This window comes from Micropterus salmoides, unplaced genomic scaffold, assembly GCF_014851395.1.
Source record: "Micropterus salmoides isolate LMB-PRFRI ecotype aquatic unplaced genomic scaffold, ASM1485139v1 Ms_hic_scaffold_19, whole genome shotgun sequence".
NCBI lineage: Eukaryota > Metazoa > Chordata > Actinopteri > Centrarchiformes > Centrarchidae > Micropterus > Micropterus salmoides.
In genome coordinates this window covers 9423214-9706931 of record NW_024041039.1, presented here as the reverse complement: position 1 = coordinate 9706931, position 283718 = coordinate 9423214, and the positions used below count along the sequence as shown (strand labels likewise).

Genomic DNA, 283718 nt, shown 5'->3' with positions numbered 1-283718 from the left:
ATGTAGGGAGGAACTTCACCGTGCAGGGCTCTAAAAGTAAGGACCAGGATTTTAAACTGAATTCTATACTGGACTGGTAACCAGTGAAGTGCTGCTAAAACAGGTGTAATATGTGCTCTTATGTTAATGTGAGTTAAAAGCCTTTCAGCAGAGTTCTGAACAGCCTGAAGACGGTAAAGCTCCTTCTTGCTAAAACAAGTAAAAAGACTGTTACAGCAATCTAAACAAGAGGAAATAAAAAGCATGAATAATCATCTCGAACTCACCCTTTGACACCAGTGTTCTTAATTTGGAAATATTCCTTAGTTGGAAGAAACAGTTTCTGACTAGTTGTTTAGAGTGGTACTCCAAGGACATTGCTGAATCAAAAACAACACCTAAGCTCCTGAGGCTCGGCTGGACAGATGAGTCTAAGTTAACAATATGCTGTTTAATCTGAGGGATTCTACTTTCAGGGGCGATAATTAGTGGTTCTGTTTTCTCTGAGTTCAGAAACAGGAAGTTGTCACATAACCACTGTTTAATACTGGTCAAGCAGTTAGTTAAAGAAGACAATTTATGGAACTCCTAAACGAGCAGTACAGTTGAATATCATCTGAATATAGATGGTAAGATATGTCACTGAATTGACTAATTATCTGTCCCAGAGGAAATATACACAAAAGGAACAGGATGGGTCCCAAGACAGAATCCTGAGGTACCCCACACGACAGTCCTGCAGTTTCAGACATGATCTGATTTACATAAACACTAAAACTTCTACCAGAAAGGTAGGTTTAAAACTGATCCAGACATCCCAACCAGATCATGGAGTCTATTTATCATAATATTTTGATCAACAGTATCAAAAGCAGATGAAAGGTCCAAGAGAACAAAAACTGTGTATTCCTTAGAGTCAGCTGACATCAGAATGTCACTAGAAACTTTCAGTAATGCAGTTTCTGTGGAATGCATTTTACGGAAACCAGACTGGAATTTGTCTTGTGATTCTCTAAGAAAAGGGTAAGTTGCTCTGCTACAACGTTTTCTAGAATTTTTGACATGAATGGAAGTTTGGATATCGGCCTGTAGCTCTAAGGTTGTAATGGATCCAAGCGGGGCTTTTTAAGTACAGGCTTAACAACAGCATGTTTAAAAAAACAAGGAACGACTCCAGTTAAAAGTGAAGTATTAATCATCTCCACAATACAGTCTATGCTACACAATACAGGGGCCAATAGAATCAAACGCTTGTACAAATAGCACAGTAGGGAGAACATCCATAGGACAATATGAGGGTTTCAATGTAGGCTATGTAGCAGAGAGGTGATGTCCTGTAATGTCACAGGTTTAAAATACGACCAAGAATTAGCAGAAGACAGGTCACATGCAGAGTTCTGAGTAAGTGATGGTGAGATGTTTGTCCTAACATCTCTGATCTTACTTACTTGTTCGTCAATGTGGAGCCAGTTTTTGTGTACTGGCCTACCAGTAGCTTAGCAGTAGTACTGAAACATATCATATTGCACATCATATATATATATAAGATACCAGTACCTATACGTGTCAAATAAATGTAGACCTAGTGTAGTAAAAAAGTAGCCTACAATATTTTCCTCTGAAGTAAGTAGGCTAGCTAAACCACCAACAAATGGAAATACTCAGGTAAAGTATTCAAGTAAACAGGCCTCTCAAATACAGTACTTAAGTACTTAGTTACATTCCACCGCTATAAAACAGAGTAAACGTGTGGTTAAAACGTTTGTTAGCTGAAATTCTCATCGAGGTCACAGAATCCGACGGGTCACAGAAAACACTGTAACACCGCCCAGCATCCGGGTGACCGCAGTGCGCACGCTCAATCCCCGCTGCAGCTCGCTGCGTTTCCGTAGCCAGTGTCGCTACCCGCTGAGCTCTGGCTGGTGAGACAGCTCACGGAAACGATTGCTCCCGATCGAACAACGCCAAAGCTGGCCACATAAATGGCGGATTAACACTGATATCGGAAAGGACTCTCTAAATCAATGTTCGTGATTTGGGTGCTTTAGGAGAGTGCGCTGGTAACACCCTCCGTAACATGTGAGATGTATACAGAAAGATATTAACTGTGCGTTATTTCTCGGCTAACTAGCTAGCAGCTACCCCCTCTATCCAATTTATGGTAGTTCGCTTGATCTGTTTTCAGAACCGTCGCGTCCGTACAGGAGGAAAATGAAGAAGTTTAACATTAGAAAGGTGCTGGACGGCTTGACAGCGGCTTCTTCTTCCTCCTCCGCAACTGCTCAGCCAGGAACTCCCAGGGAAACCGATGTTATCCAGGAGACTCTCCAGTCGGAGCATTTCCAGCTTTGCAAGGTGGGTTTCCGTTCATAGCAGCTGACATTGACGGACTGGTTTTGCACAGTGACAGTCAGATGATAGCGGCGTGACTAGACACTGGTGTTGTTTTAATCTCTTGTCAGCAATAATGAAATGAGTGCACGCGCTGAGCACTTAGAGCAAAACCAACAACGCAGTGAAGATATTAAAGTACAAGTTGTAACTGTTGAGACATTAACAGGGAATTAATATTTATTATTGACTGCTTTGCTTGGCTGTGCATAGCAACATGGCTGTTTGCACTGTACTGAATTATCGCCTCAAGTCACTGTTTTTCACCATTACTGCAAGTTAGACCTAATCGGCTGCCTGCAGATTGACTAAGAAAGGAAGATCATTTTGAGTTAAAGTATAGATTCAAGTTGATTTAAATACAGCACTCACATGCCCATATATACATTTAAAGTACTTGCTGTAAAAACTCCCTACTGGACATGAAGAGATCCCTTCTTAGATAAGAAGTTTAAGATCCTCCTTATGTGTAACAAAATGCATTTCCTTCAGCTGAAGCTGTTCGGTCTGACAACGTCTATCTTCTATATTTCAATGCTACAGTGTTTTTAGTATAAAATAGCTACTGGTTAATGGATACAATGGTTCCTCGCTACTTATTAAAACTTAATGTAACTTTGGTATATACCTGCTTGATTTGTCTAACTAAAGCTGCTGAAACCTCGTGTTATTTCAGAAAAACATTTGTGTTTTTACGCTGAACAGGACTGGAGTTGTTCCCTATCACAAAATAGCATCTCTTGAGGGCCAGTATAGATATGAGGACGTATTACAGCAACCAGCCCTTTCAGTGAGCATGTGAGCAGTGTTTTAAAAACAGAGTTTGAAAAAATGTGAACCTCTCCTTTAAATCCCAGCCTCACTGGTCAGCGCACATGATTTCCCCAAACTAATTTTTAATCATGTATGTATAATTTAATAATCTAGCCTGTTTAGGCCTGGCTGAAAAGGTTTCGCCTGTGTGAAACGTGTTGCACATCTTGGAGAGCCAGCCCACCAGCTTCTGCCCCAGCTGAGAGCAGAACAGGTCAGGTCCCCAGGTTACGGGGCCATGGCATTACCTATTACGTAATGCTGCTGTAAGCTGCACAGAGCTTGTGGATGGCTGGGCACGGTTTCCAACCAGAAACAATTGAGTTATAGATGCCTCATGATAATGATGATGATAACATTTTGGTGGCTGGGGGTCTGCACGATCCTGGCAATGAAGTGCACTCCAAGGCTGAATATGTGAGCCTGAGGATGGATAAAATTAATTTATTACTCATGTTTTACAGGATTGAGCCTGCACACATGTCAGGCTGATATCAGAAAAATATTCCAGTCCCCATTTGCACTAATGTTTATGCTTTATCCAATTTATTTTAAGAATAAAACAAATTTTTCCACATTGATGGATAACATTTCTGGGAGATTATGATAATGTTTTTCTCCAGTAATGCCAGCTTGACTGTGAAGCAGATGATTGATTAGCTGACTGGAGGTCTAATATAAATTCTGCTCTTTCCCGCAGACTGTGCGTCATGGCTTCCCACATCATCCTTCCTCAATGGCTTTTGACCCAGTGCAGAAAATCTTGGCCGTTGGGACTCAGACAGGAGCTTTGAGGCTGTATCCTTTTTTTTTTCTTTTTTTTTTATCACAGGAAAGTGAAGAGAGCCACACAAGGAAAGTAAAGCTTGGATGATTCCAGTGTTTTTTCAATACACACACACACACACACACACACACACACACACACACACACACACACCAAACTCATGTCTAAATTGACTTGATGTGACTTCCTGACATCCTTTCTGCAAATGCCATATGACCAAGTTGCCCTTCAGCATTCAGCAAAGTCTGGGGGATTCATGAAATAAGTGACCTGTCTTTGCCTCCTGTCGTGCAGCTCAACAAAAATAAAATTCAAAACACACAACAGCAAGTGCAGGGCTCAGAGGTGGATGCTAGCTAGGATATGTTTCTGTGCTTCCAGCAGCCTCCTTCTCCTGGAGCACCAGGCTCATTAGTGGTATCCCTGCAGTAGCATGAACACCTCCTCTGCCATATGCCGAGCAGCCTACTGCATCAACTGTGCTACCCAGTCGGTGCCACCTCATATGTGCTGTAAACATCACTGGACTTGCACGACACACACACACACACACAATCAAGCTGCTACCGTGCTGTGTGGCCCCTCTGGCAGTTGGGAGCCAGTTTTGTATTTGTTTGTATTCAAGGATAGAAATTTTGTTTTTACAGCTAATGAAGCAACTTCCATGAGCAAGCAACAGCAACAAAACTGCCTCTGGATTCCAGGCTGTTAAACACTGCATATGATAGTCCGGTCACATCCAGGGTGTATTAGTACTATGAGCGTATAAACACAGGGTTTTCCTTTGGGCTGATATCCTGCTTGGGAGGCCCGTCTGCTTTTATGTAGATTTTCAGCCTTGTCTTTAACCACTCTCCAGATTAAGAGAGCATTGGTGTTTACAGGGCAACTCCCGGAGAACACACACTGCTTGTTGTCCTAATGTGCAAGGTGGAGCTGATGGGATTACTGTCATTCAGGCAATAGGTCCATTTATCAAAAGACAGGCTGTATCGATCCACCTCATTGCCCCCGGAGTTTGGAAACGCTGCCACAGCTCAGTAGACATAAGCTCAATGAGGTGTCTACAAGCAATAAATGTCTACAGTGTTTTAATCACTGTGTTACTGTAGACAGTCCTTTGTTTTGATGAGCTTCCATTGCAGAAATACCGTTATTATGACCAACCCGCTAGCCTGTAGCTTCCTCTTCTTTAGGCATGAACAACACTTTAACCTTGACTTTAAGAAGGGCTGCAAAGGACATTTTCACTTTTTCATTTGTCAGCTAGGATGATTAAGATTTCCTGTCATGATGTCTATCAGTTGACTATACAAGAAAACTCTGTGATGTTGAAATGCTGCGGTAAACCACGTTGGTTTACCGAACGGGGAAGTGTTCAGGGTGAGTGACTTCAGTTTGTGATGTGTTAAACTCTCAAGCTGAAAGTAGAGATCCTCATAAAGGCTGTTCAGTATCTGTTTCTGATACGATTTTAAAGTTTAACACAGTTATTTTTCTCTGTTATGAAAAACTCAGTAGGCAGTAAATAGTAATTTAAATAGATGATAAATATTGCATCTGACACATTGATTTTAGGGCTACAACAGAAGGCTATTTTAATTTTTTATTAATTGGCTGATTGTTATCTAGATTCATTGTTTGAAAAATGGCCAACCCAAAATTTCCGCAAGTTGACATATTCATATTGTTTGTTTTGGCTGTTTGAAAATACTGTATATCACTTGAATCTTGTCTCATGACCAAAAGATGTGACAGCAACTTTCTCTTCCCCTTACAGCAAGATATTTTGTTACATGCAAAGTCACAGTTCAATAGTGTGACTCTGGCTTCCAGTGGTCATACAGTCCTAGAAGCATATGTCCTACTGAAACAAATTAGTATAAATAGCATAGTTTGTACCTATGGCTAACATGACACCGTAAATGTTTTTGATCATGAAGCGGCGAAGGAAGTAACAATAGAGTGACCTACTTGCTCGCCACAGAGATAAAAACTTGTTTTGAGGTTCATCTTAGTAATTTCCTGCTAGCATATAAAGCAGCTTGGCTCAGCAGCGCCATTAACCTACATTCCATCAGAATCAGTTTAGACTCTAGACACCTGTACGTTTACATATGCTGAGTTAACGCACACAGAAAAACAAATGGGCAGTAACAGGACGTTGTTAATAGGACCTGTTACAAGGTAACAGGTGTTGAAGTGATCCTCCTTGATGGGAGCGATATGAATACACAACAGTGTTACATATTAACATTTTTGCTCTTTAGACTGCTGCTCTGTTCTCATTTATGCACGACCAGAGGCTATGAAACAGATTTAATGGCTCTTCCTCCTCCATTGTGGACCTGTGAAGACATGATATCCATTAAAAATTCCGACAAATGTTGTACAGAACTTTGGGGTCCAGGAGCTAAAACTGGATAGAAAGTTCACAGGTGAATGTGAGTTCAGTTGCCAACAGCCTTCGACTGGCGCCAGCTTAAAGTCTGGAAGTCTGCGTTTGCCTCCATCCTTCTGCAGAAGGGATGCCCACTGTTGATCCTGTCCTGAAATGGTCTCTTGCAGCCCCACCTTAGTTTGTTTAAGGCACTAAAAGATTGTTTGATCACAGCTTGGTTCATCCTGTTCAGACATCTGATGCTGTGTCAGCTCAAAATTGACTCATATAGTTAACACAGTTGTCTGTCTTTTGGAGCTTTTCTTTGGCGTTTTCGCAGTATGAGTATGAGAAGCAGTGCACCTTTTTGTCTTTGCGACCAGTTCTTCTGTCTGAAGATTTTCTCAGCGATTAGATATCGTGCTGCTTCCTTCTTCTTTTGTGCTGGTTTGCACAATTGGTGCACATACTATCTGCCTGTGAGTGTGATTAAAGGCTGGATGAAACAGACAAGCTTATCCTCATGATGCTCCTCATTTCATTACAGTCCTGATTCCTGCCATACATGCAATCATTTTAGCTTCTGTTTTAGACACAGTGCAAATTGAGGCCCGAGATCACACGCATACTGTGTGCCGAATGCTTGGCCCCGGTTGTTTTTGAATGGACAGATTTAGCAGGCTGGGATTCTCTGACCTGAAGTCAACAGTCCAATAGAGAGAGGTATGGGTGAAGTTAATTATGTTGCTGTGATACTGTCTGACGCAAGTGAATAAATAAGGCAGACAGGGCCCACTGATTTTATTTATAACTCACTAGTTTGATTTTTTTCTTGTTCTTGCCAGTGCCTGTTAAGGAATGCAAACTGAAAATGCCATCTTACATTTATAAAAATGAAGATTTTGGGAAATTGGAGTAGGCTGCAAATCATTTTAGAAAGTGATCCATAAGAACTCATTCAGACACGCATTGTTTAGCAGTGCTGTATCAGAAAATCTACATTATGTTTTCCCCACATTTCTGCATGAACTTCACTGGCAACTGTTAAGATTTCTTTGACTGAGCTGACTTTTAGCTTTGGCCGTGCGGGCGTGGAGTGCTACTGTCAGCATGAGAGCGGTGCTGCTGTCATCCAGCTCCAGTTCCTGATCAACGAGGTTTGTTCTCCTTACCCGTTCATTGTTTCCTTGTTTGGTTTACCTCTCCTTCTGCTCCTCCTCACCTTCACTCCAAGTCTGTCCACTGTCTCCTGAATCAGGCTATCCACCTTCTTACTAGCAGGTACCACAGACACTGGTACTTATTCAGTGTTTATGGGCCATGGATCACTTTCAGTTGTGTGAACTGTGCTGTTATTAAACTCATTGATTAAACAGTAATGCTACTTTAGTGACCAGCATGCCTGTATAATGCCGTCATAGTTGTGCGCTTACGATACAGCCATGATAAACAGCCCAAACCAAGCCACAAGGTGTTCTGACAACCCATTTGTTTCTGACCCTTGCCACAGGGGGCGCTGGTGAGTGCGTTAGCTGATGACAGTATCCACCTGTGGAACCTGAGGCAAAAAATCCCCGCTATCCTGCATTCTCTCAAGTTCAGCAGGGAGAGGTACAGTAACATCTTCTTTCTGCTTCTCTGTTTGCAGTGCTGGTGCATCTGTCTCTCTGTGACGTGTGAGAAAAATTTGGAAACAGTCCTCACAGCTTTTTTAATTTTTAATTATCAGCGTATACAGAATACACTAGTGTTGGTACTTTGGTTTTCCTCTTTAACCAAACAGGCAAAGTGAATTAATGAAGTCAAGGTAAAATACTAGTGCCTTCTAGCAGATGACCATGATATTACAATTTTAGGAATTTTATCTGTCTATCTGCTGTGAAAGTTTTATACTCATCTGTCCACGTACCATCATTTGTAGTCCATTTCCTTTTCTAAAATCTGATAAGTGAACATGTAAGCCCTCACACAGGTTGCACAGATACCTTTTGGGCCAGTCAGTACCAGGTGGTTTAATAGTTAGGGTTTTTTACGATGTTTGAAATGTTAGACTTTAAAGTCAAACAAATCGATATTTTTTACATTAACAATGATTCAAATTAAATCACACTACATGTAAAAGGTGGCACTTGTCATGACTAACCCACAGATAATTATTACCTAAACCTGCAGTTGCCTTCAGCTTTACAGAGTGTTTTAACCTTTCTCTTTTTAACCTTTCGCCCTTATTCAAAAAGAAAACAATAAAAAAAAATGAGCAAAAAAGGTTAAGAAAAAAAATGCAGAAAGTTAGCAAACTAGCTACGCTATATCTTTTTTTTTTTTTTTTTTTTTCTTTAGTTGGGAGAGACCAAAACACAGCTAAAAGGACATTGAATATTGGACTCTCATTCATCAAGTGGCCGGAAATATGGCTTTAAATGAATGCTTAGGTTGTTTACATTATTCACAGCAACTTTTTAAGGTGATCTTATGTCAGATGTTGTTTTCAGTTGGTTTCTCTGCCCCATGTGGCCAACAACAATTAATGCAACTTTAATTGGGTGATCATTTTTGCGTTATATTGAAAGACAACGCAAAAATACATTTGCCATCACAAGTTTAGTGAAATGTTAAATCAAAATCACATAAATATCAGCTGAGGCATCACATATAATGTGTGGACCGATAAACCGTCAAATACACTAAGCAGTTAACATCAGCCCTGTCCATTTGACATTGTAAATGTGTATGGCTGATTGATTCGTCCTACCAGTTGAGAAAAGACAGCAGTGTGTATTCTGTTGTTCCTCCCTGCTGCTCTATATATAGTGTGGCTTCATTAGGGGGACACAGAGCAAGGCCTTTGTAATTAAATCTTAGTCACTCGCTACTCCTTCCAGTTAGAGCAGCATGATTAGGGATAAGGGTGACTCTTTGATGAGATTGAGTCATGCGATAATGAAAAGCTTGTCTGTGATGGATCCTTATCTCCTGATCTCCTCCTCAGAATCACATACTGCCACCTGCCCTTCCAGAGCAAATGGCTTTACGTTGGCACAGAAAGAGGAAACATCCACATTGTCAACGTGGAGTCCTTCACTCTCTCAGGCTATGTCATCATGTGGAACAAAGCCATCGAACTGTGAGTCTGTATTTTGCAAGTGTTGTTTTTTTTTTTTTCTCCTTCTTTTTGCACTTGTGTGAGTTGACACTCAACCAGGAAACTATGAAATGTGGAAAGGAATGTGTTTGGCAAAAAAGTGTGTGCAGGAAGCTGAGAAAACTGTAGCTCTGATCAATGTGAGGGCGGCATGGAGGTGGTGAGTGTGTCATGCCAGAACTTGATGTTGAGACTTCTGGAGGTGTTCGCTGCCTGATTTAACGTAACATCTGTGATGGGAAGTGCCCACTTGATAACCCCAGTGACTTATCCTGTGTCACCCACTCCCCCGTGTAAACACCCACTGTGAGGATCACAAGGAATTTTACATCACATCCTGTGCATTGGTGAATGTTGTGCTGCAATTCCTGCAGGGTTCAAAATATATCTTGGCAGGTAGAATTCGACTTTGGTGGATAAAATCAGTGCCACCCAACACACTGACTAGTAACTTTCAAATGTCATCTTTCTAACAGTATTGCAGTGTCTGATTCTGTGCAAAAAATGGCACTGAAAATTAATAGCTCTACCAGGTAATTTTTCTAGCGCACCCACCATAGAGCTAAAAAAGAATTGGTTCATGACAGTGACTGGCAGCTAATGTTGGCAGCAGAGTATAAAGAGGTGTGTGTTGTGTGTGTGTGTGTGTGTGTGTGTGTGTGTGTGTGTGTGTGTGTGTGTGTGTGTGTGTGTGTGGCCGCTGGTGAAATCTGATAAATTGCTGTTTTAGATCTGGGAATTGAAAGTGTCAGAACACCAAAGTATGCCATCAGCTCAGATAAATGTCTCAGAAACGGACAGTGGAGATTGGGGAATGATTTTGGCTGTCAGTGAAAATGATTGAAGAAAAGAGCCCTCGGCTGTAGTGTGAAATTTAAAAACACAATATTCAGTCATTTCTTTGTGAAAGAGTTCTCCGATCTCTGATAGAGAAGTATTTTCAACACACTTTCTGCTCTGTAGTTTGTTTGTGAATTCACATTCTAGGTCTCCTGCAGTGGACAGAAACAGCCTGTGAAGTTAATGATCATATTTAGTGTTGTGGTGGAAAGTCAGCCCACTTAAACTCATTATTGTAGTCAGTTAAAATCTATGTGGAAGAAACTAAATTACATGAAAATAATGTTTTTTGAGACATACTGTGTTCATACATATATTAATCATGTTACCATATATTGATTGTCATGTCGTGATTACCGTCTGGAGTTCATATTCCAGTCCATCCCTGCCTTTTATTCACCGCTACATCTCTTGACTATATCGACTCATCAGCAGCAATGAGATCATTAGCCGCTGGAGCCAGACCACATTCAGAGGCAGCAACACTTTCTTTAGGCCAGACCTTTACGTCCTCCATGCCCCTTGCTCTGTTGCCACGGTGATGCTATCTCCACATGCTATAATCTCTCTTAGACCCTCATGTGACCCTGCTCTCCCTCTCTATCTACTTATCTCTCTCATATGTCATGCATCTCTCTGGTGCACTGATTCACATTTTTATCTTTTAGGCTTGCTCCTTTTCTTTGTGCACAAGAAAAGATTTCTGGCTTTGATCCTTTTGCATGTCTTCCCTAATTGCCTCCATATCTATTTTTGATAACATCTATCAGTGGGCCTGGGCAATAAAACAATAACAATAATTATCGCAATATAATCCTCAATAACAATATAACAAATGTTTAATAAATGTTCAGTAAATGTTTGTTATTCAAATTAAGGAAATCAAACAAATCAGCATTTAATTTTTCTATTAAGATTAAGTTATTTTGTTGAGGAAAAGATACAGAAAAAAAGATTTTACTTAATTTAATTCATGCATATTTGTTTTAAAAAAAGATTTTATTACAATTGTTTTGAATGTTCTACCCCAGATATGTTAAGTCATCCTCTGTTTGGCAAGTGTTTGTCATGTTCTCTAATAATAATAATTATTCAAAGATACTTCACAGGTTATTAAGTGTTGTTGTGTCCGCAGAAGGTGACATGTGGAGGTGTGGCGGGGGGAGGAGGTTGGAGAGGTAGGGAGGAGCCAGGTAGTTTAAGGCTTTGTAGGTGATTAGTAGAAGTTTAAAGTGGATCCTGTATTTAACTGGGAGCCATTTGAGGTTGTGAGGGACAGGGGTGATGTGATCTGTCGACAGGAGGAAGTGAGCATGCGGGCAGCAGAGTTCTGGACGTTTGAAGTTTACTGAGGATTTTGTTTGGTGAACCATAGAGGATGCTGTTGCAGTAGTCGAGTCTGGAAGAGATGAGGGCATGGATGAATACTTCTTCAGTCGAAAAGGGCCACTAGTGCCGGAGGCGGGCGATGTTCTTGAGGTGGAAGAATTTTTGTGACCTGGTTGACATGGGGCAAGAAGGAGAGGGTGGGGTCAAAGATGATTGGAAGTTTGCGGACCTGGGTGGAGGGGGTGACAATGGAGCCATCGATTTCATTTTTGAGTTAAAAGGTCTGGGTGGAGCGGGTCAGGGTTTTGGGGCCGATGATGAGGATTTCAGATTTATTGCAGTTGAGTTATAGGAAGTTCTGTTGCATCCAAGACTTTAAGTCGGTGAGACAGGGTGGTGTGGGTGGCTTGGGTGATGTGTTTGGATGAGAGGTAAAGTTGAGTGTCATCGGCATAGCAGTAAAAAAAAATAGAGGCCCTGACGGCGGAGGACCTGTTCTGACGATAAAGAATAGTTTAAAACCACAATTACCATCTGGTTTCTTCAACTTTCACTTCGGAGCAAAAAGCAGCCTTAAAAACTTGAAAGAGATAATGATTTGACATTTATCGTGATAATTATTGATATCGAATGAAATACATTTTTTTATTGTGATAACATTTTTGGTCATATCGCCCAGCCCTATTTATCAGATACCTTTTACACATCAAGCATCATGCCAGTCTGCAGATCACAAATATTACTGAATATTGAATTTACACACACTCTCCCTGTGTCTTCATGTTTATGTTCTTTCCCTAAAACATGCACAGATCCACCAAGACTCACCCGGGGCCTGTCGTGCACATCAGTGATAACCCCATGGATGAAGGAAAGGTAACTGATTGTTCCACAGGCATTGTAGTGATCAACTAAGACACGTGTTCTACCTTAAAACAAAACTGTAAAAAAATTTGTGATGGAATCTTTGTTAGTGTACTTTTCTTTTTTTCTGTGGATAACTGCTCTGCTGCGCAGGCGGCTTTTGTAGCTACAATGGAGAATTATAGCGGAACATTTTCAACTAATTAAAATGTCGATGGTGAACCTCAGATTTTGGTGTCAAAATAAAAGAGAAAAAGTTTCTTTTAGACTAATTGTTTACAGAAACCTTTCACAATGTTACATAGAGAAAATCATGGCAGAAGGAGAAGCAACAGTGGCTTAAATAGACTAGAATGCATTGCAGCTGTTAAGTCTCAACTGAGGGATGTGGTCATAACCATATGCACGCCCTAATAGTGTTCAAGATATTTGACTAATGTATGTCTATACACCTCTCTTTGATCAATAACAGCTGCTTATTAGAAGGTTTTTAAGTTATTAAGTTAAATTGTTTTCGTAAGATATTAAATTGTTTATATTGTGCATTTAAGTATTTATTCATCAATAATGGTTTAAGAATGGGGTCTGCCCTTTTACTATCATGTATGCAATAACACTGAAAATGCTATAAAAATAATCTAAGAATTATAATAATGGTGTGATTTTAGGTTCTTGTATTGTTGATGTACCAGGAAACACTTTAATGTAACAGCCCATGTTAATGTGAATTCTTAATAATTATGTGAAAAAAAATCCACAGGGAAGCATACAATCCAAAAAAAAAAAGAAAAATTGTGTTAATTAATGTAATTGATATTTAATTGGGTTTTAATGAATGTTACTTGAATCAGTTGGAGTTTTCTGGTCATTAAGATTTAAATAGTCATTTTAAGGAAATTCCTGTGGAAATCAACTACTGTGTAAAAATGGCACAATTATACAAATATGATAGAATCTTTGTTACACATAGTAAGTCATTAAATCAGTTAATACTTACTATGTGTTAAAAAAGTGCATATTTTTGCTATAATTAGCACCAAATGACTTTTAAGATAAAGTCCTGGGAAATGATTGAACACAGACACAAACGTCCTTTGAACACAGACAGTCCTGATTAACGCCAGGCTAAGATATATGTGCAGAATTTGGTTTCACAGCCATCAGCTGAGCTGTGCTTTGCTTCTCTTGTTGTTGCAGCTTCTGATTGGATTTGAATGTGGGGTAGTCGTGTTATGGGATTTGAAGTGCAAAAAAGCTGACTACCGCTACAGTTATGATGAGGTAAGGCATTATTTCTTTTCCACTCAGTTCTTGTGAGCACTGGTTAGTTTGTTCACAGTTTTCTCTTGTTCGGTCATAGGTTAGGTTTTGCATAATCTGTCCAACCGTGGCTCTCAAATGTTTTCTCATGAAACCTGAAACAGCTGCTCATTGGGACCTTTAGGAATTAAATCTCAGGAGCTTCAATATTGGGTGACTTTATTATCACATAAAGGAGCTACTGTATGTCATTCATACAGACTGGAATTAGGATGATATCCTAATATATATAATATATAAAAAAATAAAACTATTAACTAGGTAGTTGTGTATATAAAAAGAAGTGAGACAATGCAACATTATGACAAATTTGGCGATCAAAAACTATTACTATACTAAACACATCAGTGAGCCATACCGTTGTACTGGATGACATGTTCCTATATTTGGTTATCACACATACTGTTTATTTTGAGCCAATCCTTGAGCCATACATTTTATTTTGAGCCAATCCCATATACACTGTCCTGCTGCCAAAGATACTAGTGCACCAAATGTGTATTAATCTGCATCTGAAAATAGTCCCCAACAAAAACACTGTTGACCCTAACTTAACTTTACTGTGCCAAACTGAAGAAGTCAGAGCCTTTTGAGAAACAGACTAAAATACTAGTTTGGTCTTGTCGTGTTATTCACTGACGATAAGAAAAATGTAATTTAACCAGCCTTATCCTTTTAAATAGTTTACAAACAGTTGCTGCAGAGTTGCTACACATCTTCACAGCTACAAAATTAGCATGTACTTTATTTCTTGATGCGTGTCTTTCAGGCCATCCACTCAGTAGCCTGGCACCATGAGGGTAAACAGTTTGTTTGCAGCCACTCTGATGGCACTCTGACCACATGGAATGTACGAGTCCCAGCCAAGGCTACACAGATCATCACACCACATGGTAGGAACTGTTGTGTATACACAGTTGTATTGTTTACACACACACAAAAGCACAGAGACACATACAACCCTTCCTATGTCTGTTAAAAGCATATGTTGGAGTTCAAAGGGTTGACTTGTACAAAAACAGATGGATGGTGTCAGTGTGGCCATGTGTATACAGGAGCACTTGCACACTATGTACTGTACTTCTGCAAATTAAAACTTAAATGCGTTTTTGCCATTTGACCTCTGCTAGGAAAGCAGCCTAAGGATGGAAAAAAGCCAGAACCATGCAAGCCTATCCTGAAGGTGGAATACAAAACAACAAGGGCTGGGTAAGTAAAATGGTAGCAAGTCCCCACCCATCCTGTGTCTTAACCTACTCTGGTTTGAATCCATATCCTGTACTGAAAGTGGCCTTTCCTGTTATTCTATCTACAACAGCATATATCGAACAGGCCAGTCCTGTTGACAGTGTCCTACTGCCGATGGAAATGAGGTGGAAAGCTGGAAAGGCCCTGTCTAATTATTTATGTGTTCTCACAGGCTTTGTTTTGTTATGATCATTAGATAAATGATTTTTGATCATGCCAAATGATTTGTTGATCCGGTGAGGTCACATGTTAATTATGTTGTGATTAAGTAGAATTGGCAAGAGTATTAACACAATTATCATTATCTGAAGAGAACAAGCTTGTTACGTGAAGGTCAAAAAGTAAAAAGAGAAAACTTTCGTATAAAAAATTTACAGTTTCACTAAGGCTGATCTAATGATCCCTTACTTTTTTTCTCAGGTATTAGAGGACAGGGATTAATATAGTTGTCATTATAATTAAAAAGTAGGCTCCTCCAGTCATTGATACTCTTGAAATGGGGGCACAGTATCTCCAGAGGAAGCACAACATTAAAATTTTGGTTTTCCTCTTCACTCATCCAACTGATTTGACCTAGTAGCTTTTCACAACAAGCTTAAATTTATTGCATAAGCAATTAAAATGTTTGTGTGTGTGTTTTTCCTGAACACAGGGACCCATTCATGGTCCTTTCTGGAGGTCTGTCATACGATACGGTGGGGAGGAGAGCCTGCCTGACTGTGATGCATGGAAAGAGCACCACCGTCCTGGAGATGGACTACCCAATTGTAGATTTCCTAACGCTGTGTGAAACTCCATATCCAAATGGTGAGCTGCAGCACTCCAAAGGTTATGTTAATTTGTTTCAGAATCCGTTATCGCTCACAGAAATTACATCATTATCCTTGTTAATTTTGTGCTGTTTTTTGCCAGACTTTCAGGAGCCTTATGCTGTGGTGGTCCTCCTCGAGAAGGATTTAGTTGTAATAGACCTTGGACAGATTGGGTAATTATTCTCCTTTGTATTTTTGCTGTGAATCAAATAATATGGGGATTGTAGATCAAGCACACTATATTAATACACAGTATATAAGGGATAGATGTTGCTAATTATTTAATTATATTTATTATTTTAGTCAGGAATGTGTGATTCAAACCTTTCAGACTTAAATCAATGAACAGAAGAAAAAGGACACAAACTCATGATCCATCTCTGCAGTTGTACTAATGAATTCCTAATGTATAATGACTTTATATATAGACTACCCAAGAGCTGTCACAGACACTTATGTTGTTGTAATAAATTACCAAAGGGAGTGGTTTTGCAGTGAGTCATTATAGGTTTTACTTCAATCTTTATTACTTTTTTCTGGGGGTATGTTGCACCTCTGTTTACTATTTTATGGCAGTATATATATATATAAAATTTATAAAACGGGTAGCTCAAATCAAGCAGTCTGATTTGTTCATAGCAGTGATATAATGAGCGTATATAACGGGTAGCACAGATCCGTATCACTCCGCGACAAACAGGGTTCAAGTTATAATCTGACCTTTGTGGGTGTCTTACGCCCCATTTACACCTGGTATTAAAATGCAATCTGATACAGATCGCATTTTAACGGCGGAGATAAATAAATAAATAATGAGAGAGACAGAGATAAATCGTTGCTTATTACGTGATTCAACATTTCCCTCTTTCACACATAGGAAAACGCACGCACACACACACACACACACACACACACACACACACACACACACACGCAGCAGTCCACTACTTAGCCCAGATATAAAGACTATTGCTCAAGGAGAAACGCAGTTCCGCCCTTTATAGTAAGTGTAATATTAAAGTGTTATTATTTTACGCACTGCTTGCCGTACTCATACAGAAATGTCTGTTGATCAAATTGTAAAATTGAAATCAAAATGTCAAATTGTAGTGCGTCTGTTAGCCTACTTTCTTTTTGCCACACTTGGTAACCGTTTCGCGTCGGGCCGAACAACGCCCTTTAACTGTGATATAATAAGCATATACCATAGCTATTGCCTAGATAGATAGATAGATAGATAGATAGATAGATAGATATAGATGAAGATGCAGTCCTCAATTGTGTTATAACACCCAGTAGTGACTCCAAATTCCTACTAACTCACTCCAGATGTTTTGAAACTCATAGTTCGCTATCAGCTGACTATCACTAGCCGCAGTAACACAGGTTGAAGTGTACTGTATATTTGGGTTTCAGAGTGCAATGGTTGCTTTAACATTCGATTTAAGCATCTCAGACAAGTGCAGATACTATGAAGATATAGTTAGTTTTCAAGTCTAACCTATGGCACATTGTCTTGACAGGTACCCAATATTTGAGAATCCATATCCTCTGACCATCCATGAGTCACCAGTGACCTGCTGTGAGTACTTCGCTGACTGCCCTGATGAAATTATTCCTGCACTTTACTCTGTCGGCAGCCGGCAAAAGAGACAAGGTTACAGCAAGAAGGTAAATTGCTCCTATGTGTAATCTGTTCAAAATGCATTCGACTTTGGAATAGATTTTTTATTTTTTTTATTTTATATATATATATATATAAAAAGAAGCCCATAAAACATTACATTACATTTTAACATGTGTTGTGTCCTTTTCACAGGAATGGCCCATTAGCGGAGGAAACTGGGGTCAAGGCACTCAGAGTTACCCTGAGATCATAATCACTGGGTAAGTCAGAAAAATTAATGAATGAATCAGTTTGTTATTTTGATTCACTGATTGTTCTTGATCTCATATTCTTTTGTTTCTTTATTTTTTTAATGCCCCCACCCCCTTAATAATAGACATGCTGATGGGACGATCAAATTCTGGGATGCCTCTGCATGTGAGTAGTTTTGTTTGTTTTATTCAATTTATTTATAGGGAGCCATGTATAATGATGCAAGTTTTGGGACCTTTAGTTACAAGAGCTAATTTCCATAAGAAGTCCTATTCACAAATTATAAAACGTACATATGTACAATTAACCCAGTAATAATGCACACATCTATATCATCAAGTCAAATAAACTTGCATATAACATACTTGACACTAATGTTTGCATCTATGAAACATTTAGAAGCGCGATATACATGTAGATTCCTCATTAGCTCAGCTGTAGTATGCAATTCAAAGATTGCCATACATGGATACATATATTATTAAATTATGTTTTGAATGAAATGCACAATTATCGAGTATATTGCATTGATAATAATTTTATCTAGACTTTGCCTTAAATATTTTAGCATTTAGACACAATTGATAAAGCTTACTATTGTCATGGCCACAGTAAGCTTTGAAGCAAGACTCTAGTGTCCAATTTGTTTATGCATAATTCACAAGAACTAATCCAGGTGGCATCATTGTGCACTTAATGCTGCCTGGAATTACTGTGTATCAAATGAACATGAAGTGAACTGAAGGCAAGTATCACCATATCTTTATGTCTTCTTTTGTCACTCTTCTCAAAGTAATGCTCCAAGTGCTGTACAAGCTGAAGACTGCCAAGGTTTTTGAGAGGGCTCGCGGTAAGGAGGATAAGTCAAGTACAGAAATAGTAGAGGAGGACCCGTTTGCCATCCAGACCATGTCCTGGTGCCCTGAGAGCAGGATGCTCTGTGTGGCTGGGGTTTCTGCCCACGTTATCATCTACAGGTTCAGCAAACAAGAAGTCACCACTGAAGTTGTGCAGGTGGGGAAGTTATCATTGTCTGTGGCAGTGTGTCATCACAAACATGCAGATTTATAGTTTTGGAAATATTAATCTTTATTTAACAGCAGACAGACCCCTGTCCTTTGTAATCTTTATTTTTTGGGACAATTAGACAGGGAAAGACAGCATAGGGAAAAGAAGGTTCTGGGATAATTTCATCCAAGGAGAGAGATGAATGTACTGGTATTTTAAGAGGTGACAGTCAGATATATCCAAGAACCAGCCTCTGTGTGACATATCATCTCTTGTGTTTAGCTTTTGGAGGTGCGGATGCAGTGTGAGTTTAGCAATGGGGACTCCCCTGATACAGGAGGGGAGAAGACCCCTACCCTGCCCACCCCGGGGGCCTCCTCCAGCCCTCAGGAGAGCGAGCCACCCACTCAACCCTCCACAGGCAGCAATTCCACCGATGGACCCCGGGACAATATACCATGCCTGCAGTACGGACAATTACGCTTTCTTGTTATGTTTTGCAAAGAGGTTGAATTGGGTTCTTGTTACTTGTCACTCAACACTTGATGCCGAAGAGGGATGTAGTTATCCATTCAATCCTTCCAGTCAGCTGCTCAACCCTTCACAAAATGTTCACATCAGTACACCAGGGGAAAATAATCCTCTTAATAACAATAATAAAAAAAATATGATATTGTCTATGTGGCTTACCCAAAGGGTGATAATTCATTCCAGTGTAATGTGCCGCCTGCTGTCTCATCCTGCTGTGTGTTTGATGCAGGGTGCGGAGCTCCCCGCTAAAGCAGTCTCCGGGCTACCAGGTGGAGCTGGTGATCCAGCTGGTGTGGGTGAGCGGGGAGCCACCTCAGCCGATCACCAGCCTGGCTATCAACTCCTCCTACGGCCTGTAAGTCTATCCAGCCTGCACACTTCTGATTTTAACATGAGATCACTTTATGCTCAAACTTGTGTTGATAGCAATGGCTATCCCGGTGCAGTGTTTGTGCATCAAGAAATGTTAATTGCATCCTGTTACACTGAAGGTAGTAACCTTTTATAAAGTGCAACTGTAAATAAACTCTCCGTGTGTCCCTCTACCCTCCTGTGTTTCAGTGTGGTGTTTGGAAACACTAATGGTCTGGCTGTGGTGGACTACCTCCAGAAAACTCTGCTCCTCAACATGGGCACAACGGAACTGTGCAGCCCATCTGACCCCTACCCAAGGCAGCCTCGCTCCCCTCGCAAACCGCGACAGCCTTCTGGAGGTGAGCTACACTCACCTACTTTTTTGTCTTTCTCCATAGCCAGACTAATATTATTAACCCTGAAATAAATGCTTTATGTATGTATCTTCTTCTCTCATATTTATTTGCACTGCTAAAGCAATCTAAACAATTAGCTGAATGGCTGTGGCTGTAAGGATGGGTAAGGGAGGCAGAGCTGACACTTGGCAGCAGCCTTGACTTCTCACCATGAGCTCTGCCTCCTGCAGTAGCTCCTGTCCCTCAACAGGGGGCATCACTCACAGATTCTCCATCTGTTCAGTTGGACAGACCAAAGACAGTGGAGCATTAATTTCCGTGATCTATTCAGTCAGAGTGAATCAATGTATCAGTGTTGCAACAGCATTTTCCTTTTTATAAAAAAAACAAACATAGTTGATACTTATTTGCTTGTTTTAGCTTTGCGGTTTCTGTCATGTCTTTACAATGTTTTTGTGTCTGCCTGATCATCTTGTGATTCACTGTTGGTATTCATTAATTTCAGTCTCAGTGGCCTGGTGCTAGATTCAAGACTCTTCTATTTGGGCAATCTGCCATAGAAATCTTTATTTATGTAGACTGCAAGAGTACTTATCTTAAATATGTTGTTTTACTGTTTAATTTCAATTAGAAATACAGCAGCAAGCCTCTGAGACTCTTAGCTTTCTTTTCTCTAATTATGATGTCCAGTCGTTTTTCTGTCTCACTTTTTTTTTTACTGTTGGTCTCTCTATGATTTGGTAAAGACATTCCAACTGTGACGTCTTGCATGTCCAGACTTTCTAAATTGTATACCGAGTCTGTGAAAAAACTACGCTCATCTCACTTAAGTAAGTCATGTTGTGTCAGAATTTCTTTCCTCCCTACAGTATAATTTCTCTCCTCTAAGCCGTTCCTTTTTCTCATAAAGATACACTCCCTGGTTTTGATGTAGCACCCCTAAATCCCCAAAGCTCACTATTGACTTTTTAAAAACAGCAGCAGTGAGCTTAGAGGAATTTTAAGACTTGAGGGCACTTCAGGTAGTGTATCTTTAAACCCTGCCCCCTATTACTAGACAAATAATACTGACACCTTGAGTCAACAGATTTGTACTAGATTTGTGAAGTGAACTCAAGTGTGGCTTATTTACAACACTATGGGTAGCTGTCCCTGTATTTGTTCAAATAGGTGACCCTTTGTTATTTTCACTTTATGCACTGTAGGAATTAAGACTTGCTGTGTGTCATCCAAGAGTATGAACAGTTCTACCATGTTTAATTACATTTGTGGCTCCCACAGCACCCTGCGATACCAACGATGGGTCCAACACCTCAGAGGACCGCTGCAAATCACCTACATCTGGTAAGCCTGCCTTTAGTCTGAGTACTTCATACAAAAAAAACCCCCAAACCCTTTTATTATTTTGAAATACATAGTTTTCAAATGCTGCCATGTTGGACTTGTTATGTAGGCTCTACCTCACCTTGCAATTCTGATGATGAGCGCAAACAGAAGTTCATAGAGAAGGGTACTGTATTTTTAAAAGCTGCATGTCCATTTGAATTTAAGCATTTAAAAATGGCTGGAGTTTTCTGATTTGTCCTTTTTAAACCTTATTTCCAGTGAAGTTCAAAAGCAGACGCTTTTCCAAGACGGTTGCCAATGACTTTGGTACTGTATCATCCAGATGTATTCTTTCTGATTGCTCACTCACTCTCTGAATGACAGCGTTCTAACCACACTGTGCCTTAATCCTACGCCAATCTGTGCATCTTGTGCCAATGAAAGAAAGAATGCTTTCAAGAAGTGTCTACTAATCATGTGGTTTGAGGGTCACATAGTTGATTCATGAAATAAATCAGAATTCTTTATCCAATGCATGACAGGACATCTTTTGAATTACAGGCCGCAAATTTTCTATGTAGATTTTCCTCCAAACGCTGTAGGCTGTTACACAACTCTGGATTGAAAATATTATGCTAAATTGGAATATTTTATTTTTTTCCTAATTCCAAAAGCATAGAAAATCTGCCTTATTCTACAGTACTAATGTCTAACCGTGTCACTTTAATGTTTAAGTGAATTATTTCTCTTTGATTGTAGACACTTGCTCTGTGTGTTTCCGATTCCAGGACTTCAATTCAGTGTTAACTCTTTGGCTACCCACTGATTTTTCCTCCTCCTACTCTCTTTGCACAACTGTTTACTGAATTGCAGTGACCTTATTTCTTGACTGTGCCTTGCTTTGGTTGACATTACAGGCCCTTTGGTAGTCTGTGATGCCTCTCAGACTCATTTGTATTCTCAGGGTTTCCCTAAGGGTGGTTATAGACTTCAACAGGCAACTTATGGGGTTTTACATGTTAGATTGGCAACACTCCTGGTAGCAAGCACCAAAGTTAAATGAACCATCTAAAATCATTTGAAATGTTTTTAGAATCAGAATATTCCTCTTAAAGCAATGCAGTCCTTTTGCACACAGTGTGTGACAGTATTCTGTATGTCCTCAACAGTTGTCCTTCAGTATATATCACCACTCTTAAGAATGACTAAAAATCATAATTTATCTCAATGATTTTGCACTGATTTGCACAGTAAAAACACGGTCACAGACTATAGAAATGATAATTACGGAATCTTTGATTGTAATTCATTTAAATGATCTTTGGATTTTTCAAAATGTTTAGCCATCATGCTTTGCTCAAAAAATAGGAGTATTTGTTTCTGTTACAGCCAAGATGTCACGGAGAATTAGCTCATCTAGCGAGCAAAAGACAGACGTGGGTAAGCCAAAACTACTGAATTTTAGCTTCTAAGAACTTTTACATTTTCCTACAGGTGTTCATTGTGTCATTTCAATTTTCTGCTGCTTTGTGTGAAGTTCACAGCTCTTAAATATATGTGAGACTACATATTGTCTTATAGCGTGTTGGTGTAAATGTTTGACTCTTGGGATGTTATACTGTAAGTTGAGACAAAGTCTCTCTGTTTGCACTGTGAGAAGAGAAGAGGTTCCAACGGCGCTGTGTCACATTTAAGAAGCGCTTTTGTTGTGTGAAGGAAGATAAGGCGGCAGCCAGGATGAGCAAGAACGGGCCCATCAGTAGAACTAAGTCAGCCCCCAACTTCTGTGAGTGGACCAGTTAGGTCTGTCTTAGGCTGAAGTGGGTTAACTGGTACTAACCCCCACCATTGCTGGGACTTATATTTTCATTATTCTGAATGGGTTGACATACGACACTAATCCTCTCACAATGATGGTTTCATTCTTTTTGAGGAAGATCGACTGACCTGACTGCACTCAGTGTTAAAAATCTTGCTTTTCTTGTTTACAGTCTTTCCTTGTGAAGAACACACATGGCGGGTGGTGTGTTTAGCCTTCCCCTCTGTGTCACAGGTCTTTTTTACTGTTGGGATGCCTCATTAGCTTTTTAAAGAGGCTAAAAGCTTGTGTCAGCTGCTGTCAGCACAGTAATGAGGCATTCCACGCACCAGTTCTTCCTTGGGAGTCCCTGTACTACCTTGCATGCATATTTTACACATTTGTTTCACATTGAGAATGTTGTTGTCAAATGTAATTGCAAAAAAGTACATTATGGGAACCTTTTAATTGGATATAGACTGTACAAGAGCATCTCAATGTCAAAAAGCTTTTTGGTGTACCTTAGTCAAAGGTTTGTTGTTTTTTATCACTTTCATAAAAGACATGAATATGATTGAGGATGTGCTCCACTAAACATATGGTAGCACAACAAAGTTCTAACATATTACCTACATTTTGACTTGGTGGATTTAATACCAATAACATCTCTAATTATCCTGCATGGAGAAGCCCTCTATAATCTTCTTACCCCGTTCATTTCACACAAATCATTTCTTAATTTTCTCGTTTTTGTGCTCACTCCTGCTGTCCAGATGCCAAGGATAACTCATTCACCCGCTCACGTAGTTCAAGTGTAACCAGCATAGACAGAGAGTCTCGGGAGGCCATCTCCTCCTTTCACTTCTGTGAGAGTTTCCCCAGGAAGGTGGACAGCCTGGTCAGCCCCTGTCTGCTGGTGGGAACCACCCAGGGCTCTGTGATGATGGTGGCCCTTAGCTTGCCACCCGGTGGGGACCAGAGGCTGCAGCAACCAGTTGGCATCTCCTCCTGTGGTAAGAAGCTTGATGCAATTCAACAGGTGGGGATCTGAATGTGACTGGGGACACACAAAGTACATTGACTCATAGATGACCTCTGTTGATAATCAGTCGGCATTGAAACAACAGTACAAGGACAAATCTCCTACACCTGTCTACAGCAGTCACTACTTGAAGCCTCTTAAAATCACACTTTCCATAAGACATGAGAAAGCTAGCTTTGTGCTGCAGGGATTGAACATGTATTGAAGATAAAATACAGTATATTGTAGGCAATAGCAAATGTTTCTTCGTCTATTACTTGTTAAACTTCAGAATGACTCTGACCTTCATAGTTGAAATGTCTTGGTGGTTTCTTACGCTATAAAGAGTAGTTGAAATTTAGAAAGGAAGTGGTGAAGGGGTATGGAGATGGGGAAATGTGGTCACTTGAAATCTGTGTGTAAGGAGTTTTGTTTCCAAGAAGGTCAGATTCCATTCCCAGAAATCTCTGCACTTTGGGAAGTTGTTGTTGAGTCACTTGCTGTATTTTTTAGCAAGTGAGTGTATGTTTTTGATCAGAATTTAAAAATGCAGTTCAGTAATCGTAGGTGCCACGTGGCCACATTGAGTCCACAAGTTCACATGCATTGTTTGTTCAAGCCATTTTTGCAGCACAGCAGCACTGCATATCTATAGTTACATTATAACTATTTAAGTGAGACATTTACTAAAAACAGGGTTAGAAAAGGACCCAAACCAGTATTTTTGTATTCCAAAAAGTGAAAGGTCATGACGGTTTTAGGATCATTGTATTGCACCAGACCTTTTCTTTAACCTTTTAAGTTTTAAATTGGAAAAAAGAAAATCCAATGCCTTAGGGAGAGTACAGGACAAAAAGCCTTTGATGGTTTGTTGGCTAGTGGATGTGGTTTTATTTATTTCTTATCACTGTTATTGTACAGATGTTCCAAATGAAGATATCCAACTTATCACGCTCTGTTGACTTCTTTGTTGACCTTGAATTAAGGAATGTAGCACTGAGTAAAAATGTGCTTGATATTCTGTAGTAATTTGAAGGCTGTCATTAATCCAAATTAAAACAATACCTCTTAATACTCATTCTTCAGGCACTATGGTCAGACTCAAAGGAGGCATTTTGACTATGGCCCTGTTGGATGCCACTGGAACTCTGCTGCCCCCTTCCTACGAGCCGTGGTATGACTCAAATGCCTCCGAAGAGGAGAAGGAGAAGAGCCGGAAGCGCAGGCCAGCCTCCCCTCCCTCTTCACAAGACGGTCAAGATTCCCAGTTCGCCGTGCTGTGTTCGGAGAAACAGGCCAAGGTGGTGGCCATGCCCTCCCAAACCCGCATCTACAAACACAGCATCACAGAGTCCTCCTTTGTGCTGAGGGCTGATGTTGTGCAGATGTCCGGAGCCAACTGCATCACCTGTTTCTGTGCTAATGGGCATATAATGGCTCTAAGGTATAATCCCTTGTAGCTTCTACTTATATTTGGCTTCTACTTTCAAAATATCTGATGAAATCATAAAAACTACTACTAATTTGTATTGCACAATTCTTAGTTGTGGTCTCAATGTCTCTAATTTGTATCATTACAGTTTGCCCAGTCTAAGGCCTCTGCTGGATGTAAACTACTTGCCGCTGACCGATATGAGGATAGCCAGAACATTCTGCTTCTCCAATGTGGGTCAGGCCCTATACCTCACCTCCCCAACTGAGATCCAGAGGATCACTTATAGCCAGGAGACCTGCGATAACCTGCAGGTCAGATACTCTCAATTGGTCAAGGAGTTATACCGTGAAACATTTAAATTCATGTTTCATCATTAGATGCAATAACCCACATAAGTGGAGGACACAAACAAATGTGCAGTATGTGTGGGGGAAGAGACCTTATCACTTTTTAAGAAAAATTCTGGTGTGAATGTTCAACACGCAGTTAACAATTTTTGTCCAAACGTTTGAACCAGCTCTGCGCTGTAGTATCACTTTAACATTACGCACCATGCTTGTAATGAATCTTGGCTTTCCGATACAACGCCAATTATTCCTACACTAAGCTCCCTGTGTGGGCAAGTAGAAATCTGGGACCTTTGTCTATTCAGATTTAACATCAAATGAGAAACGCCGGAAATGGGGGCACAGAAGAAGGCATATTGTTATGTAGTGCACTTATTAAGCTACTGAGGTCACTAGTTTTACAATGGTAGTTTAAAAAATTGTGTTCTTTTCATGAATGTGAAAGTACATAATTTGTCCATTATTGATACCTGAAATGGCATGGTGTATATATTTAAAAAAAAACTGTAGGATACTTTTTAGGACAGTCTGCATTGCTACAAGGAATATAGATTGAAATAGATGTGCTGACGTTTATGTCTTCCTCAGGAGATGCTCAGTGAGTTATTTACCCCTGTGGAGACACCAGAGGCTCCTAACAGAGGTTTCTTTAAAGGCCTTTTTGGGGGAGGAGCTCAGTCCCTGGACAGGGAAGACCTCTGTGAGTACAGAATGGCCTAGTATCAAATTATGATTTCTTTTCAGCCTAATAATTTTACATTTTGTCTTACTTTTGTGTATACTATATAACTCTGTTTATTTTTATTTCACTGGCTGACCAAACCCAACTATTAGAAGTATTTTTGGTAATGGTATTTCAGTTACACCAAGGTGCCATTGGATTTTACTTTGAACATGGGAAGATTAATGTTTGAATTTGTCAACACATTAAATGGATTTCTCTTTGTCTTTGGAAGTCGGTGAAACAGCTGCTGGTAAGGCTTCCCGTAGCCTGGCCCAGCACATCCCTGGTCCAGGGAGCATGGAGGGCATGAAGGGTGCAGCATCAGGGGTTGTGGGAGACCTGGCTCGCGCCCGGATAGCACTGGACGAGAGAGGGCAGAAACTGGGCGAGCTGGAGGAAAGAACTGCAGCCATGATGGCCAGCGCAGACTCCTTTTCCAAACATGCTCATGATGTACGCACCTGTCATTTATTTGAGGACCTAAACATTGTTTATCATGTTAACTGGTTATTTGTGACTCTTATTTTCCCTCTTTTCTCCCTTAAGATGATGCTGAAGTACAAAGATAAGAAGTGGTACCAGCTCTGATGGCAGCGCGTGGAGCATCGGACTCTGTAATCACGCACACCAGTGTCTCTTAAGAGCTGCAGGTTCCTCTACTTCTCTTCTCTATTCCTCTCCACGGGGGGTTCTGCTCAACAGACTTGTGCTTTTATTCTTGGTACAATATCATACACTCTGCATTACCTCAGTCACCGGAGGACTGCTGCGGAGTTGACACTGGCTGACCCAACGTAATGAGAATGGAAAGAAATGGAAGAAGAGAACCCCTTAGGAATCTCTCTTTCCATTTCTCCTGAGAGTGATGATGTTTATTTAACATCAGTACACCAAACAGAAGAGAGGGGACCTATCATTTCCATCATCATGCACTCATATATACCCTGCTGTTTTGTTCTGATTGAGGAAAGACAATTCTGCAAAAGATGTACTTGTAGTGGCCTGATTGCAATTGTTCTTTTTTCTCTGCCCTTTATCGTGTCTGCCAAACACAGTGGACATAAATGAGGAGAAAAGTCTGATGAACCCTTGTCCTTCAAATCTAATCAAGTCAAATGAAGATGCAAGTCTGTATAGGAATGATTGAATCAGTAAAGGGCATGTGTATGTTTGTTTTTCTGGTTTAAATTATTTTATTATTAGAGTCCCTTTTTGTCATGTTTTGTCCATAAAGGGCCTCTCAAGCACTTAAAACCGTATAGAATAGACAGGGAGTTAATGAAATGCCTCTCACCGAATAAGGGCTGGTAGTGTGCTAGTTCATCACCGACCATTTCTTTTACTGCATTTTCCAACCAAGTTGTTTTAAGTGATAAAGACTAATGCTGTGTTTTCTGAGAGTCACCTTTTGTTTTTATTTTAAATTACATTATTTATTGGAACAGTAATAGGAAGTAAAATTAGTCTGTATGTTGGCCATTAAAATTTTTCCTTTGTTAATTAAATGGGCTAAGTGCTGAAATGTTTACCCCCACTGAAGAGTTTACATTAATCTATCAGAAAAACTAAGAGTTGATACACTGGAAAACCCCTGAAGGGCTTATATTCTTCTAGCATTCAAGGGGCTGTAATAGCTAAGTCACGTATGAGAGGGATATGTGGAAGGGCAAGACAAGGATTGTCCTTGTATGATTAGCATAAATGTATATTTTGGTTACAATTTTATGTGATAAAGATTCTATCTATACATGCTTATTCAGATTTGTTTTTTTGCATTCTGTCATAACTGATGTTTTTTTTTTGTTTTTTTTTGTCTGGTTTCTCAATATGTACGGAAAAAAGCATGTGTCTCTTACAGCACAATGGAAATGGTAATCCTGTCTTTGTATTTGTAGCTGCCAGTAGAAATGACCAAGCACCATAGTGTTCCTCACAAGGCCATTGGTCATTTCTCTCTCAGCCATTCACTTAAACACTGTTTCTCTTCTGCCTTTGCCTCATGACACATATATGCTAACCTCTACCTATATGTATGTCTGTGTGTTTGTGAACATGCATATATTCAGGAATATGTGTATGGGCGCCAATATTTATAATACTACATAGATACAGTGTATTACAATAGGTCTTTTGAGGTTCTTGTTTTTGCTTGACTGTGTTTTCAATGTGATTAACTAGAGTTCTATTGTAATTAGATTTCTTTTTCATGAGGTGCAAGGACATGCTGCTATTTGTGTCAATGTAGGAGCATTACTTGTTGGTCTGTTATTTTGAAAAGAGAGACTTTGACGGTCTGGATTGCTGCCAAATGTTGTAAATAACGGGACAGCTGGACACAAATCTGATAGTGCAGGTTCAGGCTACGTGACATACTGTACACTTGCGGCCATGTTCTTTTTTGACACCAAAGAGTTGCTTAATTTCACAGAGTTGTCTTGATTTTTTTCCCAAATGGTAAGAGTTAGTCGGGGTATCTTGGACAGCACTCTTAAATAAGAAGTCTACTGTCTGTAGGGTTGGACAGTAGATTGGCTTTAGCTTCTTTTATGGGCATGTCACCCTCATTACCCAAACTCCTTTACAGAGGATAGGCAAAGTGAATTTGAAGAGTTTCATTCCAAAATGAGAGATCCACCAAAGAAGAGCATGCGACACTGACTCAAAGTAAATGGCTGCAGGCATGAAGTAAAACTGTTAGATGTTTTGATCCATTTTCTTGGATTTTCGAGAATTAAATCCTGTATACTTAGGAGATGATCAGTGTTCGATTAGACCAAAAATGTTTTATCCAAGATGGATATACAGCCTTTTGGAATAAAACCCTTCAATTTTTACTGCCTGATTTTAATCTACTCTACTGTATACTGCTGAGATAAACCCATTTCAAAGAGCAGTTATATGGGTTTTGCACTTGCACATTTTTTGTACTTGTAATTTTGTTATGAGTTTTGGTGTGTTTATTCTAACCCCATTTTCTTATTTTTGAAAGGACCAAAACATGACAGAACCTATGCTTATCTATGTCATTTGGCAATTATGCTGATTGCTTCACTCTCAGATTTGTTTTCAATGTCAGGTCAATGATAATATATTATATATTTGAAAACAAATATATATATATGCTTTTAATTTCAATAATATATTAAAAATGAATACCTTAAATGTAATTTTGGGAGAAAATAACTCACATTAATGTCAAAACAATGGTTGTGCATAATGATCCATCATCCAGACATGAAAATAAAATAATCCTGGTTATATATTGAACACACTCATCTCTGCTACTGCAGGAGGGTCATCTCCACTTGGTGGGCTGCTGAGTCTTTCTACAAAATGTGGCCTCGACTATAAAGTGCTTCAGTTTGCAACAGATGTGTCCTAAATGGTCTCTTATTGCACATTGAAGGATGCATGATATTAAGTGTTTACAAACTTGAAACAACCATGTATTATCCCTCTTAGAGATTGTCTGTTCTGGCATTTGTATTCACCACCATGTTGAACAAAACTGAAGTTCTCTTCACACATCAGAAGCGTGTCCCATTTTCATTTGATCATGCCAATTGTATAAGTGTGAGAGATTATATTTATTTTATTGGTACATTTGTTTAAGTTACTGGTTGCTTAATGAAAACTCTTGCTTTCCCTGCACTGTAGAAATGCATAGAAAGCAAAGATAGGCTCACAGCACCGCACAGGAGAGCTTAAACGTTTCTCAGTCGCCATACTTCCATCCCTCTGTCTGTCTTCTGGGATGAATATCTGTGGAGTTGCAGTATTTTCTCATAGTAGGCAATTTTTGTACAGTTTTATTAAAGTAAATTTCACATGGATGTCTGAATTAATCTGCTGCCACAAACAATTTAGACTGTAGATACAGTATGTATATGTATGTATAGAGATATATATACATATATATACACATATATAATTGTGCAATGTAAAATAAATGTAAAACCAGTCATAACATGTTTTGTCTTGTTTCCTGTTTGCTCACAGACCTTTTGGACATGTCCCTCCACAGGTCAGAGGTCAGTGTCGGCTATAGATTGATCTGTCTTGCTGAACAAGTCCAACACTGCACATTTAGACTATGCTATAGTTTTTTAAACATCCATAGTGGCACAAAATCTTTTTTTGTTTTCAGACTATGTACGAGTTGTGAAAGATATTTCTTCTCTAAAATGATTTTGTTTACTTTCTTTCATGCGGTGTCTTCATCCTTTATAATATAGCTTATAATGTCATGGTATCATTTTTGTGTTTTAATTGGTGTAATTACAGGTGCATCTATATATATTGGCATATGTTGCATACCATAAGCTGTAAAAAAGAAATATCACTGTCAGTCCATTTTTGTTATAGGGTCACCTGTGCTAGGCATATACCTTTTTTATAAACAATTATTTCCCTAAAACTATGACATTTCTGTTGTTATGTTGTGCAACTACCGATAAAAGTAGTTCAAACTTATAGGACTTGCTACAGATCCATGAGTATTTAAAAATCCAAATATGTTTGTCAAGCTGAATTTTGGTAGAAATAATTCGGAAATTACGCATAATATTTAGAGTATTTCCGATTGTATTTGAGTGTTTAAGTATTCCATGCAATTTAAGCATCATGCTGGAATGGCTACTGTGTGTATCATATATATACACAGTTTGTAAAAATCCAGTTATTAAAAAATAATAATAATAATTATCATTGGTTTTATTGTTTCATATATTTTATTATATTGGTTTTATTTAGTTATGTATTTTTTATGATTTTGTTGTTTTTTTTAATTCACGACTCTTTCATTTCCCAGAAGCCCCTGCAGGTGGCGCTAGCGGTCGCTGAACTCCCGTCGTCCAGCTGGGGTAAGAACTACAACAGCAGATCCTTAAGCCGAGGCTGAGCATCATCCTCACACGGGCTGAACCGCGGCGGATGGAGCGGAGGGACAGCAAAGTTGAATGCGGCAAAAGCTAGCCACAAAGTCAGCCACAACAAGTGCACTCTGAACAGGTACAGGGAATTGTGTATTATTCTCTACGAGCGTTTTTACAGTAGTTCTATATCGATCTGGCTCAAGCATCAACCTTTTAATTTTTACTTCGGATGAATGTTTGACTGAGCGTCTCGCTCTGTAACCGTTGCGATGAATTAAACAAAGACGATGGACGCAGCCGGAGAAGACGCCAACTGTTAACCTTACGGATTTCCCCCCCCATCTTTGCCAGAGGATTTCACACACACGTGGTCAACTCGGTTTAAAGCTTTTATCACCAGCTAACGTTAACTTTACGTTTCCGTCGACGACAGATAAAAGTAGCTAAATATAATACTTCATTTGTTTGAGTCCGTACGCCCGCTTGATTTAACCGTTAACATGCATTTAAACGGTTAAAGACGTTGAATTCGTCTGGCGGACTCCTTTGACTTAAAACCGACTAGCTTCTTAATGTAACGTAGGACACATTACCACTCACTTAACTTACACGCCTCCAAGATTTCAGCGTCAATAAGAGTGCCTCAACCTGTCTTGTTGGCATCGTCTTCACCGTTTTTGCTCAAGAGAATTTAAGCAGTGCAGATGTTTCAGCCAGGATTGGACAGGTTAAAGGGCGTCTGACAGACTCCAAATATGGTTTCACTGTGTTTTCTATTGTTCTGGCCACAACTAATAGATTTGTCTAATTTGGAGCATTGAACTTGGGACTTTGTGTACAAGTGGGAGTTACATGGACCAGAGTGCTGGACTACCTCTGCACAAACCCCTTTGTGCACTTGAGGTAGGTCTCCATATTTTGTTTTTAAGATGAGCCAAGGGCCAAACCTTGTCCTCCAGTGGCTGTCGAAGCTCCATCTGGCCCAGTATGTGGAGTCATTCATTGACAATGGTTATGATGACTTGGAAGTTTGTAAACAGATTGGGAAGCCGGACCTTGATGCCATAGGTGTCCACATTGAGTACCACAGACACAGGCTGCTCACAGCAGTGCAGAAGCTAAAAGAGGAGGACAAAAGGAAAACACCTAGCTACTATTTCACCTTAGAGCCTCTGGATCCTTCTACTTGCAACCACTCTTCACACTCAGTCAGAGAAGATGACTTCAGGACTTTGGGGTCAAACTCACAGACCACAGGTATACACCAGGCCTCCTGTCCTGGGAACCATAACCCCAGAGTCACAGATTGTGATGACTTTGTGACATATCCCAAACTGAAACTCAAGGTACTGATAAGGGATAAACTTGCAAAAGATGGAATCAACCTTGGACAAGCACCTTACACCTATAAGGTAGGCATTTTTTACTTCTTATTTTTTTGTTTTTACTTTATGTTGATATTAAATGCTGGCTCTTCAAGCACTGTCTGGTGGGATTTAACGCGCTTACTTTGTTATGTTTGTGATGAGGAGTGTGACAAATTTATTTGATGGTGCTGACATCCACGGATTCTTGTTCGTTGCTCCAAGGATGCTTTGGTTTCACTGGCAAAGGTCTACTGAGATATGGTGTAGTGCTGTTCAATTTCTCTTACTCTTAATTAAAACATTTGCATGCTAGGGGTAAAAGACCCATTATAAATTTTTGTTGGATTAAAGCATAGGTTTTATGTAAACAAATCTTATACGATTCAAATAAAGTTAACAACACCAACAGTTGTTTTGAAGTGTTCTTTGCCATTCAACTTGCAGAGAATGGGTATGAACTTGTTGCATTTATCTTTGGATTCAGGCATTTCCTTTAAGACAGTATGGTGTTATGCCATCATCCTGTACTATAACACTTCCAAAATAGGGCGTTGAATCCACATTGGTAAATAGTGGGAGCATATAAATGCAAAATATCTTATAATGGCATCATGCTGTGGGGCAGGTGTGGCGAAAGAAAAGGTTGTCCATTAGTTGTAAGGTTGGCGGTTTGATCTACATGTCGAAATGTCCTTGATCAATACACTGAATATCAGTTGCTCCTGATGGTTAGACCACCATTTGCCATGGTGCTCATGTTTGGACAGCTGGGCAGGAATAAGACAAAATTCACAATATGGTAGGTAGCTTACTGGTAACAGTAGTCATAGTAGTGCTAAAAATAAACCTTGTACTTTACAGTTAACACGCAACCAATGAACAAAGTTAAAAATCCTCTGATGTCTGCAGCCAGATGTCAGTGGGACAGTGGATCAATCTGTCTTGACAGATGTTTACTTTACCGATGATACATTAACTGACCGCATGCCATTTTATTTCTGGGGATCTTCTCTGTTCTGACAACTGTCATGTCTGTGTTGACTGCAGACTGTTAATGTAATTGCAGAGGACAGTTTTTCTGCTTTGGCTTCGACTAAATCCATTGAGCTCTTAATAGAGTCAAATAAAAAAGCTGAGTGGTACAACAATCTGTCGCTGTCAATAGAAGGCATAAATGGCGGATTCTGGAGATTATATCACAGAAAACTGATGACAAAACATGGTACACTGGTGATATGAATCTGTTTGAGCTGTATTGTAACAGACTGTCCGGAGCGAATCCCTGCTAGCAGCACTGTTGGACACCACTCCAGATATCTTTACACGTTCAGACCTGAGGCACAGTTTCTGTTCTCAGCAGTGGCGCTTTGAATGAATTTATCTCATCTTGGTTTTGTCTATCCTCAGCAGATTACAAACTTAAAATGCTGCTCATCTATCAATCAATCAGTGAATGTGGTCTGACAGATGGTGAGCCAGGTGCAGCTTTTCAGTTAGATTAAACTGATCTTTGGGTCATGACAAATCATAGAGAATATTGAGACTGTTTAGAGTGCCTTTACACAAGACTTCATACTGTGCAGTCTTATGTGACTATATGTGAAATTGTGCACTGTTTGGTGTATTCTCATTTATTCCGATAATGATAATCTAATTGGCAATGTTTATTTTACTTTAAAATACTGTAGTTTCACTGTACCAACAGTATTATTAAACCTTTATTTAACCAGACAGGACTCTAGAGAACAACTTCTTATTTACAAAGATGGCCTGGTAGTACTGTGTAGTTCTGTCCAGTTTCACGGCTACAAGCACACTGTTCATGAAAGATTCAGAGGCTATAAACTACAGAGGCACTTTGTGATGCACTTCCAACCTTTTTGTAGGTTACAGTCAATACTGGTACGGTTAGATTTACCCAGAAAAGTTTCTTTAATTCTTTAGACTTAAAAGCATCACCAGCTCTGGAGTCAGCACAGCCATACTGGAGTTCATACATGGGCAAAACCAATGAAAGGGATTTTACTGTAGTGAATTGGACAGCTATGCTTCTGCTGCACTAGTTAGTTGATGAAGCCCCTGTACAAATGAGTCACTAACAAACAATTTATGCTTAACTTTGGTTTTCCAGCTTTGCACTATGTGTGCAGGATTAGGCCTATGTTATCCTGCTATATTTCTGTCAGAATCTGGCCCATTTGATTCCTCTCACATGCGAGGCCGTGCATGATATCATTCATTTATGGTGTGAGTATTGAATACCAGCTTGATTTGGAGCAGTTTACTGGCGAAGAGTTGACTTAAAGTGGTAAGACTGGTGGGCTCTGTGTGATAACAGCATTTTGGAGCAGTTTGGCCTTTCAGGTTCATCAGATTTAGTCCATTAAAGAGTCACAGAATGCAGGTATGTAGGCCAGTACAGCCCATTTTTGCAGCAGGAATAGCATACAGCAGCTTCAGGCGAAGTCTGTCAGCAAAACCTTTTCCATTAATTTGTGCATTGCTGGGCCAAATATCTGTTTAATACTGATATAATATCTATATAGTAGGTATTGTCTGTTATTGTAATATAATTCATAATACATTACATTGTTGTCTCATTTGTTGTTATTGGCCACAGTACCATAAAGTGTAACAAAGAAAAGATGATATAAGTGGAGATCGACGAGTGGAGTCTTGGTTGTATTCGCACACACAAATACTTAAAAATAAATCCATCGTATGTGGGAAGTGTCAATTTTGGTTTTAATACACAGAAATGAAATGGAAATGAATGGAAAACTCTGGCAATGACCTTTGCAAAAAGAATAACATAACAAAAATACTAAAATACACTATGGAAACACACTCTATATTAGTCTATAGTGTCAGTTGCTTTGGTTAAATTATATTTTTGAAAAAAATCTTCATCATACCATACGTCACTCTTTTTGTGACTGAAACTCGCATTAGCCTTGTTTGTGTTTAATCTAGCGGAGATTATACAACAGTATGGTGTGTCCTCAGGCCATATTCTGTCTGCAGTTCAGGAACTGCAGTGATTTAGATTTGTAATTCCACAATGCCTCTGCCTCTCAGTCTGGCTTTGGTAGTGCAATCAATTCCCAATGAGCAATGGGCTTTTCTGCAAATTCTACATGCATGACTAGTTTACACCATCCTGCAGGATCTATTAGTTTTATTGAGAGAGAGGGAGAAAAACAGTAATGCTATAAAACGTGGTTGAGCTATAAATTATCTAAACACTGGTCACCACTCATTGTGGTGCCAGTGTTTAGATCCACATAATAACATGGAAAAGCAAAATTCAACATAGAACTAGAATTCCACTGACATTGTTGAACCATGAACTTATCTTTCCCAGCGGTAGAACCCAAAGAAACAAATACACACTTCACAGCCACATGAGGTTTCAGTGTAGCTGTAAAAGTCTTGTCATTTTACAGTATTTTGCAGTGTTTTGTGTTCACACAAACCTAGATTTGAAGATTTAAATCTTGCTAATTTAAAATGTGGTTGTTAACTTCAGCAAGAGCCCATCAAGATAATTAACACACTTTCTAGATGTGCATCAAATTATTAGCTTTGTCATTTGACAGCGAAGCATACATTCTATTATTCATCACACCCAGACCCTTTTGGGAAGGATTGCCTTTATATCTGTCTTTTACAATGGGCTTCAAATCCCCAGAAGGCCTCACTGCAGTGCCTGGCCTGAAAGGCATCCTCAGAAAAGGGAACAAATCTTAGTTGTTCTGAAGATTTCCCTGTGTTACCCTGCCAAAGGATCGGAGGACAAGCAAAACCAGCAGGCCGCTTTTGCCAGAAGAAAAGCAAGTCTGAATAGAGCCTGGCAAAATACAAGCTCTGCACCAGCTGACAGCTGTCGTTGCCTTTGTCACTTTAAAATGGAGATTGAATAGAACTGTTTGTTGGTTTTAAAACACCAGCACTGATTTCACTATAAGGACCAGTGTAACATTATGTGAAGGAGGACCTGTAAATAAATGAGAAGTAGTTCTGTAGTTTTAATGGTCAGTAATAAGTTTTTCTTCTGTTTACTTCAGTACTTCATCCTCACCACCTTTAAAACAAGGCAACTCGTTACTTGAGTGAGCATTTACTTTGCACCATTGCCTCACAACAAGTTCCTGGGTTTGAGGTCAGCTGGGACCTTTCTGTGTGGAGTTAAATGTTTTCTCTGTCCCTACATCAGACTGTCTTTGGGTGCTCCACTTTCTCCCCACAGTCCAAAGACAGGCAAGTTAGGTGAATTGTGGTGACCTGCCCTGTGTACCCCACTTCTCGCCCAATATGAGCCCCCTGCTACACTGCAAAGAATAAGTGGGTACAGCTAAGGACATAATGGATGGACTTGCTTTGCAATGGTGAATCAATTTACCAATTTATGCCCGAAGTTGACAATAAATAAAAAAAAAAGGTATTTTAAACTATCTCCAGTACATCCTGACAACTAAGAATCTGTAAAATAAAAATATTGTGTTGTAAATATGCTACACTTTTAACTCATTATCATTTGTACAGACCTTATTTAGCAGATCGCATAGCGACCAGATGTGACCAATGCATTCTAAATGAAATTCTGATCATTCGTGGAGTCTGAACTCACTTTTTAGTGCTACAGCAATCCCTGACCTCATCCAAAAAATCCAGCGAGTTCCATTCAGTGAGATATACAGATTTTAATATTGAAGGCAGGTACCCTGAGTTGAGGTGCAGGAATCTGTATCAAGATGGAAAGAAAAATCACTGCATCCCTAATTATCACTTGTCGTGCAGCCCGCTTCTTTTTTTATTTTTGAATATAGCTGCTGAACAAAGGCAAGACGAGACAGAAGAAGGTACTGGATGTTTTTTTATTTTTATTAGGGGTTGGTAAAACAGCTTTTACAAGAAATATGAGTAAAATTAGGTTGGTTGGTGACTCCTGATGAGGATGTTGCTAAATTTTCTAGTTATTGCCCACGTTCTGGGATTGTGAGCTGAGTTATTTTCATTATATTCAGTCTCCAGAGCTTTATGATCTAGTATGAACATGTTGCCTAACTGATTGTATACAAACACACAGTTATGTTAGCCCGAGTGCACAAATACATCATATATATGTATAAAATTACACTCACTTAAAGGATTATTAGGAACACCTGTTCAATTTCTCATTAATGCAATTATCTAATCAACCAATCAAATGGCAGTTGCTTCAATGCATTTAGGGGTGTGGTCCTGGTCAAGACAATCTCCTGAACTCCAAACTGAATGTCAGAATGGGAAAGAAAGGTGATTTAAGCAATTTTAAGCGTGGCATGGTTTTTGGTGCCAGACGGGCCGGTCTGAGTATTTCACAATCTGCTCAGTTACTGGGATTTTCACGCACAACCATTTCTAGGGTTTACAAAGAATGGTGTGAAAAGGGAAAAACATCCAGTATGCGGCAGTCCTGTGGGCGAAAATGCCTTGTTGATGCTAGAGGTCAGAGGAGAATGGGCCGACTGATTCAAGCTGATAGAAGAGCAACTTTGACTGAAATAACCACTCGTTACAACCGAGGTATGCAGCAAAGCATTTGTGAAGCCACAACACACACAACCTTGAGGTGGATGGGCTACAACAGCAGAAGACCCCACCGGGTACCACTCACCTCCACTACAAATAGGAAAAGAGGCTACAATTTGCAAGAGCTCACCAAAATTGGACAGTTGAAGACTGGAAAAATGTTGTCTGGTCTGATGAGTCTCGATTTCTGTTGAGACATTCAGATGGTAGAGTCAGAATTTGGCGTAAACAGAATGAGAACATGGATCCATCATGCCTTGTTACCACTGTGCAGGCTGGTGGGTGGTGGTGGTGTAATGGTGTGGGGGATGTTTTCTTGGCACACTTTAGGTCCCTTAGTGCCAATTGGGCATCGTTTAAATGCCACAGCCTACCTGAGCATTGTTTCTGACCATGTCCATCCCTTTATGGCCACCATGTACCCACCCTCTGATGGCTACTTCCAGCAGGATAATGCACCATGTCACAAAGCTTGAATCGTTTCAAATTGGTTTCTTGAACATGACAATGAGTTCACTGTACTAAAATGGCCGCCACAGTCACCAGATCTCAACCCAAGAGAGCATCTTTGGGATGTGGTGGAACGGGAGCTTCGTACCCTGGATGTGCATCCCACAAATCTCCATCAACTGCAAGATGCTATCCTATCAATATGGGCCAACATTTCTAAAGAATGCTTTCAGCACCTTGTTGAATCAGTGCCACGTAGAATTAAGGCAGTTCTGAAGGCGAAAGGGGGTCAAACACAGTATTAGTATGGTGTTCCTAATAATCCTTTAGGTGAGTGTATATACACACTAGATTGCATTACAGTGTGTGTCTATCCATTACCAGCATACTGTAGGGTAGGCCTACTTATGGCCTTGATTCATAGTATGTCGTTATAGATTATGTCAAAGCACTGGGCCATTACAGGAATATTGCTGGATTATTGCACTGATGGTGCCAGGGGTGGAAGGGGGTACAAAGCACTCAAAAGCTTAACATGCCATGAACATACTTGTCGCTTATAGTTTGGGATTCGGTAAATTTCTGTCTGGCTTATTACTCATGCAGAAGTCTGTTCCCCTCCTCAACTAAACAGGACTGTACAAGGACAGCATTATACCAGCACATATTCACCTACTGCATATTAGGGGTGCAACTAACGACTAATTATTTTGAAGTCAAATAACCTATCGAATATTAAAACAATTGAACGAATAAATAAAATCACTCAATGCCTCTAATTTGGCTATCAGCTTTTAAATTTAGCTTGAGGCTGTGTGAGGCATGTGCTAATTAACAATAAAGACAATAAAATGAATACTGCATTAAAAAATGCATCGACGTTTCTGCTATAGCAACCAGAATGTTCCAAGGAAATCAAGTCCTGTCAAGGACCAAACAGGTGTATACAGTAAGAAATAACTGTGCACCTGATCTACTGTTAACAATGCATATCATTTAGCTAGTGACAGAGTAGCTTACACGATAGTACTGCATCCCACCAGGACAAACTGACACAATATTTTTATGCAAAGAAAGGAATAACTTGTATAACAGATTTACAAGAGGGAAAATAATAATGAATTTGTAGTAGACAGCATTTTACAAAGTTTATACATTTTCCCATAACTCAACAACTTAAACTCTGTGATTTTTTTTTTTTAAGGGAGTCTGGGACAAATTGTCCAATTGTCTCAACTCTATTAACAAGTCATTGATGCTAACTATCTTACCAAGTTAAGTCTTCATCATCGGCAGAGCCAGCGTGCCTCAGATGCTCCAGCAAAACTGATCTGCTTGCATGTCAAGAAAGGTCAGCCTTGCAAATGCTGCAGTTCACAACATTTTTGGAGTAAAGACTGAAATGCGCCCACACTTTGGAGGTTTTAAGGTGTAAATACCATCGCTGATGTTGCTAAGTTTACTGTTGACGCCAGTAAGCTGATGGCATCGCTACGGCCCACTGACATCATGAACAAATCGATAATTAAATTTGTTGGTAACTGATTTCATCAGCTATTTTTGCTGACTGTCGATTTATTCATTGCACCCCTATTCCACATTAAATCACTGAGTGTTTTCAGAAATGCGTACACTGTTCACACAGGGAATACTATGTTATGTATAATGTAAACTGCTGTGTTAGGCAAGGCCTTATCACTGACCTATATTTGTGAATTTAAGATTAGAATTGTCCGTGGGCAGTGGGCTGGAGGTTAAGGAAAGATGTTGTTAGTACTTCACTGCTCTGTGTGCTTCCTACTATACAGTTTATTTTCATTTCAAATGGCCCTCTGCCCTTGTGTTGCCTTCAAGTAGAAATTATTCAGAAGAGCTTCTGAAGGGGCTTTGCCCAGAGAAACCAAGAGAAGTCCATCTTCATCACGCACTTTATGTCGAGCAATACAACACTGTTTACATATTTTGGACTTAACAATATCTAACCTCAAGAAGGGAGGGTTTTATTTTTCTCTTTTCTGAGAGAGTATTTTTTTGTAAACATTTCCCCTAAGCACCCCTGGCTATTAAAACACTCCTTAGTCTCCAGCCTTTACCTCTTGGTTGCTTAAGCTATTGTATAACAATGCTAAGTAGGTCTTACAAAGTATGTGGCGCCCTCTGAATTTCAATCACTGTGTGGTAGGAAAAGCCTCTTGCTTTGTGGCAGACACACGCAAGAGGCTTTTCCTACCACACAGTTACATAGAGAGGGAGTTTGATTCATGGTCTATATCAGAGCAAGCACTGGTCCCAGCACTCAATGCTTTGGACTGCTGTTCTTAATTACGGTAAATTTGTTTTTTAGGAGTTAAAATAGAAAGTTGGTTTCCTACTTCCCCAGAGACTCATTGATATTGGCCTTCTGATATATAATAATATAATATTAGTCATATATTATTGGCATTCCATGTATAATTTTAATGTCTTTGTTGTCATTTGTTTATTCATGTTAGTCTTGTGTTTTCCTTGTCTGAATTGAGGGTTTAGGGAGGATTGTAAAGCCACTTGAGGCAAATTTGTGATATTAGGCTTTATAAATAAGTGTCTTGACTTAAGTCTGTCCTACATTTTTTCGTTATGTATTTGTGGACCGGAGATAATAAATAAAAATCATCACTTGACATGATAGCTTTGCCTTTGCCCTGACATGGATTTGTGTGTATAAAGATGTTTTTCAGTGTCTCCTTGGCCCTAACCCTTCTCTCTTAGTGTTGCGTTCTCTTGGAGGTCTTTGAGCCACACTACATTGACCTTGATCACATTCCATTACAAGGGTCTAACCATGCTCTCTGCTGCTGGGTTATTTTTACTTCATGTGCAAGATGGCAAGGTCTCAGCAAGGTTAGCAAGTATTTTCAGTCAGTCAAGCAGAGGAACCTAGTTGTGTAGAGGTAAATTAGAGAGCTGTCTTTCAAAAGAGAGGCACACACTATTTGTGTAATGTAGTTATTATGCAGTTGTCTGTGGCAATATGTTTCTTTTGAAATTTTCAGGTTTTGCATTTTGCGTGGTTGGATACAATGTATTGGTCTATTGTAAAGGTTTTATGTACCGTAATACCAGTGTAAGACCCAAGGGTTGTAGCTGTTTTCATTTCATAAAGCCAAATCATTCATACAGTATAAAGTATACTGTAAAGTTCATCTACACTAAATGTGTAAATGTAAATGTGTATATATTACTGAGAGGGCTTATCACATTAATAGCCCATATGTAGTACTACTAACTAAACTGTCACACGTCCACGGGCTGCAGTAATTCATCATGACTGTAACATCAACATATTTTTTATCATTAGAGATCAAAGTCCTCTATTTCTTTTGAAATATAGATCCTATGGATCGTTATTTCAAAAGAAATAGAGGAACCTGGTACTTTATTAATATATTTGGATATTAATTATATTTTTCTCTAGTGCAGTGCAGCTGTTGGGCTATTGACTTAAGTGAATTAACTCTACCGCATCACAATACTGCCCCAGATTATCCTCAAAGAGAGCACCAGTTATGTACAACAATGTATTGATTTGGCCCTAGTAACTAAGAGCTGTCAAACATTCAAACACTTGGCACACTTACAGGAAAACACACACAGACACACAGACACACAGACACACAGACGGACATTAATTTGCCAAAGCTCCCAATCAGATAGGCATGCACATTTGGTTTGAAGATGATTGCGCAGAAGCGTTTTTGTGTCAGGTGGGCTGTAGCAATAATGAAAAGATAAACATGGAAGGAAGCGGCAACATTTTGTCACTCGCAACTCTGTACTTTAACTCTGTTAAATTCTGTACAGCATCTCTTTTGGAGGCATTCATAAATCAAACAGGATGTTTCTGCCTTCTTCTGACTCACTTAGGGAAGAGTTGATCTTTTTAATTTAGTTTAAGTGTGTCACTGAAAACACAGTCAAAGTGGTTTATATGATGATGACGACAAGAAGCTTCATATTTTAAATCTCAATTGAGTCTTTTATCTGGTTTGATCCCTGACTGGTTAAAGTCCACAAGAGCAGCAGTACACATAGTTTTTGCATGCTCATGCTTCTGTACATGCTTCCAATCCATCTGTTTGACAATTTGGCCCTTTAGTGATATAGCCCTCGAAGGGCCGAGGGATTAGATTTATGCCAATGTTACAGCTTGTACAATGTCACATGTCATAAATGTCAAGGCATGGCTTTATCCAGCTAAGTCAGGAAGTGAGGGTTGATCTTTTTGTGTTCTCTGCATGTGCTTTAGAATGGTTTTAGATCGTATCCAGTGATAAATTAATACATTAAAAAAACAAACTAATAAAAAAAAATAGATCATTGGAAGTGAAGAAAAGACTGGATGTGATTGAGCATCTTCTGTCGATGCCTTTGCCTCCATGGCCTTAAGAGCTTAGCAAGACTGTGATTCTCACCTCTTTAAAACGTTTTTTTTTTGCAGACCTTTTTAATGTTTTGTTATATTCTTGTATTTGTTTGACTTGACCTATTTTTCTAGGTCTTAGTATTATTTATTGCATTTGTTATTGTTCGTAGAGGTGGGGGAGTACGTCTTTGCCTCTCCATTGAGATCAGAGTACCACAGAAGTGATATTTCAGATTAATTCTCAAATGGAACTGTACTCTGGCCTTTAGTGTACATCCTACTGTGCTGAGGACAGTGGGAATACACCTTATATACAGTGTGAGTAGCACTCACACATCGGTTCTAGTTTGCCTGTTTGTCCAGTGACTGTCTTCTGTAGCAGCTTCCCCACAGAGTCTGCTGCTGCTTCCATCCACTGGTAGTCCAAAAACAGGAGTTCACGGCTTGGTCTCCATCCAGCTATGTGATATTGGTTGGATCAGTGCAAGATCTGTTAATGCAAGTGAGCTTTCATACCATAAAAACACCACCTGACCTTTCAGCGAGGCTATTGCCGTATATAGGAAACAGCAAAGGGGGTCACACTGCTGTAGTGTAGTGAATACTGCATCTTCAGATTATGACCCACTTTCCATCCCTCTTCCTCTCCACAGCAGCTTTCCTCTCGTATGAATTTTAAATGAGTAGTCAACTGACACTATTGCATAGATTAAACCACAACAAACTGTTAGCTGAACTGCTTCCCTAGTGATCCATTTGCATAGTATATGGCATGGTTTGAATTCACTGCCATGTGAAATTAAGAGGATGCGATTCTTAAATTCATCCCCATTAATCCTGCATTTGGTTTCTTGAGAATATTTATTGTTCTTGATATAACCCCGTCAACATACAGTTATATGAAGCAGCTGTAACGTGTTTGTTTGCTTTGCCTCAGGTTCACCCATTACCCTCTCTTGTTCAGCCTTAGTGGTTTAATACAAGTTTATATGAACTGTTAGTCGTTTTCACTCGTGAAGGCTATATGTTGTGGGTGCTAGATAATTGGCACTCTCAAGTGAATGAAAAGTTTTTAACATTAGTTTTATTGCTGCAAGGGGAGACGCTACACATGACACTGTTAATTTGATACATCTAAATGTTATGGTGTATTTTGAACTGGGGCAACAGTGGTTGTATGTTGCATCTACTGATGTGGTTGCACCGCACAGAGTTTGTTGAAATGATGAGCTCTTGCTAGCGCACAGACTGTCTTCAATATGACGGCCATGTGTTTGTGCATGCGCACAGGAGGTGCTGAGCCCCGCCCTCAATGAAACACGCAGAGCAGAGGGCAGAAGCAGCGCACATAAATGACACCAAAACATAGCAGTATAGTTTTTAAAAATGCTTATAATGCTAGATGAAAGCCCCGATTTTTATACAGTGCATCTACATATTGGCAGATTCCATATTGTCACATGCACTGAGAAAGTGATAAATATATATCTCTTTGTTTGACCGTAATGAACTTCCATTCAAAGTTTAAAGCCAGCTTTAAATTGTCTTTATCTTGCTTCTCAACAGTCTCATCAATTGCTTTCAACCTGCTTATATTTTACATCTTTTCTGAATACTTGTGGCAACTCTTTGGAAATAATGGAATCAGTGTTTTTCCTACTTCCGTGAAGGTGAAAAGCTAAAAAAGCTTCTGAGGAGCCAGCCCATGATTCTTGGGAAAGTAATACAGTTTCCTCTATGCTTTTGTTGAGAACCAGCAACGTTGGTGGTGATTACATACCTCTGTGTGGATTACGTTTCTCCTCTGTGGTGTCTGATTGATTGTGTTGTAACGGTGGTTCCTGGAGGGTTTCATAGTGCTATTCTCTTTTGCTTACATTCTTATGTGTCACTGTTTATTGAAGAGTCTTTGTTTGAATGCTTAGTGAAAGGCCTGTTGCCATTGGTATTCTTAGTCTTAGCCTTACACTGGGACAGTGTACAGTGTGGGGGTTAACAACTTTCAATGCTATATAAAAGATTAAAATGTTGACGTTTGAAAGGGTCACTTACATTCACTTCACCCTTCTAGCCCACGCTACCTAACTTACTACTTAATATAAAGTTATATATCCCTACTGCTTTTGCTTTTTAGTTGTTCCTGTAAAGCTGGGTAAGTCTCTTCACTATTACAGTGTTGATCCTTAATATCTTTGTACTTCGTCTCAATCTTCAGGTGATGCAGGAACTTAGTTCACTCTCTGTAATCGTTAGGCTTAAGCTGCTATCTTTTTTTTTTTCATTTCAGTTTCACAGCCTAAATGCATAATGTAATGCAAACCTTTCCGTCTGCTTTGTTCTGAAATCGCTTTTTTTTTCACTCCAAAAATTGGACCATATTTCTTCAGGGAGAGCAGTAATAGACCGTGGCAGTGTCATGCTAATTCCGACAGGTCCAACAGTAACCTAGGGGGGCCACTGTTAATATGATTGTGTCTATAGATCAAACTCAGAAAGTTATTACATATATTTTTCAACTCGAGTAATCTTATATAAATCAGAAAGCAGTGACTTTGAATTTGGTTTGATTGAATTACAATAGCAATTAACCTTTTTATTTAAAGCTATTGCAAGGACAGATCCTTCAGCCCCACAGGTGACAGAATGGAGCTACAGATCTTCCGTAGACAAGACTTATCAGACTGACCATGTTTACAACTCTGCAGTTTTGACGTGAAAGTTCTTCCCAACAACTAATTCAAGGAAGGTCTACTAATCCTATACTTAAGAAAGGTTTGGGTCTTAAAATCTTTGAACATGTGTGAACAAATATTTGCGTGTTATAAAGGGTTGTAGCCCAGACATCTCATGGTGACTACCAGTCAATTACCAAACAATGTCCAATTACACAAGTTGGGCCCAAAAAGGTCCCAGACCAAGCCAAGACAGACCAAAGCATTTCGCACCTTATTCCAGTGCAAGATGTAAATGGACATTGTCAAAATGAACTGAGACCAAGAAATCACAAAAGGGGCCAAAAACTGACAGAAGTGCTACAAACCAAGCAAATAAAACTGTATAATAAAGCTAATGCGCTTATGGTTAGACAGCTATAATAAACAACAGAATACTGAAACATAGTCTTCATTAAAGCCCCCCTCCAGCCAGTTTAACTGCCGTTTTTTGTTAACGTTCTTTCTCAGAATGGGGGTGTGGTTAATAGTTGGACATAACAATTACCGTGGCAACCAGAAACTAACTGGCTGTTTCTTATGCTTTGTTAACATCACTACACTGTAAAGTTTAGTACAGTGTACTGGCAGGAGTATTACTGACCCATGATAATTAAGGCAAGGCAAGTTTATTTGTATAGCACATTTCAACAACAAGGTAATTCAAAGTGTTTTACATAAAAGCAACAGGGAAATATAAAAAAATTTAAAAGCAACATAGGGAAATTGAAAAAATACACATTAAAATATAATTACAGCACAAGTTACAGTGCAGTGTACAATCAGGGTTAAGAGTTAAATGGAAAATAAAAACAGGCTGAGGGGTTGAGCAAATAGAGTTACAATTACTTTGAAAAGAGAATAAACAGAAGTACTCTAATGTGCGCGTATACAGTCGATGGTCCTATCACGCACTGTACACAATAACTCCCACTATGTTTTATGGTGTGCTTACTTTACCGTGGGGGCTATTACTCTGTGGAACTGTGCTATTTTATCTACAGCTAGAATAAAACCATATACTTGATCTTCTGCATGTATAGTTGACATGTTATGAACTTTTACTTGTCACTAAGAGGATAAATGAACTGGAGAGATTAAAACAGATCCTCTCCAGAAGAGTTATTTCTGTTTATGTAGGCTATAAGAAACACAACATTGTATATACATCACCACTACTTATGTCACACTGACAGCTTGAGCTGTAGATACTGTGTCCCTATATTACTAAGCATGCCATATAGCTTACAGGCAGGTTGCTGTACCTAAGGCAGGCACATTATGAAGTCCTTACCTATATGTGTTGTGTCCTGAAGAATGGGGTATTTATGCATTTTATACAGCCTCATTTGGCTCACAATAAAATGAATCACACATTTTAATGCAGTTGCAATCAAAATTATGAGAGAGAGAGAGAGAGAGAGAGAGAGACAGACATGTTTTATATAAAACTATTAATGTATTATAATATTTATAAATTGCAATTAACAATAACACAAACACAAGATTGGAACCTTTGAAAATATTTGTGTGGATGCACATATGGGTATGGTCAAAATAAAACAATCGGCAGATTTAAAAAAAAGTGGCAATAGCTATTGTTTGCACTGAAAATCCACGTCCATTAAACAATTTTCTGTGAATAAGGTACGCCAAGCTAAAACTGTTGCAGTTCAGTAAAACAACCCTGCAAGAAATTATATCTTCATGAAGCTAGTAATATTTTTTGTAATTTGTAAAATGTCTTGTTCATGTGTTTTTATTCTTAATCTCATCATAAAGTCTTTACTCAGAATTACAGAATTAGCTGTGATTTACTTCAGTACAAATGTTGGTGTGATGCATTTGCATTTATAAAATTAGTCCTAATTCTTTGCAGAATCTGGGAAATTTACACAATATTTTATTTCTGGAGACACTGAAATCAAATTAAACCAGGCACCAACCAGCACCACTAAAGACTGGACCACTAATCATTTTTAACCACAAACTGAATAAGGTATGTCGTAACTGGTTCCAGCGTGATGTGTTCATGGATGTTGTGAACGTGGTTCACCATCACATCTCAGAGTGGAAGTGGCTGCAGAGTCATGCCATGTGCCAGCCTGCTTCAAAGCCTCCACCATCATCCCTGTCCTCAAAAAACCAAGGACCACGGCTTCACGACTACAGACCCGTTGCCCTGACCTCTGTGGTAATGAAGTCTTTTGAGCACCTTGTGTTGTCCCACCTTAAATCAATCACAGACCCACTCCTGGACCCCCTGCAGTTCGCCTACAGAGCCAACAGGTCTGTAGATGATGCAGTAAACATCGCCCTTCACTACATCCTCCAGCACCTGGACTCCCCAGGAACCTACGCCAGGATCCTGTTTGTGGACTTAAGCTCTGCTTTCAACACCATCATCCCGGCCCTGCTGCAGGACAAGCTCTCCCAGCTGAACGTGCCTGACTCCACCTGCAGGTGGATCACTGACTCCCCTGATGGACAGGAAGCAGCATGTCAAGATGGAAAAACATGTCTCTGACATCAGCACCGGTTCAACCTTCAAGGCTGCGTTCTTTCCCCTCTGCTCCCTGTACACCAACACCTGAACCTCCAGTCACCAGTCTGTCAAGCTCCTGAAGTTTGCGGATGACGCCACCCTCACTGTGCTCATCTCTGGTGGAGATGAGTCTGCCTACAGGTGGAAGATTGACCATCTGGTGACCTGGGGCGGCCAGAACAGTCTGGAGCTCAACGCTCTGAAGACAGTGGAGATGGTCATGGATTTCAGGAAAAGCCCAGCCCCACCCTCCCCCATCATCCTGAGTGACTCCCCTGTCGTCACTCTGGACTCCTTCTGCTTCCTGGGCACCATCATCTCCCAGGACCTCAAGTGGGAGCTGAACATCACCTCCCTCACCAAGAAGGCCCAGCAGAGGATGTACTTCCTGCGGCAGCTGAAGAAGTTCAGCCTGCCAAAAACAATGATGGTGCACTTCTACACCACCATCACCATCTGGTACGCTGCTGCCGCTGCCAGGGACAAGGGCAGGCTGCAGTGTATCATTCGCTCTGCAGAGAAGGTGATTGGCTGCAATCTTCCATCACTTCAGGACCTGCACGCCTCCAGGACTCTGAGGCAAGCAGGAAAGATTGCAGTTGACGCCTCCCATCCCGGTCACAAAAACAGCTCCTACCCGTCTGCAGCTAGTTTTTTAAAGGAGGCATGACAGTGCGCCTGCGCAAGCTTGGAGAATGACGTATGACTTGGAATGGAATTACTATAGTCATACGTCACCACCCCGTTTTAACAACTAAGCAATTTTTGCAACTTTGAGTAAAAAAAATATTTGGCAAACTATGTGGGTAATCAACATTGTAAGGAAATGACTCAGAAAAATATGACATAGAAAAAAATACACTGGAGGGGGTCTTTAATTCTTTAGGCACAAGTCATCTATCTCAGTTCTATGTTTGGGTTATCTCCAGCTATTTACTTAGTGTGGTGGTGTGAAATTCTCAAATTCCACAGAGGTTGTATGTTGGAGTTGTGTTTTAATAGAGGATGGAACTGAACAGTAGCCAGGCAGCAAGCCCAAAAAGCCAGACAAGCTATGAATCTTACAAATATCCTCCTGGCGTTTGTGCCAACTAGCTCGCTATTACCCCACTGCCAACGCAGTAATATTATACAGCTTATGTCTGCATAACCCGTTCTTTACCCTAACAGAGAAATCAGGGACTTCCAGAAGTCTGTTACTGCTCCAGCTAATGAGAGTTGCCTTGTCCTTAATAAATTAATCTTTATTAAAAGTGTTGTGAAAAATGTGAGCTGTAGATATAGATGGCACCTAAAGAGTATACTAGGGCTCTGATTAAACTCTTCTGTTTATCATGTGTTATCCATTTTAAAGCTGCAGCAATGTTCAGGCAAGGGTGGAATTAATTGGCTTCATTAAAATCATTTACCATTTGATTAGGGAATTTCCTCTGACACGGTTATATCAATCCCACTTAGTTTGTCTAATTGTAGCTCAGAGTTTTGGTTATGTGCTTAAGTCTTTTTCTTTCCCTTGTCTCCTAGCGCATCCACTCCATCTGTGGCTGACTTCTTAGAAAAGGCAACAAACGTTCTGACTTTTTTCTGAGAAGGCGATTAAGCTAGCCGCACCTATACATTTGGAGTGCACATGTATTCAAGCCTTTTTGGTAACTGAAACGGACCAGTGCGAACTGACAAGCAGGTTAGAGACTGGCGGGCAGCCAGGGGGCATAGGCCTACACGCTTCGGTAGCCGGTCAGAAGACTGTAGTCAACCACTGTAATCAACGTAGATTACGCATTGTTTGTAAATTCTTATTGACTTAATAAACTGCCATTTCAGAGTTGGATCTGTTTGTTTGTGTTTCATTTTGCATATTAATATAACATGCGCGACTGCGCTGCAGGTCAGCGAAACAGGTGTTACGTCGAGTTTTGCATGCCTGCCGAGAATTGCATGCACCTCCAAATAGCCTACTGCTTTTAAACGCTATTATATCCTTCGTGTTGTTCATCAATGGTGATAAATGATAAGTATATATTTTTTGAACGTTTAGAGTCGTTAATATTTTATTACACTTAGTAGGCTAGAAGTAGCATTCATTGAGATTCGGCTAAAAGATGTGGTGATTACCGCGTTTGATCAATGAGTACAGCAAAGTGTCTGAAAAGGACCTTAAAAGGTGGATGCATAATTCGGCAGAACAGATGTTGTAGGCTATCTGTCAACATTTGCATCGACCTCTTTTCTCAGGCAGAATTCGGCACAACACCAGACGTAATGTTGTTCAAGTCAGCAGCTAGCCAATAGTGATGGCAAGTTCAACTCTTTTGACAGACTCGAATCTTCAAATCATGTTCATTAAAATTAACTAATGTTTTTTTTTTTTTGAGACATTTCGTTCATTTGAACTAGGCTGTTTATTGTGGCGCTGCAGCCCTCTAGTGGACGATTAAAAAAACAGCGCCATTCTCAGACATGGAAGGATGCCTTGCTTGCTTTAACTGTAGTATAATGCACAAATTCACCTCTTGATCACTCTCTATCATCATTATGTAAACCCCCCTTGGCCCACAACCAAATTCTAACCATGTAAAAACCACAGAAATAGCCATAACCAGAAACCAGCCATATAAAGCTTATGTATATAATTACTATCATTATCTCTGAAGTGCTCATTCATACAGTAGCCTAACGTCCCTATCCATGAGTAAAATATTAATATCAGATTTGCGTATATAGAAGTAATAAGCTTGATACACTATATGAATAAACACACTTTTATTAAAATTCAACCAATTTAATAATAATAATCTGGATCAAGCCACCAAGTTCTTAAAAGAACTCCAGCACAGACAGAGGAACAAAGAAATACACATAAATGCAGCAGTTTGGCAGGTCTGGACGCAGAATGGGCCACATCAGGTCCTGATTCTGCAGACAGAGAAACAAACGAGCACATCGCTCTCAAACATGGCCAGGTTGTTTACCAGTCAGGAGCTGTGAAACAGCAGGCTCGGTTGATAAATAAAAAGTAAAAGTTACCTTGCGTTCTCTGGCGGACCTGGATCAGCTGTTAGCTGTAACACACCACAGGGCTAACTCTAACGTTGCTATGTGGCTGTGTTTTAATGTTTTCATGACCGGGTCGGTTTGTTTTGGAGATGGGACGACCTCGGAGGTAATTCGGCTCCCGGTAGAACCCTGCCAGTGCACTGAAGTCGAGCGGACCCAGAACAACTCTCATCAGCTTTTAGCTGTAAACGCTGTATGCTTCCTAAAAATCATACTCATTGATGCTGTTATGAATACGCAATCAGTTAAAATGTCGGGAGGGACCTGCTTTGTAGTATTCTTAAATAGCCTATATCCATAGCCTATAAGATACATCCTCTGGTCTGAGAGGCTGCAGTGTATTCAGGTCGGCTGGTTGTTGACTCCTCAGGTTACTTCTTGTTCCAGTAAAGTGGATTTATTTCCAAAATGCGCTGCTGAACAGGTTTCCCGTCACTTTTAAGGATGGGGTGCGGTGGTTGAAAGTAATTGTAACGGAACGAGTAACGTGACCATTTACTTTTAATACCCAGTAATAAGTAAAGTAATATTATTACTTTTTAAATAAGTAAAAAGTAAGTAATTATAATTTCTTGAGTAATTTGCCCAACACTACAGCTAGATATGCCGTATAAACTGAACTGCCCCCCGGTTGCGCGGGCATCTCGGTGATGACGTTGCACAGCGAAGCAGCGAAGCGCGTGCGGATGAAAAAAAGCAATCATCGATGGAGCTCCGATACTACGATTCACCATGGCAACGAGTAAATAAAGGCAGAGCCGCCATTTTAATCGGGTGGATCTAGAAATATGAATGCGTGCCCACGCGGACCCTGATAGGCTCTAAAACGCTGGAGTGGAAGAAGAATCAATGCGTTAACATTATTAGGCTAAGTTACTACACAGCGTTGCTCTTTCATCATTTACCAGACTGGAATTTCCTCAATGAATGATAAAGTGCTACAGCCCAGTACAGTCGATTTTAAATAGGAAGGCTATATTTTGTTCGTTGATCAGTTTTATAGGTTAGCCTACATAGCCTATTAAACAGTGATTACTGCAGTAAATGTAGCCCACAGTAAGTGTTTTCAGTGCTGTCCGCAGAGACGCAGCGTTATACCTAAAGACGGACATAGATTTTATTCTGGGTTGAGGATAAATTTGTCCATATATCGATGATAGATTGATCATAAAAGCGGTCATGTTCAAGATCATGTTTGGGTAAAAAACTAATAGCCTATCTAACCGGGATTTTAAAGTTTTTAAAGATGTAAATGCGTTCAGATATGTGCTTTGATATCGACAGAATGAATGAGGAAATGAAACGTGTGTGTCAGACAGCCGCCTCAGGCTCCGCAGGAGGGGAGGAGTTAGAGAGAAACTGACGGTTTTCCAACTTATCCTAACCTCCTCCCGAGGTTTGGATTATCAAATAAGTCAGACTTGATGAATTTAGTGCGAGGATACACAAGAATGTCCATTTCAGTGCATCCCCAATCACAATGCCAGTTTGCGAGTTACTATGGGTACACCTAACATTTGAATTCATTTTGGGCAAATAGGGAAGAGATGCTTTTTTCTTTTTTTTTCTATTCTCATGTTCTGCCTTAAAGGTGACAAGCCCGCTATGTTCATATTGTTTTCCATGCAAGCCCACACACCAGGGCATCATATGTCATTGTGGATTAACAATTAAACAACAAATGTAATTATGTATCAAGTTTTTTTCTTTCTTTTTTCTTTTATTGACCAAAATTACATTGTTCTATAACATTAAAGTCCTGGAATTCAGTTATGCGGATTTCTGGATATTAGTACATTCAAGCACTTTTTCAATTCTGTTCCTATTTTGGTCAGAAAAGCCTCGATCTGAGAACTGCAGAGAATTTCCTCTCGGTGTGAACAGTTTTCATTGTGAAAAAACCTTCATCTGGGATTAGTAAAAATGGAAGTATGATAACAAAACCAATATTATCAAAGCACGTTCAATCCATCCGAACTCTGCATAACCTTATTTACACAAAGGTAAAAAGGGATTTGAATAAACCCTGTGAGAAGTAATTTGGCATCATGCAGCTATTTGGGTCAGTAATGCTTGATTTAGTCTCTACACGTGTAAGCCAAAATACACAAAATGTGCAAAGAGGTCTCAATCAAGAATACTGTCATTTTGTAAATTATAAACTGCATTGTATTGTACTACTACTAGTTAACAACTAGTCTGTTTGAGCATTGTCATTAGCTCACTGGGTGAGTGTTGGTTGGGTACGTTATGGAGTCTGATCTGGCAGACTGACAGGAGGCCCATTAGTAATTGCATTCATGACTAACACTGGCCTGTCTTGCTGCCCACTCTGCTGCAGGCTCCCACAGTCATCCACTCAAACATGGCAGCTGTGGTAGATACTGAAGCCTGGGGTTCACCTTTGCACTAGCCGGTTTCTGAAGTTGGCGTGTATTTTGGCATACGCTTGGCTTTCACTGGGGTTAGTGCAAACAAGCCTCTGTCCCTGTGTCTGGTGGGTTTTAGTCAGGGTGATTCACTAGTGAAAGTGGTTGTGCCTCCAGCCACACATCTAATGAATATTAAAATAACACATTTGGAAAATAGAGAGAGCTGACTCATTAAGGTCTTGGCTTTTGGTATGCTGCATACCTTTTCTTGACTATTATCAAAGTAGACAGATTACATGTTGCAGAAAGTTCCTTAAATGTCACATAGTTATTATGTCACTGTTAGGGACCATGCCAAGCTTTTGTTGGCATTTGAAAGGTTGTGGATGGTGGCATGGTTTGGAGGTGAACATAATGTCTCTGTGTTCATAAAATGTCATTTTGATTTGGAGAACATACTATAACAACATTCAACAATTGCTGAGCGAGGATCTCAGCAAAATAAACAGATTTCATTTTAACAATGTGGGGAAAACATCAGCACAGTGCAGTTGGACCTGGATCAAGTATGGTTGGCAAACAGTTAGCATTTGTTTTAATCCCCTTTGGTGTAGCAGATGGATGGGGTTTATCCACCGGGCTGTGAAGGGGTCATGCCTTTGGAGGAATCTTGCATTATTTGCCTTAGTCAAAATACATGAGTGCGAAACAATCTCTTTTGGAAGATTAGCGAATGAGCTAAGAGTCCATATTCAAAATGTATTGATATACAATAATTCATAAATAATTCAACACATGCATATCATATACATGTATGCACACACAAATAGCCTACATTCTATGGCACATATTGTAATGTACATACACACATTAATCAACATGTGTACACATAGAAAACTAATGCATTGTGTGTGTGAGTTGTATTCCAAAATTTTACAGTTCTTAAAATGAATCTGTCTTCCTATTTGTGTTTTTATTTTATTTTATCTCTTATTCTTATGTTAACTTGATGTTAATTATGTACTAGTAACAGTTTGTCCTTGATACTTATTGGCCTTTTTAAATTTTAGAATGTTTTTTAATTGGTGCAACAGAATGTTTCACTGACTAGTCTAGGACACACTGGAAACACTTTCCAGAAATGACTTAGTAACGGTTATTTTATTTTGCATGATGCCAACCAGTTTATTACGATTCAAAGCTGAATGCTGTCAACAAAGATAATTTTTTTTTCTTCTATAATTAGGTATGTTACATGTAAACAACATTCGAATGTAATTCATATAGACAAAATCTACAAAATTAAATCAACAAAAAGTTTGATTACTTTTGTATTCATTAGATTCTCTTAAAATGCCACTCTTTGACTGCAGCAAATAAATCATAATTAGTCATAATCTTGATTAAGAAACCCAAAAGATAAACTACACTGAACAATTAGAGAAAAGTTTCAAGCTAAAATATTACTGTGGTTTAATTATTGGTTTTGACAGCACGCATCTAAGCTTGATGCCTTACAGTTCTCATTGTTACATTGTTTGTGATTCCTCAAATGCGTCGGATGACATGAGTTTGCAGTGATTCCTAGAGGAAGTCTTGTTTGTGACCCATGAGCCAGTGTCTGCCTGCAGGCAGGCAGCATCTATTTGTGGTTCCACTATTGAATGTTTCCCACTCAGATGCGCTTCCATGTTTGATTCGCATGTGCTTAAGTGTCTAAACACATTACTCTCACTGTGGATCTTTATCACTTGATCACATAGTAAAAATGCAGATGACTTGAACTTGAAAATTGTAGTCTTCAAAGTATTTCTTAATGAAACTGTAAAGTAAACAAGGAAAAGGTCAGAACCACTGACATTTAGCTTTCAGCTTTTTAAAGTTTATCTCTAGAGTCACCCTTGCAGAACAATTGATTCAAAGTGCACTACATTTTACATGGATGACATGAGGCACAGACAGTTTCGACTATGGATGTAAATTTGTGAAGTAAAAGATAGCTGTTTGGCTTGGCTCTTCAATGCTTGGCTTTTATTGTAGGTTTTATCATTGCCTTGTTCCTCTTTCCTATTTTCTTGGGGCTGACACAAAGGAATTTGTGGCCATGATTGAGAGCATATTGGTATTTAAAGGCTCAGTTGTCAGAAAATAATGATTTATACCGAACCATTCCTGTTTTCCAAGTGGGGATTGATTGATTAGTCTCTTTTAGGTATTGGTAGTGATCAGTTTCTTAAGTATGTACTGTGTACAAAAGGTTATATACAGATTGCCTTGCCTGCTTTGTCTCAATGTCATTGTCAAGGTTATTTCCACATCTGATGCACTGTTTCCATTATTCACGCAATGTTCTCTGACTATTCGACATTATCAAGTAATTGCCTCCGTGGTGGCCAATAAAGTCTAGATGAGAAACGTGACTGTGTTCGTCTATTATCTCATTAGCTCTGTAAAATGACATTTATGGCTTATCTCCACCTTTTACATAGGCCTACTGGATATCACGCAATGATTTTTTTATAATGCTATAGAACTTGTTTTGTTCTTTAATCTGCTTCCTATGTTCTAACAACCCTGCATATAACATTGACCTTCCTTGAGAGTGGTCTGCCTTATGTTGTCAGAAATAACTCTTCCAAAACATTTCATGACATTGAGTGGATATACACTCAGTTGACAGTTTATTAGGTATACCTAGCTAACACTAATGCAGTCTAACACAACAATCCTGCAATAAATCCTACCTTTTATGAAGGTTCTTATGTTCTGTTTTTGTTAACACTGTTTAAGGAGTATATTCAACTTTATGATAATTTTTTTAGGAGGTAGTTTGTGGCGCTGTTGAACAGTTTTGGCTGAAAGGTGTTTCTTTTAGTTTTCCCACCTTCATTGATATAAATTGGATGGACAAAATATGAAAAACATCTGTCATTATAAGGCAATACAATTCAATAGCATCATCAACTACATACTTGAAAATGACCATACAGTTATACATACAACAAACACAGTACTATACAGTACATGTACAGATTAATCACCACTCTGAAACAGTTTCAACAAAAAATGAACATTATGACCTTCATGAAGGTTACTGTGTATCTAATAAACTGGCAAATGGGAAAAATGCTCATTACAATTTTTCCATAGCCCAAAGTGACATCTTAAATTGCTTCTTTTGTACAACCAACAACAACAACCTGGTCTGGATCCTGCAGATCTCGCTAATTTCAGGCCTATCTCCAAACTATCCTTTCCATCAAAATTCCTTGAAAAGATAGTTTGCAGTCAATTAATGGCCTTAATGGATGAGCACAATATTCTTGAAGTTTTTCAATCTGGTTTTAAAACCCTGCATAGCACAGTATCAGCTCTTCTAAAAGTTTTTAATGATATCCTTTTAGCTACTGACTCCGGGGATTGTGTTGTTCTTGTTGTTCTTGATCTGACTGCTGCATTTGACACAGTGGACCATGAAATCCTGCTCTCTCGTTTTGAGCAGTGGGAGGGCATCAAGGACATTGCCCTAAAATGGTTCAGGTCTTAATTGGAAGGTAGAACTTTCTGTGTCAGCTGTGGTGATTCTGTGTCCTCCTCTGCTCCTCTCTCTTATGGGTTCCCACAGGGCTCAATATTAGGCGTTTTTCTCTTCTCTTTATTTGCTCCCGCTTGGTTCCATACTTAGGAAGCACGGTATATCATTCCACAGTTATGCGGACGATAGTCAGATCTATGTGCCTCTTAAAAAGAATAAAACTGTTGGACTGTTAAGTGTCATGTTAGCGACATAAAGGCCTGGATGGCTCTTAATTTAAAAATTTTAATGAAAGTAAGACAGAAGTGATGTTTTTTGGTGGCACCACTGGGACCCCCCGTGTCAATCTGGGTTCCTTGAGTCAGTATATCAAGCCAACAATCACTAATCTCGGGGTTAAAATCGACTCTGTCCTTAAGCTTGGCGGACGGATAAGGACAGTCAAGCTTTTTTTCAATTGAGGCAACTTGCCAAAATAAAGCTAGTTCATTCTAAGCAGCACTTTGAGACAGTATTCCACGCCTTGGTTACAACTCAGTTGGATTACTGTAATGCACTGTACGTGGGGGTCAGTGGGTCCTCTATTGCTCGTCTCCAGATGGTACAAAATGCTGCAGCGTGTCTTTTAACTGGAACACGTAAACATGAGCTCATTTCCCCCATTTTAGCCTCACTCCACTGGCTGCCTGTACATCGTAGGATTCATTTTAAGATTCTTTTATCTGCTTTTAAATGTTTTTTAATGGTCTTGCCCCACCCTACATCTCTGAGCTGCTACACCCCTATAGGTCCACCGGTTCTCACAGGTCAGCCGATCAACTGTGCCCATTCCTCTGCACATTAGACAGGCATCTTCACTGTCTTTTTTTAAAGTTTCTTCTTAAAACCCACCTCTTTTCCTTGTCCTTTTGAAAACTGAAATTGACATTTCTTGTTTTGACTGTATTTTTCTATTGTTCTATTGTATGGTCGTTATTGTTTTTACTTTTATACGTCGTGTGAGCTTTGTATTTAGTGTCTCTTATGTATTCATTTATTTATTGATTTTCTGTACAGCACTTTGTGTCCACTTTGGATGTTTAAAGTACTCTATAAATACATTTTGATTGAACCAACAGTCCAAATCCCAAAGACTATCCATTTACTATAATAAATGACAAAGAAAAGCATCAAATCCTTATGTTTAAGAAGCTGGAACTAGCAAATGTTTGATATTTTTGCTTGGGGAAAAAATGAATAATCAATTATCAAAATAGTTGGCAAATATAAGTTATAATTAAAAATAGTTTTCATTTACTTTAAGAAAATCTAGATTTTAAGAATGTAGTACTAAATTGACTTGATAAGATGAATATATACAGTGTTTACATTGCTGTGTTGCTATGTTTCTGTATTTGTTTTCCTTTTCACCCACTAGCATTTGTCAAAACACCTGAGCAGAAATAATGTAGAAATCACAGATGTTTTCCTAATACTTTGCATTTTGTGTTCATCAGACCGGATCCTAATTTTGCCCCTTTTACCCTGATTTTCCCACAGGACAGTGTTTGGTTCATTGCCACTAATGAAAACAATTCCAGTGCATCTCCATGCAAATTTCATACAGCTCTGTGATTGTGATTAGGTTTGACTTTTATTGTGTCCATCAATATATAATTCCACTCAAACTGCTGTTCTAACAGTGGCAGCTTGACCTCCATCAGCATGAGGGATCAGCATCATCTTACATGCAGCACAGTGACTCAGAGTCTTGGCTCCCTTAAGAAGATCCCTGTCAGTTCAACTGAAATAATTAGTTACACGCCATACAACACTGATGTTAACATCTGAAACAGCCACAAATTGTACTCACCTTCAGTGTATGAGCTAATGATGCCCAGTGGAGTTACTTTCAGCTTCACTGGCAAATCTGGCATCTGTCTCAGTGTCATACATGGTTGCCAGAGTTCAAACAGCCGTGGAAATTTGCTTTGAGTTCCATAGAAAGCAGTCGTGTTTGACCATTTGCCAAATCTTTCTTTTTTTTCAAAATGGGGGATGTACCTGGAAGCCTGGTTTCTCTCTGTATTTGAGTGTGTATTACAGTTTATTTTAAAACAAGTGACTGATTTGTTCCTTGTTTCAGCTTACTACGCTTACACACGCGCGCGCGCGCGCGCACACACACACACACACACACACACACACACACACACACACACACACACACTCTCTTTCACTTCTGTGGTTTTCACAAATGTATGTGAAATATTTCCAATTTAGGAGTACATAATAAATGCACAGCTGAGATGATGAAGCTTTGCAGCTAAGAACAACCACTATTTACTGTAAAAAAAAAAAGTATATAGTGGTGGCAGAAGTCTGCGCTCTGAGTGCGCTCCTAGTTTAAGCTTGACTTGCTGCAGCAATGATGGTGTGCCATTTAAACAGCTGCTCACTCATACCACTAAAAGCCATGTTCCAGACAGTTGTGTCAGTCCTATTTGGAGCTACTGTTTTTGCCTGTTTGTTTGATGTGTTTGTGTGTGTGGCTTCTCTCCCTGCTTTGGCTTGAGTCAAATCAATAATTAGCCAGCCTTTCCACATAGCCTCAGCTGCTTAAGTAAAATTAAATGGATGAAAACTGGAAGGAAACAAAATGTGTTCAGCTGGTCTCCATGTTGATAAAAAAAAAAACAATACTGCAACATTGACTTTTCTAATTTTCAGATTTCGAGAAGATACATATTTTTTTTCTCATAGGGAGAAGACATTAAGGTGACTTTCTGATCAGGGCATTTCCTTCAAACACACTCTTACACAGACATGCACAGGTAAGTTAAAATGAAGCAGTGCAATTTGAGTTAGGTAAACCTTGTTAAAATACCAATCATGACGTAATGATAAACAAGCTCTCCATACTTCTGATGGCTTTATTAATTGTCTTCCTTTTTGTGCAAATGGTATATGAAAAAGAGGATGTAAGTGTTCTGGTGATAGTTGTGATAGCGAAGCTACAAAGAAATGTGGTATATTATTTTAGGAATGACATGAATTTATTGTATCTGCTAGGCCTGCAGGATGCTCAGAGAACATAAACATTTCCCCAATGACTCTTGCTGTAGCCAAAGTTGACAGGTGACTTTCCTTTAGGGTTTATGTTGTACAGTAGTAAGAGAAATAAACACATGATTAAAAACAAATTCTCATCTATAAATATATTGATACTCACTCCCCCCTAAAATATAATCACAATACTTAAATTAAATTTAAAATCCATGTATGTGTGGTGTAGTTACCAACTGGATGTCAGCACATATCTACTGAAGTCCTCCAGGTGCAATAACATGCAAGATGGAACAAAAAAAGAGAATATGGAGTGTATATGTGACAGCATAGTAGATGCAAGTATGAGCAGGATCGTGCAGTCGGTGCATGGCCCATTTCAGTAGTAAACAAACTGACTCTCAACCACCACGGTAATTTAGATTTCTCCACACATAATTACACTTCCAAATGCAGCTGAGAGGATCAGAGGAACATGGCTGAGTCTGCTTTTGTCTGCAAACTGATACTGCAAAATATTTCACCTAAAAATGTACTATGTAAGACGATATTTATACTGGCTACAACACATTTTTGCCGGGTGACTATTTGACAATCTGTTAGCTCTATTATCTACAACATTTTAATTAGTTCCAGATAATAGTTTTTAATATTAGAAACAAGATTTCAATATGTTGATACTGCTTGTTAAGTGGTTTGATTGTATTCCTCATAGAGCTGCAACAATTAATCTATTAGTCAATCAACAGAAATTAATCCTCAACTATTTTTGAAAAATTATCGTTTTAGTAGATTTTCAACATTTTAAACAAGCTATTGAAATAAATCACCTTGGGTTGTGGTTGCAGCCCTTGTACCTTCATAATTTACTGTATCACTCTGCACGATTTGTGTGAAGGCATTGGCAAGTTTTTAGGCAATATCAGATGAGGGAACAGTCCAACAAATGCATACTTACATTATTGCATTAATGCATGCTTACATTATTTTATTGTCATAATCTTCTGGAGAGTCCCACCACAATTTGAACAAACCCTTATACCTAAACCAGTATAATGCAGCATCAAAAGAGTCATTTGTTAATACTTTTCAAAAGGCCATCATTAAGACCCATCACATCATTAACTAATGATTCAATAAACACTTTGGTTCTTCCACTGTATTCTTTCATTTTTTCACTTAACTACTACTCAGCATTTTGCCTCATTACTTTCTTGTCTCATCTCTTCCTCACCTTGTCATGGCCTTTATTTCACCTCTGGAGTAGAAATGCTGTAACTAAGCCACAGTACATGAATCATCTATTTTTATTATCCACATTCAATTTCCAAATGCATAGTCGTAATTTATCTTTAATCATCTAAGAGTGGAATTTATGACATACTACAGTATAATGCCTATTTTCATGCATCATCAAGCAAATGGAGGCCTCCGACTGTAGTCCGAAGTGGAAGGCAGACTGAGTGACAATACTAATGAACAGAAATAATGGAGACATTAGGCCTAAAGGAATAGCAATAAAGACAAATAAAGGAGAGGGAAAGTGGGACAAAAGAGATAAGAAAACCAAGTGTTATGAATAAGGAGAACAAAAGACAGAGGTAGTGAGGAGGAAGTGATTTAAGAAAGGGGTAGCCAGTGAGGACAAAAGGCTGGACTGAGATGGAGGACTTTAAATCAAGAAAAAGATCTATGTGCCATTGAAGCTTAACATTCCTCCGCGAGAGTGAGGACCAGATTAGGATGAGCTTTCGATCAGAACTAGCCTTCTAGTGATGTGAGCTAAAGCGAAGCTGATCTAACTAAATTAACAAATTCCAGCAGTTTTTATTTGTCTAAAGGTAGATTGATTACCTGACCTATGAAGTTCTCATGGTGATTAGTGTTAGTAATTCAACTTGATTACTGATCATCATATGTTTGTAGCGTGATGTCCTGTGAGAACTACGTATCTCTAAAAAAGTCAACTTTTCATGAGCTCCGACAAACAGCCATGTTTTACATTTTCCATCTCATCCAATGGGGGTTTAAATTGTTTATTTAGCTTAAGAAGGAGTCAACACATCTAGAGAGACGTGGTTTTTACTGAACAGGAAGGGGATGAAAACTTGTAATCTGCGAAGTAACTAATAAGTTGTCAGATAAATGTACAAAGTACAATATTTGCCTCTCACATGTTGTGAGTAGAAGCATAAAATATTCTGCTGGTAAAGTGCTAGTAAGTCGAATCTGTCCTTTAAGTACAGTACTTACATTCCACTACTGTAGTTCTCTATATATTATATATATTTTATTTTTTTTGCTTCTCTCTGAAAAATCAGTGTAGGATTAGTAGGCTACATCTACATCATATTTTGAGTTGGATGTGGAATATGTGACAGCTGGTGATGGCGCAAGTTACACAATCTCTTATCTTTTCAGACTATATGCGTTAGCAAGAGCAGAAACGGACCGTAGTATTCATAGTAAGGATTACTATTATTCTTTCTCACAAATGAATCGCAATTTTACGGTCTAAAGGGGCTCAAAAACTCTCAAAATTTGGAAACACATCGAACGTGGCAAAAAAATTACGTTTTCTAAGGGTCTCGCACATGGGCGTGGCAAAATGGCTCCATTGCGCCACCTAAAAAAATTGGAAATAATTTGCCCCCGAGCCTAGTTCAACCTACATGCACGGAAGTTTTTGAGGATATATATATCGTACCAAGACACATATAAAAGCCCATACCTTAAACTCAACAGGAAGTCAGCTTTTTTGAATTGAAAGTGCAACACTGCTTGCAGCTTTAATGTTTACATTGTTATTCTCATTTTTATTAAAAAACATATTCAAACAATTTTGGTGTGATTTTTGCGAGGATTTTGACCAAACAAATAAGTTTTCTTAAGTCTGTAGAATATGATGTGCGGGCCAGGACATCTCGCAGCACAACAATATTTAATTTAAAATGTTTTTTGGGCACATATATCACCTTTTGACAAATTTTGCACCTCCTGCAATTTCAGAATTGCAGACCATTTTGCAATTTAAATAAAATTTCAATTTCAGCCCTTGTCCACACAGGATTAGATGTAGAGTAGATGATGTTCATGTTCTGACACGTCTCAGCTCTTATTTTGAAAGGTTTTATTGAGGGGACATGACATCACAGAGGCAATACACCTAATTGGCTGTTATATTTGTGGATCATGGTCATACACTCCATGGTAAACCAGTTAAAATAATTTATGGACAACACTACAACTGTTTGCACATTGTGACAAGTGCATTTGTAGAAACTGTAATTTTTAAAACATGGAAATGTAGTGTCAAAATTCTGAAAACAAATGCGAAACATTCTACAAACAGACAAACAATTTTGTATCAAATTCTGGTTTTAGTAAGTAAGTGATTTCTTGTTTTTGGCTCATTTGTGGATTTTGAATCTATTTGTAAATAGTGTTTTGTGTTTACAAATTGTAATATATATTTGTGAATCATAGTCTGTGTATTTACAATGCTATTGACATCAATTTACCCTATACTGCTGCAGGGAGATTGTTTATAATGCATGAATTTAATAATTAATTGTTTTATTCCTTAAGTGCTTATGCCTGACTTAATACGGTTTAAGCATTCTGCATTATTGAAGTTTGTATGATATTTTTACAACATGGCCACTCAGTTCTTCTAAATACACCTCAGGATAAAATAGTTCAGCTTTCTCTGTCAAAGCTCACTTTTACAGAACATTTCACAGTGATTTTACAGTGACTGCAATAAACATAAAGGCAATTGTAAAAACCAAGACAGTATTTTACAAATGAATGCTGTTTTTAATTGACATGAAATGTAATGAGGCACATTGATTGATTGAAAAATATGGCTGAGGATGTTCAAACACTTCACCAGATGTCGGCCTCAAGATAGGACCACATATTGAGCAAGAGATCAATTCCAATGAGTGATTATGCATATTTAATCACCATGTCAGTTTTATTGACTTTTGAAGCAATGGTCTTTATCCCAGTGAAATTTATCTTAAAGGGCAAAAATATATGAATTTGCAGGAAAATTAATTATATATCGGCATTTTAGTACTGTTGGCCAGTTTATGGAGCACAGGGAGGAATATTTGAGCCTTAAGATATAAAGGTTTAATAGCTATACTACGATGAGTAGATCATGAATTTCATCCATCATAGAAGAGATGTCAAACACTGAAAGTGAGACCTCTCCTGGATGTTGAACTGAAGACAGGTTTTCAGGTTATTATAGATCCTCATGCTTATGATGTCAGATCATGCTTGGCTAGCTGCAGTTAGTATCCATTAATGGATGTAGTGGCTATAAGGTGGATGTCCTTGGAATAGCAGAGGAGTCTGAGAGCATAGATGAGGGGGCAAATTGAGTTGGACAGGAGATGTTGTCATCAGGTCTGTTGGGATGTCTGCGGTTGTCAAAAGGGGCATGTGCAATCAGTGAGCACGGCCTTCTGAACATTTGAAGTACATAATCGCGGTGTTAGCATGCAGTTCTCTGAGAAACGGATCTCCCAGACGGGAGAGCCTGCTGGCAATTCTGGCAGAGTTGCTTGCTCTGACTAGACAACAGGGGTGTTATCAGAAACATCTTAGTAAGATCTCAGTATTTCCCATAGTAAGACAACAGTTTTGGTTGTGCCCTCAGAAAATACAGCTCAAATGTCTGATGTGTTACTGCTGGGTTAAGATCAAGCCTTCTGTCTGCTGTCTCCACCACTCTGTCTGAAGTTTAAATACTGACACCAGTAAACGGCTCACTCTGCTTAAAAATCTATTCATTAGAGAATTGTGAACCATTTTAGTCACTTCTCAGGTCATAGGTCCAGTCTTTCTCTTCTCTGCATCTAACTTACTGCAGTGCACTATGCCCTGCTGTCAAGTCAGTGTCTGCTGGTCATGTTTTTCCCATGAAAATTTTCAAAAGAGAAATGTCTAGAGGGTATGTTCTTTCCCAATTGGACCAATTCACTTGTTTTTCACACCATGTAAAATGACCTCATTCTAGGGCCCCATGATCTTGCATTGCATGATTGACAGCTGCCCTTGACTCCTGCATTGTGTCTCATAGGAGGATCAATGGATGTTGCTGCCGCACTAATACATCAGTCTTGTCTCAGGGGATCACTGCACATAAGTGTAATTACCAAAGCATGGGGTTGAGGGGCAGATGAAAACTATTTCAGCACCTCTGAACTAAACATGGTCCAAGGAATATGAACAATCCACAAACCTAGAACCATTCAGAGCTGAGGAACACTCACAGTCTTTAGGTGTGAATATAAAAGGGGGGGGGGGGGGTGTCTGTATTTGTTTTCAACACCACTGAATTAAACATGCCACCCCCACCACAAATAAGCTGTGTTTCAACCAAAGGAACTATACCCCGGAACTAGGAACCTTTGGAGGAACACTGCATTTCCACCAGAGTCCAAATGTAGTTCTGGGGTCTTCATTTTACCCCCCAGAAAGTCCCTGCTTTGGGGGTAGTACTTTCCGAAAGAGCAGTACTTTGCGGGGCTGGGGCTTGCCTTGCAGTGAAATTCTGAATGGGCGAGTAGAGGCTACTGGCTTTAACTGGAGAATGTCCAGTGTTTTTCTATGACTGCTGCTCTCTTTTCCACCGTTGTTTGCGAACCAGTAAATCACAATCAACAGTCAAATAGCACACATGTCTCGCCAATGTCCGCCTGAGATGTAGCTACGTCTGCATTAAATGTATTGCTCGGAAAAAATAGCAGACAGCTGCAGTCACCGTCGTCCAGAGGGAATCTAATACACACAGAATTTCCATGCATGTAATTTAGATGAAATTTAAAGAGGATGATTCTTTATTTGATCTCTGCACTGCTGAATTAAACATACTACAAAGAACGGGGACAATTCAGAAGCTGGCAGGGATCCCGAGCAATCCACAGGGTACTTTTGCAATAATACATAGTAATAATAGGTATTTCCAAATTTGAATTGTGCTGAATTTCATAGCTGAGGGCATTTTGGACACTATAGTTTTCTTCACTTAAAGTTTAATATCCCAAACACATTTGCAAGGTTTAATACTGTAGACAAAAGGTTTGTCCTGTGCCTCCTGTCTGCCCTCTTAATCTTCTTTCACTTGCAGTCATTTTTAATTTAGACCCCTGACAGATTTCTCTTAGTGTCACGAATCTTGATTTATTGCTTCATGCCAGAAGACAATGATGTAGTTCTTTTACAGAATGTATGATCCACTAATCCTGGTTCAGAGTCGGTGAATCAACTATCAGTCTACTTTCTTTTAATGTGAAAAACCATTTGGTAGCCATTTCTATCTAGCATTCAGAATGAGCATGAGAAATCTCCTATGCAGTGAAGTTGGTCTTTTGTCTCTGTCAGCAGTGAGAGATATTTGCTCAGTGACTGACGGGGTGAAAAGTGGGATCAGAACTGTGTGTTGGAGACCTTGCTAATGCAGTTCAAACAAGACCAGGTATTCTATATGCAGTGTGTGTATCTGTGACAGATTGTGACCCTTCTCATCAAACCCTCATTTGGGACTTGTCAAAATCCACTTACCACTCAGACATGAATGGTTAAGCCCTTTCACTGAGACGTTTTTTTCTCTGTAGGGGGCCCCAGGGCTGTCTATTTCGACTGGGCCCTTGGGTGCTCTGGAACAGCAGTAATTCTTACACACACACACACACACACACACACACACACACACACACACACACACACACACACACACACACACCACTGCTGTCACATGAAACTCTTGTTGATTACAATACTTGACTTGAAAGGGTTTAGACATTTGTGTAGCACTTCAGCTTACAAAAAACATTTCAGAATCCAATGGACAACATCAAAAATATGTTATCATCAAGCTATAAAGAAGGCTGATTTTCTAAAACATGGTTTTCACCGTTAGACCGCTATCTAAATGGCACACATTTTCTCGCATTTGTATTTTAACACTCAACCCACAATAAATATGTGTAGATTATAAATAGTTTGGTACCAATTCAATTCAATTCAATTTTATTTATATAGCGCCAAATCACAACAACAGTTATCTCACAGCGCTTTTCATAAAAGAGCAGGTCTAGACCGTACTCTGTGATGTTATTTACAGAAGCCCAACAGTTCCCACCAAGAGCAAGCACTAGGCGACAGAGGCAAGGAAAAACTTCCTTTTAAGAGGCAGAAACCTCGAGCAGAACCATGGCTCAGGGTGGGCGGCCATCTGCCTCGACCGGTTGGGGTGAGAGAGAGAGAGAGAGAGAGAGAGAGAGAGAGAGAGAAAGAGAGAGAGAGAGAGAGAGAGAGAGAGAGAGAAAGAGAGAGAGAGAGAGAGAGAGAGAGAGAGGGATGTAAGGAGAGAGAGAGGGGAGGGAGGCAGCCTACACAATATACACACAGAGGTACAGACAGCGAAGGTAATGTTGCTATAAACTAAATGAAAAATGGTACAGATATTTATAATAGTGTTAATGGTAACCATCGTAATGTTAATGATTATAATAACAATAAGACCAGCGACAACAGTCGCTGCAGTAGAGGGTGTCGAGCAGGAACACAGGGGCAGCAGGCGACCCGCAGCCACAGATCCAGACTCCACAGCTCCAGAGCCAGAAAACCTGCAGGAAGTGATAGGAGGAGAGAGGAGAGGGACGAGAAAGCACAAGACTACCAGAAAGGGGAGAAGTTGTGTTAGTAACATGCAATAATGGGATAAGGTTGCATACAGAGGGAGAGAAAGTAGAGGAGAGAGGAGCTGCATACCAGTATGCATTTTAGGACCGGGGGTGAAATGTAGCATTGCAGCAGCACATGTTACAGACCAGAGGGGTCAGTAGGAACAGCATACAGATACAGATACAAAAAATATATAGATTTGTTATTATTACTGATAAATCAAAGTTAGAAAGCTATATACAGTAGGTTACCCTAAACCAGTGTGGATACATGTAAATGACATAGTTGTTACACTGCATCTGGAATATAGATTTTAAATGGTTTTATTTATGTATAAGGGATACATTTAATAACTATAATGTTACAAAAAATGTACAGTTTGAACAATATAATGTATTGTGAATATAATTTGTGTGTACACATTTACATATATGCATACACATATGTGCTCGTCTTGCCACATGAACTTTGTCTCCCACTCTCTTAAGCACCGATTGATGTCCGCAGGTATCAAAGCTCAGATTGAGCTGAGTGCTCAGGTACTCCATGTCGGCACAGCCAAGATCAGAAGACTTGACGGTGATAGAAAAGGAGATGGCTGACAGGGAAGAATGGCGTCTCTCTCCGGCTTCCCCTGTGCTCTGAGGTGATGAGCAGCCTGCCGCTGTGTAGCCAGGTGGAAAACTGCGCTCTCTGGCACCATGCGCAGAGCATAGCCCTCCACCATCTCGACCATCCATCTGCAGCTCAGCATAATCTGCAGCCTCCTGCTATAGATCTGACGCAGGCATTGTTACCTCCTGCTGCTGCTGCTCACTGTTCTGGAGTCAGTGTTCAGTTACTAAAGATGAAGATTAGAGGCGATGAGATCACGATTATACAAAGATGCTGAGGGTTATCTCCACACTTGATCTCAATGACTAGTACTACAAGCAAAATAGGTCACGACCCTAATACGCCTTAAGGATGTGTGAAGGCGCTTTTGTTAATATGTAAACACACTACAGAGTAGAAAAATCACATTGCTTCTTCTTTTGTATCTGCTTATACTTACTTATACTATACAGTAAGGCTCAGTTGCAAGTTGACTCTTAATATTTAGCACTTTATTTGTGCACAGATAATTTTTTGACATTACTACACTTTGACTAAGTTGCGAGAAAATATTTAGTTGCCACTTTCAACTCACTATCATTACCTTCAGCTCTCTCTTTATGGCTTTATGGTGTTGAGATTGAGTTACTATTTGCTGCCACCTGCTGGTGTTTAGACTGCTAGTGTTCAAAAATATTGTAAGGGACCAAAAAGCCTGATTAACATTTAGACATGTTTATTTTAATTATGTACAGTTGGCCTGCTTGTTTGTAATATATTTTGATATAACTTTTTTGAAAGACTGGTATACGATGGATAGGAACGACTATGCCCTTCATGTCAGTTAAAGTGTAACTTACCTTGTTGCCAGTGTTTAGGATTTGCTTTAGCCTAATTCTACCAGGATGCTCCTTTCTATCCCCATGTTTGTGTCACACATATTGTGTATATAAAGTCATGTCATTCTTTTTCTTTCATTCAGTCAGTCATTGATCAAGATCCATAGATTAACTTGACTGACAAATTGTGAAAAGCTGATGTAAATATTTTAGAATAGAGGTGCATTGTTTTCCCAGAATGTGTTCCTCCGCAAGTATTTAATGATAGGGACACTATTCACGGGAGTCAAATATGCAGTTCTAATAAGAACACGAAAATGCTGTTTCTTATGGATTTTTTTTTTTTTTACGTGATGGGACAGGAGGGTATTCCTCCGGGATTGGGACGGTACAGGATTTTTTTTTTGTGCAAGTGAGATGGACAGGAGTGAAAATCATCACCTGTTCCACCCTTTAATTGACAGTTGTTGGCAGAAACATGTGAAAAAGCAGCGTTGCAATTCGCCCGCAAACGTAGTGAAGAAGACTGCAAGCTAAGTTGTTAAAAAGAAAAGCTCCACAGGGTACCTTTTTTTAAAATTACTAATTTATTTAAAACAAACTTGAATATTTATACAATATAATAATGTGTGCTGACATAAAAATGTCATTGCAGGTTTACAGACTTCTATTAGACTGGTCCAAGAGACACCTCCATATCAGTAGAGGGAGACGTATCTGACCAATATTCAACTTTTCTTATAAAGCCAATAAAGCTTGACACATCACGCTAACTCCACTGCAGACATAAACATGCAGACACACTCTCACACGCTTAGAGGGTGGTGGTTTATTTGAACATGTGAGTCAGCCAGTCCCCGTGGGCCGCAGCTGGAGAGAGTAGAGCGCCCCACCCAGCAGCGCCAGCGTCACATGTGGTTGCAACTCCCCCAACCTCCCCTCAACCAAGCTCCCTCTGATTTTATGCATGCCGAACACCCCTCCCCTTCACTTCACTTCAGGATGTATTGTCCTCCATTCACTGAGTTAAGTTTCAAAACTGTGCCGTTCACTTGTAGCAGTGTGGTGGAACTGAAGAGCAAGTAGTGGCTGGGTTAGCTACTGTTGGCAGCCAGATGCCTGTTTGTGGTGAGTGTATTTTTATGTTTGCAGTGCGTGTCCTATGGTTAGAGCTTCTAGTTTCCTGTAGATTCATTTTGGGGAATTTTAAATTTATGCTTTTCAAAAGACAACTTGGTGTGTGCATTTTCCCCTATGGGGTTGTTTGTTGCTGTAGTTTGTTAATGAAGACTTTCATTTAGTAAAAAAAAAAAAGTCAACAAGTCAGTGCTTGTTCTCATGATCTTTTGAAACCTCACTCAATACACTGTTTAAGACAGCTACAACAGTCTTTCATAGTTGGTGATGTTTATATCATGACATTTTCTGCTGAACTAAAATCACACAGTCACATTTGATTTTGAAAATTAAGTTGTTGGACTGATTAACAGATGAATGACAATGTCTTTATTTAAGTTGTTTATTTAAGGTGGGTTACATCTTTCTGAATTAAGGGATATAAACATACATACTTTTCAGTGTTTTTTTGTTTTACTAAGCCCTGTTTGGCAAAAATGCTGCATCAGTCAGATGTAGAATTTTATGATATATAGTTTGTGGCATAACTACTGTAGGTCAAATTGTAGCTGACTTAAATTCTCATTCTTATTCTCTCAGGACTTTTTCAGAGATGTTGTTGGTCAAAGAAAAATTATACTTTATGGTCTATGAATCCTCTGATATTCTTAGTATTGACTTCTGAATTGACAGTCCTTCGACATCTCTGACTGAAAGCAGGGTAAAGTGATACAAATGATTTGCTAATACTTTGTGAACCAGGTCTGGTTTCCTAAAAGGGTGACAAGACAGAGGAACTGTAAAAACACTCATTAGACACTCTGGGCCCTGGGGGCACGTGAATCTTTTGTCTGCCAATGAGATGCTCAGCGCCTGAGAAATGTGACACCACACTCCTTTTCAAGCCTCTGTGGTTGATGTCTCATGCTGCAATTTTGGCTAAGAGACCATTAATTTGGAGACAGAGGGAAATATAAAGTACACTGGAATATTTTCCCCAAACTTTTTGTAAGAATGTTCAGCATGAGAATGGACCTCTTATTGTTCATTTGATTTAGCATTCAGGTCCGCTTGATCTGTTTTTACATTCATCTGTAACGAGGATGTATACATGCAGCCACGTCTAATAAGCACTCAGGGCGATGCAATATCATGTGGCTGTGTCACAATAGGCTGTTTATGTGGCCCAATGGCAGTCTGAGGCAGAAGAGCGGCTGCAACCAGGCACAGTTCAGAACTTCTCAGTCGGCCTCAGCCTTGTTTCTTCACTGTATGAAAAGCAGCCAGATTTTCAGGCCATTTTCGACCCGGGGGCATGTCATTTACCAAATGAATGGCCCTCTTTTCTGGACAGTTGAGCCAGTCACAGTCTATCATGCCACGAGACAAGTGAGCCCACAGTATTACTTCTCACTGCAGAGGACTGTTTTTCAGTGAGCACATTTGCATACCTTCAGGGTATGGCATGAGTAAAACATAATAATAATGATACTGCGTGAAACTGTTTATGGACATACTTAACGGCTATGACTGATGATCACACTTTTTTTTTTTTATTTGTATGTCTGTCACTGAAACTTAATGGGTTGGACTCAATCTGAGATGATTAAAAAGAGGCTTTCTAAAACACAACTTAAGTTTGGATTAATGACTTCTCAAAAGCATCTATAATCAACTGCAAGTCACCTGACTATGTGATCGTGATGACAAACCCACAACTAATTATCACCCAACTCTGTTTTCCTCAGCACTAAAGAACTTTATAGTGTCTTTTAACTCATTGTTTTCTGGCAACACTTTACTGTTTTAGTTGAATGTCAAACCTGTTGTACGCCACCTGCCTATGACTATATTTTATAGCTAAAAAGCCAGATGTTTCCCATTTTATTTTTTGAAAATGAATCTGAACATTGTGTGCTATGCTGAAAATAAAATCCAAGCAGCGATTTGTTTCCTCCAAAATGTATTTTGCTAATTAAAGTTTTTAAAATATGAAAATAATTCTTTTGAAACAGAAACACTTGTAGAGACGGGGCAACAGCCATCAAAATGTCATTGAGTGTGTTGCTTTTGTCAGTAAGTACTTGTATTGTTTTACAGGGAAAAAGAAAAATGAGTATTCATTGACAGACTGTTTTTAATTATCTTGTTTAAAATTCTTCTTAACCTAGAACTTTGGTTATTCCCCTGACAAGGAAACTAGCACCATGTCTTGATTCTGGTCCCAAAGGTCTTTATGTTATAGAAATTTCTCTGACATGATTTATTTCTTGTTTGTCTTCTTCACACATGGCAAAAGACACCTAACTTGAGGTAGCACAATTGTAAGAAACTGAAAGGGGTTTACATCCAGGAGGGTTTGCTCTTTGTCAGGACAAAGACTCATTTGACTGAGTGATTCTACTTGTGATTTACGGTAGACTGAACCGTGACCTCTTGAGTCCACCCCTAATGTGAGTGTAGAGAGCTGAGGGAGAGTCGTATCTGCGTCACATAGTGCTTCCTCAGCCAGGGGGTCAGGTCTGAGGAGGTGGCAAGGGTTCACTGGGCAGGAAGACAACATGCTGGTGAAGACAGAGGCAATATCACAGCTGGACGTCTCTGGTGCTTTTACACTCCTGGTGCTTTATCTCAGTGTTTCCTGGCTGTTTGTTTTACTGGTGACCGTACTAAAGCTTGAAACAATGGCTTTAATCACGACAGTGGTCAGTGTTTACAGTGTTTGCCTGCTGTTTGGCATCTTGCTCAACCTCTGCAGGGTGTCGTTTTCCTCTTCTGGTCTGTGGTCATATCTGTGTGAGTGTTTAAATTCCTCCTTTATCTCTTTCAGGATGGCTCGGTGGGGAACCTTGATGACCTGGCTCAGGAGTATTCTCAGTATTACGGGACCTCCCTCAGTGACGTGTGTGAAAGGATGGAGGAGCTTCGGAAACGCAAAGTAGTGCAAGATGCTGAATTGGTAAACTGTCTTATCAGTCTTCTTATTCTCAGGAAAGACCATGGCACATCCAAAAATCTGATACCTCAGCATTAGATTATTATTATTTCTGCTGCCACTAACACTTCTTTTAAAGGAATAGTTGGGCATTTTGGGAAATACACTTACTAACTTTCTTGCTGTGTGTAAGATGAGAAGATTGACACCAGCTTAGCATAAAGACTGTACACAGGAAAAAGATAGCCGAGACAAAGGTGACAAAAATCTGAAGTCTAAATATTTTTTCAAAATCAGCTTGTGAAATGCAGATATGCTCAATCCTCTGTTTGTTGCTGTACAACAAACAGATTCAGCTAGCTGAATATTATTTCTATTTCTGTGTTGTGATGACACTATAATTTTCTCCTCCGCTTCCCATGCCTGTGTGTTTCAGGGAAAGTTTGACTCAGTGGCCACATCACTGCAGCTTCGCACTCAGATCCAGGTGAGTGTCCAGCTCTGAGTGTGTCAGACCCCAGGAGAAGGCAACTTCCTCTAAACGCACGTCAGCAGACAGGCTGATAAGAGGGCCTTTGAATTGCCTTGTCATGATTATCCTGAGCAAAACCAAAGTAGTAGGCTAAAATGTAACATTTGACTAACTGTGAGCAGAGAGCTGGCCTTGAAACTGTCCTCAAATGTTAGGGAATATATCCCAAAATGTGACTAGTGGCATATGTGTTTTTGTGCTACCAAATTACAAGATTTATATTTTAAAAGTGCAACAAATACAACGAAACATATCTGAAATTCCTCTTTTTTTAACCCGTTAATTAAATAATTGTAGTTGATTCAGTCTGTATCTGTATATGCTATGCTATTTTGTCTGCTACATATTTCTCTCCTCTCCTTTGAAGGAAAATGCTATAATTTAAGTTGACATTTGCTTTATAAATTAAATGGTTGTTATCTTGGTTTGGAACAATAATTGCACTCATTAAATTGCAGCATTGCCTCTTTATGCATTTAAATTCACACTGTTTTCATCTCCTTAAGGAATCCCTTGGACTCAGCAGCAGTACCACCTCCACTCCTGAGAATGAGAGAAGGTAAAAGTTTGAAAGTTGTTAATTCGTAATATTTGTATTTTAATGTGCTTTCAGCCACCAAAAGCATCAGTAAGATTAGGGACATAAAAATACTGCAATAGATTATAATCAATATGGCTGGGACTGTGTTTTGTCCAGATGATGTGTAGTGTTGTGGCTTAAGAGACTACATTATAATAACTTAATATACAGTAAGTCATATCTTAAGGGAGCTGAACTGTGATTACTCTTCCTGTACTATCTCTTTGTCACCCTGTGGACACAAGCCATTCCTCTGCTTCCTGCTGCCCTCCAGTCACATTTATGAAGCATTTCTGTGTCACCTTCAAACTTCCTTCCTTCCTTCCATTGTTTCTTTTGAGGGATTTCAAAGATTACTCATTTTGTCATTGGTAAGCTGAACATTGTGTGATGACTAATGATAAAGCAACATATTGATTTTATTTAGCTTGTTAAAGAGACAGAACCTTGGAAACTAAGCAGTATCCATATTTTTAAGGATTTTATTATAATAACAAACAGGCCTGTATTATTTCAGAACCTGGACAAGAACACAGGCGACAAATCTCCTTCTATAACTCCTGAACAGGGTTCACAGGAAACTTATGCTGCCCCCTAGTGGGACAAGAACAAAGTAATTCTGAAGGAAGCTGATGGCTACCAGTAGCAGAAACACGTTTTGATGACTTACACAATAAAATGTTTTAATATATATGATATGTTTTAATTAGTCTTTTCTTCCTATTCTGTGTATTTTTCTTAAGATTCCCTTGAAATTGAGGTTTAACTTGCTTATCCACAGTGGGCACGTTTGCTTTGCTGGCCCTTGAGATTGTCACTGTGATTAAAAAATAAATTTAATTTTAGAGTTATCAGTTTTCATGCCAAACTTTTTTGCCGTAGAATTTGGAAGAGGGAAAACAGTGTCACAGTCTATAACCCCAAATAGAGGTTGTTTTCTGTTTCATGGTCCTTTTGAAGAAAATCAATATATTCATTGTATCCTGTAGATAAAATGACCATGTCAGTACTATGTTATGTAATAATATTTTTTTTATATATATAATATATATAACATTACAGCTGGTTAAGACAAGGTGACAAACAACATCTTTACAATGTCAAAAAATCAAATAAATTACTTGTAAAGTAAAGTAATTACTTTAAAAGAAGAATTAGGATACAATACAATTATTTAACCAAACAGTAACAAAAATGTATATCTTGAAAATGTTTTTGTAGCTGTGGTCAGGGAAACTTCTGTCACTTGAGCACCAGACAATATGAAAACTAATATTAAACTTATTTACAAAAGAAAAAGTACTGGTCTGATCTGTTTTCAAACTCATAAACTGACCACCAGCAACAAGTGTCAACCGAGAGAGATGCTTTGTGAGAGCGAGCGAGAGAGAGAGTTATAAACAACAAACAGAGAGGTGAAGAGTGAGAGACAGACAGAGAGCGAGAAAGAGGGAGGGTGAAAGTGTGCAGAGAATGCAGAGGCCACGTTAGCGCTGCTGCTGCTGCTGCAAAACCCTGACTGGACATGAAAAAGACTCTATTGTTCCTGTGATGGCTGTAGAGTTCTAACCTCTGTTCATCAGCCAAGAGCAGCCAGTCTTTTTCATCTGTTTCGACTACTTTGATTTCCCTTCACTATGATGCTAGTGTCACGAGGGACAGTACACTTTTGTGAGTCTTTTTTGTTTTTGTAATTTTTTGCTTTGTTTTTTAATCTGACAAGTCGAGAGGATAGAGAGACATGTTAAGGGAGATGGTGGGATAGCAGGGAAAATGAAGAAAATAACTTTGGATAACAGGTAATTTTCTCTTCAGGGCTTTGATTCCCCCAATTGAACTCTTCAAATGAAGTAAATGTTTTGTTGAACTTTTTAGGTTTCCTGTGCACAAATCTAGCTCTGATGATGGATCAGGAGGTAAGTTAAAATTTTATATGAATCTTGATTGCTGCATCATATACTTAATCCTTCAGTACAGTCAGATTGATCACAACCTATTTTACCCTAAACTAAGCGCACAGAAAAGCTACATTAAAAAATGTTTGTGTTTATTAGTGGTTGTAGGTGTTTTTAAACCAGCTTATTTCTTCTTATAGTTCTTCTGATAGTAGTAATGAGAATGTAGAGTGATTATTATTATTTTTTTTTTAAATGCTAAAATTGCTTTTATTATTGTATTCAGGAATATTGTAATTTAGTACATAACCTAATATTGGTATTTGTTAATTGAGTGCAGGTGCTGGAATAATTGGTTACCTATAATATGGATATTTTTGTTTAATTTTGTGGTGATTTTTCTCTGCCCTAAATTATATCGAACCGTTGTACTCTATAGGAAAATGGGATGGAAAGAGAAAAGGCAAGTCTTTTTGGCAGAGTTTTCGAAAGTCACAGAAAGGGGTGGTGCGTCAGATTTCGAAAGGTATGTTAAGTCATTAACACAAAAAAAGGAAATGATATATGTATATAGGGATTGCTCACCAACATAAGCACATTTTTTTTGTTATTTGACATGAAGGATGTATCTGAATGAAATGCTTAATTAAAGCAGTCAGTTGTGTTTATTCCTGTCAGCTGACAGTCCTGCTTTTTACCCAACAGGTGATGATGTTGGATTTGTGGCCAGTGAAATCACCATGAGTGACGAAGAGCGTATCCAGCTGATGATGATGGTGAAGGAGAATATGATTTCTATAGAGGAAGCCTTGGCACGAGTATGTCACACATCCCAAAATTCTCCACTTTACTGTCATGTGAAATTTACAGCTTCCGTGTTTTTCTCCTTTTTGCTCAACTTTAAGAGTTTACTGTGGAAATGTTACCACAAATCAAATAGGTCAAGTATCCAGTTGGACCAAGACCTTTTGAACACTAAATACAAAATTCTTAAAGTTGGGTCCATTTAGAAGATTATATTTGCAATCAGGAAATGAGGCAAGATCTCTCTAAAAGCCCTATAAGCAGTTGCAAAAACGTATTATCGAGTTGTAGCTAAATCTGTAGGGAAATCTGAAAACATGAAAATCTGGAAATTATAAAGCTAGGCAATTATTTGTTGTCTTGTAAAGTTAGCAGCATTTTCAGCTTTGTGAAAGTAATAACAGTCTGATGTAGGCATATGGTCAAAGCATGGTTTTATCTGCATTAAGAAAAGAATGCAGTTTTAAATAATTCCCTTAAGTGTGCCAGTGGTTCAAGGATAAATAACACATCAGCTTGTAGATTAATGTACTCTAGCTCTGCATCATGTACTATAACAGGGTCATCTTTTGTTGCAGCTGAAGGAGTTTGAGACACAAAACAGGCAGACGTGCAGGTCCGATCCCACAGAGTGGGCCGATCCCTCCAGTCCCACCACAAATGAGTTGTTCAACTGCAACGTAAGTCTCTTAAGCTCCCAGTCTGAGGACATCTTATTACATTTTTAAATGCTGAATCACAACTTCAGTCAGCATGTAGTACATGAGTGCATCAGATCTACCAGTGCCAAGGCTGCTGAGCTGTTGACAGTGCCTCTCTCTTTCCCACTTTCCCTGTCCCACCGATGAACCGGGGCCCCTCTAAAGCCCTGCAGCTCAGGGCCTTCTCCCAACTGCAGGACACTGCACGGATTTCTATTCATCGCTGTCAAAGCGCTAACCCCCTATTGTGCTGTAGTGAGCGGGTGGACTCAGCACAGGGCCCTGTTATGCAGGCCACAGCTCTTTTATGCATGGGTGGGGTGATTAGGGGGCTCAGGTTCAGGGCACATTTTTCAGATTCGTCTGGATGGCCTGACTATTTCTCTTTGGTGTGTGTGTGTGTGTGTGATGATTGCACATCTGTTGCCCCCTCCCCCGTTGTTTCTTTGTTGATTATAGACCATCTCTAATTGCATGGAATTTCTGTTTGGCTTAACTTTTATCTTTTGACATGTATTCTGGGATGTACATACCTCTTGTGTTTTAGTCTGCAGATGAAACCTCAATATATGACCCTGGTCTTCAAATGTACCACTGACTTTTTCACTAACCCCCATGTAAGGTGATTTCCAAGCAGCTAGCTTTTTGATTTCCCTCATATAGAAAGCCTTTTTTAGTCAGTTGTCATGCAAAGCCTATGATATAAGTGTTTGCATGGGCCTCATTGACATTGTGGTTTGCTACCACATATTTATATTAAGCTACAAGTAGTTTCTGCAGCAGATACTTGCAGCAGCATCTGCACACATCTACACAGCTTAAATACCTTTTTAACTTCATACAAGTTACTACTAATGGAGGACAATTATTAAAATATAACTTGGAATTTGAGTATAAAGACAGCAATTTTAAATAAGAATATTGGGCCTTACAACTGGTAACAATCTACTGTGAACATGCTGTTATTTTACCGTAACTGCAGACCTCTGTGGTAAGACAAGATGTTAATAATAAAATAAAATTCTTACTGGTCTTTCCTATCAGCCTTGTGACCTGTCAGACAATGAACAAGAGGAATCTGTGACGTTCAGGAGACTCCATAAGCTGGTCAACTCAACCCGGAAGGTGAAGAAGAAGCTGATCAGAATTGACGAGTCTAAGAAGCCTGGAGCAGAGGGTAATAAACCACTATCAGACTTGATCTCATAAAACCCAATGTGGCAACCATCATAGTTTTTAAGTTTTTGTACAAACTCTGTTGCAGTTTTTATGCAGGCAAAATCCATGTGTATGTTGCTGCACATGCAGCCAGGATGTAAAAACCAGTAGCAACTATTGTAGTACATTAAGATGTGTACTGCACCTGGGACACCACAATGCTAAATGTGACACAGTCTAGACAAAATATCAGTAATTGTGCTCTAACTAATTACTATTTGACGAGCATAATATGATATATAATAATATACACAGTATTCACTGTGTTTTACTAGTTGTATAATATTTGTGAATATATGTTCTGAAGAATACTTTTCCAACTACATTCCCAACATGTTTACATTTGTGAATTTGCATTTGCGAAAACAAATGTAATTAGTGGTGGGCTAGTAGATTATTCTCTGATCTCTGAAAAATCAACTAAAAAAATTTAAGTTCATTCATAGAAATTGTAAATAAGACAGTTTCATTTCATATTTTACAGAACTGATCTGCGGTGGATAGCATGACTAGCTGATTATATTTAACAAAAGTCGAGCATTATGTGTTGAAACTAAAGTAACTAAGTTGCTTTGGTTTAAGTTGGTGGTCGGCTGTGGCTCAGGGTAGAGTGGTCGTCCACCAACCAAAAGGTCGATGGTTCAATCCCTGGCTACCCCAGTCTGCATGTCTGTCCTTGGGCAAGACACTGTACCCCAAATTGCTCCTGGTGAAATAGCCATTGATGTGTGATTGTGTGTGAATGAGTTAATTACTGTTTCTGATGAGCAGTTTGCACCTTAGCCTCTGCTCATCCGCGGTTGAATGTTTGAATGAGGTGAATGTGCTATATAGATTATTCACATTTTCCTTTGTTCTGATGATATTGTATTATATTTTTTACCTTCCTCCATTCCCCTCTTTTTACCCTTCACACAACCTAAACATAGATGATCTTCCCTGTGGAGATGCCAGCAACTCCCTATACTCTGGTGTGCAGAAGAAGCCTGTTGTTTGCCCCATGGACTCCTTGGCTTCAGCTCTTCGGGACCAGCTCACTTACGACAGGGACTCTGACAGCCTGACCACCTCCCCCTCCTCGAGCAGCCTGGACACCTGCAGCAGCCAGAAGATCTTCCAGGCTTTTAGCAAGTCTTGTAGGAGCCCTATTCATCAGGAGACAAGTGCTGGGGAGGTGAGGGAGGCAGGTGACGGCAGTGGCTCGTCCTTTTCTGAAGCAGAGGGTTGCCATGATGAGGAACCCAAAATCGCTCGCTCAGTCACGGACGGAGAGCTCCGTCACCGGATCCTAAGCCCGCTCAGCCACCATGGGGTGAGTAGGGGAGAGCAGGGGCGAATTGTTTTCTGAATTTTTCAGAAAAACCTGATTTTAAAAGATAATGTTTCAGACAGAGATATACTTTTGCTGTGGTCACTAACTCACAGGTGTAGTCTATCAATATCAGGTGGTATTTTGTACAAATGTAGAACAACTTCCATATAATTTCACTTTAAACATAAGGGGCACATTGTTACTTTCGACCCCATCAGTGGGACAAACGTAACACGTACAAGCTAGATTTTTTGTGTTACCCTTGTATTTAATAAATAAACATGACTGTGACCTTGTTAATGTGTAACTGCAAACATCTTTTGTCCCTTATCTTACAAAAAAAAAAAATTATTAATCTAGTCGTCTTCCCAATTATCTCTGCCCTTATCTGAACAAAGCGCATGGCGTATGGCATGAGACTTTATCAGCTGACCTGAGACTACTGTTTCTAATAGAGATGTCCAGAAACGCCTTCTCCAACATCTGGCTGAATCAGACCTCTGTCTTTCTGACCCACGCTTGGCATATTCTGTTGGTATAATATGACATAAACATGTTTTAATAAATGCTGCAACATAGAGAAAGCCACCCCATTAGCAGCGGGACAAAAGAAAAACTTGTGGTCAGGTGTAGCATATGACAGGAACTCCTGACATATAAACACGATTTATTTTTATACTGAAAAACTCTGACTCTTCAGGGTGTGTTAAAGCACTAAATAACCTGTAGATTAATCATTACTGTGACACAATTAACGAGAGACACAACTTCTAAAAAGAGTCCCGCTTGAGATATTTACTTGCCGTGCTCGAAAATAGTTTTCCGAAGATGGCCACAGGAAAAGATGACAAAATCATGCGATATTTGGCGGCTCCATCAAGGGTTGCGTGCTGAAGGTGCTGTCACAGCTTGGACTGCAAATGTAGTCAGGGCTCTGAGAAAATCGCCTTGTTACTTTCGCCCCGGTTTACCCCTACAGTAGATATTTTTCATCTTCAGGAAATCAAGTGTCAGTGACATCCTTAAATCTTAATTAACTCATTTCAATTAGCTTTCTACTTTAAAATATAATCTAGTTTGAGGTTGATAAAAACTGTAACATCACTCACATACCCACAACCCAGCTGACATACACTGATCATACATAAAATGCTCTCCTAGTCTCACTTTAATGTGTTCCTTCCGGCTAAAGCTCTATACTTTGTTTCTAAAAAAAATAATAAAAAAAATGGCCTGCTGTCGTCACATCAAACCAAACTGATAACCATCAGCATTGTGCAAGCTGCCCTGCATGCACTGTTCGAGCACCTGCACTGATGTCCGTTAAATATAAATTTAGTCCAAGCCAATTTTAGATTTAGCAAGAAACCCCCAACTTCACCTACATCTCTGTATCTGTGATCATGAATGTCCTGTTTTGCTGGGGTTTTTCCACAGAGAGCCTGTAGCTTTGGAGGATTTGACCTGACCAATCGCTCGATGCTCACAGTCATCTCTGACAATGATAACACTGTACGTAACTGTCTTTCTTCCTGAATTTTCAAAGACTGTATCAAAATAAATAGTTAAACTTGTTTGTGTGTTTGCCTTTTTTCTGCTTTTTTGTATGTAGGATAAAGACGGAGATGGTGTGAGGGATCCCATGAAGTCTCCAACAGCATCTCGTATTTCCCTGGGCAAAAAAGTCAAGTCTGTGAGAGAAACCATGAGAAAACACATATCTAAGAGATACCACTGTTCTCTCTCTGAACAGGTATGTACAGTCACTCTAGTACATTACAGTACAGCAGCATCTATCAGTGTTACTGTTGTAGATTGTCCATATGTTGGATATTATTGATAGGTAATCGTTTTGTTTCTTCTCTGTGTCCTAGTCAAGCCCAGACCGCATGTCCAGCTGCCCTCACTCGCCTCAGACAGATTCTGACTCTCTGGAGAAACCAAAACTGAAGCCAGGAGGGTCTGTGGAAAGCCTAAGGAGTTCCCTCAGTGGACAAAGTTCAATGAGTAAGTCTGTGTGTTTACAGTGCATGCGCCAGATCTGGGTGTACTTGCAAATCATTCTCAGTGTTTGTTTTAACTCAGCCTTGGAACACCAGATGTGTGGTGTTTATCAGAAAAGTGTTTCAGGGACAGTACGCCTTTGAGATAGTCTAAACTCCCTAGTCTCAGTGTATTTGTCTGGGTAGAAAACTGTGTACTGTCACCCCAGTCAGATAAAAAATATTTTTCAAATAATAACAGACCTGTGGAGTCTTGTGGTCTTGAAGTGGCTCATTTGTCTTTTTGTGGTTTGTGTAGGTGGCCAGACGGTGGGCACCACTGACTCATCCAACAGCAACAGAGAGAGTGTGAAGTCTGAGGACGGGGAAGAGGATGAGCTGCCTTACCGCGGACCCTTCTGTGGACGCGCTCTAGTTCATACTGACTTCACCCCCAGTCCCTATGACACGGACTCCCTCAAACTGAAGGTATGATCCAGTAAATTACACACTGCGTAGTGATGAGCTGATATCTTCTAAGAAACTTAAGTTCCACTGGGCCTGTCTTGCAGAGTGGAGATGTCATTGATATCATTAGTAAGCCACCAATGGGTACATGGATGGGGATGCTCAACGGTAAAGTCGGCACCTTCAAGTTCATTTATGTTGATGTCCTGAATGAAGAGGAGGTGAAGCCCAAAAAGACACGCAGGAGGAGGAAGGCCCGGCAACCTAAGCCCACCTCTGTAGAGGAGCTCCTTGATCGCATTAACCTCAAGGTAATAATCTTACTACATTATCAAAATCTGTTGCACACACAGGTGGATTGATTTTCTATGACACAAACAAAGGCATAACTTTGGGGTTTTGTAATAAAATTAATAAATAAAACATTTTAAAAAGTTGACAAAATTGAGTTTAAGGAAAAAAGGAATACAAGTGGGATATATCTTAAATTTGCTTCCAGCTGTTTAAAGAAATGGACATTTTGGAAAATATGCTTATTCAATTTCTTGCCAAGAGGTAGATGGGAAAATTTACATCACTCTCATGTCTGTATTCTAAATATAAAGTTAAAACCAGGAGAGAGGTAGCTTAGCTTAGCATAAAGACAGGAAACAGGAGGAAACAGCTTGCCTGGCTTAGTCCGACGGTAAACAACACAGACAAGCAGTTCTAAAGTTCACTGATGAACATGTTACATCTCATTTGTTAAATCTGTACAAAACCTGAGGGTTATGTGTTCAACTATGTTATTGAGTATGTTCCAAAACAATTTCTTTAAAAATAATTAGCAATTTGAACAAATAGAGAAAAATGCTAAATGTTTGAATTATAACAGGAAACATCTAGCATGCTTTTTGGTCATCTACAGATCAAAATACTTTTCAGCAGTTCTTAATGGATCAAAGATAGATTTTTATTGATCTGTTTGTGCATCATCCACGCTCACTTCTCTACAGGAGCATCTTCCCACCTTCCTTTTTAACGGCTATGAGGATCTTGACACATTCAAGTTGCTAGAGGAGGAGGACTTGGATGAGCTCAACATTACAGACCCCCAACACAGAGCTGTGCTGCTCACTGCTGTGGAGCTGCTGCAGGAGTATGATGGTGGGTCAGGTAATCAACAGGGTGTTAGATCTCACCTGAGCAATTTGTGTTCCTGAAAGACGCACCCTTTGTACCTCATGGTCTTGTAAAAACTGGAAATTTAACTACTTACCTTTGTAGCAATCTTTACACTCAAGATTATTTCCAGTTGTTTAATTTTAAAGATTCTGTTAATATGTCTACATCTGCTGTCTTTAAAAGCAATCATTCCCCCAGCAGTTTTCTCATGAGATCATAAGATGTGACTGTCTGCCCCCTGTTGGCCGTGTTGTGCCTTGCAGGAAGCAGCGACCCAGAGAGAGGCAGTCAGTCTGGAGGCTCACAGGAGAAGCTGCTCCTGGACAGACGTGGCCTCGTGGGAGACTCCCCGCGGGACTCCGGCTGCTACGAGAGTAACGAGAACCTGGAGAACGGTAATGACAGCCTGAGTGGCCTGTGAGCACTGCCCTCCTCTTCTGCCTCATCCTTCACTAGAAAGACTCATGTGGTGTTCAGTCCTTCTTGATGCTCGAGCATTCCAAGCCGCCAAGTTCTGTTTTCATGCTCTCCTCGAAAGACTCTGCTATCGTCACATTTACTTCTGGCACTCTTTGTTGTTGTTTTTTTTCCCCGAGCATCTTCCTTCCCACACTTTCTTCTGTTTCTGCATCATTGAATCAAACTGTTTTGCAGTCACTTTTTTTGTCTCTTGCTTTTAAGAATTGACTTGCATTTCTTTACGAGCATTACATTGTCAGTATTCAAAATGGGATAACACGTGGTTCTGTTATTATGGAACTAGAACGCTCACCTACATCATGTTAAACTGAGCATTGACATCAAAAGACATTTTTCACACCCTTGAGCAAACTATACGTGGAGCCGCTTGTAGGTCTACTCATAAATAGATCTGCTTTTGTGAGTTGTGTGGTGGTTTTTGCTGAAAATTGTGACGTGTGATAAGATTTAAATAGTTTTTAAAAAAAAAACGTTCTCAGTAATTGCAGTACATATTTACTGTGAATGCTTGCTTTATTCATAGCTACATCATTCTTAGGCTGAAGTCTAAAACGTGTTAAAATGCGAAGAGTCGTGCTTACTGTATATGGGACTTCGTGTGAATGTCAAAAGGTCATGTGGTTAAAGTATGTCAGATTAGTCACAATTGTACAGTGTTTTTCTCAAGATTTTGCTGTTTGTGGGTATATTTTTTTAGTCCAATAAAATATAATATTTTATCATGTGCCTGAATTTAAATATTTACTAAATTGTATAATTATACTTGTTAAAATATGGCATTTTGTATAATTGTAAATGCACTAAAATGCAGGCCTAGGACAACCTCTAAAATGGTTTAACACAATTCACTTCTGACAGAAGTGCGGCAGGTTGAGGGTCTGACGTCTCATTTTCTGAAGTGTGCTTCTGTCATGGTTGAGCGTGAAGAATAAATTGCTCCATGCTTCACCGGACTTGACTGCTTGCTTCTTTTCTTTCATTCATCATTCATTTTTCCCACGACCCTGTACACAAGATAAGCGGTTGACAATGGAAGGACCATTCATTTTTAGCGCACATTTAGATTTGTTCTGTTCTTCGGCATCCTCTCGCAATAACTGCTCTTTTCCAACACCCCCCGCTCTGCTGCTGTTCTGTTTACGTCAAATACATGTCACAACAGACCGGCACCTGCATGATCTGCACACACTTCACTTGTTTATTTCAGGAAGGATCAAAAAGATGTCTTCATCCATGAGCAGGTCCTCCTCCGGTTTTGAGTCAAGCCACCTTTCATCCCCAGAGTACCCTGCCCTCCCCCAGACCCTGACCTCCACCAGCTCTAGTAAGACTTCACTCCAAAGTAAACAAGCTTGCCTGCCCTGTATCTTACCATCACTAAGACACCCTAAGAACAGCTCACATCTCCTAAGCCCAGCTAAAGGTCATCATCTCAGCAGTCCTAGAAATGGCTACATTTCTAGGAGCCAGAGCTGCATGGAGCTAAGAAGAAACCCAGCACCAGGGCTGCTGACGCGGAGCTTCTCCCTGACTGTCCTCCACAAAGGGCGGAAGAGAAAACTCTTCAACCCTAAAAACTGGAATCTGACCCCCAGCGTCAAGACAGAGGAGAGCACACAGCACTCAGTTAATCCTCAAAAACCTTTTGAGCTCATGTTTCCATCCTTGCAGTTTTCCACCACATCACATAAGTCTGTGTGCAGCACTTTCAACCTAGACACAACACATGTGTTTGCCCCTAAACCAGCAGAAAAAACACACAGTGCGCATCTCCAGTTGCCACCCACAGTCCCAGCAGAAAGGTCCAAAAGTCCTTTAACTATACCGTCCATACCAAACATACTCCCAGAGTCCTTATTAACAGAGACTGCCTGTGTGTACAACTATACAAACCGCTTCTCCTCAGAGGATAACAAGAGTCGTTCAGTTTCAGCCAGTTCTGAAGCGCGCAGGCTGAAAATGAAAAGAAATAAGAAGACCTCCTGAACTCTATATCTGGCTTCCCTGTCACAAGAAAGACTCTAGCAGCAGGGTGCTGATCTCAAAATAGAGCCACATTCTGACAAGGTATTGGCCTTAATAGCACAGTGAACTGTCACTTGACAGATGTTAATTGCTGATGTTGGATGATGACCATTTTAAAACCATATTTATTTCAGAATCTTTGAAATACTGTGTTAATATAAGTTATCTTTTTTCCCAAATAACCATTGATTTCTGATGTATCCATGGAGTGTACCATGAAACTGACCTGCCAGCCGATTACTATATCTGTGGTACATTTTCTCACAATAGCCAGAAAATATAAGGAAAGGTAAATTCGCAGCGTTGTCACTTTTTAGTAGGTTCACATGGATTACACCAAACACAAAGTTCCCTACAGTTTCCAAAAGTGTAGTAGAATTAATCCTCCCTCAGAAAACAAAAGTTTAGACCGTGTTAATAAGGTTACAAATAGATAAGTTAGTCATAAAAAAATACTGAGGTTGCAGTGTGGTCGATATGGAATACCCCAACTTTCTATTTCGGATGTTCAGCTGAATCAAGTCTATGGAGGAAACTGTGACTAAGTTCCAGCAGTTGCACAAGCAGCATCGCTTGGCAGCAAGTGGCCATTTATCCTACATCAAACAAAGCCATTGTTAATAAATTGAACAGTTTTAAGTATGAACTTTTCATTACTGCCTTTTTGACACCAGGCCTTTTTCACAGAGGACATTTTGACATGTCACAAAAGGAAAAGCAGAAGTGTAAATAAAAAGAATTGTGGTTAAATTCCATGTAGTTCCTTCAGAGTCTGGTATTATTAATGCTAACTCACGGTCTCACAGCCATGACTTACTGGGACAAGTGAATAGTACAGAGCCACACTTAATGTTATTAGTAACACCTGTGCTTTTGTGTTTATATCCATATCTAACTGCAGGTAGTGATGGCAATTACTGTATCATTATCATAGTGCTTCATTAAACAATCAGCAGTTCTAATGCACATATAATTTGCACATTACAGGAAGTTTAGCAATTTAGCGTTTAAACAACCCAGCAAGTATCTTACATGTACACATGAATTGTTTATTTCTCATCAGTTTCATATCAGGAAATTCTGTCTTTTTCAGTTACTGAAGAAATGTTTTTTATAGATAGATTGTAAAAATGCTAAGAAGGCTGTTAATCACTGTTAGCTACTTTTTTACCCACCTATCAATAAATGTTGTTTTATTTGAATTAAGTTCATGTCTCTGACAGTAGATCTCTGCACTTAAGGGCAACTGTTATTGGCAGCAACTGTTATTGGCAGCAAATGGAAATGAATAAAGGCAGTAGTTACTATTATATTCTCACATACCCGTTTTTATGTTTTACATAACTAATTTCCTTAGATAGACATCTGATGTATACTCACTAGTTTTGATTTTTCTATCTGTGATTTACATCTCTCTGGCAGTGTGTTCTACTATTTAAAGTGTTATCGACAGAGTGAAAGCAGGATTTAGTGGCATACTTGGTTCACAGTTTAGCCTGTAGCAGCATTTCATGAAGGCACTGCCTGACCAGCCCCAGTGCATCCAGGGCAGTACCCCAGGCGAGGGTGACTCCCCACCCTCCGTGGCCATAGTTGTGGACCACATGCAACCTCCGACCCTGCAGGTGCACCTCCTCCCTCTCCACCCTCGGGTTCTTCCTGCTGGGCCTCAGGCCGACCCACTCGCCAAGAACATTGGCTTTGCTGAGCGACGGCTCCAGCCTGCTGCAGCGCACCAGGATGCTCTTTGTGTCTCCTTCGTCCACTTGAAGTCGCCAGTCCCCCTCCTGCCTCGTGCCGCCTATAGTGACACTGTGTATGCCGGGGTAGATGTAGGTCTTTCCGTCTCCATCTCTGATGAAGTGCTGCAGCCAGGGGGCCTTCACCTTGAGGACCTGGCCTCTGACCGGATATACCTTGTTGTCACCCACCAGCGTTTTGGAGCCCAGACCGGAGCAGTTGACAATGATATCAAAGCTGTTGCTCAGTTCATGAAGACTTTTTACCATCCTCTGTTCCACCTGGCCTCCAGCTTTTCTGAACCTTTTGCAAAACAAGAGTTTGTGTCATTCTAAAGAGTACATTCAACTTTTCACCTCTTCCTCAGTGGAACCAAATCCTAATTTGAAGGAATTACCTGTAAATGTTTTGAATTTGTTGCAATTTAAAACTTTGAAGAAAAATAATAATGACTGAACACTTTTAACATGACAGTGAGAGTTTAACGTAGAAGACAGACCTCTTCTCGAGCCACGGCAGGTAGCTGGAACATTCACATTTTATGGTGGTGAACGCCTGGCCAAACTTATGATCCGGAAACCTTTTCAATTCACCTTCAGTCATGAATCTAAAGCCGATCACAGACTCTGACCAGAAGGGCTTCTTATCAGCTGGAACCTCTTTGAAAATGTGCCAGCTGGAAAAGAATCAGAGCAAAAATCTCAGGATGCAAGAAGCTCTTTTTAAATAGTGACCTGGCTGAGTATTTGTCCCTTTTATAGCCCAGTAGAACAATTTCTACCCAGAACTCAGCATTACTCCAGCCTCTGCTGAGTGCTGGGATTGAGCGATGGCCAACAGGTGATTGAAGCTGTCCTTGAACCAGCGTTTTTGTCTTTCCAAGGGAATATCTGATGGATGAATAAATACAGCAAAATCAGTCATTTTTAACATGCAAAATGCATGTTCTGCATGTGTACGTATATATAAGGTGGGGATTGTTGATGAATTTATATGCATTACAAATTATTTTCATCCTCCAAATTGTACTGACCGCATAACATTTAATATACAACAATATATATTACAAAGTTAGTGTAAGGGCTTTTCAGAGAGAGAGAGAGATTGTTGCACACCTGGAAACCTTTCAGCAAACAGGATCCCAGCAGCTCCATCACTGGTGGTGTCTGGACTGAACTTCTCAGCCAGCAGAGTAACTGAGCAGAAAGGAAGCGCCTCAGCCACGCAGACAGCAGTGGAGAAGCCGATCACACCTGCGCCCACCACTGCAACCCTGACACTTTTCATCCTGGACAGGCTCAAACTGGAGGTGAACTGGAAAAAGTGAATCCACAAATACTAGCCTTAACGTCCACCTTAAATGACTGCACACTAATGATAAATGACACAAAGCTTTAATTCATCGTAATAACGCATTACATAATAGAAGTGGTTCCCATAGACTTTGATCAGGCGGGCCGATAGTGTTATCTGGTATGAAGTTACAAGACGCGGACCAGGTACGGCAACAGTGAACAGGGAACCCACCAGTGCAGATTATTCCGTAAAGTCTTAAACTGTGGGACTCCCATAGAAATCTGCAGTGTGTAGTTGGTCTGACGTTACATGAACAAAAAATGACCCGTTTGCAGCGATAACGTCTACTAATTGGCTATTTAACGAATATATCAACAAAAACAGATCGTTAAATGCCCGTTTCATGCAGTAAACAGTAACACTTGATCTATAAAAAGAGGGTATGCGTGCATCAGCTATACATAACGGTCATTGGAGACACTACGGCGTCAGGTGCATTCAGATGCACCTCGTAGTAACCGCGGTGAAGTTAGTTTTAAGTTGGATATTCGACAGACATTCACCCAGAATCCAGTGACGGCTTTTTAGTCAGTTCACCCAGTGACGGTTGTATAAGTGCGGTTAGCTCACCTCTGATGGCTCGCTTTTAACCAACGGGGGTTAGCTTAGGGACCATCAATAAATTACAATTGTGAGAACAGTGTTATGGGAAAATCATTATTTATTTCAATAGCTTCCAAGTCATGTGACACAGGGACTTCAAACCAATGCCGAATTGTAGTACTATACTAGGCAAATGAGACACACCCCTTCATATTTGATTTGAGTGCATTTTTTATTTTATATGAATATATTTTATTTTTTTCTTCAATAGATTCCATTTCAAATGATTCAGGGACTCAAAACCAATGCCGAATAGTACTACTACCTGTTACACATATTACACACCTCTTGTACAACTGCAGTTGTACCACACAGAGTCAGTCATTTTCTTCCACAGCATTGAGCAGATTTCAAAGAAACACTTTATTTACACAACGGACATTCCCAGTTTCCTTTCTTTGCCTCTTCATATTGTGTGCTGTCCATTTCCACACACTGAGCATGGAACCACCGTTCACAGCCATCACACTGGACCTGTGGAATTAAAATAAATCTTTCGTAACATATATATATATATTGTGAGTGTGTGTGAACGAGTATTAGTTTCTTTCTCATCAGCAGTTGGCACCTTGCATTTATTTCTCTGCCATCGTTGTATGAATGTGTGTGTGAATGGGTGACTTATTTTTTTTATTTAGTGTAAAGTGCTTTGAGTGGTTTATTACAAACCAAGGTGTGTATACAAATCGGTTTGACCTTTGTGTTAGTTGACTTTTCCTCAGCCATACTCAAGTAGGTCTACAACACAATTAAACATGATATCACTGCTTCACAACTCACCCAGTCTGTAATGGGGGGTCCAGATCCCGGAGGCCTTAAGGCTGCACACATAGCACAACACGAGTGCTCATCAAAGACTTACAATATATTATTTATTTAATTAAAGTATATTGTAGGTATACTGTATGCATGATTTACTGCATGTACCTGATGCTTCTAGGAGTTGGAGATCTAGATCTCTCCTCTTTATGGTTCACATAAAATTGTTTTTAACATAAAAATCAAATGGTCCAAACAAAATCTCCTTAAAATTCTCCTTTAACAACAAGCACACCACAGCTGCGTCCGTCTTTTGAACTTTACATCCACCCAGTCTGTTTTGCTGTGGCATGTCCTTCTCATCCTGAAGTATTCCCTGAATAAGTAAACGTTAATACACTTTAAACAGATACAGTGTGTAGGTCAAAAGATAATATCCGATCACAGACATTTGGTACCACTAGTGAATAACCAATGTTTGAATTCATCTCATCATTGCAAATGCTTGAGGGACGGGGAGAGGGCAGTCATAAATATTAGGCTACTTTATATAAGTAATAAATTAATTTCTAAAGGAAGCTTAAGAACTCTACATTCCCATGCCAAATTCTTGTCAACCTTAATAGAGAAGTAACAGAAAGCATCCTGACTGGAAACTTCACCACCTGGCATGGGATGTGCACGGCCCAGGACAGGAGGGCTCCGCAGTGGGTGATTATAACCGCTAAGAAGATTATTGGTACCCATTCACACACACATTCATACAATACATTCAAATATGTAGGCCTAGTGTAGTACTACAATTCGGCATTGGTTTGAAGTCCCTGTGTCACATGACTTGGACGCTATTGAAAAAAAAAAGGCATTATTTTACATAAATTATGAATAAATATTCATATAAAATTAAAAAATGCACTCAAATCAAATATGAAGGGGTGTGTCTCATTTGCCTAGTATAGTACTACAATTCGGCATTGGTTTGAAGTCCCTGTGTCACATGACTTGGAAGCTATTGAAAAAAAACAGCACTTTTTTCAATAAATTATGAATAAATATTCATATAAATTCGAATATGTACTCAAATCAAATATGAAGGAGTGTGTCTCATTTGCCTAGTGCAGTACTACAATTCGGCATTGGTTTGAAGTCCCTGTGTCACATGACTTGGAAGCTATTGAAATAAATAATGATTTTCCCATAACACTGTTCTCACAATTGTAATTTACTGATTGTCCCTAAGCTAACCCCCGTTGGTTAAAAGCGAGCCAGAGGTGAGCTAACCGCACTTATATAACCGTCACTGGATCCTGGGTGAATGTCTGTCGAATATCCAACTTAAAACTAACTTCACCGCGGTCTCGTACCGGTAGTAGTTATCAGGAAACACCAACATAGGTCCCCTAGAACCTCTGCGATGCTTTTCAATTGATTTTACTGCAGCATTTAATAATAATTTGATGCTAAATAAATAATCATAATATCCCAATCAGTTGTAGTTCATACTTTCTTTAAATTAAATTAAAAATGTAATCTAATTGTTAACCGCAACCTCTTGTTCTTTTTCTTTTTTGGCCTACGACGTCTCCCTAACTATCTCTGTGATCGTTTAAGTGTTTTTACTGACACATTTTTTAATAATTAAATACTAAAGTCATACCCTTTATGCATACATTGTTAAATGGGCATATTTTTACGATTCCATAAACCAATCTGTTGGGAACTGAAGCCGTGGTTGAGATGTAGTCTTTCAATCACTTTAATCAATTTATTAAATGAATAAATTTTTCACTTAGTTGCTTTAAGTTACTTTAGAACAACGTTAGGAACATTTCTTAAAGAAGTGGTATTATGCTCATTTTCAGGTTCAAAATCTAAATTAGGGGTTGTACCCGAACAGGTTTACATGCTTTAATTTTCAAAAAAACACCATCTTTTTCTCATACTGCACATTGCTGCAGCTGCTCTTTTCACCCCTTGTGTTGTTTCAACATGTAAAGACAGATAAGCGGTATGAAAAACTTCGAGCTGTGTTTTCCTCTGCGGTCTGTATGACAGCGGGAGCAGAGGGCTCTGTGAGTCTTCTCCTAAAACTGTCAATATTCGAAATCTACTCACCTCAAAACTTCTCAGAAGTGGATTTAGTGATGAAATTACATACGAAAACTGTAAAATATAAAACTTTCTGTTGCTGGCCTCTGTCTGGCGCACAGCAATGATGATGCAGTGAATAGTGAATATTCTCTCTGACCAGTCAGCAGTCTGTCATGTTTTCACATTACAGTTTAGTTTCCCTCAGCTCGCTTGGAACCTCGAGGGAGGTGAGGTGATAAGAAAAAAAAGTATCTGGAAGCAGGTACAGGTACAACATTTCTACAATGGAAAACCAAACAAAGGTGAGTCGAGCCAAAGCGCGCTCAGACTAGCTTGGTTTGAGGGTGTGCCTGACCCCGCTAACTGCTTGGCAAGCTTTATGAAGCATTTCATTGTGACGTTACAAGTAAAGGAAGTGAAGCGCTGGACTACAAAGGAGCTGTTTTCAAGCGCTTCAGAGCAGAGTTTTCTGTGGGAGATGGGAACTCCCCTTGGGCTGGACTTTGGGCTTTTTCACTTTGCAAACCTGTTACATGCACAAAAAAGACATGTAACTCAATAAAGGAGAGGGGGGGAAAAGCATACTACCACCTCTTTAATGGGTTGTATAAATCAGTCTGATTTATGAAAACAACTGTTTATGAATATAACATTGAGATGGAAAATTCTAAACAAATGCCCACTTTGCTACAAACAGTCTGTGTTTCATCATTGTCTGACAGTTTCAGCTCAAATTTTTATTAGTAGGCTAATATATTTATCAATTGTGTTGTATAAAAAGGTTCCCAGATACTTCTGACATGTGTTTAATGTCAATTTTCTATAATGAGATGTCTGAATCGATAAATAAATTAAAGACAATTCTCGTTTATTCTCGAGTTTTCCAGGTGTGTTATACAATATATTCTATTAAAGATGTGGGTTTATTGAGTAAACAGACCATTATTTACCTGTGATTATTTAACGTACACCATGCCTTCCCTTGATTTTCCGTTCCCATGACAAATTAATGCTATTTTGTAATGGAAAAATTTAAATATGCCTATGAAGCAATATATGCATATTGAGTGTGAGTTTAGTATTTACTTATTAAAAACGTTGTTTTAAACAAACTTAGCGGCCACTCAAGTATGGATTTCTGAGTTTACGTAGTACACCTGAATGCACCAGTCCTGTCGGCGTCCACACGCTTTACCCTAAAATCCAATGTAGACGTGCAAGTGATTTTTAAACGTAGACCCGTGTGTTGTAGCCGGTTGTAGCCAGACTGCATGATTGTAGCTCAGCTCAGAGCCGTGAAAGGCTCTGGCTCAGCTGAGCGTGAGTCTCGTCGGAAATAGAACCACACCTCTCGCGAGACACCATTTCATGTTCACGCTCTCCGTCCAACGTTAGTAGAAGGTAAGGTCCTAAAAGCTCACTATTTTGAATTACACCGCTGTTTGTGCGCTTAAACAGTTTGGGTCCTGTCCCAAACAGAAATAGAACTAAAATGTAGTCACATTACAGTAGTTGCACACTTTTCTGTTTTTGCTATTTGAGGCCTGTTTCCGGCTAGCAGCGGATGCCTTGTTTGAGACGCTGTAAGTTAGCTTGCTTGCTAACATTCAGGTTGTTCACATCACCGCACAAGGTTTATCTGTATAGTCCTGAGAACACACATTAGTTGGTAAACTTTGTATAATAGTGAATGACAGTACAAAATACTTGCACTTCACTGATAAAGTTATAAAGACAATATTTCTACAAATGCAAGCACTGGTGATAATGAAATGGTTAATAATAGATCAAGCCGTTGACGATTTTGATAATCAATTCATTTTTATGTAATTTATTAGGTTTTCAAAACGTGAAGATTTATTTTCCCTCTTCTACCTTACATTGTTAATTTGGCTTTTGGACTGTTCACATAAGCACTTTAAAGACATCACCTTGGACTCATAAAGGGCATTTCAAACTGACATTCATAGACTAGAAACATAGATACCATGAGCCAGTAATTTTGTTGTTAAGTTTTTGTGATTAATCAAGAAATTTTTAATCCATAAATTGTCAGAAAATAGTGGAAAATGTCCAAGAGATTCACTGTACTAAACACAGAAAAACACATATTTAAAAAAAAAAAAAAATCAGGATTGTTGATAAATTTTCTGTTAATTGACAAAGGGTTAATGGGTTAATCATTGCAACACAAAATAATTAGTTCCAGCCATTTACCAGGATTATTTGCTTTTTGTTTACACAGCTTTCTTTTAAATAACAATGTATTGATTAGCTAGTCAAAAAATATAAATGCAAAAAAGTACTGTACCTCTTTTTCTCAGTCTTATGATATATAACCCTGTTTTGATAGAGTGTTTCTTTTCATTTCCCACAGGAACACAGGTGATTGTTTCGAGCGGAAGATGTCTCAGAAAGCAGCACCCAAGACTTCTTCACTCATGGCCCTTCATTCGGATTCACATAAGCAGAGCATCCTGAGCAAATTTGACAAGCTCAGGAAAAGGGACCTACTGTGTGACATCACTCTTGTTGTGGAAGACGTGCACTTCAAGGCGCACAAAGCCCTGCTGGCAGCAAGCAGCGAGTACTTCTCCCTCATGTTCACGGCAGAAGATCAGATGGGTCAGTCTACGTACCGGCTGGATGGTATGGCAGCTAAGATGTTTGCAGCAGTGCTGGAGTTCATCTACAGCGCCCAGGTGTCTGTGGAGGAGAGCGCCACAGAGCAGCTTCTGGCCACAGCTCGTCTTATTGAGGTCAAAGACCTTGTCCAAGTGCTCACTGAACTCGCACGCTCTGCTGCAGCGGTTAGGGGTGAGGAGGTAAAGGCAGACATAGAGGAGGTGCCAGATGTGTTGAAACGCAAAAGAGGACGGCCAAAGAAAAACGTGGATGTGACTGTAACAGAGGTGGAGGGGGGAAGCGCACCATGCGAGAGCTCGGAGGAGGAGCCGACTGGAGACGTGGACTGTGATAACGATGAAGTAATTGAGTCACAACCTAAAGACGATGCAGATTATTACCCGGCAGCCCGCCAGAGCCGGCAAAGCAAACGCAAAATCAGACCACCGGTAAAATACAAGAGCTACAAGGTGGGCAGCGACACAGCAGGAAGCAAAGAGCCTGGGAAGAGAGGAAGGAGGAGGAAATACCCCAACACAGAGGCCCGATGTGAGGACTGTGGAAAAGTGTTCAAAAGTCACCTCTTTTTAAAGCTTCACCAAAGGACTCATACAGGTAACTTGCCACATGAGTTATGATTTAAGGGATGTTCTGGAGGTCAGAAGGGAGGAAATAAGGAAGTTTGTTTGAATCCCACATCATGAGAAACACCCTCCTCCCTAAAGGATATCTCCAGTTTATTACAAATGTGGTCTTTATTGTCATAGTTTTGTTAAATCCTAATAAACCAGAATTATCCTTTAACACATAAGGCCGAGGTGCCTATAAGAAAGATGCTTCCAACTACAAACATTTCTGTGGAGCTGCTTTGTGGACAACGAGAGAGAGATGCAGCAGTGCTGAGAGCTCTCATGTGAACAGTATATGTATGCAACTTGTGTTTTATAGATTGTTAGATTGTTTGTTGGAAAATACAGCTCAATTAGCACGTACCCGGGTTTAATTAACAGACGGCGTCCATCAGAAGGAAAAAGTGTTAAGTTGGCGTATCTGTCTCTCAGCACTGATCAAGTTAATCTCAGTGTTGCTGTTCTGCAGGTAATAGTATACCTACTACCTGCATATGTAAACTTTACTGTGTTTTGTAATTTTCCACAGGAGAGAAGCCTTTTCGGTGCCTGGTTTGCGGAAAGAGTTTTACCCAGAAGCACACTCTGCTGGATCACCAGCGCATGCACACTGGAGTAAAGCCTTTTGTTTGTACCGTCTGCTCCAAGGCGCTCTCCACCAAACACTCCCTACAAGAGCACATGAACCTCCATGAAGGTAGGATCTTATGACGTTAGTACTGGGTTTCTCTTATTAGTTCTTAATTTGCTATACTAAGGATTACACCCTATGTATATAATAGGGCTGCACGATATGGTAAAAAAGAAATCACATTGCGATAATTTTGACAGATATTACTGCGATTTCCATAATACCGGTACCAGACTGAGAGATTAAAGGTTCAGGAAGCCTTTGCAGGTGTTTTGAGTTAATTAGCTGATTAGCACTCTTCAGGTCGACATTTCTGTATTATAAATTCTTTTATTGTAAAATTCAAATATATTTTGAGATACTGGAGTGTTGATTTCCATGAGCTGTAATCAAGATTAAAACAAAAAAGGGCTAAATATTTCACTTTGTGTAATGTAGACTATATGAAAGTTTCACTTTTTGAATTAAATAACTAAAGAAAATTAACTTGTATTTTCATTCAAATTTTTTTAGAGGCACCTGTATTTTGATTAATTGTGCAACCCTGATATATAATTTTATAATGTTCTCTTCCCTACCTTAAGCCTCTATTATAAATGTAAATATTACATAACTTGTTGCATTAGTTATCAAAAGGAGATCACATACAATAGCCTACATATGTGAGAGTTCAGAGATACAGTAGTTTTGGGGAACAGTTCCCCCCCATCAGAGTCAGAAACTAATAAATGGCTTTTTTACTATTATGTAATTTTACAATAATTTACAATAAATGTTTTTTCTGTACCTGCATTTGTAGAAGAGAAATCCTTCAGCTGTGATAAATGTGAAAAGACCTTCACTCAGAAGAGGCAACTTAGAAGCCATTACAGAGTTCATACAGGTAAGAATCCCATCTCTCCAACAGCAGCAGGTTTATTATAATGTAGTCACTGTAAAAACTCATGTCAAAGAATCATGTATTCATTCTTAATTAAAGGCAAGTCGTTTCCAGAATGTGCTCAATGTCATCACAAGTTCATGGACACAGCTCAGCTGAAAAAGCACCTGAGAACTCATACAGGTAAAGTCAGACATGACGTCAACAGAGCTGTGAATGATTTCTGAGCTATTAAAAGTGATATCACTGCGTAACTAATATCTACAAAATGTGGATGCGCTTGCTGCTGTCAACTCCTGACATTAATGATATCCTTACAGGCGAGAAGCCTTTCACCTGTGAGATTTGTGGAAAGTGTTTTTCGGCCAAAAGCACACTGCAGACTCATATCAGAGTTCACAGGTGAGAAATCCGTTTTAGACAATCTTAAGCTCCCAATGTTTGATATATGTTTACCATTTAGCAGCTTTTAATTAATTCATAGTGTGACTATTTAAAGATGAAACATTAGTCAACAATCAAAAACAAGCCACCGCACACTGAGATGACTTTACTGTGATTTATTGTGAATGGCACGTTTCAGCTATTGCTTTCTTCATCTTCTAAGGTGCTTACAAGTTCCTTGTCAGTTAGCTTCATATTAGTCTTCTTATGGACTTAAGTGAAATGATGCAATTCTTGTAACCCATGTATGTTTTTTTATATATATATATTTCTACATTTTCTGATATTTACCATGTTTATGTCTTTTGTATTATAGAATTTGGTACAATATTTTTAGTTTTTATTTTTATACTATGATAAACCCAGCAAAAAAAAAAGCAAATCAAAAAGAGATTGGGATTACGGGTCATGTGACCTCAGGCCCACCCACAGAAATGACTGGGCCCTTGAAAAGGTCCAGTAAATAGATGCTCCCCAAATCTGCTTTACTCTTGTTAACGCATGCGTGTGCTCTCTCTCTATCTCCTACATAAACACAGCCTGCTGCATGTGGTCCACTTTTGATGGTTTGACATTGTGTACAACAAACAGTACTCCATACCATAGTATTTTCAGGAGAGGGGGTTTTCATTATGAAACAGGCTACATTTTACTAAAGCAACATTAAATAAAATGCAATTTTATGTTATTTGAATGAGTAATGGTGAGTATTTTGGTTCAAAATAAAATTTGGTTATCTTTGCTTATATTTAGGATGAACATAATTAGTGCAGGACTGCATGGGGCCCCCTAGCGGCTTGGCCTCAGAAAGCTTTTTTCCCACTTATGGGCGGCCCTGTGTGACCTAGACACATCCTGTGTAGCACACCTGTGAGTGCTCTTGCAATGTCACGTAGTGAACCTGAAGAAGCCATAGGCAAAACATGTTGTCTCTGTGTGTCGTGCCTTGTTTTTGATTTTTCATTGCTAAATCCTGCGATCTACCAGCACCTGACTGTGCTGTATATGGAGTATTTCTTGTTTTATTAGTCAACAATCACTTGAATAAATCTTGCAATAAATAATATCCTGCAGACTGTCCAGGATTTCACACCTTTTAGCTCCGCTTTTGGTCTTCACTCAGGAAATATGTCTATTTAGCTGCTAAATGCTTCACTTTTTTCACCAGCTCGTTGCAAAGGACGCCATGAGCGTGGGGAGAGGAAACCAAGCCCCTAAAGCCTAGTTCACACTACGCGATTTTTAGCCCGATTTTCTGGTCAGAGAGCTCAGCGACAGTCAGGCTGTGATCAGGGGTAAATCAGTGATCAATCGGTGGTCGCCAGCTGTTATGTCTGAACCATAGACTGTATATAAAAAGGTCTGAACGACTCAACAACGCATTTCTAACACATCGCAGACGCCAGCCAGATATCTACCATGCCAAATATCTGGAAGAGTCGCCAACTCCACATCCACATCCAGCCAATGAGAGCAGGCAGCTGGCAGAGCAGGCAGCTACTTTTTCACTGCAAAACACTTTTTATTCACCTCCAGCTCTCTCTGTAGCTCAGATGATCCCTGCCACCTGCATGTGCTAATCCATTCTTTCACCCAAATTCTTTGTCTTTTTAATTGCTATCTTTATAATAATAAACAACAGCTGTTTCGGGTGTAGGTTCGCATCATTTCCTGTTTCACATTTCACATGTTTTCTTGACAAAATGTGGTTTGGAGACCTATGTTGGGTGACACAGCCGCTGTCAGCTCGGGTAGTGTGAACACCACAACGACTTCAAGACTCCTATCACAAGACGGCACATTGTGTAGTGTGAACAGCGCGGTGAATGGCCAACACTGAAAGTCGTATAAGTCTGCATGAGCCTTTAGAGCTGAGGTTTTTTATAGCCGCTTTAAGATTCAAAACAAACTTAATTTAAATGTTGATTTCCTTTTACAGAGGCGAGAAGCCATATGACTGCAGCATCTGCAACAAATCATTCGCAGATCCCAGTGCGAGACGACGACATGTCGCCTCCCACTCGGGGAAGAAACCCTTCACCTGCTCCTTCTGCAGCCTTTCCTTTACCCGCCTGGACAATCTGAAAACACACACCAAATCCCACAACAAGGAAAGAGCTGCAACAACAGAGGCCTCGTCAGATGCAGCGGACACCGCAGCACCACCAGAGGAGGTGCGGAACATCCTGCAGCTGCAGCAGTACCAGCTGCCCTCCACCTCTGAACAGGAGATCCAGCTGGTGGTGACGGGAGATGTGGACAACATAAACTTTGTGCCGGGTCAGGACCAGGAGATCAGCATCATTACCACAGAGGGGGAGACTGCAGAGTCGGCACACTCCAGACTCACCCTCCTCACCCAGTCGTCAGGAAACGTGCAGAACGTGGCTCTGGTCACTCAGGGCGGTGGGGCGGACCAGAACCCTCAGATCAGTATACTGGAGGGCCAGTCTGAGCAGATGCATGTTATCACTCTGAGTAAAGAGGCGATGGAGCACCTTCAGGCCCATCACGGTCCCCCGCAGCCCCTTCCGATAGCACAACGGCCCGTCCAGCCGCTGGAGGTGATGCACCAGCAGACCCAGCAGCTGGCTGCCACTCAGGAGGCCTCGCAGGGGGAAGTGGGCAGGGAGCAACACAGCCAGGCCATTCATATCAGCAGCCAGAGCAGCCAACCCATCTCCATCAGCCAGACCAGCGAGCAGATCTCCAGCCATCACATCCAGGGACAGACATTTCAGATCCAGGCAGGGACCGTGTCCTACCTGTACACCACTGGGCTGCCGCAGGAGAACTGAGCAGAGAACTGAAGCTGCCAAATCCAAAGTGATAATGCTGCTACATGACACATTAATAATGGGGTAGAGTAAGAATATTTTTAAAGACATGAGTCTTAAAGCAAATTCTATGTGTTAAAATGATCTGTTAACCATTTTCCAAAGCAAACCAGAATTTGTGTTTTTTTTTCTTTAGTTAGGTGTCTTCTGGGAAAACTCGGGCATCTTTCAGAGTCAACTTCCAAATGGCAGTACATTTCACAAATATGTTCTTGCAAAAACAAACGCTGGAAGATGAATGCAGTAGAGCCGGACAGATTCTGGATTTGTGAGGCCAATTTTTGGTTGATATTTAAGTGTCATAAAAATCTGATGTGCTATACTGGCCATTATTCACCTTGTAGATAAACACATAATATACGCAAATTCTTGTGATGAGGATCATGGCAAAGATATGAACTAAGCAGAGTATTTACAGTTGAAGAAAGTTGCTTTGGCATTTCTGTACTGATACCTTCAATGACCTCATTTCAGTCTAGTTCGAATATCCATACATCAACCTTTTAAAAAACATAATGTCAAGTTGGCCACATTTATCATTAAAAAAGCTGCTGTTTGTATCGGGTGATGGAGCTTTAAACTAAATATTGTTTTACTATCTCATGCAAGTTTTAAGCATTACTTGTACTTATTTTCACACTGTACTGGACATGAATTGAAACCATTTGCTGAGATAAATGCATTCACTATTTTTTAATAATTAAGGACCTGTAATAGGCTTTATGAAATTGTCAGCAGTAAAACGAAAAATATGAAATTTGTAGAAATGTGTCAGTGTTTCATCAAATTCATGGACTCAGTATACTGTTTTATTAACATCGAATACAATATTTAATTTCCAATTGATAGATGAAAAAATGTCATGTGAGACTGAAATATGGACCAAAGTAGTATGATGGTGCTGCACTGTGAAGGGAAGACAAACTTGTACATGACTGTGGTGGAGGATGTTCTAAAACATTCTGGATAATAAAAGGCCTTGTTGAATGAAAATAAGCCAAAGCCTTGCTGAGGTTTATGTCTTAGCTTTGAAAAGAACATAAATGTGTTTGACACACAGTGAAGCTTGAGATTGAACAGCACACCAACATTCAGCAGCCCACAAGGCAACCACAGGACACACTGCATGTCAAACAGCAGCTAACTTGTTAAAAGTTGGTGGTGCTTTACAAAATACCCAGAGGTAAATCTCACAGCGATGGCAACAACATCTCAGCAGTCAGGGCACGCAGGCGAGACGGATCCTGAAAGAACAACAAAGGCTAATTTGAATTGAAAAGTGTATTTTTCAAAGTGGAGCTGTTCAACAGCAGTCTTACTGTATTACTTGATTTAAAAAATGTACAGTATGTTACATGTATCTTATAAAACACAGGATGTTTTATGTATTTTTTGTTGAGCTTTGATGTTCATTCTTGATCTTGGAAACAGTACTTGGCTAAATAATCTTACTAACAAGGACCATTTAGGAACTGTTTTGGAGCTTTCAATCATAACACATGATCTTCATCAGCAGATATAGTTTGCCCAGTTGTCTTGAAATTGTAGATGTTTATATTTCATTTTCTCCCCCCTAATCATTTTAAAGAAGAGGTTAGACATTTTGGGATATGTGCGTATTCGCTTTATGCCGGAGAGTTAGATGAGAATATCAATACCACTGATTCTTGTACTGTAAATATGAAGCCACAGCTTAGCTTAGCATATAGACTGGAAACAGGGACACGGCTAGCCTGACTCTGACTTGACAGAGAGTGGTATCGATCAAAAAAGCAAATTTCCTAAAATGTGGAAGTATTCCTTCAAAGAGTTTATTCAGTTGAAGTGAATAATTAATGAACCATCTGGTGATGAAGATCCTGATATGTGATCGAAAGCTCCAAAACATTTACAAGACGGGCCTTGTGGTGCCATTGTTTACAAGGTCAAGAATTACATTTAAAGCTTAATTTTAACATGGTAAGAATAAGAAATGATTAGAAAAATACTTTCAATTTTGAAAATGTTACGTCAACGAGCAAATACTGTAATGTAGACATGATTACAAAGGCCTTTGGTCGTCATTTCACTCAGTTTTTACATAAAAAAAAATCAACACTATTTAACAACAATATTATGATAATAAAAATCTCATCACTATATATCACCCAGCTGTACTTGCAAATAGAAAATGCTTTGAACATGTGTTGCCATCTTCCCCACTACAGCTCCTGTAATAGTTTCAACTTTAGTTGAACTTGTTAAAATACACTCTACTGTGCACTTCTGGGGTTCACTCACTGCTTTAGGTCTGTCTATTCTTGCGTTAGAACGGCTCCTGGCTGTTTCTGCTCTCTGGTGTCTTGGCTCTGCAGCAAAGTCCTGAAGTGCGGTGTGGTTTGTGAGGCTGCCAAGCTGCTGACTGACTCCGTGTGGACCTGAGACGGAAATAGAACAGAGACTTAACTGTACTGCTCCACAATACAATCTATATCTGTAATGGAATTTAAAATGCCATCACAAAAAGTATCTTGATAACATGATTGCTTTAATTTTACTCCTGAACTGCATGAGCAGCTAAAAATCAAGGTCTATCTCCCAAGATATGATTTTTATCACTTCACTGCTCTGAGATGAAGGGAAGACAAGATACCGCGGTGGGTACAGTACCTGCTGAGGGACTTCTAGTTCTCAATCTGCTGGCTGACAGCGTGTAATAAGTCCTGCTTTGCCCTGTGATAGAACATACAGAGAGAATTGAGACTGAAATATCAAGTCAGATAAGAACAGAAAGTGGCCAGTATCCAGAGACAGAAGGAGGCGCTATCATGCTGCCTGTCTCTGTTGGCGTGTACCTGCTGTAGAGGTGCATCCGGAGAACGCAGGTTCCATGTCGTTCACCTGGTTCTGCAGTCTGTCCACTTGCTGAAAGGCTTCTTGCTTGAGGCTTCGCTCCTGCTGTAGCTGGCCCCTCACCTACATGCACGCAACCAAAAGTTTAAAATAAAGTTGGAGGTATGTTGACCTTAAAGCTGAATCTAGTGTTTGTTTTTACTTGAAAATTTCAGTTAAAACATTAAGGCACTTTGTAATTATGTAGCTTGTTGTCCTGAAGATATCAAAACATCAGAGAAACTTTGAAAGTGCTCTAATGTTCTTTTAGGTAAACTATAACATATCTATCTTAAATGTTTGTCTGAAAAGTTTTAGTTTGTTTGTCTTCAGTCTGTTTTCATAAGGCACCAACACTAAAGAGCATCTCTTTTAGTTCAAACACTAAAACACAGAAGCAATCTATTCATTTTTTTCCATGTCTTTCACAAAAACTTTTTCAGTGACTTAAACACACAGACCTAAACACGAATATGGTTAATGGCTTTTTTTTCTTCATAAATTTTTTGCAGATTGTTGCTATCCAGTGGAAAAAAAAACAACAGACTTTTGGTTGATTTAAAATTTTCAGGTAAACTGGGTTGAGAAACTTCTACTTCTTAAGCTAAATGTACCATTAAAATGAGAAAATCTGAAAATGAATTGTCACAAAGCTTTTTTGCTCAGCTCATTAAAAGCACATGATTGATATGAAATGATTTGTCTCCTCTGTGCAGTCTGTAACTATTTGTGCATGAACACACACTCACACACATCAGTTTACGTAAGATCCTTTACAGACCTGACGGATCTCTTTGGCACTGCGTTGTCTGAGTATCTGGTTCATCCTGCTGCCTCTGTCCAGCTGCTCGCTGAGCGCCCTGAGCTGTCTTTCTCTGTCCTCCATGTCTGCTTTCATTTGTTCCAGGCTCTGCACTCGATAGCTGTCCAGCTCCTGCCTGCTGCGGGCCTCCTGTGCAGACTGATACCTGGCCACCTGGAGCTCTTCTGTCTGTGTATCAGTGGGTATTTAGTGAATACATTCAGGCCGCACTCATATTTTCTTAGCCTCTCAGCGATTGACATTATGACAATTTAAAACGTAACTTCTATATAAAGACCTAAAGCACCAGAAATCAAATAATAAGGTATGCTCTACAATACAGGCTGATCTTTTTTCAAAGACAGCAAATGTACAGCAGTTTCTAATGCCATACTCTACTTCCCACTTTGTTATTTAGGCTAAGGAGAGTTGTAATGGTTAATGTATTGACACTTTTTTTGATTTTGATAGTTTTGAGCAGCAAGCATAAATGGCAACAACCACCAGTTGTTCCAGCTTCTTAATATGAATATTATCTAGTTATCTCACTCTTCTCTGATTGTAAGCTGAATATCTATCAAAACGAGACACATGAAGATGTCACTTTGGGAGATTGTTACTGGTATTTTTCACATTTTACAGACCAACAATAAATCGTTTAATCGCTAAAATTATTGGTAGATTAATTGATGATAACACAGCACGTTATTACTTCAACATCCTCCTAAGTGCACTTTAAAGATACACTTCCTGATTTCTGTGGCACCTAAAAGTGCCAAAAATCTACAGATTTCCTTTTGAGCTGTTAAGTTTGAAAACGTTAACATAGTTCCTAGTCAAGACTGGAATGAATGGATAGTCACAGAAGACACATACTTGAGGAATAATTTGAGCAATAGTTTATGTTTAGACTCTAAACTAAGTAAGTACCAATAGATTTTCATGTCATATATACAAAAACTGAAGGTGTATTAATACATTAATGCAAGATTTATACCAATTTTGCAAGCAACATTATATTAATGACAGATGATATCAGATGAAACAGGTGAGAACAGGTAACATTTTTAACTCAGAAATGTAACTGTGTGTGAGTTTTTGCTCTACAGTCGATGTTCATGATTGGGCAGCAGTGATGCATGGATGAGACTTTATGTACCTTCCTGCTGAGCAGCTGCTTGGTGCTACTGTACTCGGCCTGACAGCGGGATAACGCCTTCCTCGCGACCTCCAGCTCCTCCTGCAGGTAAACTACCTCCTCCTCCGATGTCATCTTCACTCTGAGAGCTTCAGCGCGACAGATAATCTCCCTCTGGACAACGTGAAAAATGTCATAAAAATGTCATAACCATTTATCATCATCGCTGTGACGCTGTGTTTACTTACCCAAACAGTGTTTCAGCAAGGTTTTATGATAAATATGTTGGATTAAGATAAATACAAAAATGTTCAATTGGAGAGAAGTCTGGAGTGACAAATATTGAATAAAAGACTCAAAAGTAGAGTTTAATACATAAATAAATTAATCAGTGAGTTAAATAATTAAATGCATTGTTGCAGCAAATTATATTGTCATTCACCTCACATCAGTTAATTATATTTAAAACAAATTGTATTTTAAGCGCACTTTGCTTATCATCACCATATAAGCAACAAGGACAATAAAAATATTTTGAGCATAAAATGTGAATTACATAATTAAACTGTAGGAGGACTAAGAAAAAAAGAAGAGTGAGGAGCTACAAATTGTTAGAGCCATTAAGAAAACATGGTTAATCTTTTGGATAATTTTGTATTCATAAGTTATATTAATTTTCCTTTGTGTTTCACTTGGTAATATTTTATGTTCATCTCAGATGGATGTCATAGTGTAAATAAAATAAACAAATAAATAAATATCCAGTAAAAGAAATTTACTTTCTTAATTGATTGCAAAAGCAAACGGAAAACATAAAGCTTTTAAAGGAATTGAGCATATTTAACTACATTACTATTCATATGTATTGAAAATAAAGGACACTGAGGAGCACAGAAAGCAAAGCTTTTGATTCCTGGTGCTTGCTTTCACTCAAGACATTGTCTGCCTTGTCGTCCTGTGGGAGAAGAATATTGAATATTCCTGCATTTTTTTCTGCTGACCTGCTGAGTCTGAAGCAGCTGTCGATGAAGTTTCTCTCGGTCGACCAGCTGCCTCCAGCGGCTCAGAGCCTTTAGTTTGCAGAGCAGAGCCGTCAGCCGGCTGTTCTCCAGGTTCAACTCATGGACTTCTTCTTTCTAACAAAACAGGCAGGACACACCGGTATGTTTAAACGGTCATGAGCGGGGATTTTAAAATATTTTTAAACAAGTTTCAAGGTAAAAGATTGACATTCTTAACACAAAAAAAATCAGTGAGCTGTATTTTTTATCATCAAATAAATCCAATCAATCTACGTAAACATTCAGTTCATGCTTGAAAAAAAGTCCATGTTCTTGCACCATCTGCCTTCCTGTACCTTTAACTGTGTGAGTGAGAGTCCATCATTGTCTTTGGTGCAGCCGTACTTCTTCTTGAGCTTGATAATTCGGTCCACTCCTTCGCCTCTTATTCTGTTTACCATCTCACTCACATCCTGCTCCATCTGCATGTGGTGCTCGTCAAGCTTGGCCTGGGATACAAACCAAATAAAGGTCTTTAATGGCTCCAAAAATAAACAAGATGTGAAACTTGGAAATCGGATTGAATTGAAGCTGCAAATGGCAATATTATACAGTGAAAAAACAATACAGTAGTTTTAACAGTGGGCCGCATACATAGAGCTACTGCATATGACTAAAATACTACAATATTTAAAATGTGAAGATGAACTTGCAAACCAGAAAGAGTTGAATTAATTTTGTCATTTGCACCGTGACACTAGAAATCACTCAGAGGTGTATAATTCTCTAACTTTAAAGTTTAAATTTGTAGAAAAGAAAAAGATAGACAGATATATGTTGGACCAAAGAATCAAGAAAAACATGATTTTGACACCTATACTCATTATTTGATCAAGAAGAGGTCTTCAAACATACAAGATAAAATTTCTCACCGTTAGCTGGATGCAAGTGGAGAAGAGGTGTCGGACCAAAGGGTCGTAGCGTTCTTTGAATTTGAGTCGGAGTTGCTCTTCTAGAGTGCTCTTCTGTTCTTCCAGGTGAGCGACTCGGGCCTGCAGCGCTGAGATCTCCAACATCATCCCACGACATTCGGCCACCACCTGTTATACAGTAACACAGCACAGAAACATTTTATTGCTGTTTTTATTTAAGTCACTTTATCTCACATTATTTCTCCTTTTTCCAGCATGTGACCCACAAAGTCACCTTTTTTTTGTAATTACTAATTGCAGTAGTTACCTCTTTGAAAGAGTTGCTTGTCTGAAAGTCCTTAAGAGTGTTTAAATCCTGAGGATAAAAATGGAAAAGAAATCATACAACACATTAAAGAACAATACAGCCATGATTTTGTGAGCTATGAAAATGGTTACATGTGCTACTAAAAACACCTGGTAACTGGTACAGTTGATCTTTCCTGGCAAAAAAAAGTCTTCCATAACAAAAAATACTGTACTGTGTACTAAGGTGATAATGTACCTGTTCTCTCTGATACAGGAGCTGCGTCTCCTGCTGCAGGATTCGTTCATAAAACTGTGAGTACTGCAGGAAGCTGCGACGCTCTCGCTCCATCAGAGAACAGCCGAGGTGAGTGAGACACTGCTGGAGGCGATCCTGAGCGACCGTCAGCTGAAATAAGAGACACTCACAAGTCTTATTACTCGGCATTTAAACATCAGCAGTACAACAAATACAGAAGTTTCAGAGTACCAGTGAGCATAACAGTGTAGTTAAGGAAGCAAAAGTAAGTGTGTAGAAATGTACAGATTTGTTTCGTTAGTTTCTATAGTGGTAATTTGTGTAAAGATAAGAAAAGGTAAACAAAAGTAGGACATGTATGCCTTCATCTCTTTTTAAGTACTTGTCTGTATTTAAATGGGTTTTTACAAGTTTACAAACTGTATTTATTTAAGTACTCTATTTAAGTACAATTTTTAGGTAATTTTACTTGAGAATTTAAACATTATGCTAAAGTTACTAGTTACCTTACAGATTGAGATTTCGCTAAAAAAACATATGATGAATTAAAATAAAATAAATATAAAAATAATATATTGTGTTATAGATTAAACTATCCAACAGTATATTAAGTTGGTAAAATGTACTCCACCACCAGCTGTTACATTAAAATGCTGCTTACTGTTTTTCAGTAATAATATTCCACTAACATGATAAATATAATAATAATAATATATATATACCTGAAAGGGACCGTTCTACCCAATGTACTGAATGATGGACTTTTATTGGAGTATTGCTACTTTTATTTAAGTAAAATATATGAGTCAGAAAACAGTAACAGCATGTTATTAGCAGGTATTTGCAGGAATACATAATGTATTTATTGTGCATCATTTTGCATTTGCATATTATTATTATTATGATGTTACTGAGAACCTGTCCCTCTGCCTCTTCAGCTCCCTCCATCAGCTGCTGGATGAAAGTCTCCACAATCTGCGGCCGCTCAGGGGACAAACTGTACTTCAGTGGGACTTTCTTCCACAACTCTGACCACACACAGAATGTTTTTTATTGTGACTGCAATTTTATTTTTTTTCTCATCTGCATTAATTCAGTGCTAAAAGATAGATTTTTGTGTTTTTTTGGGTACCCGTAGGGAGGCCTGAGTCCTGTCGAGTTCGCTCTGAAACCACCAGGGTCAGCTCTCTGTTCGTCTTCCTCTGCACCGCTCTGATCATGTCACACTCAGTGCTCTCTAGCAGACTCTGAAGCTGAGAGGAAGACGGTGTATCTTACAAGGTACAAATACACATGACAATATTTTATGCTGTCAGTAGTTGTACTGTACCTGCCAGGCTTTCACGTCAACCTCTGAAGCTCCAGGGGGGGGCAGGAGAGACGGGCTGCCAGAAATTAAGACCTCGTAGTCACGCTCCTTACCCATTTGTTGAGCCAGAGCTCTCATGCTGGGGTTAAATATTTCAGCTCTGTGAAGCAAGTACAGCCAGTTTAAATATGGGATTAAATAATACTGTGTGTTTAAAACAATTATTGTTTTAGCCACCAGAAAAAGGCAGTTCTGTACTTGATATTAAAAAGTTCATTCTTGATCAACAGCCGAAAAAAAATAATCCTACTACAAGGAGCTTTCAACCATATCACATGATCTTCACCAGTTGCCCAGTTGTCATAGTCATGTTGCACTTAAATTGTCCCTGACCACAGCTGGTACATGAGTGAAAGCTTCAGAACAGCCACTAAATGGACCTTGTGGTGAGATTAAACTATTGTGTTAAACTGTTGTGTAAAACTATTTTTTAACAATGAAATTGGACTATTTAAATAAAAAAAATGTTGTGGATTCAAAGAACACTTTTATACCAACAGATAAATAAAATAAGGAAATAAAATGCCTGTAGCTTTTACAGTATATTAAATTGGTCGTGGGCAAATTGACTCTCTGCTATCTGATACTTATTAACAAAATATAAGCAAATCTATAGACAGCTGCCTGAATGTAATATAATTTTCACTGTTTCTGAACCGCCATACCTGTAGAGTTTCACAAACTGTTGATACACAATGGCCTCTCTGAACATTTGATTGCCGAAACGTCTTCGGGCCCAGCTCTCCTTGAACACCTGAAGCTGCTTCGTCAGCAGGAGGAAACCTTTCAACACAGACTGGACTCTGATTGGATCCTGTAGAAGAGTGGCGTCTGACACACAAGTCTTCTTATTCTCTTCTTTAGCTTCCATGCAGAGATTATCCCCCTAAAACAAAGACAAAACATCGTTAACGTGACGTCAATAATATAATTATGTGGGTGATACATTAAAAGGAATTATTTACAGTTTGTATAACAGCCTTTTACTTTATTAGGTTTTCCATCGTGCAGAAGGCCATCCTTGTCGCCATCGAGACGGACAGGCTCTGCCTCTCTTCCACTGTTCAGGACGTCCTCCATGAGCAGTGACACACCGAGGATCGCCGCGTTTGCCTGCAGTCTGCTCCGATCACTCAGACCACTCAGACACAGCTGCAGACAAACACAATTCCTCTGATTTATCTGTGGAGGACCTTGCTTCCATAAAAAGACATACAATCAGTAAGTGGTGTTTTTCTCCTCTCTAATTCACCTTCCAATAGATAAAGCTTACTGTAATTTGAAGTAAAATCAATTTGAGAACCAGAGTGAAGGTTAAAAAGTCTCACTTAGCGCACCCCTCGAGCCTGTAATTATTCTTGTATCCCAAAATACCAGAGTATGAAACAGATAATTTTGCTGTCGCCTCAGAAGTAATCTGGGTTTGAAAAGGGCTTTAATATCCTCAGCAACTTTGATCTTCACCAATCTTTCTGATAGATTCGGAGATATCTTGTGTAAAACATTCATAATTTCGACTGAGGGGTATAAGTTTTTCCCAAAGGGTGAGAGTTTATCATCTAGGGAGCATGATTGTGTGTTTATTTTTAAGCAATTTGTCTGCTAATGTGATATTTGTTGTGTACAAATGCTAGTGCTAGAGGAAACAAAGTCATCGGGTATCTTCATCTGGAGTATTTCATGGCAGTGAAATCTTTTTCTGGATCAAACCACCACTAACAGGCAAAAATATATGAGATCTTGAACCTGCATGCAGTATTCGATGGGAGGGATGTCCCACACATGCAGAGGGAACAATCCATGACAGGCTATGAAGCTTCTCCATGGATACATTTGCTGTGCCTGCAGGGCAAAACAACACAGGACAAATTAAATATTAAACAAAAATTCCCCATAGTCTTGACATGTAGGACGCATGTGATATGATATGTGTCCACTGATATCACGTAGCTAAACTAACCTGACAGCCTCGAGTCTCTAGAGGTCGAGGAACAGGCAGCGTGATGCTGAACACGTCAGTCTGGATACTGTCACTCAGCAGGGTGAGGGCAGTCGCCATGTTGTCGCTCACACTCTGGTAGGAAGCAACATCACCAGATGAGAGGAACACCTCCCTGAACACAAGAGAAACATAACAGAAAGGGTCTTACCATCCTTTATTACATAGCAATATAAGAGATGATAGGAAATGTGGGGAGAGAGATGTGGAATGACATGCGACAAATGTCCCCAGCCGGATGTTACGGTTTGTGGTCAGATCCTTAATAGGCCACCCCACGTATTAAATCTTATGCAATTATTTGTTTAAAATGAGCAAACACCTTACATCACCCAACCATTTTATAATATCTTGTATAAAGATCAATTTGGCAGTTCTAAGTTGACGTAGGCAAAAAGAAAATGCAACAATATGAAATAACTGCTAAATTTGTGTGAAGCTGGTGTAAAGCTCTTTCTCTGTGTTTTTAAGGCCTGGCACAAAGAAAAATTTAATTTTGTGAAGGATTAGTGGGGAAAATCAAAGTCAAAGGGAGACAGTTAATATAATAGAAGGACAGTGGGAACCAGCATCAGAGCCCCACTGAAAGCAGAAAACAACACACACATGCCTTTCAGTAAATTGTGATAGAAAGTCAGTGAAGGCAGAGAAAGATAAAATTGTTTAATATGACAGCTGTAAACAACAAGAGTTTTTACTTCTCAGAGCCACTGACCTGATGAGGTGTCTAACAGCAGTATCAAACTGCAGGAGGAGGACCTGCCTGCGCAGCTGCAGCAGACGGCCGACAGACTCTGGGCTGCTGGGATCAGACAGACAGTCGACCTGACTCTGGAGCTCCAGCAGCTCTGCTCCTGTACCGCACCCAGAGGGGAGGACACATTTAATGGGATTACTGTGATTGATTGTCAACATATACTGGTTTATATTGGTCTTTTATTAGATACTGAATGCTGCCTGGTCAGTGTTATCAAGCTGAAACTGAATAGATGGCCATGAAACCTGTCTCTAAAATATTTTGCTTGTACACATTTTATGTATGTACATTTTCTATGAATAATGTAACTCCTTCAACTCATACGTTTCTTTGAATTTCTAAACTTTTTCACGTACAGTGTTCATAAGGTATATTATAACAGTATAACAGTATACTGTATATTCTGAAAAAGCTTGTTGCAAGTACAATACTGAGATCCTTTACTTAAGTAAAAGTACAAATACCATCCATCCATCCATCGTCAACCGCTTATACTGTGTACAGGGTACACAGGGTACACGCGGGGGGGCTGGAGCCAATCCCAGCTGACATTGGGCGAAAGGCGAGGTACACCCTGGACAGGTCGCCAGTCCATTGCAGGGCCACACATAGACAGACAACCACTCACACTCACATCCACACTAAGGACAATTTTAGAGACACCAATTAACCTAGCCTGCATGTCTTTGGATGGTGGGAGGAAGCCGGAGCACCTGGAGCGAACCCACGCAGACACGGGGAGAACATGCAAACTCCGCACAGAAAGGCCGGGGCAACCCGGGGTTGCTAACCACTGCCCACAAGTACAAATACCATAGTCTATAAATACTTTGTTAAATGTAAAAGTCCTGAATAAAAATAATTGAGGAAGAGGTGCCATCTTTAATTGTAATTATATAATTACACAATTATATATGTTGCACGTAAAAAAGGTTTTAATTTAACTAATAAAATGATCTGAGCTGTATAAATCTGCCCATATGCTGAACTTTATGACATTTAACCTCAGTTACGTTTTCAGATTCAGTTCAATAATACAAAATATAATCAATTAACAAATACAATATTATGTATTATATTATGTATACACAGTGATATTACTACTTTTACTTAAGTTAAAGAGTACTTTTTCCACTACTGATGATTAGTACTAGCATATACTTGGTCAGGTGGGAGGCTTTGTTTACAAGATCCACCTACCAATGCCTTCAGTGCCTCCCCAGTCTGCTGCGAGTGAGCCTGGTACTTCCTGTCCTCTCCTGTAGCTACAGGAGTCGTCTGTGTTTCCCAGTCTGGAGAAACTTATCAGGTAATAAATTATGTCATGAAGAGCTGAAACTATCTGCAGAGTGTGATGGAGAGCTGTGGCACATGCCTGTTGAAACAAAATTGTACAAGAAAATAAATACCAGAAGTTAAGGCCATAAAAATTATGTGAAAAGTGAATTATAGACACTTGTGTAGTTTATAACTTGTCTTGTCTTATAATTTTCCTCTTCCAGCAATACGTGACCCAGGAAGTCAAAAGCAAGCACTAAAATACTACACATAAACACATCTACCAGCTCTGTGGTACACCACTGCATTCGAAGTTATTCATGGTTGTGAGAAAAGGAGCTAAGCTTATCACGTGTTGTGCTGATGTGTTAATAATCTCACTTAAGTCTTCAAACCTCACCGAAACATTCAGTGTTTTGAACATGTGAAGCACTTCAGTGAAGTGGGGGATGAACCACAAGTTGAGAAGAGTTTTGCCGTCTGCAGACAACACCTGCTGTGGCTGATGTGGAAAGGTCCTATAAGAGAGAAACGTTTGATTAATACTGTATAATCTGTGTTTTTAAATACAAAAAGCATGTCCCCTTAAATACCCTACACCTACTCCTCATCCTTAAAATTTCACACCAAGATGTGAGAGTACACAAAGACCTTTTCTTTTACATTTAGATTTATTTATCGCATATTTTCCATAGTCCTGAACATAACCTAGATTTGTTGTTACTGTACATTAACAGATAAATCTAATATAATCTTATGATATATTTATGGGTGTTGTAACCATTTTTTTCCTTTGCAACAATCTAACTGGGATAGAAATGTTGTGTGTGTAAACACATTTGTGGTTTAGGTGTCTGTGTGCAAGTGTTTCCCTATTCATCAGGGCCTGTGATGTATGTATGATTACTTTTCTAATGTTGCACATGAAATATACATAAAATCCATGCTGGTTGTACCTGGTGTCAGGGCAAAGGTCAACTCCAGAATCCAAAATGGCTCTGGGCTCGTTGGTTTTCCCAATCATGAAGTGCGACTGACGGATTGAGGGTATGTCGTCCAAAAACAAGGTTAGACTGTTGCAATATGCAACAATCTGCGCTCTCACACAATACTGAGATATCTGTGTGCTGAATCTGTGGAAAAATTGGCAGAAACAGTATTTACCTCTAACATGTTATCTACTGTACATTGAGTAAAAAAACTCATCAGGTTGTATATTGTGTTGTAACAAAAGGAATGCAGATGTTTTTCATGGGCATACTTCTTGAGAAAGTCGATTATGAGCCTCCTTTTGATCTTTGCAGATTCCTCCTGCAGTGTGAGAGAAATTAATTTTACTTCATGGGCATCCAATTACATTTATCATCCTGCTCAGCCGCCTGAGAATCCACCACCGTGCACAACTCACTGGGGTTTTTATTAGACCCCCCACGGCCTGCTTCTTCTTCATAAATGAATTCAGCATCTCGTCACGCAGACCCACTTTTTCCAGCTGGATGGACACAAAGGCTTCCATCAGCCTGGAGTAACGAACGAGATTCTGTTTATTAAAGAGCCAGCACAAGAGCGCTGTTAATCATCGGCAATGTCATTTGTTCTTCAAGTGGGGAAAAGTACCTCTCCTTGGTGGTGGTGGTGGGAGTTCCTGCAGGGCAAGAGGGAGAAGTATTCGATTGTTCCTGCACTTTGTTGGTGTCACTTCCATGTTTGGCTTCAGATTTTACATCTTTATCAGAAGGAAGGGCTACTTCACTCTGGGAATTAATTGGAAAACAAACAATGAAATAATGTGTACCGCTGTAAGAGATATATATATATATATATATATATATATATATATATATATATATAGTGGAGTACAATATTTCATTTTGGAATTTAGTGAAGTACAGTACTTGAGTAAATTTTCGCACACCTCAGCTGAAGACGTCACACTCTCTGCCCAGTGACAAAGACAAACCAGTTTCACAGCACTTAACAAAGCGTTCTTCTGTGTCACCTGACAGGCCAGAGTCACCTGCAGGTTTTCTATACTCTGTCTGTTCATAAGCTGCGAATAGAGATAAGAAAAGGAGTAGATTCAGTAAAATACTAGGCTGATTTACAATTTGATTGGTTTGTTTCTTCATTTGCTAACAAACCCCAGCGTTTCATTTTTACGCACATGAACAACAGCCTCCTCTGAGCTGAAGCTGAACCTCCCGATCTGGTTCTCATCCAGCTCCTGGATGCTCAGAGGCAGGTGGGACGGTATGAACCTGCAGCAGACAGTGTACTTCAGGTCCCTTTTAAACATACCTCACTCCTCTTGTAGAAAAGCAGAAATAACACTACTACACATAGCAAGGCAGGGCTTTGAGGGGAACACATGCATATAGTATTTCTGAATTGCTTGTGAGACAAATCCTGTTTTATGTGTTATAAAATGTGTTTTATATTAGTAAAGAACATTACAGCTTTCTGATGATCTGCTAACTGACTTTAATGTAAGGTTGAGTTTGATATAAGAACAGTTAGATTATTAATAATTAAAGCATTTGACTGAAAAGTGTGGGTACTTGCCTGTCCACAGAGCTGTCATCTTCCAGTATTGCTGTGATAAAAACAGGCCTCTGCTCAGCTTTGTCATTATGTTCAGCAACCTCAAACTGCACAGGCCTCAGGTAAAGGTGGAAGTCATCGAAGCCGAGCTCTGAAGCCACGTTTCTGTACAACCTGTGAAGAATTACTGAATGTTACAGTTTGACATGATACGTAGCTTAATGAATAACACTGGATGATTTCTGCATGTTCACCAGACCGACAAGTGAAGACTATATGTCATCTAATGGAAGTTGTAATGTGTCACCAGAAATTGTTAATTTTAACCAATAATAATGTTTAAATCACAGGAAGTCCAACTCTTTCATTGTCCAGGTATTGACCTCCTCCTGCCAAATGCACACACATTTTTTTAGTTTTCTGACACAATATTGATGCTGAATGGCTCCATGTTATAGAAATAACACAGAAGGAAATGAGAGAGGCTCTTTTTGTCTTTTCTGAGAAAACTGAAACGGTGCCCGGCCAAAGAGAGCTCATGTTACTGCTCAGTTTCTTACATTACTGTAAGTTGTGGACAAAGTTGAAACGGAACACATAAAAGAGGAAAAATGGATTATTTTAGGAAAAAATTAAATTACAAAATACCAATCCATTTACACATTTGACTATACTACTATTTGACTATAATACTATATACTACTAGATAACACTGTATGTGGGTGTATACACATGGCCCCAAATATTCTGGTTTTATACTAATAATGGATAAAAAAAAAAGCACAGATCTCTTTACAAGTACCCCTGAACCCCGGTGTGAATGTTATCTTAACTGTGCCAAATGTGCAGTCTCTGACGCCGACTCCAGCAGACGATGGCGGATGGTAATGAGCTCCAGCAGCTTGGAGAAAGTTTCCACAGCATACACCTTTCTCTCTCTTCCCTGCGTTATGTCATTCTCCTCTGCAGATCTTATTAACAACAGTCCCACTTTTTGGACCAAAATCGGGTCCTCAAAAAACACATCTGAGAACAACTGAAAGTGGACAAAAAGAAGTTTGAGTTATTTGTTTTATTTATTTATGTAAATTTATTTAAATAGATGATCAAGAGAGGAAAAACCTACATCCTTCTGTATCTGAGAGCTGTAGGAGGCCCCGGGTGAAGCTAGGTGCCTCCAGCTCTGCAGAGCCCGCTGTAGGAGCTTCTGTCGCAGGGCAAGTTTGTGAGTGACGCTCGTGGCTCGGTGCAGCTGACAGAGCTCCGTGTGAGCCTGAACTAAACTGTGATAGACGGCAGAAGCCAGGCAGAGGGATGGATGAACCTCCAGAAGGAACACATTCATCAGCGCAGAGCTGCAAACACAACACAAGAAGAAGAATAAAGAGATATTAAGACCACAACATTCCATTTTACCCTGAACACCAAGTCCAGGGTAGTTAGACTTCTGTATTTACTTGCCTGCTGCCTCCAAGTGAGACCAGATGTTTGGGAACGTATTTTGGTGGAAGGCCATAGTCACAGACGGAGCCTTTGTGGTCATCTCTCCAGATGCGTTGGAGGTACTGCCGCTGTCTTTCAATCTGATGAGACAAACAACACATTCTGTCACAGCATGTAAACTATAGATTAAAATAACATACAAGACAAGACAAAACTAAATAAGGTGTATTAGTACGCACAAAGGTCGCTTTTACACATCAAGATTGTTTTTAAAAAAAAGATAAATTTTTCCAAGACTAATTGTCTATGAAAGGGCAAAAATGAGAATGAAATGCCCATCAAAACTTCCACCGTGAAGTCTTTAAATCACTTGTTTTGTCCAAATCACTGTTTGCCAACAGTTCAAAAGTGAAAGACATTTAATGATCTTAATAAGACAAAAGCCAAGTAGCAAATCTGCATATTTGAGAAGCTGGAAGCAGGAAATATTTGCCATTTTGTTTGAGCAATGACTGAAACAAATAATTTTCGTTTCAATCATCTAATTAATCGATCAGTTGACAAATATTTGTTGCATCTCTAATTCGAACAACAGCATTAATACATTTGCATGCTGCACATTCACACGTGAATGCACGTCTTTTGCTAACTTTTCACCTGATTGTCCAAAATATGTCTGATCAGCTGCTGGTGGCTTCGCAGGCAGCCTATCTCAGCTCTGTAGGCCTGAACAAAGTAATCCTGGTTCAGGTTCAGTTGTGGCCTACTGTGCATGATGTCAGTAATAACTCGAGCCAACGCAAACCTCTCCTCCGTCCCTGCTGCATGCTGGTAGGCCTCGTAATAACAGTTCAAGAGCTGCAGCACAAGCAAAAAGCAAAAGATAATGACATGAAAAGATGAACGGCTCGTTTTGATGAACCTGACTGGCTTTGGAAAATGGGAAATTAAACAGATACATATTGCAGTTGAAAGATCTGAAGAAATTAATAAATAAATAATTTTCTCTTAAATTTAGATTTAAATGACTTAAGTGACTGATCATATGAAGCAATTAAGAGAGAAAAGAGCCAACAAAGATACATAAAAGGCAAATCCATGGATCCATGGTCCTCATTTGTATCACTCTACCTGCACTTTGCTTTCCAAAAACTCCATCTCACATGTCCACAGGTCAAGAAGCAGTGCAACACGGTCAACATCTGTTCCGGCCCAGGAGTGGATGTCTGCTGTCGAGGTGGTGGCTCCCTCTGCGTTTCCCATTTTCTTAACCCTGTTTCTCTGGATAAAGTGTGAGCCGACTAGAAGAAGCTCGTTCTCCAGCTCCTGCAGGTCCTTCAGAGCAGCGTCGTACACGATGTAAAAACCTCTCTGGTCCTGAGTGTGGACAAACTTCTCCTCTGCGCTGTAGAAATCATGAAGATTCTCCACCTCTGTAAATTCCATGAACTCTGAGCAGTGGACCTGGAATATAAAGAAGTCATATTCTGCATTCTTGCAAGCAGGAGAGATCATAAATAGATGGATATTTATTAACCATTTAGAAGCATATTGAGGTTCACAGAGGATAAAATAAAGAAAACGCTGCACAGGCTAATAGGCGGCTTTGTGTTTGGTGAACCAAACAGAAGATGATGCAAAAGACGTTCATGTTCGCGAGTTCAGCCTTCTCTTTCTCTTCTCAACATTTACTGTTGAGTGGGTTCAAGATTCATTTTATACATTCATGAAAAACATACAAATTACAGTGTTCACATCCTAATCAACTAACACTGATTACAAAAACAGAGAATACACATAAAATAAAACCAAACAAACTATTTTTGGTCATATATACCTTTAAAAGGGGCATAAACAAACTATTTTGTTGATTCTATTGTTTTATGTCACTTTCTTTATTTTTGTTAAATAGTAGGTGAGTCCAGAGTCTAAACCTTGATTACCTCTACAAATGTCTTGTTTCCATCATGGAAAATGTTTACAAACTTTAAATTTTACATATTTGGATCCAGATCTACATCTAAAAAGCGTTTAATAGTAGAAAATCATGGGATACATGTGTCGACTAAATGCAGTCACTCGGGAGAAATCAGTTTACATATTTTTTTTAAGATCTGTATCTGTATCTGAACCTGTATCTAGATCCACACCCAAACTTAATCCACACTGTATTTGACATTCTGTTGTAAAGCTTAATCTTTACAAAACAACAACCTGGATCTGGATTTTATCCATATTTGTTTGAAATCTAAAAACAGCTTTTTGAGATATTCTGATGAATAACAAACAAATGAGACATGTTCCTACCTTATAGTCAACAGGAGTGTTGTGGCTGCACTGGAACGAGCCGAGACCTTCTGTCTCTCCACTTCCCCCTCTGGCTGCATTCATCCAGCCTGTTTCCTCTGCTGTGCTGCACAGCTCTCCTTCCTCCAGCTTCAGACCGGCCAGGTCAAAGGTCAAAGTCCTCTCCACAGAGCGCAGGTAGTTCAGCATCCCAAGAGAGATGCGCTGTGGACGGGAAAAGATAAGACAAATGCTGCTAACCAGGTCCTCGATGATTTCAAAATTTGTTACTATTTGCTTTTATTATTCTGCTTCTTTTTGGCAGGCATCGTTCAGTACATCTGAGGATCCTCAGGTTACTACATCACAATGTGCTGCTGTTTGCCTCACCTGGAGCTGTCTGAGTTTGAGATGACGCAGGAATGTCAGAGACAGGTAAGCACCTCTGGTTATGATGGGATCTGAGGTTCCTTCCTCTAAATTATCTTCCAGACCCAGCAGCTGTAGGCTGTCCTCTAAAGAGTAGCTGTGTTTTATAGAGGGAGCAAAGGTACAATTTTACAGAACACTCCTGTGTTTTATGCATTCAAGGTGAGTGAAAAGATGCTGATGTCAGGATTTGTTTTTTAAACAACAAAGAACAAACCTGGAAGCCAACTAAGACAGCAAAGATGTTTGTTTCTTTTTGGATTTGTTGTGGTACTACAGAATCTCCCCACTACCTTGTGTTCTTTTGTTCCCCCCTTCCCTGTGTTTTCTGTCTGTCCTCCCTGTCTGTGTCTGTCTGGGCGTGGCTACACTCTCTGGCTCCAGCGGCGCACCTGGTCCTCATTCCACTAATCAAGCTCCTGCAGTATTTCAACCTAGTCCTCCTCACATTCTTCGCCAGATCGTCAGTTAACCACATGTGGTACATGCGTCAAGGCCAACTATCTACTCCCGTAAGATTCCTTGCAATTTCTTTGTCTCCCTGGATTAACTTGTTTTTCTCTGTGCCCAGGATCACACTACCTCCGGGAACTCTGCTGAACACCACACCCTGCTCAGCTCGCATCTTGCCTGGACAAACTCCCCTCCTCCGTGTTCTCCATTCTGCCCTGTTGGAACCTACCACCCAGTCTTCCGTTACTCTTTTCAATAAAACCCTTTGTTACCCCTTCGAACTGTTCCGAGTCTGCCTTTGAGTCCTTAAGTTCTTGTATTATGACATGATTTGCACAAACTGTAACTTGTAAAACTCAGTGTACTAAAGCTGTTTTTTAAAAATGAATTAATCAAGTCTATGAAATATTACAAAATAATGACAAATGCTAAGTTATTTTTATTTGCAATTAAAAGTGTTAAATTCAATTCAACTTTCCTCTTGACCGGACAAATTGTTTCAATACTTCTGTAGACATCTTGAAAATGAAAACCTCATAATGTAGCAATATTCTCTGCTCAAGTAATAATACGCACCTTCCTTTTGCCGCGCTTGAGGTTTGACTCCTCAAACTCTTCTTCTCGTGGCCTCCTCCGCCTCTAGATGTGGTTGACTCATCATGTGTTTCCTAACAAGAAAGAGGTCACTTTTAATTTAATGTCTTTCAACACATGTAGCGCCGACGCAGGCTGAGAGTTTGTTTTTTAATCCCACCTCTCTAAGCAGAAAAGTAGATGATACATGCCTGAGTGAGAAAGGCAGCGCTGTAAATACTTGTCCAGATCTCAGTGATCTTTAGTCGTTTTGTCTTACTGCAGTGTAAGACAGATGAGGTCGGTGCAGATTGTAACGTGCCAACGTGAGCAGCGTGCTCTTTTATAGTTGTGGCCACGTGGAGCAGATCAGGGACCTGATGAGATACACAGAAAAGACAACTCAACACCTGAAACATGGCTTAAGCTTCATGGTAAAAATGTAGGTTGTATGTGTTATTATACCAGATGATTTATTATATGTGACAGAAAACTTAAACAGACTTATCAGTCCAGCACTTCTGGAGATACAGTTGTATACTTATTTGATCAACATCATGAATGTATACCATCTTTATAAACTATTATGTTGGCGATAATTATGTGTCATATACAAGAAGTTTTACTAAAGTTACATCCAACCCATCAATATCAAATTCCACAATACGAAGACCTTGATTTGGAGCTGACATCACTGTTACCTGCAGAAACCTGCTGTGCATCTTCAGCAGCTCATCAACAGATTTCTTTTCCTTCAGCTTTGTGATGAGCTTCTGCTGCCACGGATCCCATTTGGGTTTCACCTGCAAGACAGAATCCAAACAGTCATAAATTATTTTTTTAAACAGTATTTGGAGAGATTTTCAGACTAATCAATTTATTTACTCTCTTTACCTGAATGAAGGGGATCCAGTTGGCCACCTTCTTCAGAGCCAAGCTTGCACTCTTCCTCCCCCACTGGCTCTGTTTCTCCTCTGTGCCATCGTACTGAGGAAACGTTTTCATCTGCTCTTGCTCTGTGAATATGGCTCTGAACTCCCTCCACACCTGGTGAGTGAGACAGATTCAGACTGACATGTTGCTGGTAACCAACTTCATAGCTTGACTGATGCCATGTCGTACATATTGCAAGGCTTTTGTTTATATGCTGTATCAGTTCAACATTACCACGCTGAATAACTCCATCTCGTCTGCAGTGCTCCTGAGTTTTCCAGTGTCGTAGGACAGGTGGAAGTGAGCGATCAAAGCCTTCAGCTCAGGTAGAAATTCCTCCAGGTGAACAGTGTGCATGGGGACATTATCAGCCAGTCCTGACATACCTGTAGTTGAATACATTAAGTGATAAACTGGTGTATCAAATCTTCTTAGAACTATTTACTACTTATGTCTGAACGTCCTGTTTTCCTTGCCTTTTTTCTCTTTCAACATTTAGATTTTACACAGTGGCCCGTGTAGATGCATTTTAACAATTTGCACAGATATTACTGTGTTGTTACTTTTATCTTGTTGTTTTAGTCAAAGAGAGACTTGTGTAGTCTGGATCCGTCAAATTACTGGCCAGAACCCCATGAAGTTTGGTCCATAAATCACATTTTCCAGCTTCAAAGTTCATTCACTGACCTTGGAAACTGGAGTTGACAAAATTATCTCAACACAAGATCAATTTAGTGGCTGATCTAGGGCTTTTGATCAAATCACATGATTTTCATCGGCAGATGGAATTTGCCCAGTTGTCATAAAATTGTAGATGTTCACATTTCCATTAAATCATTTTGTCAAAAAAACCCTAATCGCTTTGGCTTCATGACTTTCCCTGTAGTATCATTATATCAGACCAATCAGACCATTGTAGACTGTAGCTTTTCCTCTTGTGTACCTTTTCATTTTAATGATTTTTTTTTACTATTGTTTAAGTCCAGGTACTAAAAGCAACAAACGGAAGTAAGAAAACAGAATAGCAAATTAAATCCAGTATGTTGATAGTTTTGTTACTGTTACAATATCTGATGACATGGGTGATTTTTTTATTGGAATCTAGTGTCTCAGTCTCCAAAGGTACATGTTAGGCATATTTCTGGTTTGACTCTCACCATCAACATGTTGAGTGTTATGTAAAGTTTCGTCGTAAACTTTGGGTTGTGGTTCTTTATTTTTTCTCTCACAAGCTGGTATGTAGTGCAGCACCTGTTAAAAAAGTATTTTTTTACTTTGTATTGTCATTTGAATGTACGTGACAAAATTGATTCAAACTGGGAAATCAACATTGCAAAATAAAACAGAGCCATGCACAACAGAAACAGCATTAACACTGTCTTTGTATTTTTACCCTGAGGAAGTTGTGAACAGCCTGAACTGAGTGCAAATGGCAGACCAGCCACTGCAGATAAATGACCACATCATCTTGAGTGAGCAGGTCAACAGGGTTTCCTCGGCTGGTCAGGATCTTCTCTCTGCTCACCGACAGTCTGCGAGCTCTTTGAACGGCGTCCTCGTACTCTCTCGTCAAATATGACACCTGATCCTGAGAGAGAGCAAGTCTGATGTGAGCTGGTGAAGAGTGTATCAGCTGGAAAGTTGCAAGCAGGCGATAAAAAGATTTACATTGACCAGGAAGCCATCAGGGTTGCTTATCTTATTGTGAGTGGTGTAAGTGTTTTTTTCTTTTCACTCATTCTTTGCAAGAGTAGAAAGAGAAGGGATTATCCTGCAACAAGAACTTTAAAAATCTTTGTTACTTCATGTATTTGTGGGTTGGTAGTGTTCTCCAGTCATTCTGACCTGTAGGCAATACGTGGGCTACCATTACTTCTTGAATTTAACACCAACACAGCAAGACAGTAAAACACCAACTTCACTCTCTCAGGTTTCACAGCAGATTTCCCACCCTATTGTAGCATGTTAATCTACGTCCATTACACTCACCACTGTCCATGGTAAAACAATAATAGGTAGAGACTAAAATTACTTGTAGCCAGTTAAGTAGTAACTTAAATATTACACATTTAAATGTATAAATAAAGTCAAGCTGCTATAAATGATAATAAAATATATTTACTGTATGTAATAATAAACTTAATTCAAGTCCAAACTAATATTGTGTGTGTATATATATATATATATATATATATATATATATATATATATATATATATATATATATATATATATATATGTGTGTGTGTGTGTGTGTGTGTGTGTGTGTATATATATATATATGTGTACATACATACATACATACACACACACACACTCACCTAAAGGATTATTAGGAACACCATACTAATACTGTGTTTGACCCCCTTTCGCCTTCAGAACTGCCTTAATTCTACGTGGCATTGATTCAACAAGGTGCTGAAAGCATTCTTTAGAAATGTTGGCCATATTGATAGGATAGCATCTTGCAGTTGATGGAGATTTGTGGGATGCACATCCAGGGCACGAAGCTCCCGTTCCACCACATCCCAAAAATGCTCTCTTGGGTTGAAATCTGGTGACTGTGGCGGCCATTTTAGTACAGTGAACTCATTGTCATGTTCAAGAAACCAATTTGAAATGATTCGAGCTTTGTGACATGGTGCATTATCCTGCTGGAAGTAGCCATCAGAGGGTGGGTACATGGTGGCCATAAAGGGATGGACATGGTCAGAAACAATGCTCAGGTAGGCTGTGGCATTTAAACGATGCCCAATTGGCACTAAGGGACCTAAAGTGTGCCAAGAAAACATCCCCCACACCATTTCACCACCACCACCAGCCTGCACAGTGGTAACAAGGCATGATGGATCCATGTTCTCATTCTGTTTACGCCAAATTCTGACTCTACCATCTGAATGTCTCAACAGAAATCGAGACTCATCAGACCAGGCAACATTTTTCCAGTCTTCAACTGTCCAATTTTGGTGAGCTCTTGCAAATTGTAGCCTCTTTTCCTATTTGTAGTGGAGGTGAGTGGTGCCCGGTGGGGTCTTCTGCTGTTGTAGCCCATCCGCCTCAAGGTTGTGTGTGTTGTGGCTTCACAAATGCTTTGCTGCATACCTCGGTTGTAACGAGTGGTTATTTCAGTCAAAGTTGCTCTTCTATCAGCTTGAATCAGTCGGCCCATTCTCCTCTGACCTCTAGCATCAACAAGGCATTTTCGCCCACAGGACTGCCGCATACTGGATGTTTTTCCCTTTTCACACCATTCTTTGTAAACCCTAGAAATGGTTGTGCGTGAAAATCCCAGTAACTGAGCAGATTGTGAAATACTCAGACCGGCCCGTCTGGCACCAACAACCATGCCACGCTTAAAATTGCTTAAATCACCTTTCTTTCCCATTCTGACATTCAGTTTGGAGTTCAGGAGATTGTCTTGACCAGGACCACACCCCTAAATGCATTGAAGCAACTGCCATGTGATTGGTTGATTAGATAATTATAATTATATATATATATATATATATATATATATATATACATATACACACACACATACATACACACACACATATATATATATATATATATATATATATATATATATATATATATATCTTACCACAGTATGGTAAACTTAAGCAATTAAAATAAGTCAAAAATATATAACGTGTTCAGTTACTAACTAAGGTGAAGTGAAGGTTTTCTTCAATTTCATGTCAGCAGCAGATATGAAAACACATTTTTAATTCATTCATCGTAGTTATTCCAGCGAAATTTCACATAAGTAAGGCGTAAGAAGGAGGAGTAAGATTATCAAGGTCTACTTTGAATATTCAAAATGACAAATATGCCCCTCTATATTTGTATGTATACATATCATGCTAGTAAACAATTACTTCATTAGTTGTCAAAAAAATTATTTTGCTAATCAAATAATCATCAGCATTTGTTCTACTTAATTCCAGCTTCTCACTTATGCGTATATATTTGTCTTATGTGATGGTAAATCATATATTTTTGGGTTTTGGACTGTTGGTCCAACAAAAAAAGCAGTCTGGACACATCACCTTGGGCATTAGGAAACTGTGCTGACATTTTATAGACCAAACAATTGAGAGAATAATCTGCAGGTTAATAAGGAAAATAATGGTAACTTGCAACAAAAGCATCTTTTCCCCCCCTTAATTTACCAATATTGAGTATGATTTGTTCACTGTCCGTGTCATAGTTTTCTCCCTTACGCCCCTGCAGCAGCAGAATATGAACTGTAAGGAGGATGAACCACTAGAAGCAAACCTCCAGTCATTTTGAGGGTTAATGTGTTATTTTTGAAGTGCTGGCAAAATGAAACTCAGGTTGTCACCTTGTAATGAGGATAAAGCTTCTCAGTGATGCTGGTGTGGCGGCAGAATCTCCTCCATCTCAGCATGAGCAGATATTTGATCTGAGCCAAGTGACATGATCTGTCAGTATAGAACTGCAGACACAAAAAAGGAATTTGGTTTAAATGGCTGTTTTCTCTTGTTTCCATTGTATACAGCTGCATATAAAGCGATGTTTTGTTTTCTGGAGTGTTGGTACTGCCCTTACCTGGTGCAGTAGTGGAGGCAGACTGTCAGGAGCGTACTCTAAACTCAAGCAACTATCCAGCTCTCTCTGCATGATGTCAGCCTGAGAGTGAACCGGAAAAGCTTCAGCCACCTGCAACCAGGAGGAGAGTGCAACCCAGGAAAGGCTAAAAAGTTACTAAAGAGTCAAATCAAGTTCAGATTGATCTTTAAATTTACCACTGTGCATTATTCAGAGGCTCTAAAGTTGTTAATGACCTAGAAGTTTACTTCATTTTCTGTAGCCCTTGATTATAATAAAAGATGAATTTTCAGTCTCACCTGAAGCCCTCTCCTCAGTGCATGCTCCCTCTCAACACGGAACAAGGAAATATCCTTTGGAGGTAGAACAGAACTGAAACAAAGCTAAAAATGATTATTTTAAAAAAAGCTAGTGGCCAATCAACATTTAAAGCAAGACTGTGTGACCTTTAAAAGAGGAAAAAGCACTAATAAAAAGTTGAATTCGTTAGCAATAAAATGCACCTTTGCTCATTTTAACACACCTCTTGTTTTACTACCACAGCCTTCAGTCTGGTATGACTAGTAGCTCATGGTAATGTTAGCAACTGACTATATGTGACATTACTGGATCAGTTTGCTGATTTTACTCTACTTGAGCTATGTTTTAGCATGACCCCTATTGTTGCCACACTGGCTTTTGATCATAAAATGTTACAGTCTCGCTTTAACAAGACTTTTTTCACAAGACTTAAGAGTTTACAGCAATGCTTACACCTAAACACAACAGTATGAGCTAAGTACAAATGGCAGAATGCTAACAGGCTAAGGTTTAGCAGGTATGTTTACCAGGTTCACCATCGTAGGACAATGTGTTATCATGCTAACGTTTGCTAATTACAGCACTAAGTAAAGTACTTAATTTGTTGACCAAATGATGGTGCTAGAGGAAACGTTAAATGCAATTAAAATGCATCCTCTAGCAACTATGTGTAGCAAATTTCAAGGGAATCCATCCAATACTCATCCAAATATTTCAGTCTAAGTTAGAAATGTCAACCTCATGTTGGCACAAGAGGGAAAGTCACCAAATTCATTAAGATACATCGTCTGGGGACCATGAATGTCTACAAAATATAATGACAATCCAATTAAAAGTTAAGATATTTCAGCCTGAACCAAAGAGGTGGACCGACCAACAGGGGCGTTCTCAGGCTCTTGAAACATTGGGGGCTTAACCCAGCCCAGAAATATTTCATGTTTTCACCTGAGTCAGTCATAGACTTTATATAAAAAGCGTTCAGTGGGTACGATTTCCTGCGAGAAATGTGTCAACCTTTACGTCACACCACCAACTATGGGCCTTCAGCCATGTATAAGAAGCTAGCTCAGTATTTTCAGTACAGACATCATGGCAGAGGCAAAGAGACCGAACAGGACGTTGACAAAGGAAGCTAAGAAGACGAAAAGAGAGAGTCCAGTAAGAGGCCGGATAAGAGTAAATCTGTGGCTGGCTTTTAGTCCTTGGCGAGAGCTTCACGCAATGAAAGGCTGCAAGACACCAAGCTGGCCTTCTTTCTTGGTGTCAAATTCTGCACAGTGAAACATCCAACTGAGGTAACAACAAGCCAAAGACACTTCTGAGTGGGGGGGGGACTTTAAGTGCAGCCTACCGGGCAATCTATTAGACAGTTTAAAACAAACACAAAGAGTTATTTGCCACTGTTATCTGACACAGACATTAATAATTATAATCACAACCATCAGCCAAGTTTCCACACCTGTAACATTTGGAGGGCACTGCTCTGTGGGGAAATCCGTTCACTTCTATTTCAGCCTGCAGTGCTGAGAGTTGATGAGACAGCTCTGCCTCCATCTGCTCCACTTGAACGGACGAGGAAACTCTGTATACGTCACACATGGCAGACTTTCTCATTGTTCAGGATCAACAAGTTTAGAAACGTTTCGGACATTAAAGAAAATACACCTCCTTAAGTCCTGCCAAATCTCTGCCTACACATGCTGACTTGTTGTGGTGTATCCAAGGAGACAAACATCTATGCAGCCTGGCTTCCTCTCCCATTTCCTGTCCTTGATCTGGACCCAGACAGCATTTGATCTGTAGAGGGCTCCAACGTTACACTGGAGTTCTCCTTTTCCTAGAATGATATTTCAATAGCTTTTTTGATACTTACCACTTTAACTGTAATTTGTATTATACAGTACAGTATGCAGACATGAAATTAGTTGTTGAGCAGCAATCACGCATTCAAAAACCTTGACTTAATCCCAGTGGGTCCATTCCTCTTGGATACAGTGAGTGATTGGTTCTTAGCTCATGCTGTGATTATCCAATAGGAAATCACCTCCGCCATGCCTGCAGCTGTGCAGTTCCTCTACAGACAGAAATAAAAAAAGGAATATCAAAAAACTCCAGATTGTCAGTGGTTCTTTAAGCTTTATTTACATGCACCATCTCTGATACAACCAAGATAGGAATATGAATTACAACTGGCAATGTCAACTTGATATCTCTTTTTTCCTCCCTTTTTTTGTAGGAGCAATAGGAAGAAATGGGAATTGAATATTGGCAGTGACTCAAAATTAATGTAGAAAAGAGCTTCAAGTCAGTATTTTGGATATTTAAGATGAAAGCATCCATGTGAAGCTACAAAAATTATGTTTGGAAGCACAGATGTGCAGAATTTATTTTTGTAAAATCAAAAATGAAGCAAATAGGATTCCATATTTCCGTGACATTAATGTCAACAGGGCGTTACATTCAAACAACCCAATTGAGGTGGTCAGACCATTAAAACAAAAGTGCTTTTACACTGCTCTGCCACACGTCATATATTTTTAAAAAAGCATAAAATATGTACATGTGGAAACTAAAATAAATACAATTTCAATTTAACAAGACAAAATCAGTGATAATTGACAGTTTCCAGCTGATAAAAATGTAAAACTAAAAAAGGTAATCCTGCTGTTCCTACAAAAACTGTGCTGATGTTGGTTTATTTTTGCCCTTATGACAGTGGTTCCTAATATTTAAACACTGTATGTCCTTTTATTTCCACTTATTAAATGCAGAAATGTTTGGCAATATTTAAAATACTGTGGTTGTTTCTTCCTCAAATGGCAAAAATGGCTCTAAGATACTACACAACCTCCTCTCACACAGTTGGAAACTATTTTACCCAGCACCTGCTATAGTGCTGATAACAAAGGAGAGGCTACTAATGCTCCATCTGCAGCCACTCCCTGCCATCTTCTTATTTATAGCACCAAGAACTCTTTCAAATGAACAAACACCAAAATATTGCAGTTGAGTGCTGTGGAGTCTAAGGGTGGTTATTTTAATCCAAATAGTTCTAAGTGTTTGCTAATGTAAATGGTGTCAACTAGAGCTAAATCAAGTCCTTAATTCAGTCCTAAACTCTGTATCTTCCAATATTGCAGTAAGTGGGAGAGGATGAGGAGAGGGAGGTGGGAAATGGTGAAAAGGGATATGCAGCACAAACACCATATTATCAAGACTTCAGTAATGCACCTCTTCAGAAGGAACAGAATTCACAGTAATGTCACTAAAATCACAGGGTAAAATTTGCTAAATAAAAATAAAACATTACATACAAAAACCACACAATGTAGATCAGTTCACATCTTGATAGCATATTAGCCTCTACAGATTGATATTTGGTGCTTGACTGTGCATCAATGGGGAAAAAAGCTTTTCGTTAACACCGGTTTTTAAAATCATTTTGTCAATTTAGGCTACGTCTCTCAAAAATAAAACAAAAAAGTATGTCAAGTATCCTCCACTGGAACGTAATAATGTAACATTCTCTGCAGCGTTTTCTGTAAACAGGCTGTCTCTCACAACAGGCTGACAGCTGGTTTGGCAAAAATGTTGGTTTAGGTATGAAAGGGTGTGAAAGAGGAGAGAAAGCAGGGTGAAAACATAATTCATCTTCAGTTTCATGTATCACTTTGTGATGCTGTATTCCCTGAGACTATCACGAGTTGATGCTTTTCATATTGTTTTAACAAAATGTCCTGTACTTTCATTCCAGTCAATACTGTTGTTCACACCGTCCAGGCATTGATCTTTTTCAAGAATTTTTTGACACCATTGTGTGTCTCAGACACTTAGACTACAGTACCAAACTTAATGCCTCACGTTAAAAATAATGGAAAAGAAAAATACTACATGAATACACTTTCTTCCCTCTAGTTGCACAATGCAGGACAACAGCCCCAATTTACATTTTTCCCACTTCTTTTTTTTAAACCATGACAGAGCTTCTCAGCTTGGGACCCAGCTGTGAGGGGAGGTCTGTTTCGAGCTGGAGAAGCTTCCTGAATTCCTGTTGCCGTTCTGGGCGGAGGTGAGGTGAGAGTCGAAGCTGAGGTCCAGGCAATCTGCGTCCATCAGTTCATTGCGAATGATGGAGTCCATGTCACACTCAAGACTGCCGTTGAACACATCCAGGTCCAGATCGGCAGGAAAGCGGTCCTGGCTGGGCAAACCAGAGCTGAGCTGCATAGAGGGGTTCTTGCTGGGAGACTTCAGGTGCGGCTGCTTGGCGTCGGGGTGGCCGGCGTCGCTGTCAGAGGTTGACAAGCCAGCTTGCCAACCAGGCACTGAAGAGCTTTGGCCCTGACCTGCACTGGCGTGGTTCACCAACATGTGGTCTTTGCGGAGCAGCATGGCGTTTCGGCGGGAGTTCTGCAAAGCAATGGCAGTGCTGGCCTGTGACATCAGCGGGTCAGACTGGGTGAGCATGACATTGCTAGGGCTGTGGGAGTCCAGACTGAGCATATCCTGCAGGGTCTGGTGGTCGCTGAAGTGTGGGATGCATGAGAAGGTGGTCTGCTTGTTCTCCTGGATGGTCTGCATGGGTGACTGCCGCAGGCTTGTGATGGACGGCGGGCTAAAAAGAGGGTTAGGCCCGTAGCTGCCAGAGGGGCTACCCAGACTGCTTCCTGAGCAGCTGAAGGTAAACACTGAGCTCCCCTGACCATTGGCTCCGTTTTCTTCCTCTCCAGGAGGAGGCTGCTGGGATGCTGTCAAGCTGATATTGTCTAAAAGGTCGTCCATTAGGTTGTCAGAGAGCCCGTCATTGAGGTTCATGGTACCTGCCAGGTCAGAGAGCCCTGTGGGCCCTGTGGACGGTGACATGCTGCTTGGACTGGAGTACAGCATTGGGGAGAGGGGCGAGTCGTCATCTGGCACCTCATCCAGCTCCAGGTTGGCCAGGATCGGGGACAGACGGCCACTGAGTGTGCTGGCGTTGGAATTGGTTCGGGAGCGGAAGTCTGTCCAGGCATCCAGCTCATCACTGCTGCGGGAGGTGGGACTTCCTGTCCATTTGGAGAGGCTGGAGGAACTCTCTGAGCTGCCGTCTTGAGTTGCCTGTAGCGAGGCTTTCTTCTTGGTGGCACGTCCTCGGGCTCCTTTAATGTACTTGCTGTTATCCATTGATACAGCCCTTCGTCTGGGAGCTTTTCCTCCTTTCCCGCCTTCTGGGTTGACCATCCACCAGGAGCTTTTCCCCGTTCCTTCATTCTGGACTTTCACAAAACGACTATGGAGGGACAGATTGTGTCGGATGGAATTCTGCAATAAAAACAAATGAAAACAATTAAATGCACATTCTGTCTGTAGAGCTAGAAAAAGCTAATGGAAACCAATCGAATACCTTGTTACATACATACAACATACTTGCCAATAGAGCTGATTTTGACACAATGCCGTTAAAATGCATGCAAAAGCAATATGAATAGTATATTAGTATATATATAATAGTATATGCCTAAAAGACCGTTAAATGATTTTGGGTTTAACATGTCTTATTTTTGTAGTTTTTGCCATCAGTGTTATGATAATACTGTTCTCACCACAGTAATTGATGAGATCACAGCAACATCACTATTATTCAAATCCAAGGAGGCAGCTGAATTATCAAATTTTTGTAAATAAGCCAGTTCAGCCAAATTATCTAAACCATTTTAATTGGTGGTAAAACAGAGTGAGTGCACACAAAATGTTCCTCATGTTACAGGAAAACTGTTGCAACTAGTTGCAGATGAACCAAAATGTTGGTCTGTAAACTGTGATGGATGTTTACAATTTGGATAACTTATATTTAAAGTTAATTCCTTGACCTTGGAAACAGTACTTGTCCTTGGAAACATTTTTTACCACAACGTTCGTTTAGTAGCTGTTCTGGAGCTCACAATCTTTCTCAGAGTTTTGCTCAGGTGTCACTGCATTGCAGATGCTGAAATTAACACCATGAACATGAAGTCCTTTAATATGATCAGAAAAATGGAACATCTATAACAACTGGGGATCTGCTGAGGAGGATCATGTGATGCGTTTGAAAGCTCCAGAAAAGCTTCTGAATGGACTGTGTGGTGTTTAGACAGTTATAATTTTACCGTTCACCTTCGTTTTCTTTGTCAAATATGTTCAAGGGTTGTCTGATTGACTGCCCAATTGGAAATCTTTTTTGCCAATGTCGCCATGTTCCCAAAAATCAACAAATAACTTGGTGCGTTCAACATCATATTAAGATAGAAAGGATGAAGAAAACTACAAAAATTTTACTCCTGGTGTACTAAACCATAGTTATCCTTCAAGACATTGCTGGCCTTTCTATGGTCAGCCTGGTGGTCGGGATCACTTGGAATTTGAAGGGTCACCAGATATGTGAGAGACACAAAATTTATCTAAAACGTTTGCCTTTTTTCTAATAAAATAAGTGATATTTAAAGTAAGAGAAGGAAAATCCTTCTTTGTTTGGACTGCTCACAACTCATGTCCACAGTAAGGCCATAAGCTGTCATGTGGGGTCAGAAGTAGACACTACTTTTTTTTGAGGGGTCACAAACCAAAAGAGGTTGGTAACCACTGCACTAGAGGAAGAACATCTGACTACTGACAGTGAACATCCAATGCTGTAGGCCTCCCACAACACAAACCTTGTGATAAATATTACTGTGCAATCAAGTACTGTGAACAATACTAACACTGCAGTTTCTTTTAAGAGACACTTCTTCATTGCACCTCAAACTGTGACCCATTTCTGGCTGCACTAAAAGGTATACCGGATTTCCCTGGAGATGTTCCCAACCATGTACAAAATTAAACAGCTGGTGCCTGCTCGACTGGCCCGCACTAAGTCACACTGCAGTAACAGAAGGAAAAAACTCTGCAGCGGCCCAAAGACCAACTTCAATGGAGAGTGTCCAGCATAAATCTCTTAAGCTTGAATTAACTTGAGCAAACAGAGGTCCTATTTAAATCCATCTCTCAGAAGATTAAACTAATGAAACACTAAACAAGCTCAACACAAACAAACTACAGCTATGCAAGGCTGCCCGGCCTTTACAATATTACTATAAAAGGCAGCTGTGAAGGAACTTGCTCTCCAGCTTTGTGATGACAGAGATCACAAACAATCAGTTTTCCTCTGCATGCCAATGTAATAACCCACTGACATCAAACTTCCAGCAAAGCCCTCGCTTCAAGCCAATTAAAGGATCAGGCCAACTAGTAAACATTAAAACACGTCAGGTACCTCCTTGATGTTTTCATTTCTTATTTCCACCCACCGTACGTTAGCTGGAGAGGTTGGTGGCTTTTGCTAAATCACACAGAATTAAATCTCGTAATTAGGCTAAGTACTGACTTAAAAATAAAGCTGGTGTGTTTCTCTATTTTTCTTCTTGTCAACACATCCCCTAAGGAGACCAAAACCAACAATGCCCTAGTCCATCTCCCAATACTTTGGGATTTCCTTAAACTGCAGCACATTAGTTCTTAATAAAGATGTAAATCTTGAGTTAAAAATTTTGGGAAACGGCCTTTGTCAAGAGTTAGATGAGAAGACTGATACAACTCATGTCTGTACGGCCAAATATGAAGTTACAGCCAGCAGCTGATTAGCAGTTTATAGCAAAAAAGACTGAAACCAACTAGCCTGGCTCTGTTAAACAGTAACAAAATTCACCTACCGGCACCGCTAATGCTCATCAATTTTGTATTTTTAATTAATTTAAAAATCAAAGTGTAGTTTGTCTGTTGTGGACAAAGCCGGGCTAGTCCACCCCCACCTTCAGTTTGTCTGCTAGCTAGGCTGAGCTAACAGACTGTTGGCGTTTGAGTGTAGCCTCAAATTTACCGTGCAAAGTGGTATTGATATTCTCATCTCTCATCTTCTCATCAACTCTTAGCAAGGAATAAGTGTGTTTCCTAAAATGTGAAACTATTCTGTTAAATTTTTTTTTAGAAAAGCTTCTGTAATTGCCTAAGCAAAAGTTAATCAAAAATGAGTAAACACTGTATTTTTTGGGACTATTTTTATTTTCAACTGCTAAATAATGTGCACTTGCGAGTATTTACAGCAGCAGGATGGCATATTTGAGATAAACTCAAAATAAAACTACAGTTCCCATGTGCTTCTTAACGAAGGAACAAGTCATCCAGTGTGGCTCATAGATGTGTTTTTAATAATTTTTGAAGAAAAATGGAGCTCTGAGTCTGAGATATATCAGGCTTTGCCTACATAGAAAATACTCGTTAGTAAGATTGATCATTGTTGGTTTTGGTCTTTTAATGGGATTTGTTGGCAATGAGAAAAAATGGAATATCACCAGACTTAACCTTTAACCTGAGTTGTTTTGCTTCAATGTGGCTTTAACCAAACACTCCACATTTCCTCAGCAGCTGGTATGTGTCCATTTTATTAGCTGGGTTGATAATGCAAAATAGATAAATCTCTGATTGTTTGATGAAGAGTACCAAGAAGATGAACAGAGCACTACTGAGGTCATAGCAGTGCAGGTGTTAATAAAACATACAGTGGGAGCAACTCAGAGTGTGTAAACTGTGTTTTTGATTTCCTTCAAGGTTTCTTTTTGCCAGCAGCAGTGACCGGACGAAATACAGATGTTTCCAAGTCTGACACGATCCAGCAGACTAGATTGATGCATTCCTATTTCCAGCAGGATTTAAGTAGGATTTAAGTTCTAACTAATAAAAATGAAAGGAGTAAGTTTATGTGTTTTTCTCCAGAACTTCCGCATGATACATTATCACATTTGACAAGTTGGCCAAAACAGCATTAATCTGTAAATGCACAGATTTACAGACGTTATCTTTTAAAAAGATTAGCAAAGAAAGCCAAATATTGCAACATAAAATCATCCCAAGACATACAGGGAGTGGACACAATAAAAAGCAACACCTGTGCAGTTCAGTCTAATGAAATCCGCCCTGCACGGTCTCTCAGATCAACTGAACTTGGTTTATTGTCCATCCCTCGTTTCCGGTTGTCTACAGTAGGTGGAAGGTCATTTAGTGTTAATGCTCCAAAATTATGGAATTCACTGCCTCTTTCACTTCGAAATATTTCATCTGTGGCTACATTCAAGACACAGTTAAAAACATATCTATTTAACATGTATTTCGTTTAAATGTGACTATATGTATCCTATGTGATTGTAAGTTGTGTGTTAGTGTGTAAATGTACCATGTAAAGCGACCTTGAGCTCTGGAAAGGCGCTATATAAATAAAACTTCTTTTTCTTCTTCTTCTTCATCCCTGCAATAAATAAACTAATCTTTGTGACAATTCTGGTTGAGGCTGTCCGAGAGATTTTGATTCAACTCAATTTATGAGGCTGTAAATTGTTGTGCTGCTGTAATGGACTGTATTATATTATAGCAGGTGGGCAAAATATCAGTTATACACAGCACAATCAAACAAACAGTCTACAACTGACTCCTCTTTGATCCAACAAAAATATGTTACAGGCTGCTCAAAGGCAGTTATTTATTACAGAGCTGTTGAATTTGAATAAGCTGGGCTACACAGGTGTTGCTTGTATTGTGTCTACCTCATGTATACAGCTAGTTAAGGTAAAGACAGATAAACAGTAGTCCTTGACTATATGCATAAAACAAAACACTCCTGTTATATTCTGGTTGGTATAACAGTCAGTGTGAAATGTAAAGCCAGCTTTAGAAAGCTCTAGAGGACATTTTGTATCTTTAAAGCTTCAGAGTTGTATTGAATTGTCTGAATGTTGCACAGGTAGATACAGTAGGAGCCATACAGCATTTAAAGGATAAATCACAGAGCAACTCCTGCCTGCCCCTGCCCCTCCCCCACGCAGTCATAGCAGCTCTGCAGCACCCTTTGAGCAAAGCCTCGTTCTGAGAGGGGACTGGAGCAATGCCAGTTTAGCCAGAGCCAGATCCACAGAGAAACACTGAGCTTCTCTTACACTGCTACACATTGACCTACATAATTTATAGTCAGCTGATTGATTCTTGAGCCCGGGCCACATGAAGAGACAGTGTGGCGCACACAGCAGGGTCGAGCCACTGGCTGCTCATCTATTACAGGAGCTGAGTATTTTGTTTGGATTCACAACAGAGAGGACAATTTGAAAATGTAACCTCACGCGGGAGCTACACACAAAAGTTCTCATTGAGTGCGGTGTTATCCTGGTTTGGTGTGACAGGTCTGGATTTACAACCTTTCAGTCCCACCCTGAACGTGCTAAAGACACTTCTTGCTCGCAGTCCCTCCTGCAGATGACCAACCTTAAGCTGACTGCTGAATGTCACACAACTACAAAGCATCTCCTAGGAAATGCTAATGTCAGCACTACTGAAACCCTAACATTAACCCTTTCCTCTGCAAGCCAAGTGTCTGTCTTGAGCCACTGAATGCATCTGGTGGCAAATGAGCATCCAAGCATGAATGAAAACTGACCGCCACTAATCTGACGTATTAAGTAACCAGCTGATTCTGTGTAGATTAATCAGTTATTAGCATCAATTTGTTTCTCAACACATTGCTCGTATTTTACAGTGCGAGTTCCATCGTATCACATCATCGTGATGGGGTTTAAAGCACAATCTTGATGGTTACTGTAATATCTTCATGAAGAAACTCCCTGGAGCCTACTGCATCCCACATCCACAGTAATGCAGGATTACAAACCTATTCCCACAGTTTTTCTCCACACACACAGACACACACACACACACACACGTCTAAATCCTGCAAAGCTCAAAGCTTTCATCAGACTTGATTCCATGACAGATGAATTGGTTTTCCAGGCCAAACTAATCCTTAAAATCAAACAGAAGCAGGGCCCCGCTAAAGCTTGTAAGAAGCCCCTCTGCTGCAGTCTGAGCAGTTTGTCTGAAAGTGAAATTAACTTTGCATTGCCCGTCTCCAGTATCGACTTTCATACCCACTACCTTGTTTTTACTGGATTCCTGTGTACTCTGATTTTCTTGTAGGTGCAGAACTAATAGTGTGTGTAATTTGATGCGCACTATAGGCACCCTCCTATTTTGACAACAGCTTATCCTGTCTTATGTTATTTAACGCCATGTGCTTGTCAGGCAGCCACACATTTCCCTTAAGGCCCTTCTTATTACACACAAATAAATAGCCTATGCCTTATAATAAACCCCAAATCATCTTTTATATGGCGGCGTAAATAACTCAACCTGTGTTTACATCCTCCTCCTCCTCCTCCATCGCTACACGAATAGCTGTGTGCCTTTACATAACCACAGTATGGTCTTTGTTATGATGACAGCACCAGCATGTCACCGCTCACCTTCCAGCCAGCAGAGCTGTTGCTGTCGCCTTTGTCCTTGAAATATGGCACAGACCTCACCATCCAGTCATAGATTTGGGACAAGGTCAGCCTTTTCTCGGGGGAGCTCTCGATGGCTTGGGTAATGAGGTCTGCATAGGAGTAGTTGCCCCAAGCGTTCCTGCGGGCGGAGGACTTCCTCAGCTGCTGGGATGCAGAGCCGCCCAGAGCCGCGGAGGGGGTCTGCGCGGAGGAAGGAGAGCCGTCGGTGGCCTCCTCCTTGCAGGGGCCGCGCTGGACCTCCACAGGCTGTGAGATGGAGCTCGGCTCCCGGGGTTTATTAACACCACCGCTGGCTTTCTGAGCATCGCCGCTCCCCGTGCTGCCACCCTCATCATCCTCTTCTTCAGGGATTACGTCAGTGTCATTTGTCCCGGACTTGCCCGCACCAGACTCCGGACGGGGAAGGGGCCAAGTGCAGGACCGTGGCCGCTTCTGAGGCTCGAAATCCGGATCTATCTCAATGTTTAAAAGAGGCTCGTTGCGCGGCGTCTCAGCCATGTTAATCGTAATATCTCGGTCGTTGCACAAACGGTTATAAAATCACTCAGGTCGCATTCCATCAATGTTGTGTCCAGGCTTCAGAGACAGTTTATTTACTATGCACGATATGCAAATATCCAGCCTGCAGCCCAGTCCCAGCACGTGTCCGTCTTTCTATCCTCCTGCACGGGGTCTAACCGCAGCACACAGGGCTGATCTGACTGACCAGCATTAACAAAACATTGCCTTTTCTCGTGCACAGCCCACACCCTGGCCAACGTGCATTGTAAATTGGCAAAATGTGGAGTTAAAAGCAGGAAGAGTCCGCGGAGTCTTTGGAGGAATCCAAACGGCGTTCCTTTACAAGCGCTCGCGTCCCGCACCGCGATCCTGCGACGTTCATGCCAGAGAAAATGAAAATGACTGCATCTAATGCCACCACATCAGCTTTATCACTCCGTACTCAGCTGCCATCTTGACCATTTCCTTTCCTAAGTTCTTCATCATCCGCGCAGAGAGCTGCCAGTCGCCTGAGCTGTGCGCTGCTGTCCAGAATACCATCAAGGCGGAGATTGCTTTCTCTCAAGGCCCTGCCACTTTAAAAAAGGGGGGGGTTACTGGAGAAATGTAGCGAGGCTCAAAACCGCCCTCTCAAGAGCTAAAAAAAAAAAATAATGATGCATTCTGGCTGTACATCTCTGGCATCTTAAACAGGCCAGCACGGTATCCTCCGTGTGGCCAGCAGCCTGCAACCACACTTCACTCAGTCTGCTGCTGCTGCTGTAGTGCCTGGCGCAAACGCTCCGACTCCAGGAGAAAAAAAAGAAAACACACGATCCTGCCCCCCTGGACTGCACTGAAATTAAAGTGACAGTATGGAGATGTCCGCAGGCCAATGACATCACTGCGTGCACCTTTCATTAGGAGCCTCTGATACTCTAATATTCTACTAAATCTGAAGCAGTCTGCAGTTATTTCATTCAATTTTGATTAGGATCACGGAAATAATATTTTTAAAAAGTATCTGGATACTCAGTTTATAATTGCTAATTTATATTTTCTATCAATAGTTATCTCAACACACACTCGGCTATAAATAAAATTATAAATACTAAATCAAATTTATATTTGTTTATTTGTTGTCATAAAAGTAGTCAAATGTATTGAATAACTGAGTCTAAAGATACTTTAATCCACCTTTATTATACCTACCTTGTTACTCACTACTCCTAGCAGGTTTCTAAACTCCAAATTCTCACAAAAACACAGATGACATGACACCAGTGTCCTCGTGGATGGTAGCAGCTGCCCTGGATACAACAAAAATATACGGTATTGTAGCTTTTAAAATATAATGAACGCAAAATAAATAATGTCAAGGTTTGTAAATAATAAATGGAAAGTTGTTGTCCCATCCAAAACTGCTAATTCATTTTCTTACCTGCGACCATATTGTAGCGACCACTGAGAGCAGAGTCCTCAGTGTCTTTTAATGACCTGAAGAGGAGTTTACACTCTACACTTATGCAAACATAACAAATGGTGGGTTTTGAAGGCTGATTTGGATGTTCTTTTAGACTGAAGATCTATAAATTGCATTGTTTTTCCTCAAAAATGATAAAGTACCTCTGGGGATTTGTATTTGACCTCAGTATTTGGAACATCTGACTAAGGCATAGGTCTGCAACACAACAATTCAATTAATAAATTAAGAAGCTTTTCCAAAGATTTCCTAATGAGGGAAAAGGGATTTAAAGCTAATTTAAATGAAAAAGGGAAACATTGAACAGATTAGACAATAAGAGCAACAAGTAATGCTTTGCTGACTGCAAATGTCAAAGTTAAAGAATTACTGAAATCAAAATTCGTTAAAAATGTGAGAATAGAGCTGGGCAACAAGTCAATATTATAACCAGTTTATTGACTTTCAATGGAATCGAATGATGACATGTGATCATGTCAGTCATTTCACAACTTTTTGTTATCTTCAACCAATTCCAGTTGACTTTGATTTTAACCTTCCTTTGGATAACTATGACCTGGATGACTGAGAATATTCACAGACCACATTATGTTGTCCAAACGAATGCTTTCAAGTAAATTGTGATTGAATAAAACTTTTTTTTTTTTTTACGTTTTGTTTACAGTGGAACACTGCCTGAACAAATGTGATTATTTTATATATGATTTTGCACACACTAGCCATATTGTGATTACATATATATCTCAACAAAATAATTTATTATTAATACAATCTCATAATATTTGTTTCAACCATACTGCTCAGCCCTAAGTGAGACTACAGGCTGTTTTATAATAATTACACCACAGATCTGAGGGTCTTAAGGATAGAGGACATTGCATGCTGTATAGATTTTAAAATTAAATGTTTTTAAATTTTGGCTGAATAAATTAAACTGACTTGACCAAACAGAGTACTTATAATCACTTACTTTGCAATGTCTTTCATATGAGCAAAAAAGTTATCAAGAATAATGCAGCGGTTAAACCTCACTGACACAGTGGACTGTTTGGTTATTGCAAGTTAAAAAACATTATTTGAATTAATGTAATTCAAAGATGAAGGCAGTTATATCCTCCAATATGAAACAGCTGTTAAAAAGGCCTTAATATTTGATTTCTGCACAAAATAAGCACATATTTTTATAAGTTTTCTTTCACTTTCATTTCCCACATTGCTTTTTTGTTTTTAATAAAAAGACAGAGTGTATGACTGAGTGTTAACAGTTAAGCCTCAACCAACTCCGACACTTGAACCATTGTCTGTTTCATTTATGAAGATAGATGCGTAAGAATATAGTGCCTTGAAAGTAATATGTAAACTAAAACGCTTCCTGTAATGCAAGTTTTGTTTCCTTTTTATCCGCCAAATGAAAATACTGATGAATGGAGTCAAATGTTACCGTTGAGCGCACCTGTGAAATGTTTGTGCAACAAACGTTTCACAAGCACCATGCACATGAATCATTAGAAATAAACGCATAACATTAAATCCCCGAACTAAAGTCTGTCATCCAGTTTCTTTCTTGCAGTTTTTAAAAAAAGGGCAAATACAATTGGACCACTATGTGATACTGAGTTAAAAGCAATTTGACACACTAATGTTTACCTTAAAAATTATTCATAAAGTGCAATGTCACATTAAAAGGCCTTAAGATTTAAATAAATAATCTGTGTACACCACTTGCACTCATATTGTTGAGCAGTCCCATTTCTGGATAAGATGAGTAGGAGTAGTGTTCAGTCTGGGCTGTTTTTGGCAGAGAGGAGTACAGTTTATGGAGTGTGGCGGTTGTGTAACATGGCTGAATTATCCACATTACACCTGTGGTTTTGTGCTTCTGTCTCCTTCTAACCAATATTCTTCTGTCTGCATCTCTGTGAGTCGAGACACTGTCCTCTGGAAGGCAAATCTTTCCTCCTCTCCACTGAAGATGGACAGACTGCTGGCTTCATCCTGTTAAAACCACAGAGTGTACAATAAAAAGTAATACAGTTTAGTACCAAGTCCTTATACTTCTTCAAATAAAAAAAAGTTATCAAACAACTTTAAATTAGTTTTAAAAAAACCCAGACAATTCAACAGAAAGATCACTCTGTGTTGCAGTCATTACACCAATTTATTTATGTTCATATTTATCTATCTTTAAATACTTTACATGTTTACACAGTTATTTCCTTTATTGCTCTGAGGTGTCGATTCAGCCTTAAATTTTATAATTTATGTTTTTATGCTTTTTATGACATGTTCACAGTTCATGGTAAGCTCTGAACAGTGGGTGGGGGCCTCAACATTTAAATTTTAACTGTACTTTTTACAGTTAAAAATAAACAAACATGGGAAACTTAAATCAATGTTTTTAAATTATGTTACAAAACCCTATAAATCTGTTATCTCAACCTCAAAACTGATTTTTAATTGAAAACTGGGTGGGCGGAGGTAAAAATTCTTTGATTTCAGCTCCTTATTTGTGAATATTTTCTGGTTTCTTTACTTCTCTATGACAGAAAACTGAATATCTTTGGGTTGTGGACAATCAAGACATTTGAGGAGGTCATCTTGAGCTTTGGGAAACACTGATCGACATTTTCTAGACCAAACAACCAATTAATTAATTAAAACAGATTAATTGACAATGACAAGAATCCATAGATGCAGCCCTAATTTGCTTTTGCAATTGGTTCATTTGTATTAAGAAAATGGCACTTTGTATTCCTGTTTATTAGTTATTTAGCAGGATTTTCCAATAATATTTGGTGTAAAAGAAAATCTGTGGATTTTTTAATATTGAGAGGGCATTTTGGAACATCTTACTCACTTTAAACAATCTGAGCCATGTATCCCCTGATTGTTTATTGTTGATTGTTAATGCCAATTTAAATCTAGATGCAGTTTAAAATTTACAGATGATTTCCTATTCTTAAAGCAATATATCTAGAGGATTGTGCATTTATGGGAGAAGTGCGAGTAACCAGTTAAGAGGCCATAAAATAGACTGACTTACCTTCAGTTGGGTGATTTAAGCTCCATTCACTGACAGCCAACAGCCTCAGCCAGCTTAATGATCAACATTTACGACTGAAAGGAGCCACCCAACATGAAAAACTGGTTCAGCTTTGAAAACAGTCCGAGCTCTTACCCTTTTCAGCCCAAGATCATCCATCAGAATGTGGCTCTCGTCATGACTGTGATCACCATTGTGTACGAAGATATCCTCCAGTGGATGATCTGCAAGAATCACCACTCGCACCTGAAAGGAGATAAAATAATTATAAAATAGCTAAAGTTTGGTGTTTTTGGAGTGGGTCAACGGTGCATGCACATAACAGCAGTGTACCTTGTGTTCGTAGAGGGCATCCACGAGCGTTATAAGCCGCCTGGCTTGAGTTTTCTTGTTCAGCGTCAGAAGTGGAATGTGTCGAATAAAGATGGTGTCAAACAGCCTGGACATCTCCAGGTAGTCACTGGCCCCTAAAGGCTGAATACATTCAAAAATCACCATTACACTACACTGGTTTAAGTTGCTGTAACATTTACATTTTCTGTGGTTTTACTAAAACCACACTTTGTCTGCAAACCCGTGTTTGTGGCTGTGGCTTTATGACGTTCTCTTTAGTAAGTCATTTCTCTGGAAAGCTTCAGGCACTTGTTTAACTTTGTTTTAAATTCCCAGCATTTTAAACGACACCAAATAGGCTGATGAATCTGGATTTTCCTATTTGATGTATGTATGAATAAGCACATACAGAGTATGTGACACGCTCATACAGCGTGGATTTTTGACTCAGAAGTGTACAGTACAAGGACCTTTTAACGCAACATCAGAGTTTGACAACTTTATAACGGCATTATAGCTGAGTGTGTAGAAATCCAGTTGCAAACTTCTTCACTTCACTCACATTCGTAAGTTTTCAACAACCCAAGATTAGATACACAGAGTTTTGCCACAATTGTGTCATCATACTCATTGCACAATATGGATTTAAAAAGAATAATGGTCTGACACACTTACTCTGTCACACAGCTCCTCAAATGTACAGTCTGCAATGGTCCCACATGCTTTGTTCAGACGCACTTTCCTGTTGTTAATGTTCAGAATTCTTGGTCTTGTTACTGTGGAGGAAAAACAGAACGTTAAATACACCATGTGATATGAAGGATTGCAATTTCTGTGGCAATACAGATAAAATGACATCCAAATGACATCCAAATGACATATTAGCCATACAATTGAGTCAAATGTTGACTTCACTTACTGTCATTTTGCTTAAAAGCCAGCTCATCAAACATCTTGTCTAGTGTCGCTTCTACATCAGGCTCAGTGGAGCTGCAGTACATGTTACAGGGAAACATTAAAAACACAAAACAACAGATCAAGCTCTGGCTTGCAGTGACTGACTGCTTCTTACAGAAAGTAGAGTTTTCCAGCAGAGGGTCTGTTCCTTTTACGGTAATCTATCCCAGAATCCAGGCGAAGAGTTTGGCAATATTTCTGCATGGGAGAGACAAACGCTTAATGACAGGCGCATTTAACATAAAAAGAAGAAATTTCAATACGCTTGTCTCGTAATATACTTCTCCTTTCTTACCTGTAACACAGCAATAAAAGGCACAAAGTTGACTCTCTGCAGCCCGTTTTTATACAAGTCTGAGGGAAGAGAGTATAGGTCATAACTTGTGTTTACAGTGTTGCTATTTACACTTAAAAGTCATGTTTGCAAAATTTTATAGTAATGCTGTCTCATTCAAGATTTTTGTCAGCAATCTTGGATACCCCAAAAGTAGAAACTCTTACCAATCTCTTTGATTGGTAAAACTAACTAAAATCCTACTTTGACACCGTGGATTATAGGATGTAGATCACAGACATAAAACGTTGATATCAGCAGTAACAAAATCAATTGGCAAGAAGAGTTTCTGTTAAGACAATTCCCTACCTTCAGGGGGACGATTAGAAGTGGCCACAACAACAACACCGTTCAGAAACAGGTTCTCAAAAAGCTGCTTGAGAATCATGGCATCAGCGATATCAGTGACCTGAAAAGAGTTAAAAATAAATGAATTTGACACAATCACAAAAAAGTTAAACACTGTCAGATTCTATATTATAAAAAATGTTCCATCACAGTTGGTGAGGTATGTAGAAACATTATTACCTGAAACTCATCAAAGCACAAAAGACAAGCCTCCTCACTGATCTCCTCAGCAACTGGAGCAATGGGGTCATAGGATTTGGCCATTTTCCCTGCTTTCCTCTTTGGCATACTCTGTTTCAGCCGATGGATCCCTGAAGACCAGAAATTACAAATGAATACACATGAATACTAGAAACTGCTAAAGCTAATGCAGACACTGGAAAACACAAACCGTACATGTATTGTCAGGGGCACTTGTGTCCCAGAAGGTATAGCGGGTTGCCCACTAACTCGAAGATCGGCGGGTCAATCCCCCGGATCCTTCAATCTGTATGTCGAAGTGTACTTGGCCAAGATACTGAACCTTTGTCTCTGCCAACAGTGTGTGAATGGCTGACTGTGATGTAATGTAAAAGAGCTTTGAGTGGTCGGAAGACTATAAAAGGTGTGTGTAGTATACAGACATACAGTGGGTACGGAAAGTATTCAGACCCCTTTAAATTTTTCACTCTTTGTTTCATTGCAGCCATTTTCCAAAAATCAAAAAAGTTCATTTTATTTCTCAGTAATGTACACTCAGCACCCCATCTTGACAGAAAAAAAAACAGAAATGTAGAAATTTTTGCAAATTTATTAAAAAAGAAAAACTGAAATATCACATGGTCATAAGTATTCAGACCCTTTGCTCAGTATTTAGTAGAAGCACCCTTTTGATCTAATACAGCCATGAGTCATTTTGGGAAAGATGCAACAAGTTTTTCACATCTGGATTTGGGTATCCTCTGCCATTCCTCCTTGCAGATCCTCTCCAGTTCTGTCAGGTTGGATGGTAAACGTTGGTGGACAGCCATTTTCAGGTCTCTCCAGAGATGCTCAATTTTAAGTCAGGGCTCTGGCTGGGCCATTCAAGAACAGCCACAGAGTTGTTGTGAAGCCACTCCTTCGTTATTTTAGCGGTGCGCTTAGGGTCATTGTCTTGTTGGAAGGTAACCTTCGGCCCAGTCTGAGGTCCAGAGCACTCTGGAAAAGGTTTTCGTCCAGGATATCCCTGTACTTGGCCGCATTCATCTTTCCCTCGACTGCAACCAGTCGTCCTGTCCCTGCAGCTGAAAAACACCCCCACAGCATGATGCTGCCACCACCATGCTTCACTGTTGAGACTGTATTGGACAGGTGATGAGCAGTGCCTGGTTTTCTCCACACATACCGCTTAGAATTAAGGCCAAAAAGTTCTATCTTGGTCTCATCAGACCAGAGGATCTTATTTATCACCATCTTGGAGTCCTTCAGGTGTTTTTTAGCAAACTCCATGCGGGCTTTCATGTGTCTTGCACTGAGGAGAGGCTTCCGTCGGGCCACTCTGCCATAAAGCCCCGACTGGTGGATTGCTGCAGTGATGGTTGACTTACTACAACTTTCTCCCATCTCCCGACTGCATCTCTGGAGCTCAGCCACAGTGACCTTTGGGTTCTTCTTTACCTCTCTCACCAAGGCTCTTCTCCCCCGATAGCTCAGTTTGGCCGGACGGCCAGCTCTAGGAAGGGTTCTGGTCGTCCCAAACGTCTTCCATTTGAGGATTATGGAGGCCACTGTGCTCTTAGGAACCTTAAGTGCAGCAGAAATTTTTTTGTAACCTTGGCCAGATCTGTGCCTTGCCACAATTCTGTCTCTGAGCTCTTCAGGCAGTTCCTTTGACCTCATGATTCTCATATGCTCTGACATGCACTGTGAGCTGTAAGGTCTTATATAGACAGGTGTGTGGCTTTCCTAAACAAGTCCAATCAGTATAATCAAACACAGCTGGACTCAAATGAAGGTGTAGAACCATCTCAAGGATGATCAGAAGAAATAGACAGCACCTGAGTTAAATATGAGTGTCACGGCAAAGGGTCTGAATACTTATGACCATGTGATATTTCAGTTTTTCTTTTTTAATAAATTGGCAAAAATTTCTACATTTCTGTTTTTTTCTGTCAAGATGGGGTGCTGAGTGTACATTACTGAGAAATAAAATGAACTTTTTAGATTTTTGGAAAATGGCTGCAATGAAACAAAGAGTGAAAAATTTAAAGGGGTCTGAATACTTTCCGTACCCACTGTAAATGTACCATACCTCTTTGGTATAATTATTCACAAAATGTGAATTAGACGGAAAAAGTAAAAGTGGTGTAATGAATTTATTGGTGCAGAGCAACGATTAAAATTTTTAAATAGCGATTAATCGCATGATTTTCTGTGATTAATCGCATAGTTATGCACAAAATTGAATAATGAATTCTAAAGTAGTGTATTGCACACTTTTAATTTAAACGTACTGCTATATACACAAATAAGGTGCTTTTTACCAGCAGTATTCCCTTTACACAGTAGCAATAAAATATTTCTTGTCAGCTCAAACATCATTGTAATCAAATCGAATATAAAACCAACTCTATTTGCCACTGCCAGGGCATTACTTTTTATAGCCTATTAAAACAAGTTAGAGTCCAGAGCCACGATCATAACAGGCACCTTCTAAGCAACAGGTTAACGTATAAAATCTGTTTTCTTGTTTTTTTTCTGAACAGGTATCAGCAGAAACATTTTATCAGGGAGCAGCAGAAACATCCTATGTTCAGAAACAATTGTCCCTGCTAGAGTCAGGAGAAGTAGTCACCTCATGCACACACCCGCAGCCGAGGTTCTTTTTATGTGACCCGCAACACAAATCATTGGAAGAGAGACTGATCCTCGCTGTTTGAGAGTTTCCAGAATCTATTACTGTTTAACTAAATAGGACATCAACAGGAGGGAATTCGCATGGCAGAGCTTCCCCACAAAACTAGATGAAGGCCTACCAGGTAAAGTTATGTAACCTATAATTTTAACTTAAGTTAAATAGGCGTCATCTGTTAAGCGCACAGAAGCCGTTGCCATGGTTACCGTCTATAGAGCACCTGCCGTTAACACGCCGAGCACTTGTCTCCCTGTCAGATCACTGGAGCGCAGACCAACCCCGCGGGGCCCAGCGACTACGTTGTGATCTGATTTTGTGACTGATTTATTCAACAGACTTTGAAAATAGCATGTTTTGAAGGGTTCACTTCTCACTAGAACTAAAATAATAGCATTATATTGAACAATAAATTCAATACAACAAATTTCACCCCTTACAAGCAACATATACTAGGTTACATGTGAAGTTCACTTATAGCCGATGGTAAAATACACACAGCTAGTGATGCCTGCTGGAATGACCAACATCGTTACACCATAATATTAATCAAGGATGCATAATGTCATAGAAGCAAATCACCCTGCACAGAGCTGCTGAGATTCAGTGGGTTGTCTGTAACCACTTACAGGTAATTTCATATATTGAATGACTGGTGAATGAATGAGTTGGCCGAGAGACAATACTGCCTCAACACAAGAAGTGTTTTGGGGCACGATGTTGTATTAGATTAAAGGCTTATCAATGTTTCATCTCTTTCTTCTTTTTTTTTTTTTTTTTAACTGTTCAAGGGTGACAAAAATGAAGAAACACAACCATAGGAAAGCGTGGGTTGATGTTGTCTCTCCTCATAAGAACATAAACCATCATTGCACGCCAACAAAGACACAAAACAAATGTTTAGATCTGGTTAACTGACAATGTGGAGAAGATTTACATCATGGTGTATTTTCTGTTAACGTAGAGACATGTATCTTAGTTGTCTTTCTTCGTCATTGCACCTGGGAGAACATCTTCCACTTTTTAGATGTATGAAACTTCATCCATCTTGAACCTATTCCTTCATTAATGCCTTCACTCAAAGCTAGATTATTTGCCCTCTAGTGGCTGTTAGGAACAAAGAAAGTCCAAATATGACAACATTATTCGCACTTCCCCTCTCAGCTTAACTGTTTCACATCTCTGACACTTGTGCATCTTTGGTACAAATGCTTCATACTCACTTTTGTGTACATCCAACATGAAGCCGTGGAAATGAACTCTCTTTTTCTTTTCAGTCTCAACATATGAATAAAACATGTCCATCACCATCGTTTTTCCTGTGCCTGAAAAATGAAAAGCACGGTAAGTTAAGGGAAACATTTAAACCCAAAAATGCCAAAACAATTTAAATTCATATATTTGTATTTGTATCTATGACACATATTTCTCACCGACATCACCATAGATGTAGTAACCTTTTGGAGGCTTCGGTTTTGTGAAAAACTGAAAAACATGATCTCAAAATGAACATAAATGCCAGCGATCATGGATAAAAATCACAATACAACACATTTAATTATCTTATATTAGTTAAATCAGTTTCTTATACAGTTGCAGGATTTATATCTACATAAGTGAGTTTAGTAAGCCAACAAAGGGAACCAAGAGCAAAACTTCCAAAGACAACTTTCCCTAATTTAGAGGCAGTAGTTACAGTCAAAATAAAGGGAACATTGAGTGTCTAAGTACTAGCATCTTTCTTCCAAATGATATAATACAATTTTAGTGTTTTGTTGTGTCTGACATGTTGTCAAAAAATGTTAAGGGAATAAGAGTTTTTCTCAGCATTACCGACAAGTTAATTAATAAAAATATGAGTTGTCCAATTTAATCAGGAATAAGTTACAAATCACCTGATTTACTCTACACATGTTCCATTCTGTCCCTATTCCACATGGGAAAAAGTAGCCCCCTGTGGCAGGCACAGCCAATTTAAGAAGGTAAAAGTAATTTTAAAGGTAAGAAAGTCCCCCCCCCCCTACATTTATTTTTCTTATAGCACTGCCTGCTTTGTAGTTAAACTCATCAGACCTAAATCACATTTATTGTGTTTATGAAGATATCTTTCATGCAAGTGGTTAGTGTTAATGTTTAGTAGCTGTAAGGTAAGCTAGTTCATGGCTAAAATAGTTTTTGTTAATTGTAACAACAATGAAAATGCTACATGTTTGCTAATGCTAAAATGTTTACCAATAATGTTAAATATATAATTTAAGTGTTCGACATCATGTTTTTCTCATATTCCTTAGTACATAATGTTACATATCACCCTAGTCTATGTTACAGCTAACCCAGACTAGGGATGAATTTTACTCCTTGTGTTTGAGACTAAATCATGCATTTTCTGTCTGTGTGGTAGAAATTACAGTTACACCATTTAATAATAGACATCACATTTTGAAAGCACTGGCTTAAAAGAGCTTTGAGATACAGACTGAAATGTCATCGTGTTTCTCTCTACCTTGGAGAAGATAGATGTGGGTGTGTTGCTGTATCCTCTGAGTGTTTTGTGGAGCTGGTCCAGTGTCTGCAGCACCTCTTTCTGATGTTCATCCTCCCGCAGTGATCCGTCTCTGATCAGCCCTCTGTAGTGATCCAGGGGGCCGCTGAACCCGGCGACTGTACCGCTCTCCTCCACTGCCTGCTGGGCTTGCACCGAGTAACCTTTTAAAATTAGAACAACACAGATAGTGAAGACACTTTTTGCTCTTCTATGTACATTTCAGACCTTCACACACACAAAAGGAGTTTACTGATGTTACAGTAATGTAGTTGTTGCTGTGGAGGAAGACCAAAGGTTAGACAGCTTAGTGACAGCTGACAGAACAAGGGGGAAAAAACAGTGCAATTAGCAATAATACAATAAAATAAAAGACGTTAAGTTGTATAGAATGTCATATATTTATAGTAACATCAAAGCAAGAGAGCTTTAAGAGAGTGTAAATTACCAGATAACAAACATTGTTAATTTAAAGAGCTAGGTCGACTTTTCAGCAGAAATTAACGGACAAACACTTTTAACACTATCACTATCAACACGACTCACCAAAAACTCGTCTCACCTCGTCTGCAGAGCCCCGCCAAAGAGTTTAGCAGCTTTCTAGAAAAATATTGCTCCGTCAAAAGAAACCTAAAGCCCAGTGAAGCTGAGGGTGACATCTTTAAAGACAGCGGTAAGCACGCCGCCATCTTGGTTTCAAATTTCGTCAACGTAACTTTATTAGCAAACACATAAACACAAAACTGCTGTCACGCAGCAGGGGGCGAAGTTTCCTCCAGTTCAGGATCAGTTCATGATAATATTTTATGAAATTAATGTACGTAAACAGTATTATGATAATATTATAATAAAAATAAAATATATATAATGGGAAGGAGCAAAATAAATAGATGATGAAAAAACAACAGTAGCAAACAGAAAAGTTTTAAGCTTAATTTCAAGGGAAGCCGATATTTATTTAGGACAGTTGCAGCTATAGAGAATTACATTAATCTGTACAATTAGATTATCAGATAAATATCAGATATTCCAACTATTTTCTGGTTCCAAATGTGAGGATTTACTACTCAGTTTTACATGATTGTAAACTGAATATATTTTGATTTTAGACTTTTGTCATGTTCATCAGACATTCAAAGAGTTTTCGCTTTTGGAATTGATTTCATTATTTCCTTATACTAAACAATTAACTGAAAAAAATAATTCATACATTCATTGATCATTTAAAAATGTATTTGTTGCAGTCTTAATTCCAAACTTGCCCACAACACGTGATTTGGTAGATACATTTATATGACTGTACTCTACTGAAAGAAACTCAAATGTATCAAGAGAAAAAATAATGTCCCACGCTGTTCAGGCTACATTTAAAACATACACACCTGTGTCCAAGTTATGTAAAACCCAAAATGGAAACACTAAAGTGGTCTATTGTGTTTCATGTGGTAGAAATAGGGATTACAGAGAAACTGTACTTGTGCAAATCGTTGAAATTAAAACACTATATTAACAAGCTGCTGAGCCTTCCCACTCATTAACACAAGGATATGGAAAATTGTGATATATTATAAACACATTAAAGGGGGAAAATATATATTCTGGGAATATATTCACATTCATTCATCAGCTATATCATTTAGAACTGCAACTAATGATAATTTTTAATCTGTAAAAAAAAGTAATGTCTCCAAATTGTTTATTTTGTTAACTAACAGTCAAAAACCCAGAGATATTAGATTTACAATGATATAAAACATGAAAAGCAGCACATTTGAGAGACTAGAACCAGAGTATGTTTAGCAATTAAAATAATGAATTAACTGTGATCTGCTGTGATATCTGATAACTGCAGTTTAAATATTATATCTGGGGCTGCAACTAACAGTTATTTTCATTATTTCCAGAAAATAATGAAAAATGCCTGTTTTAATTTCCCACAGCTCAAAGTTTACATCTACAAATGTCTTGTTTTTTTTTTGACCAACAGTCCAAAACCCAAATATATTAAGTTTACTATGACAAAGAAAAGCATCAAAGCCTCACATCTGAGAAGCTTTAACCAGCACACGTTTGGCTTATGTTGCTTAAAAAATGTCTAAAATTATTATTCAATTATCAAAATAGTAGAAATGTATTTTTTTTTTCTGTCGATTGACTCTTTGATTAAACCCTCTGAATACTAACTTTCCGATGAATATTCCCATTGTAATTAACGGCAGAAACTCCTCAGTCCTCCTCAGTCTAATTATACCTCCTCAGCACTGAGCAGACCAAACATGGCAGACAATTGTCAGGGTGTTTCAGGGCTTACAGGCTTGTTGCCATGACAACAGGGGAGCCTTTCTACACCCCCACCCCCGTCTCTCTTTAATGCACACACACACTGTCACTCTCTCTCTGTCTGTCTGTCTCTGTTGTACACACACACGTACACATACAGTATTACAGTGGAATCCGCCTTGCTTTGAGATCTGCTATAGGAAGCAGGAAACATATAGGAACCAGAGCGAGGAGTGTAGGGACACTCCACATCTGTTTTGGATGGTGAGTGCATGATGGCTGCTTATTGTTTGTTTACATACTGTATGCTCGGACGAATCAGCTTGAAATAAGATCTATTGTGGACGTATGAATTGCTGGTTCTTCATTCCTGGTTAGCTCTGCTGCAGCATGGGAGATGTGCCACATGTTTCTTTTCTTGTAGCTGCCTTTTCTTTTTTAAAGATTAGGGTGGAAGCTGTCATCGTAATGGTAATTCATAGCTGGGTAGCCATGGTGAAGTCAATTTCCCCCTCCCTCTGCCACTGCTGAATGCATTAGTCTAATGAGATGTCTGCAGCCTGTGTGCCGAGCAGCAGCAGCAGCAGCAGCAGCAGCAGCAGTACTGTGTTAAGTAAAAGGGGACGAGGAAAAGCCACATACAGCAAGCGCAAAGATGGCTTTCCCTGCATTGTTTGGGATTTAGCTTTGTAGTCACCTTTAGGCTTCTGGGATTTAAGACAAAAGGGCTTGGCTCTTAGGCTTTCACAATAGAAGACAGCAGGTAATAGACACCCCCTCCTCTCTCTCTCTCACTCTCTCTCAGGTTTATTGGTGTGTTATCAGTGCAGGATGGAGGTGCTGTTTCCTCCACAGCTCATGCATGGCTGCCTTTTGTGTTGTTTGCTTGTTATGGTGCTCTGCTAAATACTGCTCCTCTCACCGCATTGCCCAGCTGAGTATTCTGCAGACTCTTAGTGTTTGGATGTTGCTGTTGCACATCTTTGCCAAGCCATTCTGCTTCCTCTATGTCTGCTCTAAATTGATGCTAATGCTGCTCACTAACATGTAGTTGTTGAGGAGGAGGATTAATGTGCAAGTAAAGTGCATGTGTCTTTGCATTTCCATAGCTTGAGCTTGTTTCCTTTGTCTCCAGCTCCAAATGAGTGTACCAGCAGCAACGGCACAAAAATCAGACGGTAACAACAGTGAAATGCAATCAGCTGCAGTGGCTCCCTCCTTCATCCCCAGCCAGTCGGGAAAGATACCAGGCAGGAAGAGAGGGAGACCCCCGCTCCGCAATGTCGCCAAGATGGATTTTCCCAACCGTTACCCCGAGTCGCTCCCTCCGCTCAAAGTGCCAAAGAAGAGGGGGAGAAAGCCAGGCTTCAAGGTCAGCCAGATTGGGGGGGTGGGGGGGGGAACGGGGGATGAGCTGTGGTGTGTGGATGCAGTGTGTTTAAATAATGCATGTGTACACAGAAAGACACAGACACATCGGCTCCATGCCCTTCAGGTTTTGTGGGACCCCAGAGTAACCGAGAGAGACTTAACATCTGTGAGGCTTTGTTCTGCTGTAGTCAGCTATTAAGGCAATATTTTTTATGTCAGAAGGGGTCATTCATGGAAATATGTCTGTTTTTTTATCCATAAATATCCACAAAATTACTTTTCTGTAGCATTTCACTTCAACTTTATACAGATTTGGTATCTCGATTATTCCACCATCACCATCCCTACATGATTTAATAAAGAAATGATATGCCTGTAAATAAATACAGGAATGCAAAAACTTCTCCTTCCGCAGCTCAAACCCAGGATGGTGATGACGCCGTTGGCTATCTCTCCACCCAGCAGCACCCCTGAGCCCGATATGAGCTCCATTCCTCAGGATGCCGCGACCATCCCCCACTCTGCCACGCCCCAGGTGCTTACAGGTAGGACACAAAACACAAGAAGCATTAATGGGCTTTTTGTCTTTACAATCCAGTCCTGATTTGTTTAAAGACACTTAAAGACCATTAATATAATTTAGGTTTTAAGTGCCTCCACTTATGTTTTCCCTGTGTCAGTCTGTATCTACATCAACAAGCAAGCCAACACGGGCCCCAACTTGGACAGGAAGAAGATCCAGCAGCTCCCTGATCACTTTGGACCCGACAGGCCCTCTGTGGTTCTGCAGCAGGCCGTCCAAGGCTGCATCGACAGCGCCTTCCAGCAGAAAACAGTGTTCACTCTCCTCACACAAGGCTACGGGGGAGAAAAAATATCAGGTGTTGTACAAAGACCTCCCTCAGGTGTTGCTTTCTACTTGTTCAAAAGCTTTATTACCACTTAACCTGTGGTGGTACTGAGTAGAAAACATGCATTTCTAATGGCTTAATTAGCCAATTTGTGAGAAATTGCGTCTAAACTGTGATGTTGTTTCAAGTGGTCCCCTGTTTTGCTCTTCCAGCCACATTTGATGGGAAGCAGCACCTTCTCAGCCTCCCTGTGGTGAACAGCATCGACTATGTGCTTCGTTTTCTGAAGAAGCTCTGCCGCAGCTTGCACTGTGAAAACCTCTTCAGTGATCAGCCCATTACCCAGCACAGTGGTGGCTCTTACCAGTCAGATGGTACTTCTAAATGTTCTGTCTGTCTAATGGTAGCTGATATGTTGATATAAACAAATTATTTGAGCAGATTTTGATCTAATCTTTAGCTGAAACATCTATGACTGAGGACTACCATTTAGACCAGTCCGACGGCAAGCGCTACTCCGTGGACCCTGGCGATTCTGCTTTCAACTCCATAAGCTCGTCCTATTCGCCAAAGTCCTCCTATGGGTTTCGTTCGTCACAGCAGTTCTCCAACGGCTCGGCCTCCATGAGCATGTGCCGGCAGTCGTCCACCAGCCCAAACACGTTCCCAGAGAGCAACAGGACAGGTGGGAAGTCACGGAAAGACAAAACCAGGATTGCTTTGGTGTTTATTTCTCTGAGATAGGAAAGTAAAGCTACTTTCTGTCCTCTTTTCTCCCAGGAGGTTATAATGCATCTCCAGAGTCCCAGGAGTCCAAGGCTCCACCCAATAAGGACCCATCCACCTGGTCTGTGGAAGATGTTGTCTGGTTCATCAGGGATGCTGACCCCCAGGCTCTCGGCCCCCATTCAGATGTCTTTAGGAAACATGTAAGTTTGTTTTCCATCATATTCTTGACAGCCAGACTTGTTTCACTGTTTCACTTGGCCAGAATGAATATCCAGTGGAAGTGACACCACCAACTTCTTCTCTTGCTTCTCTCAGGAGATCGATGGAAATGCTTTGTTACTCCTAAAGAGCGACATGATCATGAAGTACCTCGGACTGAAGCTGGGGCCAGCCTTGAAGCTTTGCTACCACATCGACAAACTAAAGCAGACTAAGTTCTGAAAGTCTTCGATGATATATACCCCCCCCCCCCCCCACACACACACACACACCCCCCTTCAATACATTTCTGAAGGATCACATCTGGGGACTGCAGGTCTGTAAGCCACTGGGATAAGAGAAATTTCTGGGATACTGAGAAATACCTGGGTGATGAAACCTCCTTTCATCAATCAGGCTAGCACAGTTTAGAAAAGATGATTTAGCTAGTTTTTCACATCACATTACCACTACTTAAACCTACAATAACTGATGGACACAACATTGACATGTCATCAACGTTTATGTTGATTTGACAAAGTTTTTAGCAAACATCTGCTTATTTTCACATCCGGTATTGTCAGAGCAGCATTATAATTTGTTTGGAGTCATGTTCCTGGCCACCTGACAAATATAAGTCCAATGCTCTCTTTCAGCTCTGTTTTGGTCTCTAACAACTCCTGAGGGAAATATCTGGATCTTTATCTGCTAAATGCTCCACTATGTTCACCAGCTATTCTCTAGCTGTATCTGTCTGCGGTCTGGTGCTGATTGGGTAGTGTACAGCTGCCTGCTGTGGCCAGTGAGAGTGAATCAGAACAGTAAAATTACATCCGGACCACTGAACAATGAGCTGAAAGTCGCTTTAAAGCTCCATAAAGCTGCATGGAGATGCAGATTTGGGTGATAAGTCTCTTGAGGTTCATCACTACAAGCAACTCCTTTCCCATTGTCACATTGTTTTCACGTTCTCATTGATACATTATTATTATTATAAAATATAAATTCTGTTCTTAAGTCTTGAGCAGAGAAACGTTCATATCAAGTGGGAAAAAGACCGCTAGAGGAAGTGATGTACCTCATAGCTGTAATCCTACTCTCTTCCCACTGGCTTGCTGACCTGGGGTCCCCACACATGAGGTCTACAGCTGATTCCTCTTGGTACATTTTGCTGAATATTACCATGATGTCATGTAGTGTTAATCACAAATTCACCCCTCTCATACGCTCTCTTCTCTTATTTACTTGCTCTTACATTTGGCACAGATTTTGAACTAAAAACCATCACAGTGTAGAATGCATCCTTCATACACAATTTAACATAATGTAATCAGTAAAAGACGACCAGTGTAAGAAAATGTTTTGTCTCACAAACCTTCATAGGCAGCACATCTGTCTGCTGCATGCAGATTTACTCATATATATATATTCATCATCTGACAAGAAATGTATAACAGAAAACACTTTATACCTTAAGAAACTTTGTCAAATCTCACCGTAGGATCTTGTTTACTCGCGGTTACCAAGCTGAAAACATGTCTATAACTGTACTGAAAAATGGTGCATTAAATACTACATTGCTTTTTGATTGAGAGATTTAGAAAATCATTTTGATACTATTTTTTCACATTGCTGTGTAACAAAAAAAGTAATGTCCGGATTGGATTTCTCATTCTTTTTTATTATAATTAATAACAGTATAACTTAAGCAAAACATAGCCTACATAAAGACAGTCGCTCTCTTTTTAGTATATATAAAGAAAAGCGAGAGCATTGTGAACGTGATATATTTATGTTTCGATATGCAAGATTGTCACATGCCAATTATCTCCAAAGGCTCTTCATGTATACTCATAGGAATGTTTTTTAATTCATATGTTTCTATGTTTTTATTCAGCATCGGTGTTGATACAGAAGTTGTCAAAACACACTAAACATTTAAATGTTACACTGAGAAAACCATGTAAATGGGTATATAATATAGTATTGCTTTTGTATACCACTTTTGGTGTACAGTATGCATCCTTTTTTAATCAATTAACCTTTGTAAGTGAATGCTGCTGTAAAGATATTACATGTAAGCCATGCCTAGTGAAATCAAGCTAAGGTGTTTTATTTTGAAAATCACTATGAATAAGAGTTTTAGAGAAAGCTGAGTGGATCAGTACTCTATGCTGGTGCTAAAGTTATCTATGTATTTAACTGTTTGCCTTTGTGTTTGTGAGATGTAAAGGAAATCTTATGTGTATACTGTACTGTATGTGAGTATTAAATTAAGAAATCAAGTAATCAGAGATTTGTGTGTGAGACAGACTTTTTATTTACCCATTTTAGTATTGGTTCCAACAGGATGCAGTTGTGATGGAGGGTTTTATTCAAATGTTGCTGCTTGTTTTTATACATAAGTAATTTAAATGGATCCAGATTTTAATGTGGGTCCACTCATCTGAGACTTGCTTTGGCTTGGAGCCTCAACTGTGCTTCAACACACGTGATTTAACAAAGGTGACCTACATGGCTTCCAAACTGGTATCCTCCAGGGCTCTGCATTATCGGGGCTCTCAAGGGGTCCCCATAAATTAAGAACCGGTTTACTCTTTTACTGTATATTAACATATAGGCCTACATAGAGATTGTCACAGGTTTCACTCCAATCAGCAATTTGCTGTGTAACAATTTAGTTTAGGAATATAAAACATATAGCCTAAATATGAAGCTAAAGCCAGCAGCAGGTTAGCATAGCTTAGCATAAAGACTGGACACAGGGGGAATAGCTAGTTCTGTAAAAAGACAACAAATGCTCATATTAATTAACACATTATAATCTTGTTTGTATTTCTGCACAACAAATGAAGTGTAAAAACAACACGTTGTGATGTTACGGGGGGTTATGTCTCTGGACTATTTCTTGGGCAGTGACTTCCTGGAGTGTCCACTACTTGACTGGCAAATGTTTCAAACCAAGAGATAGAAGATTTTCTACCTTTGGACAGGGCAAGGCTAGCTGTTTTACCTGCGTTTTCCTCTGTTTCCAGTCTTTATGCTAAGCTAAGCTAACTGGCTGCTGGCTTTAGCTTCATATTTATTGGACAGACTCAGGAGCGGTAGGGTAACATGGGTTAAGATGCCAGCAACCTCACCATTTAAAAGTCTGACAAATTAATTATAGGAAAGCTTATAACATAAGGCAGGGCAAGTTTATTTCTACAACATAGGCTTTTAACCAGCTACTTGTAGTTAATTATATCTGTAATTTGCACATATTAAAATGATTTCACACCATAGCTGGGAAAAATGCCTTTCTCCTAAAACTTACATTATTTATTTTACTTTTTATTATGTTACCCTAAGCATGGCCATTTCCAAGATACAAAAAAACCCTATAAAATATTATTTAATGTGTCAGCAAATAGACATTGATCCACTCTACCCTTTCATTATTTTCATCTAATTCTTGGCAACTATAGCAAGTGAGCACATTTCCCATAATGTCAAACTATTCCTTTAAAGCAGTGCTGATCATGTCCTTGGTATTTACTTTATAAATGATGCTGGGGAAAGTTAATTGATAGGTTATTTTTTTCAAATTCTCATTTTCAATTCTCTTTAGCCTAATACATGCTTTATTAGTGGCTGAGTGCCCCTACCACTGTCAAAAGACCCCATCTACATTAGAAACAGAAAGGGATCTCTTCAGAGCAGGTATGTACAAAAGCATTTCAGTATTGCTTAATTAAAGAAATCTATAAATAAATAAAGGATTCTGCATTTCCACACAAGAGCTGTAATTATACTGTGACCTTGCTGGGAAATGAAACCTAGTAGGCTACATATTGGTGTGTGGTAATCCTTGGGGGCCCCTGGTTGGTTATCCAGCCCTGATTCTGAAACTCCATTATTATTAAAAGCCACGTTTAATGACCCTAGGACTAGAATATTTCACCCTTACTGAATCTAATTCCTCAGGGGTTACAGTGAACTATTGATCAGTCATAAATGAATAGCACAATGTTGCGCACTCTTTACACCCACCACAATCCGAAATGTATAAATTTCCTGATGATGAAATTTCATGCTGTCCTCATCATCACGATGAAGGATCCGGTTATATCGTGACAGGATCCAGCTGAACCCAAGCCGAGCGGCAGAGCAACAGTGAACTTATGATCAGGCTGTGATGCACACGGGTGACGCCGCGCTCCTGTAGTCGCATAACCACAGACTGGCGTGGGATCGGTCCCTGCTGCGCCTCATCTGGAATAACGTCGGGAAAATCCAGACATTTCATTAGCGGGTGTGTTTTTTTAAAAGAGGCGAGCAGTGTTGAAAATAATCCCTTTTGTGCAAACGTTTCCATCGGAGGGGGGTTTTCTGTACTTTGCAGAAGCCACAGCAGATTTATTCCGATAGAGAATCACCAAATAAAGGCTGTACTAAGGTAAGAAGTGATGTGCCTGCAGATGTAGGCTACATGTCATGTGTTAGATTTTCAGATTTCAGAGGCAGAGAATGGTTTATGTGAATGTGCCACCCATTATTTCTTTCATATTTTCCTTCTGTTTGACTGAATGGGATCGAGCTGAGGGCTGGCACGCGGGCACCTGCGCATCCTTTAAAATAAAGACACTGCGTTTTGCCTAGAAACAAGCAGAAAATGCAGAAATAAAACTGAGTAATAATTTGAGGTATTGACAAAATGTCATCAAGATTTGCGCAAGGAATTGGCTTTTATACGACTCTGATGTGGTTCCGAGGTGGCACCGAGGGAGCTGTCTTGTGTTTTAAAAATAGATCTGTTTGCTTATGAAATTTTGACATGTTTTTTTTTCGCCCCGATGCGCATGGAGAGGTGTCATAAGGACCAGGATGGAGCGATCTAATCTGAAAATGCTCTCACTGCGTCGTTTCCATCGGAATGCAGCAGCGCTCCCTCTCTGCCCTCACAGGAGGCGGTTAGCTTTAATAGCATTAACTCAGATGTCATTGCCCAAAGCGTGAAATAAAACAGCATCTGTTGGCCTCTGTTTGGGCAAAACAAGTCATTCATACCTGTGGCCTGTGCTGATATGAAGCGGATATTTCCCTGAAACACATTTGCATGATATCTGAATCGTTTTCTCAGCTCAGTGCTCCGTGAAACAATTTCGTTTTCCTCAAGGTCATTCACCATAGCCTATTTTAGAGATTAAACCCAAGATCAGATGCTATAATTACCATTCACGTACCCCAGGATTGGTTATATGACAAGCAGCGGGTGCACATAAAACGCGGTGGTTTGCACTGATTTTGGCTGCAGCACACAGTTCTGCTGTTTGTTGTGCAAGGCCCCGAGCCAATGCAGTGCTGCTGTGTGTGGTGGAGCTTGTTCAGCCTGCTGTCATGCTGCTGCAGAGATGTGGACCATATGTTGGTCTCAAGTGATGGAGATTCCCACAGTGTGTGCATGGTGTTCGAATATGCAAAACATTATTCTGCTGTCTCTTTTGTTAAATTATGTATTGAGAATTGACGCATTGTTGACCAATTTATATAATTTGCCACACCATTAGTCGATAATTTATGAATCTGGGGCTTCTGACAGGCTGTTCTGGTAAGGTTGCTGAAGTTGTCATGACTGTTACTGAGGCCCCTCAGTGTGGATAACAAACTAATCCAGGCTGATTAGTTTGTGGATTGCCCACAGCTGTCTTAATATATACAGACCACATGTTATGAGCTATATTCCCCACTAATCCAGATTACAGCAGGTCTTCTGTGTGCATCCTGCATGTTGTCCTCACTCAGTTCTTTAGATTTACTGCAGCGGTGTCTTGGTCTTACAACCAAGCACATGCTTTACTGTTACTGTCAGGTTGTAGGTTGTAGGACAGTATTTGCAGTGGAAACTTGATAGCAGCAATCGAACATTTGATGATCTGAATCTGCTTTGAAAGTGATGATCCAGGTCAGTGCTACCCGGGCCACAGACTGGCACAAGCAGGATGAGGGGACAAAAATAGAACACGAGGACCAGCACAGAAATATTTAGCTGCCTGAACACCACCCCCCCGCCACGCACGCACACACACACACACACACACACACACACACACACACACACACACACACACACACACGTGGTACATACAAACATCCCACACATTTACTCTCTGTACTCATGTTTGAAGAAGAAATAAAAAGGCAGTTTTCTATGCTGTGCTAGAGATTTTCATACTCGCTCAAGCATATACAAATGCAGTATTCACGTGTTCTTGCACTGCAGGAACCATGGGAAAGCAGAACAGCAAGCTGACTCCTGAGGTGATGGAGGATCTGGTGAAGAACACAGAGTTTAATGAACATGAGCTGAAGCAGTGGTACAAAGGCTTCCTGAAAGACTGCCCCACTGGCAGGCTGAATCTGGATGAGTTCCAGCAGCTTTATGTCAAGGTTTGTGTGAACCACCGCCTAAAGATCATCTGCTTCTTTTCTGTCTGAACATTGAATCATGCCATGGCTATTCATACATCATAAAACTATTGCTATTACTGACGTTTTTAAATCCCTCACTGAATTATTAAACACATCTCTTTCACATTTGCAGTTCTTCCCTTACGGCGATGCATCAAAGTTTGCACAACACGCCTTCAGAACCTTTGACAAAAACGGAGATGGCACCATTGATTTCCGAGAGTTCATCTGCGCCCTGTCCATCACATCCCGTGGCAGCTTTGAGCAGAAACTCAATTGGGCCTTCAACATGTATGACCTGGATGGTGACGGCAAAATCACCAGAGTGGAGATGCTGGAGATAATCGAGGTAAGGGAATATCAAGTCATTAAACCCTGGCTCATCAGGGGACTGGCTCTGTTTTTGTTGTTGTTATTAGCCTCCTGCACACCTGCAATGAGTACAGAGGCAGTTTCACAATGATCAAAGTCGCAGTTGTATTGGATTACATTAGGTCACTTCTGGAAATACAGTCAGTATAGTAAATCTGGCCTATGTCTCAGTGATACTGGAGCATACTTAATATCAATATCAATATCAATTTTATTTATATAGCACACTTAAAACAACCAAGGATGGCCAAGGTGCTTCACAGGTTTAATACAACAACAAGACACTCACACAGTAAAAGTACAGCAATAAAACATTATAATATACAGTATACGATATATAGTGATATTAAAATTGCCAGGAATAATAACAGACTTAACTCGAAGGAAATGCCAAAGAAAATGCCTGTAGCGATAAATGTGGTGTGTGCTTTATTCCAAAGCTACATCAGTGGTTCCCAACCTTTTTTGTCCCACAGCCCTATTAGATTAACTCAAGTACCCCTTCATTGGCCAAAGTTGATGTTATTTAACACTATTAATTATATCAGTGGTTGCTATTACTATTATTTTTTCATGCAATAGAATAGTCACTGTTTACATTGCATTGGTTATGTTTACATTCATATAGTATTACTACCACTTGAGTGGCAAAAGATGGATCATTTACACATTACTGAGCAACAGACAGGGGACAAATTAAAGGAAAACCTTAATAAAAGAGAGGAGAAACATAGCAAATGCAGAAGCTTCCGTGTACCAGGGATCAGTGAGTAGTTTGGTGAATCATGATCATGTAAAACGAAAATGACATGAATAAAATGCCACAGCCTTTACAGTCACCAGATCTGAACCTGGTTTCACAGGTTGCGTATGTCAATGAGGTAATATCTTGTGGAGGAATAGTGTTCCTCCTCCATTTGAGATCCACAGACTTGGCAAGGGACACTAAAGTTGTTCTGGAGGCTCGAGGTGGCCTAACTAAGAAACTTCATGTTGGTTTTCAGTTCATTTGTCACCCATTTGTATTTCAAATGTTTAAACTTCTATTTAAACTTTTCTGCTTGCTTAGTTTTCATGCACTCTTAATTGCAGCACGTGGTGTTAATGTGCCACGACTGACTCAGTTTGATGGGCAGCTTATGTTATTGTAAATTTATGATTAGCATCCCATCAATTTGTTATCCTATTTTCTTTTGCACAAATATGTGGAATATATAAAAATATATTTTTTAGATCATTTACAATTCCGATTGGTTTTTGTTTAGTTTAATTAATTTATTGAGCTTTCCACATCCTCTGGAAACTGCAAAAGTACTCCTAGGTTACAAATACCCATTGTTGAGGATCATTGATCTCTATCTTTATGGACAAATAAACACATGTAGGCATCACTGGATTATATAAGAAACAATCCTCTGCTAATTTCTCACTGCGCCTCACCAACAGGCTATCTACAAAATGGTGGGCACTGTGATCATGATGAAGATGAACGAGGATGGTTTGACACCACAGCAGAGGGTGGACAAGATATTCAGCAAAATGGATAAGAACAACGACGACCAGATCTCGTTGGAGGAGTTCAAAGAGGCGGCGAAAGGCGACCCGTCCATCGTGCTCCTGTTGCAGTGTGACATGCAGAAGTGAGCTCTCCCTGCTCGCTCCTCTTCTCACTGTAATCCACACACTCTGGACAGCAGCACATGTTTTAATGTCTCATTAGATTATTTGCCATTTCCACAGGAAAAAAAAACAATGCTTGGACTATTTTTCAATGGACTCGCTTCTTGTGGTTGTATGCATGAGAATGTCAAATGCTGAATAATTTTGAATATAGCTATAAGATATCATACATTTCTATTTCTAAACATGCCAATGTGATTTGTGCACAGTAACCCTATATATTCTCATTGAACCTTAGCTTGTATATCAGTGAAGCACTGCATACAACTATGTTCCTGCAGTATTTAGGATCCCCCAGTGTTCACTGCTGCAACTACTGTACGCTTTACATAATAGTAACAAAACAATAATTCCTATGATAATTGTAACTGTCTCTACTATCCAGACTTGTTGAGCTCTTGGAGAATAGGGAAGCTCCTGTCTGTTCCAGATGTTTTCACATGATGGAACCAAGAAGAGTAGGTTCTTTGCATGCATATATTATGTGTCAAAAAAAATAATCTCTTACCTTTTGCATCTTCAGGTGGTTATAAAAGAGAAACCCTCCAGAATTCATTTAGTATTGTTGCATGGGATGTACAGTATGTGACTCATCAGACTCTCATTAGTTCACCTCCAGTCATGTGGGAGCATGCTTCCCTCCTTTTGATACACATGTATGTGTGGCACTTGAGTTTTTGAAAGATATTTGGGTTGCATTTGTCGGGTAATCTCAGAGGAAGAGCTTTCACACATAAACATTGTATTGTGTTTTGCTTTAGTGACTTCTGGGATGAGCAGAAAGATATTTATGGAGCAGCATTCTTTTATGAATTTATTGTGCTGCTGCCACTTAATCTAGAGGAAAGGCCAAAATTACAGCTGTGAGTACTCATGCATTATTCCCCAAAATGATCCAAAATTGGCTTCTTTTTCAGGTTGCTTATTTGATTCAGACTTAATTAACTTAACTCAGTACATATCAACATGTTTACAGAAAGGAAAATGAGTACAGTGTTCTGACTTTATTGCTGGGAGCTCACTCTCTGGGCTGGGGACCTTGTTAAGACGGGAGCCACTTCCGATGCAGAAAAAAAGGGAGAAAAGGCCTCCTATATGTTTACTGGACACACTGCATTCCTACTTTTTTGTAAGGAGAAACTTTTTATTGAAGGTCTCATCTTCTAAACTATTCCGTTTGCAACAATCATTAAAGATGCAGGACCCTCATGAGAGGCGCTTGACAAAGCTTTTGAAAGAGAGTTTCAGTGCGAGACAGCAACTGGATGAAGATATAGGTTAAAGTTACTGCGGAAATTCTCTTTCAACAGTTTTGCTTCCCCATTTCTAACCTATGCAAGCATGGACTAAGTGTCCGCTTGTAATCCATTTACAGTGGTGGAGGTTGCAGAAGCTTTTCACTGTTCTGTCTAGAACATATACTGAAACCAACCCTCACATTATTGTCTATCTTATTTAAACATTTCAGTCCAGTCACTATGTCAAATTCTTTGTCTAGTAAATGTTTATATCAAATATGAAAAATCATCAATAGTGACTGTATTCTTTTATACTTGTGGCATGTGTTGCACCCAAAAATAATTCTGTAGTGATTAAAATGAATAAACCGTCACCAGGCCTTTTCAAAAGAAACAGTCTAGCAGGTGTGATTAATAGAAATTAAGTAGCAGATTTTAGGACTGTGTTGAATATACATGTTGATACGGATGAAAGGATGGAACGCATGAATGGATAGCCCTGTATGTATGAAAAGTATAACATACACAAGTTTTTAAATATCCACAATTTCTTCTCGTAGTTTATTGTCACAACGTTTATGATTCTACACTGCAGTTAACTACTGCTAGATGAGCATTTTCAACCAAACAATAATGTGCATATGTATTTACAGAGTCCAAATATTTTCAACTGTAAAAATATTAACACTGACAGGTAAAGTAGAGTCCTGGGTCCAGTAGAGTCTTCTCTGGTACCAGACTCCTGAGGTAAACTACATAAAAATAGCACTGTAAAACTGTAACAAAAACTTTCAATGTACAATTTTTTTGTTTTGAAGATCTGCATTCTTCACAAGCACTCGTTTATTAAGCTGGGAACTCAATCTGTTAAATGATTATATTTGTTTGACCAGAACTGGAGATAATCTTAGTTACTGAGATGTCTAAAATGTGTACAATGGATGATAAATACTCAGAATACTAATATGAAGAAAAGGAGACTAGCTAACAGCCCCTTGATGCAGTACTGCCCTTTACACTTAAACAGATCGAAAAAATCTTCATCTGACAAACCAATCAACATCCTTAAAAGTCCCCGGTCTTACTGACAAGTCCAGAAACAGGCTTTAGAGTGAAAAACAACAATAACACGCCTCCTGGCAACACACACATACAGTAAAACAGAAATATACACTGACTATGCACATAAACATTCCTTTTGTTGTCACTGGAGCTCATTTCAAACGTCTTCATCCCCCGTTTCACTCCGGACTCGTTCCGGATCCTGAAGCTGGTGGATTTTGATGAGGCTGGTTTTGGGTAGATTGCTGCATAACACAAACCATGTTTAATATTAGTCATCAAACATTACTGACACAGTGAATTAAGCAAAGAGGGACAACAGGAAGGGCACCGTAATAATTAAAACAAAATAATTAAAATAAAATATTATTTTTATTATATTATATGAAATTTGTACTAAGATGGTGCAATTAAATCTAGCAGTGAATGACTAATAACAAATTATATATTATTATATAATTGTAATAATTTATGAATTATAATGTATAATGATAGAACTGCTTGTTAATAAGTAATACATTGAAAAGCCTTTTTAAAATAATTTCACAAATAAGAATAAAAATGCATTAAAAATACACAATTTTATGACAGAAACAGACACATTAATAATAAGTTTATTATTTGTATTTTCAGTTTTCATTTAAAACTAAATAAATAATCATTTCATAAATTTGTTTTACAAAAGTTATCAGTTGAGTAACAGATTATAATTAACCACTTTAAGAAATCTATTCTGTAATTAATGTGATGGCACACTTCCGTCCCCATACTGGAAACAAAGATGCACAAAACAAAGTTATGTAAAATGTAAAGATTATGGAAAGGACAACACATAAACAGAAAAAACATTAAGAGGAGCATCACCTGGTGGTGAGGGGAGTAATGAAGACAAACTGTCGGAGGTGCTGCCGCTCTGACAGCTCCAGCAGGAGATCCAGAGAGATTCTACGATTGTGCATATCCTAGATCAAAATAATAAAGTCACAGTGAGTCAAATACAAACTTACATTCATTGTTTTATACAAATTGTGTTTTGTGAGATACTGTGCTCTCACCATGTAGACGTCAAACTCATCGAGGCATCTGAATGGTGATTCGGTGATCTCCCACAGGGAGAGCATGAAGCAAACAGTGGAGAAGGAACGTTCGCCACCAGACAGCGACCTCATGTCACTCACACCATCATCCTCCCTGCCCGGAGGCTTTACCTTTACGTGTGTGAGAACAGGTTTGTGTATTACTTGCACTGAATATTTTTCCCATAAAATAAAAAAAAAGAAAATAGAAAAACAGTAGTAGACTCTAGCAGTAGGGAGAGAGAGGAGTTATGGCGCAGACTTGAGGATGAGGATGTCGCCATCACTTGGTCACCAGGATACCCCATCTTACTTTAAAAGTAAATTCTGTTTAGGTAATTAACTTTAAGTGTTGTCACCAGTCTTTTGCAGTATACACTGTTTATATTCTTAAACATACAAAGGAACGTTCCATGTATTTACAAAAAAACTAAAGAAAATGTTGAACAGACATACCGAGATTGAGAGTGTCTCGTTGTTGTGATCAAAAATCATCGAGCCACAGCAGTTCAACTTGATCAGAAAGTTATTGAAGTATAATTTGCATCTGACAGAGAGGGACCTTTAGGAAGTAGAAAAAGATGAAAGAATCAGACAAACACAAGCAGGACTTTCCACTGCCAGTTAGACACTATAATCATTACAACATACAAGCATTTCTGAATTATTTTTCAAACTTACTAGGGCGTTATTTACCTACGCATTACTTTGTATCTGTTCTGCCTGTCTGACATGATGTTATCGAGTCGATCGATGAACCTACGCAGATCTCTCACTTGGTTGGTTTTGTGTCTGTAGAGAGCGAGGGCCTCAGCGTACTCCCTAATGAGAACAGAGGACAGAAAACGGCAGTCTAAGTTTCTTATTCCAGAATAAGGCCAGAAAATGATTTAGTGATAGCCAACGGGTAGGTTGGATTGAAGTATGTCAGTGGCAGAAGAAATCTCAATTGGATGGGTTGAACCTCAGTGGGTAGAGACACATCGCTTGTCTGACTAGATTGCCAAAGCTGCAACCCAGTGAAATGATTAGACAGAAGGAAGCTAGAAGACTCCTCTAACTCTTCTTCTAACTAAAAAAAAAAAAAGTCTTCAGTAAATGATCTAACTTACCTGGTTAGCTTAGCTGGCCTCAAACAGGCCTGTATGCTGTGGTCAGGAGTGGAGTAATCATTTATATCAGATAGTATTCAGATTGTTTAGTAAGTAAAAGTAATGCATTAAAATGTTACTTATTTCAAATGTCTCATTAGCAACATATATTTTAAGTATTAAAAGTAAAAGTGCTCAATACAGAAAATTGCCCATTGAGTGTAATATCTGTATATTATATATATATATATATATATATATATATATATAATATATATATATATATATATATATATATATATATATATATATATATATATATATATATATATATATATATATATATATATATATATATATATATATATATATATTATATATATATATATATATATATATATATATATATATATATATATATATATATATATATATATATATATATATATATATATATATATATATATATTTATTTATTTATTTATTTATTTATTATTATTATTATTATTATTATTATTATTATTATTATTATTATATTACACTACACTGAACAAAATTATAAACGCAACACTTTTGTTTTTGTCCTCATTCATCAAGATCTAAGACTTTCCTTATGTCCACAAAAGGCCTATTTCTCTTAAATATTGTTCACAAATCTGTCAAAATCTGTGTCAGTGAGCACTCCTCCTTTGCTGAGATAATCCTTCCCCCTCACAGGTGTGGCATATCAAGTTGCTGATCGGACAGCATGGGTATTGCACAGGTGTGTCTTAGGCTGGCCACAATAAAAGGCCACTCAGAAATGTGCAGTTCCATCACACAGCATAATGCCACAGATGTCGCAAGTTTTGAGGGAGCAAGCTACTGGCATTCTTACTGCAGGAATGTCCACCAGAGCTGTTCCCCGTGAATTGAATGTTCATTTCTCTACCATAAGCCGTCTCGTTTCAGAGAATTTGCCAGTACATCCAACCGGCCTCACAACCGCAGACCACGTGTAACAACACCAGCCCAGGACCTCCACATCCAGCATCTGAGACCAGCCACCCGGACAGCTGCTGCAGCAGTCGGTTTGCATAACCAAAGAATTTCTGCACAAACTATCAGGGAAGCTCATCTGCATGCTCGTCGTCCTCATCGGGGTCTCGACCTGACTGCAGCTTTGCACAGACATTGAAGAGGAGTGGACCAATATTCCACAGGCCACAATCAACAACCTGATCAACTCTATGCGAAGGAGATGTGTTGCACTGCGTAAGGAAAATAGTGGTCAGACCAGATACTGACTGGTTTCTCAGTTGTTCAAGTTGCTCAAGGACAAACTGTGGCACTGAGTTTCAACCTCTAACATTAGATCTGACTCCAGAGCACCTAGGCCCCTGGGAAATGTTTTGTACTAAAAATAAAGTCAGTCTGAGTTCACAGTGAGATAACACAAAGATGTTTTTTAGAAAGCCTGTGATTTCTCACCTGACCACCTGCTCCTGCTCGCCGTGGCTGGTCTCGAACACCTTGATTTTCTTCTTCAACCGAGTGATTTCTGCGTCAATGCTCTTGGTGCTGCCAGTCACCTGCTGCCGCTCAGGACTGATCTCTGTGGCTTTGGCCACATATTCCTGTCAACACATGTGAGGTCTGCTGACAGTCTGACAATTATGAATTTCTGCAGACATCTACAGTACACTGGAGGCAGGAAGTCATCTCTTTGGTAGAGTTTACTAACTGATCACTGATGTATATAGCTTAGTATAGCTAAAGTGCAGCAACTGGCCTAATCTAGAGTACATTCTCAAGCTACAAAAGCCTCCAAATGCTCCAAAAGCATAATGAGATGAACAAATTAAGTACAGCTTGTTACCTGTAACTCGTCTTCTCTTTGGTCAAGGTCACTTTTCATTGCTTGGATGTTGTCTTCATGAGCTTTCAGTTTGTTTTCTAAAACCTTAAGGTTTCGTTCATGTCTCATGGACTCAACCTCCAGCTTCAGTTGCTCATCCTTTGGGTCAACAAACAGTAATAATCAATTTCACTACTTCTTAGGCACAGTTGCTGACAGAAGCTGTCCTCAAAAAGCATTTTACAATAAAACAATATACAGTTCAAAAACATTTGAAATCAGAAGACAGAAGCAACATCAAAACCACAAAGAGGAGCCTGCAACCGCAGCATCTTTTAGTTTCTAAAACTATTTTAGTTTGTTTCCTCTAAACAAAGTGATACAACAATGCTCTGCTGTACCTTTAATGGCTCCATGTCCTCAGGAAGCTGATCAATCCGTTCTTTAACAGAAGAGTACTCAGACTCTATATCCTCTGCTATTTTCCGGTGCTTGTCGAGCTCTATCTTTTCTTTATGAACAGTTTGCTTTTCTCCCTCGATTTTCTGTTGGTTCTCTTGGGCGACTTCTTCCTACAAGAAGTACTTGAAGACATTAGACTTACATAATGTAGGCTAGAATTTATGTCTGGTTTGAAGGGGTGCAAATAAAAACTAAATGATCACCAAGGAGCTGATGTCATCAATTTGCTCTTCACCAGCAGTCTCCAGCTCAGTTATTGTTGCCTTGACTTGATTCACAGATGCCTGCATTGAAAAAAAACAATTAAATAATTATAATTTCCAATTTAACCTTCGAAAATATTGCTTAATCACTCTCTTCTCAGCAGTGACATTTACTAAATCTTTCTCCCACAAAGAGCATTAAGGTAAGCAGAGAGGAAGCAAGAACAGGAGGGAAACAAATGAAAATGTATTAACCAAACAGCATTATAGTTAAACAAGGTTCTGGTGCACATCCTGCAAGAGTGCAGTTCACTGACCAGAGTCTTCTTTAGGGTCATGATGGTACTGTTCAGCTTCTTCTCCATGCTCACGATGTCCTCAGTCACAGAGGTCACATGGAGCTGAAACCTGGACAGCTGAGCCTGGTGATTCTCCAGGTCTGACTCCAACAGACTGTGACAGGCAGGATGGATTTTATCCAAAAGAGTAAGTAAACACCTCTTTTGAAAACTCACAAACCCTGCAAACACATTCTGAGCAGCCCAGCGGAACACACACATTTCCATTTGACAGTGTTATTGTGAGTATTTCTCCCAGTGTGAGCACCAAATGGCATTAATGCAGCATTTGGAAAAGGAAATGCAGAACACTGTATGTCGATAATATCATGCAGTGTTTCAATAACTTAGTTGTAGTTTGTCATTTTGTAGTACATTTGTTTGCTTTCTTGTAGGGAGATAGATGAGAAGATCTATACCGCTCTCATATCTGTACGACAAACATGAAGCTCAAACCAGGCATCAGATTAGCTTAGCTTAGCATAAAGACTGGACACAGGTGGAAACCGATAGCCTGGCTCAGATTAAAACAACAAGATATGACCTTGTTGCCGGATGCGGTCTGTAGCTTTATATTTACTGTTCGAAGGGTGTCAAACTTCTCATCTAACTCTCAGTAAGAAAGTGAATAAGCGCATTTCCCAAAATCTTAAACAGATCCTATAAAGAACCTTATTTCAAAATTTAAAGTAAAATTCATTAGTTTAAAAATCAACATGGTTTCCATAAAGATCCTTGCTTTTGATCTTAATTCTAAACATCTTGTACTAGTTACTGAGTTCAAGGTTTATTTGGGATTAAGTGTTACATTTTCTCACGTATTTACTTTAGTGTCTCATCTGCTATTTATTCTTTAGTTTAGTTTCTTTAGAGGATTAAGCACAGTATGGATCTGCCTTTAAAATCCAGGTCCCTGCTAGCAGCTGGTTTAAACTTTCAGGTTTAATTTCTCCTTCCTTCAAATTATCATTAAATATGCATTTGGTCATGTTTCTCTTCTCCTTTTCACCATATATTTTTCACATCTAACGTGTTTCACATATCAACTGACCTTACCTTATTTCAGTCTCGAGATCCCCACCGAGATATTTGGCCATGCTGAAGTCAGAGGTGTAATAGCGGTTTGGATACACTTGATCTCCTTCAAGAGTGAAGGCTTCACGGCAGTTCTTAGGTGGCCGGCCATGCTGCATGACCCTCCTTGCTTTGTCTTTTTCCTTTGATAAAACACAGGTCAGATGGCACTGAAACAGAAACTAATTACTACATCAACCCTAAAACAACTCTACATGCAATATTCAACATGAACATGCAGTAGCGACATACTAACTTTTATGATCAGTATTGATTCTATCCCCCTCATATCAATCAGGCAGTTGATGATGACTGGGCTTGATGCTGTGATTATGTCCAACACAGATGGGTATTCTGGATGATATGCTTTCCTACAAAAACAGCAGAGAAGGAAAACAAGATGTCGCTTTAAAATGTGTCGGGAAACTGCTGTGAAAGAAAAGTCATCTAATCTGAATTGCTGCTGCTGCTGCTGACCGTCCATGAATGTTGTAAACTTTTTCAGAGTAAGGGCTGACAATGATCTGCGGCCTGTTGCCCTTTGGATAGTAGTGAGACATCAGCTCCTGAAGGACAGCCTCATCCTTATAGTTGTCACAGCAGAAAGCCTTCATGAAGCTCCGCAGACAGCACTCCACGGCTACAGCCAAAGTGGGATCTTTCAAACTGATACACACACCTGAGACCAAAAACACAGTCTCTCAGCTTCAATATGTAAAATTTTTTTACTGCTTCGCTGCAAATATATGATCTGAATTGAGATTTTTAATATTTGAAAAGCAGAAATGACAACTGACAGTATGAAACCTTGTAGCTAATTAATAGTAAAACAGTAATTAATTACCCAGGATTTTATTTTCTTTAGTCACTGAACTAACCCTATATTTGGGATTTGCATCTATATTGGACAGGCCCTTATATCCTTTTGCACAAAACTCTTGCTCAGCAAAAATGGAAAATAGCGTACTATGAATCATTTATTTCAACCAGTATGAATATTACTTGTACTGTACCGGTAAATGTGAATTTTCTCAGTAAAATTAACTGAATGATGGAGAATCCAATTGATCCTGCGATGTGTAGATTGTCTTTATCGACAAAAGCTTAAACATGTCTATTTATCTGCATGGTCTAAGCAGCTTAGAAGTAGCTCAAGCGGGTGACCCAGTGGGTTTTCAGAAGTTTGTATACAAAAACAGACCAGGTGTCTAATTGAGACCTGCGTTTTTTTGTCAAAAAGGGATAGGCGTATAATTGGGCCTAAGCTTTTAATTTAAGTTTTATGGTACTCTGGTTATATTAGACTTATATAGACTTATATCAAATTTAATAATTGGCTTTTATCTGTGTATATATATACACACAGATAAAAGCCAATTATTAAATTTGAAGTTCGCCTTTTTTGGACATACATTCATTCTTGACAAGAATTAGATGAGAAGATTGACACAACGCAGCCAGCAGCCGGTTAGTGTAGCTTAGCATAAAGACTGGAAAAACTGCTGGCCTGGCTCTGTCCAGCTCTTTACTTATTCATCAATAAATTTAATGCGCCCCGCCAAGAAATAGTCCCTTTCATCGTTATGTACATTACTTTTTGTACAGGTTTAACAAACGACATCTGAGCGGATTTTGTTACCTTAGGACAAAGCCATGCTAGTTGTTTCTCCCATTTCATCTAACTCTTGAAAAGAAAGCGAATAAGTGTATTCTCTTCTATAAAGCAGAAAGAAAATCAAGCAAACTAAAATTAAAAAACAATGTTACCTATTGGACCAATAGGTCTCTTGAGAAAGCGTCCTGTGGCATACGCTTCAGTAATCGAATTCAGCAGGTCAGGAACATGGTCTCCAAACCGCTTCAGTTTGTTCGTTCGACTGGCAAGAAGCTGATTCTTCCTCTTCAGCTTGGATGCGTACAAAACCTGGATATTTCTTTCCTCCAATCTAGTCAATAATAACAGAGCTGGATCAGGACATTTCACTTCACTGCATACACTCATGCCACACCTCCTTGACAGTACATTAATGTGAAAGAATCACTCTTTTCCCGTACCTCAGCTTGTCCTGTTCTTCCTTTCCTTTGAAAAGTGCCTGATGTTTGTTCTTGATCTCTTGATTCAGCTGTGAGGACGTTTTCTCAAGCTCTGCAAGCTGCTCTTTCAGACTGGATATTTTCTTCTGCTGTTTTGTATATTCTGTCTCTCCGTCATTGTTTAACATTACACTAAAATACCGTGAAATACAATATCATTTCAAGTAAATGCATGCATTTGGATGAAGGTAAAGTCATGGTTGTTGTTTTTTTGCCTTTCTGCTCCCCTACCTTGTTTTTGCCTTGTTAATTTTCTCCTGAAGAAGGTCTTGCTCCTGCTCTGACTGTTTGAGCTTATTCAGTGCCCTAAAATAAACAACCTATGGGAGAAGAGTCTTTACTTTAACAGACTTTAAACAATATAAATGATGTACACTTGATATATTGACATATATTATCATATTTCCCAATAGGTACCTCCTGTTCCTTGTGAGCTTTGCTATTGACCTTCACTTGCTCTTTCAACATGAGACTGTCCTTTGAGAGAGACTCATGTTCCTCTCTCAGACAATCAATTCTGCTTTTGATGCACTGAAGCTTCTTTTCTACTTGTATGAGCTTAGTCTGTGTGAAAGATGAGAGAAAGAACAAAAGTACATTTCAAGACCACATCTAGAAGCTAGAAGATCAAGTTATAACTCCATTGAAGGACATCTGTAAAGACTAAAATGCAGCATGTGAAGTAAAGAAGGTTTGGTCTTCTGTGTATATTTAACAGAATATGAACACTTGTGACTCACCTGACAGAGCTGAAGGTTGTCCTGATGTTTGTAATTATTCTCTTCCTTTTCAATGTCTTCCTTCAACTGCTGTATGAACTGCTCCTTCTCTCTGACCTGAGAGTGATAAAAACATTACCATGATTCATTCAAAATTTTCTTCTTTCTTCCAAAACACTCTTCATAATTTCTAAATATGTTTTATACAATGAGGAATGATAAACTCTTACCAAACACCATGCCATTGTTTTCTTCAGATTCTCCAAATCCACCTTCATGTCACTGAAGGACGACAACTGTTCGTACCTCTCTTTCTTCTGTAGAAACTCTTGCTTCAGGTCCTTGATACACTGAACACAATAATATGTGAGAGCTAAAAAATTATATTTTCTTGCAGCAAAAGAATATACATATAAAATTAATCATACACAAACATAACAGCAGTAAGCAAGGAAGCAAGCAAAATTCATCTATAATCTTAAAAAAAATAGGTTACAAAGTGCTTAATGGGAGGAAGAACAAGACGGGTTATAAAACAAGCAGGACTGTGTGTACAAAGCACAAAATAAAAATAGATATCAAACCAAGAGAAAGCCAAAGAAAACAAATGGGTTTTTAGATTATTTTTAAAGATGTGTCAGTCAGTGGTGGAATGTAACTAAATACATTTACTCAAGTACTATAATTGAAAATTTCCATTTTATGCAACTTTAAACTTCTACTTCACTACACTTTAGAGAAAAATCATTTTACTCCACTACATTTATCTAACAGCTTTAGTTCCTAGTTTCTTTTCAGATTACAATTTTTCATACCCTTCCTGTCCAGTGAAAACCAATTTTTAATTTTTTTTATTTGTTGATTTTTAATTAAAACTTTTTCTGATAAACTGCAGGATTAAGTGTTCACATATGGGTTGAGAAAAATTATCCTACTTCTTGAGCTAAATAAACTGTTTAAAAATAACAAAAAAACAACTTGGATTAGCTGGAAAATGCATCGTCTGTGCTGACGTTTTAGAGATATGTGGCTCTCACAGGACAGCAACACTACAAACATATGATGATCATATAAAATATAATGCATTGCTGTAGATTAATATATCCAACAGCATATAAACGGGTTAAAATGAGCTCAACCTTAAACATCTACAGCAGTAAAATGCAACATACACAATACAGTGTTATGATAATCCAAAAACATCACATATTAAAGTAAAACAGTGACAGCAACCAGATTTTGATACTTAAAGTAAATTTAGCTGATAATACTTTTACTTTGACTTAAGTAAAGATTTGAATGCAAGACTTTCACTTGCAGTGTGGCATTTCTACTTAAGTAAATGATCTAAATACTTCTTCCACCCCTGGCATCAGTATTTTTAAACCTTTATTTAACCAGGCAGGACACCTAAGAACAACTTTTTATTTACAAAAATGGCCTGGCTTTACAAGGAAGGTCAGACATTCTCCAGAGGATTTCACAAGAAGCGTTTAAATTGAAATTTCCAATTTAAGCTAATGATCACTTTCACTGTGTTTAAAACTAAAAATAACTACTATACATTAAGTTAATATTACAATTGTTAAAATCTCATTTAAAGTTATTGGTTGACAACATTATACATATATAATATATATATAAACATGCTGAACTGATGTTCAATAAATCGACGTTAGGAAGTTTGTGTGTTGAATACAGTACCTCCTCTTGTCTCTCAACCTGCTGTCGCGTGACTGTTTTAGTGTGCTTGATGTGAATGTAATCCCTCTTCATCTGTTCCAACAGAGTTGCCTTCATGAAGAACTACAAAATAAAAAAGAAAAGAGGAAAAGAGAAAACATCACAAACAAAATTAGTCTCTCAATAAAGATGTAATCGTAAAATTTGAAGCTCATAAATAACATGGCGGTGTTTTACCTTATACTTGTCCGATTCATTTTTTGAATGCAGGAACTGTTTACTCATTTCTTGGTTGAGAATGGACACTGGGTTATCCAGCTGGAATACACAAAACAAATGTGCTGCTGAGGCTTTCAGGTTTAATTATGTTGTAGTAAGGAGGATGTGTTTGTAACAACCAGAAATAATTACTACATTTAAAATCGTCATAAAAAGAAATTGTGCATTCAGTGGTAGTTAAAAAGTTGTAGAATCTGGCTTGACATAAATACCTGGATGTTGAAGTGGTCCAAAATGGCCGTCAATTCCTCCTTTTTGGTTGAGATAAGTTGACCTAAAATACATCACAGAAGACAACTAATGGTTAAAAGTAGGGCATGGCAATAAAACAAGAACAAAAATTATTTCAATGCAATTTTTCTCAATATAAATATAAGAAATATACAATAAATGCTGAATTTAATTAATTTCACAAGCAAATCACCCCTTAATTTTTCTATTAAGATATTGGTTTTGTTGCGAAAAAAAACCATAGGAACATTTTTACCTAATTTTACTAAATGCAAATTTTTATGTTGAAAAAAGATTTATCATCTTTCATCTAACTTTATATTTGGATATTTTGTTAAGTGATCCATTGTTCGGCAAGTGTTTGTTTCGACCATGAAGAAATTAACCGTCTGGTTTCTTTAACTTTATACTCAGGAGCAAAAATCAGCCTTTAAACTTGAGCGGAAATACTGATTTGACATTTATCATGATAATTATTGGTATCAAATCTGGATTTAAGATTTTTTTTTTAGTTTTAGTTTGTTAATAAAAGCTATTCAAATATCTCGAGAAATAATCGTTAGCTGCAGCCCTGCACATTGCAACTGAAAAAATAAGGACAAAATAAGTAAACTGATTCAGAAGCAAACTTTTCAGTGAGCTCAATCAGTAATTGGTAAGGAAGTTATTTTTATTAAGAAAATAACTCACTGACATTTACAACTAATGAAGAGCATCAGTCCATGTGTGAGTGTAAATATGTCTTATATTTACATTTACACTTGGTGACATGGTACAAAACAGAGAAACAGTGCCATGCATTAAAATTGTATGCATGCAAGTTCATAGAGGGACATTCCTGACCATGAGAAAAGAATATATTCAGCTTGGAAAAATGTCTGATTGAAGTGGTTTATTGCACATTTAGGGAAGGTTTAATAAGAATTGGACACGTTTTTAACTCAGTTAAGTCACCTGACTTGCTCTTCAGTCTGCAGGTCCGACATCCATCGCAAGATATCCTGTGCTCAATGGAGATACAGTCGCCGTAGACATCCCTTTTATAAGCATCTGGTCCTCTGTTTTTCAGCTTTATGGTTATATCTGCAGTACTAGAGAGCAGACTGTATTGTAATGGCCCTCTGGGACCAGTGCCCCACTGGTATACAAACAACATAACTCGTCGATTTGTCATTGAGAAATGTTTCACTATGGGTATAACATGATGTACTCTGCCCTACCTTTCACCACTCTTCACAAAATCCTTCAGTGACACTCCTCTGTTGGTGACAGTGGCCTTTCCACCGAGGCCTACAATCAAAGCAGTCAGGATGGCACTTTTTCCGCCTGAGAATTAAATGGGAAACAACACCAACAAGTGAGTAAATAACTGCAAGGAAATTACCCCATAGTTGTTACTGGCTCGCAAGCAGAACTGAAGATTGTATGTAAAGAAATAGAAATCACCCAGCCGCAGAAATGCAAGAGGGTTGTCACCAAATAAACAAATGCTTTGTCAAATGAGAGTAAAATGATTTCTTTCCCTAAAAGCTTTGATCATCACTGTTATTTTCCCTCCTCAGATGAATTTCATTTATGCAGAGGAACCTTTAAATAAAGTCCATTAAAAAAACAAATCAAGTAATTTCATCTACTTACTTATGAGTAACAGTTCATAAAAACAATAAATTGAATGAAAATGTCTTATTCAGACACTGATTATTCTCATAATTTTTTGAGAAGAGAGCCCTCTAGTTAGGTATAGGATTAGATCTAAAATGATTAATGGATTAGTTGCTAAATAGATTGAGAAAACAAAAATAATAATAATCTGTAACTATTTTCAAAGTAATTTTTCAAGCAAAACCCCAAACATTCCCCAGGTGCCTTGGTTAAGGAGTGTTAAACACACAGGCCAAAGCAAACAGCACATCACATGACATTTAGAAATCCGATTCTTACTTCCATTGTTGCCGACGATGAAATTCACATTGGGCCCAAACTGGAACGGACCGAGCAAATGGTGACACATGAAATTCTTTAGAGTGACACTTTCGATGAGGCCAATATCTCCCTAGAAATACATGCAGAAAACAATATTCAACAGTGGAAGGTAAAGAAGAAGACATTAGTGCTTTATGGGGAAATAACTCACTGTGGCAGAGTGAGAGAAGCTGCTGGAAGACGGTCTCTGATGTTTTAAAATATCTGATGAATCTTCGATACCCACAGCTGTCAGTCTGCGGCTCTTGACAGCTGTCGCATCACTGATCACCTTGCCTTTCCTTTTACTCATTTTGAAACAAGTCACTGGAAATAGAATTAACAGGAAGACTCAGAACACTAATGCCTGTACTACAAGATATTATTTATTCACTATAAGACAGACTTGGACACTTTAGGTCAGCCCCGACAGGCCGCATTTTAAACCTCCATGTGAAACCTTTTTTGTCTCAGAGGTTTTATCATTTCATTCATCTCAGTTCACAAAACACATACTCACACCGCACAACTCAAACGTAAGGGGTGAAATCTGTAATTAATTATGGCCTCACAAACTGAACAGTAACCTGTAATAAAGTAGTAAACCTGGTTTTAAACATGCATGGCTTCAAATACCTAAATCATTGTCTTTTACTGGAAATTGGACATCTTTTTGAATTATGACATATTTGCACATTAATTATGGCTATCACTCAATGCCCTAAACAAGTTCCTCCTTTATAGAAACTAAGTTTTGCTATTTTGAGAAGTGTGCAAATGTGACGTCAAACCTACTGCAGGGTAATATTTGGAGATACTGAATAGCTATAAACAATGCAATTAGGCTAACACTGGTTTCAAAGGGAGAAAGAAATTAAAGTGAGCCTTTTGTCTTCAAGCCAGGAAGCCACAGCCTGAAACCAGCAGTAACACTGCAGCAAGAGTAACAGGTGTTACTGTGTAACACAGCTCTGCATTCAAACCAGATTTTTGTGTGTCCAAATGTTTTTTAGCTGTTTCACACTGAGATTCATTTGTATTAGGTCTTAATAAACCTATTTCATAAAGCTTTGTGTATGCCTATGTATACGATATAGCTCTAAATCACTATTCTTTGTCAGTCACGTCATGGGATATCTAGAAGGCATTCAAAGTCAGCTGAACATGCTGTGTTTTTCCTACCACTCGCAGCATTTAGGAAAGTATTATCAAGACTTCACCGCCTACCGTAGTGCGATCGCATGTGTGTGCAGCCTGCAAAAATAACATGGTCATGGGAAAACACTGCGCCGTTTAAAGACTTCCTGGTCGGACTGAACTGAACTTCAGCAGCAGTGACAGTTTTGGGTGTCGCTTAACTTCCAAACACGGAACCGAGAGCGTGCTGCTTGATTGGCTCATTGCCTACCTGTGCGTGCGTCCACAACACACGTTTTTTGTTTTTGAATATAGAGGTGAGAAGGTAAACTTCAACATTAAATTGTGCAGCATTTGGTGTTTAACCAATATAAACCAATTTAAACTATTATAAACAGTCTTCTTTATATATTGCTTTTTGAGGCATAATAATAATTGCCCAGAGGAAAATGCGGCGCAATGAAACACTTTAAAACGCTGGTGTTAGTGCCCGCCTCCAACTCAAGGCAATGAAACACGAAAAACGATGAGTCGGCTGCACCAAACACGGTGAGAAAAGTTTAATCTACTCATGTATAATGATATAACAGTCTGCAAGTTGTGAGTTGAAAGTGTAGACCAGTAGCAGCCCTTGGAAAGCGAGGTGAAGGGTGTGTATGGCGTTAAGCACGCATCTTTGATAGGGATGTCATTCAATACCAGCGATTTTGCACGAGGAGCTGGATTTGCAACTGTACTGAAGGATTAGAGCTAATAAGGAAATTTACTGTGTCATTCTTTTAGGATTAGTAAATTATGTTGTGAAATAACTATGATTTGTGGAGATTGCTCATCATTTTAAACACAGGCAATCACGTGTTACCAGTAGTACAGCATTTTGAGTGCTCAATTGATTCACAACAGAGTTTGATTGTACAAAAAGAGCCCAAATTTCACATTTAAGCGCCACAGTTTTTAGTTACAAAGTGCAAAAAACTTCACAAATCCCTGGCTCAGACTCTTTATATTAGCACAATATTTCAGTTCTGTGTCAACCAGCAAGCATTTCATCATTACCCTGGTGAGCACCATAAACACACACTTGCTAATTACATCAAAATATTACTTTCTGATTACTGTCAAAATGTTGCAATATAGTGTCTGTTACAGTAGTGTAAATATGATGTTTAATATGATTGCCAGCATTACAGTATTACTGTAGCTCACTGTATATTAGATGGATCCCTAAAATAACAATTGATTTAAAAAATCTAAAGGTTTAAAAACTAACCTTTTAAACCTGTGGTGCTGTACACAAGGATTCTGAGATTGTGATTGTGAGAAGTTTATGAGACAACTTGGACCTTTAATGAAGTTAAAATTAGGGTTCATACCTGGTAAAAATGTTTTATTTTGAAGCTGGCAGAGCTGTTGATTCATCTCCCTCTCTCTCTTTGCCTAGTTTGCAGTGTTTAGTGCTCAAATATTTTGTCAAGTCTTTAGCCATCAGTGTTGGTGGTGGTCTACTTGTGACCAGTGTTCCTCTTTGCAGCTGCAGGTTTCCTGTGTTTGACATGTGTTCACATTACATGCTTCCTTATTCTATGATGCATTTGTTTGTAAACTTCATACTGCCTATCACACTTTTACAATTAAAGTGATCCTTTAAAAAAAAATTTAAGTAAAAGGAGAAATATCATAGTCTAAAAATAGAAGTCTGAAGTACGGAATTCAGACTTAAAGTACAGAAAAAGTAAAAGTACCTAAGTATCATCAGCAAAATTCACTTAAAGTCTCCTCCTTCACAAGCGCTGGTGGAGAGACGATGTATTTGATTGGGATGTATTCCTCTTCAGCTGCCGTACAAACACAAGACATAACAGAACACCGGCCTACCAATAACTGTGCTATATTCACAGCTTACAATATTTAGCACTGACTTACAGTTACCCACAGTAACTCTCTTAAAGGGCCATAATTGTGCTCTTAGTGACAGTCAAACCATGTAATGGTCAGATGGGCTGTGTGACTACTAAATAATAATGGTAGTTGCAGTGCTGACAGTTTTGACATAAGCTACTTTAAGATAAAAACATCATTAGAATGTCAAATTGTACAATCATCTAAATAACATTGCATTTTAAAGGCAGCCAATACCAATGCCGCAGGATGAGAGTACATCTCTAGTGACATTATCAAACATTATGTGGAAGCCATTTTGACATGAAGAGTAAGTTAAATTACCATTTTAGCAGATTAAGTGCAGAGATGAGATCTGAAAGGCCATTTTTCTTTAACATTAATACATTTATTTTTCTACTTTTCAGGTATATTTAACCTCTGCGCTTCACAATGTGTTCAATTCCTGGGCTTCCAACGCCAGGATCAGAAGTTCCTGTTCTCATCACAAGGGTAAACCTAAACCCCAGTTGTGGTCTTGTGGAATTATGGGTTAATATGGATGATGGAAGGAAGCATATTTATGAGCAGGTGAGAGAGGACATTCAGATTCCTAAAAAGAAATTTAATGGATCAGAAGGAAAGCCAGGAGACCTCTGTCTGGTTCACATCAGCGACACCTGGCACAGAGCTCGGATTGTATCAATTCAAAGTGAAACTTACAATCTTTTTCTAATTGACCAGGGACGCCCCCATATCACCACAAGTGAAGCTTTAGCATGGGGCCAGAGTGACATTTTTCTACTTAGTCCTGAAATTGAAACATGCATACTTGCAAATGTCCTCTCCCTTGAGAATAACTGGCATCAAAGAGCCACAACGTTTTTGGAGTCTCTGCCTGGGAAGAAGTTTAAGGGACATGTTCAACATGTCCTGATGCCAGACAGGACCATTCTCCTTGACTTACCAATTGTTTCCAAGCACATGTGCAAGATTGGAGTGGCGAAGAAGATACCAGTAGACGAGTTCAAATGTCTTGTACTGAAATGTCTTCATTTACCAAAAGGGGTAACTTCTGAGGCTGAGCGCACAACGCAGGAGCTGAATCTAAATGTTAGTTGCCAACATGAGAAGCATGAACAATACTTTTACCCAGAGCTCTTAACTGACACTTTTGAAACTGTTAAAGTGACAGAGGTAACTAATCCACAGAACATTTTTTGCACACTCCTCATTTTTTCCAAGGCAGTGAAGATATTATCAGAGCAGATGCAGCAGCACTATGAGGGGAGCTCAGATTTAGGAGAGGCACAACCACAGACTTGCGGGGATCCATGTGCTGCTAGAGGGATAAACGGCAGGTGGCATCGCTCGTTATTAAAGCAAAACATGATGAGCGATAGTGCTGTAGAAGTCTTCCATGTGGATGAAGGAAAAACTGAATTAGTTGCAGATGGAGACATCAAACCACTGCATGGAAAATTCCTGAGAATGCCAGTTTTCACATATCCCTGTTCTCTTGATGGTGTAAAAGATAATGGCACTGAGTGGACTAAAGACCTGACAGATTACTTGAAATCACAGCTCCTGAACCAGACAGTCACAGTGAAGTTTGTTCACCACAATATACCACAAGATGTCTACTATGTAACTCTCTATGCAGCTAATGGTGCATGCATAAACGGTAGTTTTATAGAGAAGGCCGGACTTTTTCCACCCTCTGATACTGAAGATTCAAATGTCCAGAATGAACCAATTCCCTCATCATTTCTCAGTTCACTTGGAGACAAACGATGCATGAATTTAAAGAACAAAATCAACATAATTGTTAATGGTTCACCTGAGGAAACTTTGTCAGGAACCAAGAATGTAGCAGTCAATGGCAGGACAAATGATGTATCCACCTCTGGCGCTGATGATGTTCATATCAAAGATGGCTCAGAGCATCCATACCCTCTAATACAGAGCAACGGGCATCTTTCAACAGGTTTCCCCTCTGAGGTGCAAAATTCTTGTGATGACAATGTGTTTACTGTAGGAAGGAGTGTCAATGTAGAAGTATCTTACATTGAAAGTCTACAAAAGTTCTGGTGTCAAACAACAGAAAACGGTGACTCTCTTAGACGCCTAATGCAAGATCTACAAAACCACTATGCATCCGCTCACCCTCAGCCACTTGTTGAGTTCACTTGTGTCGCCCGTAATCCAGACAATGGCATGTGGTACAGAGCAAGGATTGTTGCAAGCCACCACTCCCCTGTTGTTGATGTTAGATTTATAGACTATGGTCAAACTCGAAAAGTCCCTCTGCGAGATGTGCATCCCATTGATCCCTCTTTCTTATGGCTGAATGCACAGGCTTTTCAGTGTTGCTTGTTCAATCCGAAGAATCCCACTGACGTCACATGGACTGATGCTGCATTACCAGAGTTTCTGAAGTTTGTGAATTCAGGTGTTTCGTCAAACAGTGGCTTGAAATGCATTGTAAAAGCTGTAACGACTGATGAAGAAGATCTGCTGCTTAACGTAGTAGATATTGAAACAATGTCTGACAGTGCTTGCAAGCTTCTGGCTCAGAAATGTGCACAGGCTGACGCTCACATGCAAATTCCACCACAGGTCCCACCTGATGCATACAGTTACTCCACACACAATATTGAGGTGGGTGGAAAAGAAAAGGTGTGGGTAACGTCTTCAGAAAATGTGAATCACTTCTACTGCCAACTGAACAGGAATTTTCATTTATTCAATAAAGTGATGGAAAATGTCCACCATATAATTGGCCAGCCACAGTGCACAGATCACCCACTTGGACCTAATAGCATTTGCTTTGCTAGGTACACTGATAATCAGTGGTACAGAGGTCAAATAGTAGAAATGTCTCCAAAACTTACAGTGCGCTTTGTGGACTATGGTCAGACTCTTGCAGTAAATGAATCTGATATTTGCCCCTTTCCCCCTGAAAGATGTATCGCCAGGTCTGTTCCCGTGCAGGCTGTTCCACTCGGACTGTTCAATGTCCCTGCAGAAGTGCCACAGGAAGTCAACCATTGGTTTGCAGATTATGCGATTGGCCATAGTTTCACAATTTCTGTGGTAGCAAAAGAGGCAAATGGGAAGCTAATTGTCGAACTGCTTGATGGATCTCTGAATGTAAATGTGAAAATCAGAGAGAGGTTATCAAAGATCCAACAAAAGACGACTGTTGGTGTTCAGCAGACTGACCAGCCGCTCTCTAACAGCTCACAACACGTTTGTGTGCCGAATGAGGACTGTTTAACGCAAGAGCTCATGAACAAATCAGTAATAAAAGACATAACAGAAGAAAGTCAAATCCACAGCAGCAATGGGATGTGTACTACAGACAAGCTAAAGATGAGTTTACAATCCACAACTAATGTTTCTGCACCAGAGAGGGAACATGGAAAGACACTGGATGAAAGAAGAAAACAAACTGTGTTGGCAGAGACTTTCAAACAAGGTGGCCACAGTGACTCAGAAATTACACAACCTTCCCTTCCTTGCCCTGAGGAAAATATAAACATCTACATGTACAAGAAGCCAAACATTTCTCTAAACAAGACAGAGGATGTATTTGCTTCCTGCATTGTGTCCCCACATTACTTCTGGTGTCAGTACGCCAACACTGAAGACCTGAACATAGTGTCAAGGCTTGCTCAGGAGGTAGGACATCAACAACAGGACATGACTCCCAAGACTTTGGATCCTGGTAGCCCATGCCTTGCTCTTTTTTCCAATGACAACCAGTGGTATCGAGCTCAGGTAATTCAAAGAACTGACAATACACTCCATGTTGTGTTTATTGACTATGGAAATGAGTCTGATGTTGACATCAAGAATGTGAGACCTCTGCCTCAGAGTCTGCTGGAGAAGGCTCCTCAGGCTTTTCTGTGCTCTTTGAATGGATTTGATGAGTCCAAGGGCTCCTGGGATGACAATGTTTATGACAACTTCTACAATGTCTTGGTTGATAAACCACTCAGAGTAACAGTGTTTGGTATGGAAAACCATACAGAGATTGAGGTTTCTCAATATTCAGTGCAAATAGAGTGTGAAAATATGGGTGTAAATGACACAATGCAGAAATACTGGAAACCAGCCACAGAACATGTTTTTACAGAAAGCCCTCAAACAGAAAACTTACTGCAGAGTGATCAAACTGAGTCCAACATGACACACCTTGATGTTTCCAAAGGAAATGTGAACTCCTGCATGTACAAGAACCCAAACATTTCTAAAACCAAAAAAGAGGAGGTATACGCCTCTTGTATTGTAGAACCCCATTTCTTCTGGTGTCAGTACGCCAACACAGAGGAGCTCAACAAAGTCTCAAGGCTTGCTCAGGAAGCAGGACAGGAACAGCAGGACATGATGTTCCCCAAGACTCTTGGTCCTGGCAGTCCATGCCTTGCTCTGTTTTCCAGCGATAAACAGTGGTATCGAGCTCAAGTAATTCACAGAAGTGACGTTGCATTCCACGTTGTGTTTATTGACTATGGAAATGAGTCTGATGTTGACCTCAAGAATGTGAGACCACTTCCTCAGAGTCTGCTGGATGAAGCTCCTCAGGCCTTTTTGTGCTCTTTGAATGGATTTGATCAGTCCAAGGGCTCCTGGGATGACAAAGTTGATGAAGACTTCTACAATCTTCTGGTTGATAAACCACTCACAGTGACAGTGTTCAACGTGGATGACCATTCAGAGATTGCAGTTCCTCAATATGCAGTGGAAATTGAGTGTGAGGGAGTGGTTGCAAATGCAGTAATGCAGAAATACTGGAAACCAGTTGCCAAAGAACACGCTTCAATAAAAAGCCCTCCGAATGAAAACTTACTCCAGTTTGGTCAAACAGAGTCCAACATGACACATTTCTGTGTTTCCAAAAGAAATATGAATACTTCCCTGTACAAGGAGCCAAACGTTTTCAAAAACAAAAAAGAAGAGGTATACGCCTCTTGTATTGTGGAACCCCATTTCTTCTGGTGTCAGTATGCCAACACAGAGGAGCTCAACAAAGTCTCAAGGCTTGCTCAGGAAGCAGGACAGGAAGAGCAGGACATAATGTTCCCCAAGACTCTTGGTCCTGGCAGTCCATGCCTTGCTCTGTTTTCCAGCGATAAACAGTGGTATCGAGCTCAAGTAATTCACAGAAGTGACGTTGCAGTCCACGTTGTGTTTATTGACTATGGAAATGAGTCTGATGTTGACCTCAAGAATGTGAGACCACTTCCTCAGAGTCTGCTGGATGAGGCTCCTCAGGCCTTTTTGTGCTCTTTGAATGGATTTGATCAGTCCAAGGGCTCCTGGGATGACGAAGTTGATGAAGACTTCTACAATCTTCTGGTTGATAAACCACTCAAAGTGACAGTGTTCAACATGGATGACCATTCAGAGATTGCAGTTCCTCAATATACAGTGGAAATAGAGTGTGAAGGAGCGGTTGTGAATACACTGATGGAAAAATACTGGAAAGGACAGGACACAGACCATGCCTCGGCAGAAAATTTGGGATCAGGTTAGTAGACTATACTTGGTGCCACTTTTTGAAACCTTAGAAATGTCCTGTTGCTAATTTAGATTTATTAGGTTTTTAATTAATGTAATTCCCACTAGTTTTATTTAATGTCATTTGATCTCTCACATTTAGTGGACCAGGGTTAAATGAACCAAAAAAAACTTCAAATGAATTGTAGATTGTGTTTTAGATCCAATTTGGCATTTAAGACATGTCATGAAGGTTCTCATGGGATAAAAACCTACCGCAGTAATACTTGTTTTTATGAATGGCAAATGGCTGATTGTAGCATCTACATGAAATTAAAAATAAATATATCTAAATTCACCAAAAATAAATTTAATAAAATGTGATCTAATCTAGGTGTGTGTTTGTTTCAGATCTGGACCCATAAATGCCCATGTGGACACCCAGTTGTGACATGACTTGTTTGATCAACTCCAACATTAATAACTAAATGAAAGGAAGCTTACCATGTGGTTAATTTATGTAAATAAACATACAATACTTGCATAAATAAATATGAGGCCTTCAAATGAATTGTACATATACATTTGAACATGAACTTGTGCAGGCTGTGTCAGCTATACTAATCTCTACAAAAGACAGACTCCTTGCTCTGATGTAAGTGATGATATTTGGATATGAAAGTGGAGCTTAAATCGGAGTTGCAGTTCTGGTGTTTTCATCAAGAAATACTTTCAGTAACAAGCGCCCCAAGGTTCAAACAAAGGCAAACTTATGTCCCGTCCCCAGCCCAACCCACACTAAAAAATGCATTCCACGGAGACAAGACACACTACAAAGATATGTTTTTAAAGTTGGACAATGATTTGGTTTTTTTTACACTTCCATCATTGATGAAGGCTGCTAAATCTTTAAATAAATGTTTAATTATATCAATTACTAGGACTGTGTTTTTTGTTTTGTTTTTCCCCAAGTGGAATGCAGCTATTAATTTTTGAGAACCATCTGAGAGGGGAGTTGGATTCCCATGTGATTGCTTAACACTTAGATTAAACAAAGTTCTTGGTCCAAAGAAAATAACGTGTTTGCCAGTGTGGTTAAGATATCTTGCCAGAAAGTGCAGGCTTCAGGAACAACCAGGTACAGTGTTAAATAATTCAGGTTTGGATTCATGTTACTTCTGTGGTCTGAGGCTAAATTAAGGAAGTTACATCATGTACTTCAAATAATAACTAACACACTATTTTGACACAAGTATTGTGAAAAGTATTCATGTCTGATTTTCATTTATCGTGAGAGTTACAGGTCTTTCTTTGGTCATCTTCTTTCAAATGTTTAGGTAAAGGACAGTCCAACAGATCTGTCAACATTTCAAGATTTTATCTATCACTACTACACCTTTTTATACATTTATGCAAAAATGTTGTAGCTACTGTGTATTTTTGTGTATTATTATATGGATGTATTTTTAAAAATATGTGGTTACATTAATGTATGTGTAACTTTGTGTTGACAAGGAACATAGGGGCTCAGATTAGGGGTGTGACATACACTTACAATATTGGGTTCACAAGAATAAGATGAGAATGTATTTGTGCACTCTTTCAAAGAAAAATTTCAATGCAGAAATGTATAACCAGGAGAACTGGTTATTTTGGCCAATAAACACTTTATTTCCTGCATTCTGGTGAAAGTTCTTGAACCAATTTCTGCCTTTTCTACATTTTATGGTGGAAATGTTTTTATTCATGTAATGTTAGCTAAACAGAAACATAAATTTCAGGCGGCAGGTGACAATTCAAAATATTAAAATATAATGGAATATAATGCAGTAAAGCATTATGTAATTGTTTTCATATGTTTCTCCTGTAGATCAACATTTTTCATTTAATTATTAATAATTAATTAATTAATTAATCATCCCTGCTGAGTCAGCACAGAAGATGAGAATGCATTGGTCAGACATGATTTGAGCTCAGTGCTAACATCAACATACTAACAGGGTCACAGGGACAATGCTAAAATGCATTTATGATGTTTACCATGTTCACCATCCTTGATTTGTCTTCCTTCCTCTTTTGTTTTGTTCACAGGGAGAAAACCGATAAACTTGTTATAGTTCTTGTTTTATTTTGCACCTTTTAGGTCATTTTATAATCATTAGCTTGTTTTTCTAGCTGGAGTTACTTTTTTGGACAATGCAATTTCATCTATATATTAATTGCATTGCATGTTTTGTTATTGTGAAAATAAACCTTTCTCAAGGCATTTTCAATTGTAAGCATTTCTTGTTGCAAGCTTCTGAACATTTTTAACAAATGCTCTTAAAAAGTAAGCTAGGTGTTATGAGAGTCTTTTTTTTTCCCGCCATGTTGGTCTGAATGTCTGAACAGTCTTTTAGCTTAAAATCCTCTTTCACAAACGTTTTAAAAAGCTAACGTTAATCTTTCTCCTAGACTTGAAATTATCTTTAGGATGCCCTTCCCCGTGTGTCGTGTACATGAGACATGTCCTGGTTTAATGTTCATCCCCATGTACAGCAGGTGGCAGCATTAGCAGGCTGAAGTTTGCACTGGGCTCCATCTTGTGTCGATCAACTGTTGCTATAGGCAGCGTTTGTAACGAAATGACAGAGTTGCACCAGGCAGCAGCAGCCGGGGATTTCGATCAAGTTGAGGAGATTCTGGGGCAAAATAAATGCAATCCCAATCAGAGAGACATCGACTGGAGCTACAAGACACCCCTTCACTGGGCAGCAGCTAAAGGTAGTTAGTGGATCGGTGGAAACTTATCATATGTTTTTTTCCTGCCACCTGCAGGTCTTAAATATCATTAGTTTTACACAGGTCACCATTGAAATACTGTCACGGGGAATGGGTGTCCAAAATGCTATGTAAATGAACAGTTTCATAGAGTTTCTGCTTTTCCTCCTTTGGGGACATTATCTTATTTTATGTATTTTATGTGTAACTGATTCTTGGTCAAATAATTTGTGCTTTAAGTTACAGTTTAGCTACAGGCTCAAAGGTAAATCGCACATCTATGTTGTTGAGGCTGAAAGCACAATAATCATTTTATTTTTTTACTGCTGTGTTTTGATGTTTAAACAACTCGTCCATATTGCTACAGTACAGCATCAGAAAACATCAATAATTTCAGCCTGTCAGTCAGTTCGGGATTGATTTGTTCCAATCTTTCCCGAGTGTTGAATTGATAAATGTTGTTTTCATTATCAGTTATTTGATGGAATTTTTTTTCCAATTAATTGTTCAGAATATCAGAACATCTTGAAATGGCTATGTTCAAGTTCCCAGAGCCCAACACGTCAATTATCATGTTTGATGCCAAGAGATTGTCTGTATATCAGCTAATTGCTAAAGTGATTAATTATTTCACCTCTAATACTCGTTTGTTCACATTTATGAAATGGATTGTGCCTTTATTGTGTAGCACACTTTTTGTTGCATTACTAAATGTACTGGGTTTTTATATTGCTTCTTCCAAACTTCCTCTTATTTCTTTCATTTTCTTTTCCTTTACCACAGTAAATAAGAATTTGTTTTTAGCGGATTAGATTTAAAAATCACCAGATTCTTAGATGCCTAAGTCAGATCACACTGTGATGACTTTTCCACAGGACATACAGAGACGGTGAGGATCCTTATTGAGCATGGAGCCAGGCCGTGTCTGAGGACGGAGCATGGATGGACCCCTGCACACTTTGCTGCAGAGTCCGGCAGGCTGGCCGTGCTGCGGCTGCTACATTCCCTTCATGCCCCTATAGACAAGGAGGACTGCTGTGGAGACAAACCGCTGCGGATAGCTGAAATATATGGACACCAGGACTGCGTTCGATTTCTCAAAAAGTATGAAACAAATCCGAATTTTCCAAATCTTCCACCACTTTTATTTCATTCTGTGAATCATACCTCTCCATATAAAAAATAATTTTCACACTTGTCGTACTTTAATTGAACATTTATTTTGATTACAAAGCTTCTCTTTCAAATACACAGCCAAATAATCTAGAAACCTACTTTATACATCAGAAAATAAGTAAATTATCCTGTTTTTCTATGTTGCAGTGCAGAAACCGAATGCCAGGCCTACCGCAAGTTGGCAGCTGAAAAAGGGATTTCAATGGATGACACAGATGAGGAGTGGGCAGAACAGGGCAAAGAAAATGAAGAAAACGGGATCGCTAAAAGCAACATCCAGATGCTAGCTTAACTCCCTTGTACATCCTTGCAGTGTTTCTGTGGCATTTCAGCACTTTAGTAATGAAAAACATTTAATATACTGCATTGCTTGTCTATTTGACATTGATATATAGTTTAAAGCAACAAACAAAAAATACAGTAAGGAGTTTCTAATCAGAAACACAAATATCTATTAAACAAACATTACAACATTGCACAGTGGACTTTAAAGGGTTATTTCAGTGTTGCTGTCCCCGTCTACAGTAGTGGTTATAACAAATAAAGATTATAGGCTACATTGCTTAGTTTCTGTGCCTGTCCTCCCGTCTCCTTCTCCAAAGTCCAAACCGGGCATGCCGACCACCACTGTAGCTATTACACTAACTATGGATAAGTACAGCATACAACCCCACCTAAAAAATCCTTGGATCCCTGGTAATAGCAGTAAAATCAGACAAAATGGAATGTCGCTAATTTAGTCCCTCTAGGATTTTGTGATCGCAACTATTAACACAAATTCAACAAATCCCCATGAATTTAGCGCAACTTGCGATTTTGACCAATCACCGCAACTTTTTAGCAAATTTGACCTATCATCGCCGTTTCCTGCAAAACGTTGTCAAACGTGAGCTTGTCACTTCCTTGTTTACAAAACACATCAGACGTGTCATACCAACGTCTCACATTTGCTGGGGGAAAAAAAGGACTGTGAAACACAGTCTCTGGATCTTCTTTACCAAGACCGTTTTGCAAAACCTACAGTATTGTGGTCAAACATAAAAGGAAATCGTCTATTGACAAACACTTCACATGGAGGACGTCTGAGGAGACAATTCACTGTGACACAGGCTGTCACACCCCTGTCAGTTGCAAGCATGGTTAGGGTTAGGGTTAGGCCTGCGAAATCCTGGAGGGACTGTTTAATGATTCAACTATAATTCTACAGTCTAAAAAATCACCTCTACCTTTACAGTTTTTACAGTTTCATTGCAAAACAATCGCAACAATCCCTAGGAAGGCCCGCAAACTCCTTGTGGGATTGCTATTTAATGTGGTTTTATGTGTAAAATGTAGTTTGTTTGGATTTAAGAGTGCACAAATTTGAGATGATTTTCACTTGCTCACAGATGACTCAAACTTTGTGGAGGTGTCAGTAGTTGATATTGGATCCTGGCGAACAGAGGAGATGGTTGTGTAAAATTAATCAGTTGCCGTTTTGGTATTTTACATTTGCTTATACTCAGTTTAGTGCACTTACTTTGCATTTTAGACGTTTCAGCAGGGCTTCACGGGTCTGTCAAAATGGAATTAAAACATTTTTAATGCTGCTATACTAAATGGTTGTGGTTAGTAACATTTCCAATTACACAGTTAACTTATGACAGTGTGTTGTACACTCCCTGACTTTGTTGTAGAGCACCATAAGTGACCACAAATCCTAAAAATTCCCAAGAATTGTCTTCACTGTAAAATGTGAAGAAATCTTGAGCTTTTTGCACTTATAGTAAAATGTATGGAATGTATGTATCCTTTATTGAATAGTTAGACATTTTGGGAAAGCTCACAATTGAAGACATCTTGTTTGTTTAATCTGTACAAAATAATATAATAGAAATATAATAAACTACAATCTGTAGTCTTCAAGCGGTCTATTTTCAGGACTATTAATTGGCAAGGAGCAGTGTTTTCCTAAAGTTCCTGCAGCTCCCCCTAAATCCATAAATTTTTGTTTTTAGACTTCAGTTTTATGCTAAGATTAGCTAATTGGCTTCTGGTAGTTTCATATTTATAGGACCAGAAAGTGAATAAGTGTATTTCCCAAAATGTTGAACTCAGTTTAAAGATCAACTTAACACCAGTGTAAATGCTGAACTTCTTAATATCTCACCTTGCTGCACTGATGTAGAAGTGTACTCCAGGGTGTGTCAATACACTGTGACACCAATAGATGCTGTCAGAGGTAGGGCTGGACAAGAAACTAAGTGGACTTTATCACTAGTATTGTAAATCTTTTAATGGCCTAAATTAATGTCATCACTGTTTTAAATAAGAAAACTGACTGATTCCATAAAATTAATCTGAGAACAGCTTTAACAACCAATGACAACTATCCAGATGTTCAATATCGGTCGTAATATATTTAGCTTTTGTCCAGCCCTAATCAGAGGAGCAACAGACTTAAAACTTTTAACCAGAGAATTCAGTGAAACACTCCTTTTCTCCCTGGTGTTAAGTTATCCTTTTAAAGTTTTTTCCCCATCTACTTAGGTTGCTGAAAATATGGCAGTATTGCAGCTACTAAATTTTGGTTGATATAACTGCTGAATGGCGATTCAAGAAAAAAAGCAGGTCTACTGGTGCTGGTCTACTTCTAAAGTAACACATTACTGAAATATAATTGATCCAGAAATGAAACATACATTATGATTTAGGTTGGCGAAGTAAAACTTCCTTACCAGTTTGTCCCCCAGGCAAGTGGTTAACAAAATGAACAAACCCTGCAAATGAAACAACAGAGGTTCCTAAGCAAGAAATACTTTTACTGGTCCAGATGTGTAGTTAGATTATCTTGACCTTACCTGGAATGCGTTCAGCAGGGTAAAGGCATAGTTGGCTGCATAGGCAACGGGTCCAGATGTGAGGTCTAGAAGCATTACAGCAAACCCAAAAATCCAAGTCACACCGAAGATTGGAGTCAGAAGAATAACTGACCTCATGACAGTTAGGGCAGCCTTTTTTTCTTTTTCATGAGACTTTTCTGTATTCTTAGGATGATCCAAAAGCTTCATGATAACCACCAACATGGAGAACACGTTGACGAAAACAATTATACCGACTGGTATGACAAATGTATAGATAGACCCTTTCAGAAGTCCAGAATAAACCAACCAACAGGTCTCTGAAGTGTAGTATTTGCCTTCATCCCCATTATTGGTAAGAAATGTGATAACAACAATAAGCAAAGGACACACGTAGCCCACGACCAGTGAGAACCTCAGGTAGTTTTTTTTGCTCACATTATGGAACAGGTAAACTGCTTGGTGAAGAAGTGTGCAGCTCAGACACAACATCCAAAAGAACATGGACAGATAACAGAAATGCTTCACCACCACAAAAGTCACACACCAGATTGCTGTAATTTCACGTGGATTAGAAGATGCTAAAAAACAGCAATCTGCAACTAACAAACAGAGAGAAATGTTTACGTGGGCAGTATGGCGTAAATATAAAGTATTTGTCTTAACTACATGGCTCCAGACGATCAGTTCTATCACAAGGGTGATAGTGAGTGACAGGACTGATACGGAGAGTCCAGCGTAGGTTATCTCAGTTAATGCAGTGATCTCCAAGGGTTTCTTTGACATTAGAATGGCAAATGAGGACAAATGCCGACAAACGCATTGTCCCTCATTAGTTGCCCCCGTCCAATCACATCCATCTGATGACCACGTAGATGTGTTGAAGTTCCAGTAGACACACGTCATAATAACGTTGCGTGGCCTTGGTTGGAGCAAAGGGAATGTAATTTCAACCCTAGCTGGACCCAATGATCTTTCAGTAGTTGCTGACACAACGTGGCTGTTTGGTGTTTCCCCAAAATAACTGTTGGTGGGAAAATATTGCTCCAGTTCTTTAAACGCAGACATTTTTACATTGCCACGGTCTTGACTATTAAGAGCGACGCTGATATTAAACACTGTGCTGATACAATTTGTAGGCAGTGAGCAATTTGGTACGGCTACCTGTATATTTGTTTGTTTAGGGGCACTTGTTATGTTTGACACATTAATTAATTCTTCAACAGATTTCAGATATTTCTCAGCCAATGACACATTTTCGTTGTTGTCACCCGTCCATGAATTTCCAAGAGATTTCTCGAGCAAATTGCTGGATGACACCAGAAAGTCCTGAAAAGTAAGCAGCTTGTTTTAATTTCAGGTTGATTGAAGTACATGTCTGCTCAAAGTTATTATTTTGCCTGGTTGTATTAATTATGAAAAATAATTATAGGGTTACACATATACATGGAAAATATTTTACACTCAATATTGACACAAAAGAATCATCAAGTTATAATCCTTAAATTAATCCTTGCTCTGCCAGCTACCTCAATCACATTCTTTGGAAATGTAAATAAAGTTTTTGCCAGCTGGAATTCAAACTTCTTACTATGATATTGCTCTGCCAGCTACCCACATGAGGTAATGGTATCTAGCAGAGTTTTATATAATGGGCAGTGTCGGTGGCCCCAAATCACATTTGATTGGATTCATTTATGTAACCGCCCTGAGATCAGTATGAGTCAAAAATATCTGTATGTTTTACAGGAAGAGTAAATAGACAAACTTTAATCTAAAAATAATTGTACTTTTTTTGACGGATTTTTTGCAAGTAACAAGAGAAAGATTAACAAGTGACACAGGGACACAGGATTTTTAATTTCTCTTTCTTTAAAGGTGTGCAGCCCGTCACTTCAGCTAATCTTTATTGTTCCATTAGGCCCTGCATTACTTACAACTGAAAAATGACCGCACATGACACATTTTTTAACGATTGTGGTTAGCGCAGTGAGAAATTGAATGTCCTGTGGCTTGTGCATAATAGAATCTACAATGTTATTCACCAGTTGAATGCTTTTGAAGCAGAAGCAACAGCAGCAGTAGGAAAGGTTTGGTTTGCATTAGTAATAACTTAATGGTGTAAAGCAGTAAACAGAGACGTTATCATGGATATAAAATTATGCTGGATTATATACAGTGGGTACGGAAAGTATTCAGACCCCTTTCAATTTTTCACTCTTTGTTTCATTGCAGCCATTTTCCAAAAATCAAAAAAGTTCATTTTATTTCTCAGTAATGTACACTCAGCACCCCATCTTGACAGAAAAAAACAGAAATGTAGAAATTTTTGCAAATTTATTAAAAAAGAGAAACTGAAATATCACATGGTCATAAGTATTCAGACCCTTTGCCGTGACACTCATATTTAACTCAGGTGCTGTCTATTTCTTCTGATCATCCTTGAGATGGTTCTACACCTTCATTTGAGTCCAGCTGTGTTTGATTATACTGATTGGACTTGATTAGGAAAGCCACACACCTGTCTATATAAGACCTTACAGCTCACAGTGCACGTCAGAGCAAATAAGAATCATGAGGTCAAAGGAACTGCCTGAAGAGCTCAGAGACAGAATTGTGGCAAGGCACAGATCTGGCCAAGGTTACAAAAAAATTTCTGCTGCACTTAAGGTTCCTAAGAGCACAGTGGCCTCCATAATCCTCAAATGGAAGACGTTTGGGACGACCAGAACCCTTCCTAGAGCTGGCCGTCCGGCCAAACTGAGCTATCGGGGGAGAAGAGCCTTGGTGAGAGAGGTAAAGAAGAACCCAAAGGTCACTGTGGCTGAGCTCCAGAGATGCAGTCGGGAGATGGGAGAAAGTTGTAGTAAGTCAACCATCACTGCAGCAATCCACCAGTCGGGGCTTTATGGCAGAGTGGCCCGACGGAAGCCTCTCCTCAGTGCAAGACACATGAAAGCCCGCATGGAGTTTGCTAAAAAACACCTGAAGGACTCCAAGATGGTGATAAATAAGATCCTCTGGTCTGATGAGACCAAGATAGAACTTTTTGGCCTTAATTCTAAGCGGTATGTGTGGAGAACACCAGGCACTGCTCATCACCTGTCCAATACAGTCTCAACAGTGAAGCATGGTGGTGGCAGCATCATGCTGTGGGGGTGTTTTTCAGCTGCAGGGACAGGACGACTGGTTGCAATCGAGGGAAAGATGAATGCGGCCAAGTACAGGGATATCCTGGACGAAAACCTTTTCCAGAGTGCTCTGGACCTCAGACTGGGCCGAAGGTTTACCTTCCAACAAGACAATGACCCTAAGCACACCGCTAAAATAACGAAGGAGTGGCTTCACAACAACTCCGTGGCTGTTCTTGAATGGCCCAGCCAGAGCCCTGACTTAAACCCAATTGAGCATCTCTGGAGAGACCTGAAAATGGCTGTCCACCAACGTTTACCATCCAACCTGACAGAACTGGAGAGGATCTGCAAGGAGGAATGGCAGAGGATACCCAAATCCAGATGTGAAAAACTTGTTGCATCTTTCCCAAAATGACTCATGGCTGTATTAGATCAAAAGGGTGCTTCTACTAAATACTGAGCAAAGGGTCTGAATACTTATGACCATGTGATATTTCAGTTTTTCTTTTTTAATAAATTTGCAAAAATTTCTACATTTCTGTTTTTTTCTGTCAAGATGGGGTGCTGAGTGTACATTACTGAGAAATAAAATGAACTTTTTTGATTTTTGGAAAATGGCTGCAATGAAACAAAGAGTGAAAAATTTAAAGGGGTCTGAATACTTTCCGTACCCACTGTACATGCCTCATTTCAGGCAATTTGTATCCATCACAGGAATGGTGGACACCACTAACAATGAAAACTAGGCATTACTGAATGTAGATTCATTTCATGGCTGTTTCAGAAAAAGTACTGCCCATAAATAGTATCAAAAATGAGGTTTGATTTCATTAAAAATCTTAAGGATTATAAATTTATGTGACACATTTAAGTAGGCTAATTCCCTTTTCAAAAGAAGAACACGGAGTTTATTGTCACATACACAATCATACACAATACAACTTCTAGTGAAATCCAATCTTTGCCTTTAACCCATCCTATTAGGAGTATGTGGGCCAACCTCCAGCGCCCAGGGGCCAACTCCAGTTTTTAGCCAGTGCCTCGGTCAAGAGCAATAACATATCTATTGAAACCCATTAAAACATTCAACAAAGATAATCAAAGATTCAGTAATACTTACCTTAAATGCAGATTCATTTGGATTTAGTTGTTTTTGACTCAAAGTTAAGAGTACATGAACAGATGCATTCATATTGCTGAAAGTGTTGATACTCTGTGTGTTATTTGTAACATTGCTAAAGAGGGCAAGTACATTTGCAGCGTTGTCATCTTTTGTGCCAAGTCCAATGTCAACAATCTGTAACAACAGTAATGATTTATTGGTGATGATTAAATGTAAACCGTCAGCTAAGGATTTCATCTCCAAAAAGCTGAGGCTGACTAATGCATAAAAGCTAGACAATCCCTTTTGAAAAAATATCAATTTCTATCTGCCCAAAAAGCTTTTGAATAGCTACTTTAATGTGTTGCTTTATATTTTGCTAATATGAGTTGGTTTTGTATCAGTGTCTTTTCTGTCAAATGATGGAGATATCATTGTATAAGTTTCAGTTATGAAAATTAAGACTTACAATTGAACTTTGCAGCACATTGTTCAAGATCTGGTTGACACATGCTGAAACCTCCTTTTCCCATTTACTCCTGAAACAATTAGCCAATTAACAAAAAAATTAATTCATCAATTAATTGTCAAGTAAAGTCAATTTTATAGACAGCCCAATATCACAAAAGACAAATTTGCCTCGGGGGACTTTTCAGCCTGTAGAGCATACAAGACCTTCTGTCCTTAGACCCTTGATTTGGATGAGGTAAAAAACTAAACTCTAAACTGGACTCTTGCTATTTTTGAACAACATATAGACCAAACGATTATTAGTCATTAGATGTCATTAGATGCAGCCCTACTCAGTGGTGCAGTTCCTTGTTCTCAGTCCAGCCGAGCCCTTGCATTGTAACACTGCAGAGAATCCAGCTTTGGTGTCTTGCCAGTCAAGTTCAGCTTTACAGAATGGATCATTTTCTGTTTTGAAGAAGAAAAGTTCTTGATTTATCATTTAATTAAAACAACTAATACCTGTACAAAGTTAAATTCAGGAAAACAAGAAGTTTACTGAGGCATAAAATATTCATAAATATTCACTGTGTCCGAAATCACACCCTCGTTTACTCATTAATTATTCCCTAAACCAGTGGTTCCCAACCTGGGGGTCAGGTCACCCCAAACGGGTCACAGGGTCAGTTAATTCAGCACATGTGAAAAAATATTCTGAATCAAATTTACTTACAGTTTGCTACGGGAGTGGTAGTAGTATTATTTACTTTGGGAAAGCAGTATTATTTACTGCTAATATCAGGATGAAACCATATTAAACATTATAAGATGAAACCATGTTATCATCTGGTTGCTGCTGTTTACATTCACCCCAGACGCAAATTAAAAAAATGCACTGCAGAATGTTCTTGGTGTATACGTGTATGTATATAACTGTATAAATTGTTTTATTTTTATATGTTACAATATTTTACATTAATTATGTACGTGTGTAGTGTGTGTAGCATGAAGGAACTACAGATTTTATTTAGTTTTGCAGCCTTGTGCTGTATAATGAAAATTATTATCTCTATTACATTGTCACTATAGTGTGTTTACTACAGATACTGCACGTATATTATATAACATACATACAAGTGTTTTAATGTACTTAATGCTTCATTTTATGATATCCTTTTTATTGCTTATTTAAATACGCTATTTTAAAAGCTGCTAATTTCAATGAAAAAAATCAAGACTAATATTATTTTATCTCATCGTACCTTCAGGACTTTTGGCCCTATCCCATGGCCTTCTTCGGTGACCTCAGAGACATTCCCTTCTTATCTCAAAATGTCCACTTTTAAGAAAAACTGATCAAAAGTTCAACTGGCTAAAATATTTTATATTGCTATATTATATTGTTATAATATATTTATTTTAGAATATTTGACAGACTCCCAGATCTCTTTTTTGGTTCCACTGCTCAGATATTTGACATATGGTTGCCTGTAGACATTGTTTTACTTTGAAGATTCATGATGACCCAGGGAACCCCTGTCTTCTATAATTTCTTTCCCCAAGAGTGGGCAGTAAATTGAGATTTCAGACACGCATGATTCATCATTGCACAAGAATTGTGCAAGATTTTCAGCTAAAAGTAATGTACATGCTATGGATTATATCTTTTCCTTTCAATATACAATACATAAAAATGTAAACAGAGAATTTGCACACTGAAATAAAATGGCAAAAATTAAATAAATTGCAACAAAATATGGGTGTGATGTCGGACGAAGCCACTATTTTCTGACAATATTTTAACTAATACTAAAACATACCTTGTATGATATTGATATTAATCGAAGCAGTTCTTTGTTGATTGCACCTGTTCACAAAATTGCATCTTACTTTTGGCATAGCGTTACGGTCGCCACACTTAACATATGTTTGAACTGTATAAACACCTGAGGAACCTGCAAAGATTACATAACCATGTCATGTATTTTCATAACAAGTTTGCACAGGGTTTCATTTAAATGAATGGGCAAAGAACATGAACACAAGAAAATTTAAATACCATTTTTTGGTAGCAATTGTGATAAGATTTCTTCAGTGTTCCATGTCACATTATAATTTTCAGTGCTACTCTCTATCTGACACGTTGTAGTCACGGTCAGTATATCTGAATCAGATTTGCAGCGTGGAAATTGTGGATCCAGGAAGATGTTAATTTTTGGCAGGAGGCATACGTCCATTAATGCGCTGGCTTGGTGACGTATACTGGTTGAATTTAATTGTTGAAGATAGTCACATGTGTACATTCCTAAGGGAAAAAAAGGATTACAGGGCGTTAAATCCATTATGTGTAGAACGTTTATGTGATTATCAGTGGTGGAAAGTAACTAAGGACATTTAATCAAGTACTATGCTTAGATTAAATTTTGAAGTACTTGAGTGTTTGCATTTTATGCTACTTTTCACTTCTTCTTTTGTAGTTTCTTATGCCACTACATTTTTTGACAGCTTTAGTTAGTAGTTAATGCATCACTAATTATAATCCAGTAGCCTAATATGAGTCTGAAATTCTGCATAATGAGGAGTTTAACTTTTGGTATATTTTTGAATGCACGACTTTGACTTTGACTGAAAAAAAAGGTATATTTTTTACACTGTAGCATTGCTACCTTTACTTAAGTAAAAGATGCAAATACTTCCTCCAGTGGTGAAATAGCATTTTTCAAATTATTGTGATTGTGTTTTTCTTTGTGAGAAAAATAGACAATCACAGTGAAAACCAAAGTATTTTACACAAACCAGTCCCACCACCTCACTTAGCTAGCCAATGTTTCTCCAGTAATTTAAACCTAGAATAACTGAACAAGTAGTCCGCTGGTTTGGCACTGCACTCCTATAAGATTGTCAAACTCCCAGTGCAGCTCAGTTGCAGACAGTTCAGTTGGCGATTAAGTGCTAGAAGCAGCTAATGTAGCTTCAAACCGCTAGCCTCATGCAGAGATGAGGAACACCATTTTATCCATTTTTTAAATTTTTTCAAGCTTGTAGTCTTCACCCCAAACCGACACTGACTCAAGTGGCATCACCTGAGGCAATTATGAGATTTCACTCAGCTCCCCCTGGAGCCACAAAGCCTTTAAATATATTTTTTCACATATGCAGGTGTAAAAATGTAAATAAAGCTGTCAGACAAATGTAATGGAGTTGAAGTGTAAAGTAACATAAATGGTAAATGCTCAACTAAAGTACAAGTACCTCAAAATTGTAGGCATACTTGAGTACAGTACTTAAGTAAATGGGCTTAATGTCTTCCCACCTCTGATTACACATTGACACACCCACAGTAAGCCAGCTGGCAGGCTAAATATGTAAAATATTAATAGAGTGGCTGAAACAAATATACCTGCCCAGAGTTCTGTTATCCGTTTAAGTTCAATGTTAGTTGACCTTGTTGTCCATGTCACCACTGCCCCTGTGCCATTAGTTATTTGAAATGTGTTGTTTGTTGTATTAAGCTGCCATGTTGGTATAATGTCCAGGTCCTTCTGTAATGTGCATGTGAGGCTGTGATTTGAGTCGTAATACACAGGGTTATTTGGCATGCTTAAAGTGACAACACCTGCAAAAAAATGAGAGTTGAATTAGTTTAGAAACCATGGATAAGCTACATATAAAAAGTATTGGTTGTGTCGGTCTGTGAGTGAATACTTTTTGAGGTTTAGAGTCTACTATACTATAACTTCACTTAAGCCATAACAAAACTATTAACTTTGTTATATCCTTCAACTTTTTGACACTAAATGAATTTCAGGGACATTTTAAGGAACAACTACTGGTGAAAAAGAAGTATCAGTCAATAAGCTGCTCCTTAATGATGGAGTCATAATTTAGTTAAAAGGATCTCAACTTTCATTCAAACTTAACTCTGCATTAAATGACAATATTAGCATTAATGAAGACACGTCTGCCCACCTGATGAATATTAGTTCAATATTTACTCTCTTTTAACTCTATTTTAGCCTCCTGAGGAAATCATCTGGCTCTGTAGCTTCTCAATGCTAAAGATTCACCAGATAGTCTGTAACTTTGTCTGTCTGCTGTGTACAGTGGATTTATCAAAGTTTTTTTTGCTGAGAACAGCTGTTCTGTGGGTTCGGCAAGAGCAATATACATTTTACGTTAAACATTTGATCCATTGTTATACAAAGATATTGATCAGTGTAACTTTGACTAAGAGTCTGGAGGAATGCCAGTAGGTCTGTGAGGCTGTACGTACAAAAATAATGCGAACCTGCTGGTGCTGGTATTAATCTGGTTTTAAATCAGGGAATCAACAAAGATATTTCAGTTCATCCCGTGGGAAATATGAATGTTTGTCCCACATTTTGTTCCAATACATTTAGTACATGTGGAGATATTTCAGTAGATAAGTGGGCCTAAATGATAAGTCAGGAGATCACCATTAGGACTCATAATCTGATTTAAATTAATAATGTTTAATTAAACAATAGACAAGGCGAACCATCAGTCAATCCAGATTTTAAAATTAGGTCCCACCTTCCACTGGATAAAATTACCTGTAGTCACCAAATCAAGTGATGCTGACAGACTGCTGTTCAGGAGTGTGCTTGATTTGATAATCAGATCATTTGGATTGACTCCATAAGCAATGATCATTTGAAAAGTTGCAATGACACTTCCAACACTTCAGTGAAGAAAAAAAATACAGATTTCAGTCACATATTGTAAACAGGGGGAAAAAAAATCAAAATTATTTGATTTGGGAAACAAAACAAATACCTGTATTGTAAAATTGTTAAGGTGTCAAATCCTGTCAAAGTGCTGTAAACACTTTTTAACTGAAAGGCAAAAAATCATTCACAATAGTTTTTTCATTTATACTGGCACATGACAATACATTAATTACATTCCTCCTGATCTGATAAAGGTTATTGCTAAATGTGCTGTTTCTTGAAAAATATTTGTTTTTACCTGAGTTGTCAAATTGTCATTACAAGTCTGAAACTCTATAGTGCTTTTATCTGTCAGACAATTGGCATAAGTATTTCCTTTCAAAATAAGGGATCCGTTGACAGCAACTGTGAAGAAAAAAGTTTGGGAACAATTTGGGATGCTTGATTTGCACAAATACACACACATTTGCACATGCAAACACAGTAAATAATACCAAATACCTGAAGTGTTTAAAATACACATGTGAGACAAGTTTTGAGGGAAGGTGCAGGTTTCGCGACAACATGTCTGATAAGATTTACAAACGCTGTCACTCCATCTGTAGCCTGGCTTGCAGGTACACTCTGTGCTGTTTGAGACATTCTGACAGGCTGATTAGAAAAAAGATATAATAGTTTTGCTCAGGCATCAATTTGTTATTCCTCATTGAAATTTATTAAGAACATAAGCAGTATTTGAAATAATAGAAAAACATTTACTTGTTGTTATAGTTAGGTTGTTAACTTGCAGGTTGGTGTCATACACAAAAGGTTTCTCTATCAGTTGAGTTATGTTGTCGATTGCATTTTCATCAATTGTCAGTTTAACATAATACATTTGTGTTGAATATTCTGAAAAATGCAAAACAGACAAAATATCACATACACTAAATAAGTTTAAGAACAATGTTACGCCAGAAAAATTGCTCATTTTGAAACTCAAAATCATTTTACCTTCAGTAGCCTGTAAAAGTCCAAAGAAAATCAATTAATTTAATGCAGTTAAATGTTGCTATTTAGAATTTTTATATTTAATGTGCAATCTTATGATATTGATGTACCTGACAGATGTTTTGTCCTAGGATGTAAAGCAATATAAAGGTCCACATCCTGTTTCTGCAAATAATCAAATACATAGGAAGTCATTTATTTGGCCTCTGTCTGAGCACTGACTGATGATACAACGTAGGCATATATATATTTTGGAACAGTTATGCTTTCCTGTATGTTCTGTTATATCTGTAATGTTGCAATGTTAACGTGGGCTGTTTATATTAAACATAGCCAAAGTTTAAAATAATGAGGTAAATATATGTATGTCTCTCTTGAGCAAAAACCTCTGACTGCTCTAAATACTTGGTTTCCAGCTTCTTCTTCTTTTTACTTTTGTGCCTAGCTGACATCAGCTAGGCAGTCTGTCTCTTCAACTGATCTGCTCATAGCACTTTCTACAGCACTGGCACAGCACTAAGAGTGTGGAGATACTGTAGGCCTGGCTCTGTGAGACTACTCTGCTCAGGACAACACATTTTTGGAGGTTGTTCGGTTTGTCTGCGGTAGTTGCTGTTAGCCGTGCTGCTAGAGGTCCTGTTAGCTAGCTGACATTACCCGGACTGGGACTGGGAGCCCAGGCCTAAAAACCTCATTCTCCTGGTGGTCGAAATTTCTGTGCTAATCACGTAAACATCAACACTCTTCCGGTGCTTGAGCTCCGGAGTTCAAGTTATAATCTGAGTTTTGTGGGGTTCTCTAATACCACTAATGTTAAAGGGTGGAGATAAATAAACAAAATAAAAAAATAATGAGCCTGGAGAGACAGAGACTTCTTTGTTCATTACACAGTCCAACACTTTGTCTCTCATGTCTCATGTCTGTGATATTGCAACAAAGTTTAAGTTTTAATAGCCTGACTTACAGTCCCATTGATCCAATCATCCGCCAAATGCACTCCAAGCCTTTTTCTCTGAGAGTAAAAGTGTCTTGGTTTCCTGTTTTTTGTTTTTTAATGCATGCCAGGCTAGCCTGTTAGCAGTGGTGGCCTTTTTTTTAACGGCATTGTAACTCACCTAGTCTAAAACTATGACTTTCTATTCATTATAAGATGATGTTTGCAGGTAGTGGCTTCTTCCAACTGAGTACATGTTCAAGGGTTGCAGGGTCTCAACCTGCATTATCATTAGGTCAATATTGTAGGCTACTGTGCTCCGTAATGGCTGAAGGCGCAGTGCAGTCATGACGTGCGCAGCATAGTTCATTTGGAAAACATGTTTATTTTAGCCTGTTGATGTTGTTAATGTAAATAATGCTAATTACAATGAAAAATACATTATTTGTGATTCAAAATAATTGGTAAATGTATTAGTGACCCCCACAGATGCATGATTTTACTGATTCCATGGGAGCTCAGACCCTCCTTATGGTTCCCACGTAACTCGAACCCTCTCGAGCTCCCAGTCCGGGCAGAGTCAAGTTAACAGGGCTGCTAGGTGTGCACTCGTTACCTGTCCATCTAGAAACTCCATAAAATATTTTCCAGTTTCACCCAAATCAGTGAACAAAGTTATTAAAATTGTGAGCTTTCGCACAGCAATCAGTAAGGCTCCCAGCAGATCTGGCAGGCCAACAGTCAAATTTAGTGCCCCACGTGATTTCGCCATTTTCCAAGATGACAGTTACAGCTGTCATGTGCCATCAAGCACACCAGCAAGAGGATGAGGTTGGCCAACTGGGTTTATAAATAGAACTGTCAACTTTATGCAGACAAAGGGAGCAGATCAAATTGTGGCCTTCAAAGTTTAAATTGTATCTTGTATCACATTTTCTTGGGCTTACAAGGCAAATAGCAAACGAGCAAAACTTTCTCCCTAAAGTCACCATAGTTGGGTACAGTATTAAAGATAAAGAAAACAATTCCTACAGAGGGACACATTTGATGTTTATAGCCCAAAATTACAAAACAAATTTGCCTTAAAGGGCTTTACAATCTGTACAGCACACAAAACTCTATCCTAATACCCTTGATTCAGACAAGGATAAACTCTCCCAAAAACCTGCTCATGGTGAAAAAATGAAAAAAACCTTAAGACAGAGGAGTGATTCCTTTATACAATGTTATTCAATTTAAAATAACAAAAAATGTGCCCAAAATGTACAAAAAGTTGACGCTTCAAAGGTCTGAGTTAGATAGATCTAATAGGTATCTTCAAATGAATGTTGTTTTGACATTGATTATGTTTGTATAGCCTTTTCGACCACTCAAAGCGCTTTTACACTACATCTGCATTCACCAGAGTGCTCAAACAGAAACTAACATTCACAGCCAGCAATTCAGGGTTCAGCATCTTACCCAAGGACACTTCAACATGCAACCAGGGGGAGCCTGGGATTGAACCGCCAACCTTCCGATTAACGGCCAACCTGCTCTATCTCCTGAGTCACAGCTGAACTTATTATATCTCTGATTTTTGTACTGATTATTCTGCAGTTTTAATGCACAAAATGTTACTTGAATAAATTAAAATCAGACAAGGGATTGTCTGTTTGGTAATAGTTTTCTTTATGTCCTCCTATTTATCATTTATAGGCAGTATAAAAAACAATTTTTGTTTATAACATACTATAATGCCATTGTAAGCAGACATTAGTACAATTTAAGTGTTTATTAATTTTATCATCAATTATAACTTTTCCTATAAGGTATGGTTTATATGACTTTTTGCTGTGTATTGATAACTGTTGTACATATCTTATTGGTGCCCAGAGGAGTTACAGTTATTGACAAATGCATTAATAAATGTGTATCTGTTTTCAACTACTTCTGTTTTTGTGAATTGGTGCTATATAAATAAAATTTAATTTAATTTACATTATAGTTTGTTTTATAAATTATATGTTAATACACTGTCTATAAATGCTATATATTGGTTACTACATTTTTTTCAATTTCATAATTTAGTTAAACAAGTTGAATTCCTGAGATGAAATAAACAAAAAAGGAACAGCTTGTATGGCACAAAATACATGCATTGATATTTCAATGAAAGATAATTAATATAAAAAGATCATCTAACCTGTTTTCCTCGGTTTGCATCAGTGAATCATCACAGCAGCGTCTCACAATGTTAAAAGGACTTGTCTGTGCCCACAAATGACAGCAGCACACTAATGGAGCTGCTTTTGCAGCAGCTATCAAGGAAATGAAAAACACCGGACCAAATTCAGTTTCCACTTGACAACAGTATATGATCAGCAGCTGGTCGAGGTAACTGCAGGTATGCAAAACAAAAATGGCTGTTATATGCATATAATTTGACTTTCAAAATAAAAACAAACTACATGGTGTTTACATAATAGAAATATGTATGGGGTGGCTTTTCTGGCTATAAAGACAAGGTCTTTCACATGGTATGATTAACAGATGGTGGTATGATGGTATGATCACAGACTAACAGATGTTAACATCTGTTAGTCTGTGATTTTCTTTCACCCTCCAATGTACTTTGTGTTTAGTGCTACATACCCAATATTAGCATGCTAAGACGCTAAACTTAGATGACCATCTTCAACATTATACCTGCTAAACATCAGCATGTTAGCATTGTCATTGTGAGAATGTTGGCATGCTGACGTTCCTCAAAGTAGAGCCTCACTGAGCTGCTAGCATCACTGTAAACTCTTGGGCAGCCAACATTTCTCCTCATTCAAACACAAAACAAGATAGGCTATAAGGTTCTGCAGAAATAAGGATGAAGGTTTGGGTTCTGCATGTTTCCTGTATTTTGCAAATCCATCTGCAGAAATATCAGTAAATCCAGAAAGAGGGTTTATGTTCTCTTTATATGTCATGCAGGATATTTTATGAGTACAGCCTTTTATAGCCTTCTCTGGGTTATTCACCAGCTAATTGTTATACAACCTATGTGTTTAGGACTTCTATGTAAGTAGAGAATGGAGAAGCTTTGTGAGAAGGACTCTTCCTTTTTCAGATCCCATCTGGATATTTGTACTGGTGTGCAAAACTCTGAACTCACAAGACCATTTGTTTAAAATACATGTTTAGTCAAATGAGGAATTTATGAGGAACAGATATAGTAAGTCATTATGCAGAAGGTAAAAGTAGAAAAATATAAACACTGCATTTTATGAAGCCATATCAAAATAAGAAGGTTCCTTACTGATCACATCTTTTGGAAAACTGACTGTACAACAAGTAATCAAATAAAATGTCTAATGACACGCTGTGTTTTTATATGTAAATGTCTTGCATTCATTTATGTGACTGTGTTTACTACTCTACACTAATATATCCCAAGAGGTTCCTGGTTAAATAGATAAAAATAAAGACTGAAATAATGAAGTTGTACTGTTTATGTAACCTATTTATATACTGATCAGTGGTTTAATTAACTGTAGACAATGTGTTGTATTTTATATGAAGATTTTTAAAATCTTAATTTGAAAATGAACTAGTTTCTTTAGATGCCAGTGTATGTGGAGTGGAGTAAAAAGAACAATATTTCCATCTTAAAGTGGAGCACAAGTGTAAACTAGCATAAAATTAAAGTACAAATACTTAATATGTACTTAAGTACAATGCTTAAGCGAAATGTACTTACTAGTAACTTTTCACCACTGCCTTCACTTCCTGCAACTCAATAGCATATTTCATGATACGCTCCCTGCGTTTGTATAACAGGCTTTGTTATAAGTTTCACAGGGAGAGTAACACCAAACGTGACTAGTATCATGTTCATCAGAAATCTGTTTCTCTGATTGAAATTCATTTTCAGGGGCGGAAAATTTAAATAGGAAGACAATGCAAAAGGATAACTACAAAATCTTTAATCCTTTTTAGAAAAATCTTTTTCTGTTTCGGCTGCAATACAGTCAAAATTCACTCATACATTCTTAAAAAGTGAGGTACTAGCATATCACCAGCGCATGACACAGGACCATTCATAACTGCAGTGCTAAACAAAAGTCAAGTGTACCTTTTTACATACATTTACATATTAAAGTATATAAATGTATATGCATAAACATAAACATTTATAGCTGTTTAAAGTTTACAGGACATCCAATAATTCTCATAAAACAGGATAGTGCAGATTTTTAACATATCTGTTAAACTGTAACAGGCTCAGCTACACGTAAGCCTTTTGTTTGAAGACATGAAGACATCAGTAGATTTAAAAGAAATACGTGCTGACTGAACATTGTTTAGCTCTGACCTTGCTGCAGCATTTTTACAGTGCAAAAAAATTATGTATTTCATCGCAAAGCAAGGGCAACAAAATAAAAATTAAACTCGTCCAAATTATTTGTGAAAATACTTCTTAACCGTTTTCCAGTCAGACATGAAACTGTTAGATCACACAGTTGTTTCACACTCCATAAAAGGTCTGTGAGCCTCAAGGAAAATCTCTTCCTGGGATGGTCCATCCTCCTGTGGGAAGGCCAACCCATTGCTTTCTTTATGTTGTGGAGGCTGCCTTTGTTGTGCTGAGAGCTATAAGAATAATTAAAGAAATAATTAATAATAAAAAGGAAAATATAGAAGATTAAGTAACTGATGTCATCAACTTCTTTTAACCGGAACATTACAGTGTGATCTTAAATACAGAAGAAACAGGCGATACCTACAACAGGCTGTAAGATGCTAATACAGGATGCTAACAGCTCTGTGAGCCTGTACTTTGTCAGAGTGGTGCTTAGAGCTAAATAATAACATCAGCATGCTACCATGCTCACAATGGGAACGCAAAAATGCTGATGTTTAGCAGGTATAAGTACAGCTGAGGCTAATGGGAAAACCAAAACCTACCAAAAATTTGTCAACCTCATGGTGGTGCAAGAAGAAATGTTTGGGGAGCAATGTCATTGGCAAACATGATCTGGGGACCATTAATGTCGGTAAAAAATGCCACAGCAATTCATGCATTCATTTTTTAAATATTTCAGTTTCGAGCAAAGTTGTGGACCAACTGACCAGGATTGCCACACCACTATCATGTCTAAAACCTTTGAAATCCTAACTCGCTGTGAGAAGCCATCACTTCAAACATTTAACCACTGACAAAGCAAAGCTGTAGTGTTCTGTCATTAACTACCTCAAACTATAAGATTATGTCCTGTTTCTACTAATAACAATCAAACATGTTTGGTTCAAAATCTCTGACCTTTTTGTGGAGACCACTACAGACTCTCAGCTCAAAACTAAGCTCATAGTCAGGATTTAAATTACAGTAGGTTGCCAGCTAGTCTCATGTTTTACATTTCAAAGGGCTGTTGTGGAATAGTGAACGACTGCTAGCAACTTTTGAATTTTATGCCAAAATGATGAGGAAAAGTTATCAACATTACTACTTTTATGATTTATATGTTAATTTTGAGAAGGAATCATTATATCTGAGAGGGTTTCAAATGTGTTGCTGATCCTGTAATTAAACGTCACCATTGAACTTACAGTCTGTCCCAGAGGAGTCACACAGCAGAGCTTCTTTTTGAGGTGTTCAGGCAGAAAACAAAGCAGTTTCCCAAATAAGGGATAGACTGTTCCTGGTGTCACATCTTCTTCTTTCATAGGGCCTATATAGAAAAAAAGTTTTGTTCTTGTAAATAAAATTTCTGGGTTATAGGGAGCATGTGTACGTGTAAGAACTCGCCTACCTGTGAGAAAGCTGATGATCAGGCCTGTTAGAATGACTGTGAAGCAGGTGAACGCACTGTACCACATGTAGGACAATGAATAAAATCTCTTCAGACCAGACGGTCGGCTAAAGAACAAAGAGAAACGATTAACCTGTGAAATGACCACAGTAAAAACAAACACACACTGTGCTGTCTGTGTACCTCAGAGTGATGTTGCTGAGTGCAGTCTGAATGGCAGCAGTCGTGTTGTCTGACAACACGATGGCTCTGCAGTTGGGTGGCAGTGGTCTTGCGCTGGAGCTATGAGTGACGATGCTCCCAATGCCGACCCAGAACGCCGAAGCCAGACCCGTCCCCAGACCAGCCAATGCTCCCTGGAAACAACAGGAAAACAAAAAACTTAACACTGACACAGGTAATAAATAAAGGTTTACATGGTCATTCTAATGGTTTTATGACCTATATCTTGCTCTAGAGCAGAGGCTGCAGAAATGGCACCTGGTAGCTAGTTTTCTTTAACCACATGTTCCTCCCCTTGCTTAAATTAGGAATGATTCTTCATATAAAACAGGTCAGGCTTACATTGATTTATTAAAAAAACTGTACGGAGTTGTTTCCAATGTCAGGTTGAGGATCCCACACAAGGACCAAAATGGAAGGATTTTGGAGGATTAATCCCTCGTTCACACCAGGTTCACACATGCAATTTTAAAGACTGGAGAAGACAGGACAGGACAGGAATTTCACAGCCATAGTCCATAACCTGTGATGAGGGGCCACAACTGGACATTACTTCAGTTTAAGATGTCACAGTCCAAAATGTTGGAAACCAAGGCTGTCAAGAGTATTGGCCAAAACACATATTAAACATACATATTAAAATGTTTGCTATTTAAAAACCGGGGTGGTGATGGATAAGACACATGCCTTTGGTGTGAGAGACCCAGGATTCAAATCCATTGTGAGACACCAATGTGTCTCTGAGCAGGGCACTTAACACCTAGTTGCTCCAGAGGCGTGCAAACTCTGACATGTATAGCAATTGTAAGTTCTGCTTTGGATAAAAGCGCCAGCTAAATGAATAAATGTAAATGTAGAAATGTTGATAGTGACTAATTTAAATATGTGATTAAGTATTTTGGGGTATTTAAGTCCATTTTATGATTAAACCGTTTTAATCCATGTCATGATTATTCTGACCAAAATAAGCACAGCAGTTAATATAGCAAGATGTTAGATTGTACATTGCCTCATGACAACATGGTCAACAGATCTTACTGATGAGGTTCAACTTACAGTGGAGTTAGCCCACGGAAAGAACATCCCGAGACAAAACAGACCAAGAATAGGACCGCCAACCATCCCGAAGATTTTCAAAGCCAGCTGAAGTTCAAACATAATGACAGTCAGTGCAGATTTAGAATGAAATGTAGGTTATGAGTTAGTCCCACAACCTTAGAGCTTACCTGTAGGACTGAATCACCCATTAGGTGAGTGAGATAGGCCATGGCCATACACAGCAGCCCATATAACGTAGCTTTGAGGAGACACAAGTTGAAACTTTAAGGCAAATGTGTCATTATTATTGAGCGTTGTATAATGCACTGCTGAATTTAAAACTTCAGAGAGCTAACCTAAGGCTTTGGACAGCAGTGTTGCTCTTGACTCCGTCATGGTGGGGAAATGTGGTTTGATGAGGTCCTCCATTGTCACAGTGGCCAGAGAGTTAAAAGCAGAAGAGATGGTGCTGCACAAAAATATACATATACAATTACTGCCATCTTTAAAACACCCAAAGTAACAATCAAATGTTAATTAACTATCGAACTACGAAATCATCACAGGATTTGAGTGTGTGTTAAAAATAGGCAAAACATTATACATTTTATTTTAATGTAACTTTATTAAAAAGGCTTTTGCACACCCAGAGTGACAAGTGTGCAGGAAGGGAGCAGGCAAATTTCAATATAAACTTCAGGATAACGAGGACTTTTTGAAAAAGGATGAAACATTTGATGTGAATATGGATTATACACTTAGTTGCCAGTTTATTAGGTACACCTAGCTAAAACGTATGCAGTCTAATACAAGTGAGGTTTTCAATATAACTCACAGAAACCATGGGCTCAGAACAGCCTGATAACCAATAAAATAAGGCGTCATAATTACGAAATAGTTGCCTGTGTTAGTGAACTTTTTAAAGCCTCTTTCCTGATGCTTATATCTTGCTTTGATGGCCATAACATCATGAAGAAGGTGTTCCCCCAAGTGCAATCACTGATTTTACTCAGATGGGTCAAAGCTATTGATAAATTGACTGATATACACCAATTGGTTCATGTGTAAACTTCACTTGTAGACACCAACAGGGTTAATGCTAGTTTGAATTAAAAACAAAAACAAAAAAATAGACAGATGAGTACCTGAGAGCTGCACTGAACAAACATGCAACAAACAGTCCAGGCAGTCCAGGCAGACCTTGCAGCATATCCATCACAAAGTATATCACCATCTGTAGAAAACACATTGTAAAGAAAATGTCCTGAAACCAGTTGGTTTGCAAAAATGTAGTGGACACAAGATACAAAATACAAATCTGGCAATACGACGTCCTGATGACAGCACAGACAGCACATTTACTGTACATAATGAGTCCAATGTGCTAAAAGGACGTACTACAAAATATGCAAATACTCATGCTGCTGCAATTTGTTGTTTAGTCTATGTGGCTCACACTAATCACTAGGGATCAAGGAAGAACATGAAGCAGGTGATTTTCAGTAGATAACGACACTAAAACAGAGAAATGACGCATTGAAACTCACCGCATCCCTTGAAGTGGTGCCCAGCTTGACAGAGTGATCCTCTCCACAGTAACGTGCAAACATGACCAGTCCCATCACACAGCTTAGAGCCAGGGCCAATTGCAGGGAGGGAAACACCATGTAGCAAGACCTGCAGAGCGGTAGGAACAAAAGTGGTAATTTATGTGACTTTTATTTTTGCTAAACCCTCTTTACTGTTCTATACTGTGAACTTCTCAAAGATGGCTTATGAATTCTTATTTTGAGATTTGAAAATGATTTATTGGTCGATATTTCACATGACATTTTGATGCCTTACATAAGTTTTTCAAACAATTGTGACCAAGATGTATTTAAAAAAAAAAGACTAAGAGTCTAAAGCAGTTCTAGCAGTTCTCTGAGGCTGTACTTCGACACAATGGTGCTTTTAGCTAAATGCTAACATGCTGGTGTTTAGGGATCAACAAAGTAAGTAGGATTCATCTTCTGGGAACCTGAATGTTTGAAATCAAATCAAATCGTGGACGACCGACCAACTTGACCATCTGTCTGTGTCGGTGCTCTCTGGTGGAAAAACTAAATGCTAACAGAAGCTAACGTCAAACACATCATTGGCATTGCTGTCCTGAAATATCTTTAATGCAAATACTTATTTACAATGCAAACATGACTGTAGCTATTTAGTTGATATGCACTTTTTTACAGTTCACACAGTGCAATCAACCAAAAATATGTAAAATAAGGGGAAATTTTTATTCTAATCTTATTATCTATTTTAATCTGCAAGCTGACAGAAGTTTAAAAAACTCTTCATCTTCTTTCACAGTTAAATCATTTAAAAAAAGTATAACGTGAAAAACGCTTAATTTTAGCATCAAATTAAAAACAAGGAGATCTACAGTCTGTGTACCTGACAGCCTCTTTCTCTGTGCGCGAGCTGAGATATCTTTGGACCTGAGCCTGGTTCACTCCATACAGGGACAGCATGAGGAAGACGCCGCCAACTCCCAGAGTCCAAAAGGTATGTCTCTCTGTAGGATCAGGGTTTAGACTGAACAAAAGCGAGAATTTAAGTACAGTACGGAGACATACTTTCACTCTAACAGATTAACATTATCATTGTAATCTGGTCATTCTCCTACACTCCAGTATGGACTCACTCGAGAGCAGAGATGTGGTTTCCTTCATAGACTTTCCTCCAGACTTCAGACACTCCTCCAGTCTGCTGCACTCCCACCACGATGACAGCCAGCTGCCCAGCAAACATCACAACAGTCTGAAAGACGTCTGTCCAGATGACAGCCTTTAAACCACCCTGTCAGAAACAGACAACACACAGGAATCAATCTGATACATGTAAATATATTATTCATTCAAATATTAGATATCTGTCTCAGTTTACAGTCATATCATTAATATTTCCACTTTATATTAATGCACAGTATGTCTAAAATAGACATGTGATTCATTCATATTTTTTTTTCATTTCTGAGATTAAATATACTGTATTACATTCCTGCCAAAGCCAAATGTAATTCTACAGAATTTCAAGTGGTAAATATTTGTAGAGAGATAAAGTCACTCCTGAGCTGTCAAGAGAGACATGCCACCTTTCATAAGGCCTGTTTAGGTACCAAAACCCCCCACAAAAATAAGAGTTGGAAATCATGAGAAAAACTTCATAGTACATTCCAATTTTTAGACAAGCTTTATGAACACAACCCTTAATAACTCACCAGTGTTGTGTACATTGTGCACACTAGTCCAGTGGCCATCACTGCTCCCCATAATTCAAATCCAGTAACTGAAAGAAAACACGGTAACACACTCAACTACAGAGCTATTCAAAATTAATGCGTCACAGTGAAATATTGGAACTTTTTGTACCTGTGTTCAGTGCAAAGGCGGGAGTATACACACACAGTCCCATATAGATAACCTGTAGCCGAGTAAAAGACAAATCAGAGACTATCCACTCTATAAAAAGTCTATAAAATAAAGACCTTGAAGGAAATAAGTAAATGCATCTCTTGTGTTTTCAAGGCTTTCTTTATGTGGATGCACCAGTCCTTTTTCAATGGATCAGTATCGGGGCAAAACTGACCGACCAGTTCAACTTTTTGAGAAATATGCTTATAATAATAATTATCATCATTTAAATTTATATAGAGCCTTTCATGAAACTCAAGGACACTTTATACATGATATGTTCAGATACAAAAGCACTAAGGGAGTTTCCAGGCTGTGGTGCATTGATGGTGTTTGAGGAGTTTTTTAAAACATGTTCAGGGATGAAGCATTATGAATATCTGCAGGGAGGTATTCCAGAGGGTCAGGGCTGCAATACTGAAGGCTCTGTCCCCTAAGACACACAGTCTGGTGTGGGGAAAGGAGAACAGGCCAGCTTCTGAGGACCAGAAGTTCTGGTGTCGGGTATATGGATGGATATTGAGGAGGTCAGAGGTACTGTGGGGCAAGGGCATGGAGGGATTTGTAGGTGAGAAGGAGGATTTTGTAGTTGATGCTGGACTTGATTGGGAGCCAGTGGAGGTGGATGAAGGTTGGGCTGATGTGCTGCCAGGTCTTGGTGCAGGTGAAGACCCTGGTGGCTGAGTTTTGGACAAGCATGTAAAGGGTTTTGCTGGGGATCCCCTACAGGACTCAACTGCAATAGTGCAAAGGAGAAGTTATAAAAGCTTGTATTAGGGTTTCTGCCACGGAGTCAGAGAGTGATGGCCGGAGTCATGAGAGGTTTTTGAGATGGAAAAAGGTGGATTTGGTGATGGTTTTGACATGAGGCTAGAAGAGTCCAGGATGACCCCAAGGTTGCGGAACTGATAGGATGAACAGATGGAGCATGCGTCAGCATCCAGGATCTTCTGGAGCAGCGCTTTGAGAGCCACAATGAGGAGTTCTGTTTTGTTCTCGTTCAGTTTGATTAAGTTTGTTGACATCCAGGTATTGATGTTGTGCAGACAAATATTTGCTTTCTTGCAGAGAGTTACATGAGAAGATCAGTACCATTCTTATGTTTGTACACTAAATATAATGCTGGAGGCAGCAGCCGGTTATCTTAGCTTAGCATAACAAGCTAGCCTGGCTCTGTCCAAAGATAACTGCACTTGTCCAACAGTCCGGCATATCCCACAGTAAAACCACACCTTCTAAATTCTACGCATTGGTTTTTGTACAGATCAAACAAACAAGTCACAACATGTTAATTAATAAGCTTTAGAGGTGCTTGTAGGTGGATTTAGTTACCTTTGGACAGAGCCAGGCTGGCTGTTTTGCAATGTTTCCAGTCTTTATGATAAGATAAGATAGACTTTATTAATCCCACACTGGGGAAAGTCACTTGTTACAGTAGCTCCAGATACAACACAGAACAGAAAATACTCATTAAATAAAAATAGAATTGAAAAATATTAAATATAATAGAAGAATAAGACATATAAAATACACCTTTTATATTCACAAGTGACTGATATGGAAAATTGTTTATATATATATATATATATATATATATATATATATATATATATATATATATATAAAAGCCAGGACCCCAAGCTGGATCAGACGGCACACCACTCCCACTCTCCTGTTCCTGACCAGCACCTGCCGTGGGGTCTCATACTCAAAGAAGAAGTCGGAGAGGGCGTTGGAGATTTTGCTCTTCATCTTCTCTCATCGGCTGTCCCACAGAGGAGGGTCTCTCTCTTCACCCCACTTGCATATAAACACCCAGACTCCACTTTTACCTCCTGGTCACCTCTGTCTGTCTGTCTCTCTGTCTCTCTCTCTCTCTCTGTCTGTCTCTCTCTCTTGAAGGCATCACACAAAGAGGGTGATTTAAGCCACAAACACCTTTTATATATAGTGAAGTGGCTTTAGCTTCATGTATACCATACAAACTTGAGTTGTATCATTTTTCTTGTCTAACTCTTAGGTAAAGAAAGCAAATAAGTGTATTTTCCAAAATGTTGAACTATTCCTTTAATAAGGTCATAATCGCCTTCAGATTGATCCTGCATCCCTCGGTATTTGACTCTGTTGAGGTATTCGGGTTGTTATTGAGAGAGGAAAAGCCGGATTGGTGCATCCTTTTAGTTTAGTTTATTATGTGAAGTGTTGCACCTACCGTCTGAAAGATGAAGGTCAAAGTTCCACAGATACGCACTGCTTTGTTGAAGCGCAGTTCAAGATACTGTGAAACAAAGCAACATGAGAACTGTAGCTCAAACAGGGATACACAACATAAATATGAACTCATTTAAATCCACTTCAACTGTAAATATAAAACTGCTTTGCCATACCTGGTATGCGCTGGAGAGCCGCAGTCTGTACAGCACCGGAATGAAAACATGAGCAGGAATGATGAGGCCCAGAATGTATGCACAGCCGATGAACCAGTACTGAGTACCGTGAGTGTAGATTTCTGCCGGTACACCTATAATTGCCACAGCAGACTGGAATGAGGCGATGAGCGACAACGAAACTGGAAGACAGTGCATGTTCCTGTCTGCCATCAAAAACTCCTGTGTAGTGCGCTGACGGCCACCCGAAAGAGCATAGTACAGCCCGATGCCCACAGAGGCAGCAAGCAAGAGCACAAATATCACATAGTCTACAGCCGTGAAGTGCTTCTGGTCAGACAGGTCCATCTTAACGGTCTTGAAGTCCCGGCCGCAGCTGGAGGTTTGGTTCTCCTACAGACACACATTCAGACGGATAGGAAATGTGTTTGTCCACACCCATCAGTCAGAAGAGTCCAGCAGCCTTGAAGAAAGTACAGCAAATTGAAAACACTGATTAAATACATAGAGAACAAGATTTGATGACATTTAGCCACAATCATTCAAAGCTGTAGCTGTAGTTGTAACTCTGTACAACACTTTTTATGAACAAATCACTTTGCTTAACAGGCAAGGAAATAAACTTAACCCCCCTGCCATGCACTCTCCCCAAGCCATGGATTTCATTGAACTGTTTTTACAGATTTATATTCCTTCCCATACAGACAGTGAGAAGGTGAAATCACTGCTGCCTTACTGTTACCACATAAACATAACCGTTTGCAACAGAAGACAACCTGGTCTGAGGAACGAAACTCAGTGTAGACAAATCAAGGTCACAGAGCCTCTGTTTCAACTTTCCCCTGCTTGAGTTGATCCAAAAATACTGACTACTGGTTTGGAAATGGGAGGTTCAAAGGGGAGGTGCCCTGCTACACCACAAAGACAAACAGCAGGAACCAATCTCTGAGGGTTTTGAAGGCCAAAAGCTACAAATGGGTCTATGTCTCAAAAAGAGACAGGAAAAATTATTTAGAAATCATTGTTACTCAAATTATGCAGATATTGTTCGTTGTCTTTACTAATATAAACAGTTTTTTAAAAATCACATTAAAATCCACAGGACACAAATAATTTGAGCTGAAACAAGTAACAGAAAATTTCATCAGCATCTCTTTTGATAATGGAGTAATTTGAGTTTTGAGTCAGTTTTTTATGCTAAAAGTTCCAACTTTTCAAGTGTGATGATTTGATGCTTTTCTTTGTCTTACGTGGTGATAAATTGAATATTTGTAGGCTTTGAACTGTTGAACAAAACAAGTAATTTAAAGACATCACTTTCAAATTAGAAATTGTGATCAGTTTTTGTGATAAACAACAGTTTTAATTACATAATGATTAATCAAATAGTCTGATTAATCCTTAATGAAAATAATCCTTCTTTTGCAACCCTTTTCATAATAATAATAATGTATTATCACATTCTCATACTAGGGCTGCTGCAACTAAATTTATTTTCACTGAGGATTAATATGACGATTATTTTCTCAATTTTTACATAATCATGGTCTTTAAAACGTCAGAAAATATTGACAAATGCCCTTGGGTCTTCAAATGTCCTGCCCTGTCTGATCAACAGCCCCCACGATATTCATATACAGAGATTTAAAACATAAAAAACAACAAATGCTCACATTTGAAAAGCTAGATCCCGAGAATGGTATTTCTGCTTAAAAAACTCAAGATAACTCAATAACCACAATAAGAGCCGATATATTTTCAGTCAACTGACTAATCGGTTCAATTCAAACCCAAACATAACCATAGCAGACAGCACAAAGTACAATAAGGCACCTATAAACTAAGTGTTAAGCCCTGCAGGCTGGAGCAATGCAGCCGCAGGCACTTAACACTTAACATGAAGACACTGCTGCTGTAACTTTAGCTGTATTATCTATAAATAAATAGAGCGATTCATCTGCTGATACGGGCTTCCTAGGGAAATTAAGCTACTGCACCCAATGGCCCTCACATCTCTGACAACAAGTGCTTAACTGGACTGAATGTGAATAAAAATGATATTAGAAAAATAAGAACATGAGGCAGACTCACCTTTACACGCCTGCACTCCTGTTTCCGGCTCACTGTCAATGGCACCATGCTGTTCATTGAGACATTCAAGAGCGCCACGTTACTTGAAAACAACTTGTTTGAATATCTTTGTGGCTAAAAAACAAGAACTGCAGACATTACATTGTGCTCAATCTCTAGACGATGAAATCTCATTTTATTACCTCTTCGTTTGTGCTCATAGAAGTTGTTAAATTAACCTACCACCTCGCTAATCTGTCGGTCCATATGTTTACAAATTGTTTTGATTTTTCTTCCGGGGTTGAAGCTGTTGGGCGGCGCTACAACGAGTGACACAGCAGCCGCCAAAATCAAATAGCCACAACTTGTGATTATCGTCTTCGGTGAAACTACATTATTTAACACTAAATAGAGAGTTGGGAAACATGGAGGGAGCGACTGCGAAAGGTAACCCGGACCGTTGGAAGCTAGCTTACCGGAACTGATAGCTAGCTATTAGCGTATAACGTAGTTTGTTTTGATGCTCCGTTAGCTAATGCTGGCTGAAAAAGGTTGATTAGAGTAATATTCACAATTTTCATTTATGCCCTATAAGAGTTAATATGGGTATTTTTCATCCGATTATCCGCAGGTGTTTTGAGTCACCTGAGTCTGCTGGAAGTTCAGGCAAGAAGCCGCAAAACTCAACCGCAGCAGTCGAGTCGTGCGAAGGAGCTAAAGGCTAGAAGAGAAGCGCTGATGACCCAGAGAGACCAGCTGAGGGCAGAGATACAGACACACAAGGTGGAGGAGTTTCACACCGTTTTCACTAATACTTGTGACTTGTTAACGTTTTTTTTTTTTTTTAGCGAGATATGATTACAAATAATCACTTTATTAGGTACACTTAGATAAGACTAATGCGACAGCTCTACCTATATCTTCACCAATGATGGGGATTTTACTTAACGTTAACGTTACTGCGCTTCAGTACATATTTGAGGTACTTGTACTTGAGTATTTCCATTTTATGCAACTTTGTTTCTACTCCACTAACGTTACATCTCAGAGGCAAAAATTTTATACCACTCCATTTGCTTCTTAAGACAAATATATTTAGATTTTAAATTTGTATATTTCATTGCATTTTCTACTTAACTAGTTTCTGTTATTATTTCTATTCCTTAATATCTTGATATGCAAAGTGAGTAATTATAACAAAGAATTTCCCCTCGGGGATCAATAAAGTATTTCTCATTATGATCAGTTGATGATCAGTTACTACTTACGTTTAAGATTTAAAATGTTCATACCCTTCCTGGTAAAAACCAGAGACTTATCACAAAACATCAGTTGCCGACCTCACTAATGCTCCACATACCAGAAATGCTGCAAAAACACTTCCCAGAAGAGTGCAGGCTTTCATTGCAGCAAGTTAGAGTAAATTGTGTTGGAATGAGCCGTGCCTCGACTCTCCAGAGTGCTGATGCAGCTCGCTGAGCACACTTTAATGACCTAAAATAAGTCACCCTGTGTATCACTAGCTTTACTGACAATGCTGCACTTTCTTGTGTTTTTAATGTTGGCTGATTCATTGGGGCTGGTTACACTGTCCTGCCACAGAATCTACAGAAACTGAGGGCATCTATGGACAAACAGCATCCACATGAGGAAGAGGGGGAAATGGATGAAGACTCAGAGAACTCGCAACTACTGCGGCTGATGGCCAGACATACACAACTGAAAGACCTCCTATATGCTCATCACATCATTGGTACTAACTGCAAGTTGTTTAATTTACTTATATACTTATATTTATTTTGCTATTTATGATGTTTTCATTAATTTCATCCAAATCTATACATGTCTCTTGTATATCTCATATGTCCAAGTCATTACTCTTCAACCTCTCTGTTTTATTCGCTGATGTCACTAGGTGGTTACAATGTCATAAAGACTCGTCAAGGTAAAGGACTGTGCGTGTCTCTGGCAACGGCCTACGAGGGCGTCTACTTAGAAACCTACAACCTAGAGATGGACCTGAAGCCAACGCTGAGAATCAGTCGTCACAACATTCCCCCGTTCATTCCCTTGAACAGGCTGGCTGAACAGAACAACATGCAGAAAGACATGAGGATGTTTCTGGATACCCTCAACCAACATCTCAACGCCTTTGCCGGTCGCAAGCAGCAGTTGAAGTTTGTGAAGGTGCCCAACTTTGCTTTTTTTTTGTGTTAAATAATATCTCATAATATGTCTTAAGGAAGTCGTTTGTCAGTGGTTGTGGAAGTGTCTGGATGTCATCTTTAGTATACAACAATTAGACCAAGGTGGGATTCTGTACAGGCCTTTTTTTCATCAGGTGTGATCAAAGATGAAAGTTGCAGTAAATATAATGTGCATTAGAAGAACAACAATTAATCGATCAGTTAGTCCAACTGGCAACCATTTTAATAATTGACTAATTGTTTACGTTTCTAAAGCACAAATAACAAAACTTCATTGGTTCTAGCTTTCCAAATGTTTCATGGATTTGTCGTCTTCTTATCTATAATAGTAAACTGAATATATCTGGACTGTGTGTAAGAAAAGACAAGTAATTTAAATATTTCCACTTGGGCTCTGAACAATTGTGATGGGCGTTTTGTACCATTGTCTTACATTATATAGACTAAAAGAGTCAATGAGAAAACAATCAATAGATTAATCAACAATGACATAAATCGTTGAGAATTGTTGAAATGTTATAAATTAATAAATGTACTAAAGTTCAATTAAGAAAGGGGGGTAAAAGCAGCCTATAAAACATTTGTGCTACAATTTAATTTTACAGTTCTGATAACACACTGTTTATGATACTAATAGATCTGTCATAACACCAACATATCAAACACTCAGATAACATACTTTTGTATTATGGTGTAGTGCAGTAAAAGTCTTTTTTCTTTTTTTGCACATTTCTTAACAGATGAACAAAGTGCAAGAAATTAAATGGTTCTTTACATTATATTCAAGGCTTTGATAATCTCTCATAGACAGATGACTAGCGTGTAAACGACATACACTTGCTCTGGTAGAATAACCCTGTCCTCGTGCTTCTTTATAGGAACTCCATACGTCCGTGGAAGTGATGGAGAGCAATGCTTTGTGTTCAATATTGGTGATGATGTTCACTGTGCCTAGAGAGAAGACGCCTGTTCTCTGCACGCTTGACTACACCGACCACACCAGATGTCTTCCCACACGGGTCCACTTTGACTGTGAAGGTAGAGGTTTTTATACTGCAGAAGTTTCCCAACTCAGACAGATAGCTATGTGCTGTATCTGTGCCAATATAATCCATAACACAAGGAGGTTAGGGTTAGACGCCTACCTGTAGACGCAGTGATGGAGGGTAGAACTAAACATTAATTTTTACACTCACACATAAATCTAAACTGTGTTCACATCAGCCTCTGTGTGTGTTTTACAACATGCACTGAATATTAGGCCACTGACAGAAAGATAGTCAATCATTCATATCCTTTGGTTTTTGACTGTTTGGACATCATTTGCACTTGTGAAATTGTTATGTGCATTTTTCACTAGTTTATAGAAAAGGAAAGAAACGAGAAATCCCATATTCAGAAAATCATTTTGATCATTGTAAAATGACTTCAAGGAAGGGTCTCAGGAGAGAAACGTATTTAATAAAGTGGCCAACAGTGTACGGGCCTTTATTTTACATTGAGAGTTTTTATCCAATGTACCTGTCTGTATGGTTTGCAAGAACAATTACCCTACTTTAAATAAACTAAACAATTAATTCATACATTGACAATTTGAAGAGGGAACAAAAGAATAGATTGTGCAATAATAAAAAACAATCACTTCAGCCCCAAATTACACAACAGCATTTGGAACATAAGAGGATGAATTAAAAATCTGTTGGTTTTTCAATAATAAAGTGATAAATTGATGTCTTTGCAGACAGGGAAGCTGCGTAGATTCCGGTCAGGAAATATTGAAGTTTACATATTCAAATGGAGAATATTTCCATATACAGTGGGGCCAAAAAGTATTTAGTCAGTCACTGTGCAAGTTCTCTTACTTAGAAATATGAGAGAGGTCTATAATTTTCATCATAGGTACACTTCAACTATGAGAGACAAAATGAGGGAAAAAAATCACATTGTAGGATTTTTAAAGAATTTGTTTGTAAATTATGGTGGAAAATAAGTATTTGGTCACCCACAAACAAGCAGGATTTCTGGCTCTCTCAGACCTGTAATTTCTTTAAGAAGCTCTTCTATCCTCCACTCGTTACCTGTATTAATGGGACCTGTTTGAACTCGTTATCTGTATAAAAGACACCTGTTTGAACTCGTTATCTGTATAATAGACACCTGTCCACAGCCTCAAACAGTCAGACTCCAAACTCAACCATGGCCAAGACTAAAGAACTGTCAAAGGACACCAGGGAGAAAATTGTAGACCTGCTCCCAGCTGGGATGAGTGAATCTACAATAGGCAAGCAGGTTGGTGTGAATAAATCAACTGTGGGAGCAATTGTAAGAAAATGGAAGACATACAAGACCATTGATAATCTCCCTCGATCTGGGGCTCCACGCAAGATCTCACCCCGTGGGGTCAAAATGATCATGAGAACGGTGAGCAAAAATCCCAGAACTACATGGAGGGACCTGATGAATGACCTGCAGAGAGCTGGGACCAAAGTAACAATGGCTACCATCAGTAACGCACTATGCCGAGCGGGACTCAAATCCTGCAGTGCCAGCTGTGTCCCCCTGCTTAAGCCAGCACATGTCCAGGCCCGTCTGAAGTTTGCCAGAGAGCATATGGATGATCCAGAAGAGGACTGGGAGAATATCATGTGGTCAGATGAAACCAAAATAGAACTCTTTGTTAAAAACTCAACTCGTCATGTTTGGAGGAAGAAGAATGCAGAGTTGCATCCCAAGAACACCATACCTACTGTGAAGCATGGGGGAGAAAACATCATGCTTTGGGACTGTTCTTCTGCAAAGGGGACAGGAAAACTGATCTGTGTGAAGGGAAGAATGAACGGGGCCGTGTATCGTGAAATTTTTAAGCCAAAACCTCCATCAGTGAGAGCCTTGAAGATGGAACGTGGCTGGGTCTTCCAGCATGACAATGATCCCAAACACACCGCTCGGGCAACAAAGGAGTGGCTCCGTTAAAAAGCATTTCAAGGTCCTGGAGTGGCCTAGCCAGTCTCCAGACCTCAACCCCATAGAAAATTTGTGGAGGGAGTTGACGGTCCGTGTTGCCCAGCGACAGACCCAAAACATCACTGCTCTAGAGGAGATCTGCATGGAGGAATGGGCCAACATACCAGCTACAGTGTGTTCAAACCTGGTGAAGACTTACAGGAAACGTTTGACCTTTGTCATTGCCAACAAAGGTTATGTTATAAAGTATTGAGTTGAACTTTTGTTATTGACAAAATATTATTTTCTATCATAACTTACTACAAATAAATTCTTTTAAATAAATCCTGAGTGATTTCCTGAATTTTAACTCTTTCTCATTTTGTCTCATAGTTGAAGTGTACCTATGATCAAAATGACAGACCTCATCTTTCTAAGTAGGATAACTTGCACAATCAGTGGGTGACTAATACTTTTTGGCCCCACTGTAACAAATATGCTAGTGCTGGTAATATGCAGTAACATTTTGTTGTAATATTGACTTTGTTTGCAGACAAGGAGCTCTCTCATTCTCCAGAGTGGAAGAAAAACTGCAGCCTACTCCAGCAGACTCCTGTGCACAAAGCTTTGATAACCATGAGGAAGATGGGGAATATTGTGTAAAATAGTGAGACTGGGGGGGGGGAGGTGTACATTCCCATTGTTTATAATAAAACTTTTTTTCTTAATGTTGAGGTATTAAACTGCAAATAGAAACTGTCGAGTTTCTCTATGGGGGTTCCACAAGGATTTGCATGGTGCTTTTGTCCTTGAGTTGTTCTACGAATGCCGCCACCCTGCTGTGTAAAGTTTCACTCTGAAACTGTCTCAGCCGCTCCATTTCCTCTCGGGCTTTCTGCTGTTGCCTGGCCAGCTCTTTTTCTGAGATTGAGTCAATAGTCGCAATGTTTTTCATTTGCATGAGAGAAAGGCTGCTCTGGATGTTGCCCCTGTGTCTCACTGAGCTGGTGGGTTTGACTGATGGCAGTGGTGCTGATGTCGACCGACTCTGTTCCACCAGTTCTGATCCTTTGTCGTAATACTGGGATTTGCTGGAATACAATCTCCTGCCATGAGAGGTTTTAATATCTCTAAAGTGTGTCTCTGCATTATTGTGCTCTCCGATTTCTTTCATAGCGATGTTGACCGTAGCTTTAGGCTCACAGACTTTTACCATCACAACTCTTCTCTGTTCATTTATCAGCAAGTCTCTTCTTTGTTGAAGCATTTTGCAAGTGTACCTGTACTGTTTGTCCAGCATGTTTAGTTTATGCTGGAGATCCCTGTCCTCCTTTTGGTTCAACACTCTCAGATCTCTCTGCAGCACACCAGCTCTTCTGAGACTTTCATCCATTATATACAAAGGCTTGAGAGAGAAATATGTTTTTGAGTACATTTCTTTCTCCAATTTAGTCACTTTTTCTTTAAATTAAAGCGACAAATGTCATTTGCCTACCTGATTTGTGTGCAAAGTCCCCCAGAGCGATGTGTTACACAGGTGTTTGCTGCTATGGCTGCAATATAAAAGCCTATTATATTAGAAGTAAAGTGGTTGGGGCTGTTAGTCATTGTGTACTGTCACATTTCCTAGAGATTCAATTTCAAGGTGGTGTGCAGTCACCGGGCTTCTCGCAACTTGTGCAAATTAACCAATGACAATGACTCCCTTTGTGAAAAGTACTTCCATCACGTGTTTTGTCTCATGTTATGGAGGTCTAGTGCTTTGGGGAAGAATGAATAAAGAATTACTTTCTCACATGAATTTTCACTGTTAAGTGAGTTGTATGTTATACTATAGGTTGTGCTGATAAGTGCTGGAATATTTTTTATTATGATAAAAAATTATGTTGTAATTATGAAATATAAAATATTTGCCTAAACCATCATAATAATGTTTTTACAGCAGGGGAGGCCTTATTTATTTATTTATTTATTTATTTATTTATATATATAAACTGTAATGGTAAACCACTACACATACAAACACAAGGGAGAGTCTCAGAAGAATATGTTGAACCAGAACTGCATTTTAACCCTTTAATCAGGCCTGTGTATGCTGTGATTATTTTCTGGTTGTCTTCTATCATAGTAAACTGACCTTTTGAGGTTTTAGACTGCTGGCTGGGCAAAACAAGACATTTGAAGAAGTTGATGTGGGCTTGTAAAGGCCAGAGGTGAAGAAGTACTCAGAATCAGAAATACTTATTGATCCTCGAGGGGAAATTCCTTTCTCACAATTGCTCAGCTTGCATGTCAAGGAACAGAAATGATAATAAAGAAGGAAATATCTCAAATAATATGTACAGTATTAACAGAAATAGCATGATGGGTAGTAGTAGAGTATTCAAACAGAAAATATTGAAAGATGTTGTATTTAAGTCAAACTAGCAATACCCACAGTGTAAAAATACATTACAATACACACGTCTAAAGTAAAAGTTGTGCATTTCAATTTTACTTGCATCAAAGTACAAGAGTAGCCTATTTGCATCATAATATACTGAAAGTAGTAAAAGTACTCAGAATAATGTTTATTATATTTGATTTTAATTATTGATGTATGTATGTGTTCATCATTGTAATGTTGCAGTTAAATAAATATAAAAGGTGGCGCTAATTTAAATTATTTTACTTTATAAGAGCTGTATGGGTAGCCTGTGATTCCCCTCCATCAATGAAGATTTATCTTTTAATAATTTAGAATTTTAATTTGTGGATTACATTGTGTATTATTAATCAGATTCTGCAAATTAGCCTAGTGGAGTAAAAAGTACCATATTTCCTTTTGAACCATAGAGGAGCAGAAGTATAAAGTAGCAGAAAACGGAAATACTAAAATAAAGTACAACCACCTGAAAATTATACTAAAGTACGGTACTTGAGTAAATGTACTTCATTAGCCTACTTTCCACAAAAGGTAATGGTAATTTTGAACTATTTGCTGACATTAAATGTAATAAAGGATTGAATGAAAAAGATTAAATATTAATTATAGTTAGTTACAAGACCAATCCTTTAATTTTACTTTTATTTAACTTGTTTTGCCAGAAAAGTCACATTTAAGAATAATATTGGCTTTAAATTAAGGACATGGCCTCAGTGGTCCTATTGATGATTACAATTTAAACAGTATTGTGCAGTATATTCCTTTAAACTGCCAGGTCATATGCCAGAAACCCGCCCACCTGGTTGTCTGATCCCTCCCGCGCTGGACGAAAGTTAAGCTTCTTGTCTGGAAGATGGCACAAAACCTCATTCATTCATCTCAAAGTTGATGCACTGTTGACATCGTCTGCTGGTAAGTACATTTACCTTTAATGCTTGAACATAAATTAAAGATAACAGAGCGATTCACGGTGAAATTGGCAGCTATATTATTAACGTGTGTATTTTCTTCTAGTCGAACTTTATAACACTATCAAACTTGTCGACGCTTTAACCAAACATACTTTTTCCTTAATGCACAAGAACATACCCTGACCTTTTGACCTACAGCGCAGGCGCTCAACGTAACAGATCATTACGTATAACGTAATCGTGGGACTTCACTGACCCGCTGTCATTTCACTACTGAACTCTGTAACACCAGCGTCCCCTTCTCTCTTTTACTTCCTCTTGTGGTGTTTTTAGTCCTTCTTCTTTCTGTTTCTTCTCCTAAATAGTTTTGTTATTCTTCACACCCGTGTTCACTACACAGCTAAGCTCTCTGGGCTTGCTAGCTACATGTTTTAGCTCTGCTCCATGTACTGAAATACCAAATGGCCCATAATTTGTCTCCATCTATGGGTACATGCTTTTTAAATTATAAAGTAATAGTAATGGTATTTTTTTTAACCATATTTAGCTATGCAGATAGTTTTTGTGCCTACAGGGTTGGAGATACCTGCCTCTGAGTTTATTGGCACTGCTTAAAGAGGATACACTAACTTATTTTTAACATCACATAGATTCTTGTTGGCATATGAACAACAACGAAACTCATATTGTCAAGGTTGTACAGGAGGCTGGCAAGATGGAAAGGACTAAATGTTGACAGGAGGCCAGCAGGAAGACTTGAGTGATTTATTGAACATTATTTAAGTAAAGTGGTTGGGGCTGTTAGTCATTGTGTACTGTCACATTTCCTAGAGATTCAATTTCAAGGTGGTGTGCAGTCACCGGGCTTCTCGCAACTTGTGCAAATTAACCAATGACAATGACTCCCTTTGTGAAAAGTACTTCCATCACGTGTTTTGTCTCATGTTATGGAGGTCTAGTGCTTTGGGGAAGAATGAATAAAGAATTACTTTCTCACATGAATTTTCACTGTTAAGTGAGTTGTATGTTATACTATAGGTTGTGCTGATAAGTGCTGGAATATTTTTATTATGATAAAAAATTATGTTGTAATTATGAAATATAAAATATTTGCCTAAACCATCATAATAATGTTTTTACAGCAGGGGAGGCCTTATTTATTTATTTATTTATTTATTTATATATATAAACTGTAATGGTAAACCACTACACATACAAACACAAGGGAGAGTCTCAGAAGAATATGTTGAACCAGAACTGCATTTTAACCCTTTAATCAGGCCTGTGTATGCTGTGATTATTTTCTGGTTGTCTTCTATCATAGTAAACTGACCTTTTGAGGTTTTAGACTGCTGGCTGGGCAAAACAAGACATTTGAAGAAGTTGATGTGGGCTTGTAAAGGCCAGAGGTGAAGAAGTACTCAGAATCAGAAATACTTATTGATCCTCGAGGGGAAATTCCTTTCTCACAATTGCTCAGCTTGCATGTCAAGGAACAGAAATGATAATAAAGAAGGAAATATCTCAAATAATATGTACAGTATTAACAGAAATAGCATGATGGGTAGTAGTAGAGTATTCAAACAGAAAATATTGAAAGATGTTGTATTTAAGTCAAACTAGCAATACCCACAGTGTAAAAATACATTACAATACACACGTCTAAAGTAAAAGTTGTGCATTTCAATTTTACTTGCATCAAAGTACAAGAGTAGCCTATTTGCATCATAATATACTGAAAGTAGTAAAAGTACTCAGAATAATGTTTATTATATTTGATTTTAATTATTGATGTATGTATGTGTTCATCATTGTAATGTTGCAGTTAAATAAATATAAAAGGTGGCGCTAATTTAAATTATTTTACTTTATAAGAGCTGTATGGGTAGCCTGTGATTCCCCTCCATCAATGAAGATTTATCTTTTAATAATTTAGAATTTTAATTTTTGGATTACATTGTGTATTATTAATCAGATTCTGCAAATTAGCCTAGTGGAGTAAAAAGTACCATATTTCCTTTTGAACCATAGAGGAGCAGAAGTATAAAGTAGCAGAAAACGGAAATACTAAAATAAAGTACAACCACCTGAAAATTATACTAAAGTACGGTACTTGAGTAAATGTACTTCATTAGCCTACTTTCCACAAAAGGTAATGGTAATTTTGAACAATTTGCTGACATTAAATGTAATAAAGGATTGAATGAAAAAGATTAAATATTAATTATAGTTAGTTACAAGACCAATCCTTTAATTTTACTTTTATTTAACTTGTTTTGCCAGAAAAGTCACATTTAAGAATAATATTGGCTTTAAATTAAGGACATGGCCTCAGTGGTCCTATTGATGATTACAATTTAAACAGTATTGTGCAGTATATTCCTTTAAACTGCCAGGTCATATGCCAGAAACCCGCCCACCTGGTTGTCTGATCCCTCCCGCGCTGCATATTATTAACGTGTGTATTTTCTTCTAGTCGAACTTTATAACACTATCAAACTTGTCGACGCTTTAACCAAACATACTTTTTCCTTAATGCACAAGAACATACCCTGACCTTTTGACCTACAGCGCAGGCGTTCAACGTAACAGATCATTACGTATAACGTAATCGTGGGACTTCACTGACCCTCTGTCATTTCACTACTGAACTCTATACACCAGCGTCCCCTTCTCTCTTTTACTTCCTCTTGTGGTGTTTTTAGTCCTTCTTCTTTCTGTTTCTTCTCCTAAATAGTTTTGTTATTCTTCACAGCCGTGTTCACTACACAGCTAAGCTCTCTGGGCTTGCTAGCTACATGTTTTAGCTCTGCTCCATGTACTGAAATACCAAATGGCCCATAATTTGTCTCCATCTATGGGTACATGCTTTTTAAATTATAAAGTAATAGTAATGGTATTTTTTTTTAACCATATTTAGCTATGCAGATAGTTTTTGTGCCTACAGGGTTGGAGATACCTGCCTCTGAGTTTATTGGCACTGCTTAAAGAGGATACACTAACTTATTTTTAACATCACATAGATTCTTGTTGGCATATGAACAACAACGAAACTCATATTGTCAAGGTTGTACAGGAGGCTGGCAAGATGGAAAGGACTAAATGTTGACAGGAGGCCAGCAGGAAGACTTGAGTGATTTATTGAACATTATTGTAACAGATGAACATAAAAATACAATGCAACTAAGACAAACTGACAGGGAGTGAAAAAAATGGGCTGGGTAAATATCTGGAGGACTGATGAGTAGTGTGGGCAGGTGGGCAGGGAACATTGGGTAACTGCAGGGCGGATGAGAGAAATGGGAACAGGTCAGTTGATGGATGGGGCAATCAGATGATTGGGAAATAAGGGAAAGTCTTAGGGCACCTGGTAGATGGATGGGAAATGACAATGACAATTTTTTTTTCCTATCAAGTTTTTCTTATTTTTCTTTTACAATCAAATCACAGTTGCCTCTGCTGGGACTATCAAATGCATCACATCCTGCACACTGGAAGATTTTTACTGGGACACACCTACCAGACAGTGAGTGTTAGCAAAAGGAAAAGCTTTTATAACGTGGCTATAGGTTAAATTAATGATGTGTTAACCAGCTTTAGACTACCAAGTCAGGCATTTGTTTCATGACTAAATTATAGATTTTAAACATTTTTTTCTTCCTCCTATCGGCCTGGAACAAGTGTTGCTCTAGCTTTGCCAAGATGATGCGGGCAGTGTGTGTTGACGTACCAGGAGGACCAGAGAATTTGCTGCTGCGAACTGTCCCTAGACCTCAACCTAAAGATGGAGAAGTTCTAATTAAAGTTCATGCAACTGCCCTCAACAGGGCAGACTTACTGCAGGTATAGTACAGTATACATTCTTGCAAAGGATAAGTACACTATAATCTCCTTGATATACATATGTTTTTCTGCTAAATGTGATTATCTTACATGTGATGTGTCAACATGTTTTGTACATAAATAGTAAAGTCCTGATTATGGAACGATCTCGGCTCATATTCTTTATTTTTTTCCCCCATAGAGGCGAGGACTGTACCCACCTCCCCCAGGTGAGAGTGACATCATAGGCCTGGAGGTGGCTGGTACTGTGGATACTCTGGGCTCAGTGGTGAAAAGAGGCTGGAAGCCAGACGACAGGGTCATGGCTTTGCTCTGTGGAGGAGGATATGCAGAATATGTTGCTGTGCCTGAGGAGCTTCTTATGCCCATTCCCCCTAATTTGACACACAGCCAGGCTGCTGCGATCCCGGAGGCCTGGCTCACTGCTTTTCAGCTTCTAGTTTTCATAGGTACAGCAACCATGTTTGTTATTTATAATAATATATTTATCTTGCTGCATCATTATAATCCATATATTTGTTTTCTTGGTGGCAACAACACACTACTGTACCACCATCTCATTATTTATAATCCTTGTCTCTGTGTATTTCTTTTTTCTATTCTTTTTATCTTATTGGAGTTATGTTTTTTTTATTTTATGCATGAAGCACTTTGTATTTTTGTTTTAATAATATCCATAAATATAAAGAATTCATAGTAATAATAATATCTTATTAAATTGTTAAATTCCTGGAAAAATAAAATGTGGTGCTCTAAACAAGTTAAAACTAAACTAAAATTACAAGTTTATCCAGAAGAATAAATTTAAAGATGGTGAAGCATTTTTTCTATTTGTTTCCGCTTAATTTTATACAACCCCAAAGAACCCTATAATTAAAAATATTGAACTCTGCACTTGTATCTTGCAATCTGTCTTCTCTGCCACAGCTCAGGTGAAGGAGGGTGAGGTAGTGTTGGCTCATGCTGGAGCCAGCGGAGTTGGAACGGCTGCTGTTCAGCTGGTTCGTCTGTTTGGTGCCGTGCCCATTGTTACTGCAGGGAGCCCAGAGAAGCTGAAGATGACTGAGAATCTGGGAGCAGCAGCTGGGTTTAACTACAAAGAGGAGAGCTTTGTGCAGGGAGTTCATAACTTTACAGGAGGTGAATTGGGTAGCGGTATAGACAGTTCACTGTGTCGCAGGTTACAGGGCTAATTAGTCATTGCTGTAATGTGTTTGTATTGTTCTTATTAGTGATCTATCAAACTAAGTGTTATCATTGGATTTTCATACACACAGTCATAGTAGCAGTCACTGCTTATGATAACTACATTTCTCTTTGTTCCAAACCATTTGTTAATGGAAATGTAAAACACTTTATGTACACCAGAGGATTCAGGTGAGCAAAGACATGTTTAAAAATCTAAATAGAGCTTGTTAAAATTTAAAGGATTATTCCATATAGTTCTTACTGTCACCAAGTCCATATCTCTGGTCTTTCTGACCTCCCTTCCCTGTCTGTGGCCCATTTGTTTCTACTGAAAATCACAAAGTCACAAATTAAATATGTTATTATTTTTTAAAAGGTTAAGTATTTTCCTAAAACAGCTGGACACTGTAGTTTTATAGTACTAAAGCAGGAGTAAATACTGCATTTGTTGGTTAGGTTACTTTATTTCTACCTGTAGGTAGATTTGTTTTGCAGCAAGAATATGACATCCATTTTGACACATCCATTTTGGGGACTATTTTCAGCCAGGGATGAATACACATTTGATGCACTATTGTATTTACAGCAGCAGGATGGTGCATGTGAGATTCTCTCAAGATAAACTAGTGTGTGCCTGCATGGTAATGAGGGAACAGGTAAGCCAGTGCAACAGTTTTTAATTGTTTTTGGGCAACAATGGAGCTCAATGACAAAATAGAGAAATAACATCTGCCGGGCTTCGGATACACACACAACACATGTTCAGGCTCAAATCATAGTAGGTTTTGTTCTTTTCATGGGACTTGTTGACAATTTAGAATATCATCACTCGTGCTTTTATGTGTAGTAAATAACTAAAAATGTACACACACACAGATAACGTATAATAACTTTTAATAGATGGCTATATCACTGCTGATGAACTAAAACAAAGAAGAAAAAGTGTGATCCACTTGGAGGTTAGGGTCAAATTCGAGGCTGCAGATTAAATATTTCCTGGCAACTGGCAAGTTACGTTGTATAACTAATAACTGTAATTTCACAGGCAGGGGGGCAAATGTCATCCTTGACTGCATCGGTGGGCGTAACTGGGAGCAAAATGTGAGCTCCTTAGCCACCGATGGCAAGTGGGTGCTGTACGGCACGATGGGAGGCAGGACAGTAGAGGGAGACCTGCTAGGCAAACTGCTCTCCAAGCGAGGCCACTTGCTCACCAGCCTCCTCCGCTCTCGCAGCCTTCAGGTGAGAATTCAAACCAAACAGAAATGACACACCAGCTGTGTTTCTCCATCTCTGCATGTGAACATGCTGAGTCTCGGGAAGTGAAAATTCAACAGTGCTGAACTTCCTTGTTCACTCTGTCTGGTTTTCCAAAATGAGGCAATTTGCATGTTCGTTTTCACACTTTGAAACCGCTTTGAATTTCCCCTTCACAGTACAAAGCCGACCTGGTGGAGGATTTCTCTCGCAGAGTGTTACCGTATTTCTCAGACCAGCCAGCCTCCTTGAGGCCAGTGATTGACAGCACATTCAACCTGGAGGACATTGCAGAAGCTCACAGGCACATGGAGGCCAACAAGAACATGGGGAAGATTATCATTAATGTGATTCCACAGAATCAGGAAACTCAGTGATAAACAGTTGCAGAAATATTAACAGAAACGTACATTCATGTCAAGGAATCTTCCAACAGTGTTATTTGTTTTACACAAATGTTGATCTTAAATATGCTTTATCCACCAATAGTCTGAAGATGATTTTCTTTACAGTGCTGTTACTTCTGTAGAGTCAAAATAGGGATAATTGACACAGGATTACGAAATGTTCATTAACAGTATTGTGTTCATGCTGGAGATTAAAGAGAGGTGCTGTAAATCTTTCCAAACCACAGTGACTTTCCTCTTCACAAATATCAGACAAAATACTATTACATAGAAAACCCTTGAAATAAATGTGTGGTAAAAGCAGGGCTTTTTCCCCTTATCTAACATAATCAAACGTAAATTGACTAATTTAATAAAGGCACACTAGCAAAATATTACAGAATGATCTACACTCCCCAGTCTGTAGGACACCAGAAGGTGCAAAATGGCTGCCCACCGCTCCTAATTAGGATAGGTTAAATGCAGAGAATGAATTTCACATGCATTGTTCTGTGTATAATTGTATGTGGCAACTAAAGTTAATTATTATTATTATTAGTGTGAAGGATGCTCATCACCCAGCAATTTTATTCCAGCTTCTACCTTCAGCCAAATGCTTCTGTAGCCATGAATCCAAGATGCAAACAGAATATTGAAATCTGTGTTTTAACCTCTTAAAAGCAAAAGCAGAAAGGTTTTATTGGATTGCAATAAACTGTGTTCCTAATATGGTGGCCACAGAGTGTAGGCCATCATGAATGGGGCCATTTGGCATAACGGCTACTTTTGATACTTTAAGTACATTTAGTTGAATATACTTCTGTGATTTTGGGGATTTTGAATCTAGGACTTTTACTTTTGTTGTAATGGAGAATTTTATACTGTAGTGTTACTAATTTTACTTAAGTAGGGCATTTAAATACTTGTGCCCAAGGGCGCCACTTTGTGTTGAAAGGTGCTGGGGACATAGGGCTCCACTTAGGAGTATGACAATGCACTTAGCTCACAAGCTGTGAGGAGTGTTGGGTTCATGAGAAGAAGACGAGGTGATATTTTAACACTATTTTAAGGAATATATATATAAACAGTGGGGGCCTGTGGATAATCCCCTAAAGACTTTCTTTATCAATTCATAGTTAAAATGTCTTTATTAATATAAAGGGAAACACAAAATTCAGATAGCAGGTGACAATTCAAAATATAAAAATGGAATATAATGTAGTTATCAGTAATTTTTCTTGTTGCAATCTTTTTTTCAGAACATTTATTTTTTTTAACAAATGCTTTCAAAAATGGGTGGGGACGTGTCCGCAGCGTCCTCAGTGCAAATGACACCTATGCTTCTTCCACCTTTGATTAGCAGATAGGCCTATAGTTATAATTAGTAATAAGTTATTAGTGATGTAAGAATTAGCAATACTTAAACAAAAAATTGTACATTGAAACAGAAAAAATATGCAGTAATACTATGATACACATAACCTTACTCCTTTATTTAATTATTCATTATTAAAATACATCCTGCTTGTTTGAAACGCAGCTGCGCGCGCAAACTCATCAATGACGTATGAGGATTCCTTCCTGTTCAAACTTCCTGATTCACCGCTGCGGCTCCTCTGAAGAGTTTTCCCAGATTCATGATGAAATAAGTTTCAACAGAAGAAACCAACTGTATTTCATGGAACAAACTTTAAGACAGCCAACAGACACACTTCGGACTCTATGATTCGACCAAAAACAACGACATTAATTAATCCAGTACGTAAGATTTAACTTTGTCTTGCAGCCCGGCTAAAGTTAGCTAAGTCAGTTAGCAGTTTGTCTTGTTACCCCGCAGGGTTTAACATGAACTGAGGAAACGTTTATCCAAACAAACCCAGTTAAATATATATACAATATGTGTATTTTCTTCTTAACAAACAGACAGTAGTTACGCGGTTAGTATTATGGGCTGTATGGACTTAAAGCCGGCTTTATGTCACGTTTATAGTTGTTTACTTAACCACTTCCACCGAATTTACGAGCTGTTACTTATCTGTTATCTGTAACGTTACTCAGGAAGTGATACTAGGAAGTATTTGCGTTTTTTTATGTCACAGCCGCCAAATCCTGAAACATGGAGGACCCAAACATACAGCGTAAGATGTCAACAGCAGGAGAAAGCCTGTACAAAGTCCTGGGCCTGGAGAAAGGAGCATCTCCAGAAGAAATAAAAAAGGCATACAGGTGTGTTCATAAAGATCAATTAATCTGTCCATTTAGAGTTGAGCAAATTTATTACATATTAGGCTAAGTCGTAAGTACATGTTCTTCCATTAGTTGATTTATTAATTTGGTCTGTAACATGTCAGAAAGGGTGATATATTTAAGTTGCTTGTTTTGATTGACAAGCAGTTTAAAACCCAAAGATGTTCAGTTCACAATGATACAAACAGGACCGTAGCCTGGATTTAGATATAAGGTCCGTGGAAAATCTCCAGAGGTGCCACCAACTCCACCGATAACTTTTGTGACGTAGTATTTTCATTTTATTAATTGACTTACTGTTCAGTTTATTTAGTTTTATCCTCCACACTGCCACATATACAGTAATTCTGGATAGAGTAATACTAAATACATTTACGTAACTTGACTCTTTCTGTAGGAAAACACATTTAAACACCAGCTTAGAACCTGCCAAAACCCACTCTGTGTAATGTGTACCACAAAACTTAAATTAATAGCCCAGGCGTGAACTCTTGTGTCTGAATGGGACAGGCCTTTCTTTGCCATGCCGGTAAATCTGAATGAATAATACATTGGTGTTCATTGTTTCCGTAAAAAATGGACTAAATAGTTGAATTGTGGAGAATCTAACTGATCTTATTATGTGTAGCATGTCCATATTGACAAAAGTTTAAACATTTGTTATTAGTATGTATGACCTAAGCAGCTTAGAACTAGCTCAAGCAGGTGACCCGCTGGACAAGTTTTATACATCCATAGAACTTCTATAAAAATGTGTAGCCACACTGGGCCAGTAAAAGGGGCAGGCATCTAATTTGGACTAGGCTTTTAATTGAAGTGTTACGGTATGTAACTTTACAGATTGTGAACTCTTCTCAAGATGATCAAAACCCCCAAATTCCTACAAACAGTACAGTAGATTTGATCTTGTTGACCTCATTTCAGACCTGGATATAAAACACAGTAAAATGTTCACTCTGGAGAAGCTGTAACGAGGCATTTTCTCGACAAAGGACTGAAAAGCTTTTTAATTAAGTTAATTTAAGTCAGTTGACTTGTAATTTAGTTCACTATCAATTCAGCACTAATGGTGCAACAATATCTAAACTTGGAAATGTCATCATTAGGTAGAAATGTGCGTTGGCGAGAGAGGGGACTTGTAAGGCTCCATTACAAGTCTAACTGGAATAGCTTCATGCTTTTTGTTCGAAGAAACCACCCAGCAGCTGATGTTATCAATATTCAGAGTTCCTAAGCTTTGGGTTTTGCTGCAATATATTTGGAATTAAAAAGAAAAGAAAACTTATTGACGTAGATCTCATTAGTTTAAAGGCCAGATTCAATGAAAAGTACATTCAATTTGAATTAAGCTTCTAAGTTGTGAAGTTGTTGTTCAGATGTGATTTATTAAGGCCATACCAAAAAGTTGGACTAACAGTGTAGTCTCAAAATAAGGGACTTACAGTTTTCAGAACAGCTTCTCCTTCCTTATTTGTTCAGAGTAAACAAAATTCTAGACCAAATTTCATATTTCAATAAAATAATGGCGCATGTTTACTGATTATAGCCGTTTACATTTATTGTTAGTTTTTGTACTTAAAATGGGAACTGTATTCCCAATGTATAAATGGGTGGGTAAAATCTTTATTTGTGGATGAGAGCAACCCTTTAACACCTGGTGGAATAGCTTCAAAGTTAACTGCATATTTCAAACCCTCACTCCCTCGTTTGCAGGAAACTGGCATTGAGGCATCATCCTGATAAAAACCCAGACAACCCAGAAGCTGCTGAGAAATTCAAAGTGATCAACAACGCCAACTCCATCCTCAGTGATGAGAACAAACGGAAGATCTACAACGAGTATGGATCCATGGGGCTCTACATGTCGGAGCAGTTTGGTAACGATGACGCCAGAGTATACGCCCTCATGTCCAAGTGCTGGTTCAAGGTGAGAGGATGTGATTTCAGAAACTAAATGTGTGCAACAGGTGAAAATTCAGAATCAGGTTTATTGCCACGGTTTTCGCATACAATGAATTAGCCTTGAGCAAATGTCTGAATAAAATTTTACTTCAGTTGTTTAGTAATTGTGTGTTAAGACGTGGAATTGAGCTTGAAGTCATGTGGAATTGTGTTTGCCAAGGATTGTCATAAATTCTTGAGAAAGTGCATTCATGTTGTTCAGTATTGTATTTTGGTAGGTGTAGTAAATGTTGGCATACAGATCACATATATTCTGAAATAAATTCCCTTCTCTTTCAGGCACTTCTTGTGTGCTGCAGTATTTTCACCTGCTGCTGCTGTTTCTGCTGCTGCTGTTTCTGCTGTGGAGCGTGCGCAACGTCAAAAGAAGGACAAGATTTCACTCATATGGACCCCGAGGACCTAGAGGCAGAGATCAGAGAACAGGATGCAGGTGAGGGACTTTGTTCTTTTGGATTCACGTCAGTGTACAGAATTAAAAAAAATATTTTCCTGTGAATTAAAATGACATGTTACATTTTCTAGCTGATGTCTGTTCACATCAGGAGTAAGAGTAAGTTAAACTAAAGCTAATAGCTGTTTATTTTCTGTTGGTTTAGTAATTCAAAATCTGTCTTGGTGAAATCCAGGATTGGCAGTCTAATACATAATTCAGGACAATCTGATTCAAGCCAAAACAACATCACAATGGCATAATCATTCATTTAAAATATTCTATTAGTAGTATTTTACAGTGAATACTTGCTTTGTTTAAATATAAATTGAAGTGGAGGTGTTTAAGCAGCAGAAGGCAACATTCAACATTGGTGGCCCTAAATAACTGGGACAAAGTGCTTGAAATTGAACTAAAAAATCTTTAATGAGACGTCGGTAAACTGTACACAGCATGTTCACATTTACACAGTAGTTTGTGATTATTTTACAGCAAAGCTTCATCAGTTTGTGGTTTACTAATACATTTTCATCTGGAAACAGGAGTCGTTGCATGACAAGAAAATTTCATTATTGTTAATTGGATGCATCCATTGTCCAAATTAGGAAATGCTTTTGAGGCAGTAAAATATGGGTGTAAGTACTTCTGTAGTGCCCTTTAACTGAATTAAATGTCTAATGTGATTAGTAATGGAAATAACACTTTGTTGGAAAGTGAATAAAGATGGACATTTTGGGGACAAATGTAAGTTGCAGGATTTCTGAATGGCAACTTACTTTGTGGTTTTTCAGCGTTGATGTTTGGTCAGAGAGCCCTTATAGTGAACAATGAATCCTGATGGGGATGGGAAGTATGTGTATTCACTTTCTTGCTCTAGAGTTAGATTAGGAGATCAATACTCTCACGTCTGTACCCTAAATATAAAGTTAGCTCAGGTTGGCATAATGTCTGGAAACAGGAGAAAAGATGGTCACTGCTCCTGTCCAGCTCACAGCCCCTCACAAATCCACAAATTGTTGTTTTTGAAATTTAAGTTTTTGTAAGGATTAAACAAGCAAGATAATTCAATATAATTTATTTATAAAGCTCTAAATCATTACAGAACTTATCTCATTTTACTTTTCCTATAGAGCAGATCTAGACCATACTCTCTGTAATATTATTTACAGAGACCCGACAATTTGCACCTTGAGCAAGCAGAACAATGAAAAGCTCATTTTTAACAGGCAGAAACCTCGAGCAGAACCTAAACTCAAGAATGGGTGGACGGAAAGAAAACACATAGTAGCACAATGCAAGTTTTACATAGAGATGTAAAATAATAGTATTGTTAGTGGTAATAATACAAATATCAGTAATATAGTAATAACAATGATAGCAATAATATTGATGAGGTGGAGGAGAAACCTTTGCTGAACATGTTCATCACTGAGCTTTGGAGGTTCGGCAGCTGGATTTTTGTTACCTGTGGCAGGCTAGCTTATTCCTCCTATTTTCAGTCGTTATGCTAAGATAAGCTAATCAACCATCTTCATAATTAACATTCAGATATGGGAATGGTGTTGATCTTCTCCTCTAATTCTCAGAAAGAAAGTGAACAAGCATATTTCCCCAAATGTCGAACGATTCCCTTAAATGTTGTGTCTCTGTGGTCATAGCAATGTAGAGCGTCCTTTTTGTGTTTCTAGCCACGACAGTGAGTTGAGTCATTTTGTTTGTGGAAAAACATGCGTGGGTTTGCTCAGTGTTAAATTGTCTTTCACAGCAGGAGACGATGTAATAATTATTCAGCCAAGCGCTAGTGCCGCCACTGACATATCAGGTAAAGTTGTCACCTCTTCAAGTAAAGTCTTAGCTTACTGCTGCTCTGCGTTGCTTGACTTATCTGTCACAACTTGAAGTGTTTCACCGTGGAGGAGTTCATGTTTTGGCTTCTAACACCAGCGTGCACTGTGTGTTTTCCAAATCACATACTAACATTTTACTTAGTTGCATTAATACCTTCCTACAAATCCAGGATGCAACTGAAAGCAAATATTGTACTTTTTACTGCATTACATGTGACTGACAGCTTTAGTTACTAGTTTTTTCACCCCCTTCCTGCCCAGTGAAAACTATGTATCTCCAGATTTGGTTATGTTGAAGGTTTCTGAGCTCATGAAAAGTTGACTTCTTAATGATACGTGGTTTTCACAGGACGCTACAAACGTATCACGATCTTATAAATAAGATGCATTGCTGTAATCTAATAGTAATATACACTCACTGCCACACTGACTGCTGCACTGCGCTGCTTTACTTATCTGTCACAATTTGAAGTGTTTCACCGTGGAGGAGTTCATGTTTTGGCTTCTAAAACCACTGACCTAGAGCTGTGTATTGGACAAATCATGTACTAACATTTTACTTAACTGTATTAATACCTTTCTACAAGTCCAGGATGACCGTTATTATTTGTTCATATCTTTGCTTGCTTACACTTATCACTGTTGACAATGTTTAAATGGTATACTAAAATGCTAAATATCAAGAGCAGTGGTTCCCAATCTGGGAGTTTGGATTTGGGAGATCATTTCAGAAGTGAGTGATTTACTCATGATTTATCTGAATTAGGAAAAAGGCATATTTCTACTATACAAATGTTATCAACCTTTTTACACCGCATTTTCTGTCATGTTATAAACCATATGCATACAGTAGCGTTACTCTTGCATGGTGTTAGGTTCACATCAAAATGTTTGAGAACCACTGATCTGAGTGACGTCACTTTATGGAAGCTACTAAAAACAAAAATGTGCAACAGCTATTGATTTAAGTCTTTTGTGCAGCTTATTCTATCTTAAGCTATTGTTTGTTTCAGCACACGAATCAACTATATTCTCTTTTTAAAATTTAACTTTATTTTTCTAGGCTTTTATGTTCCGTTGTTTTATCTAGTAGGGCTGCACTACAAAGATTTTCATCAATCATTGTATATAATTCTTTCCATTAATTTCTTTGTCTATAAAGTTTCCACAAAATATCTTAAAATATGCCAAAGATTCACTGGTTCCAACTTTTCAACTGTATATATTTTCTGGCGTTTTAGTCCTCTGATTGTTTTGGACTTTTGATCGGACAAAATAAGACATTGATGTCACCTGGGAAGACCTGTTTACTACTGTCGACATTTTATAGACTAAATTAAAAATAATCAAGAAAATATCCATCCAAAGGTATTTAATTTGCAGCTAATATTAAACAGAGAAATGCATTTATCATGTTTAGGAGCCTTCCAATGAGACACCATGAGTGGAGAGTGTAGTGGTACACAAACACACACACACATTATATGGTGACAAATACATAGTGAAATAAAGATAAAACAAGTGGTCCTTAAATAGTGTCTAACTTGGTGCATTATGGTGGATGCCGCTGTGTTTAGGGCTGCAACTAACATTCTTTCATGAGTGATTAATTTATCATTTCTTTCCATTAATCAGGTAGTCAGTTTTGCTTGAAGTGCTGTAAAAAATGTCAGCTCATCTCAGTTTAAACTAATATTTTTTGCTCTCCATTTGAAAAACAAATCTCTGTTGATATAAACAAGGTTCTTCTTTTTTTCATGTGAAGCAAGCAGCTCTGCTGCTTCTGAGAAATAAATAAAAGTATAAAAACTGTAGCTGTCTTTATTTTTTATTTTTTCACACCTCCAGGTAAAATGTACCAATTGTGGTTCAGCCAGCCAGCAGCACTCCGAGGCGGGCTCAGTCGGCTGAGGAATGAGTGAGTGGAGAATTTCAGAGTCTGGGCTGCGTTTCATCATCAGAAGATGTATTGATCATTTTCAAAGTGGCTGATGATGATATAAATGTTGAATGTATTGTTTTTTCTCAGAGAATGTCGTTGAAACAGAAATGTATTCATCTCAGAGGCTAATTTGTTAAATGAATCAAGCAGCGATTTGATTGTGCCATAGTGTCAATGGGTTTGTCTGTGAACCATTTTCATATTATTTTTTTTTTTACTTTTATTTTGAATATTGGCAGTATTTGGACTGCAGTGACAAAGCTCTGGAATAATTCTTTTTTACGTGCACTTTAATAATTAAACTTAATATTTAAATAATACAGCTGCCGTCTGGTCTGAGAAAATGTCTGCTCAAGGTGGCTTTTGGGTCAGAAATGTTTTAAATATTTTTTTAATGGATATTTAGATGCCAACACTTGAGCCGCGTTTCGACCAAAAGTACCCGGGATTTTTAAGGCACCAGATCTCTTTTCAAGGAACTAAAAAGTTCATTCAGCCCACGTTTTGTGCGTTTCCACGTGGTCTAAAGACCTGCGAAGATTAGGCAAATTAACCATGACATAGGCTGTAGGCCCACACGCCGTACAAGCGATGCACAGGCATCATTGTTTGTAACCAATATCCATGAGGCAAAATTTATAAATGAACATCAGATTTGATGGAATATAATGAAAAACTATGGCTATGCGGACCATTAGAACAGCTTTTTTGTGTGGGAGTATAATGGAGAGACATACGATAAAGTTGTTACACATTTAATAACAAACTGGATAAAGCCATAAAGTTCTTAAAATAACTCCAGCACAGAGAAAGCAACACAAAATAAATCGCGAGGTTATTTAAACATTTCCAGCCGAAAGAGCTGCAGATCATCTGCTGCTCATCTGTGTGCCTGCCAGAGGAACGGGATTTTTAAGGAGATTCATTATCTGCCGTAATCAGCTGTTCCGCTTGTTTTGGAGGAGGAGACAGACTTCCTGACTGATGAAAACGTAAAACAACAACTTCGGACCCAGTTTAGCGTAACTCCATCAGCTGTTAGCTGTAACACACCGCTGCACATGGCTTCTGTTTCCGAGCAATACATTTAATGCCGACATTGATCTCAGGCAGACATCGGCGAGACTTGTGTAGATAACAAACCGGATAAAGCCAACAAGTTCTTAAAATAACTCCAGCACAGAGAAAGCAACACAAAAATAAAATCGCGACAGTTTGGAAGGTTGTTAAAACACATTTCCAGCCGACAAGAGCTGCAGATCAGCTGGCCAGACTCACGTCTGTCGTGATTTTAACGAGCTTTATTAGCTGTAATAATCAGCTGTTCTGCTTGTTTTAGAGAAGAGGAGACCAACTTCAGCTCTGTGTAAAAACTTCCTGACTGATGAAAACTACTCCAGACCCAGTATTTAGCTTAACTCCATTGGCTGCCCCCCCCCCCCACCCCCCCCCCCCCCACCAAAGTATCCAGAACTAAATTTAGACCCTGGTCCCTTCGGTGGAAAAGCAGCGAGTTCCTCCAAAGGTTCCTAGTCCTGGCATTCCTTTGGTCGAAACACAGCTTTGGAGACTTACAAGGTGTTTACTCATTGTGCACATAGATACATATTGTAGAAACAAAATAAAGGCATTAAATCAATTAATTGATGTAGATTTCCGTTCATACCTCATGTAAAGTATGTTGTGACATATGTTTTTTAAATGGGATGTCAACTGTGTCCACTGTTGCATATTGGCTGAAAGCCTGTAAATAGCCCAATGAGAATGAATAAAGTAACAATGGCATAACAGGAATAATTCAACATTGTGGGAGAGATGCTTATTTAATTTCTTTCTGAAAGTTAGATGAGATTCCCATGTTGTCGACTTTCGACTCTTCACGTCATTGAACAACTCAAGTTTGTTCAAAAGTTTAGTTAAATCACCTTGAACAAAAGACTGGCGACATGAGAGGTCCATATTTGTGTTTGAGTACCCCCAGTATGAAGCTGGAGCCAGAAGCTAATTAGCTGAGCTCAGGGGAAAAAATCAAGCGTGACTGTCTAAAGTTAAAATACACCTACCATCACCCATAAAATTTGCTTCCTGGAGTTACGGTAGCTTTCAGAAAAATCCACTACTTGTTGGAAACTGGTAATTGTGGTAACTCCTCTTTGACATGAACATGGCATTAAGAATAGCACTTAAGCCAGGTGGTGATTAGCCTAGCTTAGCATAGGGACTAGAAGCAAGGGGGGAAAGCTAGTCTGGTTCAAAAATGAACCTCTAATGCTATCTTTCTGAAGGTTGGTGGTCACAGTGCAGTTCCAACCTGCGTTATAGTCGAAAGACGCCCTCCACAAATACTGGGCAGATGGATGTCAGAAATAGTTCCAGCATGTAATTCTCCTTAAAACCAGATCTACAGAAAGAAGAACATGTTCATTAGTGAGCTTTAGAGGTGTTGATAGGTGTATTTTTGAACTTTGGATAGAGCCAGGCTACCTATGTCCATTCTTAATGCTAAGCCAAAGCTGATTGCCTCCTGGCTGCAGCTCCATACTAACATGACCGAGACACAAGAGTGGCATCAATCTTCTCATCTAACTGTTGTAAATTATGCGAATAAGTGCACTTTCCAATATATGGAACTATTTCTTGAAGAGAGACGGGTGGTACTGTTTGCTGTATCTGCACAAAAAAGTTACTTCACAGTGTGAAAACACAAGGGGGCAAATAATTTTTGTCAGGTATTGATAAAGCTCCCACAAATCATCTATTTTGTTAAATGCTTTTCCTAACACTAAACTTGATGCTGAAACCAACAAATTATTGCTTCACTTGACTATACAAGACAACTAAGAGAGATTCATTTGTTGCCAATTTTCCTGTTTGATCCTGGTGATGTGCTCCAGATGTGTCAAGGTGTATTTCAAAGACATTGATCTCTCTGTGGTGTATGACATGATATATTGCATGTATGTATCGCAATGTCACGCTCTATACAGAAATCGTTCAGAAATAATTTTTGTGTAAATTCAGAGGTGTATTTTGATTGGAAGTTTTGTGACAAAATAGTGTATATTAAGATAATGCCTTAAATTATGTCACCTTTCATCATGTACATATTTTTTTATTTCTGCTGGGTGGAGGTTGGGTTTGTGTTTTAAAGGGTTTGCATTTTGTACAAATTCAACAGTATATGTGCATTATTATTAGCATTGATCTGTTTTTGTTCGGTAACCATACATACACAGATAGCCCTGTGTATGTATGTAAAGTTTAAACAATCCCAGAAATGTATTTAAATGTGCCAGAATACATTGCAGTGGGATTAAATGTTTTTTTTTTGTTTTTTTTTGTTCTTCTTCAGGTTTGAAATGTTTGATAAGAAAACTTAACCTATATATTTAGTTATATCATCACAAAATTCTCTGGTATTTTCTCATTCTTTAATTTTTGTCATGTTTTCAAACTGTTTGTTTCTGTAAAATTAATGTTTGTCTGATCAAATAAACTTGGGTGATACTGGAAATATCATAAAGTTGTCTCGTAATTTTAAGTTTGCTGTTAGTGACCAGTGGCTCTGGGCTCAGTAACCTGCCATTGGCTCCTGTTGTGCTCCACCCCTGTCAGATAACACGTTAGACCAGATTGTGAGATTCACTTAAACAGTAGTTAAACATTAGGGAATGAAGTGAACTGAACATATGGACTTATCAACAGAGTCAGAGAAACAACATCTGATTGAGACTCATTTGGAGCCTTTAAGATGGTATGTTGTTATTTTTTAATTATCTCATATGTGTCAGCACAGATGGTTTTTAATTTACTAATATAATATTTAATCATTTTCTAACTTTTGTTTTTAAAGATAATTTGTTAGTTTTTGTCTCCTCTCAGGACGAGTTCTCCTGGTGAAAATGATTCAGACTCGCCATCAGATTTTAGTGAAGATGCCTCCAGTGTGGAAGGCCTGGGGCAGCCTGACTGGCTCTGCCAGGAGACGAATGTGATGTTAAGGGCTGAAAGTGACGCCAGATGTTTGGCCAGAAGGAAGCTTCTCATCGCCTGCGCTGTCAGTCTTGTTTTCATGACCGGAGAGGTGATTGGTGAGATGAAAAACTGATTTCAGCTGTCATAAATTTATCAAATACTAGCTAGACAATGAAAAGGGATCCTGTTTGGTGTTTGTAATGTGCTTTAGGAAAAAGTCACAGTGATGGAAAGTAACTTAACTACTTTTAACTACTGAACTTGTAGGCCTACTGTACATTTTGAACTTTTTACTCCATTAACTTTATCTGAGAGCTATATATATATATTTTCTTGCTACTTTGCATCTAAAGAAAAAAGTAAGATATGATCACTCCTATAGATGACACTACCAAAGTAATTTTTTTAAAATTTGACCAGGTGCAATACATAGATACTATATGTACATATGTATGGCTGGTGGTATGTATGGTATGGTGTATGAATGTATGTGAATATTAGTTTCCGTTCGAGCTCAGTGTATGAATGTTTGTGAAAGTAACGTACTGTATTGTAAAAGCGCTTTGAGTGGTCGGAAGACTATAAATACAGACCATTTACCGTATGTTTTCAGCTTTGTGAAGATGCATGGTATGGAAAATTGTAATCTGAAGAGTAATTAAAGATGTCAGACAAATGTAGTAGAGTGAAAACCACCATACTTGCCTCTGAGTAGAAGTGTAAAGTAAAATGGAAATACTAATGCAAGTACCTCAAATTTGTACTTGTGCAAGTACAATACAATGGTCAAACTGAGGCAAAAAATGTCTGAAATCTCTTATTAGCTAAAAAGGACTTGTTTTGAAATATAAACTCAGTTTCATCTTATTGGACCACTTGAATATAGTAATACAACCCCCCCCCCACACACACACATTCACACTGATACATACCATCTTCTGTTGACAGTCTGCAGGGATTTCTTCTCTCCGCAGGTGGATACGCAGCTGGCAGTCTGGCCATCATGACAGATGCAGCACATCTTCTGACTGATTTTGGCAGCATCATGATCAGCATCTTCTCTCTGTGGCTGTCATCCAGGCCTCAGACACACGACATGACCTTTGGGTGGCATCGAGCAGGTGAGATTGGGAGTTGAGCAACCCAGGGGAGTTTGAATCTGCTGTTTTAAACCAACAAATGCATGTCGGGAATTTCATAAGCTGATTCAAGTATCTTTACACTCAGTATATTTAAATTTGACTATTTTAATGCCTACAAAAATAAAGTAGTCAGTATTTCCCAGTGTAGAGAAGGGGTTGAAACATAAAATTTAGACCTTTTGTGTTGAAAAATGTACTTTACAGCTGGTTCAATAAATACTGTGATGTTAGGATTTCTTTGATTTGAAATATTTGAGTTTTTGCTGAATGAAGCTTTTTTTCAAGCCTCTTAATAATTTCCTTTACAGACCACAGCTCTTTCACAGTTTCCTGTTTATTTGATATTAAAGGTGACTTTGCCATCTTATAACTGTACTGCTTCCTAAAACGTATTAATATTTTGTGGTCACTGAGCTTCTAGATAGTTAAACCTAATACACTTATTATAAATAAATTATTTCATCATTTTCAATCAACTAGACTACAAAATCTGCTTTACGACAACTGTATCATGAATAAAAAGTATTTGCCCTATTACCACATTTAAATTAATTAATTCTATATAATGTATAATATTTATGTGTAGTATGACTCTCTCACTTGTTGTGTTAACCAGAGATTCTGGGCATGTTGCTGTCAGTCATGTCCATCTGGGCTTTGACAGCAATGTTGGTCATATCAGCCGTTCAGAGGATCACTGACGGAGACTACGACATCGACAGTCAGATCATGCTGATAACTTCAGGTTGCGCTGTGGCGGTCAATGTCCTGTGAGTACCATGAGCTCACCATCAGGATTATTTTGTTTAGAGGGTGGTCAGCAGCAGTCAGACGCTGTTCTAAAAACTAATTATGACCTTCTTTTTTTTTTAAGGATGGTCCTGATTCTCCATCAGTCTGGGGCCTCACATGGCCACAGTCACGGCTTTCCCGCCAGCCAGCTGCAGAAGGACAAACGTTGGGGGCATGGCCACCACCATCACAGCCACGGCAACGCAAGTGTAAAGGCAGCTTTCGTCCACGTGGTGGGAGATCTGGTGCAAAGTGTCGGAGTCCTGCTGGCTGCCACCATCATCCACTTGTGGGTCAGTGTCAGCCAAAACACTAAAAGGGGTCAACATCTCTGCAACTGAACTAAAAAGTACTTGTAAAGTATTTGAACAGAGACCATACTAAGAGTCTACAGCCATGCTTGTAGCTACTTACTACTTGTGGGTACTTAGCTAAATGCTAACATCAGCACGCTAACATCAGCACGCTAACATGCTCACAGTAACAATACGGAACATATGAAGGCTAAGCAAATTTAATATTTACCATGTTCAACATATCTGTTTAGTGTGTTGGCATGCTAGCATTAGCTAGTTAACAGTAAATCCAAAGTACAGCTGAGGCTGATAGGGATGTTATTACTTTATAACAAAGTATAAAGTTTTGATCCAATGAAGATCAAAACCAACTGTGAATTGATTTTACTAACACGTCTGTATAGCAAAACTCTGATATAGGTTTTACCTCTTTGCCAGCAGAGAGCAAAAAGTATTAAAAACACATCACTTGCTTCACTAAAGCACATTGTGTATTGATCCTCAGCTGAAAATAGTCCCCAACAAGTGCAGTATTTCCCTCTTTTTGATTGTTTGCTAAAAGCCCAGCTATTTTAGGAAATTATTTAGCTTTAAAATACCAACAACTTTATATTATGATGTCTCTTATATCATATTATATGTTAGAATGGTAATGTATTGAAGATTTATCTTTATTAGGAACAAGTGGTGAGAAGGGAAGTCAGAAAGTATTGAGACACAGACTAAACATGTTGGCGGTTTTGGTCTTTTCATGGCATTTGAAGAAGAAAAATATAGAATAACACCAGCCTCATACTTTAAACACTGAGTTATGATAAGACAAATTGTAAAGAAAATTATTTTAATAAACTTTCCTTTTAATTTCCTGAAAGTGGGTACAACAAACTTGTTGTGCCAGAGGCACAAGATAGACCGTGTGAGTCTATGCAGACTCCAGGAAACCTTCAAGCTTTATTTTGTGGTTTATTTGTTTTTTTTAAATCACATTTCTGTTTTCCTCACAGCCTGAATATAAAGTAGCAGATCCAATTTGCACGTTCCTGTTTTCAGTTCTTGTTCTTGTAACAACAATTCCAGTCACAAAGAATGTTTTCAGAATACTGATGGAAGGTAAACACACTTTTCCTCTACCTGTAGCGACATTGTTGTACTGACCACAGTTTGTGTGTTAACTGGCACTGAATGTCATCTCTGTTTTCTACAGGCGCTCCTCAGGACATCAGCTTCAACACTGTGAAGGAGCTTCTGCTGTCTGTGAGAGGAGTTGTGGCTGTTCACAGTTTGCACATGTGGAGCCTCAACATGACTCATTCTTTACTTTCTGTCCACGTGGCCACAGGTGGAGGCAAAATCAATATTACTAATTCCTACCACAAACCGTATGGGTGTGGAGGATGTTGTGTGCAGCAGTGAAGTAACTAGTCAAATAGAGGCTGCGGAAATGTAATACCTGTGTAGACTATTATCTGACAGAGGGTTGGGGGAGGTAACATGCTCACGAACAAATTATTTTATTTCACGCGTAAAAATTTAACTTCCTGCTGGCATGATAAAATACTTGCGCACAAATTCAACAACCAAGAGTTGTACAGGTAGCTGGCATCGAGCGCATGGCATGCTGTCATAAGTTAACTCTACTTGCACAGTGGAATTCTGCTCGCTTGCTACATGACTTTTGACAATTTGTGGGCAGAAACCAAGGAGGTTATGATTGGCCACTTTAAACGTGATCACCTTGGTTTTCGCCCCCAAGCAGAGTTAACCTATGAGAGCATGCCGTGCACTCGCTTACAGCTACCTGTGCAACTCTTGATTGTTGAATTTGTGCGCAAGTACTTTATCGTGCCAGCGGGAAGGTTCATTTTTGCGCGTGTGAAATAATATAATTTGCTCGAGTGGATGTTTTACTCACACACCACTTGATATAAATTTGACGCCATAAAAACAGCTGGTTTGAGGCTAGCCAAGTAGGCTACTGATGATATGTGTTTATGATTATTGTAAACCAGAACTGTTTGAAAATGTCGCCTGTGTTTGTATCCTCAGAAAAAGATGCTGACACACAGCTCGTCCTCATGAAGGCAACGAAGCTCCTGCGCTCCGAGTTTGGCTTCTCCAGCATCACAATCCAAGTGCAGCGCTAAAAGGATGACTGTGGAGACGGGTGACAGAGCAGAGGCTTCCTGCTTAACAGCCTCCTACTCGCCCCCAATCTGACCAGTTAATGGTGCAACTGAACATTTGTAAATATCAGGTGTTTGTGGCACTGTTTACATCAAGAATACATTTTTATTTATAAAGCAGCAGAATGTCTGACTATTAGAAGGACCTCCTTCTTTGCATAGATCTTTGTGTTTTGCACTATTATAAACATAGCCAGAGCACATGTTTTGAAGTTTACTTATTAATAATGATATTTTAAGCTTCCACAAAAGTTGATTTTCCTCCTTCTGCATTTTAAGAAATGTACAAATCTTTGATGCGGATTTGTTTTTGCAACATCATTGTCAATTTATTTCAACTGACAAATCCTGGTCAGACGGAAATACAGTTCCTCAAACCATAAAGACACATAATTACTAGGTTGTACAGTTGCACAACAAATTCATTCAAACAATACGTGCAAATAATCATAACACATTCCTTTGTTCATCTTAGTCTGGATGGGAGTCATAGTCAAAATGAGCGACGCAATAAGAAGCACACAGATATGAACTTGTTCTTAATAGGCACTATTCAGATTTTTTTATGTTGTCATATCAGTTTACTTGATGAGTCAGAAGAGCAGGCCACAGAACCCCAAAACTTTGTAACATCTGGACATGATCTGGCCCAGGCGGCACATACATATTCTCACAGGTAAGAACGTGTGAGTTAAATTGTCCAACATACCACAAACATGGCAAGAAAATCCTGGTTTCAACAAGCCTTTTTGAAAACATCTTCAGCTTCAGTTTGTCACCTCGGGGCGTCCCCCTTTCCAGTAGTTGTTGTAGGCATCCTGGAACATGTTCTTGCAGGGTATTTGGGCTTTGAGTTTGGAGCAGATGAGGAAAGAGCCGCCCATCTTGCGGTGGAGGGAGTACGTCTCCTCAGGAGGCGGTGTGAGTCGCTCCCTCAGCATCACAGGGATGAGGCTGTGGATGCGCTCGGTGGTGCTCTGAGCTCCAAAGTCAAAGGGCTCCTCAGAGGAGAAGGCCTCCCCGAGGATCATCACTGCGTCCACATGGGCGTTCTCCATAGCCTTATTACAGGACACAGCAGTTAATCAACAGGCTTTAATGCAAAAACTCTACATTAAGGGGCTCGGTGAACGAGTAACTACAAGTTCTGTTGTTGCAATTGCTCCTGGTTGGCAGTAGAGGTCAATAAAGGACTTAATACTCCTTGAATAAATAAAAAGTGATTGAACGCTCTGCTGGTTCACATGTCTGAAAAAAGTAGTACACAGAATGCAATTATAATTAAAATAATATTTCATTTTGGTGGAAACGGCCACCTGTGCAGGTTTTACATTCAGGTCATTTCACTGATTAATTTCTCGTCTGTTTGAATGTGTGCTCATTACTACAATCAACTGCTATTTGTCTGAAAAACACAAACCCTGCAGACTCTCAGCACATTAGACAGTACAGTAGTTACAGACAGACAGTTACAAGTACCTAGAATTTCAAATGCATTTTTACATTCTGGTTTGAGTACTTCTTTCACCACCAAGTTTAAAGAGGGGAAGTTTCTGCAGAAGGACTCAGAGCTGTTTTTTATCCTCTAGGACCCTTTTATACCTCAAGAGCAGAAGAATTCAGGTTAGTCAATAAAGTTAATAGTAGGACAGAAAACCAGCAGTGCTGAGAACCATCAATCAGCACACAGCTCCTCTTAACATTAAATCCCTGACTGAATATTACTGTAATTACACACTGTTACCACCACTGCTGTGGTATATAGTGAAGATGTTTGTGTGCATTACCTTTGACTCGTATCCTGTGAGGAACCTCATCTCTCTGGATTTCTGCAGGACACCTTCTCTGTTACGATTTGCAGCTGCATTAATAATCTGATGAGACAAATTAACAATCTTCACTTAATTTAACATCAGCTTGAAAGCAAATGAAAACACAAATAATTTTTGTTATTTTTTTTTATTGTAAAATAAATTCAGGCGTCAAGGGGTTAAGCGGACATTGTCAATTTAGTTGGACGATTTTAGGCTTCAATACTCTCTTTAGGTATTGACTGGATTTATATCATGATATAATGAGATTTTGTGTGATAATGGGAATGTTTTGTGATATAACAAGATAAAATCATGTTTTTATAAAAATAAATGTTTCTTGTAAGAACAATAATCTAGTATGTAGTAATGACAAAATGTGTCATTACACAAACTATAATAATACTGTAAATGCAAATGACAATTTTTTCATTCTACATTTCTGCAGCTTCTCACCTCAATGTAGGTGTCAGTGAAACTCTTATCAAATCCCCGTGTAGCTCCAAAATCCAACAGTGCAACCTGGAGACATGAAACAGAAAAACAGGCATCAGGGAAAAGGGGGGGGGGGGGGGGTATTTGATATTGTACTGACAATGTGCATATGATGTCATTGAGACAAACTTACCTTGTGAGCTTGTGGATCAAAGAAGAAGTTGGACCAATTTGGATCTGTCTGCATGTATCTGAACTCAAAAAGCTCTCTCAAGCATAATATCAAGATCTGCTCACAAATCTGGCAGAAGCAAAGGAGGAGAAAGAACAAAAGTCTTAAATAAATTTGTTTATAAAAACAGTGCTTGTCGAGTATTATTATTAACTGATTAATTGTGTGTAATGACACTAAAATAATGACAAGTGAAACACGATAAGCTCTGCGAGGTGCTGACATGACTCCAGGGTTTTAAAAGGTGGCATAAATCTGCATTTGGCATGTCGCACTTCCAAAACAGGGCGACGTCTTGGCAGTGCACACGTGTAAATTGTACTATTAGCGGTGTGGAGATCACGGCGGTCAGACCTCATTCCTGAGCTCCTGAGAGAGGTCAGTGGCCTGGTCCAGAGGGAAACCGGGCACCAGCGTTGTAGTGAGGACATGCGGGCTGCTCAGCTCGTCAATCACATCAGGAACATAGAAGAACGGGTGATCTTTCAGCAGCTCTCTGCCAAACAAACGCAAGTTAAAAAGACATCTGAACCCCGACCCTCAAATATGTAATAAAAATGTCAACAGCTAAAGGAGTGTCCTGGTGCACACTAGAACATGGCCAGCATTGGACGAGTGGAAATTTCCCTAAACTGAATAAGGACAAGACAGAAATTCTTATAGTCGGCACAAACACACAAAAATAAATTATTTCTAATATATTAAAATATCTGGCTGTGAAGGAAAAGAACGTTGTGAAAAACCTGTGTGTCCTGATTGTCTGAGTTTTGACAAAGGTTGCATTTTTTCAGTTAATAAACATTGTCAGTGTGTAAGACCCTTCCTCGCCTTGGAAGATGCCAAAATGTTGTGCGTGTTTTTTTCACGATTGCACTATTGTAATCCCCTATTAATAGGCTGCAACTATAACAAAATGCGGCAGCAAGAGTTTTACGTAAAACTGGAATGAGAGAACATCACTCCAGTTTTAGCTTCTCTGCACTGGCTTGCTGTAGCATTTAGAACTAATTATATAGTACATTTACTTGTTTTTAAAGCTCTTCACGGTTTAGCACCTTCTTATGTATCCCACCTTTTATTTAGGCACAAACTTAAATTTCATGGCTCATCTTTCATCAGTTGCTTCTGTGATCTGTGAGAGGAAATAGTTTCACTCTTGTTGCATGGAGAACTATAGAGCATAACATCCCCAGAACCTAGAAATTGTGCACGTTGTTTAAGACTTTACTGTCATACTTTGATAGGTAGTTAGGGACATAGTAGCTAGTAGTCGTTAGTGAGCGAGAACACAGGTTCTTTTATTTTATTTTATGCACTTTTGTACTGCTTTGGTGATGTCCAATCCATGATGAGGAATCAGAAGCAAGTATTGCTTCACATTAATGGGAGTTAAAAAAAGGTTGGAAGCCGCTGATACACAGTAAGGATCAATGCTGTAATATGTAGTAAGAATATGTGGTAACAACTCACTGGAACTTTTTGGCACATTTCGCCTCTCTTATGTAATCACACTCCAGCGCCAGCTCACGGCTCATAACCTCAATGAGGTGCTCAGGAAACAGACCTGTGAAAGGAGGGCAATTGTCAAACAACTGAAAATCAGGACATTTATGCTGCTTATGTAGGAAAGTCTATTGACAATAGCAGAGATTACTGACATCAGACAATACCAGCTGTTATCATAAAAATGATATGGAAAAACTCCAACAATGTTACCTTCAGGCAGAGCGTTGCTTAAACTCAGAGCAGTCATGATATTATTCACATCGCTGTCGATACTTTTGGCAACTCCAGGGTACTGAAAGGACAGATTTGATTGTGTCATTTTTGTATTTTGTCATAGTTTACTTCTGTGTTTTTATCTCTGTACAAACACTCCTCTCACCTGAATTTTCATGGCTACCTCTCTGCCGTCCTTCAGTCTCGCCAAATGCACCTGACCGATAGATGCTGCTGCAAACGGCTTTTCCTCAAAGTACTCGAGCTTGTCTCTCCAGTTTGGGCCGAGGTCACTGCAGATGGCTTTCTGCAGAGAGAAGGGACGTTGTGTCATCTGTGAACTCAGTTTAATGAGTTTCTGTTGTTAACTTCAGCAACCCGTACTGTACCATCATCTGTTTAGACGGCATGAAGTCTGCACTCTGTCGAACACGCTCGAAGATTTTGGCCAACTGAGGGTTAATAAAGGCGTCATCTGAGAGGAGAGAAAATAAAAGACAAACAGAGTAAAAATACATACTATTAACTGTTGTTGTTTAAAACAGTTATTGTTTTTTGAAAGATATATTGCTGAAAGTCTAAGAAACGCAGAAAACTGTTACTGTAGCTGGACGTTTTATATCTCCTTGCTCATTTTGTGGAGACAAGGGAGTGAGTTTTAATTTGTTTTTGTTATATTTGTTGAAATTCTCTTTCCATCTCTACGGCATTCAATAGGTGTAAGAATCTTTTTTTTTTTTTCTTGACAAGTTCTGAGATTATTTTGTTTATTTATTAAACAAACAAAAAAAAAAGCTAAGTGACGTAGACGGCTTTGACATAACGTCAGAACCCTTCTTCACCTTCTGTCAATAATGTTAGTTCATTTTCTGAATGTTTCAAACTAAAACTCTGGCCAAATCTTGCACATTGCACCTTTAATGTAAAAGAATAACAACAGCATATTGGAAATTTAGCTGCTAATGAACTATGACGTGTCCTGTTATTCTAAAGCTGATGATGCTCTTGATACTCGAATGATGAAATTGCATTAAACCTTTATGTTAAATGGAAAACATATTGCAATGTCAGAGAAAGAAAATCAGCAACTGAGAAGGTCAAACTAGTTGATGATAATAATTAATCAAAATAGTGGTTACGTCATGAATTGTTTCAGCTACATGCCATCTGCCAATGAAGATCTAGATACAATCAAAAGCTCTATAACTGCTATTACTAAAATGGAACCAGAGGGAAGAAGATTTTATCAAATTTCAAGGTCAAGAATTAACTCTGAAACTCACCATTAATGGAGATAAAAGACACCTGATAACAAAACTTTCTAACTGTGTCTATAAATCTTACAATCTGAGTAAGAATATGCAGTTTGTCACATCAGGCCGCCATCTTTGAAACACTGACAATGGGTTTTTAAATCAGTGGGGGTTCTGGAAACACCTTCAAAACAGCAGCAAGAGTGGAACGACCTTGCTGGTTTTTGAAACATCGCCAGGGTTTTATCTTTCAGAAAATCAAATGCTTTACTCTGTGACTCAACTGTAATGATATTACACGAGAAGCACAAACTGGGGCTGTGGCCGTCCAAGAGCATAACCACACTGTACAGTAAGTGTGCCGTTTAAAATCGGCAGACCGCAGTGTCAGTTTAGCCTCGGCTGCCTACAATAGCTCAACTGGAATGGCACTTATTGTTTTCAGCTGGCCCGAGGTTTATTTTAGGTGATGACATTTCCCTGGTGGTGAAGGGATCTCGTTTGTTTGTCAGCGAATTAGAAACATGATGAAGTCCTGTTGGGAAGCTGGAGCAACAGTTTACTGTCTGTGCTGAACCTTTATTTGCACACTGGAACGTGCATTCACTGTCCATAACATGCCTCAGCAGTGTTTGTGGGGTCCTTGTCTCAGTTTGTACTGAGTCACTGAAGAATCATTTCTGCATATGAGATGATTTAGATCCAACCAAGTACGTTTTTGATGACACCTCACCTTGAATACTGAGCATCTGTCCAAGTTTTAGAGCAGCACCTCGGACTTTGCAGAGCGTCCGAACAATTCTTTCAGCGTTGGCCTCAGAGAGGAAAGCACTCGAGTCCAGTATGGATTTTTTTTTCCCACCTAAAAAAAAAAAAAAAAAAAACCACACACACACCACAGGTAATATTGTATTTCAACTATGCATATGATAGTTTTATTTTTTTTAATTCATCTACAGTATTTCAATCTAGTAGTAATGGTAATTTAATGTTCACTACTATATATAAGCACAGGAACTTTATTACTTTATTATTTACTTTATCACAATCTGCCCAGAAGAAAAAACGTTAGGATGTGTTAAAGAAAGGAAATTAACCTTTACATATATTTTTAATGCAAGTTGTCTGTAGGATTTGGTGGTATGACGATATATAATATAAGATGTCAAAAAGTTATTTATCTTCAGAGATTTTGTGATACTACTTACTTTGTGGACAATGTTGCAAGAGTGATTAATAGTATCAGTATGATGAGGAACCTTTATTTGTCACATACCTAAAACAAACATTCCTGTTTTGTTATCTTTTCAGTTGGGACAGTTGAGAAAGCATTTTATCCTAATCGCCCAGTCATCAGTGTGTGACAAACTTTTTTCTTACTTTTTTTAGTCTGAAATTTACTGTAAATGTTTTCATGTTCATGATGTAAAAATAATGATTATTTCCTAAGCTGTGACACCTTTATATAATGTGAACACCAGTTACATTAACTGATTTCTACATCTTAAGCTAACGGGAACTTCAGAGTAAACAATAAACAAATACAAGTTTACATATAATGAATAGCTCAATATCTTAAATTTGAAGTGTATGCAGTCCTCATGTTTAAATGATATGTGACATAAAATGTAGACCGAGTTAGATACTACAGCCTCTTAGGACCAACACACCCAACCCTACATGAAGAGTGATTATGTTAGCCTTTATTGTCATAACATCATCATTAAAATCTAAAAACATTCCTAACTCCCGAAGCCTCCAATAAAACAAAAATCTTCCTGTCATCACCTTGTTGTTGGGGTTTAAAAGTCTTCTTGGCCACTTCAGCGATCGCCCCAATGCCGAGTCCAACTGCCAAACCTGAAACATAAAAAATAATATAAAAAATTATTATATATACATATACACATATATATACACACACACACACACACACACACACACACACACTTCCATTCCACTACATTTTGGAGGCAAATATTGTAATTCTTACTCAACTACATTTATTTGACAGCTTTAGTTACTTGTTACTTTGCAGTTTTAGATTATTAATAAAAATATAAATCAACAAATAAATTACATTAATATAATATACTGTGCAGTATATGCAATATAAGTATATATAGTATATAAGTAGCTGGACCAGCTGCAACATTAGTGAAGCTTACACATTATGCATCACTTATTATAATCCAGTAATAAAATATATAGTTTTCTGAAATGTAAAAGTGGTTCTCTTTGAAGAGCGAGGCACTTCACAAATTGAAGCTGATGTTATCAATCTGAATGTGGCCAATGTGGCCACAGTGTTTACTTGACCAAAGCCTTACTCTGCATGCAACAAAAAAGGATTTGATAACAGCAATCAGTAACCAGAGGCAGCTCATTTCTCAGGGTAACAATCAGGGCCCTTTAGAGGTCAGGGATAAATTAAGGCCAAGAAAAAAGGGGAAGAAACAATTGATAGTACTGTAAGCGTGCTCCCCTTTTGATAAGTAGAAGATAGCTGACAACAGGTTTTACAATAGGAGTCTGGCATGTCCCCGAAACATTTTCTCAGCTATTGATCCTCCGCAATTCCAGTTCTGTGAAGGAGCACGTCAGCACTTCCCACAATCTGAGCCCAGCTCTGCACAACTAATGACTTGGTCATCAATGCAAAACCTCTCAACTAAACCCAGAATTAAACTATGATGTTCAACCACTTCTTTGTATAAGGAAGAAATAAAAATAATCAACCACTACTTACAAAACTTGATTGAAATATATAGCAAATGATGTCTTTAGTAGCGTGACTTCACACCAAATTACAAAACTCTGCTGTGTTGACATCCTGCAGAGACTCGTTAGTCTCCCATGAGCCCCTCCTTCTCTGGAGGAAGTGCCAGCTCAATCACTTACGCAACTCGTGTCAAAAACAGTTGGAAGATGGAGTGTGTTTAAGATTATTAAAATCATCTTGACTGTGCTCCAAAGATCCAAGATCCTGGGTTATTTCATTTGCAGTTATATAGCCTGCTGCCTGTTTTCTAAATGTATCGTTTAGATTTATTTAAAGTTTATTTTTAATTTTTAATAAAATAAATTTTTTGTAATTTTTACTTTTAAATGACTTAAACGGTCAACTATCAAATTTGCTGCAGATTAATTTCAACTAATCGACTAATTGTTTCCGCTCCAACACATGGAATTTTAAAAAATGAACTAAAACTTCAGTGGAGTTCTTGAACATTAGTTTGTAATGTACTGTTTTTAAAGAGGAAGGAAATTATTTCGACACCCCCCAAGGATTCAGTGATACAGTGCGTTTTCGTGAAATACACTGAATGTAAACATAAATGGTAAATGCTCTGTATTTGTATCGCGCCTTTCTAGTCTTTACATTACATCACATTCATACACTGATGAGCAGAGGCTAAGGTGCCAACTGCTCATCAAAACAAAAAATAAACATTAATGGGGGATGGGCGCAATTTGGGGTTGGGATCTTGCCTTGGATCAACATGCACACTGGGGATAGCTGGGGATCGAACCACCGACGTTCGCTCTACCCCGGGCCACAGCCGGCCGCTGCACATAACTTTTGTTGGTTGAAAAGAAAACTCTGCAGGGCGTGTTTAAAATTTAAGAAAGAAAATAAAAGCTGAAATAGATTAAGCTCTGAAAACTGAACTACAGGTCAGTGAAGTTAAAAAAAATTTATAAAAATGTAACCTGTAAACATACCTACCTCCAAAATTCACCAGCCTTCCTATTCGTGTGACGGGAACCTTCCTCTCTCTGGCTTTATCACTGAGCTGAAATACAAGAACTCAACTTGTAGGACAAAAGACAAACAAAATGCACCTGTGCAATGCAGTCACAATAAGCACAACACAGAATTAAGGAGTATTGATCAATATTGTTTAACACATATTTTTTTTAAAAAGATGTTAGAGTGGATACCACTTGCTTATGTTGCTTGAATTCTGTTTTCTTGGCGTTTCTTGCTTTATCAATGTCCTCTGTTGTCAGCCGCCCCACTGTGGAGTTGTCCTGGTTAAATAACCTTGTATGTCCAGAAAACAGTCGTTGTGACCAGTCCCTGTGGTACTTTAGACGTTTAGCGCTCAGTCTTCCACTGCAGGTCCCCTGTCCGTTATTAACACGTCCAATGAAACAGTTACTGAAGCAAGCCCCCGCTGTCAAGTGTCTGTGAAACTGTGCTGCTGTGGCTCTGTGGACACAGACTTCTTGCTGTCTGTTAAACGTCCCCTGGATGACAAAACATGATTTATATGAGTAGGTGTTAAAGGATTCAGGTCAACATTTTGGGAAATTGTTCGCATTCTTGCCCGGAGTTAGATGAGAAGATCAAAAGCACTCTCACGTCTGTCCGGTAAAAATGAAGCTACAGCCAGCAGCCAGTTAGCTTAGCTTAGCTTAGCTTAGGTTACTTAGCTTAGCTTAGCACAAAGACTTGAAACAGAGAGAAACAGCTAGCCTGGCTCTGTCAAAATCCACCTTCCTACACCTCTAAAACTCACATATTAACACATTATGTGTAATTTGTTCAAAGGGTAATTTCTGTGTTTTTAAACCTGGGCCCTATTTTCCCATATTTTGGTGTTGAAATGACTAGGAGGTACAAAAACATTTTGTATCTCTTCAGTAGATGGCTTCAGCCTTTGGGGCAATTGTGCCCAAGATTACATCCACAAAAAGTACTTATTTGTGCCACTGACAGGCTCAGACTGTTACACGAGGGGTCTGACAACATCATGGAAAGGATCACTAAAAGTGACTCCCTTAGTTTTACACAGAGGAAAATCGCTCTGAAATCTTGTGAGAGGAGAGAGAGATGTTTCCACCGGCATCTTCCTCCAAAATATGTGAAAATAGGGCCCAGGTTTAAAAACAATGAAATTATCCTTTAATCCGTGCAACAAAAAAAAAAAAACGGTGTTGGTAGGAGAATTTTGTTGCCTTTGGACAGAGGCAGACCAATTTCCTGTCTTTATGCTAAGCTAAGATAACCAGCTGCTAGCTGTAGCTTCATATTCACAGTAGAGACATGATAGGGCATCGATCTTCTCATCCAACTCTTAGTAAAAAAAACAACAAATAAGCACATTTGATAAAATGTCAAACAAGTCCTTATAAAAATTCTTCAAGAAGCCAAATCTGTTGATCGACCAATATTATCAGCTCAAGAGGACTTTTTGGATTCTGGATAAAAAGAATAATGTAGCTGCAGTGTATAATGGGAGCCAACATAAGTCCAACAACAACTTTTCACCATGAACACCTCCAGAAGGTTAATCCAACCATTGACGAAATTGGCTTGTCAACAAACTAGAGTCAGAGACTGTCTGTTTTGTTAAACTCTGATGTGATATTATATCTGATAAAGTTTTCAGGATCAGCCATCGGAAGCAAGATATGGAAAAAGAACTTGCCGCAAGATGTTAGAACTTATCTAAGAATTTGTGATTCTAGTTGCATTTTAGTGTCCTCCAATCATTTAAATCAATTGCAAGGGTTCACAAGTAGACACTGCTTGATTTTAAGGGGTCAAGAGCCAAAAAGGTGGAGAACCACTGGTCCAAATGATGTTTTGGAAGATTTACTTCACTGCGAAGTACAAAATTCAGATGGAAACACTTGTCTTTTTTGTTTTTTGCTATGTGACACGTCCACTGTGTCCCTGAGCAAGACACTTAACCCCTAGTTGCTCCAGACATAAAAATAGCAACTGTAAGTCACTTTGGTCCTCAGCTAAATGAATAAATGCAAACGTATCAGACTTTAAAGTCCTCATCAGTTAAATCCTTCCCTTATCCTGTCTTCTATTCCATCATCATCTTCCTCACAGCTCTGATCACTTTTGTTGATGAGGTGATGGTGGCAGAAACAGACAGAGAAGGTATCTGGATTGCATGTGGGTGAAACTCTACCCCACTCTGCAGCTGGCAAAATCACGGCTGACTTACTCACCCTTGCTGATCCGGTGGCGTGATGGAAGTTTACCAGCCTCTGGTTCCCGGTGCCGTGCAGGCCGCCGGGTGGGGCTCTGCTGGCCGCCTGCTTCACCCAGGTCAGACCCCTCCAGACCACCATGTCACCTGTCATGGTGGTGGTGTTGTTGTTCAGACCCACAGGGCCAGGAGCAAAGGTAACGGTCTCTGCAGGTACAGGTTGCTTTTAGGCTGTGGGGAGTGATGGAGGAGTAAAGCTGAGCAGCTCATCAGTTCATGTTCCCATGCTTGTGGGATAAAAGCATGACTCCATATCCATAGCATGCTAATCAAACACTGATAAAAGTGCAATATTAACTTGTGTGTGATAAGAGAGCAGAAAGGAAAAATCATGCACGCTGAAAAGTTTAAAACAAACAAGATAAATTAAGCAATGGCCTGAATATATGAAACATGTAGGGAAATTTAACTTCTACTCACCAACTTTACAACAGAAGTCCTCTCAGCTCAGCGAGCATCGTGCAAAGCACAAGCGGCAGTTCACCTTGATGTAACTTTACACTGATTCTTGTAAACACCTCAACTCCAGCAAGGCAGCGAAGCGGGCGACACGTTGAAGGACATGGCACATATCCACCGAGGCGAAGTTTAACAAACACGGGCCAATGAGGCAAAGTTCAGCCGCGAGCTACGGGTATCAACAAACCTCCGCAGTGGTCGGACAAACTGTCAGTCGCTTCCCAGTCTGCGTGACGGCGGTGACGTGTCCGCTCAGGGCGGTCCGTGAACTGCACACATGCCGCATTCATGAGATAACACAAAAATCCGGATTTTACACACAACAGTTCACTTTAGTTTGTACCTACAATTAGTACTAAATTAAAAAATAAATAAATAAATAAACATGTTTGGAGGGCGGTGACTTTGCCAGTGGTGGAAGAAGTATTCAGATCATTAACTTAAGTAAAAGTAGTAATATAACACTACTTTAATACAAGTGAAAGTCCTGTATTCAAACCCTTACTTAAGTAAAAGTATGTTATTATCAGCAAAATGTACTTAAAAGTACCAAAAGTAAAAGTACTCATAGGGCAGTAAATGTTCCATGTCAGTCTTTTACTATAATGATTGGATTAAAACTAGATAGATGGCAAACAAGCATGAGGGAGGAGGAATGTCTTCCGGTAGTGGTCCTTATCTTCCACTTATCACTGGGGAGCTGAAAGAGTCACTAACTGAAGATACCTTGTTTTCCGACCAGTAGTTCGTGCAGAGGATGTGAAGTGTTATCGATACTTTTGAGAAGGTTGTGTAACATCCACGCAACATGATTAGTATTTCTGCTGCATCAATGTGTATACTGCATTTTTCTGCTGTAGGGTTCTGCTAATTTTACATATTTTATATACTGTTGGGTAGTTTAATCTACTGCATTATGATCCATAAAGTCATACTATGTTTGTAGCGTTGCTGTCCTGTGGGAACCGCATATTGTATCTCTAAAAGTCAACTTTTCAAGTGCTCAGAAAACTTTTCAAGTGCTCAGAAAAACAGCCCCGTTTCCAGCTGGTCTAAGGTCGGTTTTAATAGTTTATTTGAGATTACCAAGTAGGATTATTTTCTCAAACCTTAAAGGAAAACTTCATCTTTCAGTTTATCAGAAAAATTCAAATTCAAAATCACAACATTTGGATTTAAATGGTTTTCACTGGACAGGAATGGTGTCAAAAAATTAACTAGTAACTAAAGCTGTCAGACAAATGTAGTGAAGTAAAAAGTATATTTGTCTCTGAGTAGAACTATTGAGTAAATGTACTTATATTCCACCCCTGGACCTTACTATAAGTGAAAGTAATTTATTACATGACTACATACAAAGTGTTAGGTTTATTAAATAACAAAAGTAAAAGTAAGCTGTACTTAAATACTTTTGTTTATAAATATATATTTCATACAAAATTGGACTTATTTATAAATGTAAAGACAAAACCACTTAAAATGCAGACTAAACTGTTACTGATTATTTTCCTCCTTAATTATATGTCCCACTTACCTGTATCTTGCATTTATGTCAATCCGTTGTATAAATATATGCATGTGCTGTTCTTTGTGAAACCTCACAAAATGTTTAACTTTATTATAATTTACATTACATTTATTCATTTAGCTGACGCTTTTATCCAAAGCGACTTACAATTGCTATACACATCAGAGGTCACACGCCTCTGGAGCAACTAGGGGTTAAGTGTCTTGCTCAGGGACTCATGGTAGATGTCTCACAGTAGGAATCGAACCCAGGTCTCCCACTTCCCAAAAATTTGGGAAGGGAGAAGGGAAATTTGAAATACATAAAAGTAGTTTCATTTCATTGTGGTAATGTAGTAGCATTAAAGTACTGAGAAGGATAAACACTTAAAATACCATTATGTTAAGCACGACTTTGTGCTCCTACTACTGTTCCTTTACAGAGCTAATGCACATATGTTGCTTGTCAATAGTTGATACATGGGGCTCTGTCAGTGTCTTTGATAGTAGAAATTGACAAGGAATACGTTTCCTCTGAATTTAAGTTTAACTGGTTGGAAAAGTCCCCAAATCAGCATTGAAACACCCAAATATTTTACATTAAACCTTTAACCAATTCAAGTGTCAGCAGAGTGTTAGCAGCAAGTCACACCTAAAGTAAAGGAGCACTTGAAGCTGTGACAGGAGAATCATCTAGGGCCATCACAGTTTGGTTATAGCAGCTGATAGTGAATGATGAATCACCTTTTAATTATAGAGAAAGAACAGCAACACTGAAATAAATAGTACAGTCAACCAGGGAAATTACTACGTTAATGATATCACTGCTCTGCTTAGATCTGTTAATGGGTAATATGAATAAAACAGGCATGATGTCCTGATTATTCACTTTACATTGACATGAACGTTTAAATGACCCTGATGGATGTCAACTGTTGGTTTTGTAACATGACACGGTGTTTCTGAAATGTTGGATGTTTCAGATGTATCATGCCCATGAAAAATACACAGCTTGTGTGTGAAATCTTCCTTTATTTAGGAGTTAAACAAGATTAATAAATGTTTTTCAGCACTCAGGTGCAGTTATATTGTCCACATACAGGTTTTTCAGCTTTAACTATGTGGCTCTGACACTGATTTACACCTTATCTGACCCTCTGCTTTTTATTGATTTACACTTAAGGGTATCTTGGTTTAATCAGACTTCCACATTTAGTTATTTGGGTAAACAAATAAAAAGCGACTCTAGACTGATGAAATCAACTTTAAAGGCTTTGTCAGGGTCTGATGGCAGACTTTAGCTTTGGGAAGAGTCGGAGAGCATTCTGTGTCGTCACCTCCATCACCGTCTGCAGCGCCACTCCTTTGATCTTGCTGATGTACTCAGCAGAGATACAGATGTTTTTGGGCTCATTTCTCACCTGAATTTGGGACACAGAACATGAAAGACATAACATGAGTGGGTGAATGAAGCTTTAATGATAAATGCCTTTAAAATTTTTATATATATATATTAATTCTTAATAATGTAAATATTGCACATACCCACATATATTTGTCTTTATTTTTTATAGTTATACTATTATATTTATATACTCTATCTATCTACCTTTGACAAGTGCAACTGTGACAAAAGAATTTCCCCTCGGGGATCAATAAAGTATTTCTGATTCTGATATAAAAACACACAACAGATTTTAAGTTGGGTCACAAATATGCATGTAAAAGAAAAGTCAAGGAGTTTTAATAAATATCCTCCTAAAAATAAACAACTTTGATCACTGCTTCAAATCAAAAAGGAATAAGAAAGGTTTTCACTAGAGCTGCAACAATTAATCCATTAGCTGTCAACTATTAAATTAATCTGCAACTATTTTGATAATTGATTATTTGGTGTGAGTACAAGAAAACAAAAAATCCTCTTTCTGATTCCAGCTCCATAAATGTTAATATTTTCTGGTTCCTTAACTACTCCATGACAATAAACTGAATATCTTTGGGTTGTGGACAAAACAAGATATATAAGGACGGCTTTGGGAAATACTGATTGACCTCAGGACGGCAGTACCTTCTTTCTGAACAATAATAGCTTATTAGAAATGTTAAAAAACAAATGAAAATGCTTTGAGAAAGGTTTATTTGGACAATAAAAAAAACATGAAATGCAATGTAAATATAGAAGAAACAAATGGGCACTGTTACGCTAAAAAAAACAAGCTACAGATTACTGCATTATAGTCCATTACATTTTGAATAGTCACCTGCCACCTGAATTTTGTTTCCCTTTTAATAAAATAAAAACATTTACACCATAAATTGGTGCAGACAATTTCTCCAAAATGCAGGAAATTAAGTGTTAAATGCTGAAAGTCCACCACTCATATTTCAGCATTGAATATTTCTTCAAAACAGTGTTAAAATATCTTCTCGTCTTGTTCTCGTGAACTCAACATTGTGCATCGTCATGTATCATGAGTGTATCATCATATCATCACTCCCCTAATCTGAGCCATTATGTCCCCACCACTTTTCAACACAAAGTGACGCCCTTGGAGCTTGGTCCATGCATAGCGACCTGTACATTCGCTGCTTTGCTCTGGTGCTCAAATGCTGATATGTTGCCACTGACAGGGTGTCTGAATGTTTGATTGATTGTGGTTGTTCTGTTTTTTTTAATGTGTCTGTTATATGGAAAAGGAATTGCCTTAGTTGCAGCCCAGCTATCACAGCCATAAACAGCATGGATTTGAATTTCAGCACCTTTATGTTAATCTGAGGGAAAAAATACTTTACCTGCTTTTCTGGACCGAGAGCCGGTGAATCCGTTTCTAGACAGATGTTCTCTAATGGCAACTGTTTCACAAGTTTCTGCTTCTTGGTGGAAAATACACAAACGTTCATCATCAGTCAATAACATTCAGTGCGATAAAGGAAAATGGAGAAAATGTGATAAAACCAACCAATAAAAAAAACAAGTTAACATGTCAGTGATGTCTGAAGAGACCATGTCAGTAGTTTAGTTGTGTGAACTGGAATTGCTCGTTTTTTTGTCTACCTACACACATAAAAGACAAATAACAATATGTATGTGTAAGAGTAACTGTGTTGGGCTGGGTTAGGACGCAGTGTAAAGTTAACACAATCAGGTGCTCTGCTTTACCTGTTCACTCCGTGTTATAGATGGTGGGATAGAAAAGAAATATCCAGCCTTCACTCCCTCCATGGCAACAGACGGTTTCCCATCAAAAGCATGAAGCAGGGCTTTTTCGACACCTAGTGAAATTTTGGAGGAACTACAGTTTATGCTCGACTTTATCCAGAGGGAAATTGAGAAACTAAACTTTGCTGTTCACCTTGCTCCTTCAGGAGGTGGATGGTGGGCCTTCCTGCAGACCGTGAATGAACATTTCTACAAGTAAAACACACACACAAAAATATTATGAAAATGCATATAAGTGCACAAACTGAGATCATTCTGCAAATACAATAATGCATTTATGACACGCACGTCGTAACATATGTATTAATTTTGTACTTGATGTGTCTGCAAACACAATTGCTAAAATCTAGCTTAATGCAATGCTGCACTACCTAACACTTAATAAGCTGCCAGTGGCGCAACCAATAGCTGATTGTTAAGAACTATTAAATGTTTTTTCAAAGTCAAGTATTGTGTGTGAAAGGATCTCTTAAATTCAAATATAACACGTAATACAAAGTACATTTATGACATTTTGACATTACGTCTTCATCAGGTAATGATGAAAAACACAATGGATTAATTACCTGATGAAGATGTAATGTTGAAATGTCATTATTAAACTAAATAAGCAGCTTATCAGTGTTGGTTGCTTTTTTCTTTATATTGTTTTTCACCTTTCACCCAAGCAATTGATATAATGGCAAGATGTGACTACCCTATCTCAGGAAGCTTAAATTTTACCAGTAATATTGTCTACAGCACTGCAGTGTGACTCACAGAGGGAGATCCAGTTCCTTGGCTATCTGTGCCTGACGAATGAGGACCTGCCTTTGGCTCTCTTTATCAGTGTCACTCCTGACATATCTGGGTGTGAAATCCAAACCAACCTAAAACAACAGACGCGAAAAAGAGTTAACATGAACGTAAAAGAAGGACAGGACAGCAAACTGTTATTCAACTAAATCACATCAGCAATATTGAATCATTACCTCTCCAATAGCCACAAGGTGGTCTTTGTATTTCTCTATTATGGGTAGAGCAGCATCTAGATCCTGCATTAAAAAAACAGAAAAATATGATTTATTCTTACCCCTAGTGGAATCGTCCAGGTTTTGAGATATCCATCTTTGAGAATTCATAGTGGGTGTGATAGGATTTGTGTGCTCATAAATTTTTATAAAAATCAGCAGCAACTTCTCTTTCCAGGAACAACTCCCCTGTTACTCTGTGACATCGCTGGAAACACTGTTGGTGGAACTACTGTAGTTTCTACAGAAAGTGTTGACAGCGTCTTCTGTGGATCATCCAGAGTAATAATGAGGACATTGTTTCTGGAAAGGGGTGCTGCTGTATTTCAGTGCTGTGAGTGCCACAAAATTCTATTCAAGGTCATTTAATAGAGACTTCAGGAAGAGAACAGAAGAGGGATTCCTCCTCCAGGATGGACTGACATGCAATAGAGGTCCACGGTTCAGATTCAATCGAGCACCTTTGTTGCATGTCTTTCTTCTCTCTTTACCCTCATTTACTATCATCTCTACTGTCGTCACTAAATAAAGGCAAAAAATGCCCCATCAAATAATTTCTAAATATCATGTAATAGACAGCATATATACAAAGTTTTCACTCTGAGTGGACTGAAGTAAAAATAGTAAAATTACAAAATGGAGAAAGACGGAGAGGAGAGTGGAGAGTAGGTTAATAAAGTGCACACATATATTAAGATAGGTTTAGCCAAGAATTCTATTAGGACCTAGAACCTGAATTACCTCTGTTGTATCTGGGTTGTGGCAGAAATCTCAGATAAAGATCTCAAAACATGGCCAACAAACAAAAGAATACCTGCCTGGACTTACACCACTACAGTTAAGTGAGAAAATGTGTTGTTGTTTTTTTGTAATTTTGGTGAACAGACCCTTTTAAGTCCATCCTACCTGGAGACAAGCCCCCCTCTGTTGCTCCGGGGATACTTCTTGAACAGGGTGGACTCCTAGGCAGGGAAAAATAAAACCTGGAAACCTAGGGAAAAGCTTTAAAAGGTCAGTACAGAGAGACAATAAATACGCTAAATTTTAATTATGTCACTTTATAGTTACCTCTGTGACAACTCAATAATCTTGTCAAATTCCCCAGCATGCTCAGCTACAGCTAATAGCGCAAAGAGCCCAGCCTTGGAAATAATAAAGTAAAGGAAATTATTAAACACACACATACCTTAGGCTAATTCTGGCCAATGCTTCTTAGCTGAGACTCACCTTTTTTGAGCTCTCAATTACCTCCTCTATGTCCTGTCAACCATAAGAGGAAAAGTTAACGCCTAACAAGATATTCCAGAGATAATAACATTCACTTGTGTCCTTTGAAGCGAGATCTACCTTGTCAAAATCCCCCGCAGAGATATGACAGTGACAATCAACGTAGCCTTGCATGTGGACAATGACGCGGTTCAAAACCAAAACATTAGCCTTTTCCGGTAAAGGAGGCTGAACGCGCATGCGTAGACTAGTCGGAGCGCTTGATGTGGAACGCCGCGTTGCCCGGGAGAGCGGTGTTCCATTAAATCTGATTGGTCGAACCTCACCGGCGCGTCAACGGACAACTATTCAACATTCCCATTGTTTTCAGTGTTTTCAAGAAGCTGCCTCTTTTTTTTTATTACATTATATTTATTTAACTTCCTCATCTTGGTAACTTTATGCTTTATCATGTGATTGCCACCGCGCCCTCCGGATCATTTTGTCACATTAGGTGATTTGGACCTGAAATGGGAGGTTTAACGGTTTCTTTGCTGGTGTCGATGCTGTTGATCGGCACCAGCACAGCAAAATACGAACCGAACTGGAAATCCATCGACTCCAGACCGCTACCAGAGTGGTACGACCAGGCCAAGTTTGGTATCTTTATACACTGGGGGGTCTTCTCTGTCCCGAGCTTCGGCAGCGAGTGGTTCTGGTGAGTTCTGTTCCCTATTTCTACAAATTAATTTACATATCAATTACCAGGTAGTTTATTTATCATTATACAACACAAGGCTACACACACAGAACTTAACAGATAATCAAATGTGTATTAAAATAAAACAATAGGCTAGTTATAAAAAAGAAATGTAACGTTTTAAATTTTACATGCAACGAAGGAGCAGTGGGGGACAATTCAGAACATTTACCCAAGTATGTTACTTAAGTACAAATTGGAGATATTTGTACTTTACTTGAGTATTTTCTTTTCATGCCACTTTGTACTTCTACTCCACTACACCTCAGAGGGAAATACTGTACTTTTTACTTCACTACATTTATCTGACATATCAATACTAGTTACTTTACAAAGAACGATTTCACACACAAAACATATGAAGAGTTTGATGTTTTGTTATAAATTAAACTCCTTTATTTTATAGGCCTACAAGGACAGATAGTTAATTTGATTGTCAATCAACAAATAGAACAAAATTGCTCACTGTCTTGCATTTATTTTCTGTTCCAGGTGGTACTGGCAGAACCAAAAACTAAAGCCGTATGTTGACTTTATGCAGAGGAATTATCCTCCAGACTTCAAGTATCAAGATTTTGCCCAGCAGTTCACTGCGGAGTTCTTCGATGCCAAAGAATGGACGGACATCTTCGCCTCATCAGGAGCCAAGTACATCGTCCTGACCACAAAACATCATGAAGGTACAGGACACGATCGACATCCTGCCTCCCAGTTTTGTTTCTTGTTAAAGTTATTTTGTAACAAAAGATAATTTGCAACAAGTGTGATAAAACAAGGACATTAGTCCACATATTTGGAGTGTTAATACTGGGCTGCATCCTTTCAGCTGTGCAGGAGACGTATTGTTTTATCTATATATTTTTTCAGGTTTCACACTATGGGGCTCCAAAAACTCCTGGAACTGGAACGCATTGGATGTTGGACCAAAAAGAGACCTGGTAGATGAAGTGGCGAGTGCTCTCCGTGCTCACAGTAACCTGCGTTTAGGGCTGTATCACTCTCTCTTTGAGTGGTATAATCCGCTTTTTGAACAGGACGCTGCCAATGTCTTCACTACAAACTATTTTCCTGCCAGTAAAACTCTTCCTGAACTTTATGAGCTCATTGTTAAGTACAAACCAGAGGTGCTGTGGTCTGATGGGGACGGAGACGCCCCTGACAAGTACTGGAACAGCACAGGTTTCTTAGCCTGGCTCTATAATGACAGGTAATACAGTTGGATTAATTTGTTTAAAATGTTTAATTTACATAGTTAGTGGGATATTAACCTGTATTCCTTCACAGTCCTGTACGAGACACAGTGGTGACGAATGATCGCTGGGGCTCTGGCTCCATCTGCACCCATGGTGGATATTACACCTGTGCTGATCGCTACCAGCCAGGACACCTGCTCAAACACAAATGGGAAAACTGCATGACCATCGACACAAAGTCCTGGGGTTACAGACGTAATGCTCCTCTCAGTGACTACCTCACAACTGAGCAGCTTGTAGCGGTGAGAGTTGAACTGCTCCATCTAAAACAAAGTCATTACACATGATTAAATGGCTTTTATGGATATACATACATACATATATATAGATTGAGATTTTCAAACCATTTCCACATAAAACGCAAGACATGGTATTTTTGACATATATCACTTTTTCACATTTAATCAAATCACACTAATTGGTTGACAAAACAAGATCAGTTCAAGGTCCACTTATTCAGTTGTTCTGGGGCTTTCACCCATATCACACTTCATCAGCTGATGGAGAATACTTCCTTATGTGAAAATGTTCCGTTTTACAGAACAAGTGAGAAAGAGGACCTTGAGTTGCGATTGTTTTTTTTTTTTTCAGGGTCTGCTGTTGAGACAAACCAGTGGTTGTGTGTGGAAAAACAAAAAAACAAACACATTTTCCATAAACCCTAATTACTGTTTATTTTCAAGTTTATTTAAGAAAATAAACATGTAAAAAGTATTTTTACCTGTACTCTGCAAGGTTTAGTCCTGTTTATTCTGACAGAACAGTGCCCTCCAGCTGTAAGGAAGTATTTGTGCAGTAAAGTCTTTTCTATAAAACCCAACTTGGTGCCACAGCACAGACTGGAGGCTGAGAGACGGTCCCAGTCTTCACTGTGATGGTTTTGTTTGTTTAGACTAATTATGCTAATGCATCAAAATGAAACTGTTATTATGTATTGATGTTAAAACAGCATCTTTAACACCAATGTGTGTTTCAGACATTGGCGGAGACTGTGTCCTGTGGGGGTAACCTGCTGATGAACATCGGTCCAACACACGATGGGAGGATCGCCCCCATCTTTGAGGAGCGTCTGAGGCAGATGGGTCAGTGGCTGGAGGTCAATGGGGAGGCCATCTACAACACAACCGCATGGCGGGCTCAGAATGACACGGTCACTCCCAACGTATGGTGGGTTTTCATTTACTTTTGTATAATATGTTTGGATTGCAGTGACCAACACTTGGTCATTTCAGCGTGTAGATGATTTTCTAAGGACATTTATACTATAGATTAGATTTCATCCCCCTTTTTGTTCTTGATATTTAGATATTTAGACCATATTTAGATATTAAAAACAAAACAAAAAAAAATCCTTGTACAGAATGTGAAGGGATGATTTCTGCCAAAAGTATCTTAGTAAAGTTCAGGCACTACATATTACTGTGTAAGATGTAGCATGTGATTTCACTGATGATGGTGTAGGTCTTTATTGTGTTTGTTTGTTGTTAGTGTATGTCACCTGGATCTTTGCTAACTTTACATACATCTTGTGTAGTTGTGTGTGATTTAATGTCCTCCTTCTCATACTGTTAAACAAACCAAAGTGTTTGAGATATTGTTAGTTATATTTTCTAAGCTCACACAGCAGCCTATGTACTAATAATAAATATACTGTATGTATTGTATATTTTGAAAGATCCTGAATTGGCCAAATCATCAACAGGTACACTTTCAGACCACAGGAAAAGAGCATCTTTGCCATTTTGCTGAAGTGGCCCAATAATGGATCAATGATTCTGAGTGAACCTGTGGTTACACAAGGACAGACTCAGGTAAGACTACAACCAGAGAGATATACTGGTCAAGTTGTTAGCTTATTGCCAATAAATACTGTAGGTATCAGCATATATGGCCGCTGCTAAAGATGATGAACAGTGCCGCATAACATACAGTAGTTTGTCCACCATTAAAAAATGTCCTGCTCAGTACATAACTTGATCACAAGATTTAATGGAATCCTTATCAAGAAATGTATATGTGTTAATTTTTAATAAATATTGTCCGAGAAATCCTGTTTGGATTTCTCTAAACTTTCAAACACCAATATCGGTGATCAACCAGTCTCACAATAATTAAATTCTTTATGGTGTGTTAGTAGCCGCTTAATTCTAGGTAACTCACTCTTAGTGGTAGAGAAGCATGCCAGGGCTCCAAGTAACTTTTTTTCCCCATTTATTTAATAATTATTTTCTCAATGAATTGATTCATAGGGATTTAAATGTCTGAAAATTGTGAAAATTGCACACCAGTGTTTCTCTGACCAACTGTCTCAAAATAATTCAGTTTACAATTAAATAAAACACATTGGGGATGCTGACTGGAACAAGTTTTTAAAAGAGATGCCATAATTTTCTGACAATTCATTAATTTGCAAAGAAAACCAAACAAGTATTGTTGGTTTTAAAGACTGTTAGAGTGCAGCTGTGGTCACTGAGGAACCTCCATCCCATTAGCAGAGAAAGAAATGACTGGCCAGTATTTAATTAAAGCTCAATATATCTGCAAACCGGTCTAACCCTGCTAGAATGTCCAATTAGTGCACTGCATCCTGGGAAATTAAGTTGTCTCGCAGTTCTTGTTTCTCCCTTTCTGTCAACATGTCAACCTTGTTCATGTGTTGCTTTTGTTTCTAAAAAAAGGTAGTGCTTCTCGGTCACGGGTCTCTGCAGTGGGAGCCTGTAAAGCCCAGTGGACTGCGGGTTCTCCTGCCCCAGCTGTCCTTCAGCCAGATGCCATGCCAGTGGGCCTGGACACTGAAACTGACAGGTGCCACCTAAAGGGAAACCAGATCACGTGAGGAGGAACAGACAAAGCTGCAAGCTAGAGAGAAAGACCCAGCGATTAATATGTTTAAATAACGGAACACAACCCATAAAATGCACTGGACTGTCTGTGACATGCACTTTTACAATATGGTAAAAGGGTGTTTTTGAAGTACATATGCTGGGAGTAAACATTCATCAAATCACTGTTGTTTTTGTATTTGTTAATTATTAGGATTAAAGCCTTATGTTCAAGCTCAGTTTCTTAATTTTGAGACATGAAAGTGATTTTAGTGTCAAAGTCAAGTCATTTTTGGGAAATATGGCATGTTTTTCTGCACTTTGTAATTTAAACGTACATGTCTGCAGCACTGATCAATGTGGTGTTTGTTTTATATGCTAAGGAATGTTTAAAATAAAATAGTCTTCAAACACCATACTTGTGTAATATAATATTTGCATGTGAAAAAAATAATAGAATAGAATAACCCTAAAATAAATAACGGTTTCTTATCATTTATTTTTTGTATCAGACTTGTGCACCGCTGATCAAGTCCTCTCAGTTATAGCGCTCTGTTAACGCCCCCTGCTGCTTACATATTTAATAGCACCCCAGCCGTGCGGGACATTTTAAAGCACGCTGACGGCGCAAAACTGATCTCTGCACCCCTGCTGTGCACAGGCGATCCAGGAAAACAAGATTCGGGTCGTGCATCAGAAAAATGTCGGTGAAATGAAGTTACTTCTGCACGTTGCACAATGACTGACTGGTAAGCCTCTCTTGCACGCTGCTTCACACTGCGGTCATTGTGTGTTTTAAGGCCGTAATTGTGTGTTTCTTCCTCCGTCGATCCACAATAGCAAGAAGTGTCACCTAAGATGGTGAGTCCGGTGCAGGGCAGATCTCTCTGTTGTGTCTCCTCTCTGTTGCACGCCTTTAAGGTGGGAGGTCCCTGTTCTTCAAATGTTCCATGACGTGCAGATGGGGGGTTTGCAAGGGGTTCTCAGGTCCGTGCATTACCCCCCTTCAACAGGCTATCCCCAGCATGGGACCCGCACATGACAGCTGATCCCCCTAACAACAACAACAACAACAACAACAACAGAATGATGCGAGAATGCAAATCATGTGTGGACAAATGTAAAGTAGACTGGACATACAGTAGAGCTGTACGTCACTCATTTTTAACATTTAGCTGACATGTTTATTATATTTTAAGTCAGTGTTTGTAAAATGCAAGTGAGCAGACAACTAAAGCTTAAATTTGGGATAAAATTAACAGCCCAAATATGAAGCTGTGGCATATGAAAGGTAGGGCTAAAACAAATAAATCATAGGAAATACAGTGGAATTGTATCGTATTGTATTTGATCAAAGCATGACATTGTTTTAAAAAGATTTGTTGTCAAAATAAATGCTTTTAGGAATTGTAATCAAAGATGAACAAAATTAATGTTTGAAGGGTTTCTTCTAATGATTGCAACTAATGATTATTTTCATTAGTGATTAAATGGTTGTTTATTTTCTTGTAAAAATGTAAAAAAAAAAAAAAAACGGTGCACATGCAATTTCCAAAAGCCAAGTGTTGAAATTGCTTGTCTTGTCCAAACAAGAGTCCCACATGCAAACACATTAGGTTTAGTATCATAGAGCACTAATCATTTTAAATGCATTTTATTTTCCTGAATGAAGGATTCATTGTTTGGATTAATTGTCCATGAAATGTCAGAAAAATAGTGTCAAATATCTTCATAATTTCTCAGAGCCAAGAGTTATATTCATTCATTTTTCTCTCCACTGAATAGTGTTTTGTTTTTACTAATCCATTTAGCTCTTGTCTCATGTTATACATATCATAGGAGTTAAACGGACCGCGCTACATTGAACATCAGTTTAACATTTGATTTTTCATACATTTATCATGTTGTGATATCTAAATCAATGCAGCATTTTATATTACAGACCCAGAGAATATTTGCCCATGTATGATTTTATGATGATTTACAATGTACTTGCTATACAATGTACAATGCTCTATTTTAATGTAAGTATAATAACACGTTAAGTAAATATGTGATCACATCTTGATGCACTGTGTGGCTGAAGCCCATTTTCTCCACTCATTTCTGCAGTCTTGGTGATGTAGTCTGTGGTGGTAATTATATATGTAGACAGGAACTGGGAAACTGCAACAGACATTGGCACGGTTGCCATGGAAACACACAATCATGTCAGATTATATTCAGGTACTGCTCTGATAATGGTGATAAGTATGCCTGGTTTGAGAGGCTGACTTAAAGAGACGGATTGATGAAACGATGGTCGATGGATGGAAAAGTGAATCAGGTGAAGTTTGTTTTTTATGAATAAATGATGCATTGAGGAAAAAATGAAGACTTGCAGGGGTTGGGGGTAGGTTTTATACAGTTGTTTATTGGTGTTTGCATCAGCAGTGTGTTCAACCTGCAGTGTTGAGTGCCCCCTGTAAGCGATATCTCAGTCAGCCATATGACAGCCACTACAGCCAGCAGGGAGGAAAACCTCATTCCTTCCATTCATAAACATTCCCCCTCTGTGTGTGTGTGTGTGTTGTCCCCTCTGTGTCTCTCCCCTCCCATCTGTTGTACCACTAATATCATTAGAGGCCTACTAGTAGTCGGGTGCATGTGTGGCATTCAATCACATGCAAATTTGCGGCAGATTTGAGCCAGTCAGCAGAGCCGTGGTGTAGCTTAAGATAGTGGAAATGCCAAGCAGTATGGAACATCCTGGGGGACAGACCACCATATTTATAGAGATGGGTGACTTGACCTTCACTGCACATTGAGTATCAGCCATTTTAGTGCCGCTCCTCTAGATACTGAATACAGCATAATGGATCTCAGCTGCACTGCAGTTAGTTAGCTTCAACTTCATCTTCGGCTTGTTAGAGGCTATATCTAATAATAGCTCTCTGCAATTCCATACTGTGGAGGCACTCAATACACAGCCTCTGTATTCATTGCTTTTTGTTCTAAAGGAAATGCACTGTGAAATTACAGTTTTGCTGTGCAAGAAATAAAGGCTTGCCACTTGGGTAGGATTCTGAACTCTGAAGTGAAGTTCAACTATAAGTCGTTACATAAGTTTAAAGCCTTTATTCTGCTGTGTAAGCATTATGTTAAGAGTAAGACCTCTGTTAAATGTGCCTTACCCATAGCCCAAAGCAAGGACTCCTATTCATAGAGGCAACCAGTTGTTCTCACCCAATGGCACTGAGTGAAACTGAGGAGGATGGTCAAACCGGGTGAAGTATTTATAGTTGTGTAAATTATATTGTGTTGGTTAAAGTTTTACACAAATGACGAAGTTGAAGTGGTCATAAATCCATCAAAATCAGAGAAAAGACCCAGTTTGTTGTATTAAGCATCAAAAAAATTGAGAACAGCTTCCAAACAAAATATGCTAGAAATTGTATGCATGTATCCAACCATCACCTTAAAATTAAAATGAAGGTCAAATTCAGTGGTATGTTACTTGTTCTACCTGTGGATGGTCCAGGCGGTGCTCAGGCAGAGCATCTAATATCACATAAGTTTTGCATGTAAATCACATACAAATCTTTATCTGCAGAGTAACTGCACCACTCAAATACATGCGGTGCAGAAAAAAACTACAATAGATACAGTTCAAGGTAATACAAAATGCAAATACTAATATAAGTGAATTACAAGTAGTTCATTATTGTACTTAAGTAAATGACCATTACATACAGTATCAGTTAGAAATACTCAGATCCTTTACTTAAGTAGCAGTACTAAAATGTGATAAAAAGTATTAAAATCCATGTGAGTGTTATAATATTGTATAGTATGTTCTTGTAGTATTATTACTGATGCTTTAAAAGTCAGACTGTGTAACTTTTTAAAGATAAAATAACACATTCATCCTCTTACAAATGAAGTCTTGAATTCATTGTCAACTAAACACATCTTCAGTGCAATACACTGATTGTACCACAGGTTTACCTGATAATAACGTACTTTGTCTGGTGTGACCATGGTGGATATGGTGGCAAATGGTAATGTTAACAAATTTTATATTAATATTGCTGTGTAACTGCATTTCAGAGTCAATTTAATCTGTTATGCTACATTTACCGTTATCCTGTAATTGTAGTTTGTGTCTTGCTTCAAATATAAGTAGCAATTTAAAGCTGTAGACAGTGAAAGTAGAGCTCATTTTAAATACTATATACAGTATACTGTAGTTCAATCCTTAACAATGTTTATACTATATGTAAAATATCTGAAAAGTAGCCTAACTGTAATTTTAGCTGTCAAATAAATGGAGTAAAAATGACAAGTACAAGTACGGTAACTCAAAATTGTACTTAGGCACAGTGTTTGAGTAAATGCACCAAATCTTTTAGTTGCCTGTCCAGGTCATACATTGTAAAACATTACAGACCAATGTAGTTCCATTCAACTTACTTATTTTTAACTCAAAGAGTTCTGACAAGTTTTGAATTTTGAACTCAAATTTATGAGTTTTGGAAAGTTAAACATTTATTAATTCATTGTGTTGACTGTGTAAGACTTCTGTTGATTAAACTTGCGAATATAAGTTATCAGTTGAAAAAAAGGCTTAGTTGCTGCATCTTTTGAGTTTGAGAGAAACAGACATAGTCAACTAATTATTAGGGTTGAACGAGTACTCAGTTGAAACGAGTATCCGGTACAGATACTTTTACAAGTATGAGTATCATCATAGTAAAATGTGTCAGTATCTGTTTTCTAATAAACTATCAATATAGGGACCTTTTTTAAAAAAAAAACAAAAAAAAAACAATTACTTTTGTAATCAAAAATATTTTTCTGAAGCTCAATTCTGAAGCTTTTCTGTAAATAGTTTTCTAATAAATATAGCAACTTCTGATGAACCCATACCAATTTCAGGCTTAAATAACTTAGTTAGTTAGTCCCGCCCACGTCCAGGTTGAGCCTCGCCCCTTCCAACTACAAATACAGAAAGTTTAATTTGCTGAACAGATCAGCTCAAGGGGGTGTAAGCGAGGTAACAAAGGGTGTGGCGTGAGCGAGGGGCGTGGTGTACTTCAATGTTGATCAGACAAGAAGGCGGGATTTAAAGAAGAAGAAGTCAATAGCTGTTTCTCAAGTTTGGACTTCTGTACTTAGAAGTTCGGACTTGGCAAGTTTGGCTCGGGAGTACTACGGATGGGAGCACGCAATCCGCAGTCTGCAATTGGAACAGCAGCGGACTTGATGATGGCAGGTCCCGTTAGCGGGCGGGACCTCACATCTCCTAAAACGTCGGATCAAATTTTCAGATCAGCTCTATCTTAAGAAATCAATCACAAATTTGGAGTTTAAACAACTATATTCATATATATACAACTATATTCATATATATACAACTATATTCATATATATATATACAATATCGGAGTTTAAGTTTATAAATGTTTCCAGACCTTTGTGCCAGTGTGACATTTATTTAGTATTAATGGAAGAAATTTGCAATGTTAATATTTTTTTCATGTCAATAGTAGGCTATGTTTGAATTGCTTGTTATACTTCCCCAGATCACTTTAACATTTAGCTTGTGGAAACAAGAACAACTTTTATTTTCAGTCTTTATGCTAATGCTATGACTCCCTGCTACATTTGTATA

General features: G+C 38.8%; 22 protein-coding genes and 1 long non-coding RNA gene across 48 annotated transcripts; 12 read left to right on the top strand and 11 right to left on the bottom strand.

The window, feature by feature from the left end:
* Window positions 1-1860: 1860 nt before the first annotated feature.
* stxbp5b (syntaxin binding protein 5b (tomosyn)) lies at window positions 1861-30517 on the top strand. Of its 10 annotated transcripts, none has more exons than XM_038728865.1 (30): window positions 1861-2039; window positions 2165-2334; window positions 3884-3981; window positions 7426-7507; window positions 7861-7961; window positions 9340-9474; window positions 12474-12537; window positions 13723-13806; window positions 14615-14738; window positions 14976-15054; window positions 15746-15900; window positions 16006-16078; window positions 17429-17576; window positions 17725-17792; window positions 17909-17949; window positions 18578-18798; window positions 19075-19259; window positions 19553-19678; window positions 19885-20036; window positions 21315-21377; window positions 21487-21543; window positions 21639-21686; window positions 22749-22799; window positions 23020-23145; window positions 23931-24170; window positions 25265-25622; window positions 25759-25924; window positions 26549-26660; window positions 26917-27137; window positions 27231-30517. In XM_038728865.1, the coding sequence occupies exons 2-30, from the start codon at window positions 2191-2193 to the stop codon at window positions 27270-27272; spliced, it is 3564 nt and encodes a 1187-aa protein (XP_038584793.1). In that variant the 5' UTR covers window positions 1861-2039; window positions 2165-2190; the 3' UTR covers window positions 27273-30517. The 10 variants fall into 10 exon arrangements, with proteins under 10 accessions (XP_038584793.1, XP_038584792.1, XP_038584802.1 ...); XM_038728864.1 differs by having other exon boundaries at window positions 1861-2058; XM_038728866.1 differs by having other exon boundaries at window positions 1873-2005.
* Window positions 30518-31534: 1017 nt separating this feature from the next.
* Window positions 31535-88171, top strand: sash1b (SAM and SH3 domain containing 1b). Of its 5 annotated transcripts, none has more exons than XM_038728879.1 (18): window positions 31535-31694; window positions 73700-73828; window positions 74241-74291; window positions 74843-74895; window positions 76792-76832; window positions 77251-77337; window positions 77517-77629; window positions 78194-78295; window positions 79361-79493; window positions 80464-80846; window positions 82284-82358; window positions 82459-82599; window positions 82721-82853; window positions 83148-83317; window positions 83401-83607; window positions 84292-84451; window positions 84724-84855; window positions 86148-88171. In XM_038728879.1, the coding sequence occupies exons 2-18, from the start codon at window positions 73784-73786 to the stop codon at window positions 86924-86926; spliced, it is 2805 nt and encodes a 934-aa protein (XP_038584807.1). In that variant the 5' UTR covers window positions 31535-31694; window positions 73700-73783; the 3' UTR covers window positions 86927-88171. The 5 variants fall into 5 exon arrangements, with proteins under 5 accessions (XP_038584807.1, XP_038584804.1, XP_038584803.1 ...); XM_038728876.1 differs by lacking the exon at window positions 31535-31694 and adding an exon at window positions 31701-32970 and having other exon boundaries at window positions 84292-84442; XM_038728875.1 differs by lacking the exon at window positions 31535-31694 and adding an exon at window positions 31701-32970.
* Window positions 88172-88229: 58 nt separating this feature from the next.
* On the bottom strand, window positions 88230-90789 carry ddo (D-aspartate oxidase). Of its 2 annotated transcripts, XM_038728884.1 has the most exons (5): window positions 90233-90789; window positions 89821-90019; window positions 89487-89595; window positions 89205-89381; window positions 88230-89008 (listed from the first exon to the last, which is right to left on the bottom strand). In XM_038728884.1, exons 2-5 carry the CDS (start codon window positions 89990-89992, stop codon window positions 88450-88452), a joined length of 1017 nt encoding a protein of 338 aa, XP_038584812.1. In that variant the 5' UTR covers window positions 89993-90019; window positions 90233-90789; the 3' UTR covers window positions 88230-88449. The 2 variants fall into 2 exon arrangements, with proteins under 2 accessions (XP_038584812.1, XP_038584813.1); XM_038728885.1 differs by having other exon boundaries at window positions 89821-90789.
* A 210-nt stretch (window positions 90790-90999) lies between these two features.
* Window positions 91000-91512, bottom strand: LOC119910333. Its single transcript, XR_005445615.1, has 2 exons — window positions 91445-91512; window positions 91000-91138 (listed from the first exon to the last, which is right to left on the bottom strand). It is a non-coding gene; the product is annotated as an uncharacterized LOC119910333 (long non-coding RNA).
* Window positions 91513-94769: 3257 nt separating this feature from the next.
* On the top strand, window positions 94770-102548 carry zbtb24 (zinc finger and BTB domain containing 24). Of its 2 annotated transcripts, none has more exons than XM_038728880.1 (7): window positions 94770-94915; window positions 95892-96754; window positions 97298-97465; window positions 98199-98282; window positions 98379-98462; window positions 98600-98681; window positions 100663-102548. In XM_038728880.1, the coding sequence occupies exons 2-7, from the start codon at window positions 95920-95922 to the stop codon at window positions 101519-101521; spliced, it is 2112 nt and encodes a 703-aa protein (XP_038584808.1). In that variant the 5' UTR covers window positions 94770-94915; window positions 95892-95919; the 3' UTR covers window positions 101522-102548. The 2 variants fall into 2 exon arrangements, with proteins under 2 accessions (XP_038584808.1, XP_038584809.1); XM_038728881.1 differs by lacking the exon at window positions 94770-94915 and adding an exon at window positions 94952-95097.
* si:ch73-242m19.1 (coiled-coil domain-containing protein 162) lies at window positions 102348-122067 on the bottom strand. 2 transcript variants are annotated; one of them, XM_038728863.1, is made up of 36 exons: window positions 121980-122067; window positions 120912-121047; window positions 120543-120746; window positions 119367-119699; window positions 118893-119093; window positions 118254-118375; window positions 117919-118147; window positions 117626-117828; window positions 116814-116966; window positions 116416-116509; window positions 116167-116301; window positions 115869-116005; window positions 115660-115771; window positions 115513-115562; window positions 115208-115384; window positions 114652-114769; window positions 114174-114348; window positions 112932-113070; window positions 112178-112331; window positions 111964-112059; window positions 111205-111369; window positions 110883-111103; window positions 110179-110317; window positions 109981-110101; window positions 109767-109876; window positions 108849-108998; window positions 108612-108659; window positions 108305-108472; window positions 107729-107881; window positions 107373-107507; window positions 106393-106545; window positions 105213-105422; window positions 104395-104515; window positions 104210-104272; window positions 103841-103977; window positions 102348-102804 (listed from the first exon to the last, which is right to left on the bottom strand). In XM_038728863.1, the coding sequence occupies exons 3-36, from the start codon at window positions 120729-120731 to the stop codon at window positions 102751-102753; spliced, it is 4965 nt and encodes a 1654-aa protein (XP_038584791.1). In that variant the 5' UTR covers window positions 120732-120746; window positions 120912-121047; window positions 121980-122067; the 3' UTR covers window positions 102348-102750. The 2 variants fall into 2 exon arrangements, with proteins under 2 accessions (XP_038584791.1, XP_038584790.1); XM_038728862.1 differs by lacking the exon at window positions 121980-122067 and adding an exon at window positions 121168-121288.
* LOC119910800 (putative uncharacterized protein C6orf183) lies at window positions 120873-129749 on the bottom strand. The gene is made up of 12 exons (XM_038729606.1): window positions 129244-129749; window positions 127784-127856; window positions 127485-127595; window positions 127258-127371; window positions 124303-124497; window positions 124067-124160; window positions 123144-123295; window positions 122871-123023; window positions 122678-122779; window positions 122189-122353; window positions 121980-122071; window positions 120873-121047 (listed from the first exon to the last, which is right to left on the bottom strand). The coding sequence occupies exons 1-12, from the start codon at window positions 129396-129398 to the stop codon at window positions 120873-120875; spliced, it is 1581 nt and encodes a 526-aa protein (XP_038585534.1). The 5' UTR covers window positions 129399-129749.
* A 151-nt stretch (window positions 129750-129900) lies between these two features.
* On the bottom strand, window positions 129901-140439 carry foxo3a (forkhead box O3A). Its single transcript, XM_038728762.1, has 2 exons — window positions 139118-140439; window positions 129901-133085 (listed from the first exon to the last, which is right to left on the bottom strand). The coding sequence occupies exons 1-2, from the start codon at window positions 139655-139657 to the stop codon at window positions 131772-131774; spliced, it is 1854 nt and encodes a 617-aa protein (XP_038584690.1). The 5' UTR covers window positions 139658-140439; the 3' UTR covers window positions 129901-131771.
* A 1334-nt stretch (window positions 140440-141773) lies between these two features.
* On the bottom strand, window positions 141774-152240 carry afg1la (AFG1 like ATPase a). The gene is made up of 13 exons (XM_038728763.1): window positions 152114-152240; window positions 151513-151715; window positions 150443-150494; window positions 150233-150334; window positions 146318-146448; window positions 146099-146198; window positions 145751-145809; window positions 145571-145653; window positions 145418-145488; window positions 145174-145274; window positions 144499-144639; window positions 144301-144411; window positions 141774-143117 (listed from the first exon to the last, which is right to left on the bottom strand). The coding sequence occupies exons 1-13, from the start codon at window positions 152238-152240 to the stop codon at window positions 142980-142982; spliced, it is 1419 nt and encodes a 472-aa protein (XP_038584691.1). The 3' UTR covers window positions 141774-142979.
* Window positions 152241-153946: 1706 nt separating this feature from the next.
* Window positions 153947-159274, top strand: LOC119909806 (sex comb on midleg-like protein 4). 2 transcript variants are annotated; one of them, XM_038728034.1, is made up of 8 exons: window positions 153947-154095; window positions 154967-155203; window positions 155618-155747; window positions 155883-156083; window positions 156266-156427; window positions 156514-156738; window positions 156834-156982; window positions 157098-159274. In XM_038728034.1, the coding sequence occupies exons 1-8, from the start codon at window positions 154093-154095 to the stop codon at window positions 157221-157223; spliced, it is 1233 nt and encodes a 410-aa protein (XP_038583962.1). In that variant the 5' UTR covers window positions 153947-154092; the 3' UTR covers window positions 157224-159274. The 2 variants fall into 2 exon arrangements, with proteins under 2 accessions (XP_038583962.1, XP_038583963.1); XM_038728035.1 differs by lacking the exon at window positions 153947-154095 and adding an exon at window positions 154398-154594.
* A 1814-nt stretch (window positions 159275-161088) lies between these two features.
* Window positions 161089-167114, top strand: LOC119910037 (visinin-like protein 1). Of its 2 annotated transcripts, none has more exons than XM_038728386.1 (4): window positions 161089-161274; window positions 163243-163409; window positions 163564-163779; window positions 165249-167114. In XM_038728386.1, the coding sequence occupies exons 2-4, from the start codon at window positions 163248-163250 to the stop codon at window positions 165444-165446; spliced, it is 576 nt and encodes a 191-aa protein (XP_038584314.1). In that variant the 5' UTR covers window positions 161089-161274; window positions 163243-163247; the 3' UTR covers window positions 165447-167114. The 2 variants fall into 2 exon arrangements, with proteins under 2 accessions (XP_038584314.1, XP_038584313.1); XM_038728385.1 differs by having other exon boundaries at window positions 161091-161418.
* Window positions 167115-167256: 142 nt separating this feature from the next.
* On the bottom strand, window positions 167257-182199 carry smc6 (structural maintenance of chromosomes 6). Its single transcript, XM_038728384.1, has 27 exons — window positions 182059-182199; window positions 181004-181158; window positions 180811-180922; window positions 180090-180195; window positions 179824-179960; window positions 178851-178912; window positions 178597-178677; window positions 178381-178482; window positions 176907-177026; window positions 176698-176793; window positions 176375-176521; window positions 176189-176277; window positions 175919-176089; window positions 175631-175809; window positions 174341-174542; window positions 174120-174234; window positions 173846-174006; window positions 172769-172904; window positions 172452-172532; window positions 172188-172358; window positions 171808-171945; window positions 171420-171565; window positions 169555-169680; window positions 169315-169420; window positions 168838-168990; window positions 168647-168744; window positions 167257-168027 (listed from the first exon to the last, which is right to left on the bottom strand). Exons 1-27 carry the CDS (start codon window positions 182072-182074, stop codon window positions 167940-167942), a joined length of 3294 nt encoding a protein of 1097 aa, XP_038584312.1. The 5' UTR covers window positions 182075-182199; the 3' UTR covers window positions 167257-167939.
* Window positions 182200-182336: 137 nt separating this feature from the next.
* LOC119910034 (tudor domain-containing 6-like) lies at window positions 182337-191031 on the top strand. Its single transcript, XM_038728383.1, has 3 exons — window positions 182337-182517; window positions 184275-189382; window positions 189763-191031. The coding sequence occupies exons 2-3, from the start codon at window positions 184300-184302 to the stop codon at window positions 189774-189776; spliced, it is 5097 nt and encodes a 1698-aa protein (XP_038584311.1). The 5' UTR covers window positions 182337-182517; window positions 184275-184299; the 3' UTR covers window positions 189777-191031.
* An 807-nt stretch (window positions 191032-191838) lies between these two features.
* On the top strand, window positions 191839-193763 carry LOC119910033 (ankyrin repeat domain-containing protein 66). Its single transcript, XM_038728382.1, has 3 exons — window positions 191839-192114; window positions 192987-193215; window positions 193435-193763. The coding sequence occupies exons 1-3, from the start codon at window positions 191976-191978 to the stop codon at window positions 193577-193579; spliced, it is 513 nt and encodes a 170-aa protein (XP_038584310.1). The 5' UTR covers window positions 191839-191975; the 3' UTR covers window positions 193580-193763.
* Window positions 193313-209792, bottom strand: adgrf3a (adhesion G protein-coupled receptor F3a). The gene is made up of 18 exons (XM_038728381.1): window positions 209614-209792; window positions 206605-206659; window positions 206498-206507; window positions 206264-206395; window positions 206006-206155; window positions 205803-205909; window positions 205611-205669; window positions 205388-205515; window positions 204214-204429; window positions 202873-203118; window positions 202634-202768; window positions 201167-201281; window positions 200833-200902; window positions 200382-200558; window positions 196128-197456; window positions 196005-196046; window positions 194807-194842; window positions 193313-194718 (listed from the first exon to the last, which is right to left on the bottom strand). The coding sequence occupies exons 1-18, from the start codon at window positions 209631-209633 to the stop codon at window positions 194662-194664; spliced, it is 3084 nt and encodes a 1027-aa protein (XP_038584309.1). The 5' UTR covers window positions 209634-209792; the 3' UTR covers window positions 193313-194661.
* Window positions 209793-211369: 1577 nt separating this feature from the next.
* Window positions 211370-223047, bottom strand: LOC119910018 (sodium-dependent multivitamin transporter-like). 4 transcript variants are annotated; one of them, XM_038728360.1, is made up of 17 exons: window positions 223029-223047; window positions 222405-222453; window positions 220314-220776; window positions 220139-220204; window positions 217885-217936; window positions 217734-217801; window positions 217158-217312; window positions 216908-217048; window positions 216019-216148; window positions 215617-215705; window positions 214828-214940; window positions 214660-214730; window positions 214490-214576; window positions 213395-213567; window positions 213212-213318; window positions 213009-213130; window positions 211370-212051 (listed from the first exon to the last, which is right to left on the bottom strand). In XM_038728360.1, exons 3-17 carry the CDS (start codon window positions 220659-220661, stop codon window positions 211914-211916), a joined length of 1860 nt encoding a protein of 619 aa, XP_038584288.1. In that variant the 5' UTR covers window positions 220662-220776; window positions 222405-222453; window positions 223029-223047; the 3' UTR covers window positions 211370-211913. The 4 variants fall into 4 exon arrangements, with proteins under 4 accessions (XP_038584288.1, XP_038584286.1, XP_038584285.1 ...); XM_038728358.1 differs by lacking the exon at window positions 223029-223047 and adding an exon at window positions 222627-222738; XM_038728357.1 differs by lacking the exon at window positions 223029-223047 and adding an exon at window positions 222587-222690.
* Window positions 222683-229334, top strand: cenpo (centromere protein O). Its single transcript, XM_038728363.1, has 6 exons — window positions 222683-222830; window positions 223015-223166; window positions 223986-224136; window positions 224299-224570; window positions 225469-225628; window positions 228087-229334. The coding sequence occupies exons 1-6, from the start codon at window positions 222809-222811 to the stop codon at window positions 228194-228196; spliced, it is 867 nt and encodes a 288-aa protein (XP_038584291.1). The 5' UTR covers window positions 222683-222808; the 3' UTR covers window positions 228197-229334.
* Window positions 229335-230741: 1407 nt separating this feature from the next.
* tp53i3 (tumor protein p53 inducible protein 3) lies at window positions 230742-237790 on the top strand. The gene is made up of 7 exons (XM_038728362.1): window positions 230742-230870; window positions 234320-234395; window positions 234539-234712; window positions 234894-235161; window positions 235640-235852; window positions 236946-237142; window positions 237337-237790. The coding sequence occupies exons 2-7, from the start codon at window positions 234342-234344 to the stop codon at window positions 237532-237534; spliced, it is 1104 nt and encodes a 367-aa protein (XP_038584290.1). The 5' UTR covers window positions 230742-230870; window positions 234320-234341; the 3' UTR covers window positions 237535-237790.
* A 1321-nt stretch (window positions 237791-239111) lies between these two features.
* Window positions 239112-244266, top strand: LOC119910966 (dnaJ homolog subfamily C member 5-like). Of its 2 annotated transcripts, none has more exons than XM_038729836.1 (5): window positions 239112-239301; window positions 239643-239769; window positions 241504-241717; window positions 242032-242185; window positions 243954-244266. In XM_038729836.1, exons 2-5 carry the CDS (start codon window positions 239660-239662, stop codon window positions 244082-244084), a joined length of 609 nt encoding a protein of 202 aa, XP_038585764.1. In that variant the 5' UTR covers window positions 239112-239301; window positions 239643-239659; the 3' UTR covers window positions 244085-244266. The 2 variants fall into 2 exon arrangements, with proteins under 2 accessions (XP_038585764.1, XP_038585763.1); XM_038729835.1 differs by having other exon boundaries at window positions 243951-244265.
* Window positions 244267-249640: 5374 nt separating this feature from the next.
* On the top strand, window positions 249641-254391 carry LOC119910540 (zinc transporter 2-like). The gene is made up of 8 exons (XM_038729199.1): window positions 249641-249728; window positions 249857-250065; window positions 250924-251070; window positions 251708-251861; window positions 251966-252176; window positions 253184-253289; window positions 253384-253518; window positions 254226-254391. Exons 1-8 carry the CDS (start codon window positions 249664-249666, stop codon window positions 254321-254323), a joined length of 1125 nt encoding a protein of 374 aa, XP_038585127.1. The 5' UTR covers window positions 249641-249663; the 3' UTR covers window positions 254324-254391.
* A 116-nt stretch (window positions 254392-254507) lies between these two features.
* Window positions 254508-266495, bottom strand: LOC119910539 (atypical kinase COQ8A, mitochondrial-like). 3 transcript variants are annotated; one of them, XM_038729196.1, is made up of 15 exons: window positions 266250-266495; window positions 265789-266000; window positions 263758-264066; window positions 263543-263609; window positions 261601-261672; window positions 260546-260674; window positions 258949-259034; window positions 258726-258866; window positions 258557-258638; window positions 258311-258404; window positions 257195-257336; window positions 256802-256909; window positions 256630-256695; window positions 256150-256236; window positions 254508-255423 (listed from the first exon to the last, which is right to left on the bottom strand). In XM_038729196.1, exons 2-15 carry the CDS (start codon window positions 265921-265923, stop codon window positions 255130-255132), a joined length of 1812 nt encoding a protein of 603 aa, XP_038585124.1. In that variant the 5' UTR covers window positions 265924-266000; window positions 266250-266495; the 3' UTR covers window positions 254508-255129. The 3 variants fall into 3 exon arrangements, with proteins under 3 accessions (XP_038585124.1, XP_038585125.1, XP_038585126.1); XM_038729197.1 differs by having other exon boundaries at window positions 265789-265976; XM_038729198.1 differs by lacking the exon at window positions 254508-255423 and adding an exon at window positions 255464-255964.
* A 2311-nt stretch (window positions 266496-268806) lies between these two features.
* Window positions 268807-273496, bottom strand: LOC119910527 (putative deoxyribonuclease TATDN3). 2 transcript variants are annotated; one of them, XM_038729182.1, is made up of 10 exons: window positions 273372-273496; window positions 273252-273284; window positions 273093-273166; window positions 272931-273015; window positions 271986-272048; window positions 271774-271883; window positions 271148-271203; window positions 270955-271067; window positions 270588-270668; window positions 268807-269215 (listed from the first exon to the last, which is right to left on the bottom strand). In XM_038729182.1, the coding sequence occupies exons 1-10, from the start codon at window positions 273489-273491 to the stop codon at window positions 269072-269074; spliced, it is 879 nt and encodes a 292-aa protein (XP_038585110.1). In that variant the 5' UTR covers window positions 273492-273496; the 3' UTR covers window positions 268807-269071. The 2 variants fall into 2 exon arrangements, with proteins under 2 accessions (XP_038585110.1, XP_038585111.1); XM_038729183.1 differs by having other exon boundaries at window positions 270588-270665.
* A 112-nt stretch (window positions 273497-273608) lies between these two features.
* fuca2 (alpha-L-fucosidase 2) lies at window positions 273609-278481 on the top strand. The gene is made up of 7 exons (XM_038729180.1): window positions 273609-273948; window positions 274483-274670; window positions 274858-275197; window positions 275275-275485; window positions 276220-276410; window positions 276946-277054; window positions 277922-278481. The coding sequence occupies exons 1-7, from the start codon at window positions 273761-273763 to the stop codon at window positions 278057-278059; spliced, it is 1365 nt and encodes a 454-aa protein (XP_038585108.1). The 5' UTR covers window positions 273609-273760; the 3' UTR covers window positions 278060-278481.
* Window positions 278482-283718: the final 5237 nt, after the last annotated feature.

Excerpts from the sequence above, each read along its gene's own strand:
- LOC119910527 (XM_038729182.1), bottom strand. The coding sequence starts at position 273,491 with ATGCGCGTTCAGCCTCCTTTACCGGAAAAGGCTAATGTTTTGGTTTTG. Across the intron at positions 273,167-273,251 it reads TAATTGAGAGCTCAAAAAAG|GCTGGGCTCTTTGCGCTATT; the intron begins GTGAGTCTCAGC and ends ATTATTTCCAAG. Across the intron at positions 269,216-270,587 it reads CTCTCGGTCCAGAAAAGCAG|GTGAGAAATGAGCCCAAAAA; the intron begins GTAAAGTATTTT and ends TCCCAAATTCAG.
- zbtb24 (XM_038728880.1), top strand. The coding sequence starts at position 95,920 with ATGTCTCAGAAAGCAGCACCCAAGACTTCTTCACTCATGGCCCTTCAT. Across the intron at positions 97,466-98,198 it reads GCACATGAACCTCCATGAAG|AAGAGAAATCCTTCAGCTGT; the intron begins GTAGGATCTTAT and ends CTGCATTTGTAG. Across the intron at positions 98,283-98,378 it reads CCATTACAGAGTTCATACAG|GCAAGTCGTTTCCAGAATGT; the intron begins GTAAGAATCCCA and ends TCTTAATTAAAG.
- LOC119910037 (XM_038728386.1), top strand. The coding sequence starts at position 163,248 with ATGGGAAAGCAGAACAGCAAGCTGACTCCTGAGGTGATGGAGGATCTG. Across the intron at positions 163,410-163,563 it reads TCCAGCAGCTTTATGTCAAG|TTCTTCCCTTACGGCGATGC; the intron begins GTTTGTGTGAAC and ends TCACATTTGCAG. Across the intron at positions 163,780-165,248 it reads AGATGCTGGAGATAATCGAG|GCTATCTACAAAATGGTGGG; the intron begins GTAAGGGAATAT and ends CCTCACCAACAG.
- LOC119909806 (XM_038728034.1), top strand. Across the intron at positions 155,204-155,617 it reads GGAGAAAGCCAGGCTTCAAG|CTCAAACCCAGGATGGTGAT; the intron begins GTCAGCCAGATT and ends CTCCTTCCGCAG. Across the intron at positions 156,084-156,265 it reads CGGGGGAGAAAAAATATCAG|CCACATTTGATGGGAAGCAG; the intron begins GTGTTGTACAAA and ends TTGCTCTTCCAG.
- LOC119910966 (XM_038729835.1), top strand. The coding sequence starts at position 239,660 with ATGGAGGACCCAAACATACAGCGTAAGATGTCAACAGCAGGAGAAAGC. Across the intron at positions 239,770-241,503 it reads GAAATAAAAAAGGCATACAG|GAAACTGGCATTGAGGCATC; the intron begins GTGTGTTCATAA and ends CCTCGTTTGCAG. Across the intron at positions 242,186-243,950 it reads GATCAGAGAACAGGATGCAG|CAGGAGACGATGTAATAATT; the intron begins GTGAGGGACTTT and ends TGTCTTTCACAG.
- LOC119910033 (XM_038728382.1), top strand. The coding sequence starts at position 191,976 with ATGACAGAGTTGCACCAGGCAGCAGCAGCCGGGGATTTCGATCAAGTT. Across the intron at positions 192,115-192,986 it reads TCACTGGGCAGCAGCTAAAG|GACATACAGAGACGGTGAGG; the intron begins GTAGTTAGTGGA and ends ACTTTTCCACAG. Across the intron at positions 193,216-193,434 it reads TGCGTTCGATTTCTCAAAAA|TGCAGAAACCGAATGCCAGG; the intron begins GTATGAAACAAA and ends TCTATGTTGCAG.
- afg1la (XM_038728763.1), bottom strand. The coding sequence starts at position 152,240 with ATGGCGGCGTGCTTACCGCTGTCTTTAAAGATGTCACCCTCAGCTTCA. Across the intron at positions 150,495-151,512 it reads CCACATCTATCTTCTCCAAG|TTTTTCACAAAACCGAAGCC; the intron begins GTAGAGAGAAAC and ends CATGTTTTTCAG. Across the intron at positions 143,118-144,300 it reads ATGATCTTGGGCTGAAAAGG|GATGAAGCCAGCAGTCTGTC; the intron begins GTAAGAGCTCGG and ends TGGTTTTAACAG.
- fuca2 (XM_038729180.1), top strand. The coding sequence starts at position 273,761 with ATGGGAGGTTTAACGGTTTCTTTGCTGGTGTCGATGCTGTTGATCGGC. Across the intron at positions 275,198-275,274 it reads GCCTGGCTCTATAATGACAG|TCCTGTACGAGACACAGTGG; the intron begins GTAATACAGTTG and ends ATTCCTTCACAG. Across the intron at positions 277,055-277,921 it reads TTACACAAGGACAGACTCAG|GTAGTGCTTCTCGGTCACGG; the intron begins GTAAGACTACAA and ends TTCTAAAAAAAG.
- cenpo (XM_038728363.1), top strand. The coding sequence starts at position 222,809 with ATGGAGGGAGCGACTGCGAAAG. Across the intron at positions 224,137-224,298 it reads ATATGCTCATCACATCATTG|GTGGTTACAATGTCATAAAG; the intron begins GTACTAACTGCA and ends TGATGTCACTAG. Across the intron at positions 224,571-225,468 it reads AGCAGTTGAAGTTTGTGAAG|GAACTCCATACGTCCGTGGA; the intron begins GTGCCCAACTTT and ends GCTTCTTTATAG.
- stxbp5b (XM_038728865.1), top strand. The coding sequence starts at position 2,191 with ATGAAGAAGTTTAACATTAGAAAGGTGCTGGACGGCTTGACAGCGGCT. Across the intron at positions 9,475-12,473 it reads TGGAACAAAGCCATCGAACT|ATCCACCAAGACTCACCCGG; the intron begins GTGAGTCTGTAT and ends AAACATGCACAG. Across the intron at positions 17,950-18,577 it reads ATTCTGGGATGCCTCTGCAT|TAATGCTCCAAGTGCTGTAC; the intron begins GTGAGTAGTTTT and ends CTCTTCTCAAAG.
- LOC119910018 (XM_038728360.1), bottom strand. The coding sequence starts at position 220,661 with ATGGACCTGTCTGACCAGAAGCACTTCACGGCTGTAGACTATGTGATA. Across the intron at positions 217,802-217,884 it reads CGCCTTTGCACTGAACACAG|TTACTGGATTTGAATTATGG; the intron begins GTACAAAAAGTT and ends GTTTTCTTTCAG. Across the intron at positions 212,052-213,008 it reads TGACTCCTCTGGGACAGACT|CTCTCAGCACAACAAAGGCA; the intron begins GTAAGTTCAATG and ends TTATTCTTATAG.
- ddo (XM_038728885.1), bottom strand. The coding sequence starts at position 89,992 with ATGAAAAGTGTCAGGGTTGCAGTGGTGGGCGCAGGTGTGATCGGCTTC. Across the intron at positions 89,596-89,820 it reads GTTTGCTGAAAGGTTTCCAG|ATATTCCCTTGGAAAGACAA; the intron begins GTGTGCAACAAT and ends TTCATCCATCAG. Across the intron at positions 89,382-89,486 it reads GGAGTAATGCTGAGTTCTGG|CTGGCACATTTTCAAAGAGG; the intron begins GTAGAAATTGTT and ends ATTCTTTTCCAG.
- tp53i3 (XM_038728362.1), top strand. The coding sequence starts at position 234,342 with ATGCATCACATCCTGCACACTGGAAGATTTTTACTGGGACACACCTAC. Across the intron at positions 235,853-236,945 it reads AGTTCATAACTTTACAGGAG|GCAGGGGGGCAAATGTCATC; the intron begins GTGAATTGGGTA and ends GTAATTTCACAG. Across the intron at positions 237,143-237,336 it reads TCCGCTCTCGCAGCCTTCAG|TACAAAGCCGACCTGGTGGA; the intron begins GTGAGAATTCAA and ends TCCCCTTCACAG.
- adgrf3a (XM_038728381.1), bottom strand. The coding sequence starts at position 209,633 with ATGCAAACCGAGGAAAACAG. Across the intron at positions 204,430-205,387 it reads ACTTGATTTGGTGACTACAG|GTGTTGTCACTTTAAGCATG; the intron begins GTAATTTTATCC and ends ATTTTTTTGCAG. Across the intron at positions 202,769-202,872 it reads ACAATTGCTACCAAAAAATG|GTTCCTCAGGTGTTTATACA; the intron begins GTATTTAAATTT and ends TAATCTTTGCAG.
- foxo3a (XM_038728762.1), bottom strand. The coding sequence starts at position 139,657 with ATGGCTGAGACGCCGCGCAACGAGCCTCTTTTAAACATTGAGATAGAT. Across the intron at positions 133,086-139,117 it reads ACAGCTCTGCTGGCTGGAAG|AATTCCATCCGACACAATCT; the intron begins GTGAGCGGTGAC and ends TTTTTATTGCAG.
- LOC119910800 (XM_038729606.1), bottom strand. The coding sequence starts at position 129,398 with ATGAGAAAGTCTGCCATGTGTGACGTATACAGAGTTTCCTCGTCCGTT. Across the intron at positions 127,857-129,243 it reads GTGCCCTCCAAATGTTACAG|TTCTGTTCTACCTCCAAAGG; the intron begins GTGTGGAAACTT and ends GCTTTGTTTCAG. Across the intron at positions 122,780-122,870 it reads ACTGGATCCCCTTCATTCAG|GTGAAACCCAAATGGGATCC; the intron begins GTAAAGAGAGTA and ends TCTGTCTTGCAG.
- LOC119910540 (XM_038729199.1), top strand. The coding sequence starts at position 249,664 with ATGGACTTATCAACAGAGTCAGAGAAACAACATCTGATTGAGACTCAT. Across the intron at positions 252,177-253,183 it reads CCACCATCATCCACTTGTGG|CCTGAATATAAAGTAGCAGA; the intron begins GTCAGTGTCAGC and ends TTTTCCTCACAG. Across the intron at positions 253,290-253,383 it reads TTTCAGAATACTGATGGAAG|GCGCTCCTCAGGACATCAGC; the intron begins GTAAACACACTT and ends TGTTTTCTACAG.
- LOC119910034 (XM_038728383.1), top strand. The coding sequence starts at position 184,300 with ATGTGTTCAATTCCTGGGCTTCCAACGCCAGGATCAGAAGTTCCTGTT.
- LOC119910539 (XM_038729196.1), bottom strand. The coding sequence starts at position 265,923 with ATGACAGGTGACATGGTGGTCTGGAGGGGTCTGACCTGGGTGAAGCAG. Across the intron at positions 261,673-263,542 it reads AAGGCTGGTGAATTTTGGAG|GTTTGGCAGTTGGACTCGGC; the intron begins GTAGGTATGTTT and ends TTTATGTTTCAG. Across the intron at positions 255,424-256,149 it reads TCACAGGATACGAGTCAAAG|GCTATGGAGAACGCCCATGT; the intron begins GTAATGCACACA and ends TCCTGTAATAAG.
- smc6 (XM_038728384.1), bottom strand. Across the intron at positions 176,794-176,906 it reads AAACAATGGCATGGTGTTTG|GTCAGAGAGAAGGAGCAGTT; the intron begins GTAAGAGTTTAT and ends TATCACTCTCAG. Across the intron at positions 168,991-169,314 it reads ACGAGACACTCTCAATCTCG|GTAAAGCCTCCGGGCAGGGA; the intron begins GTATGTCTGTTC and ends ACACACGTAAAG.
- si:ch73-242m19.1 (XM_038728863.1), bottom strand. The coding sequence starts at position 120,731 with ATGCTGAACTACCTGCGCTCTGTGGAGAGGACTTTGACCTTTGACCTG. Across the intron at positions 117,829-117,918 it reads GCTCTCAGATACAGAAGGAT|TTGTTCTCAGATGTGTTTTT; the intron begins GTAGGTTTTTCC and ends GTCCACTTTCAG. Across the intron at positions 114,349-114,651 it reads TCAAAACACTGAATGTTTCG|GCATGTGCCACAGCTCTCCA; the intron begins GTGAGGTTTGAA and ends TTGTTTCAACAG.
- sash1b (XM_038728875.1), top strand. The coding sequence starts at position 32,488 with ATGAGCCAAGGGCCAAACCTTGTCCTCCAGTGGCTGTCGAAGCTCCAT. Across the intron at positions 77,338-77,516 it reads GGTGCGTCAGATTTCGAAAG|GTGATGATGTTGGATTTGTG; the intron begins GTATGTTAAGTC and ends TTTACCCAACAG. Across the intron at positions 83,608-84,291 it reads TTGATCGCATTAACCTCAAG|GAGCATCTTCCCACCTTCCT; the intron begins GTAATAATCTTA and ends ACTTCTCTACAG.